Genomic DNA, 288,358 nt, shown 5'->3' on the forward strand with positions numbered 1-288,358 from the left:
TTTTAATCCAAAATTTTATTTGACCATGTTTGTCTAGAAGTGACAATATTGTTTCTTACGTTAACTAGAACTGGAGCCTGGAGATAGAAAATAAGTCTAGTTACATAAAAATTTTAAATTTATGCACATTTGAATTTATCAATTATGAATATATACACTCTACACAATGAATAGTGGAGAATAATGAAAGTAGCAAACCATTGTATATGTCAAAGTAATTTCTATAGCATATATATATGTGTGTGTATGTGTATGTGTATTATACTTTAAGTTCTGGGATACATGCGCAGAACGTGCAGGTTTGTTACATAGGTATACACGTGCCATGGTGGTTTGCTGCACCCATCAACCCGTCATCTATATTAGATATTTCTCCTAATGCTATCCCTCCCCTAACCCCCCACCCCCCAACAGGCCCCAGTGTGTGATGTTCCCCTCCCTGTGTCCATGTGTTCTCATTGTTCAACTCCCACTTATGAGTGAGAACATGCATTGTTTGGTTTTCTATTCTCGTGTCAGTTTGCTGAGAATGATGGTTTCCAGCTTCATCCATGTCCCTGAAAAGGACATGAACGCATCCTTTTTTATGGCTGGATAGTATTCCATGGTGTATATGTGCCACATTGTTTTTATCCAGTCTATCATTCATGGGCATTTGGGTTGGTTCCAAGTCTTTGCTATTTGTGAACAGCACTGCAATAAACATACGTGTGCATGTGTGTTTATAGTAGAATGATTTATAATCCTTTGGGTATATACCCAGTAATGGGATTGCTGAGTCAAATGGTATTTCTGGTTCTAGATCCTTGAGGAATCACCACAATGTCTTCCACAATGGTTGAACTAATTTACAATCCCACCAACAATATAAAAGCATTCCTGTTTCTCCACATCCTCTCCAACATCTGTCATGTCCTGACTTTTTAATGATTACCATTCTAACAGGCGTGAGATGGTATTTCTCATTGTGGTTTTGATTTGATTTGATTTCTCTAATGACCAGTGTTGTTGACCTTTTTTTCATATGTTTGTTGGCCACATAAATGTCTTCTTCTGAGAAGTGTCTGTTTATATCCTTTGCCCACTTTTGGATGGGTTTGTTTGTTTTTTTCTTGTAAATTTGTTTAAGTTCCTTGTAGATTCTGGGTATTAGCCCTTTGTCAGGTGGCTAAATTGCAAAAATTTTCTCCCATTCCATAGGTTGCTTGTTCACTCTGATGAAAGTTTCTTTTGCTGTGCAGAAGCTCTTTAGTTTAGTTAGATCCCATTTGTCAATTTTGGCTTTTGTTGCCATTGCTTTTGGTGTTTTAGTCATGAAGTCTTTGCCCATGCCTATGTCCTGAGTGGTATTGCCTAGGTTTTGTTCTAGGGTTTTTATGATTTTATGTCTTACGTTTAAGTCTTTAATCCATCTTGAATAAATTTTTGTATAAGGTGTAAGGAAGGGGTCCAATTTCAGTTTTCTGCATATGGCTAGCCAGTTTTCCCAACACAATTTATTAAATAGGAAATCCTTTCCCCATTGCTTATTTTTGTCAGGTTTCTCAAAGATCAGATGGTTGTAGATGTGTGGCATGATTTCTGAGGCCTCTGTTCTGTTCCATTGGTCTATATATCTGTTTTGGTACCAGTACCATACTGTTTTGGTTACTGTAGCCTTGTACTCTAGTTTGAAGTCAGGTCGCGTGATGCCTCCAGCTTTGTTCTTTTTGCTTAGGATTGTCTTGGCTCTATGGGCTCTTTTTTGGTTCCAAATAAAATTTAAAGTAGTTTTTCCCAATTCTGTGAAGAAAGTCGATGGTAGCTTGATGGATATAGCATTGAATCCACGAATTACTTTGGGCAGTATGGCCATTTTCACTATATCGATTCTTCCTATCCATGAGCGTGGAATGTTTTTCCATTTGTTTGTGTCTCTCTTGTTTCCTTGAGCAGTGGTTTGTAGTTCTCCTTGAAGAGGTCTTTCACATCCCTTGTAAGTTGTATTCCTAGATATTTTATTCTCTTTGTAGCAATTGTGAATGGGAGTTCACTCATAATTTGGCTCTCTATTTGTCTACTGGTGTAGAGGAATACTTGTGATTTTTGCACATTGATTTTGTATCCTGAGACTTTGCCAAAGTTGCTTATCAGCTTAAAAAGATTTTGGGCTGAGACGATGGGGTTTTCTAAATATACGATCCTGTCATCTGCCAACAGAGACAATTTGACTTCCTCTCTTCCTATTTCAATACCCTTTATTTCTTTCTCTTGCCTGATTGCCCTGGCCAGAACTTCCAATACTATGCTGAATAGGAGTGGTGAGAAAGGGCATCATTGTCTTGTGCCAGTTTTCAAAGGGAATGCTTCCAGCTTTTGGCCATTCAGTATGATATTGGCTGTAGGTTTGTCATAATTAACTCTGATTATTTTGAGATACGTTCCATCAATACCTAGTTTACTGAGAGTTTTTAGTATGAAGGGGTGTTGAATTTTATCAAAGACCTTTTCTGCATCTATTGAGATAATCATGTGGTTTTTGTCATTGGTTCTATTTATGTGATGGATTACATTTATTGATTTGCGTATGTTGAACCAGTCTTGCATTTCAGGGATGAAGCCGACTTGATCACAGTAGATCAGCTCTTTGATGTGCTGCTGGATTCGATTTGCCAGTATTTTATTGAGGATTTTCATATCAATGTTCATCAGGGATATTGGCCTGAAATTTTCTTTTTTTGTTGTGTCTCTGCCAGGTTTTGGTATCAGGATGATGCTGGCCTCATAAATGAGTTAGGGAGGAGTCCATCTTTTTCTATTGTTTGTAATCATTTCAGAAAGAATGATACCAGCTCCTCTTTGTACCTCTAGTAGAATTCGGCTATGCATCCATCTGGTCCTGGGCTTTTTTTTTGGTTGGTAGGCTATTAATTACTGCCTCAATTTCAGAACTTGTTATTGGTCTATTCTGGGATTCGACTTCTTCCTGGTTTAGTCTTGGGAGGGTGTATGTGTCCAGGAATTTATCCATTTCTTCTAGATTTTCTAGTTTATTTGCATAGAGGTGTTTATAGTATTCTCTAATGGCAGTTTGTATTTCTGTGGGATCAGTGGTGCTATCCCCTTTATCATTTTTTATTGTGCCTATTTGATTCTTCTCTCTTTTCTTCTTTGTTAGTCTGGCTAGCAGTCTATCTATTTTGTTGATCTTTTCAAAAAAACTAGCTCCTGGATTCATTGATTTTTTTGAAGTGCTTTTCATGTTTTTATCTCCTTCAGTTCTGCTCTGATCATAGTTATTTCTTGTCTTCTGCTAGCTTTTGAATTTATTTACTCTTGCTTCTCCAGTTTTTTTAATTGTGATGTTAGGGTGTCGATTTTAGATCCTTCTCACTTTCTCCTGGGGGCATTTAGTGCTATAAATTTCCCTCTAAACACTGCTTTAGCTGTGTCCCAGAGATTCTGGTATGTTGTGTCTCTGTTTTCACTGGTTTCAAAGAACTTATTTATTTCTACCTTCATTTCGTTACTTACCCAGTAGTAATTCAGGAGCAGGTTGTTCAGTTTTCATGTAGTTGTGCGGTTTTGAGTGAGTTTCTTAATCCTGAGTTCTAATTTGATTGCACTGTGGTCTGAGAGATTGTTTGTTATGATTTCTGTTGTTTTGCATGTGGTAAGGAGTGTTTTGCTTCCAATTATGTGGTCATTAGAATAAGTGTGATGTGGTGCTGAGAAGAATGTATATTCTGTTGATTTGGGGTGGAGAGTTTTGTAGATGTCTATTAGGTCTGCTCAGTCCAGAGCTGAGTTCAAGTCCTGAATATCCTTGTTAATTTTCTGTCTCATTGATCTGTCTAATGTGGACAGCAGGGTGTTAAAGTCTCCCACTATTATTGTGTGAGAGTCTAAGTCTCTTTGTAGGTCTCTAAAAACTTGCTTTATGAATCAGGTTGCTTCTGTATTGGGTGCATGTATATTTAGGATAGTTAGCTCCTCTTGTTGCATCGGTCCCTTTACCATTACGTAATGCCCTTCTTTGTCTTTTTTGATCTTTGTTGGTTTAAATTCTGTTTTATCAGAGACTAGGATTGCAACCCCTGCTTTTTTTTTTCTTTCCATTTGATTGGTAAATATTCCTCCATCCCTTTATTTTGAGCCTATGTGTGTCTTTACACATGAGATGGGTCTCCTGAATACAGCACACCGATGGGTCTTGACTCTTCATGCAATCTGCCAGTCTGTGCCTTTTAATTGGGTCATTTAGCCCATTTACATTTAAGGTTAATATTGTTATGTGTAAATTTGATCCTGTCATTATGATGCTAGTTGGTTATTTTGCCCGTTAATTGATGCAGTTTCTTCATAGTGTTGTTGGTCTTTACAATTTGGTATGTTTTTGCAGTGCCTGGTACCAGTTTTTCCTTTCAATATTTAGGGCTTCCTTCAGGAGCTCTTGTAACCCAGGCCTGGTAGTGACAGAATCCCTCAACATTTATTTGTCTGTAAAGGATTTTATTTCTCCTTTGTTAATGAAGCTTCCTTTGGCTGGATATGAAATTCTGTGTTGAAAATTCTTTTTTTTTTAAGTGTTCAATATTGGCCCTCACTCTCTTCTGGCTTGCACAGTTTCTGTAGAGAGATCTGCTGTTAGTCTGATGGGCTTCCCTTTGTGGGTAACCTAGCCTTTCTCTCTGGCTGCCCTTAATATTTTTCCTTCATTTCAACCTTGGTAAATTTGACAATTATGTGTCTTGGGATTGTTCTTGAGGAGTATCTTTGTGGTGTTCTCTGTATTTCCTAATTTGAATGTTGGCCTGTCTTGCTAGGTTGGGGAAGTTCTCCTGGATGATATCCTGAAGTGTTTTCCAACTTGGTTCCATTATCCTCGTCTCTTTCAGGTACACCAATTAAACGTAGATTTGGTCTTTTCACATAATCCCATATTTCTTGGAGGCTTTGTTTGTTCCTTTGCATTCTTTTTTCTCTAATCTTGTCTTCACGCTTTATTTCATTAAGTTGATCTTCAATCTTTGATATCATTTCTTCCACTTGATCGATTCGGCTATTGATACTTGTGTATGCTTCATGAAGTTCTTGTGCTGTGTTTTTCAGCTCTATCAGGTCATTTATGTTCTTCTCTAAACTGGTTATTCTAGTTAGCAGTTCCTGTAACCTTTTATCAAGGTTCTTAGCTTCCTTGCATTGGGTTAGGACATGCTCCTTTAGCTTGGAGGAGTTTGTTGTTACCCACCTTCTGAAGTCTACCTCTGTCAGTCTGTCAAACTCATTCTGCATCCAGTTTTGTTTCCTTGCTGGTGGGGAGTTGTGATCCTTTGGAGGAGAAGAGGCATTGTGGTTTTTGGAATTTTCAGCATTTTTGTGCTGGTTTTTCCTCATCTTTGTGGATTTATCTACCTTTCATCTTTGATGTTGGTGACCTTTGGATGGGGTTTTTGCATGGGCATCCTTTCTGTGGATGTTGATGTTACTGATTTCTATTTGTTAGTTTTCCATCTAACAGTCAGACCCCTCTTCTGCAGGTCTGCTGGAGTTTGCCGGAGGTCCACTCCCGACCTTGTTTCCCTGATTAGCACCAGCAGAGGCTGCAGAACAGCAAATATTGCTGCCTGCTTCTTCCTCTGGAAGCTTTGTTCCAGAGGGTCGCCTGCCAGATGCCAGCTGGAACTCTCCTGTATGAGGTGTCTGTTGACCCCTGCTGGGAGGTATCTCCCAGTCAGGAGGCACGGGGGTCAGGGACCCAATTGAGGAGGCAATCTGTCCCTTAGCAGAGCTTGAGTGCTGTGCTGGGAGATCCGCTGCTCTCTTCAGAGCCAGCAGGCAGGAACATTTAAGTCTGCTGAAGCTGCGCCCACAGCCGCTCCTCCCGCCAGGTGCTCTGTCCCAAGGAGATGGGAGTTTTATCTGTAAGCTCCTGACTGGGGCTGGGGCTGCTGCCTTTCTTTTTTCTTTTTTTTTTTTTTGTTTTTTTTTTGAGACAGAGTCTCGCTGTGTTGCCCAGGCTGGAGCGCAGTCGCCCAATCTTAGCTCACTGCAACTTCTGCCTCCTGGGTTCAAGTGATTCTCCTCCCTCAGCCTCCTGAGTACCTGGGATTACAGGTGTGCACCACCATGCCCATCTAATTTTTGTATTTTTAATAGAGACGGGGTTTCACCGTGTTGGTCAGGTTGGTCTTGAACATCTGACCTTGTGATCCACCCACCTTGGCCTCCCAAAGTGCTGGAATTACAGGTGTGAGCCACCACACCTGGCCAGGCTGCTGCCTTTCTTTCAGAAATGCCCTGCCCAGAGAGGAGGAATCTAGAGAATCAGTCTGGCTAGAGCCACTTTGCTGTGCTGTGGTGGGCTCTACCCAGTTTGAACTTCCCAGCAGCTTTGTTTGAACTGTGAGGAGAAAACCACCTACTCAAGCCTCAGTAATGGCAGACGCCCCTCCCCGCCACCAAGCTCAAGTGTCCCAGGTTGACTTCAGACTGCTGTGCTGGCAGCAAGAATTTCAAACCAGTGGATCTTAGCTTGCTGGGCTCTGGGGGGGTGGGATCCGCTGAGCAAGAGCACTTGGCTCCCTGGCTTCAACCCCCTTTCCAGGGGAATGAACGGTTCTGTCTCACTGGTATTCCAGGGGCCACTGGGGTGCGAAAAAAAACTCCTGCAGCTAGCTCGGTGTCTGCCCAAATGGCCACCCAATTTTGTGCTTGAAACCTAGGTCCCTGGTGGAGAAGGCACCTGAGGGAATCTCCTGGTCTGTGGGTTGTGAAGACCACGGGAAAAGCATAGTAACTGGGCTGGATAGCACTGTTCCTCACAGCACCATCCCTCATGGCTTCCTTTGGCTAGGGGAAGGTGTTCCCTGACCCCTTGTGCTTCCTGGGTGAGGCGATGCCCCACCCTGCTTTGGCTCACCCTCCATGGGCTGCACCTGCTGTCCAACTAGTCCCAATGAGATGAGCCAGGTACCTCAGTTGGAAATGCAGAAATCACCCGCCTTCTTTGTTGGTCTTGTTGGGAGCTGCAGACCAGAGCTGTTCCTATTTGGCCATCTTGTCAGCCCTCCAGGTCAAGTTTAATCACACAAAACACCCCCATATATGCTTAGGAGAACTATAGCAAGTCCACGTCAGATGCTACTAAAATGGACTTAAAAGATCAGAAAGATTGCAACAATATTTATTTTTATTATTATTAAAAATACACATTTGTAGGATATTTGAAAACAGAGTAAAACAAAATGAAGAAAATTAAAATTACCCATAATTGTATCACATAGAGGTAACTGGTAATTTAGCTCACATCTGTCCAGTCATATATATTGCTTAATAGAATTGCATTCTTACTCAATACTTTTATTTTTCACATTATATCTTCTGAAGCTTTTTAAAGTTAATTAGCATTTTGTACTTTAATGAGAACAGCCAGTTCTTAACAATTCACACTAATAGATGAGAAAACATTCAATGGCATTAAAAAGTCAGAGCTCATTTGAAAAAAAACCCACTGGATTTGTTTTTGAGTTGTTTACATATTTGTTTATGGATGTAAGTGGTATCCTATTAATTTTAGTAATATTCTCTCTCTACACACACACACACACACACACACACACACACACACACACACACACACACACACAAAGCTCTGTGAAAGTTCATTCTTGGGGAATCTGGAAAACTGCCCAAACATTGTTTACTTTTTTCATTCAGGGCCACCTCAACTTGTTCCTAAACCCCTCTCAGCAACACATCTGAATAGACTGACCTTTGTCAGTTCTCTTCCTGGGTTATATTCAGCTTTATCTTTTATGTTTTCTGACATCTATTTGTGGGGATAACCAGAAAACCTGTGTATATGTGTAGTTGGTGGTATCTACTTTTGTGAAGAATACCTCATTTTTCATTAAATCATAACTCAGATATCACTTTTTCCTGGAAGCCTAGTAGACAGCAGGCATTTGAATGCTGGTTGAGTCAAACTGACCTGAATTAGTCAGCTCAGGCTGCCATAAAAACATACCGTATACCATGTGGCAGAAACAATACACATATATTTCTCTGGAGGCTGGAAGTCCAAGATCAAGGTGCCAACTGGTTAAGTTCCTGGTCAGGCTTCTTTCCCTGGCTTGCAGATGGCTGCCTTGTCCCTGTGTTCTCACATGGAGGAGACAGGGATCTCTCTCCTCTTAAAAGGCCACCATCATTTTGCATAAGGACTTCATTTGAACTTAACTACCTGCTAAAGACCCTGTGTCCAGATATAGTCACACAGGGGATCAGAGCTTTGACATGTGAGTTTTGGAAGGAGACCATTCAGTCCATAGCATGATCCATCATTTAAATGGTAAGATGCAATATACCTAATAGATTTGACCTGACTTTGATGCCATTTAATAGATTTGACTTGACTTTGTCTGATGGCAGTTAATAAAGCCACTTCTATTGAAGTAGGCAGTGCTGTGAGTATTATGACTTGGGGCCCCATGGACGTTTCCAGTCCTTTAAATATTGCCTCCATCCGCTGTGACAGAGCCTGAAATGTCTTCGTTGTGATTAAACTTGCAGTTTCTCCACTGATTTTCTGTAAAACTGAGGGAGTCTGGGGAATTAGCAAACATTAATCTTGTTCTTCAAGTTGTCGTTGGGATGTGTCAGCCCCACCTTTCTCTCAGGTATTGGCCAGGAGAGGGAAAAGCAGGGAACAGAGAGCAAACTTAAGCTATTTCCTACCTATTTGCCTACCACAACCTGGTGATGCCTGGCAAGATCCTTGTAGTTGAAAGATTTAATTCAGGAACAGCTTGGTGCATATCTACTGTGTGGTGAGACCTGTGCCAGACGCTATGGGGAATATCCAAGAAGAAGAGTCAGGCTTTTCATCTTTGAGAAATTTACAAATGTTAGGACAAGAGTTAGACACACGAGAGAGTTAAACAACTGAGTAAGAGAGGCAAAGCAGTGATAGAAAAGGCACCTGCCGTGGGACAGCCTGGCTTGAGCTGCAGTACCGTGTTTGATTAAGGGTGCGATACTTAGGTTCACAAAGGCCCAGTTTCCTCATCAGCAAAATGAGGGATCAATGCAGATTAGTGTAAGGACTTGAGTTAATTATACAAACAGCTCTTGGTGGCCTCTGGTAACTACTAACAGTTACCAATGAGTTCACATCATGTGAAAGCCATCCTTCATAATCTGAGGTAATGCAGGACAAAATAGATAAAAACTCATGGCACAGTTTGAAGTCCTGATAATTGTCATGAGCAAAAAGAGAGGACATTTGGGTTTTGGGGAAGAACACCTTAGAGAACAGGAGGCTTAAGACGGCTGCCCGTTAGTTAACTTACTCATTTAGTATGCACCTATGATGTATCAGCTTTTATAGCAAGTGCTAAAAACACAAAAATGAGCATAAGATTGTTTTGTCGCTAAGGTGCTCAAAGTTTAGTGGAGAAGGCAGTCTTGTAAACGAATAGGTAAAATAAGTGTTGAAGGATGGTAGAAGTAGCAACAAAGTTTTAACACACACACACACACACAAAACATGGAGGACTCTGGTGGTCTTTCATTCTACATCTTAATGGGAATATTGAGATGAGCGCTTCGCCAGAGCTCAGGTCTGAAAAATCCGGTAGAACATAAACTTCTAAAAATGTTCTGACTACTCATCCATAAAAAAAGAATGAATTAACGGCATTTGCAGCAACTTGAATGAGATTGGAGACTATTATTCTAAGTGAAGTAACTCAGGAATGGAAAACCAAAGGTTGTATGTTATCATACTTAAGTGGGAGCTAAGCTATCAGGATGCAAAGGCATAAGAATGACACAGTGGGCCTTGGGGACTCAGTAGGAAAGGGTGGGATGTGGGTGAGGGATAAAAGACTACAAATTGGGTGCAGTGTATACTGCTCGGGTGATGGGTGCCAAAGTTTCACAAATCACCACTACAGAATTTACTCATGTAGCCAAACACCACATGTTCCCCAATAACCTATGGAAACAAAAAACAAAACAAAAAAATGCTCTGCTCTGTTTTGTGAGGGGTCCAATGTCGGCCTTCAAGTGGCCTCAAAAATCAGAAATACAGACATGTGTGAAGCAACTTGATATAAGACAGCACAGGGTGGTGGGAGCCAGGGTGAGCTAGAGAACATACTCCTCTTAGAGGTGTTCAAGTTTTATAAAACATGACACTCCCCAAATGAAATACCCCTGAAGATCTGACTTGTCTTATCAGATGCCTGTTTTCAAATTCAAGTCACAGTGCCACCATGACTATCCCTAATTTATTCAGTGGTATATCAGGCATTAGCTATTCACTGAAAACTGGTAACCTTAATCACTGTTCCTTGAAGGAAATATTTTTACTCCCTGTTGTAAAGACTTTGAATAGTTATTCATACCCCCTTCTGTGAACATGAGAAAATTATACTTTCTCACCCTCTTTCAGTTAAGCAAAGCTACTAATTCCGGCCAATTATGAGTGCATTTAACTGCTAGTACAAGGCTGTACAACATTTGCTTTTGGGTCCACAGTGATTACAGAGGAGGCCTCATGTTGAGATGGCTGAGTCTAAAAACAGGCAACCTTGATCTTGTGTGCTTATTGGGAGGATAGTATTGGAGAGACAAATACGGTCACAGCAAACTGCATATATGGGACAGTTCACATTTTGAGATTACTTGTTACTGTAACACAGATTAGCCCGTCCTAACCAAAATGATCCCATAACAAATAACATTCAGATTGTCTAAGGCTAATGATGGAGATACAATTTCAATAGGGGTTAAGGCATTGGACTTCATAGTCCCATTTCACAATATTGACCAAGATTTACATTCTCCCTGGGGGTGGCTCTACAACTGATGGAATCACAATACTCTCGGTCTTGGGGGAATGCGCCATTGCCTCCTACCACTGGACACACAATTCTTCTCTTAACTTAAACTATATGGTCCTTAAGGGTAGAGCGCATATTTTAGCAGCTAAAAAGTTTTGAGCCCTGAAGTGGGCATGCCAAGTATGGTGTTAAGTGCTTTGCATAATTTTTATTTTAAATGCTCAGAGAAACCATAGAAGAGAAGTGTAATCATCCTTCATTTCATTGCTAAGGAAACTGGAGCTGAGGGAGTCTAACTGAAATGCATAGCTAGATCTTGATGAAACCTAAACTGACTTTGGCAGCAAAGCCCGAGCCAAGCTCAGGCAGAGGGCTTTGTCCTTCTTTCTTCCAAACTGCCTGGGACTCAGCTTCTGGGTTTCTGGGTTTTATTTGTTGTTGTTATTTGCTTGTTTCAATCTGTGAAGCCTGCTCTCCTCTTGATGATTAGAAACTGTGAGTGCATGTCTTCTTTAGAGGAAGTGGCTTGTGGTCTTGCCCTGTGATCCTCTGATAAGAATAGGTTCTCAGAAATACAACCCAATAGACCAAACTTTCACACGAAGATATGAAATGAGAGAAGAAGGAAGGAGAAGACAGACTGATAGAGTTCTTCATACACATGCAAGATGGGGAAAGGAAAAAGAGGAATTTGCATTCTTTCATTGGACTATTACATTCTTTCATGTCTAATGCCAAACATACAAATATGATAATATAATAAGAGAGTAACAAAAGTGGTGTGAGCACAGCTCAGCAGAAAGATTGGCTAACCCAGGGGAGTGACAGAAATGTTACTAGAGGTGTCAGTGGTGCACTGGAGTTTAAAATAGTAGGAGAAGTTTTCCAGGCCGTCAAGGTGTGGGGATTTGATGAGAGTGTTTGCGTTTGTTATTGTTGTTGATGGTGGTGGCGATGTGTGTGTGTGTGTGTGTGTGTGTGTGTGTGTAGAAAGAGAGAGAGAGAGGAGTTTTTAAGTACTGTATGTATTTTAAGGAGATTGAATAATCTAAGGTGAGGAGCATTTAAAATAATAGCAGAATAAAAGTTAAATACTTAGAAACATACAGCAATGAAACAAAATGACCTCTAAAGGGCCTTTTAAGTATGTTTCCATCCAGAAAGGGTCTCTATAGCCCCTATTTTTATTTTTTATTCCCATTATCCCCCAGAACTTTCCATTCTTAGGTGGCATCCAAGATTCTGTCCATTCCTGCTCAAGCCCACCTGCCACCTTTATCCATAACAGATAAACCTCCTGGTCCTACCAAGCCAGACAATCTATTGTCAGGAAAATGTTTTATGATTCTCTTCTTCTGCAATCTTGCTGGAGCTCACTTTCCCCATCTTACTGTCTCAGGTCAGGTTCCCTGGGAAACAGACTCTGAGATGGAGGTTGGTGGTTAAGAGATGCTTAGGAAGGGTTCCTGTAGAAGAATGAGGACACAGGGGAGCTGGGATGCATTTGCTGGGGAACTCTGGGGCTAGGGAGCCCTTCAGTGTTGTCCCAAGGTATGCCAAGCGATTCTCAGAAATACAACCCAATAGACCAAACTTTCACACAAAGATATGAAATGAGACATATGTTATGTCCCAGGCAAGCGGTTTTGGAAGGAGTTTTGCAGGAGGCAGCTACCTTTGGCCAAGATTGATTCCTGGGATGTGAGCCTTCCACAGCCAACAGTCCCAGCTCACGGGATAATGACTGCCTTGGTTCTGTAGGGAATCTTCATGAAGCATTCAAGCATCCACCTTGCGATATATCACCTGAGCCCTGTTCAGTAGGTGGAATAGCAAGTCCTGTTTCTCCCCCATAGCTCTTTATTTTAAACCTCACGTGTTACCATGTGGCAGCATCCACTAGGAATGAGCTGTGGGCACCTGAGTTGTTGCCCAGGACACAGACCTGGATTGTGTACTGTGTTCCCCTTGCACCTATCTGCTACCTGAATTTCTTCCAGGTTCCCATCTTTTCCTAGCTCTTGGCTATCTGCCTCAACTGTGCTCTCATGTCTAAGACTGAATGACTTACTCTGCCTACCTAGTATTGTACTTGGGCTCTCCTTCAAGACTCAAGTACCTGTGAATTACTGCTACTCAAAACCAGTTTACAGTGAATGTGTTAGCTTTAGTTGTTAGTTTAGGCAAGACCATGCTGGCATAACAAATAAACCCTAAAATTTCAATAGCTTAACACATGCAGGTTCATGTTCTCCTGAGGATCATCCTACCAGTGGGCAACCCACAGATCCAGCTGACTCCATTTGGTGGTCCCACCACCTCAATATGTGGCTCTGTTATCACTGGGATGGTGATGGGCAAGTTCAGTGTCATGAAGGTCTTTCTCATTGCCTTGGCTCAAAAGTGAGGCTTATGTCTACAGTCTATGGAACAAAATGAGTCACATGCCCTGGCCTGACTGTGAGGGGGCCAGAAAATCTGGGAAAATGCATGGCTATTTAGTGAGCATTAAATGTTTGCCCACAATGAGGTCTGTCTGCTGTTAAATATAATCATTCTTTGAGACTTGAGAAAGCCTTTAAAAATTCTGTCAAGCCCCAAGGGCCATATTCAATTGATTACTATAGAAAAGCAGTGTAATAAAAAGTTAAAAGACCTCTGAATCAGCCTTCTGTAATATTACCATGTGTGCCTTGAGCAAGCAGGGATCCTGGATCTGGCATGGCCTCGGTAAACCTCAGTGTTCCCATAAGTGAAGTGAAAAGATCAGACAAAACTTTCTCTTGGGTCCTTTTCAGTTCTAAGTAGAATCTACGGAGCTTGCATTTGAGCCATGCATAGAAGATCCGGTTAATAAAGAACCACAGAAGATTCATTTCTTTCATTCAACAAATTTTTATGAAGTGCCTAGAACTTATCTTGCCATTGCTGGATATGATGGCAAACAAGAGAGACGCGTCTCTACTTTCTGGGAGAATGCTAGGAAAAATATCTTTACTTTTTAATTCACATGTTAATATTTTCATTTATTGTCATTTATCTTGCCACCTTTGTATAACACTTTTATTTTTATTATAACCCTTGTTCTCTAAGTTGCAGTCATGAGTAGTCACCTTCCATGCACTTGTATTAGTTTGCTAGGCCTGGTGAAACAAAGTACCACCTTCTGAGTGGCTTAAACCACAGAAATGTATCATCTCACAGTTCTGGAGGTGTATTAGGGTTCCTCAGAGACACAGAATCAATAGGATAGAGATAGATAGATAGATAGACTAGATAGATGATTGATAGATGGATAGATAGATAGATAGATAGGAGATTTATTATGGGAATTGGCTTACATAATTATGGAGGCCAAGAAGTCCCACGATCTGCCGTCTGCAAGCTGGAGACCCTGAAAAGCTGGTGGTGGAATTCAGTCAGAGGCCAAAGGGCGGAGAACCTAGGGGTGGAGTAGGGAGGGGGAAGCACGCTCTCATGTAAGTGCTGGAATCCTGAGGCCCGAGAACCAGGAGCTCTGAAGTCAGGGGGCAGGAGAAGATGGATGTGCCAGCTGGAACAGAAGGAGCATATGTGCCCTTCCTCCTGTTTGTTCGCGCTCTCCAGAGATAGGGTGATGCACGTGGGTGAGGGCAGATCTTCTTTACTCTAAGGATTCAAATGCTGATCTTGTCCAGAAACACTCTGAGAGATGCACACAGACATACTGTCTTACCAGCTATCTGGGCATCCCTTAACCCAGTCAAGCTGCCACTTAACATTAACCATCACAGGGGGCTAGAAGTCTAAGTCAAAGCTTTGGCAAGATTGGTTCCTTTTGAGGGCTGTGAGGAAGAATCTGGTCCAGGCTCCTCCACCAGCTGCCGGTGCTTTGCTGGTCATCTTTGGCATTTCTTGGCTTGTAGAAGCATCACCCAAATCTTTGACTTCAGTTCACATGGTGTTCTCCTTGTGTGTGTCTGTGTCCAAATTTCCCCTTTACATAAGGACACCAGTCATATTGGATTAAAGCCCACTCCAGTATGATCTCCTCTTAACTAATCATATCTGCAATGACCCTATTTCCAAAGAAGGTCACATTCTGGGGTACTGGGGCTTAGAACTTCAGTATACGAATTTTAAGGAGGCACAAGGTGTCCGTGACAGTGCTGTGTTAAGTGACTGGAAGGATGAATTTCCTTTTTCACTTGCACTTTCTTTCTTGAAGTTTTGTTTGAAGCTGCTTGAAGACATCTCTGCATCCTGTCTTATGTGGATGCTACTCCCACTGCAGAGATTATTCGAGAGGTTGGAAAGGTTGGAAAAGAAAGAGAGGATGCTTTTGAAGGGAGAAGGGTAAGAGTACAGACAAGGGAAGCTGTATTAGTCTGTCTGTTCCCACACTGCCAATAGAGACATGCCTGAGACTAGGTAATTTATAAAGAAAAAGAGGTTTAATGGACTCACAGTTCCACATAACTGGGGAGGCCTCACAATCACGGCGGAAGGCAAGGAGGAGCAAAGTCACAGCAGGCAAGAACATTTGCAGGGGAACTCCCCTTTATAAAACCATCAGATCTCATAAAACTTATTCACTGTCACGAGAACGGCACAGGAAAGACCCACCCCCATGATTCAGTTACCTCTCACCTGATCCCTCCCATGACATACGAGAATTATGGGAGCTACAATTCAAGATGAGATTCAGGTGGAGAGACAGCCAGACTGTATCAGAAGCTTTGCCAAGAAGACCCGGAGAGTAGCAGGAACTCTCCTCTGTTCTTTGGCATTACCCTGTGAAGGCTGTGTGGCTCACCTGGGGACTGTGCCTCTGGCAGGAAAGTCTTGTGCTGTCTGCTCCTGAGAGAAGGCATGGCTTCTGGAATGAGATGATCAGTAGCACAGATGGGCTGAAGATGAGACGTTACATTCCACATTCCCAGAACCATAATATCCCCCAGATTCCTCTGTGTCCTTAAGGAGAGAAAGTCAGAATGAGAACTGACATTTGATTTCCTGCTACTCTAGAGAAACAAGAAATGGAATTTGTTAATTTTTAAAATAAAAAAAGTGAATTTTCTATATTTATGGAATGTGTGATTACAAATTCACATAAACTTCCTTGTCTAATTTTTTTTCTTTTCTTTTTCTTTTTCTTTCTTTTTTTTTTTTTTTGAGACTGAGTTTCGCTCTTGTTGCCAGGCTGCAGTGCAGTGGTGCGATCTCGGCTCACCGCAACCTCTGCCTCTGGGGTTCAAGCGATTCTCCTGCCTTAGCCTCCCGAGTAGCTGGGATTATAGGCATGTGCCACCACGCCTGGCTAATTTTGTATTTTTAACAGAGACAGGGGTTTCTCCATGTTGGTCAGGCTGGTCTTGAACTCCCAACCTCAGGTGATCTGCCTGCCTCGGCCTCCCAAAGTGCTGGGATTACAGGCATGAGCCACCACACCCAGCCCCTTGTCTAATTTTTTAAAAAAAATTCAAGTGTGGGTCTTGAGCTTCCCTTGATTTTCTGTCTAGAAGAGAAGTGTCAGAACGGCTATCTGCTTTCCCAGCTTCTGGGCCATTTGCTGCAGCACTGAGTCGCCAGCCTGCTTCGCATGAGCAGGGAAATTTTGCCCATCTAGGTAATCAGGAAGAGCTTGTTCAATGAGTGAAGGGTGAGTCATACTGCATTGGCACAAACTCTTGGCAACAATGAGTGTCCTTTACAATGGGCTCTATGGGACAGCCCTCTGGGGGAGATGGGCCAGCCAGACCTGAGTAAGGGGCTGGACTGAAAACTGACAGTGACAGGTGGAAGTGAACTTGAGAGACCCAACAAACTTCTTGTTGGAGAGAACTAGGACAGCTGCTCAGAGGCAAAGCTCAGAGTAGAGGATTTCACTCAGTATTTATTGAGCACTTATTATGTTCAAGGCCCTAAGAGGGAATATGTAGAAAAATGCTGTTCTCTAGAATCGTAAGATCTAAGCATCAGAAAGTGAATGCCACAAACATTAAGTGTGGCAGATGCCATGATCAACACAGACAAAGACTAAGTATTACACCAGCTCAGAGATCAGAGATCTAGGGATGGGGAACTCCATGATAGGCCGGGAAGTCTTTGCAGGGAAATCTGCATCTGAGTGCCTTTTGAGGCCTGCTGCAAACAAAACTTTCAATGCCAGTGTCCCCTCTCACTATCTCCCCAACAATGGTTGCATTCACAAAGACAGAGCAGGGGAATGAAGTCACATGTATTACCACATGAGCAATTACAAGTCTCAGTTGGGTCAGGGCATTTTTGCACCTTAACTCTCTTCCTGCAGCCCCAGATGCTCCTTTGCAGTCCCCCAGCTTGAGTGTTATACGTCTGTGTTCCATGAGAATGCCTGCATCTTAATACAGACCCCTTTATTGTGGGGAACACAGCACAACGTCTGTGCATTTGCAGTCACCCACCTGTGCATCCCCTGAATCCTTCATTCATAAGTAGTACTCAACCAGGAACTTCTTTGGTATCCCAGCTCGGACACGGGAGGTGTGAATATATTTTTCATAAAGCCCAGGCCTTTATGCAGAACGATTTTCATCCTCTAGTGAGAGGCTGAAGTAACAAAGTGCTGTTGTTAAGATTCTTCCCATTGTGCATTTTTCTTGAATAATGACATTTCTAAAAAGAATCTGAAACTGAGGCATTAGAAGGCAAGTGCTCGTTCATATATTTGAAGAGGTCAAATATTTACCAGAATAACTTCTCAATACAGAGGGGACAGCTTTATTTTATTTTACTATAAAGATGTATGTGTAGCAGAAGACAAATTATGCAGAGCTTTGAGTTAGTTAAGAATCATCTGATTTAATTCTTTGGAGAAATGAGACAAATTGTAGCTAAGGACTATGGAGTTGTTTTAGTTTGCCAGTTATATTTAATTTGACTATTTCTTTATTTATTGAGAGACAAAGTCTCACTCTGCTGCCCAGGCTGGAGTGCAGTGATGCAAACACAGCTCACTTCAGCCTTGACCTCCTGGGCTCAAGCAGTCCTCCTGCCTTGGCCTCCCAAAGTGCTGGGCTTACAGGTGTAAGCCATGGCACTTGGCCTATTTGACTTGTTTAATCCCTCCGAAGAACTCATACATACTATTGCCACCTCATTTTCCACGTAAGAAAATGGAAGCACGAAGACCTTAATAACTTGCTTAATGGCTAGTAGGTGGTAGAGCTTGAATTTAGACCACACAGTGTGGAGGGTATGCTATTAAGGAAAAACGATGTTCTAGTGGGGTTTCCATTTAATATTGCAGAAAAAAGAATCTATATATTTAAGAAGGTGTTATTTCATGCACACTCGTAGGTTTTGTTCATATATGCACATCTGACGTATAATTTAACATTTGTGTAACTTCAAGCTTCTATGGGGAGTGGCAGAAGATGCAGGAATTCTATTAATACCTTCGCAGATCTTAGATTCCAACAAGCTGGATACCTTAAGAAAAATAAAGAAATTGCTGTGCTTGGATCCCAGATGTCCATTCCACCTTTTGGGACCTCCCGGGGGGCCCTCTTTTCTTCATCCTTCAAGACAAGGATAGTGGGGTGAACAGACAGACTTTCCTTGCGAGGGTTGGCTCAGGAAGGCTCTGGGCTCATCTCACAGCCGCCCCAGCGAGGGTCGGGGAGGCAGGTGCTGGCTCCGGTGGGGTCTGCGGCAGAGCAGGACTGGAGCCCAGGGCGCAGCTGCACAGCTCAACGCCGGTTCGCGCCCTGGTTTACAGCGTTGGGCTGGGTCACCCCTTCTTTCCTAGCTTGCTGCTGTGTGTTCCCTCGGTGTAGGAATCAGGGGAGTGTCTTCTGGAGGCCACTAAAGCAGGAATAGCATTTTCATGTTAGCGTGCACGGGCGGTCTCCGCAGCCCCTCCTCGTGCCGGAGCCTGTCCTGGGGCCTGCGGGGCGGCTCCGGGCCTCGGGCCGGCGCAGGCGGGCGGCAGGGGGCGCTGTGCGGCTCGGCGCGGGGGCGGGGCCGGGGCCGAGCCTCCCGCGTGCCCGGCCTCTGTGCGCGCTCGCGCCCCGCCCGCGCAGCCGCTTCTCCCCGCGCGGGCTCTCGGCAGGCGGGAGGCGGCAGGGCTGGCATTGCAGTGCGGGCCGTGCGGGCTGCGCGGGCGCGGGGAGGCGCGGGCGGCAAACTGCGGGCACCCGGCACCCCGCAGCCAGTACCGGGCGGAGGCGTCAGAGCCGCGCACCGCGGACGAGCAGGCCCAGGTAGAGTGACGCGCGTCCCCTTTGTGTCCGCATCGCCCGGGCCGGCCGCGGAGCGGGGAGGGCGGGACGCGGCGCTGCGCGGCCGGCCTTGGGGCTCGGGGCTTGCGGCCGCGCCTGCCCCGCTGGGTCCTGCCCCGGCGCCCGGTGGCAGCGGGCGGGGGGCAGCGTCCCGGGCGGGGACTCGCGGGCTCCGTTCAGAGGACGCCCGCCCTGCCCTGCCCGTGTCCCTGACCTCGTCCCTGCTCTGCTCCTGCCCTGCCCTGCCTCTCGCAGGCGGCGCCCGCGCCCCAGGGCAGTGGGCGCTTAGGGACCTGGCGTCCCCCTGCCTGCCCTGCGCGGTCGCGGGTCTGCGCTGCGGCGCGGGACAGGGCGCCCCGGGCCAGGGTCCCGCGGGCGAGCTGGCGGCGGGGGCTTTCAAGGTTCGCGGCCCCGCCCGCAGACCCTGGGGCTGGAGCCTCGGCCCCAAGAGGAGGTCTGGGAAAGGACGACGCGTCCGGGGCATCGCCACCGGCGGGGAAGGTCGGAACTGGCCAAGAGGATGCCCCGCACATCCCCTGCGCGCGGGGTCCGCGGCTGCTACTGCCCCTGGTCCCCACCGCGAGCCCTTTCCCGGGGAATGAGCCGCCGCCCGAGCCCCGGAGTTCCCTGCGGGTCTTACCCACCCCAGCCTCCGGCCGCCGACCCCAAGCCCCCTGCACTGTGCTTGGCTCCCAGCTGTTTGGTCGCTTATGCCATCCTGGAGGCTTCCTGGTCCTGGGGTGAAGGGGTGACTTCTTTACCCTAATGGTCTTCGTAGGCAGGTCTCAGGATGTCCACTCCAAAGTTCGTGGTCTTTTTTCTAGAGAATAATAATTTTTAAAATCCATTGAACTGGCCGGGCGCGGTGGCTCACGCCTGTAATCCCAGCACTTTGGGAGGCTGAGGCGGGCGGATCACGAGGTCAGGAGATCGAGACCACGGTGAAACCCCCTCTCTACTAAAAATACAAAAAATTAGCCGGGCGCAGTGGCGGGCGCCTGTAGTCCCAGCTACTCGGGAGGCTGAGGCAGGAGAATGGCGTGAACCCGGAAGGCGGAGCTTGCAGTGAGCGGAGATCGCGCCACAGCACTCCCGCCTGGGCGACAGAACGAGACTCCGTCTCAAAAAAAAAAAAAAAAAAAAAAAAAAATCCATTGAACAAACATCCTGCGCTGCCTCCTGCAGGATCAAGGCTGGGGTAACAGAGGAGTGAGGTAAGGCCCCAGGGAACTATCCCCAGTGGATCCCTGCTGCCCTGCGGTGAGAGGGGGTCTAGCTCCTGCACTAAGAGCCTGGGAAGAAAACACTTCCCGTAATGGGGCCTGGGAGATGGAAGGAGGACATGCCCCAGTGAATGGGGCTGGGGTTGAGAGTTGAGCCTGGCAGATAAGATGGATTTGTAAATGAAATGCCAGGTAGAAAGTAAGTTGGTGTAGACGCCTGTGGAGCTGTGGGAGCCCCCAGGAGGGAAGGGAGGGAGTCAGGGTGTCCCTGCAAAGGGAGTCCCCTTTGCAAGGGAGGGGGTGTCTGAGTCAAAGCTTGCAGGTGGGGCAGGTCAGAGGTGGCAGGAAGGGCCTCTGTCCAGAGAGAGCTGCTCCAGCGCAGGAAGGGGGAGGGACAAGGTGTGTGACACCGTGAACTTTCCCAGGGGATTCACCCAGTGGCTCCAAAGGAGACAACAGCCTTTTTTATTGTATTCTCTTCTCCGGTACTGAGATTAGGGAACCTTGTTTTTTGCACTTTTCTAATGCCTTTTACATTTTTGTTTTTATTTTTAAAGCGTGCAAAGGAAATGTGACTAGAGGGGTCAGAAGAGGATAAATCATGAAATCTTTGAATTCTAGGCCAAGACTTTGGGTTTGACTCTGTGTCAGTGGGAGCCATTGATGGTTTTGGAGGAGGAGGGTGATCTGAGCCCTGCTTTAGAGTGATTTCCGCGGTGTTGCGTGGAAGGGAAGGCATGGTGTGGTGTGCCTTACTGTGGCTTCCGAGTCAGACCCCCACTGGCTGTGGGCTTCCACCTGCATCAGGCATCAAAGGCTGTGGATGGATTGAGGACCTCATGAGAAAATGGGTGCAAATAACCCAATTTTAATGGGATGGAAATTTTCCAGACCCAGTGCAATTTGATTTTTGCAGTTTGTGTTTTTAAAGAGCTCCCGATTCTAATGTCAGCAACTCTGGAAGAGGAACTAATGAAGGGCAAACTCAAATGCACGATGCAGGCACCCCCAGGTCATCTGTGCCATGAGGATTTGGGAAACTCAAAGAGCATTGTAAAATGCATATATTTTATAAATAGATTCCAGTGCCCTCAGCTTGCTAGTTGGTAATCCCTGTATCCAGACTGTTGCTAGAGTAAGTCACGTCTCCTGGGGATTCAGTGTGGTTTGGGACTTTGAAGGGACCTCACACTGTTTGGCTGAAGCTGCTGAGGTTCAGGGGTAGAAGTGCCACTCTGGCAGGCGGCGGCAGGGTTGGGAGCTACAAGCTACGTTGCCTGCCTCTGAGAACATTCTTTCCCCTGTGGTCCACCACGTGGCCCCACTGCCTACTTTTGTTCACATTTCTCCCTCCTGGAAGCCTTTCCCTCTGGGGGTAGAGATGGGAAGGAAGCCTGCCCTTGGAGACTGACAATCACAGAACCAGGTGGGCCAGCACCCACCTGGCCTATGAACCCTTGTTGTAACCATGGGAACCTCGTAGCTTGGAAAGGAGGGGTCAGGTAGCCCAGGCCACATGAAAAGCTGTGGCTGGTCCAGCCCTGGCATCAGCTTTTCTGGTTCTGTCTGCTGTCCCTTTTTTCCCATACCTCACTTGCAATAGAAGAGGATGAAGCCGTGCTCGCTGCCCTGCACGTTGGGTGGTCTGGAACCATTCAGGATGATATTGAGCCCTCAGACTCTCTTAGAGCAAGGAACCCCTGGCTTCACAGGATGTGGGATCTCAGAGGCAGCCCAGAGGCGGGGAATGGAATGGAGTGCTTCTAAGGAAGAGGGACTCTCCGTGTTTTCTCTGGGGAATTTTCTAACATTGAGATCGAAGAATGAAGTTGGAGGTGCCTTTCTTTTCTTTAAGAAGTAATCATTTCCAAGACTAGCCTCCTTTCTCCGTTGTTTCTGCATTACTGAAACACATGAATACCCTTTCTTAGTTAGATGAAGAAATTAAATTGAAGCCACTGCTCACATACCTGCTGGGTAGTGGGGCTGAAGGATAGAGCTTATTACAATTTCCTGACCCAGCTGTCTGGCCCTGGGCCAGCGTCTTAACCTCCCTGGATGGCTCCAGTTTTTTGAGGATAAAACTGAGGTGTTGGTGTAAATATTTTCCAAGATCCAGAAATAAAAATGTACTGTTGGATCATATTTTTTTTCCAGGAGAATAAATATTACAGGACGACTCACCAAGTACAACCATTCGTAAGGGTTTGTTTGTTTCCCAAGAGAAAATATTTTAACTTTCAGAAGAGTGGATTTTTTCCAAAGTGAAATGGTGAGAAATGAAGCTTTGAGGAGGGTGGCTCATTGCTGATAGGAGCCTTCACCTTGCTTCACTCCACAAATAACCCAAGACCTGAATTTAAAGGTGCTTACTTCCTGGATGTTCCGTAGAACTGGAAGGCAGGCTTTCTCTAAGGAGCAGGCTTATAAGCTGGATGCAGTGTTCCAGACAAAAGCAAGCTCCTTGGTGGCATGCAGTGTGTCAACCAGTATTTTATCATCTCAGGTGTGTTTGGCACTAGAGGTGGAGGAGGTGGTTGATACTCATTATGGATTTGCCTGATCTTCAGGGCTTTGCTTGCATCGTGGATGCAGTTCTCACACAGCCCTGCAGCACAGGCGTATGTTGCTATCCCTAGCTGACAGAGGAGCAGAGTGAAGCAGAGAGCAGGGATGTTGTCCAACATCGCACACACGTCGTCAATTTTGAAGCCTGGCTTTGAACCCAGAGGCCTGCAGATAAGGATAGATCCCATGACCTTGAGGAGGCTGTAGTCTAGGGAGCGGGAAGCTCAAACATTAACAGATTGAACCGTGGGGTCAGGGCAGCATGGGAGGTCAGGGCAGAGAGCAGTGGGACCCACAGGAGGGTGCCTGGATCAGCCCCGGGTGGCAGGGAGGCTGCCTGCTGGGGCGATGCTGTTGGTCTGGGATGGGAGGGACGGGTCAGAGTTAGCTAGGCAAATTAAGAGGGACAAGGTCACATTCTGGGCCTGGGAACAGCAAGAAACAGCCTGGGGTGGACAGGGAACTTAGGACCAGCACACAGGGCCGAGCTCCCCAGCTGCCTTACCATTGGCCTTTTTAGGGTGGCTGGTGGTCTCTGAGCTGTTTGGACCCAGATTTCCGTGTGTAATACAGCCGCTTTCATTACTGGCATCTCCTGGAAGGTCCCATCAGTGCATTTTCCTTTTCACTGTTTTGTTTTGGAGCGTCTTTCCCTATCTGTGTTCCCTCCATTTCCTTTCCTCCTCCTCCAGTTCTACCTGGTGGGAGAGTGAGTTCAGGGAAAGATCAGGGGAACCACCCATAGCGACCATTGTTTTTACAGTCAGTCACCTTGCTCCCATGTCTTCCGAGTGACCCATAGTTGACTGGGGCCAGCGAACTAGACATTAGCCCCGTGCATGTGCTGGATATGGCCGTGCAGGCTCTGGGGGCTTCTGCCTATGGGAGCCTGTGGGAGCAAAAGGGAAGGGTTCCAAGTCCTGAAAGTGGATGTTGTCAGAGTCTCTTTATTGATTGAACGGGCTTTTGTGTCTGTCCAAGGACTGTGCACATCTCTTACAACATTGTGTTCCTGGGAATACTTTTTAGGTTTCCCAAGAACTGCTTTCAGGTAATTCTGTGGAGCAGGGCATGTTTATTGTTGATGCATGGTGTGTTAAGGTCCTCTGGAGGGCAGAGGAGTGCAGAATGCAGCAAGCTTGACTGCCTCCTGCGAGCCATGCAGAGGGGACCCGCCCGGTTTTTCTTGTTTTTCTTTTTTTTTTTTTTTTGAGATGGAGTCTCACTTTGTCGCCCAGGCTGGAGTGTAGTGGTGCAATCTCAGCTCACTGCAAGCTCCGCCTCCTGGGTTCACGCCATTCTCCTGCCTCAGCCTCCCGAGTAGCTGGGACTACAGGCGCCCGCCGCCACACCCTGATAATTGTTTGTATTTTTAGTAGAGACGGGGTTTCACTGTGTTAGCCAGGATGGTGTTGATCTCCTGATCTCATGATCCGCCCGCCTCGGCCTCCCAAGGTGCTGGGATTACAGGCGTGAGCCACCGCGCCCGGCCTCCTGCTTTTTCATAGTGTGTCTCAGACTCCAGGGTGTGTCACCTGGCTGGTGATCTGGTGGGTTGCAGGAGTCCCCTCTGTGCACCCTCCGTCGCTGACTGGTCTGCAGCCTCCTCTGCAAGTTTCCAGCATTCTAGAGTGAACTCTCTGATGTCTGCACCACCTGCTCGACCCCTGCTACAGCCTCTTCAGTGAGGTCTGCCCATATCCTCTGAATGAAAGGGGGCCTGCCAGGGAGGCAGCAGCGCTTCCTCATGTCCCCATTTGGGTGGTAGGAAGTGTTCCCTCCACAGAAATACTCAGATGTCTGCATGAAGGGACTCTCTCCTCAAGTTCAAACATTCACTGAAACGGAAATGCGCTGAAGCTGGAATCAATGCACACCTTTTTTTTTGTTAACTTTCTTGGGAAGCTTGTGTGTTAAGCCTGTCGGTGTCTGTTAACACTTCTCTATTCAGAGACCTCCAGCCACGCTCGTTGCCCAAGTTACCTGTGAGCCCGCGGGTTGAGTGTTCAAGCCTCTTCCTGCCTTGGCTCCAGCCTGTCTTTCCAGGGCTGATCTCAGCAGCTGCTGACGTGTGCCCTGGGACGCTCTCCCACCATCCATGTGCCAGCTTCCTAATGATTCTTGAAGGCTCATCACAAATGCTGCCTTTCCTTCCAGCTGTAAAATTGCCAATGTGGGTGACTGTGGAGATGCTCTCCTCTGACACTGGCATTGCACAGATGAGAAGATGGAGCCGCACGGAGCAGAACTGGGACGGAGTTAAAGCTCCAGGGTCCAGGCCAGGTCCTGCAGGCCCAGGTGCCTGCGTTCTCTCTCGTCTTCCCAGGCACAAATGTTTTCCCCACCAGGTGCTTCCATAGCAACTTTATTTTTTTTTTTCAGAACCTGTAGTTGCGTTTAAAACTCTCTAATCCAATTTTACTGATTTATGTAACCATCCTATTTCCTCTGCTAAATTATAATCTCTGCACAGGTAGGAACTTACTCATTTTTACATTCTCTCAGTGCCTATCATGCTCTTTCTGAATGGATTTTTGTTAAGTGATTGAATACAAGATAGAGAAACCTGGTTCAAGAGGGAAGCCTGGAACAGATTATGAATGAAGAAATGGAATTCGAGTGTAAATTCTGTATTCCATCATGATCCGAGTAAACCAGGTTCTCTCTTTAGGTCAGGTCACAGAACAATACACCTTAAGACCCTGAGAAGTCAGATGGGAATATTTGCTTGGGTTTAAGAGTGAGGATGGTAGAATGTAGCCTGGTGGCCTGGAATGCAGAGAGAGAATCCTGGGTACCGTGGTTGTGTAGACACCATGTAAGTGAGATCCAGAGTAACAGCTGGCGAGACTTCCGTGGCCGTGTTGCTGGGGGGCCCGAGGCACTGTGCGATGCACGGGAAGCATAGGACGTGGCCTTTGCCTGCGATGTGAAGGGAGATGCATAATGTGGAATGGTTAGAACCAAGCGCCTGAATGTGCCCATCCGAGCGCATGTCCTGGGAGTCTGGTGAGGAAGCGATTGTGGAAATGGGACTCAGCATAGGTGGGCTTTGGAGAGCTGGGGAGTGTAGAGAAGGGGGTGCTCTGAGCTGTCCCAGAGCAGGGCAAAGACCCAGGACGGGCAGGGTTTGTTCTGGAGGATGCTGAGGAGACAGGGCTGTTGGATGAACGCTCAGGAGCAGCAGAGGAGGGGCCTCCATCTCCCTTCCGAGTGCGGGCCTCTCATGAAACACTAGGATGCTTTCGCCAGTGCCTTGGAGGAACTTGCCAGGTAGGGCCCCAGGGCCAGAGATTCTTGTGGTTCTTCCTGTATAAGAGTTGAAGAAGTGCAACTGCTAAGTGTGCTGTGAAGTGTGTGAGGAGCCATCCTTTGTGTTCACTGTATTCTCTGTCTCTGAGGAATCCGTTTTCTGAGTAACTTATGTGCCCATGGTCTGTGGTGCCAGTTGTGCACTCACAAGCATAACACAGGCTGTGTGCTCCAAGGGAGCCTTTGCTTTGGGAAGGGTGTGGGCTTCCAGAGACCTTGGGGCTGGCTCTTTGACGGATGGAGAATGTCAGGAAGCACCTGGGTCCTTCTGTGAGTTTTCTGGCGACCTCGATTGCCACACGGCGAATTTTGATAGCGTATGCACTGGAGCTTTGTAGCCTAGGGCAGTGGCATCCAAAGAGCTTCCAGGAGACTTTCTGAGTTGGCACCTTAGATCTGAACTCTCTTGACTAAAACACTTGCATTTCCTTCTAACCACTTGGCAGAAGTAAGTGATTGTAATCCCTGGTGTGGATGGGATGGGGCTGGCTGTATCCTCACAGATCTCACTCACAGATTGCAGGCCCTTCTCTCTTCTTCTTGTCTCAGTGAAGCACTATCCAAGGCCCTGAAAACTGAGCCAGTCTGGTCATTGGTGGCCGGCAGAGTGGTGGATAGGGCCAGGTGTATTAGGAAAAAGAAAAAGAAATCTCTTTATTTAATCCATTGTGAGACACTAAGAAACCATCTGTGTTTCAGCTTCTGTCCTCCCCCTTCCCCCCCAGTTGCTCTCTTTACTTTCTTCTTGTTATCATGTGTAGGGGTGAAAGTGGCCAGATATGAGAGTAAGAGTTCCCATTTATCCAAGGACAGAAGCAGGCAGGAACCTCAGGATCTGATGTGGGCAAGCCGCAGGTAAAGGGCAGGTTCAAGGCGCAGAATACAGGTAGATGATTCTCTCTGATATCTGCCTGCATCTTCATGTGGCTGTCTTCTCTGTCTCTGCGCTGGGGGTGCACCTCTTCTCACAAGGACTTCAGTCATGTTGGATTAGGGCCAAGCCTGTTGATCCCATCTTCTCTTGATTGCATCTGCAAACACCCTAATAAGGTCACATTCATAAGCATCAGGGGTTAGGAGTTCAATATATCCTTTGGGGGAGACATGATTCAACACACACGTGTGCGCACACACACAAACACACACATACACATGCATCAATACACACAACACATATATATGTACCAGTATCAGGCATAGTGTTTGTTTGTGTTTGGATGTGTTAGCATATGTTTGGCCAGCAACATAGCACTTACTAACAAGGACTTAAACAGCTTTCTGTTTCCTTAATAGCAAGGCACTGAAGGTAGGTGCTTGCTTCCAGGTGCTGGTGCAGCGGCTTGGGATGTTACTGAGAGCCAGGTTCTCTCTTCTTTCACTTTGCCATCCTCAGCATGTTTTCCTTTGCCCCATCATGCAAAAGGGCTGGCCACAGCTGCGCCACATCTGTGTTGAAGGCAGTGAGAGAGGAGGGGGAGTTGGTGTCAGCTGCATCTGTCCGTTTTTGTCAAGAAGCGACAAGCTTTTCCAAAAGTTTGGTGGCTGACTCTGTTCAGGGCCCAGTGCCAGAGCTGGGCTGCGTGGCCGGCTCCTGGAGAAAGAGAAGGAGAGAAAATGAGGGTCTGCCTGGGAGGTGGTCCTGGAGGACTGGACTGGTAACACATGCGAGAGAACTGCCCCGTGCAGGGGTTGGCCGTGCTAGGCCTTGATAAAACTGCCTTTCCCTCTCTTACCTGCTCTTCCTGGCAAAGCAGGAGCCCATATGGATTAGGCCCAGAGCCATATGCATGCGGCTTCAAGGTTGCAGGTGTGGGGCTATGCACACCTGTGTGTTCCATCAATAGGTTCGGTGTGGGTACAGTGTGGGCTGGGAATCCCAGTCCTGTCCTGGTTGTCTTTGTACCCCTCTAGCACTCGGCACACAGGCTTCTCATAGGAGGCGCTCAATAAATATTTGTTGAAATGAATCTGCGTCTTTTCCCTTCAAAGACATTTGAGTCCAGAAACAGCCACATTCATTCACTATAATATTCATGAATATCTTACTCTTTATTTCTATTGTTGTTGTTGTTTATTTACTTTTGTTCTTTAATCCATCATTTGGCAAAAACTACTTGGTACCAGGGATTCAAAGACACATTGAGGACTATATAGTGAAGGTGAGGACTTGCAGAGAGGAAGGGATGGGGCAGAGCGGGGGTGCCCTTTCTGAAACAAGGGAGAGTTTACCGTTCTGGAGTCCACATGGCAGGGATTCATCTCTTAAACTTGCGGTACTTTGTTGAGTCCAGTTTCACTGTAGTAAAAACAACCAGAACACATAGTAAGCCCTGTTGGTCCCGTGAGATTGCCTGCTCTTCACGTCTCCTGTTTGTGAAATAGCACAGGATTTTAGGTGCAGGGTTTTTCATATGCCGAATAAATATTTGTGTAGCCTTCACTCTAGGCCAGGTACTGTGCTGTCAACTGTGAAAGCCTGAGTAAGACTCAGAAGGATGTGTTTGCAGCTCCTCCTGAAAGGAATGCACAATTTCTGCCTGCTGATTGGCCGAGGGAAGCATTTCTTATCTGTTAATACTTTAATCACTCCTGGGACTCTCTCCCTTTGGCCTGCAGCTCTGCTTCCTTGACAGTGACCTTGTTTTTTTTCTGTCCCTGGCCATGTGCAGTGGATCCAGCCTTTCCTCGGGAGGACCAGCTTGACTGTGCCAGCCTAGGCGACTGATCAGGGCCTTGAGCTGTGTCCTGCTGGCCTGGCAGATAAGGGCTGCTTTCTGGAGGCAGGCAGGACTTCTTCCTTGTGTAGCAGAAAAAACAGAATGCAGACAGGTGGAGGGGAAGCGAGGACCTGAGCCAGGCTGTCCTCTGCGGTAGCTACTGGCCCTGCGGGGCCCTGGAGCCCTTAAATTCTGGCCAGTCCCAATTGAGCTGTGCTGTCAGTGGGTTTTGGGTGTGAAAAACAGAATGTAGAGTACCCAGTCATAATTGTTATATAGATTGTATGTTGAGATGATTATATTTTGGTCATATTGGGTTAAATAAAATATATTACTGAAACTAATTTCCCATGCTTTTTAATAAAATGTGGCTACCAGAAAATTTAAAATTGTGTATGTGGCTTGCATCAGACTGAAGTGCTGATCTGGAGGGCCTTGGAGAGGTGTGTTTCTTTCCAGGTTACCAGCCTTTTGACCAGCTCTTCTAGAGTGCTTACCTGCCCTGGATTCTGGGATCCCAGCATGGACAGGGCCCCTCGCCTGCATCTGGGGGCCTGGTTTGTGCCATTTCACTGTCACTAGGCACGTCCTACATGCCTTGAGGTTAGTTATGGATGGTTCAGACTCTTGTCCCACTTGCCCTGTTTGGGCACGTCCTTCTTTGTAGCCTGTATTATTCAGACTCAACTGTTCAACCAGCTCAACTCTGTTCAGTCTCAATTCAGATTCCAACATTTTTGGGCCTTTTTAAAAAAATGTGTTAAATGGACGGTTTGGGCTAGATGAATTTAACATTTTTCCTTAAGACGCTCTACTGTCAAAATCTACCCTGACTTCCATCATCTTTGCATCAAGTTCATTGCCGCAGGCCCCCTTCATTTCTCCTCTGGGTCCACCACCTGCCTGTGTGTTTACCATTGGCATTCTCCTGGCCTTCAGCGGTCAGGGCAGATGGCACCGAATGGATCTTGCACATATATTTGATTCCCAGTGAAGACTGGTTGAGAGAAGCCTCTCCCATACCTGTCTCTTCTCTGCACATCCTACATCTGCACCCCAGACCAAGCCCACATGTCTAGAATACTAGACGTGCCCCCAGGCCACCAGCTTCTAGCCCACGTACTGCTGTCCTCCACTGGCCTCCTGCATGCCCTGGCCTCCGTGCTCCTCCCTTCCTTTCTGGCGACTGCGCATTCCTCATTTGAGCCCTTGCCTTCAGAGTTGCCCCAGATTTTTTTCCGAGTCTTTGAAACCTGTGGCTTTCGCTAGCCTTTTCTCCACGGCTGGCTCCAAGGCCTCCTATCACCTGACACCCTCTGTGGTCGAGGGCTTCCCTGTGAACTTCCTCCTCACCTGCTTTTTCCTGCATTCCCAGTGTCTCCTGCTGTGGCAGCCTGCCTTCGGTGATGGTCAGAAACTGGCCCATCCTCTTCCTGCCACTTCTGGGGGTTCTGCGTGGCCCCTTCAGACCCTGTCAGTTCCCTGAGCAGCTTGGCATTTTGGGGGTGACATGGAATGAAGTCAGCATCCATTTGCTCCCTAGACACAGCAGACTTGGTGCCAAGGGCCTTTGAGCTTTGCCAAATGAAATATTTTAAAAAATTGGAAACAAGTATTAGCTCTAGAGTATTAAAAAAAATAACAGAATTGATGTTAACACATATGACATGTTATGTCAACAAAATTGAACTGTTATTGACTTGATTGAAACGCCATGCATAGTTACATAGAAATTGTATTTAACCTGATGTGAGGGTACTTTTCAATTTTTGGCATAAGGAGAGATGAGACCTGTGGAAGTCACATGTCCCTGAGTTAAATACTGCCCTCGCCACCATATTTTATCTCTTCCCAGCTCTCCTTGACAGTGGAGTTGAGACTCAGAGTTTGACATTTATTTGTTGCACTTCCATAGGGTGAATGTACAGTGAGCTGGGCTCCTGGAGCTAAGCCGTGGGTGTTACTCATTTTGAATTTCCAGCACAGGATGTGGTATGCTGAACTTCACTCTGGAACTTTTCACTGAACTCAATATATACATATTTTTATTTTAAATAAGGGACATTGGGATCCTGCCTGAAGGTCTGTGTTTTCTTTTTACTGAAACAGCACAATGTGGTGGTTTTCAAAACCACGCATGTCTGTAAACTGACCTCAAATGGCAAAAACCCTCAGCTGAGGTGCTAATAAAAATAATTATTGTGAAGCTTACGCAATCGTAGTTTGGAAGACTTTAAATTATATTTGAATATTACCTGGTATTGACTTATATGTTATCCACACCTACTGTTTATGTAGAAATCAATTTAGTTACGATATAACTACCATTATGTGATAATAAATAGCTTTGGAGATAGGATAAAGTTTTCCTTGTTAAGCATGGAATTGTTATTTAAAAAAACAATTCTAAGAGAAAGTAGCTAAAAAAGTGCATTTTCGAATATGATGAAGTGGGTCCTGCTGCAGGAAGGAAATAAATATAAATCACGTTGGCTCAGCAGAAAGAATGAATTTCTAGACCTAAACTGGGTGAAAGGATGGCGTAAGGAAAGATGCATTATTTTTATTTGCAATGGCATGATTACTTTGCACAGTTGCGCTTTGGAGAATCCAGCTCCAAGAGATGATACTAAATGTGGAGAAAAATAAATGCTTGATGCACAAATGTATTTCTTCATGTTTTTTAAAGAATAATAGCCCCAAATGGAAAACATCTAAATATAGCTAAGTAAATATCATGCTCTAATTAGATAAGATTTTTGGAGATAGTGGGCATGGGAAATGTTTATATTATTAAGTGAAAACAATGGTGAGGCAGAATTGTGCAGTTTGATGTACAAACTTGAAAAATGTGCTGAGGAGAGGAATCAGAACTCATAAGGATTGTGACAGTTTTTCTATTTTTTTATTTTTCAATTATGGTTATATTTCATTTTTAGTGAAGTAAATTCACTTAGTTTTGTAAAAAATTAATTGTAAATTCAGTCATCCCCTCAGTCCACACAAATTTTGTTACTCCATATATATACACACACATGCTCACCACACACACACATCTATGGGTATATATATAATATATATAGATACACACACTTTATCTATCTGTATATACATACATACGTGTATATATATGTATAATTTATTTTTTTGAGACAGGATCTTGCTCTGTCACTCAGGCTGGAGTGCAGTGGTGCAATCTCAGCTCACTACAGCTTTGATCTCTGGGGCTCAAGCAATCCTCCCACCTCAGCCTCCTGAATAGCTGGGACCACAGGTGTGTGCCACCACACCCAGCAAATTTTTATATTTTTTTTGTAGAGGGGGGGATTTGCCATGTTGCCCGGGCTGGTCTTGAATTTTTGAGCTCAAGCAATTCTCTCACCTCGGCCTCCCAAAGTGCTTGGATTACAGGCATGAGCCACTGCGCCTGGCTAACTATATATATTTCAACCAATAAATCCACCTTATGTCATAAGTGGACATTTTGCTGCCATGGGATTGAAATGAAACAAGGAAGAAACCCTCCTATTATTAATAAACTGGACAAAGCCATGCAAGCAACCACATTGCTCCTAAACGGCTGCCCTCCCAGGCTGACCTGATACCATGCACCTGCAGGTCTGACTGAGTACTGTTCATGTCAGAACTGGGACAGTGTGCCCGGCAGAGTCCAGAAGCATCTCCTAGTGCAGCGGTCGTGGTCAGTGCTTGAGCAGAGAAGGCAAGACTGTGGGGACAGAGACAGGATCCTGCTCAAGACTTCAGGCCCCACTGGATTTGTGAAAAGACCTGTGACTTCTCTGTAAATGTTCCTGTTTTATTCATCTCTAAAGTGAGAATTGTACCAGGGTTACTTCTTTTGTGGGAATCCTCTGAGGATTAAAGAAATCATGCCTATGAAACTTCAAAGGAAAACCTTGAAGGCCTGTCCAAAATGCAGATTAACAAATTACCATTGGAATTACCCAGGTCAGAAGCTGGGTTTTGGGAATGGGGAGGGACAGGCCTGCTGACAGCATTCAGAGTCCACTGTGGAGAACTTCATTGGCTCATAAAAGACTGCCCTCTGGTCCACAAAAATGGAAGTATTTGACCCATGTCATTTTTTTCCTAGTTTTCAGTTAAAGATAGCCTAGATGAAATAATGCCATATTTCCATTTTTTCTCTAATTTTCTGTTTTGGTGGTGGTTTTGTTTTAAATTTATGGTGAAAATGCCAGTGGCTCTTGTGTTATCTAGAGGTGTGCTGTTTAATCTCCAGATATTTGGAGATTTTCCATCTATCTTTCTCTTACTGATTTTTAGTTTAATTCCATTGTGATATGAGGCCATACTTTGTATGATTTTTGTTTTTTTCTTGTTTGTTTTTACATTTAAGTTGTGTTTTGTGGCCTGGACTCTTCCCTTTGAACTAAAGGAATGTGTATTCTGCTATTGTTGGATGGAGTATTCTTTATCAAGTAGATCGAGTTGATTGTTAGTGCTATTCAGTTCAACTATGTTCTTATTGATTTTCTGCCTGCTGAATTTTTCCATTCCTGATAAAGGGGTGTTAAAGTCTACAGCTATTAGTAGTGGATTTGTCTGTTTCTCCCTGCAGTTCTGTCAGTTTTGCCATATGTATTTTGATGCTCTGTTGTAGGGTATTACATGTTTAGCATTGTTATGTCTTGGAAAATTGATCTCTTTATTATTTTGTGATGACCCTCTTTGTTGTGATGATTTTTTTCTTGCTTTGAACTCTGCTTTATTCGAAATTAACATAGCTAGTCCAGCTTTCTTTTGATTAGTGTTAGCATGGTATATCTTTTTCCATCCCTTTATTTTTAACATGAATCTTCCTATTTGAAGTAGGTTTCCTGTGGACAATGCAACATGTAGTTGACACTTGCTATTTTACCCTCCCTGAATATCTGTACCTTTTAACTGGTATATTTAGACCATTCACAATTACACACACTTTAAAAATAGAAAATACTGTGTATTGCTATTTGGAGATTTTTTTTTCCTTAATATATTAAGTTACCTTATTCCTTTACAAAATTACATAGCCAAAGGAATTGCTTTCTAAGTTCTTTAAAATTGGTGTGTGTTTTATCTCACCATTCTAAATAAACTATTTTTTTCCTGTGGTAATGCCTCTACTATAACAAGCTTCTCATTTTGTGCCTAATTTGGTATCCGGTCAGATAAATCAATTGGTTCTTTGTGAGCAGTTTAAGCCTAAGACTCAGCTTCATTTTTATGAGTGATACCTTAGAATCAGGAATGACGGCAGAATTAGCCAAATGCCTTTTATCACAATAAGAGAATTTTAAACAATACTCAATCAATTGATAACCAATGAACCAACAAGTTTGTTCCATAGCTATAATTTGACAAATATCTCCACTGCTGAAGAGTGTATTTTGTTTTCCCCCAGAGAAGACAAGTGCAAAATAACTCACTGCAGGGCAACTCTAAAGGGATCCCTGTGTTTCCCAGTGTACAGACTATTAGTATACGATGCATGCAAACAGAGAGGTGCTTTATTGAAGCGGGACAAGACCTCTATTCATAGTAAAGTCAAACAAACCACGCATGTGAAAACCTCCACTTATAGCGGCTGCATAAGCTTAACTGCGCAGAGCTATACTGCTTTTTGAAATACTAACTTGCAAGTTCAGCAACAGCTAAGAAAACAATCCTAGACTTGGAAATTGAAAGATTGGAAGAGAAGTGGAGGGATTCCTTTGGAACCCTTTACGTACGTATGTGTAAGGAATTGTAGGTAAGTGGGAGGGTCTCTCTTGAGCAGTATTTTGCTGTGATCACTAGTGGGCACAGAGTCTAAAATGTTCCTTCATTATGGAGAAGAGGGAGAAAGGCTATGGAGAAGGAAGAGCCTCTACTAACTTGGATTTCTATGTGGATTTCAGAGCAGAGCCTACTCTAAGGATTTGCTTCAGGGAGGCTGCAATGCAAAGAAATGCTGTCTTTTTGTGGGATTTTAATTTAGAGCTTGCAATATGTTATACTTATGAGATACAATCCTTGGTGAGGCAAAATAAAAATAATTGTTTTCTCTCAGTGTATAGTATCTCATGGGTACTGTATCAAAAGTCTTTAGCCTCTAAAAATTTAAAGTTATAAATGCAGAGAATAAAAAACAACTTTGAAAGGAAAAAAAATGGAGAATAAAATTCCCTTTATTCTAAAGCAATTGCCCACAGGTTTTTTTTTTAATTTTAATTCTTCTAGAAAAATTGTGAGTATATAAATTAAGTGTGTGTTCACAGATGGGATCATAGTGTATACATATTTTTGTAGTGTGACTTTTTCTTTGCTGATATATCTTAGATATCTTTTCATGCCAAGACATGAAATATTAACTAAGGTTCAGCTTATTCTTCAGTCATATAGCTGTATTATTTATTCAGCTTTTCTTCTATTGATGGGTTTGTAAGTAATTTTCAGTTTTTGCTGTTGTGAAGATTGCTTCCAGGGTTTTTTGTTTTTGTTTTTGTTTTGTTTTGTTTTAACATACGCATGAAATTTTTTTTCACCAATGTATCTCTTGAGTAAATACTTAGGGCAGCACATGTGGGTCAGAGTTATGTGTGTTTTATGTTTTGATCTGTTTCCAAGTCATTTTCCAAAATGACATCTACCGTTGTTCTGCTAAGAAATGGATGAAAGTTCCTCTTTCTCCACATTCAACAGTATTGGGTTTTTATTCAACAGTATCGAGGTTTTTCATCATTGCTGATCTGACAAGTGAAATATGGTATCTTTTTACTTCATGTCTTTAATTAGGAATAAGTTTCAGCATCTTTTCAAATGTTTATCAGCCACTAGTATTTCTCTTTCTGTGAACCTGTTCACATTCTTTACCTGCTTTTCTATTGCAGTGTTTTCTATTGATATTTTTCTTTATAAATTAGAAGTATTAATTCTTCATTACATGTAATGAGAATAATTATTCCCAGTTTCGTTACTTACTTTTTACTTGTCTTATGTTATTTTTTCCAAATAGAAATATTATTTTTATGTAGTTAGAACTTTACCACTTCCTTATTTCTGAGGTTTGCTTTAAAGGCCTTTCTCCCTGCTGGGTTATACATATTTCAGTTATTTTTTTCCTCTGGTAAAATTGTAGTTTTACTTTTAGCATTGTTAGGAAACTAGCCTAATCTTTTTTTCCCAGCCTATTTTTTCCCCACCTATAGCTATTTGTCTGAAAACTGTTTAGTGAATAACCCATCTTTCTTCTATTGTTCTGAGACACTACTTAGAAGTATTTAAAGATATCTACATAGAAGACTCTGTGGAGTCCTAGATAAGAGCAGGAGCTCTGCAGCTGGACATGGGTTGCCACTGACCAGCTATCTGACCTGGGCAAGGATTTTAACCTGTTTCTTCTTCTGTAAGACGCAGCTATTTTGCAGTAGCTGTGCTTTTGCCAATATTGTGCATATCACCGCCAAGTTCAGTGACTGTCACATGGTCATCACTCAAAAAAAAGAAAAAAACCACATGGTCAAGGTGGAGTGGATGCTGTCTGTGCTTCTCATTGCCACTTCCAGGCCATTGCACCTTCTTCCTTCCTAAAAATCCCCTGCTCCCTTGAGACATATGCCATCAGGCTTTACCATCCCTCTTCCTTCTTCTCTGAGCCTTCTACAGATAACCCCTCCTTTTGTCCTCCTCCGCATTCATAGACGAGTTTAGCAACTAATTCACCATCTTCATCTTCCTTCCTGTTACTACTTTAGCCATTTCAACATCTGCATAGCGGGCCATTTCAAAACTAGATCCCTGACTTTCTTCTTTGGCCTCCTCCTTTTGGTCATCCTCTTTGGTCTTACATTAGATACCCATTCCTGCAGTAACACCCAGTTCTTCTAAAATCTGGACATCTAGCATCCCATTCTGAGGTCACCACCCTCTCCTTGCAGCTCCCCGTTCCTCCTCCCTCATTGGTCGCTCTTCATCACTGAGCTGCATCTCTGTGTTTGGACATCCGAGGGCCCCACGGCTCCATCCTCAGGCCTCTTTTCCTGTCTTTCCCGTCTACATCCCTGCCCGGGTGAGCTCATTTGGCTTCCAGTGTTAATGGTAACAGCATGTAGATGGGATGGCCTCTCACCTTGTGAGCTCATTTGGCTTCCAGTGTTAATGGTAACAGCATGTAAATGGGATGGCCTCTCACCTTGTGAGCTCATTTGGCTTCCAGTGTTAATGGTAACAGCATGTAGATGGGATGGCCTCTCACCTTGTGAGCTCATTTGGCTTCCAGTGTTAATGGTAACAGCATGTAGATGGGATGGCCTCTCACCTTGTGTCACCAGGCCACCCTCACGAGCCCATGCTTGTTGTCGGCATGGCAATCTGCACACCTACCCTAGGGCTTCTGAGGGACATCCATGTCATGGACAGTGCTGCTCAAACGACTGTTCAGGACAAAAGTCTGGAAGCGTCTTTGACTTCTTTCTTTCCCTCCCTCATTCCCTGCCTCCCTTCCTTTCTCCCATCAGATGCTTTGGGAGGTACCTTCAATATCTGTCAGGTTTCTGTTTTTCACTGCTTTCACTGTTCCTTTAGGGAACTTGGGCGGCTCGGCCTATGGAAACAGTGAAGGCAGGGGGAGCTTCACTGTTATTGCTTGTGCAGAGCAGTGAGCATGTTTGTGGAGCATGTTCTTTCTCCGTACATTCTCATGTCCTGCTTGCTCATTTCATCCAGGACTCACTTAAAATATCACGTCTTCAGAGAGGCCTTAAAGACTAAGAAAATAGCACGTCCTTTCTTTACCTGGTTGTATTTTATTGTAGCTCTTATCACTAACTGATGGCATATATATACACACACCCACACACATATAGATACATATGTACACACATGTGCACACATAGATGCATATATACACACGTATACACATACATGCATCTATAGATGCATGTGTGTGTGTGTATAGATAAATACTCAGACTGCAAAGTTCTGAAGGTTTTGAGTGGTTGTCACTGACTCTTTTTTCTCATAAGCCTTTTTATTGTAGTGATTTCAGCTGCTGCTATTTTAGAGCCTTTATTTAACAAGGAGTCATCTTACATAATCTTAAAAAATCACCAACAGGATCCTTTTCTATATTGATAGACACACACTTGGTGAAAGAAAGAAATGAATAAAATAATGTCTTTAATGTATGTTTTTGCATCAGGTTGACTTTCTCAGGTTATTCTGAACCATTGAGTCTTTTGTTCATAATTTGAAGTAGCATCTGTGTTCCGAGAAAGGTGTAAATTAATTAATTGTATTGAAGTTACCAGACAAGCACACTGTTAGGAAATGAGAAGCCTCATCCTATCCTTCAGTATATCAGATTTTTTCAAGTCACACACAGTAGTGTGTGTGTGTGTGTGTGTGTGTGTGTGTGTGTCACTGAGGGCCAGGTGCGGTCTATAGGTTCCTACATAGTCTGAGCTCCTTGACAGCAGAGACCACATCTTATTCACCTTGTTGTCACTCCTATGTGCTGTCTGAGCACATGGTCGGGGTGCAAGAAAAGGTTGAGTGCGTGAACATTTACTACAGATATTTCTGCTAAAACCCAGTACGTACATTCCTGGTGTTCTATAAAAACAGGTACTAAAAATGTGAGGGCTTCTTGAGTATTGAGGGACTGACCACTCCATACCGGTGTGGCTTTGTAACCAGAGTATATGAAGAACAATTCTTGATACCTGGGTACACATGCAGCTTGGCTGGAGGCTGTTAAAAATATGGATGACAAACAACCAAGTGAAATGCTATGGCACTTCATTAGCGCCCATTTGCTGGTGCTGAGAAAATGCGGATGCCAGTCAGCTGTGTGACCATGGGCCACTGTCCAGGTGGGGACAGGAGGCTTTGCAACCTGCCAACAGCCCAGGAGCCACACTGGGCTCCCAACACACCCCTCTGGGCAGGAAGCTCTGTGGCCAGGCTCTCTTTATAAATCTTTTTATAATGCAGCTGGGAAAGGCTTCATTTGCCAGTGCACCAGCTGAGCAGAGAGCTTTTCTTCCTGCTGGAGGTTATAATTCTGTTTACAGGCTCTTCTTACCTGGGAAAAATGGCAGAAGCTGTAGTAAAAGACACTATATTGTCTTTTGTTTGAAGGCTCAGAATTTATTGCCAAGTAAAGGCAGAGAATAGATTTGCAACAAAGTGGATACCATTTTCTGGAATGGATATCTAGATGCTGCTCAGGACTGAGGAGGAACAGCTTTCTGGAGGGGAGAGGCTTGCTCTGTGCACGGCCAGGTGATGTTTGGAGGCTGGGTCAGGGCTCTCGGCTGGCGGAGACATTGGCATTAAAGGCTTTAGCTTGAGCAGCCTGGTCCTGAATGTTGCAAAAAAATTAGCATCCTCAGGCTGCATGTGGGCAATGCTTGCTATTTTAGTAAAGGAGCAGTAACGAGGGAATATCTACCAAAAAGATATATGGGCCTGTCCACCAGGCTGTGTCTTCTGTCTGGTCAGATGGAAACACTGCTCCTCTATTTCTCTGCTTTGAGAAAACTAGGATGGCCCTGCAGAGGCAGAGGGGGAGAGAGAAAGAGGCAGTTGAATTTGTTCTTTGCTTCCCGGACAGAAATGCCTAAAGTTAAGCAGAGTTTACATGTAGTGTTGCAGTCCTGATGAACAAAAGCTATACTGAGAAAGAGAACATTTGGGAAAACCTGGAGTAATCCAGACTTCGTCTTTTAAATTTTTTTCCACTTGGCATGTTTCTGTTCCCCTCCCCTCCCCCTCTCCCCTCCCCTCCCTTTTTTTTTTTTTTTGGATGGAGTTTCGCTCTTGTTGCCCAGGCTGGAGTGCAACAGCGTGATCTTGGCTCACTGCAACCTCTGCCTCCTGCGTTCAAGCGATTCTCCTGCCTCAGCCTCCCATGTAGCTGGGATTACAGGTGCCCGCCACCACACCCAGCTAATTTTTGTATTTTTAGTAGAGATGGGATTTCACCATGTTGGCCAGGCTGGTCTCAAACTCCTGACCTCGTGATCCACCTGCCTCGGCCTCCCAAAGTGCTGGGATTACAGGTGTGAGCCACTGTGCCCGGCCTCTTTCTTTCTTTTTAAATAGTAGTTTTATTAAAATGGAATTCACATAGCATAAAAGTCATCGTTTTAAAGTACACCATTCTGTGGTTTTTAGTATAGTCACAGAATTTTGTAACCAACATCATTATCTAATTCCAGGGTCTTTTCAGTACCCTCCAAAAATCTCTGCATCCCTTAGCACTCACTTCTTATTCTCTCACTTTCCAAGCTTCTGAAAACTGGTGATCCACTTTCTGTCCCTATGGATTTCTGTTCTCGACCTTGCATGTGAGTGGTTTCATATAATATATGTCCTTTTGTGTCTGGCTTCTCTCTCTCATCTGGCACAATGTTTTCAGCATTTACCCATGCTGTAGCATGAATCAGTACTGCATTCCTTTATGTGGCCAAATCCATTGCATAGATTTGCCTCAGTCTTTTTTTTTTAGACATTCACTAGTTGATGGACATATGGGTCGTTTTCACTTTTTGGCTATTATGAATAATGCAGCTGTGAACATTCCTGTATAGGTTTTATTGTGGAGATATATTTTCATTTATGTTGGGTGTTTACCTAGGTGTGGAAATGCTGGGCCATATGAGAACTCTATGTTCAACACTTTGAGGAGCTGCCAAACTATTTCCTAAAGCAGCTGCACCACTTTACATTCTCCCCAGCAATGTGTAAGGGTTCACATTTCTCCACATTCTTGTCTACACTTGTTATTATCTGTCCTTCGATTCTAGCCATCCTAGTGGGTGTGAAGTGGCATCTCATTGGAGTTTCGATTTGCATTTCCCTAATTGGTTAGTCATGTAGAGCAATTTTTCTTGTGCTTATTGGCTATTTGAATATCTTCTTTGGAGAAATGTCTATTTAAATCCTTTGCCCATATTTACATTTGGGTTGTCTTTGGATTGTTAAGTATTCTTCATATATTCTGAATCCGAGGCCTTTATCAGATATATGATTTGCAAATGCACTTTTGCATTCTGTGGGTTGTCTTTTTACTCTCTTGATGGCATTTTTGACATGCAAACATTTTTAACTGTGATGAATTACAATGTATCTATTTTTTCTTGTTTGAGCTTTTAGCACCATATTTAAGAAACCATTTCTTCATCTGTGATCACAAAAATTTACTTTTATGTTTTATTTGTAAGAGTTTTATAAATTTAGCTGTTATATTTAGGTCTATGATTCATTTGCTGTTAATTTTTGTGAAAGGTTTAAGGTCTGTGTTTAGATTCAGTTTTTCAGCACTATTCGTTGAAAAAAAAAACACTATCATTTACCCATTGAAATGTCATGATACTCTTGTCAAGAATCAATTAACCAGAAATGTAGATGCTTACTTTTGGACTGTCACTTCTAATCTATTAATCCATATGTCTGTCCTTATGTCACTATTACACTATCTTGATTAATATAGCTTTATAGTAAGTTTTGACATTAAGAAGTGTAACTCCCCCAAGTTTTTTTTCTTTTCTAGGTTCTTTTAGCTACTAAGAGTCTCTTGGATTTCTGTGTGAATTTTAGGATCAGCTTGTCAATTTTTATTGAAAAAAGGCAGCTGTGATTTTAATAGCAATTACATGTAATCTATTCACCAATTAATCAATCTGTTAATATATTAGTTTGGAAGGTGTTGCTATCTTAGCAACATTGTCTTCCATCCACGAACATGGGATGTCTATTTTTTAGGGCTTCTTTAATTTCTTTTAATGATGTTTTGGTAGTTATTAATATACAGATCTTACACATCTTTTGTTAAAGTTGTTTCTAAGTATTCTTTCTGGTGCTATTCTAAATTATGTTTCTTATAATAACATATAGTTGTTACTCATTCAACCAATTCCTGCCCTTGAATGGAGTGTTTAAACCATTTAGCGTAATTACTGATAACGCTGAATTTATGTCTGCCATTGTACTATTTGTTTTCCATGGATCGTAATGTTATTTGTGTTCTTCTGTTCTTCCGTTTTGCCTTTTTTTTCATTAGTTTATTTTTATCCTCTTTTAATTTTATTTTTATTTTATTATATACTTCTGAGTTATTTTTCTCATGATTGCCCTGAGAAGCAAGCGTTTCTGTGGACTTGCACCTCTCTCTATAGGAGACTCACTGGGCAAAGCCGAATGGCTGTGATTGAAAAGGAGGGGACAGAATGAAGATCGAGGGACAGTTTGTTATCTCAGAATTGTCTGTGTTGATGGATTTATTCATTAACTTCTTGGTGGATTTTTTTTTAACATAGTAAACCTCAGTTTTTTCTCCAGTTTACTATTATGCTTCACAACTGTCTGACTGGATAAGATTTCTAATGTCAGTAGCCTTTCCTCTGGGCTTGAAGAAAGGCTTTGTGCCCTGCTCCTCTCCTCCCTGCTCCTCTAACTGCCTGTGTTCTTCTCTTGTTTCTTAGGCATCCAGTACCCTGCTGACTCTGACATGCCCCCAGCCTCCCCCAGCTCTGCAGGGAGCCCTGGTGCCAGAGACCTTCTCCCATTTCTCCCTATGGGTGCCTGACCTGAGGGCAGAGACATCTGAGTGTGTATAAGCACAGCAGGACACCAGGACCTGGCCTGAAGACATTTCCTCTCCTCCCCTCTGGATTTCTCAGAGGTAACTTTGAATTCGGAAAATGAAGGCTTCCCAACGTTCATTGATCTCTTCTTAGTGGAATCTCAGGCCATTGTTGGAAAAGATAGTAGGCCTGCCTGGGTGGATTTTTCTATACCTGTTAAGCCATACCATAAAGGCAATTTTCTAGTAGGTTTCCCCGGAATGAATTTTAAGATAGTGTTCAACACATTATTTTATGCCATCATAGTTGTTTATACTTTGGAAAGATTTCCAGGTTTATTCATTTGCTGCTTTTAACAATCCTTGGAGTCTCCTGTTTTAGATCTCCCTGATTCACTAGAGAACACGTGGATTGAGCTCCTGCGTGTGCCAGGCACAGCTCTAACTCAGAACTCAGTGAGGCAGCACCAGTGCCTGCTCTCACGAAGATTCTGTGTTTGTGAGGAATACAAGTGGAGGATGGGGGTAGGGACAGTCAGGAAGAGACAGACAATTCTCATTTGACAGTAGCCGGAAGCAAATTATATACTATGCAACAAGGCCTAGATATTGTAGAGAAAAGAAAAAGTAGACCATGTCTAGTACGACGGGGCAGGTTGCAGTTTTAAGTGGAGTGGTCAGGGAGGTCTCTAAAGGTGAAATTGAACATGCACTTTAAGGAGGCGCAGTAACTAGCCACTTAGCATCTGGGCAAGAGCGCTGTAGACAGAAGGGCTGGTGGCTGCAGCATACGGACAGCTGGAGGAGCACCCAGGCCAGCCTGGCTGGAAGGACTCAGCACAGAGCTGTGAGCTGGGACTGGGCAGGGCATAGTGGGACCTGGCTGTGCCTGCCATTGCAGGCTGTGGGGGAATTCTAGGTTCATGATGGGATATCAGTGTAGGGTTTTAAGCAGAGAAGCAGGGTCTATTTCATTTTAAATGGCTTACTCTGGCCTCTACATTGAGAATAAACTGTAGAAGGTGGAGGAAAGGGTAGAATCCGGGAGACCATCTTGGAGGATATTGCAGATGGCAGAGGACAAGGCTACAGTCCAGGAGACCATCTCAGAGGACATTGGAGAGAGTGAAGGATAAGGGTAGAGTTCAGGAGACCATCTCAGAGGACACTGCAGAGGGTAGAGGACAAGGCTAGAATCCAGGAGACCATCTCAGAGGACGTTAGAAAGGGCGGAGGACAAGGCTAGAGTCCAGGATACCATCTCAGAGGACGTTGCAGAGGGTGGAGGACAAGGGTGTAAAATCCAGGAGACCATCTCAGAGGACGTTGGAGAGGGCGGAGGACAAGAGTAAAACCCAGGAGACCATCTCAGAGGTCATTGGAGAATTTTACTTTAGTAATCCAGACAAGAGAAAGTGGGGCACACTCTGCAGATAGCAGTAGCAGCAGCAGCAGGGAAAAGTGGCCACATTCTGGATAGTCTGAAGAGAGAGCCCTTACCATGTCCTTCCAGAGTGGTTGTGAATATGAGGAAAAGGGGAAAGTCTGTAATGACTCCAGGCACTTTAGTTTGAGTAACTAGGTGGAATTGTCACCAGTGGAGATGGAGTAGGTTGCAGCCAGAGAAGGTTTGGGTGCAAAAAGGGATTCAGAGGCCGGGTGCGGTGGCTCACGCCTGTAATCCCAGCACTTTGGGAGGCCAAGATGGGTGGATCACCTGAGGTCAGGAGTTTGAGACCAGCCTGGCCAACATGGCAAAACCCCATCTCTACTAAAAATATAAAAATCAGCTGAGAGTTGTGGCAGGTGCCTGTAATTCCAGCTACTCGGGAGGCTGAGTCAGGAGAATTGCTTGAACCTGGGAGGCGGAGGTCGCAGTGAGCTGAGTTCGTGGCATTGCACTCCAGCCTGGGTGACAAAAGCGAGACTCCATCTCAATTTGAAAAAGAGATTCAAAGTTCAGTTTTGAACTTGCTGAGTGTGAGAAGATTATAAGCCACCCACATGGAGACACCGAGTGGGTGGTCCTATCCAGATCTGATCGTTTAAGAGGGCGGTATGTGCTGGAGATGTGATAGGAGTCTTTGGCCTCTGTTTGGTATTTCAAGGAATAAGATCAGATGAGATCCCCAGTGAAAGAAGAGAGGAGTTGTAAGGACTGGGCCCTGGGGCATTCTAGCTTCATGAGGAGCAGAAGAGGACAAGCCAGCAAAGGAGAACAAGAGGGAACAACCAGGGAGGAAGCGGGGGAACCAGGAGCATGGAGAGGACTGAGAATGGAGGCTCGGATCAGTGCCAGGACCAGTGGTCCAGTGGCTGTGGCCACACAAGCTGGATTGGAGAGAAGAATGCAGGGGAGGAAGTGGAGACAGGGATTGTAGACAACTCAGTTGAGCTTTGCGGCAAAAGGGAGCAGAGTTTGAGGTGGTATCTGGTGGGGTAAATAAGCTTAGGAGAATTATTTTTCAGTTGGAAGCATTATCAGCATGTTTAGATGCTGATGGGAGTGATTCTGTAGAGAGTGAAATATTGATTGTGTGGGATGGAGGGCTGCTGAAAACACTTCTTGAGTAGGAGAGAGAGATGGGTTTGTGGAAAAGTGGAGTTACTGGCTTTAGGAGGAACACGGATAGTTACCAGTGGGGATGGACCAAATGACAGATACATGCGTGGGTGGTGCTCGGAGGAGGAGGCTCTGCAGTTCTCTTCTGATTACCGACCTTTCTTTGTGAAATGGGAGTCAAAGCCAGCATCTGAGCATGCTACATGGAGAGGGATTGGAAGTTTGCAGAGACCAGGAGGCAGCAGAAAGTCCTCTAGAGAGATGGAGGTGCAGAGCGGTCACCTGAAGCATTCACAGCCCACTCGAAGCTCTGGCTCCAGACTGAAAGAGCCACTCTGGGTGACTGCATGCTTCTCTAGACAGCCCTGATGGGGAGTTGAAGTGTGCAGGAGGTCAAGGATTGAGTGATCTTTTGGCCAAGCTGAGAGGGACACAGTGAAAGAATGGCTGGAATTGGTATTGTGTGCCAGGGAGAGAGGATCCTAATCTCAGAGGGCACTGAGACAGGGAAGTGAGGAGAGAGGACAGCGGGTCTGAGGGAGGAAGGAGCAGAGGAGGAGCCATTGGAGATGCGGGAGGAGGCCGGGCACTATGGGCCTGGGGTGATGGAGAAAGGACCTGCAGTGGCACAGGCAGTGATCTGAGGTGGTGTGAGGAACCCGGAATGTGGGGTGTCTGCGGGTGCTGCAAGTTCCAGTGTTCCTCCCAAAGGCTCGGCTTCTCAGTCATCCTGTCTCACGTTTTCATGGTCCGTACTTTAAAAGGGCTGCTGGAGAGATCTTCCCCTCCACTTACCCGATTGCCTACTTACCCCTTTGGTGATACTGGGAAGGCATTGCTAAGGTGTCACGGTTGCATTTCCTGGCTGGGGCACTGTGGCCCAGATGTGGCCACTGTGAAAGTTGCCATTTGAAGTTACCCCTCCCGCTTTCTCTTCCATTCCTTGGAAGATAAGTGCATTCTAATTTTATGTTTATTTTTTAATCTTAACTTTAACATATTAGGATTATTGCATCTTTCCCTGCAGTGCTTTTGCTGGCCCCGAGATAGGGTCTCCTCAGGTGTGAGGGAGACATTAAAGAACCCTGGAGAAAACACATCACGAGGCCAAGTAGAATTTTGTGTTCTCTCTGTTGGCCACGCCCACCTCCCAGGACGCTGTGTTTGGGAATCTGTCTCAAACAAATTCCAAGAACTGTGAAATGGCTTCATATTCACAAAAGAGTCATGGTGAAGTGGCCAAAATACTAGAAAATGACATTCCAGCACGAGCAAAGATTTTTTAAATGTTTAGAATTTATAAAGAGAGGTGGTTTTCATGGACTATAAAGCAGCCTCAATCCAGCCTTCAATGATTGAAGTAGCTAATTTTGAAATACAGGTTTTTGTTCTGTTTTGTTTTGTTTTTCCCAAGTAGGAAATATCAGTAGTTTAAAAAGAAAAGAAATTGTTGGTTAAAAACTTGGCCTTGGCCATCACTCAGCCTTTGGACCGGCCACGTTTGGGAAACTGCAGCTTTGTGTGGCCGGCTCGTTGATGGTCTGCTTTTGGCTAGCTGGCCTTTAGGGCAAAGGTCATTTTTAAAGCATGAACTAGAAGCGAAAAGACCGATACCTTGCTCTAGTTCCTCCTGGTTTCAGAGTTCCTAATGTGTAGAAATGAGCAGTATTTTTAGAAATGGAAACAGAGATGCTCTTCTGAGATGCAGCGGCTGATGGTATTGTTACAATCAATCATAACCACATTTTCCACATTTAGCTCAGTTACAGTTTTCTGGGGTTTGTTTACTTCTGTTTTTCAGACTTTGGGCCATTTTCCTCCATATTCTGTGCTCTAGGCTATGATGTTAAGTCAGTCTGTTGCTGGGTCAGTCTTCTCTGAGCCTTCCTGGTGTTTATACATGCCAAATTGGAGGGAGACGGTCAACTACTGGCAAGAGAACAGCAAGTGCCTGTTTTCTAGGGCGGTATAGATTTCTCTAGAAAGATCAAGTCAGCATTTAATGAGCATCCATGATGTGCAAGGTCCCATGCTTGAGGCTCCCAGGATAAATGAGGAGACACAGGCTGACTTCTGTTTGTAAGAATGTGGGTTTTTTTGTTGACTTTTTTTTTTTTTGGGTAATGTTGACAAGGTGAGGATGTGGATTCCAGTTCCCAAAACTGGGGCACAGGCCAGAGTAGAACTAAGACAATGAGAAATGGATGCTGACTGTTAGAAGAATTATCACAACCAAGGCAGTTTTGAGCCTGCTGTGAGGAAAGAGATGAGGAGAACCTGGGCCCTGGAACAGCAGGGCTGGGGAGCCCCTTGGAGCCTGGAGTCTGAAGATTTGCCATCAGGAGGAGGTAGAATCTGTCTCCTGGGCAGGGAGAACCATTCAGATGTGTCAAGGGTAGTGATGTGATTCAAAACAAAAGGGTTCTGGATGGTTGATTGAGTGATATCATGCTTCTGGGATAAAGGGAAGAAGACCCAGTAGGAAATGTTGGGTCATGAGGCTTAACAAAAACAAATGTATTTTTGTCCTTATTTTAAACATACAGTTTCTTTTGATTATTCCCAAAAGCCTAACAACAGAACTTCATAGACACATGCATATACATTCATTAAAGAAATATCGTGCCTGCTCTCAGACTTACAGCTTCATCAATAACTTCTAATTTTAGCTCAATTTAACACTGCCTTATTAAATATTAATGAGAACACCATTAGTATCTTGCCTTTATAATTTGTTATAAAATGGGTAACATAATTCAGTCACCTCAATCTTGATTTAAACCTGACCTTACTGATTTTAATGATCTGTTTTATGAGTTGTGTTTCATAATTTATCTCAGTGCTTTAAAAATTATTTTTCCTTTTTTCTTTCTCTCTCTAAATATATATGATATAAATAAATATAATACCTATAATTGTATGTACATAAATATATAGTCAATGTAAAAACATTTCTTTGAATTTAAAAATAAGGTGAAACCTCTTCTGGTAGAACACAGGGCTGACCGATTTGACAGTGAGAACCTCCTTTGTCTCTTAGGTTATTAGAATCAGCTAAATATACAAATAATATTGACAAACATGTAATTGAAGCATTTTTAATAATAAAATCACGTATTAAGATTTTTTTCAAGCTCGTTCTTGAGTATATTGACTTAAACAAAGTGCCTCTAAGTGAAAAAGTAATGAGTACAATTATTTATAAAGTCTTAGTATAGTCTCTTGATGTGTTTCCCAGAAACTGGACTTGAATGACTAATGTCTTGGTTGTACATTATTTACATATCTGGTGGTTCCCAAAGGTTTACTTTTGTGGGAAGATCTGCTGATTAAGTTGTCAGCTGATCACTCAGAGTTAGTTTTTTCTTTTATTACTATGTGATTTTTGGCATATATATAGAAGTTCAAGACTTGAGTTTCATTTTTACAATGTATCTTCTAGTCCATCTGTGTATGTATGTGAACAAAGTATTGAAGTTATTATAGCTATAAAAGTGAAAAGTTGGAACAAAATTGATCTTGAATTGAGTCTTATTATACATATAAGTAATATTTATCCATAGATATACAAACTTAAAGAGAAAAAATCCAAATTCTTCTGTTTTTAATAGTTTATTTTTTAGATTTAAGAAATGTACATTAATTTATATTTATCTTGTTTTTATTAATTATATAATCATTACAATTGCAGTAATTTTTAATAGTTGGAACCTTATGGTAACAAGCTATTTCAAAAATTAATACTTTTCTTAATTTTTAAAATCAGTAAAATACTTCCACTGATAAAATATAGACAAGGAATCCTATATTACATTACATGAAGTAAAAATTATGTCAGGAGAATAACAATGGTAATATAGGTTCAGAGAGATAAAGGAATGCTATAAAATTTGTGCCCGAGAAGAAAGTTTCTACATATATAAAATTTAGTGATAGGCCAAAAATTAAATCTTTTAAAACTGACATTGACTTATTTTTTAAAAGGCAATATGCCAGAAGTTACATCATTTTCAGTGATTTGTAGTTCTATTGAATTTTTTTGATGGCAACTGGGGGCATGCAAAGGGCCTGAGTAGTTTTTAAAAATTATTTTAAGCCGTATTTAAGCCAAAAAAAGGGACAGCCTCTGCTGCAGGCCACACAGTGCCAATGAGAGGGTCTGTGGGAAGAGGTGGAGCTCGAGAATCGGTGAGGCCTGGCTCTGCCCTGTCCTGCCCACGTGATCTGGAGAAGCCACTTCCCTCTTGGATTTGTTCATTATACAATGGGAATGGCAGATGCTCTAAGGATCAGATGTATTGAAGGATGGGGAAACTGTTCATAACGTGTGATCAACATTCAGATGTTAGCCACTCACATGTTAGCTACGGGCTAAGAACTAAAAGCACACAAAATGACCACCTGCAGCCCAATCTAGGTCCCGAGGGAAGAGGGAAGGAGGTCAGTGTGTATAACTGGTGGAGCCATGCTGCACGGTGGAAACTCAGCAGATACAAACAAGATACCAGCAAGCTCTGTTGCTCCCAGCTGCAAGGAAGACTGGGTGTGGAGATGGTCTACATGTTTTATTCTCTCAGAGGAGAATACTCTGATGGTGCTGCAGGGCTGCAGGAATTTGGGAGATCCAGATCTGGCTGAGGGATGTCTTCTGTCACAGCACAGAGAGAAGAGACAGCCTTAGAGGAGGTTGATTTTTATTCTCAAGCTCCTGGAGCCACGCAAGTTTGGATCCTGCCCAGAGGTCTAGGGACACATGAAATACCTCATGGTTGCTGCTGACAGCTATCATTTGTTTATCACTTTCATGTTTATAAATGAATTTCCATTTGCATGGTTATTTTGCTGGCTTAAACAATGTCCCTGTGAGCTGTGGTGCTTCCCATCATCCAGCTGAGAAAACTGAGACTGAACAAGGCTTCCTCAAGATGAGGCAACGGGCCATTGGTGGAGTTGAAACAAGCCCAGGATGCCCCATTTCCAAATCTCACATTACCTTTCTGCCTGATAAAAATTTAGGAGAGACTCTTAAGAGGTGACTCTTAGCACCAGGAAAGCAGGGAAGATTAGAACATCTTGGAAAATATCTTGATTCCAAATGGAAGTGATTTAGGATTGCAAGACCCTCCAGGATCCAGATGGGTGTGGGCGTGGTGGGAGTGGAGTGGATCATTTCTGGACATTGGTGTTTTGGAGGAGCCATTTTAAGGGCTATCAGCTGGTGTTTTATGTGCTTCAGAAGAGATCTTGAGTACCAGAAATAATGGTGTCCAGCTGTGGGAGGAAGCACATATTGAAATCAGATGAATTATTTTGCAGAGACTAGGAACATGACTGTGAAGTCCATTGGTGGACGAGGTCATTGGGGGCAGAGGAGAGGCACCAGTGGGCTCTGGAGTGCCTGTCCATCCCTGAAAGCGTAGGCCATGCGAGGTGACCACGTGGTGCTTTTGATTTCTCTTCTGGGTCCTCTTTGCCCAATTCTAGTTGAAAACTTTGGTGCAGGCTAAAGTCAGCCCAAGAGAGTGTAATATTATCACCAACACTTCCCAGAAAGAAAAAGTCAAACGCAATTTGAGGTTTTGAAGAATCAGAATGAAGAGCCTGCTGTTAAACATTTCTTCACTATGTGAGTAAGTCAACTGAATGTGAGGATTAACTACAAACAGGAGGTTTGTATATAAATGTTTCCAGGATGGGGAAAAAAAAATCACATTTCAGAATCTTTGAAGAAGGGGTTAGCCTGGGGAAGGCATTTCACAGTTCCCTCCCCTCCCCTCCCCTCCCCTTCCTTTCCTTCTTTTTTTTTTTTTAAGGAAATCAAGAAACTTCTGGTAGAATAGAGAATAAATTGAAAGTGCATCATCTGAGGAAGGTTCTTACATAGGACAGGAATTAAAGGACATCCTCTGTATTAAAAGGATCATGTAATCCACAGACTTTGAGAGCTGGCCCTGGAGGCAGTCTAGGCCTCTTTAGCACCGAGCTGAGTCTCTGGTCGAAGAGACCATGGAGTGAGGAGGGTGTGGACGTCACCCAGAACTTCCATTTCAGAGACCTGCACTCAGCCAGGCTATTTGTGTGTTCTTTCAATTCATTGACAAATCAACATTGGATTTTCGGAATTCATTCAGGATCTGTCTTTGCTCTTAATCTTAACTTTTGTATTTGAGTTCTAAAAGTTCTCTAAGGAATTACTTAAGGAATTATGGATAATTTATTTTAAAAATAAATATACATACACAGTAAAATTATTAAACTACAGAGAGTGTATTAAGTAAAAATTTAAATTCTGTACCTTCTTTCCCAGAGAAAACCACTATCATCATCACCATTATTATTATTATTATTTTTTTATTTACCCCTCTAGAAAATTTAGGAGGCATAAAAAGATACCCGCTTTTTAGTCAGAACAGGATTCTGCCATATTACTGTTTTAAGCAGTGCGTTTAAAGAGCTGTATTCAGTAGAATTTGACACATGAAAAACTTCATTATGTCAGTTTTGAAGCATAATTAGCAAATATCCTGAACCTGCCTTTCAAACGAGAGCATCGTTGATGTGAATGGTGCTCCCATATATTGCTGCCCTGGCATCCCACCTTTCCCCTGAGCTACCTACTAATCTTTCCTTGCTATTTTAAGCGTTCTTTATTGCTAAACCTTATATCCTTTTACTCATTAACAATGATATTGTGTTATAGGTAGACTTGCTCACTCAGTGTTCTCTAAGATTTAACCGCGTTGTTTTGTGTAACTGCATTTATTCATTTCATGTTGTGTAATATTTGATAATGTTGGCGTCGATTTCTTCATGCATTCTCCTGCCATTGGATGTTTGGGTTATTTTCAATCTTTACTGTCACAAAACAGTCTGCTGTTAGTATTCTTGGTTCCTAAATACCTGGTCCATAAGTGCAATTTTTTTCTTGATTATATACCAAGGAAGAGCACAGCTGGGCCTGAAAAATAAAAGCTAATTAATGATTAAGTTTGCAAGAAAATGTTGTAATGATTTCTGAAGTGTGATCATACTAATTCACATTGCCATCAGCAGTGAATAAGAGTTTCCTTTAAAATTTATGCCTTTCTTATCCTAACACTTGGCATTAGGTGTCTTAATTTTTGCCAAATTAATGGTAAGATGAATTTAAGCTACCAGTAATATTGAGCTACTTTCCCCATGTTTAATCACCATCTGTTTTGTCCACTGTAAAATGACTGCTCGTATTTTTGGTCTAGTTTTTTTATTGGATTGTATTTTTCTTATTGATTTGAACTCATTTTCCTGTATTCTGAAGACTGTTGTTTGTTTCAAGTGTTAAAAATATTACCTCCCAGTTTGTGTCATCCATTTTCACTTTCTGTAAGTTATCTTTTTAATGACTAGAAGTTCTTGATTTTAACATGCTGACTATATCAGCCTTGCCCATTTATAATTAGGGCCTTATATTTAATATATTCTTCTGTATTCTGAGGTCATAAGTCACTCTCTTATATTTAATAGTTTTAAAAGTATTTAGAATTAACTTTTGTGTGTGATGGAGGAATCCAATGTGGTTTTTATTCATAAGGAAAAATAATACGTAGTAACATTTATTGAATGGCCCTTTGTCTCTATTTATCTGAAATGCACACTCTGTTATGTGTCATGTTTCCATGTATTCATGTTTTTTTTTTTTTCTCTGTCTCCTTTATTAACTTGGTTAGGTTGCCCACCTCTGTGTCAATGCAGCCTGCTCTTAATGACTCCAGCTCTCTAGTAAGTTTTGGCACTTGGCTTCCAACCTTTTCCCTCTTATTTGGTGGTGTTTGGCTATACCTGGTCCTCTGCCCTCTATAGAGATTTTAGAGTTAGTTTATGAACTAATAGCACCATTAACAACAGCAGCAAACCCTTGTTGGGAAGTTGCTTGGATTGCATTAACTCTGTAGGTCAATTTAGAAAGAATTGGCATATTCTGGGATATTGACTTTCTCATCCATGAACATCGTATCACTATCCATGTATTTATGTCTGAAATTTCTATGTTTTCTACTTTTCTCTAGATACACCTTACTTATCTTTTGTTGAATGTGCTCCTAGTACCTTAGTTTCTTTTATACCCTTGGAAATGGAATCTTTGCTGGAATGTATAAATGTAATTACCTTTTTAATATTGATCTTGCATCTAGTCACTTTACCAAACCTTTGGTATTCTTAATATTTTGTCTATAGATTCTTGTACATATACTGTATTTTTAAATAATGAAATTACTGTTTATTCATTTTCAATTCTTATAGTTTCTCTTTCTTGTGATTGCTTTCTTTTTTGCATTAGAGCCCAAGGTACAATATTGAATTGAAGTAATAGCAGACATCCTTTCCTCCAGCCTGAGTTTTATAGGGAATGTTCTAATTTAATTAAAAATACGTTTGCCGCCATATTTTTCTAAATGTCATTAGGTTAAGGAAATTACCTTGTGTTTCTGATTTGTCGACTTTTATTTTATGTTTTTAATCATAAATACATGTTGAATTTTATCAAAGGCCTGTTCTGCATCTATTAAGAGGACCATATGGTTCTCACTGTTTTTTTATGTTCTGTTACGCTTACAATATATTCCAATGTTAAATTCTCTTATACTTCTAAGAGAAATCTAGCTTGTTTAAATACACATCTGACACACAGCTGGATTCTATTTGCCCATATTTTGTTTTAAATTTTTGCTTCTTTACTCATGAGAGAGTTTGGCCTATATTTTTTCTTTCCTTAACTGCTTTTGTCTGATTGAAGAGGGAGGGTTTTTTTTTTTTCCTGTTTTTCCCAATTTACCAGAAGATTTTGTGTACGATTTATATTATCTGCTCTTGAAATTTTGGTAGTACTCAACTGAAAACGAGACCTAGTGATTTCATTGTAGGAAGATTTCTAATCAATTTTTTTCAAAGTTTGTAAAATTATTTGCACTCATTTCTTCTTGAGTCAGTTTTGTTAAGCTTTATGTATATATATATGTTATATATAAAAAAGTATGTTAACATATATTTATATATATAACTTAAGAAAAAATTTAAAAATGAGCAAATAGAATCCAGATGTGTATTTCTATTTTATATATACATATACACACACATATATATGTTTTAGAGCTGGAGTCTTACTATGGTATGCAGGTTAAGTTGTATTCTTTTAGGCATGTGTTCATAATTCCCTGCTTTTCAATTTAATTCGCATAAAATTATTCACAGATTTTTAAATCTCTTCTATTATTTATTACAATACAATTGTTCTTTTTTCTTCCTCAACCAACCTGCCAGATTGTGCATTTATTATGATTTTCAAAGAAAAACACTCTTGACTTTGTTGACCCTCTGTATTGTAACTTTACTTTGTGTTTTATTTATTTTTGTTTTTGTTTGTTACAGGTCTTCTTTTGCTCTCTTTGATTTTGGGCTATAGTTGCTTTTCTTACTTTTTCAGCTAAAAACAGCTCAATAATTTTTAGCCCTCTTTTTAAAATATAAGCATTTAAGATTATGAATTTTCTTTTCAGGGCTGGACGCAGTGGCTCACACCGGTAATCCCAGCACTTTGGGAGGCTGAAGCCGGTGGATCACCTGAGGTCAGGAGCTTGAGACCAGCCTGGCCAACATGGTGAAACTCCGTGTCTTCTAAAAAAATACAAAAATTAGAGCGGCATGGTGGCGGGCGCCTGTAATCCCAGCTACTCGGGAGGCTGAGGCAGGAGAATTGCTTGAACCCAGGAGGTGGAGGTTGCAGTGAGCCAAGATCGTGCCACTGCATTGCAGTCTGGGAAACAAGAGCAAAACTGCGTCTCAAAAAAAATTTTCTTCTCAGTACTGCTTTAATGGCATCTCATAAGTTTTCTTAAATAATATTCTCATTAATGTTTAGTTCTACATATTTTTAAAATTACATATTTTTCTATAACCCATGAGTTACTGATAAGTCTTTCAAAATTTTCCAACGTGTGGGATCTTTTTATTATCAATATCTATCTTAATTGCATTGAGGTCAGAACACATGGTCTGCTGAGTTGTTCTTTATGTCCCAGTATAATGTCAGCTTTTGTGAATGTTCTGTGTCTTTTTGAGAAAACTGTGAATTCCCAGTTTATTGGTTCTGGGTTTTTACAATCTATTACATCAAGATTGTTTGCAGTACCTTTCATATTTTCTACATTTTCACTAGTTTTGCATGTTTGCCATTTTAAAGTCATATATAATGAGTTTTCTCAGTGCGTTGGTGTACTTGGCATTTTTCTCAGTAAGTATCATTTTTGCTTTATATATTTTGAAGTTATTTGTTGTATACAAACTTAAAATTTATGGATTCTTAATGAATTAAGACTTTTATAATGTATTACCTTCTTTTTCTCTAGTTAGGCTTTATTCTTTAAAGCCTGTTTTGTCGATAGCTTTCTTTTGGTTGGCATTTTTCTTGATCACTTTTCTCCATCCTTTGACTTCTAATTTATCCAATTTCTTATACTTTTAGGTATATTTATCTGTTTTTAAAATTTAATTTTACCATTTCTTGGCTATCAAGCTTAATCCATTTATTTTTTATGACTTTAATATATTTGGATTTTTTTCTTCAAATGCTTTTATGCCGTTTTCTGTTTTTTAAATGCATATTTGTTTCTTTATAGTATTACTTCTTTTTTTCTTTTATAATTTGGAAGTTATACATTCTGTTTCTCTTCTCTTAGTAGACAGCACTGATATTTTCCTGTGTGCACAGAAAGTAAAAAAAAAGAAAGCCTTAAATTCTCAGTTTCTAAAAACCCTAAGAGCCTTAGAATTCTGTAGTCCACTTACAGGTTTATAAGCTACGATGCTTATTCGTTTTTTAGTTCAATCTGTTTTAACTGGGCTTTAGTTATTTTCTGCTGGGAAGGGTCTTGATAGAATCTAATTCATCATAATGAGGGAAGTGGATGTCTGCAATTACTGATTTTTGTTGCTGCTGAAGACATGGGTGGCCCCTTGGCTCAAAACCTGTTTCATCATTTGGATGGAGCATCAAAGAAGATGGGAACTCTCCACTGATAGGTTTTTCATGACACTTATGTAGATTTTCAATTAAGTAGGCACAAGAGATTTTCAGTGTAGAAAAAGTATTTTATGATTCATGTGAACTAGACAAAGGACTGAGATCTTACGTGCGTGTAAGTCCAGGGCCATGTGACACACTTTGCAAATGTGGAAAGAACACAGCACTGGTAAACTTAGCTGTCGTCAAGTTGATATTCTAGATTATTTTCATTCTATAATGTTTTAAACCTTATTTTCTGTAGTAAACATATATTAACATTTATAAGGTGACCCACACACTACCGTTTTTAAAAAGATAGTGTTATTTTTAAAATAGACACCTCTTTGACCTATTTTTTTCTGTGTGACTTGAAATTTGGAGACAAATCAGGATTTCATCATGAAACATGTTTATTAGGGTGTCTGTAGAACAATGACATGGCTTGTTAGGATAAGATAAGAAACGTTTTTTCTTTTGATTGTTTTACTCTAAGGCAACACTGTTGTGTGCAAATATGAACACTTAAAGGAAATCATAGGGATCATGCAGTACAGAATTTTCAAAATTTGGGGAGTAGTTTTGTGGTAATCCATTTTCCAGAGGAAGTCTTATGGAAGCCTAATGTCTGAAAAATAAATAATAAAATTCGGCTTAGGCTCAGATGGGAATAAGTTTAGCGCCCCTGTGACCCCCATCAACTAAGGCTTCCCCTCTGTGGTTCCCCTCTGTGAAACCCACAAGAACATCCTTTACATTTAAGGCCTTCATATTACAGAGGAGGGATCAGAGACCCGTGGGGATTCCAGGGCTGGCCAGTGCCTAGACCGAGTCAATTCTTCTCAGCCCATTCCAGGCCCTCCTGCCATCCACAGCTCATTTCCACAACTAAATAGAGTTGCTCCTTCAAGCAAAGCCAATTAGGAAGTGTCTGGTGCATTTTCTTTCTTAATTATTTCCTTTACAATCATCACTGTGTCTAGATGTTTTCCTTGGATGACCCCCAATTTTCCAGCCAGACTTGCCCTGTCTGTTGCATCCTAGCACCGTGCCTGCTCCTGGCTTTGTTGGTGTCTCCTGGACTGGAAAAGCCTGTCCAGTGTCCCAAAACAGGGATTTGGTGACAAGAAGCCCCATTTTAATGGCTGTCTTTTGTTTGCTACAGGCCCTTTACTGGTCTTCTAGATGTTGTCACAGAGGGATTGATTCTTTTCAAGCAGACAGACCACATGCTATTTCTGTGCTGTAAATTTCCAAAGCTTCTTCCCTGTCCACCTCTCCAACCACACACTGGAACAAGAAGTGTGTTTGCAGCTATAATCAGCACACTTAAGTACTAGTTAAATTCAGAGTGAGTACAAAATCCGTACAGCTCCTGACTCTGAAAGAGGCTATAAAAATATTATAACATGGCTTCAAGCCCTCTGGGACCTTTAAAAATAAGGTGATCCCTCCTAACCCATTTAAAGCTTATTGGGGGTTCTAAAATAGCCCAGATTACATGTTAAGGGAGTTGTCTGATTCATAGAGGATTGTGTCAGACACCCAGGAGTCCTGGCTGCCGACTAGCAAATTCTTTTCTTGTTTCTGTTTTTTTTTCGGGGGGTGGGGGATAAGGTGCACAGTTATAGCCACTTACTTTCCTGTAAACTTCCTGAGGCTAGTCACCTTCGTCTGTACCCATGGCGTGTACCTGAAATGGTTGTGAAGTAGCCCAACAAGAGAGTCAGAGGTGCCTCCAGAAGAAGCAGCTTTCAGCTCCCTAATCTCATCTGTACACCACACATCTTTTTGGATGTCATTTCTGTAGGTTGTTGCATAGATCCCCATGACAGCCCTTTGAGTAGCAGGGCAGTTCTCACCAACCCAAATCACAGATGATGATACTGAGGCTTTATGGCACCATGGAATGGTCCAAGGTCTCATGAATTTAATTTGCAGTTGGGTCTTGAATCTGGGTCTCTTGGATCTTAGACCGAGATTTTTGTTTGCTTGGCTTACTGTTAATCTCAGGTCTGATGTTGGGATACCCTGTTCTAATCTAGTGGCATCCGGGGACGCTGCTCAGCTTCAATGTGAGAACAACTCTGCATGCTTCTGGGAGGCTTGGTGGTTTATAGTCCACTCCCTCATACATTATCTGATAAGCTTTCAGCAAATACATATGCTACAAAAAATATGCAGGGCACTTGCAAATTATTACTTATCTGCAGCAAAGTTCTGACTGCTTTCCTTGTCTCAGACTGTAGAAAATCATGTGAAAATGACAAGCATATTAAAATGCTCTCTGTTGAAAACTCCATCAGTAGTTCTCAGGGCATCAGGAGCAAAGTCTGGACTCTTCCTGAACGTGTGAGGAAGCTCCTGGCCTGGCTGCAGCCTCATTTACTCTTAGGCCCCCAGCACACTCCAACTGGAATGTGAGGAATAATTGGTGGCCCTGGACAGCCCTTTGGTGGCATGGTTTCTCACTGGCTGTTCCCTCCCCTTGGCCCAGTGTCTGCAGGAAGCTCTTCGTGAGAGCCCTTCTCGTTGAGAAACCCCTTCTCTGTCCCACGTGCTTGCCTCTGTTGAATCCTGTATCTGTCTGTCCTGCATGTAGGGCTTTACCCGCTACATGTGGGCTCTGAGCTCAGCGTAGAGGGCCTGGCATCTGCTCCGGTGTTGAGAGTGCTCAGAGGTCAGAAGGCACTTGGTAAATATTAGCTGAATGAAGGAACTGTATTTTAAAACAATTCCCTTTTGTGTTATATTTGTGCAAAAGTGTGTGCAAAGTGTGACTGGAAGAATGTGATTATGTGTGGGTAAGTGCTGGATGTTGTGCGTACTAAGAGGGAAACTGGTCTACCTGATGCCCACCTTGGCGTTGACCACATCAGGCTCAGAGAGCTCACTGCATAGAGGCTGCTGTGGGATTGGCAGGGAATGGGTACCCCGCATGGTTTATCTCTATTTCCTCCAAGCAACTCTGCACACTTTTGCATAGAGCTGACCCTCAACAAGTGCTTTTGGGATTGAATGACACTGTAATCTCTCTAAATACTTGGACTTTATGAGCCCTCTGGTTCTAGGCCTCTGCTGAGATCCTAGAGGACACTGAAAGGCATATTCTGAGAGCTACCTCTTTGCAAATGCTTTTATTTTAAGTAAAAGAAAATGTCCTTGTTTCCTCCTACCCCTTTTCCAATCTTAGCACTCTATATTGCCTTGCAGGGACTGTGGGCCATCACTAGCTCCCCGCCTCTCACCACTCAATCTCAACATGTCTGTTTTTTAGCAGCTTGGTGTGAGGCTCTTAGCTTTCCTTCTGGGGGCTGCAGCTGAGACTGCCTAATCTTGGATTTGCCCAGTTAGGCAACGACAGAATGGGGTGGGGGAGTCGGGATGGAGCTCCAGGGAAGCAGATGGATCGCCGGAGGGCTGCTGTCACATTGCATTGGAAGGTGACAGATGGAAGCACACAGTAGTCTGCAGCCAGGCTGTCATGCGCAGCCACCATGGGGCACCGGGCGTGCTGTCTCTTCCTGGAAGGTGGAACTTGATCACCACTCTGCCTGGCCTCAGCAGTCCCTTCTGCGGGGCTCTGCTCTGGGCTGGTGAAGGGACAGAAAGCAAAGTGGAGTGATTGAAGGACACAGTCCAGTAACTCAGCAGCCTGCCGTGCCAGAGACAGAACAGACACACGGACAAGGGCAAGCCTTCCTTGCTTTCCTCCCCGACACCCAGGTGACCACCCAGTTTGGGAGGAAAACAGAATATTGCATTTTAGGTAGAGCAGCTGATTAAAGTTCTCGGGCCAGATGTCTTAGTGATTCATGGTGCTCTCAGCATAGACCTTGAGCAATAACCCATGTGGCCCACTTTTTCGTTCTTGGTGGAGCGCTGGCTCCTTCTGGGAGTTACAAATGTTGGGCTGTGACTAGCACCTTGAGCTAACTCAGTAGCCTCTCTCCTATGTCACGGTGGGAGTGTGTGGGACGTTGAGGTACAAAGCTGAAGAAGGTTCAGTGTTCATGATTCTGGGGGACTGTCCACGTGACCGTAATCTATTTCCCAGAGGGTCCCAGGCTGGCTGCCTTCCCAATCAGACAGTTGCTTCTGTGCATCCCGCAGGAGGAGGCAGAGGAGGACATGGGCCTGGTGTCTCACCTGCAAGGTGGCAGTGGGGTAGGCTGTGCAGAGATCAAGGTTGGGAGTGGGCCCTGCTGAAAGGAGCTTGGACACTATTCCAAAGCTTCTCTTTTACCCAATGGCTCCCTAAAAGCTTCTCTTTTACCCAGTGACTCCCTAAATGGTGCATTAGATCATCTTGCAGGTGCAGCGTGGGCGTCCAGTTACTGCTCTCCGGGGCTTGCTCCCCTGATCACTCTCTTACTGCCCTCAGAGCACAGAACACGTGATGCTCCTGGCGAAGCACCTCATTGACTCATTCCAAATAAACTCCCTCAGTGAGAGGACAGGGCCTCTGCATCCCTGTGGCCAAGTCACAGCACTGGGGGTGAGGCTGGTGATCTGATACATCAGAAGCGCCCTGGCTTGTCTGCAACTCCAGGGAGTTCTGATCTCAGGGTCTCATGAAGCCTTGTAACTTTCACAACTTGTTCTCTCAGTGGGACATTGGGGTATGGCCAGGAGTCAGAGACTTTAAAAAGGAAGCAGAGGGATTGAAAGGCGGGATGGAAGTGAAAGTGGAGCATGGCTCATTGGTGTGATTATTTAATAGATTACTAGGAAAACAGGGATCATGATGTACAATTGCGTGTGCACATCCAGATAGGAGAGCTGCTGTTGGATGTCTTAGTTCATTTTCTGTCGCTGTAATAGAGTATCTGAGACTGGGTGATATAAAGAAAAGAAGTTTATTTCTCACAGTCCTGGAGGCTGGGAAGTCCGGGATCAGGTGACCTCATGGGGTGGGCTGTTGGTGAGGGGCCTCACGCGGCATCATAGCACAGCAGAAGGCATCACAGGATGAGGGGCACACGAAAGAAAACCAAAGTGGCTTCTATAACAGACTCACTCTCAGGGTAGCTGTTCTACTCCTATGATAACCCATTAATCTGTTCATCCATAACCGGTGAATGGATTAATCCGGTCATGAGGGCAGACGCCTTATGACCCAGTCATTTCTTAAAGATCACCACCCCCCCCATACTGTTTCATTGAGGATTAAGTTTCAGCATGAGTTCCAGAGGGAACCAACATTGAAACCATAGCACTGGAGCAGCAAGTGAAGTTCCCAATTCCCCTGGATTCCCCGGGACTTGTCTACTACCAAATAGGCACTTTGATCTCAGTCAAGGGGCTACCTGTCCCTGCCCTCATATGGAGATCATACAGTGCTGCTCCATGTTACTTCCTCTCTGTGGCCTGTATTCCGGAGACCCTCCAGCACTCACATTCTGTGATTCCAAGAGTTATAAATGAATGTCTTGCCCCTAGTATCCAGGAGGATATTTCATGGCAATGGAGACCACTGGAAAACTAAAGGGAAACATGGGTGGAGGAAAAGTAAACTGTGTTGTTCAGTGAAGCCCTAAAATCCTCTTCTTTTTCCTTATTTTCCCTCGGAGTAGACTAGGGACGATGTATATCATAGGCCCTTGTGCCTTTGGCATGGAATCTTCGCAACAGAGTGAAAACCTTTGAGGTTCCCAGATCAACTCTTAGAATCTGCCTTACTCACCTATTTTTTAAAAAATGAGCCCAGCTGAAGGTGGCTTCTGACATTTGAAAGGCATACCATGAAGGGACTTTGGCTTTTGTTAGAGAACTTGAGTCGGGGTGAGTCCACCTGGGCCCCTGGATGATACTCTTTTAAAAAGGCAATGAGAGTGGCCAAGGTTGTGTTCTGGAAAGTGATGGTCACAACACACAACCGGGGAAGTATAACACCATCTTGAATTGAAGGAGAAATTAATCACGACTCGGAAGTATTGGTGTGTAGAGAGAAGGATACTCAGGTGGAAGAGCACTGACCTGCTCTCTGCGTAGATCAGGCATGTATTTCATCTCACCGTGAGGGGAGGAAGTCATGCCAGGTAAATCTCAAGGCGCTTCCACACCTGAAATGTTCCTGGCAAATACATGGGTTCCCCGGTGTGGAGGTATGAGAGTTCTTTTCTCCTTCACCGCAGACAGGCAGGTCTGTGGCAGTTTCAGGCTCTCTGCTGGATTCACACTCATAAGTGGTTTGTTTACTTCCTTCAGCATGAAGGAAGAGCTGAAGAAAGTGCTGGCATGCGCTTACTTTTGAAATTGGCAGTGAAGTGATTGTATGAAGTCATTGGTCAGCATAATGCCAATTTCAATTGTGTGTGCGTGTGTGTGTACGTGTGTGTGTTTGGTAGTGAAGAAAGCTTTCAGAAAAATCTGCTTTGCTATTTGAAATGCAACGTGGTCCTCTGGATGTCTTTCTTGTACTTACATGGTTTTTTTTTTCTGTATGGCTTTTAGTGTAATTTCTCTTTAAAACATAATAATTTAGCAATTAGAAAAGGAATAATGCATGCTTTTCTTTTTTTAAGTCTGATGTTAAATCAGTCCATGGGTTTCTGGTTACTTCTTACTGCATCACAGAAAGGTCTATTGCTTCATAGGCATTTAACATGTTGCGATTATCTTTATGATAATAAATCTTTATGATGATAATGATTATGTGCTACGACAATATGACCAGGAAAAAAAATTATTTTCTGAGGGGTGGAGGCGTTTTATTTTCCAGATTGAATTCCTATAAAGGTACATTTTTTTTTTCCCTCTTAGAATGTGAACTACTCTTTTACAGACCTGCACTGAGTGCCTTCTGTGTCCAGGGCACTGTGAGTGGAGTCCCTGCGATCCAGAGTATTTGATACAGATCCAGCCTTAGGAGATAGTAATGTATTTGGAGAGATGAGACATGCATGCATCCTAAGGACATAATTTATATTTTATTTCAAGAGCAAGAGAACACTAAGAGAGGAAAGCTCCGATGCAAGGATCTTGCTGTGGATGACATCCTTGAGGCCATGCCTTCATGTCTGGCACATGACTTTGAATACCCATCCCTCTTTTGTCCTTCTGCCTAGAATTTCTTTCACTCATAACAACATCACTCCAACCTTAAAGCCCAGCATGAATACCCCTTCTTCCATGAAGTATTCCTGACTTGGCCACCTGGAAATGCTGTGTTTTCTTGGAATTCCTAGGCAGTGTGTGGTATTGTGGAAGTAGTATTAGCTACAGTGTTTGATTGGCATTTGAAAATCTCTCTCTCATTTACTAAATACATGTGAAATTGAAACAGCCTCGTTGTCTGGGGTAATATCTGAGGTTTGTTGTTTCATGGCCAGGGAGAACAAGGACACGGACATACGAAGAGTGAGGTTGACAGTGGAAGTTTAATAGGTGAAAGAAAGAGAATAGCTCTCCGCTACAGAGAGCGGTCCTGGAAAAATGCGTTGTGGGATCCACGGTGAAATGCAGGGGGTTTTATAGATAAGCTGGTGGGGAATGATACCTGGTCTACATAGGGAGCTAAAGACTGGTTATGCCAGGTGTGCCATTTGCATAGGGCACAAATCTCTGGTAGCCCCCACCCTAATGATTTATTATGCAGGCGGGTTCTCTGCCTGAGCTCCACCATGTTGCCCTTTTATTTATTACTGTACACGTGGTAACAGAAAAGGGAAGATGGAGCCTCCATGTTGGACATGCCCGGCCCCCAGGTCACCCTTTTCTATGGTGCAGCTGCTGGCATCCCCCATAGAAGTTTCTGGCTTCCTTATTTATGTTTGCAGCTCCATTTCTCAGGCTGTTCTTTGTTACAAGAGAAATGATTTTGGGAGGTTGCTTTTTGTTAGAAGGGAAGCTCTGCCGAGGACTCTTTTTGATCTCATAATTTCTTTCTACCTCCCATATCAAAACTTTGTGCTATTTAGCCTTCTGACTGAACACTGGTTTCCTCATCTGTGAAGCCAATATCTCATCAGATTATGGATAAATTCACCGAAATAAGGAAAACTTCTAACACTTAGACAAGAAAATTAATAAAACATTAGTTCTTCCCCATTCTATTTTGCTTGGATATTTATGCACTTGTCTTATTTTATTCATCACAGCATAAACTTCCAGAGGCAGGGCAATACCTTTTCCATTACTGAGCACAGGCATTCATGCACAGAAGGTCCTCAGTTAATGACTGGCCCAGCCTTGCTGGTCTCCATGGTTTATGCCATCATGATGCCAGTGTTGAATTTGTGGTGGTCTTTGAACTGTGATTGATCGTTGAAGGGAGATGACAAGATCATTTTGATAATTTTAAAAGATGGATGAATAAGGGGACTGTCCTCAGCACTGAGAAGCAGAGGTCAAGGATGAAGTCGTACTTGGACTAGAATTAGGCTAAGTTATAAGTGGTGATTTGATGCATGAGATCCACCTTTCTATGTTTGAGATATTGGAGGACATCTTTTCTGAATCGTGCCTTGTTCCACAGAGAGAGACTGAGACCTGAACAGACAGGAACATAGGTAACATCAGGAGTCCTCAGGTAACATGAACACTAAATACCTGAAAATGTATGTTTGATTTTTACCCTTACGGGCCAAGCAAGGAGTCTCTGGGTTGAAATGTTTGTGTCCGTTTGGAGGTAGGTGAATCTCCAATGATTTGGGGGGCATGAAAGTTAATATGCAACACATTCTGATCCGATTTACCTTCTGTGTTGGCTCCATCCTGTTCCTTAATGGACTGATGAACCTCTCTCAGTATCATGTCACTTTCTGAGCTCGTAGACATTCCTTGTCACACAATTAAATTCCTCGTGACTTGGTTTTCTAAGTTAAACCACCTTTTCTTGCCTCCTTCTTCTTCTCAGAATGAATCTGTGTAATTGGATGTGTGAGGTATGCTTAGTTGCCATTTACCTAAGTCTGTTTCCAAAAATGACCGAACAAAAGACTATTACAAGAGAAGAGGCCCAAACAAACCCTGTAGTTTTAACAAATTTCCTTTTCTCCTCCCTTCTTATCTCTCTCACTCTCTTTTCCACTTTCTTCTCTCCTCTGTCTTTAGCTAGTTAATTACATATCTAGAGTTAAAACTCAGGGTTTCCGAGTCATGTGTCCTTGGTGTGCAGTCATTGGGTGAGGAGCTGGGGACGTCAAAAATGAATTTAACGTAGTCCCTCCTCTCAGGCAGCTGCAAACTAGAAGCAGGCGTGGGACACACTGTATGCCCAGGAGTGGCTTTGCATTTGAGAGCCATCCTTCTGGCAGCTGTGCAGGGAATGGGTCGACCTGGCCTTGCATTTTCCTCACTCCCCTCCTGGCCCACTCCAGCAGCTGGTAGGCAAAGCTGTAAAGGAAGTAATGATGTGGCTCAGGAAAGAGGCATGAGGTTAAAGAAAAACTGTGGCAAGGGTAGCAGAGATGGAAAAAAAAACAAAAAACAGAAAACAAAAAAACACAACACAGCAAGAGAACACGTTGGCTTCCAATGTGAATTTTCATTCTTTGAAAGAGGGAGCATGTTCATGTCCTTTGCCCACTTTTTGAAGACATTTATGCAGCCAAAAAACACATGAAAAAATACTCATCATCACTGGCCATCAGAGAAATGCAAATCAAAACCACAATGAGATACCATCTCACACCAGTTAGAATGGCAATCATTAAAAAGTCAGGAAACAACAGGTGCTGGAGAGGATGTGGAGAAATAGGAACACTTTTACATTGTTGGTGGGACTGTAAATTAGTTCAACCCTTGTGGAAGTCAGTGTGGCAATTCCTCAGGGATCTAGAACTAGAAATACCATTTGACCCAGCCATCCCATTACTGGGTATATACCCAAAGGGCTATAAATCATGCTGCTATAAAGACACATGCACACGTATGTTTATTGTGGCACTATTCACAATAGCAAAGACTTGGAACCAACCCAAATGTCCAACTATGATAGACTGAATTAAGAAAACGTGGCACATATACACCATGGAATACTACGCAGCCATAAAAAATGATGAGTTCATGTCCTTTGTAGGGACATGGATGAAATTGGAAATCATCATTCTCAGTAAACTATCGCAAGAACAAAAAACCAAACACCACATATTCTCACTCATAGGTGGGAATTGAAAAATGAGAACACATGGACACAGGAAGGGGAACATCACACTCTGGGGACTGTTGTGGGGTCGGGGAGGGGGAGGGATAGCTTTAGGAGATATACCTAATGCTAAATGACGAGTTAATGGGTGCAGCACACCAGCATGGAACATGTATACATATGTAACTAACCTGCGCATTGTGCACATGTACCCTAAAACTTAAAGTATAATAATAATAAAAATAAAAAAAAGAGGGAGCATGGGTTTGCACTCAACACAGTAGCAAGGAGTTTAGGTATACAAGTAGGATTTCTGCACACAGAGGAGTTCTGCCTGCGTGTGTGTGCGGGGTGCCCTGTTTGGAATTGTCCACAAACAGGTGTACTCAACAAATTTCAAATGTTTGCTCCACCATAGCTGGCAGGCCTGTTGTGAGGATATTTACAAGAAATGTGAAACAACCTTGCAGACACATGCACTGGGACGAGGCAAGGCTTTTCTGGGCCTGGAGGGAAAATAGGGAAATAGGACACGATCTCAGCTCATGAGGAGGGTGTGTCGGAGGCTGTCATAGGAGGCAGTGGTGCCCTGCAAGGTGGGGAGCGGCCCCCACCACACATGTGAAGGCAGGTGGAAGCTCTTAGGTGAGTGGGCCTACAGCACCAGACCCCTCCCGTGTACGGAGAGCAACTTTGTGTCAATTACTCAATTACAGAAACGTCTATATATTCAGGGCCTTTATGGAGTTTAAGGGACCAGTGCCTTCTAGAGGGAGAAGCTTTTCTAAGCCTGAGGCATAATGCAAAACCTAAGCGCAAACAGCGGGAAGATGGGGCGGTGACTCTGTCTCAGTGGCAAGGGTGGAGCTGCAGGCCCGTGTGGTGGCGCAGAGCTTCGGGAAACGGGACAGGATTGCATCTTCAGGATGGCATCCGTGACGCTGTTTCCCCATCCTTTCCAGGTGAATAAGGAAAAAGGCACGAGATTTATAAAAATTGCTTTTGGTAATTAAGTGTAATTATATAATCTTAAAAGGAAATCTCTCTTTTACCTACTAGATTGCTATGCTGTTTGTATTTGGTGAAGAGACAGAAAATTTGCCTATCAGGGTTTTCACTTATTAAGCTTTCAGTTTTTAAACAGGATGTGCATTTTAGGTTTGAAGAAGTTAAATGTTTAGTATCATTAAAAAAGAAAGAAAAGGAAAAAAGACCGCTCCTCACCCCCACAACACACACACAAATACCAGAATTGCACATTCAGCATTGGGGAAGTTGTTTACTCAGCCACAATTGTTAGCCCCGACCTTTGCAGGTACTTCAAAGTCTTAGCCCATATATTTCACAGTAAGAAGAAATGGTGGTTTAAATAGACTGTGTGAGTATGATTATGACAATATTGGCCAGAGAAACACCGGAATATTTTAAAATTTGAGTTATTCTCCAAATGTTGGATGTTTTCACCTTCTAGCTAGGACGCAGAAACAGCAGGAACATGAAGACTAAAGAAACACTGGAATATTTTAAAGTTTGAGTTATTCTCCAAATATTGGATGTTTTCTTCACCTTCTAGCTAGGATGCAGAAACAGTAGCAACACGAAGACTAAAGAAACACTGGAATATTTTAAAGTTTGAGTTATTCTCCAAATGTTGGATGTTTTCTTCACCTTCTAGCTAGGATGCAGAAACAGCAGCAACACGAAGACTAAACAGCCGTGGTCAGCGTCACCCACTTTGGTCTTCCCAGAACCTGAAAAGTCTGTGCTCTGAGGTTGGTTTGGGGAGAAGGATAAATTGCCCCTGGAGAAATCACCAGTCACCAAAATGTCTAAAGCAGCCCACTATAAAAAGAATATTTTAAGAGGTTAATAGTAGCCAAGTTCCTTTTCCATGACAACCTCCTGTCGTGCGTTTTGAAATACAGTAAATATTGGCATGAGAAGGGGAGTGACTTAGGGGCTATTTTCAGGAGTCCTGAAGCGACTTCAACTTTAATAGGATAATAACTGAGCAGAGTGTTCTGTGAACAGGATAATTAGGAAGTCCATAGTCAGGGCAGCAGCACAAGCTTGTGCACTGAAGGCGATTCTTGAGCTGCTGTTACTCCTGGTGGGGATTTTCTGTGGCCAGGTCTCTGGTTATATATATATCCTGGCCACTTCCACCCGGAAGCCCTCCTGATCCTTGAAGATCCATGCTTCTCCCCTGTACAGACTTCTTTTCCCGACTGACCTTCCTCTCTTGGCTTTAGCTTTAGTGCATTGGTTCATGGTGTCAGTTTTTACAGCCATCGACGCAAACCATTTTGGAGACAACTTTGTCTCCTCCCCACATACCATCCCCCATATGCCTGTATGATGTTCTCCCTTTCCGTGACTCTCCCAGCAAGCCTTTGCTTCTCCAGTTTCCCATGGTCACCCGCCGAGTCAAGGTTCTTATCAGTTCGTACATGTGTGATAATGAACTTTACCCATCACTATGCATGTAGGTCATTCTTCCTCCAATGAGAGTTTATTCTGACAAATTACTATAAATCAAGCTTTGAAAATGTTATGTGAAACATGTAATTCTTCATCTACAGAAGACGTAGTTCGTTTGTCGTCTGCTACAGAAAACTTCCCTTGGGGCGTGTGAGCACCAGTGTTATGGGGGAAGAGGATGAGGGTGAAGGGAACCGGCCCAGGGTCTTGTTAGTATCCCATTGTGCCCCACCCTTGCCCCTTTCTGCATGGGGACTTTGAGGAGCCCCTCAGCCTCGCCCTGTGGCACCCTGCCCTGGAGCAGCCCCCAGTCTTGGGAGACAGAGTTGGTAGATCTCAGCTGCTGCTCCCTACTTCTGGGTAACTGAGGCAGGGGTGTGACAGTGACTGTCTGAGTCCTCCATGGGATTAAGCATCCATTAACAGTAGTGACTGCGGTGGTGAATCCTTCACTTGTACTTCATTCACTTCTTCACATCTACAACTGTTTCCTTGGCTCAAGAAACTCACCTACTAAATAAATCACTTGCATAGGAATCATTGTCTCAGGCTCTGCTCTTGGGGAAGCCAAATTAAGATACTTCCATAGACTCCTTTTTTTTTAATGTGTAAAATGAGGGAAAACTCAAAAGCTCGCTGGAAATATCAAATGAATTAAAAGTTCATGAACATCCTTGCAAACCCAAAGCACTAAGCTACTTGACTTTGGAACTCCTGTTTCAGTGGACCTTCTGTTAGCATTTTAAGGAACAGTGTTTTTTTTCAGAAACGGGTCACTGCGTGTAATGAGTTGTTGATATCTATGGAGTAGGGGAAGTGGTGTCCTCTTCAAAGGATTCTTAATTCTATGGGATTTGGCGTCAATTGCTTTTGAATGGTATGTCTCTTCTGCTCATTAGTCCCAGAATGGTATCACGTAAAACAGCCCAGTGTGGGCAGCCACCCTGTCCTTGCTGATCCTTCCTCAAGGACCTTCTCTTCTCTGGGCCACCCTTGAGAAGGCTAGGGGAGGTATGTTCTAAACTCTTCTGGTGTTCCGTATTTGCATTTGAAGGTACAGAAACAGAATATCCTGCAGGATGAGTTGCAAGTTAAAATACGTGGGCACAGTACTTTCTTCTATTATTTTGGTTGAAGGAGGGGAACAGTGAACACTTCGGGCCCAGAGCAGGCAAGGTTAGAACAGACTCCTAGTGGGTGCAGCTGGCTTTGCCAGTGGCTCTTCACCTCCTCAGCTGGGACAAACCACTGATTTATTCTGGGAACATGAACACGGCTCCAGTAATTGAAATGTGTTCTTGTGGCTGCAGCAGTCCTGGGGGCCTATGCCTGCTGGCCCATCGCCTGGTCTTGAAAAGAGCTTTGCTCCCCCTACTGGGATCAGTCTATTCTCATCACAAGAAACAAACACATTTGAGAAAACAAATCCTTTTCTCCTACCATATAAAATAACACCCAGAATTACCTGTCAATGTGTTTTTTTTTTTACAAATTTAGCCACAGTGTCTTGAAAAACGCATCAACTCTTCTTCAGGGCAAAGCAGGCACTGTGAACTTGGCGAGGGCATTGCCAGTGTCTCTTGGCATCATCCTCCTCAAGCATGACTGGTGGTCAGAGCCCACGGTGTTCTCAGGTGTTGTGTGTTCAGGCTGTCCCATGGAGTCCCTGCAGTGGCAGTGAGAGGCTGGTGAAATATGGGGGTTCCTGCTGGTCAGATGAGGTCTCGGGCTCAGAGCCGCACCTCAAGAGCGCAGCATGTGGTCTCAGGGTGCACCCTGGTATACCGCCTCTTGGTCCAGGGCTATAGCCAATAGGTTAGGTAATACCCCATCCTTGGGGCTAAATATCAGTAGTGATGACAATAATGATGGCCATTCCTGTAGTGCATCAATGCCATTACAGGCCTTGTTAGTAGGGTGCCACATCTGTTAACTTATTTAATCCTCATTATTCTAAATGGTGTTATAGGCTTAACTGTATCCCCTTAAAATTTGTATGTTGGAATCCTAACTCCCAGTACATCAGAGTGTGACCTTATTTGGAGGGAGGGCCTTTACAGTGGTAATCAAGTTTAAATTAGGTCATTGAGGTAGGCCCTAACCCAGGATGACTGGTGTCCGTATAAGAAGGGGAAACTGGGAGACAGAGATACACATAGAAGGAAGATGATATAAAGAGAAGACGGCCACCGACAAGCCAGGGAGAGGGGCCTGGAGCAGATCCTTCCTCCCAGCCTCAGAAGGAACTGACCCTGCCCACACCCTGCTCATGCTCCTGCATCTTCCAGAAGTGTGAGAAAATACATTTCTGTTATTGGAGCCACTCAGTCTGTGGTGTTTGTCACTGCAGCCCCAGGAAACTTTAATAAAAGTACAGGCTGAGCATTCTTAAACCAAAAATTCCAAAATCTGAAATACTGCAGAGTATGAAACGTTGAGTGCTGACAATGCCACAGGTGAAAACATTCATATTTGACCTCAAGTGACGGATTGCAGGCAAAATACAGTCAGTCTTCCTTTCATGCACAAAATTGTTACAAATCTTTTTGTTTGTTTGTTTGTTTCAGACAGTCTCGCTGTGTCGCCTAGGCTGGAGTGCAGTGGCATGATCTCGGCTCACTGCAAACTCTGCTTCCCGGGTTCACATCATTCTCCTGCCTCAGCCTCCCCAGCAGCTGGGACTACAGGCGCACACTGCCACGCCCGGCTAATTTTTGTATTTTTAGTAGAGACGGGGTTTCACCATGTTAGCCAGGATGGTCTCGATCTCCTGACCTTGTGATCCACCTGCCTCAGCCTCCCAAAGTGCTGGGATTACAGGCGTAAGCCACCGCGCCTGGCCAAATCTTTTATAAAATTATACCTTCAGGCTATGTGGGTATAAGGTGTATATGGAGCAAAAGTGAATTTCATGTTTAAACTTGGGTCCTGATATGGTTTGGCTTTGTGTCCTCACCCAAATCTCATCTTGTAGCTCCCATAATTCCCATGTGTTGTAGGAAGGACCCAGTGGAAGATGATTGAATCATGGGGGCGGGTCTTTCCCATGCTGTTATCGTGAAAGTCAGTGGGTCTCATGAGATCTGATGGTTTTAAAAACAGGAGTTTCCCTGCACAAGCCCTCTCTCTCTTTGCCTGCTGCCATCCACGTACAATGTGAGTTGGTCCTCCTTGCCTTTCACCATGATTGCGAAGCCTCCCCAGCCATGTGGAACTGTAAGTCCAATAAACCTCTTTCTTTTGTAAATTGCCCAGTCTCTGGTATGTCTTTATGAGCAGCATGAAAACAGACGAATACACGTCCCATCCCCAAGATATCTCATCAGGTATATGCAACTACTTCAAAATCCAAAACACTTCTGTCCCAAGCATTTTGGATGAGGGCTATTCAACTGGTACCATTTTCCTCATTTTATACAGGAGAAAACTGAGGCCTGGAGAGGGAGGAACTTGCCCAGGTCCCTTCAGAGAGCAGAGGCTGTGGTGGACAATGAGCCCAGGGTCTGTCCCAGTGTCCACACCCTCGGCCACCAGCTTCACCAGGCAGTGACTTGCACCTGCTTTCTGCACAAGGCACAGGACTGCATTATTCTCACCATCTGATGGCTTCTCCAGTGGCCTAGTCCTTCCTCCTGCAGCCCTCATTCCTGTTTGAAGTTTTGAATCAAATTTGTTGCCTCCAAGGCATGGCCTGCATAAAATTTAGTGCACAAAGTCATGTGCAAAACTAAACTTTGAGAATATGAATTTTGTGCACTAAAATCACTCGTCTTTACCTTGCTTTCCTTATTTGACACATTTTTCTTACTTGTTTTTCTTTTTGCAAAGTGTAACATACACTTTGTAAAATAACTGGCAAGTATAGAAAAACAGAAATACTCAGTGACTGTGTCATTTTACTTTGTGGTGTGTGGTTACTGGGTTTCCTATTGTTCTTTGGCCTTGTCCTTGTTGCAGGAGCTCCAGCTGGTTGGACAGTAACCTCTGGCTGGGGAGTCTTGCCCAGGCCTCTTGGGACGGGTGTGCTGCCTGCTTTAATATTCCTTCAGTTGTCTGGTTCCTTGAGTGGGCCTACCTTCTTTTGACTGGGAGCCCCGGTAGGGATGGTAAGGATGGCCAGGGTGTGGGGTCCCAGTGATCAGGCTGTCTAGTATACGTGGTGATTCCAGTCTTCTTCAGCATATCTGCCAGAAGGATATTAAATGTTGCAAAACTAAAATATGGAGCAAACCAGGTCATGGGTGAGTTAAGACTGAATAACAAATTGCATTTTGAGGTGGGGTCTGGTAGAGAGCATGCTGCAGTTTCAGGATCAATGAGAGATTTTTCCTTAACCTTTCACTTTTGCAGTCTTCAGCTGTGTGGAACTGGCTAACATGGGGCAATCAGTTATTCTAGACACAGACAGCTCTGGCACGTGTATGGGGAGCGGCAGCACTGCTTACCTGGGCCTTGGAATCCTGTCCTCTGATGTGCCATGTATCTGAGTGACATCAGATGAAGTCTTGGACAAAGGGACTCCCTGGGCTCTCACTAGTTCTGACCATTTTGTTTTTGGCATGGATTCAACTCCCAGTTTCCAGTGACCTAAGCCTGCTTCTCTGCTTTTCAGTGGGACCTGGGATATTTCTCTACTGTGGGATAAGATAGTATACAATGTTTATTTCTAGATTCCTGATTTTGTTCTTTTGAACCTAATGCAGTTTCCTTTCTAGTCTTTTCTTAATAGTTTGCAAAAAGGGGGAATTGCAGATTGGTTCATGAATGGAGATCCTTGGAAGGGGAGTCCCATTTCTTCTCACATAGGCCCCTGGGGAGGAATTACTGTCTCCCCCCAGGGTTCCGATCCAGCCCACAAACTTATACAAGTAACTTCAAATCAAGCTGAAGCCACCTAAACCCACCCATTTCCCTTGAAGCCAGAGCAACAGCAAACAGCAGAGTGGATTCTAGGCTTAACTGGTCTGCCTCCTCTTCTTTCCCTCCTCCTCATTCCAGGTTTGAATTGTGGGCACACACTCAGTCATTTGCCAGGCAGGTCTGCAGCAAGATTGAGTGACAGTCTGAGATGCTGCTGTACTTCTTTGTTCAACTGTCAAACTTTGGGAGATAACTTTCCTCCTAGCTACAAAAGGGAGATTATATAACTTCTTATGCTAACCCCCACTTACCCTCTTTAACTGCACATGGCTTCGTGTGTTTATCACTTATTTTTTCCTTTTTAGAATAATTTTTCAGGTGGATTGGGTGGAACGGAAATAGCCCCGGGGGGTTTGTTCCTTGAGCTAATTGCTGTTTCTTGGAGTGGGGCTGTGGGATTGGAAGATTCCCCTTGACAATCCTTTTCCTTTTTTGGTTCCCTCTCTTCCAGGCCTCTCTGGCACATAAACCATCTTACCTTAGAGATTTACTGTTTCGTACACATGTTTCGCAGGACCATAGCTAACAAGGCTGCCAGCTGTGTCTCAGGGTTGTGTTCCACCCTGGGGGTGCAGTGCATCCCAAGGAGTCCAAGGACTGCGGTTCTGTTCCTGAGCCACGTCCAGGCCCAAACTCCCAGAGAAAAGGACCTACAGAGGCTTGCATCTGGCAAAGCAGAAGATCCGCAGGGAAGAGTTTAATTCTTTGCTAGAAAGGTGCATGCCCTCTAACAGTGGGGGTAATAGTTATAATAATGGTAGACACCAGCACCAGTGAAGCCCAAGAGATGGTCACGTTTATGGTTTGAAGAGTAGGATTCTGGAGCCAGGTTGACTCTGTTTGAAGCTAGGCTCTTGACATTTACTAACTTTGTGACGTTGGACAAGTTGGGGAACTTTAAAGCCTCTATTTTCTTATCTATGAAATGGGGATGAATATGCCTGCTTCACAGTTTACTGAAGGGATTAAATGAGGCAATATACAACTAATGCAGGTTCAGATGGTGCCTTAGTAACTGGAGCTAGTGTTAAGTGTTGGCGATTTGCCTACGTGGTTGAGTGTCCGAGCTGGGGTTCAAACTCAGTGGCTTCTGATCCCAGAAGATGCACACTTTTCAGTATAGGATGTTGTGTCTAATATTAGACTCACGTGGTGTCTTAGGATCTTTGGATAAAGAGACTTAGGTGCTTATCCTAAAATTGTCATTAACTGTTTAACCACAGATAGTTGGGTTAATTTTATTGTACTGCCTCCATTTCTCCTGTGTATATCGGCATGTAAGGCCCTCGTATTGCCATCAAACACGCAGATTAAATGCTGATGGAAGGTGGCCCGGGTAGCAGGTCCTCCTGGTCACTTCACAGTACAGGGCGGGCATCTCTGCAGAAGGCCAGCCTGGCAGCACGGTGCACACTGGCTGCAGGAAGATAGGCCAGTGAGGATGAGGTTGGGAAAGGGCTTCACATCAGGCCTAAGTCTTTTGAGTGGAAATGGAATTTTAGGAAAATTAACTTTGTTCCAATATTTACTAGAGAAAGGAGAAGATTGGAATGGTGATACGGATTTTCACCACCCCTAGAAAATCATCAGTACCCACCATAGGGGTCAGCATATGGTCCATGGGCCAAATCCAGCCTGCTGCCTGTTTTCATAAATAAGGCTTCACGGGCACACGGCCATGCCCGTTGGCTTACGTGCCGTCTCTGGCTGCTTCGTGCTCCAGCATCAGAGAGGTCTTTTCTACAGAGACCCCATGATCCACAAAGCCTGAAATATTTTCCATCTTGCTCTTAGCAGGAAGACTTTGCCAGTCTCTGGTCCACACTGTTACTGGACTTCAGGATAGCACATTGTTCACCACAGAAGGAAAGATGTGGAAATTAAGAGTAAGTGAGACTTCTGGAGGATCTAGATTTTTAGGCTATGGCTCATGCTCATTAATTCATCTTAGATTCGTCATTTACCAGCCCCACCTAGTTCGCAGCCTGTAAAGTGGGAGGGTGGAAGTTACAGACTTACCTGCTCTCCAGGAGTGCTGAATAGTATTGATTTCTCAAGAAAGGAGAATGGCAGTTGTAGCATGATTCTGCACATTGTCAAGATTATGGCTGCCTTATGACCATCGTGCCACATGCATTCTAGTTTTCAGAAAATAATTAAATACAGCATTGTGGTTCAGAGCATGGGGCTGGTTGCAGACTGCCGAGATCCATCTGCCGTTGCCGTGTCCGTGGTGGTGTGATATTCAACAAGCTTCTTAACCTTGGTGTGCCCCAGTCTCCTTGTACCAAATGGGAGATAATAATACTACCTCACTAAGCTATTGTAAGATTAAGTGGCTTATAAGTTGGTGCACCTAGTAAGATCTTAAAACATGTTAGCTATTATTAGTGCATAATTCTTGTTTGAATTAACACTGCTTTTTTTTTTTCTTATGGGAAAAAGACAAGCCTCCCTGAAAGGCTGGCACTGTGAAAGTAAGTCAGACTTTACTTAATTATTGTGAAAGTAAGTCTTACATTCACATTGCCGTGAGCTGACCAACCTTGTTTAACTCTTAGCTCTTGACAGGCAGGTGCATCAAGGGTGTTGCATTTTTTGACAATAAAATACATTTCAGGTTTTAAATTAAGAAGAGACATGTAGGGGAGCTGACATATGCTGACATTTTTGGAACTCCGAGTTAGCTCAGAGACAAAAAATTAATTAAAATATTATTTGGAATTTTTTTGGTAATTTATACAATACTAAAATACATTTCCTAACCTTCTTTGAGTAGCCAAATAGATGTATAGAATGAGTAGGCATGATTGCTTGGTTATAACCGGAAAAGAAGTTAAGAGACCATCTTTTTATTCTGAATAATTATAATGGCTTTTATTTTTATTAAAATCTTTGTGATTTTTAAATATTCATGTGTATTAGTCCATTTTCATGCTGCTAATAAAGACATACCCAAGACTGAGAAACTTACAAAAGATAGGTTTAATTGGACTGACATTTCCATGTGCCTGGGGAGGCCTCACAATCATGACAGAGGACTACGAAAGGCACATCTCACATGGTGGCAGACAACAGAAGAGAACTTGTGCAGGGAAATTCCCGTTTGTAAAACCATCAGATGTCGTGAGACCCATTCACTATCACAAGAACAGCACGGGAAAGACCTACCCCCATGCTTCCCACCGGGTCCTTCCCACAACATGTGAGAATTATGGGAGCTACAAGATGAGATTTGGGTGGGGGACACAGAACCAAACCCTTTCAGCCTGTGATTCACACTCAAACTTCTTTAAAGGTATATATTGAGAATCCAACTGCCACCTGTGCCTGCTCATTCTCTCCACTGCCCAGCCCTCCTCGCCATGTTAAGTAACTCCTTCAATGAAAATCTTGGATATTCGGCCAGATGCAGTGGCTGATGTCTGTAATCCCAGGACTTTGGGAGGCTGAGGCAGGCACATTGCTTGAGATCAGGAGTTTAAGACCAGCCTGGGCAACAAGTTGAAAGCCCATCTCTGCAAAAAATGCAAAAATTAGTCAGGTGTGGTTGTGGCACAGGCCTGTGGTCCCAGCTACTTGGGAGGCTGAGGTGGGAGGATCACCTGAGCCCAGGAGGACAGTGCTGCAGTGAGCCAAGATTGCACCACAGCACTCTAGCCTGGGTGACAGAGCGAGACCCTGTCTCAAAAAATGAAAGAATCTTGGATATCCATGCAGTGTTTATGTGAATACAAATAAGTACACAAAGTTTATCGTAGGATATATGCTGTTCTATGCTTTGCTGTTTTCACTTAACACATTTTGCAGATCTTTCCATTTGAATGGATAGAAGGCTTTTTCATCCTTTCTTCAGCGGCACAGTATTCCATTGTGCAGACCTTCCATGGTTTAGTCCACAGCCTGCTACTTGAGTTATTCCCAGTCTTCTGGTATTACAAACAAGACCCCAGTGACTAACTTCCTCCACTGGGCACATGACTGGAAGTGGGATTACTAGGTCAGTGGGTACATGTAGTAAATCTTTGGTAGATATATTGACATTTTCCCCATTTCATGTGTTATATCATTTTGAACTCCAGCCAGTAAGGTGTGTGAGTAATGGTTGACCTACAGCCTCCCCCACAGGGTTTGCGAAATATTTGAATTTTTGCCAACTTGATAGTTGGGGAATGGCATCTTGATATAGTAAGAGTGAATTTCTCTTCTTATAATTGTGTTTGTTTGAGGGCCGTTTTTCTTTTCCTGTGAATTTTATCTCGTTCCTTGATCGTTTTTTATTCAATTGTTGCTCTTTTACTTCTCAATTTATAAAGTTATGTATGTATTAAGGAGAATAACTCTTTGGGATACATTTTGCAATGTTTTTCGTTTTGTTATTTATTGTAACTTTCTTTGGTTTGCAGAAGGTTTTGAAATTTATATATATATGAATTTCATATATATAAAACTATATAAATTTCATATATAATGATATATGTCATATATACATTTCATATATATAAATTTATTATATATACATTTCATATATAAACTTTATATATAATATGAATATTGCACAAAGAAAAACAGTTACTCCTCACTCTCATAAGAAATGATTTTGTGTGAGTATGTACTACCCTTTCCTTTGTCTGTTGTACCATCATAATGAACAGATGGGGTTTATGCTTACTTTTCACCTACCAAAATTATACCAAAAGGCTATTGGTTAATCCTGCAAAATGTCATTCTATAATACATATTCTTCTTTTTTTAAAAAAACTGGTCTGATACGCCTTTGAAAATATTATATTCATGCACTTGCAGCTTTTTAATATTACAGACAATGCTGTAATCCACATTTTCATGCCTGCAATTATTTGTTCAATGGATGAAATTCCCAGAAATTGGGCTTCTTGATCAAAGGATTAAAAAAATTTAAGTTCCTTGATAAATATTACGCATTGCCTCTCAAAAGTGTTAGTTCATTGTATGTTACCATTAGCCATGTTTATTGCTTTCTCTAAGACTATAACCAAGTTATTACAATTTTTTAAATGTTCAGTTGATTTTATAGGTGGAAAATAAGCCCTGTCGTTCTCCACATGAGTAAAGCAGGATGCAGAGAGCTTAGGAGATGTGCCAAGATCCCAGGGCTGGCAGGAGGCAGGCCCAGGGCTGGAAGCCAGGCCTCCTTGTTCCCAGGAAGGGAAAGTTGCGTATGCCTTTTGAGTTAATGACACGAAAGCACAGACAACTGGACATGGTTCTTTTGAACATCGTAACATCAATTCATTGGGATCAAATCAACACTGAGCATCAGTATTCAGTGTTTAATGCACATTTTAATTTCACTGCAGAGAGGATCGCACCTCATTACTAGCGGTTATTGAGTCACTACTCAGTAAATATTTACTTTCTACGTGTAGTACATTATACCAAATAGTTGATATTATATGGGCATAAAATGATCTCTGTTACTGGGAAACTTCTGGTGCAGGAGAAGCGGTAAACCTTTTATTGCTGTTACAGGAGCTTTCTCCCAGGCAGCGAGCTTTAGAGTGTCCATTAAACTTTACTGACCAATTTTTTATGGAGCACTTCCTCTATGCTTGCACTGTTATAAATTCTTGGGATAGAATAGTGAACCCAGCAAATAAAAACTACTGCCCTCATTGGGGTGTCTATTCTGGAGAGACAAAAAGAACATAAAGGAGAGAAATAAGTTACACAGTAGACAGTATTAAGCCTATTGTTTTAAGGAGAAAATGAAAGCATAGATGGTAGTGAGTGTCGGGGGGAGCTGTTGGGGAGTTTGCCTTTAAGATACATCACCCTGGAGTCACTGGAAGTTTCCATCTGGGAGACGTCTTGTGAAATAGTGTCCTTGGTGGGTATGTGGTCAGCTTGGGGAACCCATAGAACTGCATCACAGCCTCACTCCTCATCCTCAACAGGGGCTAGTAGACCAGGAGAGGAGAGGAGGTGTGGGCACCCTCGTGAGGTAAAGGTGTCTGTGGTCCTGCATAGCTCTGGAGGACGTGGACTTCTTTCTGGAATGACAGGAAGCTCCTAACAGGACTTTATGTGTCAGAGGCCTATGATGGCCTGTGAATGTGGAAAACATGGTTGGATATGGTGGGTTCTATTGTTTTTGGTGCTGTAATTCTATATTAATGATGCTCAAGTGACCAAGGACTTGTACTCTCTTAACAGCACATAGTCCCATTAGGCCCATTATCATTTCAACAAGATCCTTCCTGGGAACAGACTTCTAGACAGCCCATGTCTTTTCTTTGTGACTGGTGCCTCCAAGCTCAGGGACACCTTATAAAGGTTCCAGGGGTAAAAACCCAAGTTCGAACGTGGGGCTGGGAATAATTACTCCACACAGACTTGTGTTATTGTGGGTATTCCCAGCAGGAACGTTCCCCGCCTTGAAGACTCTTCCCAGGTTGCCGGGGTTTTCTTGGGAATAATTTGAAGTTGACATCTCTGTTTCCTTCCAGGAAAGGTTGCATCAGTTTATGTGATCATGTTCAAGTCCCTCGAGGTTGGACTCAGAACCAAGCTGAATGCTCAGGAAACAAGTAGGCTGGTTCTGCAGTCTGAGCCTGGACCCTGTCTGTTTGGAGGCTTTCCTTCTCTCTTTGTGAATATTCTCTTTAGAAGAGAGCTCTCTTTCTGCACCTGTGGGGATCATCACCACCATGTCAGAACTGAGTAAGTTCTGTGGTTTGTTTTTATAGCTAACAGAGTTTCCCATTGTTGTCCAGCAAAGGGATGGAGCACTGGATGGGTGAGGATTGGCATCCAGAAGAAAGGGTGGCATGAAGGGTCCACGTATCTCTGCCCAACTTCTGGGCTGCCTCTCTGTCTCATGAGCTCATCTGCACTTGGTGGTCTCTGCAGCCAGGGTCAGAAAGTAGAGAGACAGGAGCAGCCTTGTGTGTTTCCTGAGTGCCTATTGGAGTCTAAGTTCTAGAATAGTGGGCGAGGGGCTGGGATAGGGGCTCAGCCTTGTGGATCTGAGGGATGTTGGACAGAGATGTCTCTTCTGAATGAGTGGGAGGCGCTGCTGTGGGTTGACCCTGAGCCTGTGGTCTTCAGTCTTGGCCAAGGCTGTAGGGATCACGTGGACTTCCTCACAGGGAGGGTGGGAGATGCAGATGAGATGAGATATTTTTTTTCCTGGTTATTAGGACAGGCAGTCTCCAGCACTGGCTGTGAGGGAGGCAGAGGTGCCTTCTGTGTGATTATGATTGGGGAAGTTGAGCACTGGATTTATCTCTGCATCCTAGCCAACTAAATGGTCTGTCATTGCCATTGTTAAACCAAAGACCTGTTTAATACCTAGAAGACTCTGTGATGAAACAGACATTCTTCTCAGGTGTGAAAAGTTAAAAGAAATCATTAGCTTTTTTTTTTTTCCTGAGGGTGGCCTCTTTAGTATTTCGAAAGGTGAAACAATCAGATTAGCAATTACATCTTTGGTGGGGGACCAGAAGTTATTGTTTATGAATGAGCCTTCCAGGCTCCACAGAAGCCTCCAGGGTGATGTGTACATGAAAAGAATGTGGGGTTCATAAGTTGAGAGACTTAGGTTTAAGTTCTGAATTTGCCACTTATTACCCAGGGACTTTGGGCAAATTGTGCATCCCTCTTAAACCTCAGTTCTTAATCTGTTACATGAAGATAATTGAGTTAATGTATTAGTTCATTTTCACACTGCTGTAATGATACTACCTGAGACTGAGTAATCCATCAACAAAAGAGGTTTAATTGAATCAATTCTGCATGGCTGGGGAGGCCTCAGGAAACTCACAATTATGGCTGAAGGTGAAGGGGAAGCAGGCACCTTCTTCACAAGGCGGCAGGAGAGAGAGCACATGCAAGAGAAACTGCCACTTTTAAACCATCAGATCTCATGAGAACATCTCAATATCATGAGAACAGCCTGGGGGAAACTGCCCCCATGATCCAGTCACCTCCTACTGGGTCTGTTGTCCCTCAACATGTGAAGATTACAATTTGACATGAGGATTTGGGTGGGGATGCAGAGCTAACCCATGTAATTCCACCCCAGCGTCTCCCAGATATCGTGTCCTTTCCACATTTCAAAACCAATCATGCTCTCCAACAGCCCCCCAGAGTCTTAACTCATTCCAGCATTAACCCAAAAGTCCAAGTCCATAGTCTCATCTGAGACAAGACAAGTCCCTTCCACCGAAGAGCCTGTAAAATCACAAGCCAGTTAGTTACTTCTAAGATATACTGGGGGTACAGGCATTGAGAAAATATTCCCATTTCAAATGGGAGAACTTGGCCAAAACAAGGGGGCCAGAGGCCCCATGCCAGTCTGAAATCTGGCCAGGCAGTCATTACATCTTAAAGCTCCAAAATCACTTTTGATTCCATGTCTCAAATCCTGGGCATGGTGATGCAAGGGGTAGGCTCTCACGGCCTTGGGCAGCTCTGCCTCTGTGGCTCTGTAGGGTACAGCCGCTGCAGCTGCTTTCATAGGCTGGCATTGAGCGCCTGCAGCTTTTTCAGGTGCCCAGTGCAAGCTGTTGGTGGATCTACCTTTCTGTGGTCTGCAGGACAGTGGCCCTCTTCTCACAGCTCCACTAGGCAGTGCCCCAGTGGGGACTCAGTGTGGGGGCTCTAATCCCACCTTTCCCTTCCACACTGCCCATGAAGGTTCTCCATGAAGGCTCTGGCCTGCAGCAGACTTCTGCCTGGACATTCAAGCAATTCCATACATCCTCTGAAATCGAGGTGGAGGCTTCCTAAGCTTAACTCTTGCCTTATGCGCACCCACAGGCCCAATACCACGTGGAAGGTGCCAAGGCTTAGGGCTTGCACCCTCTGAAGCAATGGCCTGAGCTGTACCTTGGCCTCTTTTAGCTACAGCTGTAGCAGCTGGAACCCAGGGTGCCATGTCCCAAGGCTGCACAGAGCAGCTGAGGCCTGGGCCTGGCCCTGGCCCACAAAACCATTTTTTCCTTCTACACCTCCAGGCCTGTGATGGGAGGAGTTGCCTTGAAGATCTCTGAAATGCCCTGGAGACATTTTCCCCCATTGTCTTACTGATTAACATTCGGCTTCTTGTTATTTATGCAAATTTCTGCAGCGGGCTTGAATTTCTCCCCAGAAAATGGGTTTTTTCTTTTTTACTACATGGTCAGGCTGCAAATTTTCTAAACTTTTATCTCTGCTTTTTTTTTTAAAACATAAGTTTCAATTTCATATCGTCTCTTTGTGAATGCATGTAACTGTGTGCTTTCAGGAAAAGCCAGGTCGCATCTCGATGCTTTGCTGCTTAGAAATTTCCTCTGCCAGATACCTTAAATTATCTCTCTCAATTTCAAAGTTCCACAGATCTCTAGGGCAGGGGGAAAATGCCACCAGTCTCTTTACTAAAGCATAGTGAGAGTGACCTTTGCTCCAGTTCCCATTAGGTTCCTCATCTCCATCTGAGACCACCTCAGCCTGAACTTCATTGTCGATACGACTGTCAGCATGTTGGTCAAAACCATTCAACAAGTCTCTAGGAAGTTCCAAACTTTCCCACATCTTCCTGTCTTACTCTGAGCCCTCCAATCTGTTCCAACTCTGCCTGTTACCCAGTTCTAAAGTTGCTTCCACATTTCCAGGTTATCTTCATAGCAGTATGCCACTCCTGGTACCAATTTTCTGTATTAGTCTGTTTTCACACTGCTATAAAGATACTACCGGCCCACAGGTAGTAATTTATGAAGAAAAAAGATTTAATTGATTCACAGTTCCCCATGAGGCTTGGGAGGTCTCAGGAAACTTGCAATCATGGCAGAAGGCAAAAGGGAAGCAGACACCTTCTTCACAAGGCGGCAGGAGAGAGAGAGCGCACAGGGGAAACTGCCACTTTTAAAACCATCGGATCTCGTGAGATCTCCCTTACTATCACTGGAACAGCATGGGGGAAACTGCCCCCCATGATCCAGTCGCCTCCCACCAGGTCTGTTCATGGACAGATGAACTGGGGATTACAATTCCAGATAAGATTTGGGTGGGGACACAGAGCCAAATCTTATCATTGACTTCACATGAGTGGCAAAATATAAAGTAGAATACAGAATAGAGATATTGGTAAACCTTGCAGCTACTCGTAAGTGTGTTGCAATGTGCTGTGTGTCATTATTTGGTCAGAAGATGGGTGCATTAGGTACATGGGGACTTCTTTATTTTATCAATGGAGGGAGAGCGCCCATCACATTTACTTGGCTCCATGGTTGTGGAAGAGGAATTGCCCTCTTCACACCAAGGAAGGAGGCATTGCCTGATTCACGCTAGTATTTTTTTCTTCCTAGATAACTAGGCAATAAAGAAAATGACAAACTATAGCAATTATTTATATTCAAATAGATTTTGTAAACAGTTGGATGATAAGACTGACTCCCTGATACAGCTTAACATTTTTCCTTCGGGGAAAAAACAACAAACACATAAGCCGATGTCAAGTATGTCAGAGAACGGCTGTGGGGTAAAAGGAAGAGGGACAAGGGAGAGAGTGGTGAGAGCCCTGGCCATGTCTGTAGCAATCAGACGATTGAGAAAGTGGCAACTTCATGGATCCTGGGCCAGTGTGCTTTGGAGAACATCAAACTTGGTGACATTATTATCACATTATTGTCACAGTCATCTTCCTGCTGCAGTAACATTGGGATTCTTCGGGTTTCTGTGCTTGTTTTCTAAAAAGAGGGATCTTTTAATCATTCTCACACCTTTAGTACATTGGAAAATAGCTGAGGCCCCGTGAAATGGAATGCCACAGCTTCTGCCTAGTGGCTTATGATTTGCTTGTCATTCCCAGTGAGCTCTGGCTGTACCTAAAGGTAGAAATAAGAATCTGCAGAGAGCCTAGGAAAGGCTTTTGTCCTAGAGGTGCTGCAGTTTCCAGGTCCGTGAATAACTCGTGTGTTCTTCAATGGTATTTGCTGGCCTCTCCCATGCTTGTGCTGCTGGCTGTCAGATGTTACTGCTTCCTTTGCTAAAGATACCGTCTCCCTTACCAGGAGGACATAGTGTTTGCAAGTCTCCTTCCTTGTGTGAGCTGTTTGGCATGCTTTAAGTGGTAGAAGGGGAATTTAAAGGCTCCAGTTTTCTTTTCTATAAGAAGTCTCCTGGAAGCTGTGTGTGTGCCCTGGGCCCTCTCCCTGGCTCCACACTGTTGTCTTTCTAGAACAATCCCTGGGGGACTGTGGATCTCTATGAGCTCAGGTTCTAAAAGGAGACAGTGCTGACTTGCCCTACAGCCTTTTTATCTGGTAGTGAGGTTTACAGTCAGCATCACGCCTCTGGCCATCGTGTAGCACTGGATGGAGCCCAAATCACTAGTCCTGTCTCTTCTTCCTTTCTGATGGCAGAGGATGCTAGAGCGCTACTTATTCTTATGCAGATCTTAAGTGACATTTTCAGGATGCAGGTGGCTACAGTCCATTACTTTGGTCCTGACCTCTCACCCACTCTCCTGGAGGATTTCTGTCAGGAGTTTCCTGACTGTTTCTGAGCCTTGTACCGGAATCCTCCTGTGTGGGCCCCCACTGTGTCTGTCTACCTTATAGCAAAGGAGAGGCTGAGGCTCAGGGGGACTCGGTGTTCCCACAGCCATGCAAGCAAATGATGGTGACCCTCCTGGCATCACCACAGATGTGCTCCTCCCCAGATGTCTCAGATGGCAGCTCCGTCCTGCTGCCTACATAGGGCAGAAGCCTCGGAGACACCCTTGACTCCTCTCTTTCTCCAGCACCGATCTTGAAACTGCACATTCTGAGCAGCTTCTTTTTCAAAGTATATCCAGAATGTGACTACTTGCCATCAGCCCTATTTGTCATTGGGCCATGTTGGACAATCCCCATCTTGTCTGTGGATGGTTGCAGTTACCTCCCAATGGGCCACAGTGCTCTGCATTTTTCTGGTGCATCGGGGTGCTCAGTGCACAGTCTCAGCCCCAGCTCCCTCTCCCTGCCTCATTTTTCCACTGAGCCCGCATAGTTCACAAGCTGTGTATCTTACCGATTTATCTATTTATTTTCTGTCTCCCCGCTAGAGTGTAAGTTTCTCAAGGGTGGGAATATCTGCCTATTCTGTTCACTGTTCACATTTCCAGCAAGGAGAGCACTGCCTGGAACCAAGTTTCTTTTTTCTTTTCTTTTTTTTTTTTCCAAGAAGGAGTCTTGCTCTGCCATTCAGGCTGGAGTGCAGTGGTGCAATCTCAGCTCACTGCAACCTCCGCCTCCTGGGTTCAAGCAATTCTTCTGCCTCAGCCTCCCGAGTAGCTGGGATTACAGGCTCCCGCCACCACATCCGCGCTAATTTTTGTATTTTTAGTAGAGACGGGGTTTCACCATGTTGGCCAGGCTGGTCTCGAGCTCCTGACCTCATGATCCGCCCGCCTCAGCCTCCCAAAGTGCTGGAATTACAGGCGTGAGCCACCGCACTCGGCCCCAAGCTTCTTGAATGATTGGAAGGATGTCTCTGCCTTTTGTTGTAGCATGTGGGAATAACTATTTACTTTTAACTCATGTTTTATTCATCTTAACAGCATTGCTATACATTGGGAAAATAGGAGTGCGTAATTGTATTTATCTTTTCCTGATGGTGCAGATCCTGAATATTCCCAGCCTTTAGGATTTAATGTGGTCCTGACATGCAAGGGTGCCTCTAGCACCCAAGGCCAGGATCATTTTCCTTTCTTTGTTATTTTAGAGCATGCATGGGGTCCACTCGTGCATCCCACTGGGTTTTGTCTCCAAAGTCTGCAGATATGTTTTGCCTCCCTCACTGGAAATGTAAAGCAGCTGTTATCACCCCATAGAGTTCATTGTATTAGTTTATTCCTCTCTTTCAGTGTTTCCCATGCTCTCTTCTGTTCACTGACCAGTTACTAGAAAGCAAAGAGAAAATCAAAATAAACTTCACATAAGAAACACAGGACTTGGTGGAACAGGAAATCTTCTCTATGTATTTGAAATACATAATTTTCTGGGCAGGTGGTCAAATAAAGCTGTGGCCTAATACTGATAAATGAAAGGTGATTCCGCGGGACTTCCCCAGGTTTCTTTGAACAGATTTAGTGTCATTTTGCATGTTTTAATTCATCTCCCTCCCCCCTCTTTTTTTTTTTTTTTTTTTTTTTAACAATGAGAAGATCGTTAAAGGCAGCTGCTTTAGGGAAAAAGGGCTTTGATTATTATTATTAGACAGTGCTCCCTTGGTGGCCATTCTTCCCTGGTTGGCTTTTGTAATCCCTTCTCTAGAATAGTATTTAGAACTTCCTAGGAACCTAATTCTGGTTTGCTCAATAACTGATAATGAGTAAGTGGAAGGATTAGGGGCTTGTAAATGTTGGCATAAGGGATGGAGGAACCTCTGGCATTGGAATTGCAGGTGAGTTCTTAGGAAGGTGGATGTGGAAGGTTCAGATGGTTTAATAGACGGAATACAACTCGAGCCACACGTGTAGCATGTGCTCTGAAGTTGATCGGTATCAATGGGGTTTTCAAATTGGAAAGGATGTTTTATCTTTTGTTCTTGAGACGGAGTCTTGCTCTGTTGCACAGGCTGGAGTGCAGTGGCGCCATCTCGGCTCACTGCAAGCTCCGCCTCCTGGGTTCATGCCATTCTCCTGCCTCAGCCTCCCGAGTAGCTGGGACTGCACGTGCGCACCATCGCACCCGGCTAATTTTTTTTGTATTTTTAGTAGAGGCGGGGTTTCACCGTGTTAGCCAGGATGGTCTCGATCTCCTGACCTCATGATCCGCCCACCTCGGCCTCCCAAAATGCTAGGATTACAGGCGTGAGCCACTGTGCCCGGCCGCATGTTTTATCTTTATCACTCTCTTACTTTGAGATTGGTTCTCCTACCTGTGTGGAAGAGGCCTCTCACTGATGAGCAGAGTCACAGGTTTTCACGTGGGCAGAAGGAATGAAGGCTGCACAGGTTTAGAGAAAGGATGGCTTAGAGGACTCCCGGAAGCCAGCTGTCCCAGCCAGCATCCTCGGGTTACAGATGAGGCCACTGTTCCATGAAGGTACAGTGACAGCCTCAGGGTCACATGGGTCAGTCATTCCCAAAGCTTGCAATAAAACCCGGTTTTTTTTTTTTAAAGCTTTCGGAGGCCCATTTCCACCCGATTTCCTCCTCCCTACTCTGTTACCTCCATTATGTCTTCTTCCATTAGCTCAAGGGATTGACAAGCTCCAAACCCAGAAATTTCCCAGGCTTGTTGCTTAGCAACAAGGTTTCTGTTTGGGGACTTGAAGGAGACAGCCATTGTGCCGGGCCTGCCCCCTTGTTGAGCTGGCCAGAGGCCTGTTCCTAAGCCACCCTCAAGATCAGCAAGTACTGACCTGAAGGAACTGAAGAAACTGCAGGTGACCAAATAGACGAGTCTCCCACACCCCACAGTGGCTCTTTGTTGAACAGAGTGTGATTAAGATCACTTCAGGGCAGGGAACCCGGTGGCCCACTGCTATTCAAGGTTTATCATAGATGTCCATATATATATCTCCTGCTGCTTTTTCTTTGTGTTCTGTCTGACAGAGAGACACAGAGAGAAGAATGACTATGTCCCTAGCAAAAGTGTTGCAATAAAACATTAAGGGTGGTTCATTATCTGATAGAAGGAAGTGGGGTTGGGGTGAGGGGCAGGGTTGCTGTGACTTCTTAGCAAATCCCTAAACAGCTCAGAATGAGGGAATTATCTCTAAAAAGAAGGAGGGATGATCCAAACATCCCCCCTTCAACTCTAAATTTAATGAGTCGATGTTTGATTTTGACAGCATTACTCTCTGGTAGCCGAAGTGTAATGTTTATCTGGGCAAATACATTAGTGTTGAAATAATAGGCCCTTTGTGTCTTTCTCTGCATCTCATTCCCGGATGGGGGTCAGAACGCGTGGCTGTGTCTGGGTCCTCTGTGGGAAACCGGCCATGATGTTGAAGCCACCGAGAAACGTTTAAGTTTGTGTGTGGAGTGTTTTATCAGCACTCTGGGGAATGGCTGCATCAACTGTTTTGGTCTTAGAAATAAAGAATGAGTTTCCTGCCATGAATAGCAATTGTTTTCCAAGCCAGGTGGCCTGCAAGAGAGGCTGCCTCCAGAAGCTGGTCTGCAGATCTGCGGGGGCCAGGAAGGAGGCGTCTCGGGGCCACACCCGGGGCAGTGTTGGATGCTTCTCTAAGGTCATTTTCAGCAGGGTTTCTGGGGTGTGTGTGTGTGTGTCTCCCTGTCAGATCACAATTCTGTCCTCTCTGTGGCCCTGCTGTGGGACATACAGACTTAAGAATGCTCTGATGGGGTGGAGGGAGAAGCACAGGGCTCTGCGTGGAGGTCGCCTGGTCTACAAAAGAAAACAGTTCCATGTAAGTAGACTTTCTGCTCAATTACCCTGTATATTTTAGTGTCCAATTATGGATGCTGTCCTCTGCAGTTGAGGTGCTCCCAATGGCTGACCCTTCACCCTCACCTGCAGATGTAGGTGAAGGTAGAAAGTAGAAAGCACCCACAACCTCCACTTGGTGCCAGTCTGTGGCTGTTTCTCTAGTGAATTTGTCTCCATCTGGCCCTGTGCTCAGAAGGTGGGTGCCCTTCCTCTGGCCCCTGGGTTCTTCCTTGTTGATTGTGTATGTTCTTCTCTGTACTCCTGCAAAATCTTAATTTAGGGAAATCTGTTACATTGAAATGACTAAGAGCAGCTTTCTTTCTTTTTTTGTATTTCTTACGAAGCTTTAATGCTATGCAGTAGTGCTTGAGAAAGTGTTTTATGGGCTCCTTGGGCCCTTCTGTGTACCTTTCTTGGACTGTGATGGTATTCATTAGCATACCAAAAACCACCAGAAGTTTAAAATGCTGAAAAATAAGTGAACTAATCTGTTTAACTATATTTAATTTAGCGTTTCTCAGATTTTTCGTGTCAAAGTGTTTCGTTTAAAAATAAACTTTTATTTTAGGGCAGTTTAGATTTAGATTTACAGATTTAGTTTTAGATACAGATTTAGATGGACCGATATGGATTTAGATTTAGAAAATGACGCAGGTAGTACAGAGAGTTCCCATAAACCTCATGCCCAGCTTCTCCTGTTAACGTCTTGCGTTAGTTTAGTCCATTTGTCACAATATGAAGCCAGTACTGTTACATGCTTATCAACTCAGGAACCCTCTTCATTCCAGTTTCTTGAGTTTTTACCCAGTGTCCTTCTTCTGTTCCAAGTTCTCTCATTGCATTTAGGGGTCTTGTCTCCTTAGAGTCCTCTCCACTGGGACAGTTTCTCAGGCTTCCACTGAAGACTTTGACAGTTTTTGGTTAGGAATTTTATAGAATATTCTTGAATTGGGATTTATTTGATGCTCTTCTCTTAAGAAGACAGGGGTTATTGGTTTTGAGAGGAAGACCCTAGAGGTGAAACCTTATTCTCATCACATCCTGGTGGGGGTGAGGGGTGTGGTCACCGTCAACACCATCCATGTGTACAGTCACCCCGATGCCGTCGGGGTCACCTCATTGAGGCAGCGTTTGTCCTTTTCACGTGTGTGAGCTCCTTTTTCCACCATTTTCTAAACTACACTCTTTGGAAGGAAGTCATTCTCTACAGCCCACTTCAGAATGAGGAGTTAGGCTCCACCTCCTTGAGGGCATAGCATCTATGAAAATTATGTGGAATTTTTCTGCATGAGAGATGTGTCTTTTCCCTCATTTATTTATGTGATTATGGGCTCATGGGTATATATTTTCTATTCTGGGTGATAATTCATGCTACTCTGTTGCTCTGTTTTTTTTCAGCTACAGCCACTGGGAGCTTTTTCAGTTGTCTCCTATATTGTTTGGACATCCTCTAGCTCAACTCCAATGTCCTGCCCCAGTCCTAGAATCAGCTGTTTGTCCAGTGAACCCTAGTTTCGGTAACTGGAACATTGTGTTAGAATCAAGATCTGGGCACTAGATGTGCTTGTTGCAAACTGGGATGTCATTCCTTCTGTGCCCTGTCAGCTGCTAGAACAAGGAAACATATGTATGTACACTAACCGGTGTGTGCACACAAGTCTATACATATTTCTTTATTAGCCACCTGAATCTATATTAGGCTAAACATGGGTTCCTACTGATGAGGCCAACTCTATTCCATGACCACCCTTGCTTATCTGAGACCTTCCACTCCAACAGTGAGAAACCTGGATCCCACTGTCTACCATCCCTTTACTTATTTTTTCCATTCCAGTGTAAAGGGATAGTGGCTTCAGAACTGTTAACTCATGCCCTGCAGCAGGCAGCTTCATCACCTGGAGAATAGTGCTTATGAACTTGGCCATTATTATTACAGGTTCGGCCCATTCCCGAAATCATTCTGGTCAGCACCTTTCCCCCACCCGCTTTTAATACAGGTGGAACCTTTGTTACAGTCTGCATTCCATCCTACCATGCCCCTGACCTCCTCAATGATTTTTTTTTAAATTGCATGCATTAAGGATCACCCTTTGTAAAGTTCTGTTTTATGGGTTTTGATACGTGCAGAATGTCACATATCTGTTATTACAGTGTCATACAGAATAGTTTTATTGCCCTGAAAATGCCCTGTACTCACCCATTCAAGCCTCCTCTGCTCTCCCAGCCGCCCCCCTCCAAGCTACCAGTAACCACTGATCTGTTTGCTGACTAGGGTTTTGCCTTTTCTAGAATGTCATATAATTAGAATCATACAGTAGATACCCTTTTCTTAAAAAAAAGAAGAAAAAAGACCTTATTTTTTTACAACACTTTTAGGTTCCAACCAAATTGAACAGATAATACAGAGTTTCCATACACCCATCCACACGTACACACAATTAGCTATTAACATCCCATACCACAGTGGCACATTTGTTACCATGAATGAATATACATTGATCAGCATTCTCTCCCAGGGTTCATAATTTCCTATGGTAGTCAGTTGGGGCTGCTGTAACAGAATACCATTGACCACGGGGCTGAAACAACAGAAATTTATTTTCTTGCAGTTCTGGAGGCTGGAAGTCTGAGAGGAGGGTGCCAGCGTGCTTGAGTTCTGGTGAGGACATCCCCCTGGCTTACAGAGGCTGCCTTCTTGCTGTGTCCTCACATGGCCAAGAAAGAGCATGGGAGCTCTCTCGTCCTCTTCTTGTAACTCCAGTCCTATTGGATTACGGTCCCACCCTTACGAGCTCATTTAACCTTAATTTAACCTTAATTCCTTCCTAAAGACTATATATATTTACACACACACACACACACACACACACACACACACACACACACACACACACAGAGCTATATATATATATAATATATAATATAACATATAATATATATAGCATAGCATATATATTATATAATATATGATATAACATATTATATATATTGCTATGTATATATATAGAGAGAGAGATTGCTACACACACAAACACACACACACACACACACACACACACACAGATATATAGACTTCTAGATGTGCTAAATCTCCAAATATAGTCCCAATGGGGGTTTGGGCTTCTGCATACAAATTTGCCAGGGGGGTAAACTTTGGTCCATAGTTTACGCTAGGTTTCACTCACCCTTGGTGTTGCACATTCTGTGGGCTTTGACAGGTGGATAATGACATGTAATCACCATTACGCTTCATGCTGAATAGTTGCTCTCCCCTAAATATTCTCTGTGCTCTGCCCAATCATCCCTTCCTCTCCATGATCCCTGGCAACCACTGATCTTTTTATTGTCCTTATAGTTTTGTCTTTTCCAGAATGTCCTAGAGTTGGGATCATATGTGTGTAGCCTTTTCAGATTGGCTTCTTGCAGGTAGTAATATGCTTTTAAATTTCTTCCATGTCTTTTCTTGGCTTGATGACTTATTTTTTCAGTGCCGAATAATATTCCACTGCCTGGATATACCATAGTTTACCCATTCACCTACTGAAAGACAGCTTGGTTGTTTCCAAATTTTGGCAGTTACGGCTGAGCTGCTATAAGCATGCATGTGCAGGTTTTCATGTGAACATAAGTCTTCACATTAGCTGGGAAACTAGGAGTGTGATTGCTGGAAATAGTTAAGTTTTTATCATTGAGTGGGCATCATCTGCTTGGGAGGAGACAGCGTCCAAGTACTTTCCTAAAGCGTCATGAAGCCATACACTTGAATAAGCCAACTCTTTTACAGCCAACTTTCTACTCAGCCACAGTTCTCCAATCTCTGCTGCTGCTGACAGCTCCGTATTATGAAGATGTAGCTTTTCCCAGCCACTGCCAATCTGTACGTGCTCAAGTTAAGCCCAGGAAGCTCAGAAGCAAAACTGAAGTTGGTTTGTCTTATATCTCTACAAATCCAAAAGGCTCCATCTCATTCAGCTGATGAGGATATACAGAGGAGGTGTAGCACAGTAAATGGCTGTGTCTTAGGGCCACACAGACTGTGACTAAATAGCCCTGTATGTTTGTGCAGGTTACCCTAATCCTCTCCGAACCTTGGTTTACTCATTGGTAAAATTTGAATAATAGCAAACTATCAAAGTCTCAGAGTCATTGTGCAGAGAAATGAAGTAGTATATGCAAATGGCGAACGCAATGTCTGATGTACATTTAACAGTCTCTCTCTCTCATACATACATATATAATATATATACACACACACATACATATATATCTCTCTCATAAATACATATATATATGTATATATAATTGTTGTTATAATTATGGAATAGCTGCTGTGACCACTGTCCAGAAGGCTAGAACATAGTTCCTACCCTTGAATAATGTATCGTCAAGTTGGGGAGGTAAATTCACACATATGTCAGACTTTGAGGGTCACACTTACCCAGAAAGACTGGTGACATGGTAGACCTCCAAAGCCACACTTACCCAGAAGAAATGGGAGTTACTATGAGAGTGTAGGCCAGGGCCTTGTAGACAGGACAGCTGAGTTTTGGTATTGTTGAAGAACGGTGCACTTGGTGGGCTTCGACCCACACAGCCTTGAGTGAGATAGACTTGGTTGGAAATGCTGTTGAGTGGAATGATACTGACCAGTGGTTCTTGGGCTTCATTGTGCATCACAGTCCCTGCCAGGCTCACGGAAACAGATCACTGTGCCGCCCCACCCACCTCCCCAGAGTTTCTGTTTTAATGAGTCGGGGTTGGAGCCCAACCAGTTACATTCCAGCAAGTTCTCAGGTGATGCTGATGCTGGTGTTTAGAGAGCGCTGCTTGCGAAGCCTGGTGGACCACACACAGCAGAGACCCAGAGACGGGAGACAGCGGGGAGACGTGAGAAATCAGAGGAGACATCACACAGCACCAGGACTGATGCTGGGTGTGAAGGGTTTGTAGGGTGTGGAGAACGGGTAAGGAAGGAAAAGGGAGTTAGGCTGCAGAGGAAACATGAGAGTGTCCCAGGCAACTGGAGGAGAGCAGGGACTTGCTGGAGGAAGGCATGAAAGTAAGAGGTGGATGATGACTGGCTGGCAGCTGCCTACCTTTCCAAGGTTTGCTTTGAAGGAGTAAAGGTGGGAAGAATAGGGGCCTACAGAGGTCCGTAGCCCTGGGGCTCAGAGATGGGATAGTTTTGGTCAAATAACCACCTTGGACCTTGCAGGAATCTGCTGAATCTCTCTACAGTGGACTATTTTCTCTTCCAGCTCTCTCTTATCCTTGTGTCCACACCTCTTTCATCACAAGGCACAATCCTTTGCACGGTCTCAGTCATGCTTAATAAGTAAATTGCCTTATGCACATTTTGAATTGCTTAAATTGAATAATACTTATAATTGACCAGATGTTCCTAAAACAGTTTGCCATTTCATATGACTTGACATTCACATTAGGAAAACAAAGACTGTGCTTTCTTTTATTGTGCATTGTGATTCTCTTAGCATAATCTGATTGCAAGTTCGCAGCTGTTCGCTGTTTGCAAAATCATATTAAGGCCATCCTGTGTGTAGGGAAGGTCCATGATGGGTTTAGACAATATAGACCCCTTTTTTTTCTGTAAAATATATCCTGTTGTCACCATTTGAATCACGATTTTGAGCACAACTCAGAGACTGTGTATTCTGTTGGGGAAAGAATAGTGATGTGATTCCTGGAAATGGTGCTGTGACCTGCTTCAAATCCAGCTCATGGGGCTGGCGGGGGAAGTGGGAGGTGAGGGCCATGGGCTGACCTGTGCCCAGGGCAGGGGAAGCCACTGGGGGCCAGATAGAAATCATGGTCCAGGCAGAAAGGAAGTCAGACAGATGGAACCCTGTACGCTGTGCCAGGAGGTCACAACAGAGAGGCAGTAAACAGGAAAAGGAGCCCAGATCTGAAGCTGGAAGGAGAGAGAATTGTCTTGGGAACAAGCACGATGGGGCAGGGCAGAGGTCCAGCACAGAGGCTATAACTGGCTTGTGGGGCAGGGAACTGTTCACGCGGGGTGGAGGTGGGGATTCCAGGGCCCTCTGTGGAGCGGTTAAGCTCTGCCTCTGGGTAATGCGTTCTCGGGTGATGTCCAGGCTGGGAGCATAGTGCATGGCTGTCGATAAGGGAGGAGGCTTTAGGAGGTTTTGATGTTTGATTCTTCTAAAAATTTTCTCCATTGGATTGAACTTCCGAAATGACTAATTTCACCATATGATATCTCTTCCCAACAGCTTGTTTTATCCATTTTGTCTATGTAGGTAAAAGTCTAAGCTTGTTAACCTGACATATCATAATGACTTCTACTTACCAAGCTCCTAGTATCTATATATTAGATATATTATTCTAATATATTGCTTCTTACTTCTCACTCACTCTTCCCAAGTCTACATGAGTGGTGATGGTGATACAGGCTTTACAGAGGGAAAAAACAAAACAACAAAAACAAAAATTGAGTTCACAGAAGTTAAATTTAAGTTATGTGATATCTTCAACATCAGCATAACCAAGTGGCCAAAAAAAAGGAATTTGAAGCCAGGTCTGCTTGACTGCAAAGCGTGAACTCTTTACCCTGCAACTTCCCCAACAGCCCGACAGAACTTGTACCCAGTGCTTTTTCAACATTGTCAAAAAACAAGCTCTCCCCAGATCTCCAGGCCAGAGCAGCCAATTGCCAGCTACTGCCCCCTTGAAACTTTTCCAGCCCTGACTGATTTCTGCAGCCTGCCCCAAGCCTCAGTGCCTGGGGTGAAGGTTTGTGATCCAATTTAGGGCCAGCTAACATTTTAAAATATAATTATCATGTTGTCCAGTGAACTTTAAGAGATGCTACTTAAAAAAATTATTAAGTATTAAAGCAGAAAAAAGATACAGAGAAATCAAAAGAAAAAAGTCACAGCCTGTCAGCCTAGGACCCAGAAAACCCCATGTAGAGATTGAAAATGATGACAGTCATAAGCATAAGCATAAAATTCAAGGTGTAGAGAAATGATCCAAATGAATATGACCCTGGGGAGGACGCCTTGATGTCTGTACCCCCTGCAGCCCCAGAGAGCCGTGTGACGCCTCCAATTATCTCACTCCTCAGGACCCACCAGCTTGAGGTCAAATCATGATGCTTGTTTAAACTATCTTGAAAGTGCTAGCCAGTCCAGAGGAATTTGTGTCAAAGAGTCCTTTTGTAACAGGGAAGACACATGTATTTTAGACTGAGTGACTTGCAGGCACCAGCTGCCCTTGGAAGAGGCCCCTCCAGCTGCGGCCCACTCCCGCCCCAGACGCTGAAGGCCTGCGCAGATTCCCAGTGCAGATCCCGGGCGGTCTTCAGTCACCCCCTCAGTTGCTTGAGCTCTGGTAGTCAGGGTCTCCTCCTCGAATCTGGCTCATTTCTGCCTCTCATGTCCTTCGTCATGTGTCACTGGGCCCCATCTGCTGGGTGAGCTTTCAGGATCCTGCAGGTGCTTCCTTCTGGGCCAGACGTGTCTTCTCCCTCCTGGTAGAATTCTCCCTCCATGTGGAATTCACCAGGTGGGTGAATTCTCCCTTCTCCTTCCATGTGGAATTCACCAGGTGGGTTTTCCTAACTAAATATTAGCGCAGTGACACCCAGTGAGGTGTCAGTCGTAAAACTTGAGAAAGGGATGATGTAATTTTTTTTTTTTTTAAGTTAGGACAGCTCCTTGACCCTGGGAATAAGCTACTCAAATGACAGTAAGTCCCAAACCTACCTGTGGCACACAGCGGCATCGTCAGATTCCCTGTCTGCTAAGCTGTGGCTGAAGGAGACATCACAGGGGAAGGGGAGTGTATTTGTTAGGGTCCTCTAGAGGGACAGAACTAATAAGATAGATGTTTATATAAAGGGGAGTTTGTTAGGTAGTATTGACTCACACGATCACGACGTGAGGTCCCACAGTAGGCCATCTGCAAGCTGAGGAGCAAGGAAGCCAGTCCAAGTCCCAAAATCTCAGAGGTAGGGAACTGACAGTACAGCCCTCAGTCTGTGGTCGAAGGGCCAGGAGTCCCAAAGCTGAAGAACTTGGAGTCCGATGTTCGAGGGCAGAAAGCCCAGCACAGGAGAACGACAGAGGCCAGAAGATTCAGCCAGTCCAGTCTTTCCATGTTTTTCTGCCTGCTTTTTATTCTGGCTTTGCTGGCAGCTGATTAGATGGCGCCTACCCTGGCTGAGGGTGGGTCGGCCTCTCCCAGTCCACTGACTCAAATGGTAATCTCCTTTGGCAGTACCCTCACAGTCACACCAGGAACAATACTTTGCATCCTTCAATCCAATCAAGTTGGCACTCAGTGTTAACCACCACAGGGAGGAAGGGATTTTCCTGAGCACTTGCTGTGTGCGGCCGACCCTTTATGTGATCTCCCTTCATCCTCAGAACACCTCTGTGAGAGGGGATTATCAGCCCCCTCATGTGGATGAGCCAGCTGAGGCTGAGAGTGGTTAGGGAACTGTTTTGGGCAGTTCTGTGTGACCACAAAGCATAGCAATGGTTCTGCCCCTCCATGTGGTCCTTGTGCCTTGTCTTCTGGTGAAAGATGCTACGACATTTCTTCCTTCTGTTGGACGTCTACCTTCTTTCCAGCTGCCCTGAAAACTCAAGCCTCACCACCCCCACCAAGCCCTTCTGCTCTGACCCTTCCACCCAGGCTTGTCCTCATATTCGCCACGTCTTTAACACTGGAGAACAGTTAAATCCAAGCAATATGTATTTTAGCAAAAGCTTCTCTTCCAAGATGGCTAAGGTTTTGCCCCCCTGGTTTAGGAGCCTGGTTGGCAGGTGTCTTATTAAAATGCACATCAGTGGGAGGGAGGGAAGGATGGGTGTGTGGGTGAGTTGTTTGCCGTTTTGAGGGCAGACATGAAAGTTACTACCAGAATGGTAAGGGAGCCACTCACAGACCCCAGGCAGGCACCCCTGGTTAAAATTTCTCAGAGCTTGGCAGGTCGAGGTGGGGGGATCATGAGGTCAGGAGATCGAGACCATCCTGGCTAACATGGTGAAACCCCATCTCTACTAAAAATACAAAAAATTAGCCTGGCATGGTGGCACTTGCCTATAGTCCTAGCTACTCAGGAGGCTGAGGCAAGAGAATCGCTTGAACCCATGAGGCGGAGGTTGCAGTGAGCTAGATTGCACCACTGTACTCCAACCTGGACGACAGAGCGAGACTCCATCTCAAAAAAAACCAAAAAATTCTCAGAACATCCAGATGCTCTAGGCTCCATCAGCAGTCAGTTGGCCACCTCCCTGGGTCCCAGCTACAGCCAGGAGAACCTTGCCACGGAGCAGGTGGATGCCAGGGGTGGGGAGGTCTGACCTTCCGTGCTTCTCTCGTTTCAGACTGTTCTGCGATGACCACAACAAGGTACCGGCCCACCTGGGACCTGGCCCTCGACCCGCTGGTGTCTTGCAAGCTCTGTCTTGGGGAGTACCCAGTGGAGCAGATGACAACCATAGCCCAGTGCCAATGCATCTTCTGTACTCTGGTTGGTCTTTTTGGATAAAATATATGTTACAGTGATTTTAGGATGAGCTTTTTGCTTTCATTTGCAGAGACACTAGGCAAACCTTTGGACTACATTTTGCCTGACAGTGGAGTCTTCTTGTTGAGGCCTTCACACAGTTCTTGGAAGAATTATTCTGTTAGTCAGGCAGGCTCCCAGAGTGGAAGATTTCCATTACAGTTGCTTGTGGTGCAAAAGCAATCGGTTAAACAGAATTTTAGAAGCTCGTGATAACAATTCACGAAACTTATCATAGCGCATGTTCTCCTTGCTACACAGCAAAAGCTTCCACACCTTATATCAAATGTATTTTAATAGTCACATGTCTGAGGTTATGGCAGTGCTAACCTAGTGATTGTGTGTAGCTAGAATATTCAGTCCTCAGTGTCATCTCTCACTGGCTTAGTGCTAAACTAGAATATAGATATTTTAAAATCACATTTAATATTTGTTATGATGTAGCCAACATTCTTTTGGGGCCAGATGATCCTTCGGGGCTTAATGAATATGGGGACTTCTAAGTCAAGAATCTGGGGTTTGGGTCAAACTCAAATCCCAAATTTTATCTATCGGAAAAGATAAATGAGTGTGTGAGGTTTACTTTTAGTTAATCTCATTGAATTTTACTTGTTTTTTCTGTCCATTCAAGGAATGAAAAAAGAAAATGAGTGCATAGAAGCCGGAAGTAGGACGGTAGTTTCCCGGGGTCTGCAGGGAATGGGGAGATGTAGGTCAAAGGGTATGAAGTTGCAGTTATACAGGTTGAATAAGTTCTAGAGACCTAATGTACAGCATGATAATTATAGTTAATCATACTGTTTTGTATACTTGAAATTTTCTGTGAGGATAGATCTTAAGTATTCTCACCACACACACACAAATTGGTAACTCTGTGAGATGATGGATATTTAATTAGCTTGATGGATTTATGATGTATACACGTATACAAAAAATGAATATCAAAACTTCACATTGTTCACTTGAAGTATAAAATGGACAGTCTTTATCAATTATAACTGAAAAAAGCTGAAAAATAAAACACAATATTTATCATTTTAAAAAGTACAGAAAAGAAAAATGAAAAACTGTCTTCAAAAAAAAAAAAGTGTCTTCTGAATTTAACTGCTGTTGTATGTGGATGGTGTAGACGGCTTCCCTGTGGGTTTTTCGAATGCCTGGATTATAATCTGTCACTCGAACAGTCTCTCCCACCCTGTACACTGATGCATTCATCTTTCTTGCATAGCTTTCAGACTGTATTTCATTTGCACCTCATGATGTCCTTGGTATGTAGGCACAGCAAATATTTTATCTTTGTTTTATAGATAAGGAGAGGGAGCTTTACAAACATTTACATCTGTGTCTTCTGTTTCTTGTTTATGCTAGATTCAGCCTTTCTTAAGGGCAGAAGGATTTCTGGCCCATTCTGTATCCACCTAGCACCTAGTTTAGTGCAGGACCCAGAAGAGCTAATCAGTAAAATCTCACAGATTGAAATGAAGTGTATTGATCTCAATACTGTAGTTGCCATCCAAGAAATGTGCCTCATTAAAGCACCAGGAAGACAGCTCCAACCTAGAGGAAAGGAAGTTGCTTTTGACATTGTTCTGAGATGGAGAAGGATAGGAGGGAGATTGATCTCCATCCTGTTAACACCGTGAATGGGGCTTATTGTCATTTCTAGATGAGTTAGGATGGTAGAACCCGTCAAGATGGATTCAATAACTAGCCTTATGCAAAATCACCTCCTCTTACTTGAAAGGACATCTTCCCAACTGATCGAATGGCTCCCCCTCTGCCAAAAATGCCTTGTGGGGGGTGGGGGCGGGGGGCATTTGCAGTCTCTGCAGTCGCCTGCCTGCTGTCAGAGGCCATAGCTTGTGTTCTTACCCTTGAAATAGTTCATTCTCCCTGGCTTTTTTGCTGAGGCCTTCATTTTTGTTATTGTTGTCTTAGTTTTCTATTTCTAGAGAATTGTAGTAAAAACAAATAAGCCACTCAAATTGAGACCAAAAGCCTAACCAAAGTCAGTGGATGTGAAGGAAGAAGCTAGCACTGTGTTCTCCGAAAGAGGCTGCTGGAAACACCAAAAAAACAGTGACACTGTGGTGATTTTTTTTCACAACTATTTACCAAAATTTAAAATGTTGAAAACAGTTCCACCTCTGTCCGTAGCTCACTGTAGCGTGAAGAGAAGGAAGCACTTGTGTGTTGAAGATTCAGAAGGGAGGAGGTGTCGGGGTGCCCTGGTCGCTTTGGTGGCGCCTTCCCCTCTGTGTGGGCTGCAGGTCGCCCCAAGCTGGGGGCAGGCCATGGGGAGGAGCCCTGAGTCTGTGGCCAGAGGAGTTGCAACTGTCCTTTTTTGGGGGGTGCAGACATGGGAAGGAAGAAAATTGTCTAAGACTGAAAGGAGGCACTCTTAAAAAAACAGTTATTATGAAATTACAGTTGAGTGCTGAAGTAACTTTATCTCAAGGAGTCCGGGGCTAGAGGGAAAAGCATGGCATTTGGAGTCAGGTGTCCTGGAGCTGAAATGCCAGCTCTATTTCTGCCCTGAGCAGGCCTCATTTACCCCATCTGTATAATGGAGATAAAAATAGTTTACCTCAAAGTTCAAGTGGAAGAACATGTGTGAAGTCATGTGGTAGGCAGTCATCAGGCCTAGTTCTTTCTCATTTTGCTTCTAAGTTTGGGTTTAGAACTGCAGGAATAAAAACAGAGTTTGGGCAGCTCTCCCTAAATGTCTTCTGAAGAACACTTATCTCAAGAGATGGACTCAGAAATGATTTGTGTGGTTCAGTGGGTTTGCTAATGACGGACACCGCATCCTTGTCCACATCCCCCACTACCAAGGCATCCCAGGTGCCCAAGAGCAGGAGGAATGTACCAAGACATCCACAGCCAGAGACATACTGTCACTTACCTGTGTTCCTTCAATGTATTTCAGTGTGAAAGGGACTGGCCTAGCAATTGCTAATATGGCACTCCCCTGAAGCAGGTTCTCCGGGGCTTTCCTTGCTTGCAGGGTGCCTGGTGGATTCTTCGTGATTCTCTGGAGGTCACAAGAGCCTGTGCACATGTTCCAGGTGCTGTGCTAGGCCTTGGGAGCTTGGGGATGATGAGAGCTACCAGATATCTTAAATTGTTCCATTTGGATTAGTGTGAAGTCTAACTTTAGAAGGTCAAATGTAAAGCTGAACATTTGTGTGCAAAATAGTGACATGTAAGTCTAACCAACAAGTTCTGTGCTGGAGCACTGGCCAGAGAGAAAGGATTGTGGACACGTATTTTGAAATCAGGCTGCCGTTACCCACCATGAGGGCCAATCCCGTGTTCGTTTTGTCAATCAGAGATGCAACCTGTGTGTAGAGTGACCTGGGAAATTCCTTATGGGCTGAAATCTAAAATGTAGAAGATGTTTTAACTTAAAATGGGACATATTAGAGCTATTTAGGTCTGTCTTATACTTGTGGCATTTGACAGTTACACTGAGAATGTTAATATGGTGTTACTGCTGGCAGAGTTGTTTCCATTCAGACAGCTGCTAGAAGTAGAGATGATACTCTTATCCCAAAGGTGGGAACATGTGAAGCTCAAAGGGAGGTGCTGTGGTCCCATCCCAAGACACAGGTCCCTAGTTATCTGGGAAGGTAGAAATGTCTACATTTCTATTAGTTCTTAAAAAAAACAGTCTAATGAAAGTTATTTTTTAATGATGACAAGATTGAATAAGCCAAATAAAACATACATATACACATATATTTTATATATATATTGCGTTTATATATATATATATAATTTTTTTTTGCTTTGAGTTAGAATTAAATCTATTTTTATACCAGCTATTTATTGGCAATTAGGAATTTTGCCATTAGAACCCAGATGACAGGATTTTGATATATAACCGTAGAAAGTTGTAACTTAAAAATGTAACATTTGGCCAGGCACAGTGGCTCATGTCTGTAATCCTAGCACTTTGGGAGGCTGAGGCGGGTGGATCACCTGAGGTCAGGAGTTCGAGACCAGCCTGGCCAACATGTTGAAACCCCGTCTCTACTAAAAATACAAAAAGTATCTGGGCGTGGTGGCGTGTGCCTGTAATCCCAGCTACTCAGGAGGCTGAGGCAGGAGAATCACTTGAACCCGGGAGGTGGAGGTTGCAGTGAGCTGAGATCGCGCCATTGCACTCCAGCCTGGGCAACAAAAGTGAAACTCCATCTCAATAAATAAATAAACAAACAAAAGTGAAACTCCATCTCAATAAATAAAATAAAATAAAATTAAAATAAATAAAAAAATAAAAGTGTAACTTTTTGCCCAGGCACAGTGTCTCCTGCCTGTAATCCCAGCATTTTGGGAGGCCGAGGTGGGAGGACTGTTTGAGCTCAGGAGTTTGAGACAATCCTGGGCAACATAGTGAGACCTTGTCTCTACAAAAAATAAAAAAATTAGCTGGGCGTGGTGACAGACACCTGTGGCCCCAGCTACTCAGGAAGCTGAAGCAGGAAGACTGCTTGAGCCCAGGAGGTCGAGGCCGCAGTGAGCCATGATTACACCACTGCACTCCAGCCTGGGCAGCAGAGCAAGACCCTGTCTCAGAAACAAAACAAAACAAAAACGTAACATTTAATAGACAGAATCTTTCCCGTGCAATGCATAACTATAATAAAAGTGACTCTTAGTGGTTTAAATAAAAAGTCAGAACTAGATGGTTGGTTGAGTTGCGTGGCTGAACATTGCTGTGGGATATAGGTTCAGATCTCTGTTCTGCCTCTGCTACCTGCTAACTGTGTGATTTTTAGCAAGCATCCTAACTTCTCTGAGCCTTAGTTTATTCATCTCTAAAATATGATCAACCTCATGAACAAATTAAATGGGGCAATGGGTATAAAGTATTGAGCAGTAGCATGCCTGGTGATAAGTAATACGATATTATTTCCTTTTTTTCCTATATATTTGCAAGATCATTGACCTGGTATGCTGCAGAAAAGCTACGTGTAAACCCTAAGCTTCTGATTGTGTAACATATTAGGAAATAAGTGGCATTTCCTCACCTAGAAATTAAGCTGATTTGGGGCATGGTCTTCCTTTGCACGTCTTTATGTCCCTTTGCATTATGTGTACTGCACATAGTGGGTGCTTTTTTGTGCACATAGCGGATATTTATTTAATTTTTCAAACATTTTTGAACACCTGGCTTGTGCCAGATGCCCTGGGTACGTAGGTAAGACATAATCCCTGCCCCCTCTGATCCCTTGCTCAGCATTAGATGCAGGTGTGGGCTGCGATCATTTGGGGCTTGAAGGGCTAGATTTGCAGTGTGGATAGTGGGTTACAGCACAGAGAGAACAGTGAATTCTGCCAGAAGTACTCAGGAAGGCTTCAGGGGCATTTGAACTATTTCCTTGAGAAAGCATGAACGGATAGAGCCACCATGGTGGGACCAGCGAAGGAAAGAGGGTGTTGGGGCATGATGGGTCCAGATTGAGAGGACTTTGCTAAGGTTTCTACTAGTCTAAAGCTCAGCAGAGACATACAGTCATGCGCCTCATCACCATGTTTTGCTAATGATAGACCATATATATAATGGTGATCCCATAAGATTACAGGAGCTGAAAAATGCATTCTGCCTAGTATTTACTATTCTGTACTTTTTTATCGTTATTTTAGAGTGTACTACTACTTATGAAAAAATAAGAGAGGTGTGGAACAGCCTGAGGCAGGTCCTTTAGGAGGCATCAGAAGAAGGCATTGTTGTTAATCTCATATGAGATGACAGCTCCATGGTGTTACTGCCCCTGAAGAACTTCTAGTGGGAGAAGATGTGGAGGTGGAAGCCAGTGACATGGATGATCCTGACCCTGTGTAGGTCTAGGCTAATGTGTTTGTGTCTTAGTTTTTAACAAAAAAAGTTTAAAAAAAATAAAAAAATTTACAAATAGAGTAAAGCTTACAGAATAAGGATATTAAATACATATATACACACACATGTATTTGTACTATGTATATATTTGTACGTATATATACACATATATATATTTGTACAGCTGTGTTCGTATTTTAGGCTAAATGTTATGAGAATAAAAAAGTTGAGAAAATGAAAAAGTTTACAAAGTAAAAAAGTTACAGGAAGCTAAGGTTAACTTATTGAAGAATGGAGTTTTTATCTGAATTGAGTGTAGCTGAAGTATAGAGTGTTTATAAAGTCTGTAGCAGCAGTAATGGCTGGGCCTTCACATTCACTCACCACTCACTCACCCGGAGTAGCTCCCAGTCCTGTGAGCTCTATTCATGGTAAGCGCCCTGTATAAGTATATGATTTTTTACATCTTTTATAGCATATTTTAAACCTCTTCTATGTTTAGAAATTTAGATGTGCAAATACTTAGTATTGTCGTTAATATGCGAAAATACTTGTAATTGCCTACGGTATTCAGTACAGTGGCACAGCACCCTGTACAGGTTTGTAGCCCAGAGCAATAGGCTGTGCCAGCTAGCCTAGGTGTGTAGTAGGCTATGCCACCTAGGTATATGTTACTACATTCTATAATGTTTGCACAGTGACAGAATCCTCTAAGGATACATTGTTCAGAATGTATTCTCTTCTTGGACAACTCATGACTGTAACTGGCAAGGACTAGAGGGCTCCAGACTAGCTGTATGTGAGCAAAGCCTGCGAGAGGGCAGCATGCTTTGCCACCTGCCATGTGGCCACTCTGGGCCTTCCTTGGGTTATCAAGGTTGGGATCTAAAGGGGGCATGCATTTTCTTATGATCCCCACTTTTCTGCACGCTTTGTTTCCATTAGTAGCCATTGTTTGGCTATTGTGTGGGGACCACAAGTTATGGTAGAGCAGGCAATCAACTGGAAAACCATGAGTGTCGCTGGTTCTCAGATTAGCTCCCAAACTAATGAATGGGGAACCTTGGGCAAGTCCTTTAACTTCCCTCTCTCCTCTTGCTTTCTCATCTCTGAAAGAAAGGTGGGACTCTTTGGTCTCTGAACTGTGAGTTACATGGACTTTGTCACTTGCTGTCCCACTGCCACTGCCTTTGCGTGTGCACTCAGATTCTTCCTGCGGCCTGTGTGGACCCCACAACTCTATGCAGCTCAAACCAGGCAGAGGCCTCTTTTGCTTTCATCTCCATCCAGGGTCTCCTCACTGTGGTAGCAAAATGGTGGTGGCTGCAGATGTCACTTACTCCCCTGTCCATAAGTGGGGAAAGAGAAGGTCTCTTTCAGTAACTCCTGTAGATAAAACAGAGACTTCCTTCCCCAGCAAATAACCTTCCAGCTCTATTGGCTGCACCACCCTATCTGATCCTACTTCTGGGTCCTTAAGATGGGATCTAGTAACTGGCTTAGAGTCTGGCCCGACTCTAGGATCCAGTCCACCAGATCAGATGGCCAAGATGGGCAGAGGAATTTCCTGAAAGAAGTTCAGGGTGTCCCTTCCAAGAGGGCAAACCTGCGACTGCATTCTTGATTTGAAACTTATCCTGTACAGGAAGCGCCTTCCTGAGTGAAAATGCCTGACATCATCTGGTCCCTGCCTTTTCTTTTGCCTTTTTCTGCCTTTTTCCCCAGCTTCCTAGCTCCATTGCGGATGCTCCTCCCCCTTTCTCAATTTCCCATACTGAGCCATCCTAAACTACAGGACTTCGACGTTTCTCAGCTCTTCAAACATCTGGAGCTTAAACTTACAATAGCATTTCACATACTGTGTGGCGGTTGTGTTCCCTGATCTATAACTTCCTCTAAAGGAGCTTTTGAAGAGAAGGGGTTTTCTTATGTTCTGCTTTTTCATAAATGTTGGCACATAATGGCCCTCCAAAAAAAATGTTGATGCTCACACATTACATACTTGAGTTCCAAGTGGCTTAAGGCAGGTAAGAGTGAGGTGGTTCTCTTTCTAGTCTTATTTTTACAATTATAACTGCTGCTGCTATGGTTTTATCTCTGCATTTTCTGTGAGATGTATCTAAGAAATCATAGCGTCGTCAGATTAAGAAGAAACTAAATATCTTACACTGTGATATTGGCCTGCCCTGGTAAGAGTGAATGGTGGGAAATAGTTTTCAAAGTGTTCTTCAGCTGAAGGTCCCTCTGTTCAAATGAAAGTCTACATGAAAGCCTAGTATATGCAGAATGGTTGAAGCCAAGCTTGCTCTTTCAGTATGGAGTTTAGGCACTAGGAGGCTGTCTGATCATGTCTGCTCTGCAGGCTGGCTCCTGGGGTTCCGAGGACCATCGGTGGGCTTCCCAGGCCTCTCTTCTGGGGTCTGAGAGGTTCAGAGATGCGTGAATCCAGCCATCAGAGTTGCCTCTCCTAAGCAGAGGGCCTCCTTTTAGTCTTGGTTTTTCGATGGGGAGAAGGCTGACTTGGAGGGTGGGATGACTTTAGGGTGCAAAGGATGAGTTCCAGGGCTGTTGCAAAGAGCGAAGCTTCCAACTGCCAAGCTGGCAGTTTCCAGCTGCCAAGATGCCTGCAAAGTAAAGAGCTGCCTCTGCAAGTCTGTTCCGTGTTCCCAGAACACAGAACAGCTTCCTGACCTCCTTTGTCTTAAGACCAGCACCCGTACCCCTCAGATTCCCTGCTGACAACTCACAGGCTACAACCAGAGTTGTCTTCATTTTTATCCATGGCTCTTAGAGTCCTTCTAAAACTTTAGCTTATTGCTTCATCTCACTTCTCATAAAAACCTGTGAAATAGGCAGGATTCTCCATCTCATGAGAGGACGCTGCAGCTCAGAGACATGAAGGGGCCTGCCCTGGAGTGAGGTGCTTGCTGGAAAGCCTGACTTGGGTGCACCTGCTCCTTGCATATCTGCCACTCTTTTTTTTTTTTTTTTAACTTGTGGTATTGATGAACTGAAGTGCTGTTAGAGAATTGCACATACCCTAATTTACACACACATTCAAAGTGTTTTTCTCGGTGGCATCATTCCTTTAATGAAAAGCATTTTTTCCTCGTGTTGCCCCTGAAATCATGACAGCTATGCTCTGTCCCAGTCTAAAGCCCGGATCCCAACAATCTCTGTTACCCAGAATGTAGCCCAGAACCTCCATGAAGCAGAACAGCTTGACGAGGGTCTGGAGTTGTCGGAGTTCCTGCACATTAATCTTGGCAGAGGACTTCACTCAGAGCCCAGGGATGCTGTAGTTATAACTTTTTCTAACTTGATGTGTATTTTTCCTAATCAAGAGTATGAAAAACTAAAATGCGGAGGATGAACAATTCTCTACACAGTTAACAAGAAATGACAGTTTGTAACCTGATGACACAGGATAAGTGGCAGGCCAGAAGATCTCAGCCTGTGCTGCAAAATGCTCCTGGGACACTGACAGGTGTGTCACCAGGACCTGTGTTTTGGGAAGGGACACCTGCCTCCTCAATGTCAGGGCAGGAGAGGGTAAGGGCCCTGTGACTCCTGCCTCCGATGCCCGTACTGGCCTCAGAGGAGAGTTGTGGCCCCGCTACCCCAACCCTTGCTGGTCTTCACAGGTGGGTCCTGGTACCCCAACCCCGAGCCCCTTCACTGCCTCCCTCCCTCACTGGGACCTCTGGGACCAGGCTGGCAGCCACTGTCCTCTCTCCATGGCCACCTCCCCAAAGCCTCCCATCCTCCCTTCCCTGTCCATGGCCTGCCATTCCAACAGTATTCTCTGAAATAGACACTCAGTCTATTTAAGTGGGGCTCCTTACCTTCTTCCACCCTCTGACATTGAGGAGGTAGGTGTCCCTTCCCAAAACACAGGTCCTGGTGACAAGCATGGGCCTATACCTTGAAGTAGGCTGTCTCTGCACTAGAAATTTGATGTCTATTAAGGGTCCATGAGAAAATGCCGATTCCTGATAGTGGCTTTGCTCAGAAAGTGAGCCAAGGGATGAAGGGCCACTCTGGAAGCCTTTGCACACCCTGCCCTAGTTAAGGTCAGAGAGTGCCTTCCCACCCCCTCAGAACCCTGCCCCTTCCCACCTGGCAAGGATCCTTGGGATCTACTTCCTCTCCCCATTTTGTGGACTTGACTCTTCACCCCAAAACCCTCCTCAGTGCTTTCTTCCAGGAGGCCTGTCTAGGACCGACAGCAGGTAGCGTCCTCAACCCTGCCCCAATGTCAGCAGGATCCCTATCAGTCTCCCCAGCCCTTTCTTATACAATGGGTAAAGAGCAAACAAATAAAACTTTTGGTTTCATGATGGGATAGAATGATCTTCAGTTGTCTGGAAAATTCAGATCTTCCCAACAGAGGCTGAATTAAGAAAGTGTCACACGATTACAACTTAACCCTCTGCTGTTAGACATTCTGAGTATTTGCACGCCTACTCACATTGTCTCACACTCAGCCTCTCAAGCGCGTCTGTGCATGTGTCCCCTTCTGTCCAGGTCTTAAATTCGCACACACTCGATTTCACAGACACACTCATTTCACCTCCATTAAGAGTCTGACCCAGGGATCATCCTGCCTCAGCTTTTAACCACCCTCAACATAGTACACTTGCCAAGCCACAATATGCCTTTCACCCAATGTCACAGCCTTGGTGTGGAGTGCATATATATTTGTTGAAGTGACAGGCCGAGTCCCTGCCTGTTCCTGCCTCTGATGTTGGTGCTGTCTGTGTGCACACCCTGCTACCACACTGCCTCTGTTCCGTTCCCCTGGGAGGTCTTCGTGATGAAGCCGTGGCTGGGTGAAATATGCATTTTTGCTCCTCTGTGAATCCGGGTTTTCATATTGAACAGATAGAACAAACGGGCCGCGCTGCCCACACCACCGCTTCTCTTGCAGCTTGTTTGGAAGCTGAGGCTGCAGGAGCGAGCTCCTTGCTAAGGAAGGAACATGCATTCTCTCAGAAGTCTTCCCTCTCCACCAGCCCAGCACTGCCTCCAGAGGTGAGGGGAAGGCAGCTGGACAGTTCACTAGTCCCTGTGGTATAGTGGAAAGCACAGTCTCCACGTCAGTGTCTTCCCCTTGTGGTTGGCGAGGGGGAGGAAAAGCCCAGTGGCGTCCCTAGAGAGCCAGATCTTCCTGGCTGTCACCCCCATCTCACCCTGTCTCTGGCTTCCCGGGCTCAGTCTTCAGAGCCTATCACTGCCTCTTTGGCTGCCGCCCAGACCTCAGGACAGGCAACTGTGAGAACAAAGAGCGGCCTTCCTCCTTTTTGGCAGCGGGTGCGTGGTCACATGTGCAGGCCTCCTCGGGAACGTCCAGCTTCTGGTGGCTTTTGTAGACCGCAGTGTAGCTGCAGGCCCGGCTGCAGGTTGTGCCCAGTCCCTTACCCTCCAGCTGTCCCCTCACAAACACTTCCCTGAAGCTCTGCTGACACAGTGCCCTGATTAAGAACCGCAGGCCTGACCGGTCACACTGGCCTTCCTGCCCCGAGTGGGTTCTTATAAAGCAGCCGTGGATGACACAGGCCCCCTCCCGACACGGTGCACTCTCCACTGCCTGCAGGAGTGAGCCCTGCCGCTCCACTCAGCACTGCTGCTGCCTCCTGGCCTACTGCACCCCATGCTTCCCTGTCCCCCCGGGCCAGATGCTGTTCCTGAGCACACCCCTTCTGGTGGAGCCTGCTTCCCTTTCTCCTGACTGCTGTTTGTCTTGGACAAACTCAACACTGGAAGGGGCGGTCTCTTCCTCGTATAAGGAGATGGAATAAACAGCCTCCGCATCCAGTCCTGCTGTCGTGCCTTGCTCCTGAGACCTCTGAATGGCCAGGGAGCCGGGGCTCTGGGCATCCTCCTGGCCTCCACCCCAGGTCCCTGCATGCCACCCCACAAAAGCAGGTGCTCAGTGCTAGCTGCTGAATGGACTTGAGAATCCCAGATAAGTGACAGGCTTGCTACTGCTAACTTCCCACCTGGAGTTCTTGAAAGAGAGTGTTTAACACAAAATCATTCCGTCCACATCTTCACTGAGCATCTACAGTCACCAGCCACCGTGTGAGGGCCGCATAGGGCCACAGAGGCATTACCCCTGGCCTTATCTACACTGCAGGAGATGAGGTGTGCACTCACCCTCCACATGGGTGACAGGAGACCCATACACAGCATGCGGGCTGGAAGACTCTGATGATGGAAATTGTGCATAGGTAGAATGAGGTTAAGTAGGTGGAGGATACTGAAGGGGTAAGAAGAACTAGTATTTGCCGGGGCCTTACTTTATATAGGGCAAAATCCACCCTTCCAGCAAGGATGCCACCTGCAAAGCAGGATCATCTTGTTCTGTAGCTGAAGGGACTTAGTCTTAGATAGCTTAGGAAAAAGGTAATGCAGGGGAGCAGCACGCCGATCATGACCTGAAGCAGCTGACTGTGAGCCTGCCTGCCTCCTGCACACCACCCAAGGCTGTGGTGAGAGCACAGGAGGCGGCGGGTCTAAAGGCTCGACAGAAGCAAGAACTCATATAGATGGGAGCGTTTATTTTACGCATAAAGTCTGGGGCTTTTTTTTTTTCAAGAACCTTATAAAAACAAACTTTATAATTTGAACTCTTCAGCTTGTGAGTGAAGTCACAGTCCTACATCCTTGAGGAAAGTGATCCTTGCCAGAACATGTACTGTGCAGCTTGCTGGGCAGTTTGCTGCAGGTTCCCAGGGCCATCCAGTGAGAGTTGCCAGGGGGATTCCCATGAGGCTGTCCTCAGAAGGGAAGGCTGTGCAGGAGGTCGTGCCTCCAGCCTCCTTAACCACAGCCCTCCAGCCTGTGCTGAGGACCCGGCTTGTATGGCCCTGCGGTGGTGGTGTGTAGCTAGCACACCTCTGTCTCAGGGCTCCAGCCCTCCTGCTGGGGCTCAGAGGAATGCCTGTTGCCAGGTGTCTGGCTACTCTGTGTGTGTTCTACTCATCTTTGTGTCCTTCCATTCACCCTCTATCTGCAAGGCTTTGATTCATCCCTTGCTATTTGCCAGCACTCTGTTAGGTATGGGGAATAGAAAGATAAATAATTAATAGTTCTTGTTTTCAAAGAATTCACCATCTACTAGAGGAGAAACATAAACAGACCATGGATTATTGATGGCTCTAGAAAGGCTGAGAGAAACCCTTGCGGAGCGTGTAAGCAATATTCCGGAGCACCGCTGTCTCCGGGGTACTGGAGCTGTGGAGTGATTGTCCCTCTATCTGCCAAGCTTATCCCACAGTATTAGGAAGTGGAGGCACTGGGAGAGAAAGGTCCATGCTAGAGCCACATGTCTGCTAAGTGGGTGAGCTACAATTTCAAGGCAGCCTTGTGTGTGATTCCAGGGTCTTTGCTCCCAACCACTGTTCATGGGGCTTTTGCTGCTTCAATTTGGACCTGCCTGCGTGTAATGTTTGTGTTAATAAATCGTGGATCCCAGATAAGCACCTTTGAGCACAGTTTCTGGGCATTTTCTCCTGCTTTTAGGATCATCAGTAGCCAGCAGGCCTTCGTGTGAAAAAGCAGACAAAAATCAGACTCGCTGTAGTTTTAGGCGAGGCAGATATTTCTCTGTGGCCACTTCTCCTTGGCAGGAAACTTCTGACGCACCGGAGGTATATTAGCAAATCAGCAGTGCTGTCTCGTCATCAGGTTTCAAAGAGTTGGAAACCAAAGTGGAAAATGAAATTCCTGGAACATTCTGTGGCTTACCCCCCTTTCTTCCCTCTGTGTGGCTGATGCCTTTTTTCCTGCAATGCCTTTGACCCTCTGGCCAACTTTTCATCTCTGGGAAGCCTTCCCTGATCCCACCCAGGTGGGACCCCTCCTCTCTACCCCTGTAGTGGCCCATTAGAGCCTCCCTGCCCCCTTGAAGTGGCCCCATGAGAGCACGGAGCACAGTGCATTGTGATGATGATCTGTGCATGCCTCTTTCCCCTACACTGGGCTGTGCGGGTCTCAATAGCATTTGCAGCATTGCAAATGGATCATTGCATTTGCAGCAGCATGAACATGAACATACAAAGGAGAGGTTCTCGGGGTTGACTGACACTATGCCCCTTTAAAGTACATACAATTCCTTGTTCTACAGAAAAAGTTTATGAGGTAAACAGAAAATATGTATTGAATGATTGATTTTGAAAGTGTTCTTTTAAAAACAATAAATTTTATTGTATATATTTGAGGTTTATAACATAGTATTATGGGATACATATAGATAATAAAATGGTCATATAGTGAAGCAGCTCAGCGTATTCATCATCTCACATAGTTGCTTTTTACGGTGATGGGCACCTAAAGTCTACTCACTTACTAACAATCCCTGATATGATACAATTGTATTAAAGTTAGTCCTCATGTTGTATGTTATATCTCTAAACTGGCTCATGTAAAAGTTTTCAATTGAGGAGTAAGTATACAAAAAATGTACAACAGACAAACATAAAACCTCACCAGCCTTGGAATCAGCCACATGTGGGTTTGAGCCCTAGTGCTTCTATTGAGCTGTTGTTGATGTCTCTGAGCCTTGGTTTTCTCATCTGTCATGTGAGCATGGTAACACGCCATATGACTTTTGTGCATGTTTACTGAGCTAACATAGGTAATGCAATTCACGTAGAATCTAGGACTTAGAAAGCATTTGTCTACTGCTATCTATAATGAGTGCAGTAGTAGGAAAATGTGTCAGTATCTGCTTTTAGGCTGTGTATTTTACAGAAGTTTCTCTGTTTACCTATTTTTGTGCTCATTTCAAGACATCTTTTTGCAATTAGAATGAAAACCATAGCTTGTGAGTCATGACCCACTTTATATCTGGAAGAAAGCTGGGCTTGTTTTTGATGGATGCAAGGTCAGGCGCTTGGAACGTCATCTCTCTTTATGTAGTGAACAAATTGATATTCCCAGAACATAATCCTTTTGCAGATTGTACAGATAGCTGCATCCTGATGACACATGATGTTCACTCTTGGGTAGCTTTGAAACCCAGACATGACTCACTACTTGTTGCATATGGGTGTACGCTTCATGCCACTTTTAATTGTTGTATTTTGCTTCTTAGGATGCGTCATGTTTTATCATTATATACTGATCCGCACAATATCCTGAGAGTCTTCAGCATCGTATATTGGTTTAACGCACTCCAGTATCCTCCAGAGACCCCATTTAGACAAACTTCATAATAGAAAGTAAAATAATGATCTTGTTGCTAAGGTTTTGGGATTTTTAAATACCTATAACTGTAAGAGACAAATCACGTAAGTAGACAAAAAAGAGACAACAGCCACTATTTACTTAGCTGGTGCTGTCTACCAGGAATTATGCCAGGTGCTTTCATAGATTACTGTCACAACAGCGCAGGAAGATGGGCCTTCTGGTTTTATTGTCAAGTGCAGGGAGATGGGCCTTCTGGTTTTATTGTCAAGTGCAGGGAGATGGGCATTCTGGTTTTATTGTCAAGGGAGCTGTTGCTCAAACTCTGACTTGAGGGACAAGGATTGGTTGAGCCTGTCTGGCTCTGAAGCCTACAATCTTTCTCCCTTGTCATGTGGCACCCAATCATAAACAGAAAGTTCCACTGATCTGCCAACTGTTCTGCTCATTGTTACAATGGTTCACCACTCTAGTAGTCCGCAGCGCCACTGCCACTTAACACGTCTGCGGATGGTTCCCAGAACCAGGCTGCAGCCCTGCTGGAGGCTGGGTGTGACTCCTCTCTTGCTCATCATCTGCCTCTCCCTTGTTCTGAAAGAAGTCTTTGCATTGGTTTTAATGAATTTATCTCTGAAAATTCTGCCATCTGGAGTCTCACGTAGAACTCCAAGCCTGGGGTCGTCCATACTCACTACTCTGGGAAATGTCTTCATAAACCATAGGTTGGTAAAATGTAGATGATCTGTGAAAACCTAAGTTTAGGGCCACTGCAATCATCAGAGCCCAGGCAGATCAAAAGAACACAGGCTGGAACACAGGGTTCAGTGTGGAGCCACCAACATTGTAATTTGTACTTGAAGTTACAGCTCTTGAGAAAAGCTTTGGGAAGTGGCTCTTTCTGAGGATTGCCTTGATTTTTGTTTTTTAAAGAAATTGCAATCTGGAGTCTTCAATGAATGAAATATTCTATTTTGCTAGGATGGGGAGAATTACCAGTTTAGATCAAATTATTCTTTATATATCAAGCATATACTCTTCTCTGTGTATTCTTCTATACTTTTTCACTTGCCTAATATTCTTACAACTCCACTGTGAGGTAGGTTAAACCACCCTAAATTGCAGATCAGGAAAATAAGGATGGTAGAGAGAGATTAATAGGCTTGTTCTAAACATGGAGGTAGAAGGAATTGCAGTTGAATTTCCATTTAGACCCATTCATTAGTAATAATCATGCATTCTTGTAATAAAATGGATTATACGTTTTTGCGGGGAGATGTCAGCTCAGCAAACATAGCTTATTAATTTTTCTTGATTAATTGCTATTATATTTTAATAATGGTATTGTAATATTATATATTGTTGCTAATATGAACTTTAAATATACTGGGACTGTGATTAAAGTTGATTTGGGGATGCCGTTGTAGGATTTTACATCATTTTCTATGCTCTTTGAGTTCTTATATAAGCTCTACATCTAGTTTCTCTTGGTAGTGAGCCTAGCTGGCAAAGGCCGTATTGTTTCTTCTCATTGCTGTTTATAATATGCTTTTCAGGGAAACACTAGATTTCTAAGACTAGTAGACTTTGTAAAGCAGGAGTGAAGACCACAGAATCTTTTATATTAACTCTACTTCATGTCCTTCACTTCTTCTTGTTTTGCTTACTTCAGGCTTTAAGCAGTGCCCCCAAGTAGGTAAGGTAGGTAGTGAGTAATTGCCTGGTAAGTGAGGCACCCTGAGTGAGGAATGCCAAATACAGTTGGGTTCTCAGCAGGGAGATCATGGGCATTTTGTCTGAGCAAGCTTGGGTTCACATCGAGGCTCTGGGTACTATTTGTGTAAGTTGGCAACTTCCTCCTTTGCTGACTCAGTTTTCACATATGAAAAATGGAACAGTCATACCTTTCTTGTAAAAATGCTCTAAGGCTTCAGTGAAAGACTGAGAGATAAAATATTTAATGCAGTGCCTGCATCTTATAGGCATTTGAGAAATATTACCTCCCAGCCTCCCTTGCTGCCTTTCATCTTGCTTTTAGAATTCTTGGCTCTTGTGTTTGCTGAGGTTTTGTGCCGGGATCTAACCCATAGCCTTAGCTTTGTGATTGAGCATACAGTCCCTGGCACAGAATGGGTACCCCATAAATAGTTGTTGAATGAATAAAACCTCAAAACCTCAAATGTGTTGGTTGCTGTGGACTACACAGTGAAAATATTAAACTGTAATGGAATGATGTGCCTGGTCCTTTTTTTAATGCATCATGGTTTCTTCAGCATTAAGGAGGTAAAGATGTTTATAGACACTTCTCTGTTTTTCTTTCAGTGCCTGAAACAGTATGTTGAGCTCTTGATCAAAGAAGGATTAGAAACCGCAATTAGCTGCCCAGATGCTGCCTGCCCTAAACAGGGCCACCTACAGGAGAACGAGGCATGTGCAATTGAACAGACTGGGCTGTTTGATGTGCACAGGCGTGCACTGCTGAACTTGTCAGAATAACGTGGGTTTTGTTTGGGTGTGCGTTGCATTATATTCTAGCCCTCAGCTTGTTATCATTCCTGTTTGCATTTTTTTTTCCCTTAGATTGAGTGCATGGTTGCAGCTGAAATTATGCAAAGATATAAAAAGCTACAATTTGAAAGAGGTAGGTGCCTGGTATATCTGCCGGTTATGATTCCTGTAATGTGTGAATGTGGATAATTTTGTGGGGAGTTCTTTTGGTAGATATGGTTATACAGCATTTGATAGGAGTTAAAAAGTTGATGTAAAATAAACTTCTGAAATTAAACTGACATTCTGGATTCTCTGAACAGCTCACAGTTTGAAGACCTTGTCTAGTGATCTATTTGGTAGCAGGAAGAATTTATGGAACACAATTTGTTTATAAGGATTGAGGCTCCTGGGGGAGGCTTAAAGTTGATGGCTCTCTTGAGGTATTATATTTCAGCCAGCTTAAGGCTGAGTTTGAGGGCTAAACTCTTGGACTGGCCCAGAAGTTAAAAGATGCAGAGTCATGGAGGGAAGTCGTGAGGGTAGGCATAGCAGAAATTACAGTAACCCCCGTCCTAACAACAGTCCGATGGTAGGTGTCCTGTCTGCGCTTACTCACCACTGGACACAGACCTAGATAGTAGGTGGTGAATGAATAATCAAGTCCCTTATCCCAGTAAGTGTCACAACAACTCTGCAAAGCTAATTTGTCATTATCTAATAAACGGATCCCCAGAGAGGCTAACTGACTTGCCCTGATTTCTAAATATAGTGGGTGCTTTGGGACCACATCCCATGACCCTTCATCGTGAGCCCTCCACTGGGCCCTGAATAGTCCTTCTGGCTGGAGCAGGCCTGATGCAGACCCAGGGGTCCTCTGGGAGAGCAGTGTGGCAGGTGCACACAGAGCAGAACATGATTCTCAGGATAATATTGCAAAGCATTAAGCCATGTGGAATGTCCAGGAGAGGTCTTTAGCTCTGCTCTCTGAAATACTCCGGGGTCATACAATGAAACTGTAAAGAGTCTGTGGACTCTCTTTGGCTTTGTTTTCATATCTATTCTGGGCCCCAGGCTTGTCTGGTAAAGAGCAGAGTGACAGATGTGTGCAGGCGACACTCCATATGCAGAACATCATTGTGTGGACCTTGCAGGCGGATTCTGAGTTTGGATTGCTGGCATCTGCTCTCCCTCTCCCTGCACTGATTCTCGGGTTCTTGACCTGAGCAGGGTCTCACCACTGAGACACAGCCCTGGAGGGTGGGCTTACATGAAAACATGGCCGGATGGGGAGTGGACGGCAGAGGAGACCAGAGGACAATATCCAGAGACTCCCAGTTTAGCTGCATGCAGAGACCTGTTGTTTGTATATTTTTGCTTTCTAAAAGAAATGCTAGAGATAGCTGGGCCCAGTGGCATGTACCTATAGTCTCAACTACTCAGGAGTTCAAGTCCAGCCTGGGCAACATATTGAGACCCCGTCTCTAAAAAAAAAAAAAAAAAAGAAAGAAAAAGAAAAAAATATGTAGCCCACTTAAAAAAAAACTCAAACAGCATTTTTCATGGCATTGACATTTGTTTTCAAGAGTGTGTTTATTAAAGTGTCGTATATCATTTGCTTTGGGGCAGTTTATAGCTTTAATATAATGCCATTTGGTACAAAAGTCAGTACGTAGGGCAATAAAATTGATTAATTTAGACTTCTGAGACTTTCAGGCTCTTCTGAGAATATTTTCCAGAGAGAATCTTGACAGAAACTGGCTGTTGTTTGCGTTACAAGAATATGAACTTTCTATGACATTGAATTTAATTTAAAAATGCAGCTGGGTACATTTTTCAACCTAATAATTTTAACTGTTATTTCTTTAGTACTTTGGCTTAGTCAGAAAATCTTTTTTCCTTTTGCATAAACATGAAGCCAACTTGGCTTCTGTTAAAAAAAAAAAATCTCTCAAGCCTCTCCCTTTAAAGCATTTTACTAACATTATGTTCAAAGTTTTTTTTTTTTTAAGTATTCAGACTTCATACTATAAAAGACCTGTCTAGATAAAACGTTAGAATGTCAGAGCTAAAATATAGTTATGGATTATAGCCAGCACCTTGAAAGAGTTTGGAGACAAGATCAGAAAGCAAATTTTGACTGTCTCTATGGCTCTAAAATCTAGTCAAGTAGAGGACGCCCTGGAAGAAAACTGAGACAGTTCAATGATTTTCTGAAAACATTGAGTTACCAGAAAGTTCTATGGTTAGGTCATGTTGCGCACACTGTCTGCACTTAGTCTTAGAATGTCTCCTCTGATATAACAGCCTTGGTTTTAGCGTCAATGTCTTCCCCTTCTGGAGCTCTGGGGCAAGCAGGAAGCCAGGGAAGGGGGCCAGGAAGCTGAGTTTTCATTCTGAACACCTCCTCACAACTGGCTCACTCCAGAGTCTGGGTAGGGACAGATTCTTGAGCGAGGGGGTGTGGATGCCTCTTGCTGCGTGGACCCCTCTCTCATGCTACACTCGACGCCCGTGGCCCTCTGAGACCCAGCGGTGCTGTGCTAAGGGCGTTGCTGTGCACCTGCCTCTATCTGGAGGCTCAGCCCTCCCAGAGACAGGACTGTGGGTCCTCATGCCTTCGTCCCATGCCAGCCCAGTGCCTGGCCAAGTGAATGCTGATGTCAGATGTCAACCGTGTATTGTTTTTTTTTTTGTTCTTTGTTTTTTTTTTTTAAAGTAAAGCTCAGAGAGATTAAATAATACGATGGGTTATCCACCTGTAATCAGGCCTGACTAGAGCCGACTCCTGAAAATGTTGCCATCTCACAGCAGGATCAAACCCACCATCCCAGCCCTGCACCAGGCACCAGCCCGCCGGGCAGGGTAGTAAGTGCAGGGATGAGAGGGGATGCTGGGTGCATCGTTCTCTGTCATGTACTTCTGAAAGGAAACTGTTTTAAAAGGAAAGCCACCTTTTTAAAAAGTTTTATGCATTTTTAAGCAGGGAGTTCTTAAGAGACCTGCTTCATTAATCTGCCATGAATACGCCTCTGGGAGAGAAGAGTTAACATTAGTTTCCTCTAGTGTGCCAAAAAGCATATCATTTGCTTTGTTTGAAAATATGTCTCATACACACACGTGTGTAGATTGGGGAGGATAATGCAGAATGTTAATAGACATCTACGCCTCAGCCTGGGGCCATGTTCACAGGGTGTGACATGCCCCGGCAGCACAGGAAGGACATTTGCAGTCTGCAGTCAGAGCGGCCGTTTGTCCCTGACCTTTTCGATAGGGAATCTCTCCATGTGAGGACAGGCAGTGCCGTGTCACAGCTATATGAGGACAAAACTAATAAGATTTAAATCGTTCCCATGGAAACCTTAGCCAGGTCTCCCCTGTGTGCTATCCTGGGGGGCCTTTTGTGATGGGGATGCTTAATAGCATCCCCCACTGTTGAGCCAGGAGGGTGGACAGGAGGTGGTGCATGACAAATCACGTGCATGAAGAGACCGAGACCCAGCTTTGGGATGTCTGCTCCTTGCTGATGTCAGAAGCTCCTACTGCACAGGAGAGGTGGGGACAGCAGTGAGACGGAAGGGTCCCTAGCAGGCAGCGCTGCCCTTCTGGATCTAGCCTCAGAGCTATATCGGGAGGAGAGCAAAGAGCGGGTGAGGATTTCTCTTCCCGCGCAGCGTGTTGTTTAGTGCACACAGCACTTGCACCCTCCCGCAGGGCTGGGCAGACATGGGCCTCCTATCTCATCAGGGACAAAGCTGGGCTCACCCCACAGCACTCACAGAGGGCAGGCAGAGAGTTGTCGGAGGCATCGCGGGGACGGGATGGGAGCATGACCCAGGCCAGCTGCCTTTAGCCTTTGGCGTTTCCTCCTCACTGCTCAGCGTGGCGCTCAGTGCCCCAGGCTGGCATGTGCACCCCCTCCTTGCTTTGCTGTGACTGTCAGCTCAGGGGAGCCCCAGGCATCTGCCCCCACACATGTGACCCACAGACAACAACTGCGTTTTCTCAAAAAGCCATTTTGTCAGACCTGACAGCTAGGAACATTCTTAGAAAAGCAAATGTGGAAACTATCAACAAATAAGAGAAGAGCTAATTTTGTCCATTCATTCAGTATGAGGAGCATCCTGGGGATTTTAGATTATTATAATGAAGATAATTAGAGTAGAGCACCTGTTCCTGACCTCCAGCGTTCCTTGTTATTATCAAGTTCTTCTTAATCTTCTGCCACCCCTAACATTCTGACAGTTTTGTGCTGTTGATTAATTCATGCTTAAAAAAAAAAAGGCAGAGGGCAGCCAGATGAGATCAAGGGTCAGCCAGCCATGGCTAGTGGGCCAAATCCAGTCCCGCCGGTGGCCTGCTGCTGTCAAGTTTTGCTAGAACATTCATTTCCAGATCACTGTGTCTGCTTTTATGCAACAGCAAAGCCCAGTAGCTGCGACAGAAACCCAGAAACAACATGGTCCTCAGACTTAGATGATGACTATCCGACCCTCTGCAGAGGAAGTTTGCCAGCCCCTGGATTAGATGACTAGATCATTTCAAAGCTAGACCCTACACAAGATGGTTTCTGGAGAGCTGAATCTGGCTTCCCCATGTATTTGGGGAACATGGTAAACACACAGAGCCTTACACATACGTATGCGTGTGCACCGTCAGGACACCCAGTGGGTGATTTGTCATTAACTTCCTGCTGGTCCCGTGGCAATGCGTGTAGGTGAAGTCCCGGTCCACGTGCGGCGCCAGCATGTTGTGGATTCCAGTGAGTAGGAATCCCATGTGTGACACAGGCGAGCGGGAGCTGCCCGGCGGCCAGTCACAGGGCCCAGACATTTGCAAGGACTTGTCATCGCCTTTCAAGTCGTCTCTGAAACTCAGTTGTCCTGACTACTTCCCAAGAAGAGCCCCGCTGAAAACTTAGAAACCAGTGGCCTACCAGAACGCCTTTGGAAATAGCCCACATTGCACTGGCCTGGGAGAGCTTTCTGGCAGAGCCTTGCTGCTCCCTGGGGTGGCCACTGATCGAGAATTCGGCATCATGCTGGACAAGAGGGAAGATGAAATGAACAACCAGTCTTCCTACAAAGGGCAGCCAATAATTTAAAGAAATGCAATTTTTGGACAAGGATGTGAAGAAATAGATGTGTCAAAGTGTCTTGTTTTTAGAAATAAACTTTGTGGCTAATTCCATTAAATTGGGCTTCTTAGAAATGTGTGCTGTGATTTGGAGAGAAAATCTGGCCCTTGAAGGATTGGTTTCACTCCGTAGTTAACTCGTGGCTTGGATTTGAGAAGGGGAGGCCATCTTAGGCAGGTGAACCATTTGGTTAGAAGAACAATCCAGCCATCTTCCTTCCCTCTTCCTCTCGGTCTTCTAGCAGCATTTTCCTGGTGCTGGCTGTATGCCCAACATGGGGCCATCAGGGGTCCAGCTTCAGAAAACTGTCCCCTAGGGGAGGCAGATGAGCTAGCGCCATGTGCATTGCTCAGAGAAACCCGACAGGCAGGTGGGCCAAGCTTTCCAGGATGTGGAGGCCTTTGAGCTGTGAGCTGAGTGTCAGAGGCAAGCAGGGCTGACCCAGGGCTCCAAGGGCATTCCAGGGGCAGGAGCAGCATTCCTGAGGGATGTCTGGGTGTCTGGAGGTCTGTTGCATGAAGGGAGAAGTTGGGAAGAGCTACAGCGGAGGTGGAGGTGGAAGGGTGGCTTGGGCGGTGCTTCGGTTGGGGCTGGTGGTGCTGGCTGTATTACCTGGACATGTTCCTCCCTGTCCGTGCACTGAGGGGCTCCTTCCTCTGAAGCCCACATGACCCTCTGGCTTAAGTTTGATTTGTCCATTTTGTCTCACTGTACCAGAGGTGCTGTTTGATCCCTGTCGGACTTGGTGCCCGGCGTCCACCTGCCAAGCTGTGTGTCAGCTCCAGGACGTGGGGCTGCAGACCCCCCAGCCAGTGCAGTGCAAAGCCTGCCGTATGGAATTCTGCTCCACCTGCAAAGCCAGCTGGCACCCTGGCCAGGGCTGCCCGGAGACCATGCCGATCACCTTCCTCCCCGGGGAGACCAGGTACCCTTTGTACACAAGCTGCCACCAAAGGCATGGCTGTGGGCCAGGAGAAGCAGGCATGCTTTCTTCCTAAAAGTGCTGTTACAGTGTAAGTGGCTGTGGCTCAGTCAACCCTAACACACACTGTACCTCTTGAGCCTCACTCAAGCCTGTCATTATTTGTATGTCTATTTATTTTTGAGAACTGACTATGTACCAGGCACTGTGTGAGGCCCTGGAAATAGAAAGGTGTGTGAGAACCACACTTAACACGGCTTGGCTGGAATGACAAATGCATGCGTGGTTTGTTACTTTTAAAGGTTGCAAGTCCTGCAGTACCTGAAGTTTCTGCAAGACTTCACTGTGTTGAAGGTGATCTGAAATGGGGGTACAGAAACAAGAACAGGAGTAGGGTGCACTGGTCATAAATACTGTCTGGAGGGGGATGGGGAGACACTCCCTGGTGGCGGCCTCCCCTGCAGCCATAGTCGGGCTGTTTGCCCAGGAGAATGCTGCCGCACCACGCTCTGTACTTTGACATTTCGTAGGTTGATGCATAGGAAATTCATCATATCCAGGTCTTTTTCTCCTACAAAATCTACAAGGTCACGTGGTTCTGCTGGACACTTGCCCCTGCTCCTGTTGAGTCCAGGATCCTCATAGAGGAGCTGCCACTCTACCCACCACCCTCCCCAGGGTGTGCTCACCAGCTGCTCCCTGTGCGCCCCTTTTCCCATTCCACCGTCCCCAGCTCCTGTTCCTTTCCGTGTGACCCCTGTGCCCTGTTCTAGCCCCCGACCCTCTCAGGGTCCCTGCCACACACCCCTGGTCTCCTTCCGGGCGAACCTCTCTTCCCGTGTCTGGAGTGCCCTGCTCTGCCCTCCTCCTTTCCCTGGGGGCTCCTGCCACACTTCAGGTGGGGATCACATCCCTTTGTCAAGCTTCATGGTTCCGAGGACAGGGTTGGGGCCTCCACCCTCTGTGTTCCCCCTGAGATTCTCTGCATTGATTACAACCCTGGACATATTGGATTTGAGTTCTTGCGTTGACAAGGCCGATTCTGCCATCAGGATGAGCTCCTGACACACAGGGCCTGGGCCTTTCTGAGCAGCCTGCATCAGGCAGGCAGCTGCAAGCACGAACCACTTGTACTTATACTTCACGTGTACTTGGCATCTTAGGGGCTTCAAAACTTTAGATGGAGGCTGGTGAGTGTTTGGAGCCTGATGACTTAGTTTTCTTTATCTGTGACATTCTAGTCTCATTTAAATTATTGTCCAAAGATGATCTAAATCAAAATTCAGAAATCTCATTTTGTGGAAATTTTTAAATCAGAAGATGTCACATAAAAACTGGAATTTCTGGCTTCTCTGGGAAATCCGAATCCTAAGCCTCTCCGAGGCTGCCTCCCCATGCTGGCAGCCAGCGTAGCAGAGCCCCAGCTCTTGCTGGAGGCGCCTCCTGGGCCAAAGCCCCACAGTCCTCACTACTCCTTGTCCCCTGGAACTGAGGCTGCCTGTCAGCTGCCATTTATAACTGAGAAGACACTAAGCTATTTTTTGTATTGGAGGGTTTGTTGTTGTTGTTGTTTTTGGTTAAATCTTCTCCTCAACCATGTTTTTATCCAGCCCCTGACCACTTCACTCATTAGCATCACCTGCGCACCTCTTCAAGCTGCTGGGCCACGTGTAGATTGTGATTAAACTGTCCAAACTCCTCTCTGCTTTTATAATTTGAGTTTACAGTAAATGTTGTTAGTAATAATTTTAAATCCAATTCAGATACTAAGAAATATTTGAAAACCATTGTCTATTCCATGCAAAATTTTATGCATAGCACAGTACACCAGAACTTTCATATTTTAACGGTTTTCATTTTGAAATGTCTCCCCAGGAGACACTGTACACGCTGTTCCTGCCGTTTCTTCCAAAATCAGCTTGTGAGTCACATGAGAAAATTGGTTTCTTAGCTTTAAGGTCACACCTGGCTTTCAAACCAAAACAATGTTATCTAACCTAAAACCCAACCTTGATCACCAGATCCGGTGTCTCATGACTTCCAGCTTTTTGCAAAATCAAAGTCATTCTCAGAAGGAGGCCAGGCCTAAGGTTTACTCGGAGCTGGCTCTGTGCTGGATCCCTCTGGAGACATTTGCACATATGCTATCTCGTTTGCTCCTTGCAACAACCTTAGTTCATTCTTTATCACATTCTGCATGACCAGGTTGGTCTGCAGTTTGCTTTTAAATTGGAAGCATTTGAGCTAGTGACAGTTGTGTTATCTTTCAGTAACAGTTGTTAATAATAACTACTGTTTATTGAGTGCCTGGTACTTATGTGCTGGATTTTGTGCTTAACATGTTAACATGTGCAACCTCTGTAATCCTCACAACCGTCTGTAGAGATCGATGCTATTAGCCTTATTCATCTGGTTTGCAGATGAGACACGTAACACATAAATCGCACAGCTAGGATCTGTCTGTCTCAAGACTCTGTGCTCCTAATTAGGAGGACATACTGCTTCTCTCATTATTTCTTACTCTGTTGCCTTCTACTAATGGACCAAACAGTCACGTTCAGTTGGAATGTGCACCCCAAGTGGAGGATTGTTCACTGCCAATCATCAGACAGCTCCTACTAAAGTGAAACTACATTTAATGCTCATATTGACTGGAAGCTTGTGAGAGATCCTTCAGCCAGAATGCACTCAAAAAGCCAGAATTTGCTCAACTGCCGTGAATATATACCCATACATGTGTTAAATTCTGAAAAAGCTGCCCCGAGAAGGAGGGATGCATTTTCTCCTGCTGATGTTTGTTTGATATAGTGAGTTCCAACAATATAGCAAATGGACCCCCATAATCAGTGATAACTCCTCTTAACAGTTTATCATTTATTCCTTCAGATGCTTTTCTGAATATTCTTACCCATCTTTTAAAAATTAACAGCATGGGGTGAGTCATACCTAATGTCTGTGTTATCTTTCTTTAGCAACATTGAACTACTGCTACCCTTTATCAAGCACTTCATAAAAGCTGCACCCTGCGCTGTGCTCTTGGCACACGGAATCTTTTCTCATGGTCACACTGATGAGAAAACTAGGGCTTGGAGGGTTGCTCCACAGCTGGTTTGTAGCAGACCCAGCTCTGACCTCAGCTTAAAGCCCTTCTTGCTAACCCTGCAGACCTAGCCAACTTCTGAGGAAAACAATTCTGTAAGAAGAGCCAGGTGGATCTATCTCAAGTAAACAGTGTGTGTTTGTGTGTGTGTATTTGCAACATTTATTTATTTTTCTTATAACAGCAAAGTACATAAAATTTATATCAACCCTTTGGAAAGTAGACAGCTCTGTGAATAAGGATACAATATTTGACCTTAACACTATGATTCAGATACCTCCGTTATAATAAGCCTTTCGCTGTATTTTCTTTTGTTTGTATACATATATCTCTAAATTTAGATATGTGTTGATGTTGCTGTAATTTTTTAAAAATTTTTCCTAACTCAAAGTGGCTGATTCACAGTGTTCTGGTTAATTTTTTTTTTCTGGAGTTTCTGTTTCTTTGTTTTTTGGTTTTTGTTTTGTTTTTTCATTTAATACCAAGAAAACTCAGTCTGTGAAGTGGAGCCGATGCTTCCAGCATAGCCAGTGCTCCTGGGTCTCCCGTGGGATCCGTTTGTGCAGAGTCCTCACGGCGTTTCTCCCACAGTGCTGCTTTCAAAATGGAAGAAGATGACGCGCCCATCAAGCGCTGCCCCAAGTGCAAAGTCTACATCGAGCGAGACGAAGGCTGCGCGCAGATGATGTGCAAGAACTGCAAGCACGCCTTCTGCTGGTACTGCCTGGAGTCTCTGGACGTGAGTACGGCCTTCAGCTTCACCTTGCGGCATTTAGCTTTGAGGTTTAGATTTGGAATGAGAAAAATAGACCAGCTGTTTCCTAAAGAGCTTGGTGCCTACTCCTGTGTAACAGTGAAGCAACACCGTTTGGTGTTTCTCCTGGGTTTGTGAAAACATTAACTCATGAGCGCCATGGGGACAGAAGCCTTTGTGACTCGTATAGTCCTGGGGTCTAAACACTTCATGCAGGTTCAGGATCCAGCCTGGGATTTAAAGGGGTTTTAGCATCTTAGGTTTTGTCTAAGCGGGGACTGTCATTGTCAGTTTGGGCTGCTGTGACATAATATCATAGATGAGGCAGGTTAAATGACAGACATTTATTCCTCATGGTTCTGGGGGCTGGAAATCCAAAATCAGGGTACACCAGATTTGGCTCCGGGGTTCCTGATCAGGACTCCTTCCTGGTGTTCAGGATAGTGAGGACAGACAGAAGTGGGGGCTGGGGGGCTGTTGGGCTTGGGGCCAGTCTTAAGACTTCATTGACACTCACATCATCTACAGGGCGGGAAAACGTGCAAGCCCTTTGCTCTCTGGCAGAATGGAAGTTCTGGTCTCATACGGCAGCCTTCTCCTAAGTATGCTCTGCTTCAGTGTTTCTCAAACACACCCTACCGTGTGTGCCTGCAAGAGCCATGTCCCTGACGGGAGGGCACAATCTCCCAGGCCCACACGTCTCTGGAGCTTTGAGGCCTGATGCACAGGTTGCTGCTATTTAGCTTCTCATTCTCCTTCCTTGCCCATATTAGGGCGTGGGCATCTTGCCAAAATGATGAAGCTATGATTTTAGTTTTAGAATAATTTATTGATGCATACTTTTTTAAGAACTATAATTAGGCCAGCCTCGGTGGCTCACGCCTATATTCCCAGCACTTTGGGAGGCCGAGGTGGTCAGATTACCTGCGGTCAGGAGTTCAAGACCAGCCTGGGCAACATGGTGAAACCCTGTCTCTACTAAAAATACAAATTATCCAGTCATGGTGGCATGCACCTGTAGTCCCAGCTACATGGGAGACTGAGGCACAAGAATTGCTTGAACCTGGGAGGCGCAGGTTGCAGTGAGCTGAGATGGCACCACTGCACTCCAGCCTCGGCAACAGAGTGAGACTCCATCTCAAAAAATAAAAATAAATAAATAAATAAAACTATAATTAAATAGCAGGCCTATTTATCTGTTGGAACCATTGTAGCTAGGACAGTCCAAGCAAATCAAGTCGTGTTTCATGAAGGGATATATTTATGTCTGTTCTGCACAGCAAGGATGAATGTATCCAGTCCATCCAATAATAGTATTAAGCCATTCAGGTCTCATTCAAATAAAGCGGGGGGTGGGGCAGGGCGGACAGTCAGAGCAAGTCCATGCTTCCCATGTTAGCATTCATCTGTCCAGAGACTGTTCTTTCTTATGAGTGTTTCTGGGCAACCATTCATACCATGGGGCTATCTCAGAGCAGTTCAGCTTGGCACACAATGGCTGAGATGGGTCACCTCAGGCCTCCAAGGTGAAGGAGAAGTGGTTCAGACCAATGGGCAAAGTGGAATGAAGCACAGGCTGAGAGATTTGTCTAGAAGAAAATGAGTGTCTCTTTGAGATGGACTATTACATATGGTAACGGTCTGGAATATAAAGGCTACCTTTAAAAATTAGATTGCTTCTTTTGGAATTATTCCTTTGAAAGGCCTGTTGTCTCTTTATGAACTTTAAATTACTAAATTAATAGTAGAACGTGATGCAGCTGACAACATCTGGGTAAAATGTCACCATCTTCTATCCTGAGGCTTCATTTTTACTTCCTAGGCAAGTTTAATGAATCAGCATGGCAAGATGAATTTTCTTTAGCTCAAGTCCTCAAGGGGATTTGTGGAGTGGCATCTGAAGTCTTACCAAGTTTTTTAGGGCCTTCAAGGTCTTATTTATTTATTTTTGTATTTTACTGTATTCCAGTTTTTTTTTTTTTTGAAAACTGATCATTGAATTATGATATAATATCTAATATCTGGCCTGCAATTTATTACTCTTTGTAACTTTCCATAAAGAAGGAAGAAAGTGAAAAGTCAGTTTTCCTACACCTTGTCACAGAGCCCCGTGCGGATCATTTGGAGGCTGCATTAGAAATGGACTGACAGAAGTTTGGTTTCCCCAGGCTGCTTGGACCAAGTGACAGGGACTAGGAGGGAAGCTGCTGTTTTTCTCCTTCCAGCACAGAAGTGTGTCTTGTCTGCTCTAGTCCCTGAGGAAGGCCCTCCCTGTCCAGCTCCACCCTAAAGCAGGTTCCGCCCCTTGCTAATGGAGAGGAACCAGGCCGCACTTTTCCTCCATCAGAGACATCATCCTCATGGCCGTGCAGAGTTTCCTGTGTTTTCTTTGTACATGAAGAAAAATGACCCTGTGGCCAGAGGAAGCGGATGTGAAGGAGAGGGAGTCTACTGTTGGAGCCCTTTACCAAAGACATTAACAGTGATTTACGACAAGCACATAAATGCACGGCCTGAATCCAGCCAAGAGCACTCAGAGGAGAGAGGAGGGCTTGCCACGGAGCTTTTCTCTCCTGTTTCCCCCAAGCGTGCTTTCTGGCACATGCAGACATCCAGGAGTTATGAATATTTCAGACCGCCTCCTCCCCATCGTGGTCCTTACTGCCTCTCCTCCCCTGCTTCCCTCTCCTCATCTGCACCTGGCCAAGCGCATCTCCCCTTGAATCCTCACTGCTTCTCAGCTATCAGTGCTGGCCCAACATTTGCTATTTACTGTAAAAAGGGACATGTGCAGTTTCTTTCTTTTACGTATTTTTTGGCAGTAGATAGTTAATGTTTATCGAGGTAATTGTTCCAGATCAGCATTATACAGTTTGCTCTGGATACCTGCTTCCCTTAACGCACAGTATTTCTGTGAGTTGGAATGAGGAAGGCCAGAGAGGTTTATCTTTCTCAAACTAGTGAGGAAGGGAATCAGCCATCAGTCCCTGATCTGTCAAACTCTAAAAACCACATCTTTGTGTTAGATCAGGCTGTGTCAAGGCAGAGTTCCAGTGGACATTTTAAAGCTGAAGGTGCTAGAATTGCCCTGGGGCATTGGCTCTTTCACCAGCCCTCTCCCTGATTGCGGCTTCCCGGAGCTTGCACCATTGTTTCATCCCACCCCGGAGTTCAATGGAACTTTTCTGAACAATAGGAGGAAAGTATTCCCTATCACAGAAATAGATCTGTGTTCCTGCAGCTCCTGGGATTGTTATGCCTCAGGGCATCATCAATAAACTAAAAATCATAAGTCAATCATTTCTATATTGTGAAACCATATTTGAGTGCTTTTATCAGGGGATAAGAAAAGTGCTTTTTAAATAAACATTAATTTTGTACATGAAATCTGGCTGTGTGTCAGCCACTCCGCTCCGTTGGACCCCATGCGGGTCTGGTGAGATGAGGGTGGGGGGCGGGGTGGGAGGGTGAAGTTCTTGACCTTGAGGAGCTTGTCATCTCCCTGACGAGCCCCATAAGGCACGATCCGGACACATTGCTATGAAGGAGGCTGCATGGCTAAGGGTGTAAAGTCCCTGGCGGCCCCAAGGAGGAGTCAGGAGGTTACTGGCTCTGGGGGCCAGTGGGTAGCTGAGGACTTGAAGGCTGAGTGAGTTTGTTCACCAGAGAGGACAGAATGTGCTGAGCCAGGTTACTACCAAAGACCTGGGCACGATGAAAGAGGATGTGAACTCATACGTGGCCTGGCCAGAGATGCTGGAAAGACAAGGTGAGGCCCAGACGACGGCCCCTGTGTACCAGATCAGGGGCCTGGCCCCCAGCAGAGGCCTGTGCTTCCCAAGGATAGGATGGATCAGAATCACTTAGGGAGCCTGAGGACTGGGCCCTGCCTCAGACCTCGGAGTCAGTATCTTCAGCTTCCAAAAGCTGTCCAGGTGGCTCGGATGTGCAGCCAGGCTTGTCCATGTCTGCTCGCAGAGGTCAGTAACCACTTCTCAACTGGGTAGTACACAGGATTTGGTTTGCGTTTCAGAAAACAAATTCAAAAACGTTTAAAGAGCCTGCAGTGCAAGACATTGTGAGAGGCAGTCTGGAAAATGGAGACATACAAATGGAGAATGAGCTCTTCTCAGTGGTGTGTAAATTAATGTCAGCGCAAAGGAAATTTTGGTTAAGAGTTCAAGGAGGAGAGAGCTCACAGTGATGGAAGTGGACAGAAATAGCTTTGTAGAAGAGAAAGGTGTGGCCAGAAGTGGCTTTGTGTTTGCCTGCTCCTCCCTTTCCTCTCACAGATGGGGCATCTGGGCACAGAAGCGAGGCAGACAGTGGTAGCTGGGACCCCAGCCCCCAGCCAAAGCCTCTTGCTACTGCACCTGTAACAGCCAGGATTTGATGGCCCTCCATTCACTGTGCATTCAGACACCAGGAGGCTTGACCCCAAAAATCAGGAAACTCAAGGCTGGTGTCCTCCCCACAAGGAGAGGAAGTCCGGCTGCAGCCCCCAAACTGTCTTACCAGAGTTGATTGAAAGGAACAGAAGGCCATGACCCCTGACCTGCTCCTCCTGGTTTTCGGAAGAGTGACTTCCTGTTTCCTCAGGCGCATTGGGCCCTGTGTTTGTTTGTTCTTTTCTGAAAAAGCAGCTGTCTGTTTACAGCCTCCTTTAAATGAATCAACAGGCTTGCCCCTCCGTGGCACCATGTGCCTCGTCATTTCCTTCATTGATCAGGATTGAAAACGGTGCCTCCTGGTCCTGGAGGCATAGAGGGCTCGGTATAGAAATGCCATTCCCCTCACGCCAGTGGGTAGTCATTGAGATCTGGGTGCCAAGCACTGAGCTGGGGAACACACTTAGAGAGACCAACATGTGTGAGGGTCCCAGCTCCAGGAAATGGAGGTGGGGTGGAGAACGCCTGGAGGGAGGCGTCCACAGGTGTTCCTGGAGTGCAGAGAACTGCTGCCCACTCAGGATGGTCTGAGAAGATGCAGACAGAAAGTGCTCCCCGGGCTGGATCTTGAATCATGAGGAAAATCAAGTGGCCTGAGTGGAGAGGAAGCGCTTTCTAGGTGAGAAGCCCGACCTGATGGAGGGGGATGGATCAGCAACAAAGAAAATCATCCAATCCCAGGAATAGCCCTGTCACTGCACCAGGAAGATGCCAGGGCAGAGGGACTCTGGTGGAGTCACACACAGCCGGAGCCAGCAGGAGCTCTTTGGAGCAGCAGTGACCTGCGTGTTCAGTAGCCCTTTGTCCCCATGAGATCCCTTCTTTCCCACAAGCTCAGAAGCCAGCCACTGTGCAGGGGAGGTCCTTCTTTGGGCTGGGCCTGAAGTCTGGTCCAAAGCTCCCTCTAGAGCCCGAGGCTGTGCTGTCCAGGGCTGCTAGGTGATGAAGGGAGGCCCTGGGGAGGAGCGGCCTGGGCCTCCAGTGGCTGTGGCCAGGTGTTCCCGGATGCGTGCCCTTCCCTGTGTCACCTCCCTCATGTCTCCACTTATCATGAGCATAGGAGAAGAAATGCATCAATGGCTGTGATACTCACCGAACTGAGCAGGAACCACTCGTTCATGCCGTCTCTGTCTCTGCCCCTCACAGGATGATTTCCTTCTGATACACTACGATAAGGGACCCTGCCGGAACAAGCTGGGCCACTCCCGGGCATCTGTGATCTGGCATCGGACACAGGTAGGAGGTGATTTGCCTGGAAGGTTGATCTCAGAGAGAGACTGTGTGTGTGTGTGTGTGTGTGTGTGTGTGTGTGTGTGTGTGTGTGTGTATGTATATCTTTAGTGTTTCCAGACTTGCCTAAAGGACGAAGATCTCCTGGATAGAAAGAGCTAGTAGATGTGCTTCCTGCTGGTTTTTGCTGGTATAGGCTTATCCTTATGGAAGCCCTGGCCCAAAGTTAATGTCAACGCGCATCACATTCATTGTCTGATGGGTCTTCAGCATCAGACTTCAGATCACTTGCACGGGACTCATGGCCTTGGTCATGACCTGCTGACCGTGTTTAGGTAATCCTTGCCTAGCCCTTAACAAAGAGCTTTCTCTTGAGGCCCTGAGATAAGCAAGGTAGTAACAGGAATGGATAACAAGGAAGGAGTGGAAAAATTCCGAGGTCAGTGGTCCCCAACCTTTTTGGCACCAGGGACTCACTTCGTGGAAGGCAGTTTTTCCACAGACTGGGCAGGGGGATGGATTTGGGATGATTCAGCATATTGCATTTATTGTGCACTTTATGTCATGATTACATTGTAATATATAGTGAAATAGTTGTACAACTCACTATCATGTAGAATCAGTGGGAGCCCTGAGCTTGTTTTCCTGCAACTAGATGGTCCCATCTGAGGGTGATGGGAGACTGTGATAGATCATCAGGCATTTAGATTCTCATATAAGGAGGCTGCAACCCAGATCCCTCGCATGCGCAGTTCACAACAGGGTTCGTGCTCCTACGAGAGTCTAATGTCGCTGCTGATCTGACAGGAGGTGGGGCTCAGGCGGTAACGTGAGCAATGGGGAGCAGCTGTAAATACAGATGAAGGTTTGCTCGTTTGCTTCCCCCACCCCCACCACTCACTCCTGCCGTGCACCCTGGTTCCTAACAGGCTACAGACCGCTACCCGTCCATGGCCCAGGTGTTGGGGACCCTGGCCCTAGGTGTTAATGCCTGTGCAGTCTTTGGAGTTGATAAAGGACCCTCGTGTTGGTTAATATTAACTTGTGCTTTCAACACATATTTATAGCCTACCGTGTGCTGGGTACTGCTGTAGGAGCTGGAGATACAGTGGTGCGTGAGACAGATGTGTCCTTCTACGGAACTACGTTCTGTTTAGGGACAGAGATGATAAAGCAGCAAGGACACAGAACCTAATAAATCAGCTAGAGGTGACGTGATGGGGAGATGGTCAGAGATGATGGCAGGGACAGACCCTTTTAGGGCCTGGCAGTCCACAGAGCAACCCTGGATCTTGTGCTGGGTGAGTGGGAAGCTGCTGAGGGATTAGTGGCAGGAGGCACATTGGCTGCTGCTCCCTGCCTGCTCCTCGAGAGGCGTGAAGGGCTCAAGTCTGTGACTCCTTCAGGAGAGCCTCTGAGGCACATGTGTCAGCCTCATCTAAAAGATGGAGAAACTCAGTCTCAAGGCAGTTGCCAGGACGAGGGAAAGGTCCACCTACAGCTGCACTTCCTGGACAATCTTAAATGCCGACCACGTGGCAGAGCCTGTGGGCGTCCACAGCAGGCGATAAGACACGCCTCCCATCAGAGAGCAGATGCTGAGCATTCTTGGCCTCGCAGGCCGTAGGCCTCTGCTGCACCTGTCAACTCCACCTGGCGGCACAGAAGCTGCCAACGGTACGTCAGTGAGTTACCTTGGCCGTGTTCCAGTGAAACTGTTTACACAGGCAGGTGGAAGTGACTGTGGTGATGGTTGCGTAACTCTGTGAACACACTGGAAACCATTGAATGTGTGTACTTGATCTGAATTGCGTGGCACAGGAATTATGTCCCAATAAAGCTGTATGGATAAACAAAACAGAACAGATGATGAAGGCAGATTTGGCCCCCGGGCCATGGCGTACTGCCCTCTGGTCTAGAGAGTTGGTTTGAGCTCCTCTGACTGTTCTCTTTGCACGTGGCCCGGCACGGCTTGAATCCACGCCCCTTGCAGCTCTGCTGGAATCCGCGCCCCTTGCAGCTCTGCTGGAATCCGCGCCCCTTGCAGCTCTGCTGGAATCCGCGCCCCTTGCAGCTCTGCTGGAATCCGCGCCCCTTGCAGCTCTGCTGGAATCCGCGCCCCTTGCAGCTCTGCTGGAATCCGCGCCCCTTGCAGCTCTGCTCGAATCCGCGCCCCTTGCAGCTCTGCTCTGGCTGCTGTGACAAAGCGCTGCAGACTGGGTGGCTCAGAACAGCAGAAATGTATTGGCTCAGTCCTGGAGCTCAGAATTCTGAAATCGAGGTGTCAGCAGGGCCCTGCCTGCTCTGAAACCTGTAGGAGAGTCCCTCCGGCCTTGTCCAGCTTCTGTGGTTCGCCAGCCATCTGCGGCATTCCTGGACAGATCGATGCGTCACTGCAATCCTCCGTCTTCCTCCGGCTGCCTCTTCCCTGTGCGTCTCCACCTCGTCTTCCATCATTGTCCAAATCCCCCCTTTCTATCAGGACATCAGTGGTATGGGATCGAGGCCCACGCTAATCACCTCATGGTAACTTGATTGCATCTACAGAGACCCTGTTTCCAAAGAAGGTCACATTCTGAGATACTAGGGGGCTAGAACTTCAATATATTGTTTTGTGAGGACAGGATTCAACCCATAACAACACCTACACCCCCCTCCCCACGCAGCATAGAAACTGCCAGGAGGCTGCATTCCTCTTCTGTACTTGGTTTTCCCTGGGCTGTAGGTAGGGGGTGACTGGGTGCTGACTCGGGGGACCCGGCATTTGCACAGCCACCGTGTGAGTGGATGCTGTTGTGTGCACCTTGGCAGAAACTGAGTCAGAGCTTGGTGAGAACTCGGAAACCATTGCCCAACTCTGGCAGTTTCCCTGTAGAGAAGGTGAGTTCCAGGTGAGAGCAGGTGCTTTCCACAGGGACTCTGGCTGGCTGTTGCTGGGTGCCAAGCCTCCCACATACTCAGGCTTACCATCCTCACATGTATTTTGCTCTGGAATCTGTGGTGTGAACAGGGCTCAGCCAAGCCAGCCCATGTGCGGCCCACGTGGCATCAGCCGGGGCAGCTCTGAAGCTGGGCAGGAGCCCCTGCAGGCCCGTGCCCCATGCTTCTGGTGCTTGATCTGGCTGCTGGCTTGGGCCTCAGCTGGGGCTGGCAGTCAGATATCCTCACGCCATCGTGCCCTGGAGCTGCCAAAGGCCCACTGGTCTTGGAACCTGGGAGAGCCTGAGCATGGGTCTTGGCAGCCGCATCTTCCCTGCTCCTCCAGGCTCACTCTGAACTTTGGCCTGCAGCGCCCGTGCTTTCCCTGCCTCTCTCCTTTGCCCTGGCCGTTGCTGCCAGCTTGGTCTTCATCACTCTCTTCCTCTACTTCTCCTGTTCCTGCCCAGCTCTGCACATCCACATTCTAACCTTCTCTGTGGCCCAATCCAGGTGTGACCTCCTCCGTGAAGTCTCTTGTGTGTGACTGTCATCCAAGAAGAGCCCTCCCTCCCATGTGGACCCACCCCACTCTGGTCATAGCCCAGTGCTCATCTGGGTCTTATCTCTTAGGATACAGAAAAGTGCTCTTGGGAGCAGGGACCTGTTTTGCTCATCTTTGTAACCTCTTTGGCACTGGTCCTGTGCCTGGGGCACAGTTATCTTTGGAAGTAGTGCACGGGCAAAATCGCGAATGACCCGTTTGGCCGTGGGTGTTGACTCGCAGCCCTCTCCACAGGGCTAATGGTCCTCGTGCCTTCGGCGGCTTTCTACACGTGGGGAACTTCACAGGGGCCGGGCAGGGAGCAAAGGGTTGCTGTGTCCCCGTCCCAGGAGCCATGAGAGCTGCTTTATTTTCTGGTTCTGCTCCTGGTGAGGAGAAGGTGGAAGTGGATGACTTGGAGCTTGTTCGTCCCCATTCAAAGACAGGAAGAACTGTTTTTGTTTCTCCTAGGGAGGGACAGGAGTAACACCACCTCTCTAATGACACCTAATAGTTCTTCCTTTCTTTGAAGGCAGAAGTTGCAGTGATCCAAGATCGTGCCACTGCACTCCAGCCTGGGCGACAGAGCAAGACTCTGTCTCAAAAAAAAAAAAAAAGTTCACAAAAGTGCGGTGAGACTTGGAGCGATAGTGTTTGGGGAAACAGAGCAGCCAGGAGTGTCAAGCTGTAGCAAGCGACAGCGTGCAGCCGTTTGAGTGGACGCCCACCCTCCTTAGGAGCCCCAGCTTTGCTCGGACTCATCTCTGTCTGCCTTTTGGAAATGAGTCCGTGTAAAGAGCTCGCTTCTGCCACCTCCTGCCTAGTTTTCAGGCTTCCGGCATCTCCCCTGCCCTGTCCTTCCTCCGGGCTGCTACGGCACTGAGCGTGCTCCCAAGTGCAGTGCTGTGAAGGACACCTGGTAGCACCAGGTGCCTTTGTGGCACGTGCACCTGCCAGGCTGTGGGAAACTCATAAGATCGCAAGGCAGGGTGAGACATTAGAAGCCAAGAATTATTTCTTGATAATTCAACAAGCTGGAATATTCAAGAAAAATAGTATGAAATGAGTGGCACCTGAATCAGACCATAAAAGTCCTAAATACTGGATGTTGCAGAAAGTGCTTTGAAGGAGGAGAGGACAGTGTGAGCGGAGGCACAGAATGGGACACTCTGGGGCCGGCTGGGGAGCCTTCGGGAGTGCAGCTGATGGGAAGTTAGGGGCAGAGTCGTGATTGGCCTTGGAGAGGGTGTGGTGTCTTGCTGTAGACTTAAGTCTGTATGGCACTAGGGAGCCAGAGAAGGTTTTAGAGCAGCAGAATAAAATGCTCAGACGGGGCATAACCTGAAGACTTCTGCTGAGCCTCTTGGTCCTCCACATTTGGCCTCCCTTGTCATCTTCATCTCTGCAAAGCAGAATCTGCCAGCCTTGTGGCCTCAGAGGAGCCCGCTCAGGATGGCCTGCTGTTCTGCCTTCTCCACTCCTGTGTCTCTCTCTTGCCCTGTTTTGTTCCTTCTCCCTGTCAAGCTATATCCCTCCCATCCATTTTTAAGGCTTTGCTCCAGCTCCTGCTTCTCCCGTTACGTGTCTCTAAAGAGCCCAGGCCACAGCACGTGCTGAGCAGCGTCTTTGGAATCTTACTTGACTGCAGCCCACAGGGAGACATGTACCAGTGTAGTACCTTGTAACCCATAAAACATCCCTGTGCACACCCACATCGACATAACTTCCCCACTCTGTGCTCCTGCATTTTCTGTTCTGCTCTGTTTACTAAAGTCCTCATCTTGACCCACCAAATTGCTTTCCCGTCCTACAAATGGGTCAGCTGGGCCACCCTCTGTCACTGACCCTGCTGTGGGTTAGAACTTCTTGCCCAAGTCAGGTTTCATTGGCTCCCTGGGGACACATTTCTCTGTCACATAGGGGCTTGCTCCACTCAAACCTCAGGAGCACTCAGAACATGCCCTGAATTCAGTGTCCTGTGATTCCCAACTTTCAGGGTCATTTTGAAAGGTTCCTTCTCCCCAGTTCTTCCTCCTTTAGATGTGAAGCTCAGTAAGATTATTCTAAGAGATTTGGGGGAATTCCAACGTGTCTCTTTGAGATTGCAGGCTGCTTTCATTATTTTTTACGGGAGCAGAGGTTTTATATGCCACTTGCATCTTACCTGGCACTCTTGTCAAACGGAAAACAGTGCTGTAAAGGAAGAATTGTCTTTGTTGCATAAAGTTATTGTACAGTTTGTTTCATCGCAAGTGATACATTTTTTATTCAGTATAGCAGAGTCTCCTGTTAAAGTAAATGAGCATGAAAACCAGCAGAGTGGCCGCGAATGCAAGACCGCACGGTGGGCAGATGTCTCACGTGGGACTGACTGTGCGGTTGCTGGAGTGAGTGTGGGTGCTGTGAGCCGCACCTGTGCCCTGTCCATCTGCCCTCCTGTGCATTCGCTGTGCACACGATTGCATGAAGTGCTTGCCGGCCTTTTTCCAGCGCTATCCCAGAAATCAGCCATCGTGTGGAGGAGCATTTCATTTTCTCTAGAGTAACCTTACTTCCTTAGGACATCAGCATCTGACAAGGGAGAATCTTACCCAAAACCAGCTCTTCCTTCTCTTCTGAGAAGTGAAAGGAAACTTTCTTTACCCCAGTCCATCTTTGATAAAGAGCTCATTTTTAGCCAAAGGATGGTATTTACGAAAGCCAGCTGATTACTGATCTTCTGTATTCACATGCATCCGTGGAGGGGTGCACAGTGATAGTTTCAGAGACTGAGCCGAAGGACCAGGTGTTCCTTCCAGAAATGCTTATGTCCTGGAAGCCACATGCAGTGACTGTTCTAAGGGTATTTCTCACTGAGATCAGTGAAATAGGCACGATCTATCTCTTGTACTTACACCAGGATGCTAAGCTCTGTCTGTTTTAAACAAATATTGGACCTCTGGAATAGCTTTTTGGGTATAGATTTTGCATCTGTGAAATGAGAAAATTAGACTGGATTATAATCCAGGGATCAAATATGATACTGTGATTCTGAACTTGTCTGTGCCACCTTCAGTTACCTAGTTTCAGTGAATTAATAGTGTTCCATTCACCTTACCAGATCTCAGATTTTGGCTTAGTTTTCCAAGCCCTTGAATGTGGTTTGTACAAGAATTCTCTGGGGGCAGCCATTCAGAACCTTGTCAGTTTCAACTGGCTCGTCCCATAAACCTGGGTCGGACATTGATTATGAGAGGTGCCGGGCTGTGCATGGGAACTTAGAATGGTTTGCAGAAAGAGTGTTCTGGCTTTAAGTAGCACACATCTAAGAAACTTCATGGGAAGGGGTAACTGTTCCTTTAAATCTTAGGGTTTGCCAGTACGAACGAAGCTGTGCTGTACAGATTCTCTCTGGAGCCTGAAACTGTTTACCCATCCCTCTGCCTTCTGTGATCAAGTATCTGACACACATCCACAGCACACACACACAGTGGTTCTTTTTGCTTTGTGATATTTGCTTCCTGTCTCATTTTTTACTGCTGGCTGCGTAACTGGCAGTACCTGCATCTGCCTGTCACCAATTGGCAATACGTTGGGTAACCCGGCTTCTCAAACAGCAGGCAAATTTAGAGACGAGGTAGACTGAGTGAAAAGCGAAGATGGTGTGTGATTGGCTAAGAATGTGATCATTTGGTCCAGGATTTTGGCATTATTTTGACTGCAAAGAATGTGTGGCTCTTTCAAGACTGACAGTTGTGTGCCAGGTAGTCGAGGTTGCTCAAAATTTCCCTTCAAATAGGGTAGAGCTTACTGCATGTTTTATGCCTTCTGCATATCAGCGTGCACGTGATTTCAGTAAAGCACAACCTGAATTCACACTGGGTAGTTCCACCGTTGATATGTTGTTCAGACAAATGAACGTAGCCAGCTGGGCAGCAGGCATGGATTCCCAGCATTAGCACAATCCAATGTATAAATGCAATGTGGCATAATTTATTAAATGCAATCTAATTTATACACGTATGCACGTACGTGTGCATGTGTTGGTGTTGATTTTCAGGAGAAATCTCAGTCGAGGTATACTTTGTTCCACACATCTGGGATGCTTTAGTAGAGTCTCATATTTTAGGGCTGATAATGGCCCGTAAAGATCTTTTACTTCATTTGTTTATTTTATAGATGAGAAAACAGACCCAGGGAGAAGTGAAGGCTGAGTTGGAATGAGAACCATGTGCTGGTGCTTGCATTTACTGGCCACACTGAACACTAGGTGGCGGTCTAGCCCTGTCCTCGCTCTCATTTCTGCAGGCTGCCTGCCTGGGTTGGGACTCTGTGAATGGCGAGGCCGGCTGGAAAGCAGGCTCTGTGCCTCTTTGACCAGCCATGCCGCCTGACTCAGATGATGGCATGTCTGCATTTGAGGCTTATTTCTTTTGGCCTTTACTCATAACTAGGGATAAACATGTTTTCAAGCAAAAATCAAAATACGTAACAGTCAGTATTGGGCTTTAGACTCCAGGAAGGACAGGGGGCCAGGTCATTCTCTGATGCACCATGCCTGTGTCTTTTCTGTTTTCTCGTCGGAAATGCACTATTCCAGTCTTTCTTCTGTAGTAACAACCTGCTTGTCTCCATTATCTCAGCCACCTGCCATTGGAAACCCTCCTTTCCCCTAGCAAATGGTGTCTGTCACTCACATGGCGGGGGTGTGTGGGGCTGCACCCCTGGAACCTGATGGCAGTTTCTGTAGAATGTCTTGTTATCAGTTGATTAGATCTTGGTCTTTTTCTGCCAGACAGGGTGTTCCTCGAGGGCCAAGATGTATGCACCTCTGTATTTGCAGTGTCAAGTGCAGTGTCTGGGTCAGGGTGGCTGCTGAGAGGAAACTTGTTAGTTAATAGGATATATAGATGTATGGATGTTTGGGTGTTTAGATGGAAAAGGGTGGAGAGAGAGAAGGAAGGGAAAGGAAGAGGTGGAAAAGAAGAATGAGGGAAAAATGAAGGGAAGAATGTATAGTCGGTGGATGGATATATAGTGGGCAGATGAGTGGGTGGGTGGGTAGATGGTGGGTATATGAATGGAAGGGTATAGACTGGTGAATTGATGGGCAGATGGATGATGGTTAGATGGATAGATGGGTGGATGGGTGGATGGATGGGTAGATGGGTGGATAGGTGGATGAATAAAGAGATGGGTGGGTGAGTGGGTGAATGGGTGGATGGATGCATGGATGATGGATGGATGGATAGATGGATGAGAGTGGATGGATAGATGGATGATGGTTAGATGGATAGATGCGTGGGTGATGGCTAGGTATTGATGGGTGGGTGGATGGTTGGATGGATGGGTAAATGGATGGGTGGATGAGTAGATAGATGGATGGGTAGGTGGATGGATGGAGAGAGAGATGTATGATGGTTAATGGATGAATGGGTAGATGATGGTTAGATGGGTAGATGGATGGATGGATAGATGGATGGGTAGGTGGATGGATGGATAGAGAGATGGATGATGGTTAATGGATGAATGGGTAGATGATGACTAGATGGGTAGATGGATGGATGGATAGATGGATGGGTAGGTGGATGGATGGAGAGATGGATGATGGTTAATGGATGAATGGGTAGATGATGGTTAGATGGGTAGATGGATGGATGGATAGATGGATGGGTAGGTGGATGGATGGATAGAGAGATGTATGATGGTTAATGGATGAATGGGTAGATGATGGTTAGATGGGTAGATGGATGGATGGATAGATGGATGGGTAGGTGGATGGATGGATAGAGAGATATATGATGGTTAATGGATGAATGAGTAGATGATGACTAGATGGGTAGATGGATGGATGGATAGATGGATGGTTGGGTGGATGGATGGATGGATGGATGGGTAGCTGGTTGTGTGGTTTACACTTTAGCTCTGGAACCTACAGACCAGCCCTCCTTACCTCTACCCCTTTGTTTCTTTCTTCCAGGTTGTGGGCATTTTTGCAGGATTTGGGCTGCTGCTCTTGGTGGCCTCACCTTTCCTACTCCTGGCCACTCCCTTTGTACTTTGCTGCAAGTGCAAGTGCAGTAAAGGTGACGACGACCCGTTACCCACCTAGAGGAAGCGCGATGCTGGAACACATCCCTGCCTCCGGGAAGTGTGGCTCTCCCCCAACCCTCCCCACCGTCCCCCCTTCACTAAACATCTTTCTTGCCTTATGTGCCCCATTGAGCTTCACAGTGTCAGGCTGGACGCCGTGATTTCAGGGACCTATGTCACAATGTTCGCTGAGGCCCCAGGTGTGGTGGGGAGGGGAGGCAGGTGTGGGTAGCGCACATCCCCACAGATCAATCTCTGCAGATGACAGGGAGGTGCTGTGAGAAGTGCACCAGGCAGCTTTCTCTCTGTGGTAGACTAGGCATGTCTGGGGATGGCCTAAGAGACTTTCTGCTCCTTGGCTTCTAGATGGCACCATGTTGTCAGAGAAGTCTTTTAAGGACTGCCACTCTCTTCAGACAGAATCTGATTATTCCAGCTTGAGAGAAGCACTCTGTTTATGACAACTGTTTTTATTACTAATGGCATTTAGTAAAATCCTTTTTAGAAGGTATTTTTTTTCCAACTGAGTAGTGAAAATCAACAAGGTGCATATAAACCATCCTATGCCTTTCTTGAAATGTGCATTTTAAGAAGTTATAGTTAAACGACTTTTCAGGAGATTTAGAAAGCCTTATGCACTCTTTGTGTTTTTCTTGAAACTTGCTGTAGTAACTTTTTGAACGCTGTAAGCTGTGTACTGTTATAAGTGTGCTTCCTATATTGTTGCATTTCCTTGATAATATTGACGTGTTTAAAGGAACATCTCATCTCCATTAGATTTGCCTTTTGTTGTTTTCTCTCTTTGGTGATTCAGCTCAGCTCATGGGCCTCATCCCTTCTCTCCCAGGTAGCAGAAAACGCTTTTTATTGTATTCAATCCCACTGCTTTGCTCGGCAATGGTTCTCCTCCGAATTGCTGCCGTCTGGCCTCTGGCCTCAGTCTTCAGATAGACAGTAAGAAGAAAGCAGCCTCATTGATCCGCAGATGTAGGGGCCTCTTGGCAGAGGCTGGAGGACTCTGGGGGCTAGGGAAGAGCCTGCCAGATTTTCACATTTTTAAAATGTTCTAGTCATTTTGAGAAATCATATATCTTACACAGTTCCAAGTCCTGTTGCTAACCGTTTTGCTCTTGTTGGGGAAAAGAACCTCCCATTTCACTTCGTTTTAACGTGGGGATTTTACCACTTGATCTTTTACAGGGCTGTCTGTGACCATTTCCATGGCAGCAGGATGCAGGGATTAATAAGGACACATACACATTATTCCACCAATTGACTTTGAAAAGTGGAGAAAGTGTATTCTTTAAAGAGAATTTACTTCTAAAAGCCACAGGTGCTTTTACAAAGCAAACTGCATTGAATTTAAAACTTCTAAAAATAACAGGCAAATATTGTAGCTATATTACAGTGGGATTTTAAAAATCTTGTTAAACATTCTATAAAGAAGTAAAACAAAATCCTTTTATCTCAGTTATTTGCCCATCACAAGCACATTTTTAAAATGTTGCTTTGTGTGTGTTTGACTTCTGCATTTGAGTATCAGTCTCAGGTCCTAGTTTACTTTCCCTGGTTGGAAATTTATTTCTTATTTCCTAACATTGAATTCGTTAGAAAAAACAGCGTCACCTCACTCTTCACCTGTCATGTTGATTTTCCTTATGAACCCGAAGCCATTTAGAAAATCCCTGTGTGTCAAAATTACATTCAAAAAGCTCTCCTTGTAATTGCAAGTTTAGTAACTCAGTAAGAACATGCCTGCGACTCCCTTTCTGGATGGAACCTGGGCTGTGGCTCTCTGTCGTTTGTGGTGCTGTGATGGTGTCTACTGTTAGAATAGCTTTTCTGGAGGTGGGTGGCAACTCCACGCGGGAGTCATTGGCTGGGCTTGAGCCCTCAGCCTGTGATATGTGGATGCAGCTGTCCAGCCACTGCCCTTTAACATGCCCAGCACACATGGGAGGCCTGTGGCCCTGTGTCCAGTGGCCCACAGGACACGCCTCCACCATATGCTCATCCTTCCTGCCTGAAATTGCTGCTGCCCATCGCATGAGCCCACACAGTAGCACCCCCGTCCTTAGGATGAGAGTCAGAGCCTTTGGAAAGGCTGCATCCCCAGGGCTAGAGCTCAGATGACCTTATTTCTAGAGGGACAGGCTGTTCTGTTGGAAGAGTCTCTGGCCCAGTCATGCACATCTGTAGCCCCAGCCATCCTTGTGCCTTCACCTCTGATGTGTTTCACAAGCACGTAGTTCAACCCAGATAGGGACCACAGAGATTCTGGGGCCAGCCAGGGGCAGTCAAATTGGCACCTACTGGCTCTGACTTTTTGTATGAAGCATGCCTCAGTTTCCTCATTTTGATCTAGATATAAAATTAAAATTGTCCATTTCCTATATAAATACCAGCAAGATCACTCTGAGATACATAAACTCGCATTTCCTTCTGTTTTAGTAAGGAGTGCCAGACTTATCTTTGATGGGAATACAGTATGAACCCTGCTTGATGTAAAATGGAAATAGCACACAGGCAGATGGCCCTGGGTTTGGACTTTGATCTTGCCATCATTCCCCAGTAAAACCTGGGGAGTTCTGCGTTGAGTGGACGGACTTATTCCTGTGAAGCGGCATAATTTGTCTCCATTGAAAAATGGCATTCACTCTTACAGATGGTGTTCACTGCAAGCCCCAGAAGCATATGGCATGTGTTCACTAAGAGGCCTTTAATCCTGGGGAGTAAGGGGCGAAGGCCCTTAGACAACCATGGCTGCTGTACTGCCGCCCAGGGTGGGTGGCCAGTGAGGACTGGCCTTAGCCCAGTGGACCTGTGGCTTCTCTGAGGCCCTTGAGTAACTGACCACATTTGGAGGTTTTGCTGGAAATGCCTGACCTCTCAGTCTGGCTCTGCTGTGTAGTCCATAGCCCAGCCAGATGAGCTTGCAGCCTCATAGGAGGTCAGCACCTTGCAAAGATGCAGTCACCATAGATGTCCACGTAGCAGAGACTGACTTAGGATCTGAGATAAAGCATCGGATTGCAGGAATAACTGTCCAAATTAGTTCTTCCTCCTCAACTCATAGGAGTAGCTGTGGACAGAGGAACCAACATCTGCCACCTCTGGCATTTTCTTTCTTTTTTTTTCTTTTTGAGACGGAGTTTCGCTTTTGTCCCCCAAGCTGGAGTACAATGACAGGATCTCGGCTCACTGCAAGCTCTGCCTCCCGGGTTCAAGCGATTCTCCTGCCTCAGCCTCCCAAGTAGCTGGGATTACAGGCACCCACCACCTCACCCAGCTAATTTTTGTATTTTCAGTAGAGACGGGGTTTCACCATGTTGGCCAGGCTACTCTCAAACTCCTGACCTCAGGTGATCTGCCCACCTCGGCTTCCCAAAGTGCTGGAATTACAGGCCTGAGCCACCCCACCCGGCCTATTTTCTTAAAGGGGAACAAATGATCTTGACAACATATTATTCCATAAAACCAGTTTAGGGCACAGGCCAGTTCCTGATTAGAACACAGGACCTGTGGGAGGGACTATCAGAGATGCAAAAATTACTTCAAGATGAGTTTATTGTTTTCATTTGTATTGCAAAAGTTAGAAGTCATTTTACAAATTAAAAAAACATTTTTTTCTTGGTAGTCTTTAAAAATTAGGGGATTGAAAGGATCCAGGATGGGCTTTGTGTGTGTGTCTCAGATTCTCATTTATTAGTGAGCACACCTGTGTATATATATAAATCACAAGGAGATCATCAAGGGAAAACATTTTGCATGTGTAAAGCTTCATGAAGTTCTCTTTAAAAAATACCAAAGCTTGTTTATTTCTGATAATTAACCTAAGCCCTTATGAAAATAAACAAAATGAAGGGATTATGACAGGTATTACCAAAAACACCAAAAGGAACAAAGGGGCCTGCGTTAAAACCTAATTGCTAATGCTTCACAACTAGGAGAGCATGCCGTCTTGATGTTTAAAAAACCCAGGGTCTCCACCCTTCCTTTGATTTGTGCAATTCTGTCTTCCACAGTTCCGGAGCCTTCAGTGAGGGGTAGCTACATGCCCCATGCCTGCCCTTTCTTTCCTTCTTTGCTCACTTTACTATGGGTGTATTTTAATCTTGTATAAAAATATGCATGAATGAGTCATGCACATGTATACGTTATGTATTTGACAAGTGGTGGTGAAACAAAATCAAAACAGATTTGATTTGTGTTTTTGAAATGTCAGTACATTTTGTGCCACTAACACTGTGATGTATAAAAGAGCTGTTTGAATGCCTTTTAATGTTGTGTTTTGTACTCTGGAATCATATGGAAAAAGTTTGATTTGTAATTTCAATACATATTTTAAATGTATTGTGTCTTACGTAGTTTGTCCCCCCCTTTAGCAGGGATTCCTTTTTAAAGCTATTTTGGCTGGAATACAGGTGACTTTTGTAAACCCCGCGTGGCTCCGTCTTTTGTAGATGCTTATCTGACTACTGGCCTGAAGATGGAAAATATTCTATCTTCAGTCTTCAATATTTAATCTATTGAAGATTGAAAATATTCAATGTGGGAACTGGGGGTGGAGGGAGAAAGGGTGAGGCAGGGGAGGGATCTTATATCACTGGGAAAACAGCTCTTGTATCCTGAGATTTTCTGTTTTAGGAATGTTCTCAACTCCTAGATGCCAAAATTACTTGGTTTGTTGGGTGTATCAACCCGTCCAGCCATTCCTGGCTCCCTCTTGTGGTGCCCAACCGGTACTGCAGCATCAGGAAGCATCTCATCCCCACTCAGGGCGCTCTGCTTCCATCCGCAAAGACAAGTTCCTTACAGACCTGTCACATTTTATGAGTTGCAGCATGAAAATCAGGAGGCATCCTTTATCTGCTGGGGGTGGGGAGAAAGTGGAATAAATATGGATCCTTCTCATTTCGTAGGAGAGATAATAATGAGCTGAAGATGTGGTGGTTCACCTTGATTTTCATTCACCTCACTCCAGCTTGGAGGAGAATCTATACCTCATGCGTTCATATGATGCTCAAGTCTGGAATAGGCAACTGGTTCCTTGTCCTGTGTTTAAGTTTTAAATCCATTCTTTATATCTACAGGTGCACATTAAGGGAGTGGATTTTGTTAACTGGTGATTCATAGTGGGCACTGAAGACTCAATATATCTGCCCTCAAGGAGCTCTTAGTCTCAAGGGGTTGACAGATAAGTCAGTCAATTATCATAAGAAGGTGGAATAAGTTCAATGGTAGACGCACGCTCAGCAGGCTTTGCGGGCACAGCACAGCCCTTCGGCCAGGCCGGAAGGTCAGGGAAGGCTGTCCAGAGGACGCCATGTATGAGCTCGCTCTTGTAGACAAGTAGGAACTAGCCAAGCAAAACTGAGAAGTGTGTTCAAAGGAAGGGCCCAGTTCAACAAGCGCACAGAGTTTGGTCCAACTGGCGTGTCGGGGTTGGAGAGTTACTCAAATGTCTGACCTGGTGGGGGCACAGTGTGCCGAACTCAGGAACTGGACCTTCATGATAAAGGCTGTGTGGGAGGAGTGAGTTAGGGTCCTAGGGCTGCTGTCACAAAGGACCACACACCAGGGGCTACAACAACAGAGCTTTACTGTCTTCCAGGTCTGGAGGTTGGAAACTGAAGGTTCAGGTATCTGCAGGGCTGGAATCTTCTGAGAGCGGTAAGGAGGATGCCCGTGTTGCTCTGCAACTTCCTGGTACTGCTGGCAGTCCTGGGTGTTCCTTGGCTGGTAGATGCACCCCCAGTCTCTGCCTGCAGGTTCCCACGGCGTTCTCCCTGTGTGCACGCCTGTGGACACAGCTCCTTCATCTAAGGGCAAAGTCATATTGGATTAGAGCCTACCCTGATGACCTCATCTTCACTCGATCATCTGCAAAGACCCTATTTACAAATAAGGTCAAGTTCACAGGTTCTGGGGGTTAGGCTTCAACACTTTTTGTGGGAAACACAACTCACCTCCATAGGAGGGAGCACGGACTCTGAGTGGGCTGTCTGGCCCCAGGGAGGTCAACCAGAGAAGGTGGACGGGTACAGCAGGTGGCGGGGCTCCGTTGCCGGTGGTGCTGCCTCAGGTGCAGTCCAGAAGCAGTTCTTCCCTACGCTGGGTTGCACATCAATTCTTGAAGCGGGCCTGGAATGTAGGAATTGCCCCCCAGAAAACACTGCCAAAAAACAATGATGGTTAAGCAAAATAAATCCATATTTCTGTGTCTACCTAGGTACATATATTTGTTTCTAAAAATTGAAAAAGAAATTTGCCAGCAAAGAGTCTTATCAACTCTTAGAGGAACCCAAATTACAGGGCATAGAAGGTGGGAATGGCACAGACTTTGATAGCATGTGCTTATCTAGAAGGTATTCTAAACTTGACTTGTTTGCAGGAGGTACATGAGAGATTATAACTGCTGATGTGGCTCGACCACAAGACAGTGTCCATTACTCAGCTCAGCTCAGCTCATCTCTGTCTATACCAGTGAGCAACTCAGCCATTTAAAAACAGCAATTGCTGCCCACGACCTGGTGTTGGCTACTCGCTCTTCTCTAGCTAAAGTCACCCAGGATGTGCATTTTCGGATGAAGCCAACATCGAATGGGGCCCAGAGCAGCAGGGTGGAGAGCTGCAGTGGCTGCTATAGCCAGGGAAGGCTGGAGCCACATCGCAGGAGGGTGACTTCCCGTGCATGTGACAGCCTGGGAGCACCTGTTTCCTGTTTGAACATTGGGATAAAAAGTCTTGCACAGGATTTTTCTGAGGATAAATGAGGAAATGACAAGTAAAACATAGAGTACATTTTGGTGATAAAATATTAAGTTGCTCATGCAGTTCCACTGTGAATGTGGATGAGGCTCCCAACAAGGGTACCCACTCAGCACTCCTGCTTCAAGCACAGAAGGACCCTCTTCCCTCCTGTTTTCCTTGTAGGACCTGAGAAACGAACAGCTCACATCATGGCTCATGCTACCCAGGGGTGCAAGGAAGTGGTTGTGCGTACAGCCTGTGGTTAATGCAAAGAAAAATGGAGTCAATATTTTCATATTGGAAAATCTGAATTTGCAGTATCAAAAGTCATTCACTTGTTCTCCTAGGCAACTATCTGGGTCTTTTTAAAATATATTTTTATTTATTCTTATTTTTTCTCACTGACTTAACAGAATTCATTCAGAACGTGAGTACATGTGATGTGTTTTTTACTGCACAAGAAAGATCCAACAAGGGGTAGTCTCTTCTCACTTCTCAGAATTTATCAGCTTATCACAACTTTTATGAAAAGCCCAAAATGCAAAAGGGAATAACGTTTCAAAAGCTTCTGACAGTTGGACTCCATGTTCCTTTTATCCAGGGGTTTAAGAAATTAACATTGTAAATAGGTTTTCATATTTGCCTGCTGTTATTGGACACATAGTGGTGACTTACTGAATGCCTGTCAGATAAAGGAATTAAACTCCTGTTGCTGGGGGTGTGTGTGTGCAAGAGCCTGTATGAAGTACATGTGTGAGTGTGCATGTGTGTCTATGTGTGTGACTGTGTGTATGAATGTGTGTATTTGTAGTGTGGGAAGTGTATTAGTCCATTTTCATGCTGCTGATTAAGACATCTGAGACTGGGAAGAAAAAGAGGCTTAATTGGACTTACAGTTCCACATGGCGGGGGAGGCCTCAGAGTCATGGTGGCTTCTTAAATGGCAGTGGCAAGAGAAAAATGAGGAAGAAGCAAAAGCAGAAAGCCCTGATAAACCCATCACATCTCGTGAGACTTCTTCACTATCACGAGAATAGCGCAGGAAAGACCAGCACCAGTGATTCAAGTACCTTCCTCGGGGTCCCTCTCACAACATGTGGGAATTCTGAGATATACAATTCAAGTTGAGATTTTGGTGGGGACACAGCCAAACCAGTCACTTGGGATGGTTCAGCTACAAAAAAGCCTTACGCTTGAACTGGAGGTGTAGACAGTCCAGAAGCAAAAGCCTCAACTGTAGTTGGAAGAAATCCCTATTGTGAGCTGAGAACCTCTTCTGAGCCAGGCATTTGCTCACTGCTTTCCATGGGTTGTGTTTCATGCTCACAAAGCTGCGAGTCTTATCTTCATATCACTGGGGCTTGGAGAGGCCCATTTGCCACAAGTGACACCAAGGATAAGTGGCTGGTGAAGCTGGGAACCCAAGTCTGCCCTGCGGGGACCCAGTGTTCCTCCCACCACACATGGCTTCCCTGGGCCTCTTCCTGATTTACCCTGACTGGCACACAGAGACTTGTCTCAGCCATGTGGGGTGGTTTCCTTTCTGTTCCTGGGATAGTTTAAATCCTGCATCTGAAGATCGCATCCCAGGAGAAGAAACCCAGTCCTGTCTGTTTTCAAGCCAGCAAGATGAATGAGAAAAATGAGCTCAGGAAATCCTGAGGGGGAAATAGCTGCTCTCAGGCACACCCGTACGATCTCAGATGATTTCAGAGATTACAGGCAAAACATGGCTCATCTCCACCTTCAGATAATCGCATACACAAGGACCTTCCAGGGGATAAGCATCAGGTGGGAGATGGTGCCCATCGCAGGACAAACACTGCGCTTCCTGAATCAACATGTTGTTCACAGGAGAAACTAATTATCAAAACCACCCTGGGACGTAAACTATTATTATCACAATTCTTCACTTTAGGCAAGAAAATTAAGGCTTAGAATCATTAAGAGTCTTGCCCTATAACAAACAACGAGCAGACCATGGGGCCCGGCCCAACCCCACAGCCAGTAGGAACACACCTAGGCAGGGTTCAGTAAGACACCCAAAGCCACGTGAAGGTCAAGGATGGGCCAACAGTGCTCAGAGGAGCCTCCCTGCAGAAAGGGTGTTAGGGAGACTGCAGTAGGGGCCACGTTGCTTGGAATTAGGGGGTGGCCACAGCATGGGGACCTTTCTAAGCTATGTTTCCTTGGCAGCAAAGTACTTCATAGGAAACGATCACCTTGGAAATTAAGATTTCCACAATCTGAAGCAGAATTAATCCAAGAGCCAAAATGACATTGAAAACTGCAGAGGTAAGTGCTGGTGAAGTCTACTCAACCTTCTGGAAGAGATTCACTTTCACCTAAAGCCAAGTATGAATGCACAGACAGCAGCTAAAACACAGCTGTCTTGGGTGCCACAGGCTCTTCATTGGATACCTACTTTGCAGAAACCCGTGGCAACTGAGAATGATAGAGATGCAAAGCCTCCTAGTCCCTCCTCCCCACCGGGGGCTCAGGATGTGGTGGGATTTACAGTGTAGACAATTACTCTCCTATGAGAGGGTTTGTGGGGCCCTATAGGATCACAGAGGAGGAATGAATGGCTGCACCTGGAGGGAAGGCAGGGCCTGGGGAGGCTCCCTGTGCAAAGGTATCCCTCTGAGTTGAGGGTTGAAGGCTGAATAGTTTTCAGCGGGGGCTGTTGGGGGATGGGCTGGCCTTCCAGGCAGAGGAGGGTAAGGGATGAGAAACAGAGATATGAAGGTACCGCATTTTCAGAAACACTGTATAGTGGCTGAGCACAGTCAGTGCTCAACAAATGTTGCTTGAATGAGCAAATGATGCTTCCAAAATAACTAAGTCCAGGAAGGAGGTGAAATTGGCTGTATATAAATTATTGATCAATGGTAAGGCAATGAATGAGAAATGGCTGATTAGGTAACATCATTCACACTCAGGAGAGAAAACCTCTGGAGATTTTGTTTGCTGATTTCACCTGGCATACAAAATCCTGAAAAACGAGTCTCTTGGAATCCACAAAGGATGAAGATGACAAAAATTCAACTGTGCTCAGCGATTTGAGTTTTCAACGACACGAAAATGAGGTTGCAGTCAGAGTGGATCTTTTTCTCATTTCTGCACAACTCTTAATACATTGTTGGTGCACAATGAATGTTAAATAATAATTTAATGTTTTTATTAATGACAAAGGAGGAATCAACATATTAATGAAACTTGCAGATGATACTAAGCTGGGAGTTATTACAAACACCAATTAGGAGATGAAGACGATGAAGAGGGACCGAGGAAAGAAAGTTCCAACAAAGTGAGCTTCTGTCTTGCAAATACAAGCAAATGCACCTGCAAAAAATGTGTACTGTGGGAAGCTCAGAAGGCGAGGCTAACACAGGCTTAGGAGGGAAAGCAGTCCAAATGCAACGGCTTTTGGAAACGCCAGGGGCAGGATGTGTGATGAAAGTCATAAGAAAAAGCACAATCTCCTCGGCTTTTTCAGTCGAAAATGCATTCGATACCAAGTTTCATTTGGTTGCACGTTGGAAGCTGGTCATGACTTTGAAGGAAGAACTGTTTGCCTTTCCCAGGAGATGAATTCACGAGTGAGTAGGACCTGGTTCCCTGTCCTCAGTTCGGGTCCTGATATGGTTTGGCTGTGTCCCCACCCAAATCTCACTTTGAATTATAACAATCCCCACACGTCCAGGGTGGCGCCAGGTGGAGATAATTGAACCATGGTGGTGGTTTCCCCATATTGTTCTCGTGGTAGTGAATAAGTCTCAGGAGATCTTATGGTTTTATAAATGGGAGTTCCCCTACGCAAGCTCTCTTGCCTGCCGCCAAGTAAGACATGACTTTGCTCCTCCTTCACCTTCTGCCATGATTGTGGGTCCTCCCCAGCCATGTGGAACTGTGAGTCAGTTAAACCTTTTTTCCTTATAAATGCCTCAGCCTTGGGTATGTCTTTATTAGCAGAGTGAGAACAGACTAATGCAGGTCCTCTTCAGTCTCTCGTGGACACACCTGGGGCCTCCTAAAGTATCTTCTGCTCCCAGCCTCCTCCCTTCTCACCATTCTGTTCCTGGGGCATTCTCTGTTTCCATCTTGTGATGCTTCTGTTGAAAACCATTGAGAGCCTTCTGCTTCCTGTGTCGTTAAATCCAAATTCTTCACCGTTGCCTATATTTCAGTAGCATAAATTCTCTCATATACCTTTAAGGGAATGGAGAGCAACAGTCTTTTGAAAGACAAGCAGATTCTTGGCTCCCTCACTGGCCTCCATGGGGAAGACTTAGGACTCTGTATACCAGCATTGGAGGGGAATGTCGAAGGGAACGGGAGCTCCCAAGGGAGGAAGTGCTGGAATCCCAGTGCTGTCAGGACCACTCAGACCCCGTCTATATTTATAAACAAGGAGAAGCTCAGTGAGGCAGAATGCCTCGGGTGCAGTCTTGAAGCTAGTTCCTGGCAGGGCTTGGACTGAAGTTTAGATCCTCCCTTTTCTTCATCAGTGCCTTGGTACCACACCACACAGACCAATGCAAATGCACGGAGACATCACAGTCTAGTGCGGCAGGCCGGAAGGTGATGATCACACTCCACAGGTGGTAGCAGAGAGGAGCTCCACCCCCTGCAGGAGAAGTCAGAGCAAATTTCTGGAGGAGACGGAATTGGGGTCGGGGATGGAGAGAGCAGGGGGTTGCTCAGAGCACAGATTGGGAGGGAATGCCACCACACAAACACACCCATGCAAGTAAAGCCGCAGACGCCCCAAGAGAGCTTGGCAAACCTTCAGTGCAGAGCTGAGCTCCAGTAGGGTGAGGGGATTGGAGGTGGAGCAGGTGGACGGGGTAGAGCGGTAAGGGACAGAGGGGATGCACTTTTTAAGGTTTAAGCCAGGCTGGAGGATTTCAGGTTAAGGTTGGTGCTGACACAATAAGATATGGGATTTGCCTACGCCACGGTAGCTGCATGTAGGGGAGCTTGGATGCAGAGGATGAGGGCCAGGACATGAGGTTAGGAAGCCGCCAAAAGGAGCAGCGAAGAGGAGATGGGGGTCTATGCCCAGCCTGTGGAGTGGAAAGTAACAAGTATCAGTAAAAAGACAGTTGAGGGCAGGCACAGTGGCTCACGCCTGTAATCCCAGCACTTTGGGAGGCCAAGGCGGGTGGATGACCTGAGATCAGGAGTTTGAGACCAGCCTGGCCAACATGGTGAAATGTCATCTCTACTAAAGATACAAAAATTAGCTGGGCATGGCGGTGGGTGCCTGTAATCCCAGCTACTTGGGAGGCTGAGGCAGGAGAATCGCTTGAATCCAAGAGTGTGGCTCCCAGATGAAGATGTTCTGCCCTGGCTGCTCCACTCCGGTCTGGTCTGGCTGCTTCAACCTCATGGGATCTTCCTGAGCTTAGTGCTGACTTCCAAGAGTATCAATGAATCCCCCAGTATTCAGAATAACCCAAGGACACCCTCACCCAGGTATGCCCAATTCTCACTCATATTACTCCTCCCTTAGTCCATCTTAATTAGAATGCCTAATTGGAAGTAACATAAATACCTCCAAAATGCCCTATTGCCTCTGTAGCTGTGCCCTGGAGAGAGGAACTCATAAGTTAACAGTCCGTGGTGTCACTCAGAAAGCAGGTGGTTTATACCTTGGCATCACCTCACCTTGATTCTGAACCAGAAAAAAAACAAAACGCTGGCCGTGGCAAACATGAGAAAAGGCTGAGATGATGAGAAACCTTTTTCCTTTCTTCTGTGGTGCTTCACTCCACCTGGGAGCTCACTGCCTAGCATCTAACATGAGGAGCCCCGGCACTTTTCATTTTCTAGTCCTCACAAAAGTGCTACAAATAAATATTATTTTGTGCCCATTTTATAGATCAGAAAACCTAAGTCTCAGTTAAGTTCACCTGCTCACAATGAAAATTAGTGACCCATGAAGCCAGAATATGAGCTGTCCTGTGGCCTCCAAGGATGGTTCTCTCCACTGAATCATTGTGTTGGCTAGTGCCTCTTCTGAAACAGGGCTCTGTAGAGGCAGCGAGGGGTCATTATTTTAAGAGAGAAGCTCAATGTGGTTTAGAAAATGTGTTCTGAGCCTCACCCATGCATGCATCCACCCAGGCTCCCCAGGGACTCTTGCAGTCTGTCCCCAGTCCTGTGTTTCAGAAGGGAAGACTCTGGCTGTGACCCCCATGCTGAGAGCATGTTTTAGGTTTCTGTTGTAACATGGGGTGGGGGGGAATCACTCGTTTACCGAGGACCTTCCTGTTCTCTGGAAATGCTCAGCTTGTATATGAAACAGAAGGATTCCTGCACAGGAGCCCCCCTTTCCAACACACACACACACACACACACACCATTTGCATATGTAATATTTAGGCAAAGCTGGGAAGTTTCCTTTATTTCGCTTTACAATATTTATTTCATCATTTGTCTTCTTTCTCCTGCACTGCATTAAGTATCTCTTGAAAATGACTTCTGTGAAATACTTCCATATGTGTTTAAACTTCTACAACATAATTTTTCAGTTCTTAGTGAAATTGTGAAAGTCAGTTTAGATATTTGCAACTGGTGATAAATTATTTTATTTGATTCCCATGTTATTTTCTTCTCTGGCTGGTATATAATATAAGAGTTGGAAGGAATCGCAATAGGCATCTATCTACCGTTTCTAAAAATGTGGTTTTAGACCAGAAGCATGAGCATTGCCTGAGAATTAGTCGTAAATGTAGACTCTCAGCCCCACCTCAGACCGAGTCAGAACCTGGATTTTCAGAAGATCCCCAGGTGACCAGGATGCACATTATATTAGTTGTTTATTACTGTATAACAAATTAGAAAAAATGTAGTACCTTTAAATATGTTTATCTCCCAGTTTCCATGGGTCTGAGTTCTCTACTCAGGGTCTCACAAGGCTAAAAAGATGTCAGCTGGGCTGTGTTTTCATCTGGAGGCTCAATGGGGGAATTATCGGTTTTCAAGTTCTTTCCATTTGTTGGCAGAATTTATTTCATTCTGTGTGACTGTGATCTCAATTTTTTGTTGTCATCTGGAGGCCACCCTTGAGTGTTGGAGACTGCCTACAGTTCCATGCCATGTGGGTTTCCTTAACATGGATGCTTATTCATCAAATCAGCAAAGAAAATTTATTTCTAGTGTATGATAGCAAGGTAAAGGACTATTTGTTTTTGTGTATATGTATACATTTGTAAGGTACATGGATATGCTTTGGTTAAGAATTAGGCTGAGCAGATACCCAGACCTGCCAGACTCAGCAGGATTGGTGCACAGGTGCACACCTCCACTTGTTATATAACCTGTTTGTGTAAGCTCATACTTGGCTGGGAGCCACTGTCATTTGAGAAAGATATAACTGCCCTGCCGATGCCATACAGGTGCTCTTGGGCATGGCTTGACATGGCTGTTGTGCAGGCACTGGTGCCCAGAGAGAGAAGCAGAGCTTGTCCATCTTGTAGACAGACAGGAGCCAGTGCACAGCTCAGCATGGCATGGCATGGCTTGTGCTTGTGGCCAGAGAGAATCAGCTAAGCTGCTGACCCTGAAGGCAGGGGAGAGCCGGCTGCTGCTAACCCTGAAGGCAGGGGAGAGCCAGCTGCGCAGTTGCTTGTGGGAGTGGCCAGCTCAAGCAGCTGAGACAAGGCAGACAGTGTGAGAAAGCAGCTGATGAGAGAACAGTGTGAGAGAGCTGTTAATGAGAGACAGCCGCTGAATAAAACAACATTTCGCCTGCCTACGGCCCCGCAAGTGTTCTTTCAGCCATCACCCACTACCCTGGACATAACATTCATATCATACATGCACACACATACATATACATACATATGTACATATACACAGAGATATATAATCATAGGAGTGACATCTTTGCCTTGGTGAGAAGTTGCAAGTCTTGCCCACACTCAGGTAAGGGAATTATATAGGGTATGGGACACAAGAGCTACCCTAGGATTTTTCTGTCATGCAAGTTAAAGTCTGAGAAATATTGGGCAAATCCAATCTGTTGCCAAATCCCTCATAGGTGCTAGTACCTAAAGCTTTGTGCCACGGTCTGAATGTATGTGTTTCCCCCAAATTTATATGTTGGGACATAAGACTCACTGTGATAGTATGAAGGGCTCAAGGGAAGTAGCTAGCCCTTTTTGCCTTCCGTCTTTTCCACCATGAGAGGACCACAGCAAGGGGCACCATCTTGGAGGCAGAGAGCTGTCCTCACCAGAACCACACCTGCCAGTGCCTTGATCTTGGACTTCCCAGCCTCCAGAAATAAATTTCTGTTCTTATCAATTACCCAGTCTAAGGTATTTTGTTATAGCCGTACAAGCAGACTAAGACACTTTGCTTCTGTACCAATTTTCCTAAGTGACACACATTGGTTTCTTGCTCCCCTCATTTGATTTTTAACCACTGTCCCTAGCTCCTACACCACTGTTCCACCCAAACCTCTCCTGCTGAAGCCACTAGTGACTTCTCTGCCACCATGCCCTGCAGTTGCTTTACTCTTCCTGATGGCTTCTCATCAGCATTGACAGGCTGGCACCTCCTCTTTGAAATGCTCTCCCTTCCTTTACTGTCCTGTAGCTCTCACTCTCCCAGTTTCCTTCCCACCTTTCTGGCAATTTTTTTCTCAGCCTGCTTTGTGCCTTCTCTTCTCTTCTAAGCTTTGCAAATGATGGAATTATTCAATCCTGAGCCTTGTAGCTCTTCTCAGTAAGCTTTCTTTTCCAGGCAATGCCCCCAACCTACCCAGCTGAAACTGTTTCTCTGAGCTGCAGTTTCACACACTGAATGGTTCATGCTCAGTATTGCATCTTGATTTGGTCTCAAAAGTTCTTAAAATTACACCTGCTCCCAAATTAATGTTTGAAACCATTATACCACCTTTAGCCTACTCCTTCCCTGCAGCTCCATAACTTAGTACTGACACCGCCATCCTCTCCACTGTTCCTTCTCAAAACCATTCTTGACACTGACCTCTTTAGCACTCACACATCTAATCTTTCACTAAGTTTTCAATTTTACCCCTAAATACCTCCCCAGCATGTTTATATCTTACCATTTGCATGGCCAGGAGAGTCTAAGCAAAGCCATTACCCACTCCTGTGTAGGCTACTGCACAGGTGAGTCTGAAACCCCAGCAGGTACCATTTATTAAGTCTGCACTTTCCCAGACCAAACATTCACAGTTCCAAATTTCATTCATGCCTATGATTCTAAGTTGATTCTCAGGAATTAAACTGAAAATCCCAGGTTTTTTCTTACCAGTGGAGAATGGAGTTCACAAAAAGCATCCACGGAGCAAAACTAGCACTGTCCTGTGCAGGTCTCTAGGACTTTCCTCAGAGCAAGTGACTTACCTTGTCACTTGCTTCCTCTCATTGTTTAGACCTTCCTACCCAGATGCTGGGCGAGCATGCACACTCTGTAACCTACTGACGTCTAGTGAGGGTCCTTATGGAGCCTCTGCTCTGCCCAGTAACTAGTCAGAAGACTAGGTAAAGGCTTTATTTCCTTCCCCAGCCCTAGCCCAGTGGTTTGCTGGGAATTTCTCACCCATAAAACTGATTTTAGCATTAGAGTTAATGACTTTATTTCTCTGTGGTCTTGGTTCTCTTACAAATTGGGAAGCCTATAAAATGCACTAGCCAGGTGGAGGAAAGCCTCATGGTGGCCGTTCTGATCTTACTATACCCTTTCTGACATGCTCACTGTTGGTCTCCTTCGAAGGTCTCTCTATGCCAGACTGAACTTGCTTCCTGTCATCCCACACCCATGGTAAGATGTGCCCTCTGTGCTTCCCTTACAACCTAACTTCTCCCATGCTACCATCAATTTCTCAGGCAACTGTGAACCTCCCTCCTTATCTTGGGACATGTCTCTCCTCTGCCACTTATGACTGTTATAGACTGAATTGTGTCATTCCTCCATCCCCCCAAATTCATATGTCAATGCACTGATTTATCTTGAGTACTTCAGCCACACACCAACCATCCCTCCTCAGCCCACCCACCATTCTCAATCTGAGGGTATCTTGGCTCTTAACTCTCTTCTAGGTCATTCCAGTTATGGTTCCTGCAGCACTGGCCCCATTCCACTTTTCGGGTTTTCAATATCCTCCCAATGGCATTTCCTGCTGCTGCCCTCAAGTGTTCCCTCCCCTGTGTTAGGGAATCCCCACTACACATTTTGTTCAGTCCTTGGGGCCCACACTTGATTCAAATTCCATGGTCTCCCCCCCAGTTGTGGCCTTCTCTTCTCTTGCCTCAATACCTACTTTGGAGGCATCTCCTTGTGGCTTCCTTGTTTGTGTATCTCATGCGCCTGCTTCCATTGCAGTGAGGACAATATTAAATATGTGCACCAAAAACTCCCCGGCAGTCTGTCTGCCTGGAACAGCATTTCAGCCCCTCACCTTGGGGCTCTTAGTTCTTTGGAGCCTCCATCTGCTGAGGACCCTGACGTTCCTTGCCAGGGTCTGCTGGATCTCACCCCCAGGGGGTCCTGCCAGTCTGGTGTTTATCAGAGAAACTGCCCATACATCAACAGGAGGTGAGAAGGGATGCTTATGGGGACTATTATACAGCTTTAGTAGTGGAAAATTAGAGGTTTAAAGCTGTCATGCTCTGTCTCTGTGCCATACAGACCTTTCTATATACCCTATACAACAGATTGAAACAATGAATTGCATTGTACTTATTTACAATAGATCCTAAGTTATTGATGATTAACCTGTTTTTCTAAGTAAAGTCTAGCCCAGCTCTATTGCAGCACCTGGTACCTCTTAGAGGCTCAATAAATACCTCCTGAGTGAGCGCTCTGTGTTCCATGCCAGATGCAAGGTTTAGGGACAGCTTAATGAGGAAGGACTTTCTAATCTGGAGGAAATTGGGGAGTCCCTTGGCAAGGGTGTAGCAGAGGCAGTAAGATGTTAGACAGTCAGGAGACCTGGGATGTCATCCTCAATTCATTTGCTAGCTAGATGCACTTGGAAATGCACTCCCTTCTCTGATTCTCAAGTTTTTTTAGTTTGCCAAATATTAAAGTAACTCCCATCTGATGGCTCTCTTGGATGGTATAAGAATAATAGATGAGGAAGCTACTATTCACCTTTCATGCAGGAGAGAGGTTCCATTCATCATGTGGAGATTGGAGTTAAGATCTTACAATGCCTAACAATCCTGGAATTATCAAATTCTAGTTGCTGTGCATCAAATTGAATACATTTTAGATAGCCATACCATCATCATAATTGCTTGGAGTGAATAGATAAAAATTGAAAAAAATCTTGGTATATTTTCTCATAGAAATCTGCCCAGGGATCAAATGTTAAGCAGAGATTTATTAGTGGACACAATGTAGTCAGCAAAGAGGCAGTAGTATTTTGAGAAGCTTCCTGGAGGAAGAGGAACTGGAACTAGGTGTTGAAGGGATGTTCAGGTTTAAACGATGGAGTAGAAGTGAAGAAGTTAATGAATATAGCACTTCTGACATGTGCCAGGTGCTTAATGTCATTTAATCCTCACAACATGAAAGAGGCAAAGATAACTATCTTCTTTTTAATGTAAGTACTGACAGTGTGCCAGGCAACAGATAAGTCAATATGATACCTGAGATAGCTGCCAGGGTAACACAGAGCTCACTCTGAGGACCTAGGGACAGCTCCAAGAGCTGAGACATGAACAAAAAGTAGGAATTAGATCAGAAATGAAGAAAGAGAAGGAAAGTAATGATCGAGAAAAGGGTGCCCCAAGCCACGAGGGTAACATGAGCTATGGCAGTCGGTTGTGAAACCACAGGAAGTGTATGGGGGAACTGAAAAAAAAAAAAAAAAAAGTAATTATCAGAATGTTTTTAGCTTCTTATTCTGGAAAAAAAATTGTTTAAACATAGAAATATCTAGAATAGTATAGAAAACTTCTACAAATTGAACATCATAACTATCATCAAATTGTGGCCATCAACTCTCCATCTATATCCATTCATTTTCTAGTCCTTATATTCTAAGGCAAATATCAGATATCTATGATTAATTTCTAAATATTTCTCTAGGTGTTTCTAAAGGATAAAAACTTTTTATTAAACATAGCTCTAATAATATCCCATCTAAAAGAGTTAACAATTTTTTATATCACATGTCTCTGGTTAGTGTCTAAATCTCCTCTATTATGTCAGAGATTTTTATATTGGTTGGTTTTCATCAGAATCCAATAAAGGTGAATATATTGCAGTTGGTAGACATATATAAATCTCTTTGACTCTATAGGTTTCTTCTCCTATTTTTGTCCTTGCAATGTTTTTGTTAAACAGTTTTTTTTTCTACAGAGCACCCCACATTTTGCATTTTGCCGACCGTATACCTGTATGCTGTGATATGCTCCCCTTCTCCTGCATCACCTGTATGTATGCAGGTCATGGTAGTTACCTGGATGTATGTATAGCGGGTCTATCTAGAGGGGCATTTAAAGAACTTGGAGTGGGAGCTTTTTGACATGGATTGAGAGAGGGTGAGGTGAAAAACCTGTTTAAAAAAATACTGTGGATGGGCTGGGCACCGTGGCTCACACCTGTAATCCCAGCACTTTGGGAGGCTGAGGCGGGCAGATCATGAGGTCAAGAGATCGAGACCATCCTGGCTAACACAGTGTAACCCCATCTCTACTAAAAATACAAAAAATTAGCCAGGCATGGTGGCGGGTGCCTGTAGTCCCAGCTACTTGGGAGGCTGAGGCAGGAGTATGGCATGAACCTGGGAGGTGGAGCTTCAGTGAGCTGAGATCATGCCACTGCACTCCAGCCTGGGTGACAGAGCGAGACTCCGCCTCAAAAAAAAATAAATGCTACTTTGGATGTATCAGAATAATACTGTAAAGGATTAACCAAAGGCTTCAGCTTTCAGTACGTCCTGTTCTGTGCCATGCCCCGTGTTCCCCTCCCACCCACTTCCTGAGTCAGGCAGCAAGGGCATCTATGCTCATGTTGTCTGGTAGGGTTATTACATCAAACATACAGAGAGAAACAAAAGAGTCAAGTGTCAGCTTTCATGTTTTAGAAGAGACTTTTGATGAAGATGCAGAGTGACCAGTATAGAGAGAACCTTGGGGACCAGCTGGAGGCAGATAGCTCAAGCCACACCAGAAGGTCCAGGTGCCAGCAACCAGAGTCCAGCAGTTAAGGAGAAATCTCAATAAACTCTAATGATGACAGATGCTGAGCACTGAGAACCCAGCACTTTCCTTCTCAGTGCTTTGGTGCTGGAGAACTTACACCAACTCAGAGGAGAAAGGGTGAGAGAGAATCACTAAACCAGCTGAAAATCCTTGATTTGCTTGCTTAATATGAATTACTTAAAATTTAATTTTCTTCTCTTGAGTAAAAGTGGCGCTGCAGGTAGAAAAATAAAGTTATGTTGTTGTGGACATCTGAACCCACATAAGGGCTTGTTTGTGTAGCTGTTTATACTTACAGTCTTAAAATGCTATCATAGGAAAATAGCACATTCAAATTAATATTCCCCATCATGTCAGTGTCTTGAAACGTTATCCATGTTCTGGAAGTTTCAGCCATCAGAATGAATCTTCTAGAGTGAATCTACTGCTAAACATAGTTCAACTAATTGTGTCTCCTCTTTCTTCTTCATCTCCTCCTCTCACTTCTCTTCTTTGTTTCTCTTCTTTCTGCCCCTTCTCTTGGCACTTTCCTCAAAACATTTGAAAGTTGAAATAAGACATGATCCTGTTTTGTTTTTTTTTTTCTTCCTAATCTAAGGTTTCCAGATGGATTAGGCTGGCATTCTGCGTTCCCAGAAATATTTCCAGAGCTGAGAGGGGCAGGAAAGAGAGCACATGTGCTGTTCCAAGCTGTCTGTTGCCTCTGTGTGGCCATCTGTCATTTTCTTCAGGCACACGATGACCTGCAGGGCTGGTTCTTGCTTTTGTTACCTTCAAATCCTGAAGGATTCAGACAGACTAACATTCCAATGCCCTTTATAACCTTTCCCCCTGGCAAAACTTCAGCCAGAATAAACCAAAAATGAAATGGAGAGAAAGATCACTGCATCTTTCTGGATCCCCAAATTTCCATTCCAGATTTAGGGCTGATGTTCCCAGCTCGTTGTCCCTAACCACATCGTTGTCACCCTTGGTTTCCCAGACCACACCAGAGATGCGTAGCATTCCCTTACTCTCTTCTCACCTGCAAGAATTTATAACCTCTTCTGAGACCCACTCAGATGCCCCATCTTACATAGAGCCTTTCCTGTGCAGTCATCCACCTGACCCCATCGCCCCTGCAACCCCTGCAGTCTTTTGTTTTTCTTATGCTCTAGTAGCATGTGGTCAGATCAGCATGCCGGCACTTGTGTTGAATTGCAAATACCTATGTATTCCTTTTTGGCATGTAGTTTCCTTGAGAGGAGATGGGACCTGAGTCTAATAGTTTGTTTTTCCTAGTTTCTAGTAGGTGGCACCAAATGATTTCTAGAAGGCTGGATGGAACCTATGGAATCAAAGGGAAATAAAGCAACATTTTGATGCCCTGGGCTCTACTATGGTAGTGGCCCAAGTGTTTCTACTCTGCTCACCCCTGACATTTATGTGAGCTGTCCATGGATATAAAAAAGCTGCTATGATTTCAGACCTGAGCTTCACCATCAGGTCCAAATTAATTCCCGACGTCCAGGCAAAAGAGGAACATGGCACTCTGACAACTCACCCCAAACTCATTTGTGTAAATATTTTTACTGCACAGTTTTATGTCTCCGAGTTGGTTTCTGACTTCCAATGTCAGCACAGAGCTCTCATGGGAGCCTAGCATTCCCACCAGGCTTCAGCTGAATATTTATGAATGTTCCATAGTAGATATTTTCTATTGTTCCTGGAAGACTTTTATTATTTAGAGAGCAATTAATCATATTCTGAGGGAAAATGGAGGAGCCAAGTCACATGGCAAGGGTGATGATGTTTTTTTTAATTCCAAGATGAGCAAAATAATCTCAGCTAAGGCTTTCTCAAAGATTTGCTTATTTCCCGTGTCTATCTGCACACATTTCTACGGGCCATGTTTCCATCACAAGCAGCCAGCTTAAAAATAGGGCTTAGGCAAGTCTTCTGCTGTCAGAATTGCACACCACTCTTTAGGGCCTATGATTTAGGCTGAATGCTGAGGCCTAGAACTACATCTTACATTTACTTTGGTAACGATGGCATTGCTTTTTAAATTACTCAACACAAGAATGAGAAATAGTTTTTAGAGGATAATATAAGGAGGGATGAATACTTTGTTGAGTGCTTATTATGTTCTTTAGATATATTATATGATAGACATTACCTATAATATATTGTATGTATTGTAAATAATATATGAGAGCATTTTTCCCATTTTACTCTGATACACAGAAAAGAGGTAAGAGATGATGTGTGAGTTTGTTATTGATAAGTAACTCATCATTCCAAAATCCAGTTGCTTAAAACACTGAGCATTTGTTATTGTCCCTGAGTTGAGTGGTGACCTGGGCAGTTCTAATCTCAGCAGAGATAACTCAGCCACCTGTGACCAGCTCGGGGTGGGCTGGGAACCTGGTTCTGCTGATTGAGGCTGGGCGCTCACTGTGTCTTGAGCTTTGGCTGGAACAATTGGACTAATTTGGCTCTGTTTCATGCAGTTTCTAATTAGGTTTGGCAGGAATTGTCTTCAGTGCAGCCTGAGCAGAGGTACGAGAAAGAGCAGAAAAATGCATGGTCTCTTGAGGTCTGGGCTTGAAACTTACATCTTAATTCTGCTGAGTTTTGTGTTGGTGGTGGTCGTGTTTTTGTTTTTGCTTTTTGCCAAAGGAAATCTCAAGACTGGTACAGAGTTAAAAATGAAGTACATTCTTCCTCTAGCTGGGAGTTCCTGCAAAGACCCATTGCAAAGGTTATGAATAACGGAGGTCATGTAATCAAGTACAGATGTGTTTTGAGAAATAGTGCTGGGTGCTAAAAAAAAAAAAAAAAAAAAGAAAGAAATAGAAAGAGGGCCTTCAATATCAATAGAGAAAGGTCACAAAAGACATTGCATTATAGTAGCAGGGACATTACAGCCCCAAGGTAAAATAAATTGATAATAGACAGTGAAGGAAGAGAGCCAGATAAAGTTTGCTCACCACTGATACTGGAGCAGGATGGACCAGAGGAAAGAAAGCAGAGACGTTTATCCAGCTTCTCTGAGTCCCTGATAATGTGGAAGCAGAGTCTCTCCCCTGCCCAGGGAACTGGCTGATTGATCCTTAATCAGCTCAAATATTGAACTTCTGGTTCCTCTGCATGTTGGGATGCTCACATTACAAATTTGATAGTTTCCAGTGAGCACCAGTGAACCCATCAATCCTCTCCTTTCTCTAGAAACTCTTCTTTTGCTGGAACAAAACATACAGTAAGAAGACAAAACAATAAAAATTTATTAGAAATATTTTTGACCTGAGTACTGAGGAAAAAAAATGTTTGACAGTTATCCAGAGGCTAAGCTTTAGGCAGGTGAGAGGCATGATCAACATTGCAGCTGGGGAGGAGGACACCTAGTCTGAATGCTAACACTGGATTAGAGGGCAAAACCTAGATGTGGTGGTAATCCAGGTAAGAAATTATGAAGCTCCTAACACAGCCTTGGCAGTTTGTTTGAAGAAAAGGCTCCTAACCACAGTCCTGGCAGTTTGTTTGAAGAAAAGAGGACATATTTAAGAGATGCTTACAGAATAGACTTTGGAAGTTGCTTTTGTGTAGAGATTTGGAGTTTACGGGGAGAAATAAGCAGCTCTCTGGATTTTGTCTCCAGACCCTGGATGAATGTTCACAGCTTCCAGGGGATGGTTGATACAGGAGGAAGAGTTAGATGGGAGTGATTATGGGTTTAGTTTACAGACAGGTCGAGCTTGATTTGCACACTTGGAACTCAGTGGAAATGTCCAAAGATCAGGTAAATATAAGAGAACAAAGCTTAGGAAAGTAATTAGGGTGGGACCTTAATTTTAGAGCCGTTGTGCTAAAGATGAACAGAAATAAGGATATGGGAGTCAAAGGGGTGTTTGAGAGAGAGAGTTATACCAAAGGAGAAGAGGCTCAAGGCAGCTGACCAACATTAAAGGATGGGCAAAAAAAGAGCAGCCACAGAAGGTACACTCAGAAGTGGCCCAAGCAGTGGAGGGAAAAAATGGGAGTAGAGAGCAAAACGTTGCAAAAAGGAAGAAATGTTCTAACGTCTAATGCTCCAGATAATTCAAGATCTTTCTGAAAGTACCCACTACCAGTGGCAATAAGGAGATCGTTAGTGGTGTTGACAAATTATGCTTCATAAAATATGCCTTAGTCCATTTTCTGTTGCTATAATAGAATACCACATAGTGGATAATTTATTAAGAAAAGTTTATTTAGCTTATGGTTCCGGGGGCTGGGAAGTCCAAGAGCGTGGCACCAGCATCTGTTGAGGGTACCCATGGTGGAAAGTGGAAGGCAGAAGTGAAATGTGAGTACATGAGACAGAGAGACACCACAGGGGCTGGACTGGCTTTATAAACAAACCAGGCTTGTGATAACTAACCTGCTTCCACAATAACAATATTAATTAGTTTATGAGGGTTTTGCCCTCATAACCTAAGCACCTCTAATTAGGCCCCACATCTCAACACTGTTGCATTGCATTGTGGATTAGGTTTCCTGTGCATGAACTTTTGGAAGACACATTAAAATCATAGCAGATGAGAAAGGAGAAAACAAGAGTCTAGGAGGCAGGATTTGCCAAACATGCTTTGAAGATGTTTGAATGATGAAATGGAGAAAAAGCACTACCAAAGAGGAAAACTTATTTTTAAAAAAATAAGGTGAAAGAGATTTAAGAGCATTTAAATGCTGATAATAAGGAACCAAGAATAAGCAGGGGATATCTTGGAGTGAGGGGGCTTCAGGAAGAGGAGAACTCTTCTATTGTGACTCCACGGGGAGGCTAACCCAAGGAGGGACAGGTGAACTAGTAGGCAGTGCCAAAGGAAAGTTAAGGAGTTTCTGTCTCAAGGCTTTCAGAACCTCACTGAAGTAAAGGGAAGAGTTCTGTGGTTTCAGTCATGGAGGGAAATGAACAATGAGCACGGACCAACACAGGCTGTAGATTAAGGAAGATTCTGGTAATGACTTTGATAGACTTTCAGGAGGATGGGAAAAGGGGAGACTGAAGTTGTCCAGAGGTAGGGAAGGATAAAAGGTGGTATTTGAGCTTCGCCTTGACACATGAATAAACAGATCTCAGCTTTCTATAAATTGTAATTGAGGATGAAAGGAATATTCACATGGATCCCAGAAAGTTCTAAGCAGCCCTGAAGACAGACCTGGAGGTGGCCAGGTAGGCAGAACCCCTTCAAGTCACTTGCATCAGATTAAATCACCAAGCCCTGAGAACTCGGGGCAGTAGTAGATCTTTTCTGGCCATCATAGATAAATAAAACTTTCTGTGACAATCTACATTCTGAGACAGCTCTGTGATAAAGTGAGCCTACAATAATAGTGCAGTGATAATTCTAGCTAATGTTTATAGGTTGTCTGCTATGTGCTAGGTACCACTCTGAGCATTTTCCACGTGTTGACTTATGTAATTCTTAAAACATTCTGATGATGTAGGTACAATTATTCTTCTTAAAACTGTTCTTTAGTTTATATTTCTTTTGTCCAAAAAGGATTTAGATCAACACTGGAATCTCTTGGTTCCAAATCCAAATTCCTGGAGAAAAACTCTGATTCCTGGAACAAACTATCAAATGCCTTCCTCTGGCCCCATCAACTGAAGTCAGGGCCTGGAGCTATTATAAAATGACTGCTTCCATATTGACCATGGCGGATAGGGAGATTTTAGAGAGGCAGGTTCCTCAAAAGTGGGATGGGGTTGACAAAGATTCTTTCCTTGGCCAAACTTTTGTGGAAAAAGGATGCTGGAAAAGAAATATTATCTTTTGCTGCCAAAACTGGCTGAGATTGGATAGATTCTTTTATAAAGTTTTACTAAAATTAGGTTTAGTATTAATTGTACACTAGTGTGGAACTAGAATTTGGTCTTTTCCATTAAAATTATATGAAAATGCATGTCACAGAAATAGCCAAATATCTTTGGCAATTGCATAATTATCATAATGAACTCTCTTCATATTTTTAAGCATGGCCATATGGCCATTTTAAGTCTTTTGTTATTTATGGACAGTTATTATTTTACTTTGGTTCTTCTCTGAAAGCATTTGAAATCAGCTACAGTCCAAACTTGCTTCTTCTTCAAAGATATTCATGGAAAAGACTACGAAAGTTACTTTAAAAATACAGGCTTCTGCTGAAAACTTTAAGATCACACCAGCGGACTGGGTAAGAATTTGCAGAACTCTAACAAAGAAACCGATGGCTTCATGAAAGTTCTATCCCAAGCTCAAGAATAACAAGAATTACACGGGACTGAATGAACTGATGAGGACAATATTTTAGTGACTTTTTGTTTGAAACATTGCTGGTTCTTTAATGTTTTGTTTTCCAAATTTAAGAAAAGTTTTTCTCTCTTTTTTTTTTTTCTTTTTTTCTTTTTGAGACGGAGTCTCACTCTGTTGCCCAGGCTGGAGTTCAGTGGCCGGATCTCGGCTCACTACAAGCTCCGCCTCCTGGGTTTACGCCATTCTCCTGCCTCAGCCTCCCGAGTAGCTGGGACTACAGGCGCCCACTATCACGCCCAGCTAATTTTTTGTATTTTTAGCAGAGACGGGGTTTCACCGTGTTAGCCAGGATGGTCTTGATCTCCTGACCTCGTGATCTGCCCACCTCAGCCTCCCAAAGTGCTGGGATTACAGGCGTCAGCCACCATGCCCGGTCAAGTTTTTCTCTTTTATCTTAAGCTATCTATAGCTTAGAACAATTTGGTAATGTATTTCTTTGTGAATAAAGAAGAAATAATTACTTTTGCCTCCTACCCGATCCCTCTGGAATTAGAAAACTATTAGTAAACATTTTTATTTTATGATAATGTAGTTATTTGCATATGTGCAGTAAGAATATGTTTTCCTTGTAACAGTACACAATTGAAAACACTGGATATATTATGAAGGCCTTAACTGGAATGTTGTATCTTCAGATATGACGACTTTAAGAAACTAAGGTTGACTTTATGGAGTCAATAAAGCCTCTTGGAAAAAAATTATCGCCATGTTGTGTTGCATACTTGGTTCACTTACATAGTTTTCTTCCGGGTGAATAAAGAGTGTCACTTCCTGGCAGGCCTAGGAACCCCAGGATATTTTGGAGACCTATAAAAGGGATATTCACTCAAATCCCTAAGTATTTCAGAAACAGCCTGAGAGCAAGTCCTTGGCTTCGCTTTCTAGTTTTAAAAGGCTTTTAACTGTTTAGTCTGAGATTCCCCTAAAAGTTCCAGGAAAGCAAACTCAAAAAGAGCCTAGGTGGTCAATCATTATTTTTGCTGCGTTTATATAAATAATCAGGCCAAGTTAATGAGACTAAACTTATTTTGCAAGCAAATCAGTCTTTGCTTATTTTTGGTAGGAATGGGGGTAAATGGAGAGAGAGAAATTATGTTTCAGAAGAAAACTATAGCACACCTCTTATTGAATTTTAGCCTTGCTCATTGTTTTTGTGGTTTTCTGATTTGTCTACACACTGGACTGGATCCTGAATTCTCCAAGCTTCCTCCAAAATCTGGCAACCACACTCCAGACTAATATTTCCAATTTTCTCCAACCCTTCTGACTTGGAGTCATTAAAATTAAAACTGCTCCTTTCCTGGAGCCCCAAAAGCTGAAGCTGGAGGACTTGATACAGACATCAGAGAGATCACCACAATAGCTCAGGGGTAGACAACCTTCGTGGTGTTAAAACTGAAAACCAGGAAGGTCTATCAACTTGCCACTGCCTGCTCCCACACCACTTGAAGAGGCTTCAAGCTCAGTGTTTAGAAATCTTTTTGATTGGCTGCCCTCTGGGCTCAGAAACTGAGTTTCCGACTATTAAAAAAATCCCCTCATTAAATGCCTGACTGCTTGCACCATCCAGTATGTTGGAACTATCAAGTCCCAACAGGTGACTCAGTGGGTTCTTAGTGAACAAAAGGTGACCACATGAGAAAATGGAGTTACAGCGTTCAAAAGAAAGAAGAATGTCTCTCCTTTCCTTGAACAAGAGGAAGGACTAACAAAAACTCCTTGCTTGGCCAAACTGTAGCCAGTCACCTGAAGCTTCTCCTATGTCTACCTGTGTACTTCCTTGTAAAGTCCATTTTGGGCTAAGAACGCTGCTAAGTCAGTTTATCAAGAACTCCCCCACCCTTGATATCTGACTCAGTATTTTCAATATATGACCAAGTTTCTCATTGTCCATCATCCCCAGGTGATGTCTGATCACCTGGCCTGTTTTCAGCAAGAATCCTGTTAGATTTCTGTAGCCAGAATCCCTGCACCCTCACCCCGATATCTCCTCTTAGTAATTTTCTATCTAGTGGTCCCCACCCTGCTCCTTGGATATAAATTCCCACTTACCAGTGCTGTGCTCCGAGTTGGGCTCAATCTCTCTTCCCTGTTGCAAAATCCCTTTGCAGTGGTCCCTCTATTGTGATGTGATTTACACAAGTATCATTGAGTAAGCTTTTCTGTGCTTTAACAAGTATCAGTGAGTAAGGTTTTCTTTAACAGGGTGATGCCATCTTAGAGAAATGCATTCTCCATAATACTGAATCTGAGTGTCATCTGTAAGAGGTGGGTTGTTTATAACACATTTTAAAGATAAGATTAATACAGAGTAATTCATTTGGGTAGTGGCACCGTGAAACTTTATAGTGAAAATGGTGGTAGGATCTAATGATTGGCTTTTGGGCATTATAGAAGAAAGAAGAATCAAGAGTGGGTTGAGCTTCAGATCCCTCTGGCCGAGAGGATGGTGCTGCTAACAGAAACAATAAGCAGAAGAAGCAGAAAGAGAGGGTGATAGCAGTGATTTTGAGCATTGATATGTTCATCCAGGTTGAGGACATCAGAGGAGAGGAAGAGCATTTCAAAATGTCAGACTGCACTGGCGAATCCGAGTCAGACAAAAGCCAGGCTGAAGATGCCAGCCCAAGGGCTGGGGGTTTTGCTGAGCATAACGGAAGCAGCTGGGTATGAGTGAGGAAACAGAAGTAGAACAATGAGAGATGGCAGATAGAGACGGGGACTGAGATTTCAAGTTCTAAGAGAGAATGATCTTGGAGGATGCCATCAAAGCAAAGTCACAGATAATGTGGAGATGGCCATTACGAGTCTAGGACCCAAGGGGCTTGCATAGACCTGAGTATCATTGTCCCATATGCTGAAGTCACCACACACACACCTAAGTAGAGGCTGCCTGGCACCTCCTGGGTTCCAGCCTCCGAGGTGAGTGTGTTTTCACAGATTATTACAGTGCCTTATCTTCACAGCAATCCTGAAAGGTAGCTTTTGTCTGTGTTTCACAGCTGAGGAACCTGGAAACTGAGAAAGTAACTTGCCCTAAGTCAATAGTAGCCCAGCAAGGAAGCCAATCAGCACAGTCAGCCTCCAAAGCCTGTGATTTCACATGGGGCTTGTCCAGATGCACCTGGTAGGTGTTGAGTTGGGGATAGCTGTGTGGGAGGCTAACTCAGCACATCAAATGTAGAGGCTCTGGCCACCCTCCCATTGCCTCCCACTGTCTCCTGCATGACCAGGAGGACCGTGCCACAGCCTCCAGTGCTGGCTGGGACTGGCTGTTTCATCTGTGTGGCCAACAGATTTCTCTCTTAATTTTTAGCAACAAATTAATCCTATTTTGAGAACAAGCTTGAGCACCAGAGGGCTATCTGGTTGGAAGTTTTTCTGCCAGGCATTATTTTTCTCATAACATCATTCCAGCATTGCCTATTTTCCCTTCTGAGTGGCTTCAATACCTTCATTTCCTTCACATTCTGTCTTTCCATCCCCTGTCTCTTTGTTGTTGTTGATTTCTGTATCACTTGCTCCCTCTCATTCATATTCCCATCTTTCCCACTCCTTCTCTTTCATCTTCTCTCTGCCTCTTTTGTTCTTATTCGGGCAGCTTAAAATACAACACTTTTTAATGAATCTTATCCATTTGTAAATAAACACAAGGTAATCACTTATGTTTTATTCCCTCCCAAATTTTGGAGAGTTGAGCACAGGTAATTTGAGTTCAGGGAGATGAGAACTCAGGCTCAGGCCTATATTAGAGAAGCTTGTGTAAAAAGCCCTCAATAAGGTGGTAAAGACACAAGTTCTAACTAGAAGTATCTTAACACCCTAGAGATTAACTTGGTGAAATAGTTAAAAAGTTTGTTTATAATGACAAGGAACAGCTTAACTTTCAATGTGTTGTCAACAGCTCTCCTGCTTGAACTTTTCAAGGTTTTGAGCTGTCTTTTTGCGTGCATGGAAGTGCTAACACGAAGACACAATTATCTCTCAATCTAAATGTGGCACATGGATGAGAAGGTTCACAGTGTCTTCCAACTATCAGGGATGTCCCAATATTAACCAGACTGAACTTTGAGACTGTAGGAGACTTCTAGAAAAATAAAACTCCAAAGGCCACATTCAGCAGAATTAGTAAAATGGAGCTTTTCTTCTCTCTCTCTCTTTATTTTTTAATCTTTTTGAGACAGGGTTTGACTCTGTTACCCAGTCTATAGTACAGTGGTGCTATCACAGCTTACTGTAGGTTTGACCTCTCTGGACCCAGGTAATCCTCCCATCTCAGCCTCCCGAGTAGCTGTGACTACAGGCTTGTGCCACCACACCCAGCCAATTTTTGTATTTTTTGTAGAGAAGGGGTTTTGCCATGTTGCCCAGTCTGAGAAATGGAGCTTTTTGTATAAAGAACAGCATGAGGTCAAAGGAAAACACTGTGACTGCTTTGAAGAGGCTAGCTTTCTACTACTAGTATGAGCCTGTTGGGGATTAAATTGTTTCCCTCCAAAAGTTATGTTGAAGTCCCCCCTCCCAGTACATGTGAATGTAACCTTATTTGGAAATAGAGAGTGTTTGCAGATATAATCAAGTTAGGATGAGGTTATACTGGATTAGAAAGGCCATTAATCCAATGACCGCTGTCTTTATAACATTAGGGAGATCTGGACACATACACCCAGAGGCAAGTGCTATGTAAAAACAGAGATGCACTGAGAGCACGCCATACGATGGAGGAGGTAACAATTGAAGTCATGTGCCACAAGCCAAAAAAGTTCCGCGATTGCCAACAACCACCAGAAGCTAGGGAGAAGCCAAGAAAGATTCTGAGCAGTTTCAGGAGTGCTGCCCTGAGGAACACCCTGACCCTGGACTTCCAGCCTCCAGAACTGTGTGCCAATACATTTCTATTGTTTTGAGATTGCTTTGCTGAGTTTTTTTTTTTTTTTTTTTTGAGATGGAGTCTCACTCTGTCACCCAAGTTGGAGTGCAGTGGCATGATCTCAGATCACTACAACCTCCATCTCCCAGGTTCAAGCGATTCTCCTGCCTCAGCCTCCCAAGTAGCTGGGATTACAGGAGCGTGCCACCATGCCAGGCTAATTTTTTGTATTTTTAGTAGAGACAGAGTTTCACCATGTTGGCCAGGCTGGCCTCGAACTCCTGACCTCATGTGCTCCACCCTCCTCGGCCTCCCAAAGTGCAGGGATTACAGGCATGAGCCACCGTGCCTGGCCTTTGCTGTGACTTTTTTACAGAAGCCCTGGGAAACTGACACAGAGCCAGCTGCAGATGTGTGGTTAGGCAGAAACGCAATGGGCAGTGGCTTGGATTTCCCTAGCATGGGAGGCACTGCAGAGTTCCTTATGTGCTTGATGGTCAGGGACAAAGCATGGGCCAGCAGCACGCTCCTTCTTTGGACAAGGTCTTAGGGCAAAAACATTGTAGTCAGACAGTGTAATTTCACATCACAGCCTCACTACTTCCCAGCCGTGTGACTTGGCCTGAGTTATTTACATTTGGCTCAATTTCTCAATTCCAGTTTCATTGCAGCACCTATGTGATCACATTTGTGTGATGATTACAGGTAAATACCATTGTGGGTAAAGTATAAGAAGGAGGCCTGGCATTTACTAATTACAAGATAAATCTCCTCCCTACACTGTGCTTCTTAAGGTTTGGGATGCTGAATGGATTCCCTTCTGGTGATAGTGTTGTATGTCAATGTGGCGAGGCTAGGGTCTCCAGTCACTCAACAAAACAGTCATCTAGGTGTTGCTCTGTAGCTATTTTGTAGATGTGATTTAACATTTACCACCAGTTTGCTTTAAATGAAGAAGACCATCTTTGATATTCTGGGTAGGCTTGGTCCACTTCACTTGAAGGCCTTAAAAGAAGAAAGAGGGGAAGTTCTCCTAAGGAAGAAATTCCTCCTGGAACTCCAGTGTCTGCTCCTACTCGACAGGCTCCAGCCCACCCTAAGGATTTTGGATTTGCCTAGGCAATCCCCCACGTTGCCTAAGCCAGTTCCTACTGACTTTTTTGTCATGTCATTCTGCTCAGTGACAGTAGGAAGTAGGATGATAGTAGCTCGATGCTGCTGTAACAAATGCCTAAAAATGGGGAAGTAGCTTTGGCATTGGGCAATGAGCAGAGGCTGGGTAAATGTTTAGCCACATGCTAGACAAAGCCCAGATTGCCTTGAGCAGAGTGTTGGTAGACTTTGGAAGCTACAGGTGCTACTAGTGAGGGCACAGATGATTTTTGCTATAGAATGGCAGAAGGGTTAGCTCAATCACATCCTTCTGTGTGTGGAAAGTAGAACTTGTAAACAATGGACTCAGATGTTTAACAGAGGAAATTTCAAAGCAAAGTGTGGAAGGTATGGCCTGGTTTCTCTTTGCTGCTTACAGATGAATGGAGGGAAGAACTGTTAAGCAAAGAGAAGCCAGAGCTTGATCAAGAACTGCCTGTCAGGCTTGTAGAATCCCACAGGAACCTCAGGAAATGGATGCACTTCTATAAAAGGCCTCCTTCAATTTTTCTGCCATCTGTCTCTCCTCTTCCTACCCCATTCCATTTTTCAGAGCATATTGTTTTATTTTCTCACTTATCCTGCCACAGAATATTACTGATTTATTTACCTGTCTCGCCCCAGTTAGTGTCTGTTTGAAGGCAATGGCAACGTCTCCATCACTGAGTCTTAGAGCTTAGTGGTGTCAGGTACAAAGCAAACAATAGATATTTGTGGAATGAGTGAATGAATGCATGAACCAACTTTGGGACATGTGCTCATTGATCAGGATTTTGAAGACATTCTAGAAAATCTAGAAAATCAGAAAGACCAGAAAGGCATTTCCTTGACTGGAATCCAAGTGTTTACCTCAAATGGGCTGAGCTGAAGCCAGGGTCATGGGCCAGAATGAACTAGCATCTGATCTGGAATCTGCAGCCTTACACTCCTCATGGCTTCCTGTCCTTCCTGTCCTTGAACTTCACTCTGTCCCATACATACCATGAGACTCCTTGGAACTCTACACCACTTCTCCAGCCTCACCTGTCTATGATCCACCCCATCTACCCTGGCCGTACCGGACAACTTTGAGTTCCCCAAAGAACCCTGTCGCCACTCAGGCCCTTACCTGGCTTGTTTCCTTTCCTAGGGATCCACCCTGTCTCCATCCCTGGGAAGGTCTACTCCTCCTTCAAGACCCAGCTCATGCAGTAGCCCCTGTGGGAAGCCTTTCTCAGTCTCCTCCTCACCCCACGTTTGGCTGTTGGGAAACCACTCCGCTTTGTACTTTCTGATGCAGGATTACAAATGTGTCTATCACTCCCCGGAATTGAGTATTGGCTCTGGAGGGCAGAAATGATGTGATGTTCATATTTGTATGAAGGCCAACATGAGGTCAGAACATGTGATTCATATTCATATTTATCATAGATTTACACATATATGATAATTTTCTGAAAGAGGGCAGTAGAAAGTCCTAAGGAATGGGTAATAAGGAATGAATCATTTTTTAAGTTAACTCAAAGTCACCCCTGGAGATAATGAGGTGTCTTCATGTCTGGCAATCTTAGCCTATGCAAGTGGAGGAACCCGATGCCTGGCCATTGACTGTGTTAAATAACCGTTGTTATTTCAGTGAAAAGTAAAGATTATAACAAGCTGTTGTTAAGCACGTACGCTATGCCAGACGCTGTTCTAAGCACATCCCATGTGTGAACTTATTTAATCCTTACATCTTATTTAATCCATACATGAGGTGAAGATATAAATTGGTCCTTGTAGGGTCACACCACTGTGAATTCAGAATATTCTGCTAGCTCTTCAACCCAGGCCCTCCATCTGGTCTGTGCAGCCTGCAAGGGCATAGGGGAGGCCCACTTCAAATATCAGCTCTTTTTTGAGCATATTCCCCAGTTCTCTTGTTCTCACATCCTTTAACTCTCACAGAGCAGCGTGTGTTCGTTTATCATCCCCCTTACTTGACTATCCTGTTACTTTAGAACAGAGCCCTTGCCCTATCCTCAAGATAAGACTGCAAGTTCCAGAGGGCAGGAGTGATTCTGCCTAATACTCTCCAGAGCCCATATCAATGCCTTGCACAGAGGACACATGAAACACATTAAATCACAATGACTCTGTTGTATGTTCCTGGTTTTCAGGAATTTGGCAGCTTGTGTCACATAAACAAAAGTCAGTGGATTTCCAGGCACCAGAGCTTTCCTCTCATAACACTTACCACCAGGGCATGATAAAAACTGTGCTCGTTCTGGGCCTGCCTACCCACCCACCCATTTACCCACCTTCCAGCCTATTGACACACCTGCTATATATAACTCCACCCTACACCCTAGCAAGCGTACGTAAGTGCAACCATAGCCCATACCAAATGTAATCTTAATATACAATCATGCAAATTAAGTTATGGATTTCTAGTTGACACATGTTATTTTTGTAGATATTTGAAAAAACATTCAATTGTACTTACAGCTTTTAAAAATTTTGTGTTGTCAATAATTTGTTGTAGTTGTCTTAAATATTTTCCTGGGCCCTTAAAAGATCTATGCACTTAGTACTCCTCTTTATTGTATAAAGAATTAAGTTAGTTAAAACTCATATGTCTGTCCTTTCATCTGGGTTATAAGCTTTGTGGGGAAGAAACATCTGTGTCTATGTCACTCCTAGAGTCCCCACACTGAGCAGAGTACCTGAAACATAGGAGGTGAACAATGAGTATTTCTAGGTGGAAGAAGAGAAAGGAAGAAAAAAAGGAAGGAAGGAAGGAAAAAAGGATGGAAGAAAGGAAGGAGAGAAGGGAAGAAAGAAGGAGGGGGGGAAGGAAGGAATCCCTGTATCTTTAGAATTTATTTGAACGAGATGGGATTGAGTGATCAAAGAATGACATGGAAGAGGAGGTTCTCAATTTTTTTCTATAGCATGACTTGAAAATTTTTAAGTGTAAGAATTATTAGTAAAAGTTTTATTTCTGTTGCAAATACTTGCATTCCAGGTACAATTGCTACTAACCTTCCCAAAACTTTTTTTATACCCATGGATTCTACAGATTAGAAGTTGGGCAAGGCACAGTGTGGATGGTGGATGGCTCACCTCTGCTCCATGACATCTGCAGCCCCAGATGGGAATAATAAAATGTTGGGAAGACATCTTTCCTCTTCTACCCCACTCTCCCACCAGAATCATCAGGAGGCATCTTTATTTCTATCTCATGATTAATGGCAGCTGGGGCCTCAGCTGGGCTATCAGCTGGAACATCCCCCCCCCCACACAGTGTTCTCTTCTCATGGGCCAGTTTGAGCTTCCTCCCAGCATGATGGGCTCCAGGTGAATAAGGCTAAAGTGTTAGCATTTTTATGACACAGTGCTATGGATTGAACATCTCTCCCAAAATTTCGTGTGTTGGAAACTTAATCTCTAAATCTCTAAATTTATATGTTGATGGTGTTTGGAAGTGGGGTTTTAAAGAGGCAATTAGAAATAGATAAGGTCATCAGGGCCCTCATGATGCAACTGGTGGCTTTATAAGAAGAGGAAGAAAGACCTTAGATAGCACATTTGCTTTTTTAGTGATTTGATGCCTCCTGCCGTGTCATGACAAAGCAGAAAGGTTCTCACCAGATGCAGCCACCTGATCTTGGACTTTTCAGCCTCCAGAACTGTGAGTAAAATTACCTCTATTTTTTATAAATTACCCAGTCTCAGGTGTTCTATATGGCAACAGAAAATGGATTAAGACATTCAGCCTTGAAAGACACATGGCATCACTTCCACTATATGCTACTGACCAAGCCAGTTGCAAAGGTTGCTCAAGTCTAAGGGGAAGGGGGGACATGTGAAACAGGTCATATTGTTGAGGCCTCCTTGGAAAGCGTAATCTGCCATTACTGGTTCACCCTGTAAAATGTGTTTCTTACTGTACTTTGTGGTCAAAAAAGTTTGAAAAATCTCTGCTCCTTATTGTGTATGTTGTGAATAACTATAATTATTGCATCATGCTGTTTTGATGAACATTTGTTTCTAATTTTTCTTAATTGCAAAATCAATGCTGCATTGAGCCTCCCTGTGTTTCTGTATGCACATGGAGCAGTTTCCTGGATGTCCATGCTTAAAACTCCAAGCCCTTTCCCTAGGGCTTGCTGAGGGGAAGATGGCCTGTGTGGTTGACAGTTTTTTTCTAATATTAAATATGTGTTACTGTATAAGAAATTCATTGTCAATATAATTGATTTCTATTTTGTACTAAAATGATACTGCAATTTCTTACTTTACTAGAAATTATTTGTAAATATAGCTTGGTTGTTTTCCCATTTTTGGATTATAAATGATTCTGTTGCCACACTATATTTTTTGCTAGCCTGATTGCTACCTTAGGAGTTTCACGGAAAGCGAATAGATGGTTCAAAGGGGACCAAAAACACTTTAAAGATTCCTGGTACATATTGCCAATCAATAGGATGCTATTTCAGCTAGACTGTGGAGATGAAACAAAACCTTTTGAAACCCCATTAGTGTGGTTATACTAAGTCCTCCTGAATATTATTAGAGAAAATTTAAAGTAGCACAAGGTAAGCAATTATCAGAAGAATAACTCCCAGTTAGTTCATAAGTCAGTTTCTGAACCACTTGGCACACCAGTGGGTGCATACAACCCTGTATACAGTTCATGCAGGGAGGCAGGGGGGTCTGTAGCATCACCCATCCTAACACATACATCTCAGGAGTTATTGTGAATTAGCAACAGTTCATTGGCCATGGATGTCCTGTGGGACATGCTGTGGGGAAGCCCATCCTGCAGGGGTGCCTGTAGCTAGTGCCAGTCATGGTTTATGACAGCAGAATAACTCATATACAATACCTGGCTTTGAGGTAGTGCCTTCCTCCTCAGTAAAATCTTGCAAAATTTGACTCTTTCTTGCTTACAGCATCTGTTCAGTTCAGTTCAGCACTCAGTGTGTGCCAGCCCCTGTGCTGGAAATATAGTTGTAGACTGTTTTCTGGGTTCATTCCTGCGGAAGCTGGTCTAGAAGACAGAGAAAGATGGGTGAGCAAATGCTTAGAACGCAATAGGATAGTAATGATAAAGAGACATGCAAACTAATGCTGAATGGTTTCATCACCCTGTGAATAAGAAGTTATAATAGAATAAGCTTCTTATGGTAAGTATAATGGTGGTGGAGGGACAGAATTTTCCCAGAGGAGCCAATGTTTAAACTGAATCGTGAAAGATAAAGTATTTACTGATCAGACAAAAGAATGAAGGTGATTACAGGCAGAGACAATTTTCCAACAAATGTACTTTGTAAATTAATTGGGAAATGACCTGGCACTTATGAGGAACCCCCACCTGTTCCTTGGAGAAAAAGGAGCAGAAAGGTAGACCAGAACTCCAGGGCCGAGACCTTCCATCTATGTAGAAATACGAGTAAGTGACCACAGAGTAAACTATCTAGAGTTCTCACTCCAGAGTGTGGAATCATGATTTCTCAGCATAAAATTTGCTTCTTTCTCTGAAGTTCTTCCTCCAAGAGCACTTTTGTTAGATCTCTTGACTGATTCTACCATGTTTTGGCTATTGCTGGCAGGACTCTGACCCTATGTACTGGGGGAAAACAGGCCCATACACACTGTCCTTAGAGAAGTCAGGCCTAAAACTGCTTATTAAACACGAGATCCTGACCTTCTCTAACACACATCTTGGAACAGTTTTTCCTGATTTCCAGAGAGTCACCAAAGCCCTTTCTCTTTCCAAAGCCTTATATAAGCCAGCTTCAGCAGGCTCAGGTGGTCAGTGGGAGAGGCTAGACTGCAGCATGCTGGGTGCCATCTCTCTGGCTCCAGGAGCCATTGGACAGCTAGGGGGTTGTCCTTCCCCACTGAATAAATTACATCTGGGGCCCATTATTTTCCATAATTATTGTAATATGACTTAATAAAACTAAATGCTTTATTTGCGTTGCTGCTTGACAGCAAGTTTCCTTAACAACACAACACCATTGTATCCCTACGGAAACAGCTGCACGAGGCAACAGAGCGATGACACATACTTGGAATTTTCTCGCTCTTGCAGTCCTGTTTCCCAATGACTCTCCTGTGAAAGGGCTAAAAGTGCTCTGCTGTAACAGGACGGCGGGCACCCCCACCTGCTCTCTGTACTCTCCAGCAAATACTAGAACGGCCCATTGTAGTAAAAACTAGGAGCAACTCTCTACTGAAGACCTTCTAGGTGGCACCTATTGTGCGAAGCAATTTCTCTTTGATATTTCAGATCCTTTCTTCAACTCTGAGCAGTGGGCTTCATCTTGAAAATGAGAGATGAGAAACCGTGTCAGAAACTGTAAGAAAAATTGCACAAGATGACATTGTTAGGAAGAGGTGGCTGGATTTGTCTCACTCCAAAATCTGAAGTCTCAGGACTTGATACCTGCAGGAGGGAAGAAGCCAACTCAGGCCAGGGCTGAGAGTAGGTGGAGAATATGGAGTGTATCTCTGTATTTGCCTCTTCCCTACTCTCCTCCCCTCCCTGGGTGCTGAAAGAATCTCACCATAACATTCCCTGATTTCTTTGGGGGATCTAGAGTGTTATCAGTGGGCTCTTTACTTAATTTTTACTTTCATGTCTAGATCTCTGTTCATGCTCTTCTTATACTTTACAACAAATCTCTCCTTTTTTGTCTTGAACTCTTATCTCCAGAATAGTGATGACACTGGTTCTAGGACTTTCCCCTGCTCTATGTTTTTGGTAAGCAGCCTAGGATAAATTAACTCTGGTCCCTGGGGCTCTGTATGATGTTGAACTGTCTACCAGGGTGGATTCTTTTCTGTCTCACCTCTAAGAATAAATTCAGATGATGACAGGTAAGATAATTCCACTATTACCAACACAGGTGGAAGGGCTACCACCCCACTGCTTAAACATGGTTGTCAACCCGTGGGACTAAGGAGGCCTTTGCAAGTCACAAAGGCATTCCATTCATGGAAGCAGGTCCATTCTCCTCATATCCACCTAAATGTAGGCAAAGAAAACAAAGTTCCTTGCCCCAAAATGCTTGCACATCCCGATGGCTTGATCATACGTGTGATTCCGATGTTATAAAATATTAAGCAAAAAAATTTAAATGTTTTATTAACAATCCATTCCTATCACTATGAAAACCACCCTTAATTGAGCATTGTTCTGGAACTACTGTGTTTTTCCCAGCATTGCTTTTAAGCTGAAAAAGCCCTGCAAGTTTGTCTTATATAGAGGGCAATGTGAACTATTACAGTTACCCTCGAACACCTTTGACTTCCTGCCTGCCTGCCTGTCTGCCTACCTGCCTCCCTTTCTTACTAATTAAGGCTTTATAGCCAGAGCAGGTTCTGAAGTTACAGTTAGCAAGAAAGTTTTCATTCAATATAAAAGAAAGGTATGAACTACTACTACTAATATAACATGGTAGGAACTGTCAGATCTCTTAGAAGCTGTGGAAAGTCAAAGAAGCACCATCCATCCCTTCCTGAATAGATGTGGTTCAGGGAACGTGACTTTAAAGGAGGTAGCATGTGATGGGCACCAGGATGAGCAGAAAGCCTTGAATGCCATTCCAGTTTATCTCTACAAAGCAGAGGGATCTTTACATATTTGAAATATTAAAAAGATTTGGCCTTTCCAATATCAAGAATGACACAGATTTTGTAATGTTCCTACAAATATCCTAGACATTAAAAAGTGAGAAGAATTATGAGTGCATTTGATAACCTAGATTAAATAGCAAAATTCCTTGAAAAACACAAGTAATCATACATGACAAAGAATAGAAAACTCTAAGAGCTCCATATTTCCTAAAGAAACTGAATTTATACTTCAAATCTTCCATAACAAACAAAACAAAACAAAATCTCTAGGCCCAGATGGTTTCACTGGTAAACTTCATCAAATATTTAAAGAATGTTTTTTAAAAAATCTAACAAAGTCACTCAAAGTAAATGAAGTGACAACTACTCACTTTATTTTATGACTACCATAACCCTGATACCCAAACTTGGAAAATTACAATAAAGTAATATTGTATAAATACAGATGCAAAAAATTTTATTAAATTTAGTAATTCAAATCCAGAAATATACAAGAAATATAATTCACCATAGTAACAGAATAAAAAATAAAAACCATATAATCATCTCAGTAGGTATTGAAGAAAATCTTTGACAAAAGTTAACTTCGTTTTGTGTAAGAACTTTCACTAAACCATGAATAGAAGAAAACCATGGCAGTTTGTTAAGGGATGTCTATAAAAAATAACAATGAGCTACTGACTGCTTTTTCTGTAACATTGAGAACAAGACAAGATTATCCACTCTTTCTATTTCTATCCTCCATAGTACTGGAAATCCAAATTAGGATAATTGGCAGAAAAGAGAAATAAAAGACATGAAGACTTGGATAGGTGAATGTAAATCTGGCATTTTTGTGGATGACATGTTTACTTATATAGAAAATTCGAAAATTCTAATAGATCCACACAAAACTATTAAGTACTAAATGAATTTAACTATGTGTAGAATACAAGTCAATATATAAAAAATTTATTGAGGACTAGCAACAAATATTTGAAAAATTAGTTTTAAAGAGTCCATTTTAATTTCATCAAAAATGCAAGATACTTAGGAATATATTTAACTAAATATGGGTAAGATTTTTACTTTGAAAATCTCAATCCATTGCTAAGTAAATAAATAGGACAAATGCAGTGTTCATGAATTGAAGGACTCAATGGTGTTACGACATCACTTCTCTCCAAATTGTCCTGTAGATTAAATGAACTCCCAAAGTCCCATCAGACATTTTTGTAGACATTGAGAAGTTGATTCTGAAGTTTATATGAAAATGCAAATAATCTATTAGGTTGATGCAAAAGTAATTGCAGTTTTTGCTATTAAAAGTAATAGACTAGCTAAAACCATCTTGAAAAAAGCAAAGTTGAAGGACTTGCGCTACTGGTTTCAAGATCACCTATACAACTAAAGTAATGAAGACATTATGGTTTTGGAATAAGGATGTTGAAAACAAGGATTGGCAAAATACTGCTGTGGGCAAAATAAAGCCGTTACTTGGTATCATACTGCCTGATATTCTACAGAGATAAGAATATGTTTTATATTTTTAAAAGTTTGACAAAACCAAAATAATAATCGTATTTTATGGCACTCAAAAATTATGTGAAAGTTAAATTTGTGTCCACGAAGAAAGTTTTACTGGAACACAGCCATGCTCATTTGTTTATCTGTTTTCTATGACTGCTTTCCCACTATAAGAACATAGTTAAATATTTGAATCACAGATCATTATGGACTGCAAGACCTAACATGATTACTCACATTGGCCCTTTATAGAAAAAAAATTCAATCCTTGCACAAATAGATCAAAAGAGCAGAATACAGAGGCCCGAAGTAGGCCCATATATGTAGGATAAATAAGCTTTCAACAAAAGAGCCCAGAAAAGTGTTCTCAACAAATAGATCTGTAACTGGGTAAGTACACGGGAAAATCTGAACCTAGATACTACTTCACATCCTAATAGAGTTAGTTCGTGATAGAGCATAGATTTAACTTAAAAGCTACTAGAAGAAAACATAGAAGAATATATTTGTAACCTTGAGGTAAATAGGGACTCATTTTTGAGAAGACACAAAAACAGCCATAAGAGAACAAGATTGATAAATTGGATTTGTCATAACGAAACCTAAAACCCAAGACAGGATGCCATTAAGAAAATTAAAAAGCAAGCCATAGAGTGGGAAAAAACATTCGCCATATAGTATCTGACAAAAGGCTTTGATCTGAAATATATAAAGAACTCCTGGGAGTCAATAATGAAATGAAACGAACCCAATTTAAAAAGTGGATACAAGACTTCTTTCTATAGCCACATCACGAAAGGAAATATATGATTAGCCAATAAATATAAGAAAATATGTTTGTGTTATGAATCATCCAGAAAATGCAAATTAAAACCACAATGGAATATTATTAAACGTTCACTAGAAAGATTAACCTTAAAAACCCTGACAGCACTAAATGTCACTTTAGTGCTGTTTCTGAGGTTGTTTCTCAGGCTGTTTTTGAGGATATGGAATAATGTTTCTGAGGATATGGAATAACTTGAACTTACATACCTTGGTATTAGGAATGTAAAATGACACAGCCTACTTGGAAAGTTGTTCCGTTTTCTCATAAAGTTACACATAAACCTATCTTAGGACCTAAGATTTTCACTCCTAGGTATTTACTCAAGATGCATACAAACATATTTTTACAAAAAGACTGAATAAGACTATTCATAATAATTTTATTCCCAACAGCCAAGAGCTGTCTCAGAGTTTTTTGACAATCCAAATATTTGTCAAAATGACAATGATTACAAAAATTCAATATAAAAATTGAAATATATTTTCCAAAAAAAGGATGAATCATTGCTATATACAACAAGATGGATAAATTTCAAAAGTATTTTTGTTTGTAAAAAGCTAGGCAATAGAGTGTATGTATTGCATGATTTCATTTAGATCGGGGTGTCCAGTCTTTTGGCTTCCTTGGGCCGGATTGGAAGAAGAATTGTCTTGGGCCACACATAAAATACTCTAACACTAACAATAGCTGATGAGCTAAAAAAATCATTTAAAAATCTCATCATGTTTTAAGAAAGTTTGTGAATTTGTGTTGGGCCACATTTAAAGCCATCCTGGGCCACATGAGGCCTACGGGCCACTGGTTGGACAAGCTTGATTCACATAAAGTTATAGAACAGATAAAATTAGTCTATGGTGATAGAAATGAGAACAGTTACTACTTAGTGTAATGGAGATTGATAGAATGAGGGCATGAGGGAATCTTGGCTTCAGACTTGTTTATGCTGTGGCTTTAAAGTGACAACTAAAAACTTAAATTTTATATGCCGAAATTATATTTTATTCACATATGTGTATTTATTTGAAGTGGATGAGATATTTAGTTATAGTCTTCAAAGATCTGTCAATCTTCTGAAATAAGGCTACTCTCAAATTTGTTGTGCAAATTGGTACAATAAATATCAAAGTGGCAAACTCTAGTTACAGACAGAATTGTGTCCACCCCTCCTGCCCAATTCATATGATGAAGTTGCATTTTTCAATGTGATTGTATTTGGAGATATTAACCTAAAGAGGTAAGTAAGGTGAAGTGAGGTCATAGGGTGGGGTCCTAATCGGATAGGTCGATGTCTCTGAAAGAAGAGGAGGAGACACCAAGGAGGTGTCTCTCCATGCACATCCACAGAGTCATGGCCATAAGAGGACACAGTGAAAAGGTGCCTTACCAGATGTCCATGCTGTTGGCACCCTGATCTTGGACTTTCAGCCGTCAGAACTGTGAGAAAATAAATTCATGCTGTTTAAGAAACCCAGTTTGCAGTATTTTGTTATGGTATCCTGAGCTGACTAATATAAATCTGCTGAGAGTTGTTAAGGAAGGTATGATGCTCTAGAATAGAGTTGGGCAGACTTTTTCTGTAAAGGGCTAGACAGTAAATATTTTAGGCTTTACAGACCATATAGTTTCTGTTGCAAATATGCAGCTCTTCTGTAGAGGGAAGAGTCATGGACAATATATAAACAAATAGGAGGGTCTGCGTTCCAATAAAACTTTATTCATAAAAGGTAGATGTCATTGTTCAAAGGGGACTATGAAAAAGAAAAAGTTGGTGCCTGCACCCATAGACATTCCCCACAACCCACTCTGACTCCACCGAGCACAGAGGACCAGCAGGTCCCTGGGAGTTGTGGGTCTCCTGGTCACCTAACTATTGGCTTGGGCAACACCTAAGGGAGTGGACAGTGCAACCCGCAAGGGCCTGCGCTGGGGCTAAGGAAATGTGGGTGCAGTGCCAGTGATTAGAGGGGCCTCCTCCAAGGCTTGTGAATGAACTTGGTAAGGGGAGTTCATCTCTCACCACCTCCTCCATTTCCCGCTCCTCAGAGCACTGCTGTGAAAGCACTGAAATACAAAACAGGTGCTAAGAGCCTAGTGCCATCTAGTGTGTCGCAGCCTGAATTACACCACGAAACAAAAATAAATTCCTCCAGCACGCATTGCTGGTGAAAACCAATGCAGGAAACTAGCCTCAACTAAGGAACCCATACAGAGCCTTGGTCCTCTGAAAGCACCCAGAAATGAAACCAAGTGACTATACGTAATATACAGCACTGTCTATAAAAACAACACACCCTTCCAAATGACAGCAACTTCAAAAGGATAAAGAAACACCAGCCCTCTCAGTTGAGGAGGAACCAGTGCAGGAACCCTTGCAATTCAGTAAGTCAGAGTGTCTCCTTACTTCCAAAGGATCGAACTAGCTCCCCAGCAATGGATCCTAACCAGACTTAGATGTCCAAAATGACAGACATAGAATTTAGAATCTGGATGACAAGGAAGCTCAATGAGATTCAAGAGAAAGTTAAAACCAATCCAAGGACCCCAGTAAAGTAATCCAAGAGTTGAAAGATGACATAGCCATTTTAAGAAAGAACCAAGCTGAACTTCTGGAATTGAAAAAATCACTACAGAAATTTCAAAATAAAATTGGAAGTCTTAACAACATAATAGAGCAAACTGAAGAAAGAATTTCAGAGCTCAAAGTCCAGTCTTTCAAGTCAACCCAGACAAAAATAAAAAAAAAATTAAAAAAAATAAACAGAACTTCTGAGAAATATGGGATTATTTAAAGAGACCAAACCTATGACTCACTGGCATTTCTGAGAGAGAAGAAAAGATAGTAAGCAACTTGAAAAACATATTTGAGGCTATAGGCCATGAAAAATTCCCCAGTCTTGGTGGAGAGATCAACATGCAAACTCAAGAAATGCAGAGAACCCCTGCAAGATACAAGACAACCATCCCTAAGACACACAGTTATCAGACTTTCCAAGGTCAATGCCAATAATGGTATTTCCTAGTTTCTCTTCTAGCATTTTTATAATTTTAGGTCTTCTATTTAAATACTTATTTAATCTTGAGTTGACTTTTGTATATGGTGAAAGATAGGGATCCAGTTTCAATCTTCTGCAATAACTACTAGCCAGTTATCCTAACACCATTTACTGAATTGGAAGTCTTTTCCCCATTGCTTGTTATTGTCGACTTTGTCGAAGATCAAGTGGTTGCAGGTATGCAGCTTTATTTCTAGGTTCTCTATCCTGTTTTGTTGGTCTATGTGTCTGTTTGTTTTTCCTTTTTTTTTTTTTTTAACCAGCATCATACTCTTTTGGTTACCATAGCCTTGTAGTATAGTCTTAAGTCAGGTAGTGAGGTGCCTCTGGCTTTTCTCTTTTTGCTTAGGATTGTTTTGGCAACTTGGGCTTTTTTGTTGTTGTTGCATAGGAATTTTAGGATAGTTTTTTTCTAATTCTATGAAAAATGACATTGGTAATTTGGTAACATTGAATCTGTAACTTGCTTTGGGCAGTATGGCCATATTAATATTAATTCTTCATATCCATTAACATGAAATATTTTTCCATTTATTTGTGTCATCTCTGATTTCTTTTAGCAGTGTATTTTAATTCTCATTGTAGCTACCTTTCTGATTTCTTTCAGCAGTGTATTTTAATTCTCATTACAGCTATCTTGATTAGCTGTATTCCTAGGTGTTTCATTCTTGGCTATTCTTTGGCTATTGTAAATGGGGTTGCATTCTTGATTTGGCTCTTAGCTCGGATATTATTAGTGTATAGAAATATTATTAATTTTTCTGCATTGATTTTGTATCCTGAAAATTTACTGAAGTGTTTTATCAGTTTTAGGAGCCTTTTGCCAGAGCCTGTGGGGTTTTCTAGGTATAGAACCATCATTTGTGAAGAATGATAATTTTGCCTCCTCTCTTCCTATTTGGATGCCTTTTATTCCTTCCTCTTGCCTGATTGTTCTGGCTAGGACATCCAGTACTAGTTGAATAGGAATGGTGAGAGTGGGAATCCTAGTCTTGTTCCAGTTCTCCAGGGGAATGCTTCCAGCTTTTGCTAATTCAGTAGAAGTTGCCTGTGGGTTTGTCATATATGGCTCTTATTATTTTAAGGTATGTTCCCTCAATGTCTAATTTTTTGACAGTTTTTTTTTATTATGAAAGGATGTTGAATTTTATTGAAAGCCTTTTCTACCTCTCTTAAGATTATGATTTTTTAAAAAAATTCTGTTTATGTGTTGAATCATATTTATTGATTTGCATATGTTGAACCAATCTTGAATCCCAGTAATGAAGCCTACTTCATTGTTATGAATTAACTTTTAGATGTGCTGCTAGCTTCAGATTGCTAGTATTTTGTTGAGGATTTTTGTGTCTATATTCATCAGGGATATTGGCCTGAAGATTTTTTTTTTGTTATTGTTGTATCTCTGCTAGGTTTTTGTGTCAGAATGATACTGGCTTTGTAGAATAAGTTAAGGAGAAGTCCCTTCTCCTCAGTGTTTTTGGAATAATTTCAGTAGAATTGGTACTAACTTTTCTTTGTATATCTGTTAAAATTTGGCTGTGAATGCTTGTAGTCCTGGGCTTTCTTTTAGTTGGTAGCCTTTTTATTACTAATTCAATTTTGAAACCTGTTATTGGTATCAGGATTTCAGTTTCTTCCTGGTTCAATCCTAGTAAGCTGTGTGTTTCCAGGAATTTATCCATTTCTTCTAGTTTTTCTAGTTTGTGTGCATAGAAGTGTTCATAAAAGTCTCTGAAGGTTTTTTGTATTTCTGTGGGGTTGGTTCTAATGTCACTTTTGTAATTTCTGATTGCATTTATTTTGATTTTATCAATTTTTTCTTTGTTAATCTAGCTAGTGGTCTGTTACTCTTGTTTATTCATTCAAAAAACAAACTTTGGTTTCATGGATCTTTTGTGTTAATGTTTGCATCTCAATTTATTTCAGATTAGCTCTGATTTCGGTTATTTATTTTTTGCTGCTAGACTTGGGGTTGGTTTGCTCTTGTTTTTATATTTCCTCTAGGTGTAATGTTAGGTTGTTAGAGATCTTTCTAACTTTTAGATATAGGCATTTTTTTAGATATAGGCATTTAGTGCAATAAACTTTCCTCTTGACACTGCTTTATCTATTTCCCAAAGAATCTGATATGTTGTGTCTTTGTTTTCATTAGTTTCAAATAATTTTTTGTTTCGGTCTTAATTTTATTCTTTATCCAAAAGCCATTCTAGAGTAGGTTGTGTAACTTCCATGTAATTGTTTGGCTTTGAGAGATCACCTTTGTATTGATTTCTATTTATCTTGTACTATGGTCTGTCTGAGAGTGTGGTTGGTATGATATTAATTTTTCTGAATTTGTCATGACTTGCTTTATGGCTCCATATGTGGTTAATCTTAAAGTATATGCCATGTGCAGATGAGAAGAATGCATATTCTATTATACTTTGGTGGAGCATTCTCTAGATGTCTACTAGGTCTGATTGGTCAAATGTTGAGTTTAAGATGAGAACGTCTTTGCTAGATTTCTGCCTCAATGAACTGTCTAACACCATCGGTGGGGTGTTAAAGTTTCCCACTACTATTATGTGGTTATCTAAATCTCTTTATAGATTTCTAATACTTCGTTTTATGAATCTGGGTGCTCCAATGTTTGGTGTGCATATATTTAGGATAGGTAGGTCTTCATGTTGAATTGAACAACATTATATAATGTCCTTCTTTGCCCTATTTGATCAGTGTTGGTTTAAAAATCTGTTTTGTCTGATATGAGAAGAGCACCCCCGATCATTGTTTTGCATTTGCCTGATAGATATTTCTCCATCCCTTTAATTTGAGCCTATGGGTGTTGTTACTCATGTAATGGGTCTCTTGAAGACAGTAGACAATTGAGTCTTGCTTCTTGGTTCAACTTGCCACTCTGTGCCTTTTAAGTGGGATGTTTAGCCCATTTATTTACATTCAAGGTCAATATTGATAAGTGAGGAATTGATCTTGTAATTGTGTTGTTAGCTGGTTGTTGTGTACAATTAGTTGTATAGTTGCTTTATAGTGTCAATAGGATATGTACTTAAGTGTGTTTTTGTGGTGGCAGGTATCATTCTTTCATTTCCATGTTTAGAACTACTTTTAGGACCTCTTGTAAGGCAGGTTTAGTGGTAATGAATTCCCTTAGTATTTGCTTGTTTGAAAATTATTTTATTTTCACTTTTCTTATAAAACTTAGTTTTGCAAGATATGAAATTCTCGGTTGAAATTTATTTTCTTTAAAGATGCTAAAAATTGGCCCCCAGTCTCTTCTGGTTTGCAAGGTTTCTGCCAAAAGTTCTGCTGTTAACCTGATAAGGTTCCCTTTGTAAGTGACCTGCCCCTTCCCTTTAGCTGCCTTTAAGATGTTTTTCTTTTGATTTGATCCTAGGTAATCTAATGACTATGTGTCTTTCAGATAGTCATCTTATATAGTATCTTACAGGGATTCTCCGAATAGGCCACACATGTTTCTTGGAAGGAGGACAGAGCCTAGCAAGGATGCTACGGGCTCCCAAGGAGAGCCTGTAACAGAGAAGGAAGCAGTGAGTACCACGGCTGGAGGTTTGGGTGGGTTACACTGAAAGGAGGTAGGAACTAAGCCTAGGAAGCGTGGATACGATTCAGGCGTGTGGCATTTGAAGAGGACAAGCCAGTTAGAAAGATATTAGCAGACTTAGAAGTTTAAAAATATTCATGAACACTTCAAGTTGGTTAGTTTGACTGAAGCCTAATGCACTTTTTAGAGGAACGAGGGGCAGTGTGATGGAGGAAGGAGCTGGAGGATGACCGCCTTGGTCCTAGCATGGGGCAGTGTGGCCTTTTCCTGGGAACCAACTGTCTTAAACTGAGTTCCGGGGGCAGCAGTATCTGATGATGGGATACTAGGCATTCTGCAGAGATTGCCCTTGGCTTCCACCAGATAAAATGAGACGGGGACATAGGAGAAAACTTATGGTCAGATATATTTGGAAAATGATGGGTTAATGAAGTTATGCGTTTTTCTTTCTGTGTGATTCATCAGACCCTCTCATGGATCAATTGGCTTTGGAATATCCTTTGCAGGCAGAACATGTGGCACTTCCCACTGGCACAGACTTGGAAATTGCTTGTTTTACCGGGATCTGGTATACGTAGGTGCCCCATTTTAAAGTTTGGGGTAAAAAGCTGCCCAAGTAATGTTTCAAAGTATTAACCTTCTATTGATGTAGATTAGCATTAGTTTTTAATCGGGCACACCCAGGGTTCTTGCCCTCAAGATAGGCTCAGAAATATCCAAACGCCCAGTTCTACTTGCTCCTGTCTTTTTCCTGTAGCCGAAACCCCGAGGCGCCCTCTCCAGGGATGAAATTGACAGCAGGAGGAACAGAGTCGGGGAGCATCCAGCTCAAGCCTCTGCTCCCCACAGCGGCTCCCGCTGGAGCCGAGGTGCCGGTCAGAGCTGCCCATCTGCGGCCCTCCTTGCTTTCCTGCTATGGAGGAACAGAGGCAGGAGGTGAGGGCCTCTGGCAGGGCCAGGGATTGCTGGCACGCACCCTCCAGAGAGCTGTGGCAGGAGCCGCGTTACGAGCTGCCTCCTTGGAGAAACAGCCTCACATCTGTGAGAAGGGCCTGCGGTGGAGCCCATACTCAGGTGGAAGGAACCGGGAGGTTTCTGGCCAGTTGCTTCTGTTTTTAGATTGTGGTAGTGAGGTGTGTGCATGTGTGTGTGCGCGCGTGTGTGCATGTGTGCATGTGTGTGTGTGCGCGCGGTGTTAGCCCAGTTGCAGGCGCTTTTCACTATGAACATAAAGGTAGAAAAAGAGATCAGTGTGCACACGAAATCTTTGTAAAGATGATATTCAGTATATTTAGCTACCACTAGGAAGTGCAATGGGTTAAAGTTAACCGGATCGCTGACTTCTGACAGCTGAGTGTGCGCTGGCTGCATTGGAGCCCTCCGCTCTCTGACAGGGGCCGTCGCTGGCCTGTGCCCCGTGCCGGCAACCCAGGCACACCTGTGCCCCTGCAGGGAGCCCCGCCCCCAGCTGTCTCTGGCTCCTGGAGTCCGAGCCCTGCCGCCCTCTACCCAGGATTTCTAGTTGCTCGTGGGCCCTCCGGGCGTGGAGGAGGACCTGGTGTCTCTCCTTTGGGCTCAGCAACCTCCTGACGTGGGGCTGGCTCCTGCCCCCTGCAGCCCCAGGATGCAGAGGGGCCGCTGGGCTGCTGTCTTGATGAGGGCCCCGCAGTCCCCGCAGTCCCCGCAGGCTGGGCGGCTTCTGAGGAAAGGCCTGGGGCAGGGCTCCGGAGCAGGGCAGGGCTCACGGCCCCTGGACTTTGGAGGCTGGATCCTGGGCCAGAGGCGAAGGCCCCTGGAACCAGGCTGCGTCGCCCACAGTTCTGCCTGGAAGGTGGAGGATCAATGTTGTCTCCTGCCCCCCAGGGGGTCAATGGGATCCTTTGAGCCAGGACGTTTTTCCAGTTTCTGAATCCAATTGTAAATCCCTCATTTTTTTAAAAACCTCTACCAGACTTTTAAAAAGTTGTCCTCAAAAAACTTTCTAATCTAGAGAGAGAAAGAGCACGGCAACTTCTAAGTGATGCTGGCGAGAAAGTCAGGAGACTTGGCACTTACAACTTTCTAAAGATCTGAATGCAAATGTCACCTGGAGCATTGGAGTATGCCGAGGCCCCTGGGTGATGAAAGTGAGGGAGAAATGAGAGGGCAGGGGTGCGCCAAATAAGGGGGGATTTCACTCCTGTCCATCCCTGGGCTTGTGTAACTCAAGGTATTGGAGAGTCAAAGTGTGCTCTTGGTTTTACTGCTACCATGAAGAGACGAAAAGCGAGCCCGCAGACTTGTGGCCCTTTCCCTGACCTGGTAAGAGAAATATTGCAGGGTGTTTTAGGATGATGCTGGAAAGAGGCAGGAGCCCTCTCTGTCTCTGAGGGTCTGCAGGGCACTTCCCCAAGGGCAGGTGGGGCGGACACAAAGGAGCTTGGGGCGGACACAAAGGAGCTTGGGGCTTCCTTCCTCTTGGCCTCCCTCTGGGCTGGACCCTGAGCTCTGCCTGGGGATGATGCAGGGAAGACCCCCATTCCCTTGGACCAGGCATCTGCTCCTCTGGGCTGGTCTCTTGGGGGCCGAGGGTGAAAGAGGAAGGAGGGAAGTGCATACCTGGGTCAGAGGCCAGGCTGGGTGTCGGGAGCCTGTATTTTATTTAGTGCTCCCAACTGCTCTGTCATGTAGCAATGGCCACTATTCTCATTTTATAAATGAGAAGATGCAGGCTCAGAAGGGTTAAATAGCCTGTGGTCCTACCATAAATGAGGCCCCAGTCCTCTGAGTCCCACACAGGAGTCTGCTGACTTTGCTCCAGGCAAGGTGCGGTGCAGGCTTCACAAGGACAGACTCCATGTCAGCCTGGCCTGGCCCAGTCTGCGAGGCAGGCAGGGTCAAAGGCCCTGGAGGAGGAGGAAGGTGGACCTTCCGTGAGCAGGGCTGGAAGATGCTTCCAGGCCCGACTCTATGGCTTTTTGAGGCTGGAAACTTCCGAGGAGAGAGTAGGAGCATTCAGGACAGTCCTTAACAAAGAGGGGGGAGTTTTTGCAGATGCCACCCAAGAGAAAAGACAGCATTACTTCACACTGCTGGCCGATGTACTGCGGGGACAAATGCTGGGGTTTTACTCAGGGCTGACCTGCTTCGGAGGGTCCCCACCTGCCTGGAGCTGGCCACAGGTCACCTCCAGCCTGGGCTCCCCGAGAACCTTCACCAGCCCTTCCCAGTTACTTTTGTCCTTTCTGGTTCTGTGATAACACAAAATAATGATGACAATGATGTGTGTTTATCAAATGCTTATTTGCCAGGTCCATGCTCAGGGCAGTCTCAGGCCATAGGTGCTATCCTCGTCCCCACCCTACCCATGTGGATACCCTGGAGGAGGATGCAGGAGGCTTCCCCACCATCTTCCCACTCTACTGCCCTCTTCCTGTCCTTACCCCTGAGTTCTGTCCACAGGGATGGTGGCCAGTCCAGTGAGAAAGATGATCCTCTTCTGGGATCTTTCTTCCAAATAGAAAGACTCTTCCCTTATAATTAATACTCAGCTTAGAGATGCTTACTTTCAAAGGAAGCAGCAGGTATATTAATAAATATTGTAAATCTTTTTGTCCTGACAACCTACTGATGCTACACTCACAGCTTTTAGATTTTAAAAAGCTGTGGGTAGAGATTTTTCAAGGCAAAATTTTGTGTCTGTGGTTTGCAAAGCTACTCTCAAAGCATAGTTTCAGCCCCAAGAATAGGCATGCCATTTACTTATGATGTTCATGCCTAACATTGATTTTTTTATCCTGACTTGCATATTTTTGAAATATAGTATGTAGTTTTATTTTCAACCAAACTATATTAAGAATGAAATATATTGGCTGGGCATGGTGGCTCATGCCTGTTATCACTTTGGGAGGCTGAGGCAGGAGTATCGCTTGAGCCCAGGAGTTTGAGACCAGCCTGGGCAACATGGTAAAACTCAGTATCTACAAAAGAGTACAAAAATTATCCAGGTGTGGTGGCACACACCTGTGGTCCCAGCTACTTGGGAGGCTGAGGTGGGAGGATTGCTTGAGCCCAGGAGGTTGAGGCTGCAGTGAGCCAAGATTGTGCCACTGCACTCCAACATGGGCAACAGGGTGAGACCCTGTCTCAAAAAGGAAAAAGAATAAAATATACTGAAGTATTAAAAGTTACATTGTCTAGATGGTGAAAACATGGGCAGTTTTAATTTTATTTATTTTAAAATTATTCATAAGTAAAATGGACAACTGTAATGATATGGGGAAACATTTAAAGAAAATATGTCCTTTATTTTTTATTTTGTAATAAATATGTGATATTCATCATATAAAAATATTGGATATCTATGTAATAAAATGGGAACAGTATTTGCCTGATAGCATTGATGATAAGAAGTATTTTCTCTCATACTGTCTATAAATTTCAAATTTGCAACAATTAAATATGAATTCATTTTATTTTTTCAGCTTCATTGAAGTATAATTGACCAATAACATTTGCATGTATTAAAAGTGTACAACTTGATATTTGTATATATTGTGAAATGACCACCAAAAGCTAATTTACATATCCATAGCCTCACAGGTACCCCTTCCTTCCTTCCTTCCTTCCCCTCCCTCATTCTCTCTTTCTCTCTCTTCCTTTTCTTTTCTTTCTTTTTTGCGTGGTGTGAATACTTTGGATCTACCCCATTAGCAAACATTTTTAAAGAGAGAGTAGAGCTAATTGAGCTGAAAGGAGTATTTCATGTATATCTCAGGTTCTGCACTTCTGAAATGGATTCCAAATAGTGTGTGGATCCTGGAAGTCCTTATAACCTTCTCTGTATTTATCCTTCTGTTCTCTGTCTCACGTCAGGTCAGGAATGGACAGGAGTGAGCAGGACGGAGTGCAGGCATCCTTCTTGGACTGGGAGGACAGCCTTGGGAGGACAGTGTCATGGGCTCTGGGAGCATCACCCAAGGCTAATGGGCTCCTGCAGATGCTCCTTGCAGCAGCAGAGTGAGGCCAGTATCTTGTAAAATGTTCCACAAACTTCTATGCACCTGCAGGCATGTGGACAATGGATAGGAACCCACGGTGGGCAATTCAGAGTGTCTGTTCAAGGAAATTGTATTTTATGTTAATGCTCATTGTTTTCTTGGAACTGGATAAAACCTGGCAGGCTCCTCTGTGGAGCATTATTAGATTTTCGGAATAATTTTTCTTTGTTGAGCGCACTTAAACTGGGTACTGAGACTGGTTCCTTCACCCCCACCCCAGGAGGCCTAGAGAGGAATCACTGGCCTGAGCCAGAAACAGGAAAGCAGGGGAGAGAGGAGGCGACGGTGGGGACGTGTTCCTCGATGTGCCCATTTCCTAGTTGTTACGTGTATGTGTGCATGTGTGTGCCTGCGTGTGTGTCCGTGTATGTGTGTGCGTGTGTGTGTGTGTGTGCATACATGCTCAGCAGCACAGCCTGGTGAAGGGCCTGGAGTGGCATGGAGGGAAACGCAAGGTGAATCTGAAAAAGAAGGACCACCACAGCTGAGAGAAATTTGCAGGAGGGAAATGTGGGGGAGAGCTTGGAACTCTCACTGTCTCTGGAACGGGGGTCCAACAAGCTCACCTCAGCGGCTTGAGGGTTCTGATCACTGCATCTGCCGTGTCCTAATGTTACAGTAGGTAGCTAGTCAGGCATGAGCAGGGCAGGGGAGGGCTCCCCACCCACACACCAGGAGTGTCTGGTGACGGTCAGGTGACGGTCAGGCGGTTGTAAAGTGTCTCGCTAAAGTAATAATTGGTCACAGCTGGCACCAGGGAAAGGCCGTCTCCAAATAAAAAGAAAACACCTAAAACTGGTGATCAGCAGCTTCCCAATAAGATCTCAGGAAGTGGGCGAGTGAGCTCAAGCATGTGCATTAAGAGGCAAAGTGATGGAGTTTAACTGTTGTATGACCTTCCTGTAGGAATGCTAGTCTGGTAAGGAAAGAATGCCTCAAATAAGCATGCATACAGCTCCAGGAAACACATAGCACACGCTCCACTCCCAACTGCTGGCAGGCCACTGTGCGTGCAGACAGCCCGCCCCAAGGGATGAATCGGGAGAAGGGACACAAGACCCCGGAAGCATGCCAACATATACAAGCCCAAGTCAAAAGGTCAAACCCTGCACTTGTCCTTCAAGTTACCTGCTTGGGCCTCTTCCAAGTGTACTTTCCTTCCTTGTGTTCCTGCTCTAAAGCTTTTTAATCAACTTTCACTCCTGCTCTAAAACTTGCCTTGTTCTCTCCTTCTGCCTTATGCCCCTCAGTTGAATTCTTTCTTCTGAGGAGGCAAGAATTGAGGTTGCTGCAGACCCGTAAGATACGGATTCGCTGCCGGTGACACTAACATAGATGCTGAGCAATAATCCAGAGCAGATACCAGTGGCCTGAGTAGGGGGTTGTGTGACGGAAGGAAGTGTGTTCTTTCAGGATACACTTAGAAGGCAGAATCAGTGGGACATAGTGACTAACTGATGATGAATCCCACATTTCTGTCCTGGGCACCTGGACGATGGTGGGGCCTCCACTTGGTGTGCAGGACTCAGAAGATGGAGCGTATTTTAAGGGAGCAGGAAACTGGCAAGTGTAGGTTTGCCCCAGGGAGTTCAAGGTGCTGCAGAATATCCAAGTGGAAAAGTGACCAGTTGACTCAGATTCTAGGCTTCAGGGGAGACACCTGGGTTGGCAACATAGCTCTGGGAAGATTAGTTTATACTTTGAGACCTATCTGAATTTTTCCATGTGAAAGCATTTAGTTTCATGGATGGAGATGAGTGCATTTGGGTGGGGCAAAGAGGAGACAAGCTCAATGAGCAAAGAAACCCTGTGAGGAGGGAGGGCAGGGCCCTGCTGCAGGGAGAGGAGGCTGGGGGGGAAACATTGCTCAGGGACACACACTATTAAGGCTGTCCTGGGGGTGGCAGGGCCTGTCAAATAGAACTTCGCTTCATGCTGCCTTATCCTTCCCGGGTATGAGCAGGTGTTTGGTGCCTCTTCTGTGCCGGTCAGTAGATTCCCCAGACGGGGCAGTAGAATATCTGGGGGCAGCTGGTCACCTCATACACAGGGCTCAGGAGGAAGCGTCTCCTAAGTCCAAGTGGTAATTTTTTTTTTTTTGAGACAAAGTGTTGCTCTGTCACCCAGGCTGGAGTGCAGTGGCACGATCTTGTCTCACTGCAACCTCCGCCTCCTGAGTCCAAGTGATTCTCCCGCCTCAGCCACCTGAGTAGCTGGGATCACAGGCATGTGCCACCATGCCCAGCTAATTTTTGTATTTTTAGTAGAGACAGGGTTTCACCATGTTTGCCAGGCATGTCTTGACCGCCTGACCTCAAGTGATCCACCCATCTCAGCCTCCCAAAGTGCCGGGATTACAGGCGTGAGCCACCGTGCCCGGCCCACGTGGTGAATTTTAAGTGAGCGGCAGATCCTGGCTCTTCACCATCACTTTTTCCCGTGAAAGACATCCAACGATTGAAAACCTTTGAATTTTTAGCTGGTAAAAGCCTCAGCATTTACTTAGCAAATATTGAGACATTGGATGGGAAGCTTCTGATGTTTCAGGCACTGTGTTCCCTGTTCTGAGGAATAAATAAGATACTTCCCTGTAGGATCTCAGAGATTAGCAGGATGATGAGGCAGGAAAGGGGCCAGGTACTAGGCATGGAGTCCCCAGAATGGGGCACAGGGCTGGAAAAGGCCGGGGAGGACAAGCTTTCCTCCAAGGAGAAGGAGGGAGGTGGCTTTGAACCGACCCTAGAGAGAGGCATGGTGGTTTAGCAAAAGGACCCTGGGGTAAGCCATTTAGGAGGCACAGACTGGGGCCAGGTTTTGTTAGCAGCGGAAGGTCTCTGAGTCACAGGGCACCAAAGTATGTTAGCAGCAGCAACTCCGGACCAGTCTGCAGCAACCTCATTCCTTGCCTCCTCGGAAGAAAGAACTCATCTGAGGAGCATTAGGCAAGGGAGAGACTGAGGCAAGTTTCTGAGCAGGAGTGGAGGTTTCTTAAAAAGCTTTAGAGCAGGAATGAAAAGAAGGAAAGTACACTTGGAAGAGGGCCAAGCAGGAGACTTGAAGGACTAGTGCAGGGTTTGACCCTTTGACTTGGGGTTTTATATGTTGGCATGCCTCCGGGGTCTTGCGTCCCTTCTCCCCTGATTCTCCCCTTGGGGTGGACTGCACGCATGCATGGTGGGCTGCTGGCGCTTGGGAGGGGCGCATGCGCAGTGTGTTTACTGGAGTCGTACCCATGCTCCCTTGAGGCGTTCTTCCCTTACCAGCCGAATGTCCCTAGGAGGTCATATGCCACTCACACTCTGCCATTTTGCCTCTTAGTGCGCATGTGTTGAGCCCACTCACCTCACGCCGGAGGAGATCTATCTGAAAGCTGCGGGCTTCAGGTGTTTCTATCTATTGGGAGATGCCGTTCCCTGGCGCCGGCTGCAAACAATTATTATTTTAGAGAGACAGCTAACCAACCGCCTGACCACCACCTGATGGTCGCCCGCCCCTCATGGTGGGGTGGGGGCCCTCTCTGTCCTGCTCTGCCTGACCAGCTACTGACCTAACAGTTTGATGTCCTTGTGAGCCATGCTTAAGGAATTTGAACTGGCCCCTATATGAAATGGAGACCACTGGCAGATTTAAAATTGGGAGTGAAATTTAAATTTCTATGATTTAGAAAGACTTTCTGGCAACTGGATTGGACTTGGAGGATCCTGAGTGCCGCCAGATTGGTTGGGGATGCTGAAGTGCGCAGGACGCCGAGGCTAAGGGGCAGGAAGGGACGGCCAGCATGCAGCGCCACGATTCGGTCAGCAGGTGGCGCGCGAGCACCGCGTTTAACCAGTTTCTAGGTGCGCGTGCTTTGCTGTCTTTTGTTACCATTTTGTTTGTTGTTTGTTTTGGTTTGGGTCTTTTTGTTTTGCGTGTGAGTGATGGATTTTTGTGTCTGCCTTGAGCTCTTCCACCCTATGCCTACTCAGCCTTCTTCAACTTGTGATTTTCTCCCTCCCTCTCTCCACCGTGAGATTAACCAGAATTAGACAGGGCAGCTTAGACAGAGAAAGCAGGTGTGCAGTTTCAGAAAGACCACGTGGCTACAGCCAGCCCAGCTGGCCTTATGTGCCCCACCGTCCTCCACCAGAGCTCTGGAGCCACTTGTCCTGCCCTGGGCCCAGCAGGCATCACAGCCAGTGGGAGGGGCCACAGGCTGCCCTGGGGTGTGGAGAAGCACCCCCTAGCTCCCCATCCCATGCACTCTGGTCTATTTCTTCCTACATCCCAGATGGACTCACCCGATTCAAGAGGCCCCCATCACATCAGCTTCAGCCTTCATCTTGGGAGTCCTTAAATGCAGGACTCAAGAGTCTGCATTTGTTCTTAAGGACAGGAGATTTGCTTTAACTCAGACAATTTCTCCTTATAGACTCCTTTCTTCATAGTAGAAAGAGAAGGAGCCCCCAAAGGCACATCCTCCTAGCAGGTGGTTCTGGCCCCTGTTCTGCCAGTCATCTGCATGCAGCCCAGGCGTGCCACTCAGCCACACTGATTCTCAAGGGCCTCACCAGGAACGTTTTTATCTTTGCCCTATCCTCCAGGATGATGAGAATAAGAGAAAAATAAAGCAAGTATCGAAATTTCTCCTAGAAAAGTGTTTTTAGTAATTTATACCATTTAATCCTTGGATGGGCTATTTGAGCTAGGATTTCTGTTCTCATTGCCTTTGACATTTAATGCCTATGAGACCTTGGGCAACTTCTACCTCGCTGACCTGTAGGTTCAGGTGGAGTTTCTTGCTCAAGTTATGTGCTCCACACCCATAAAATATGGATAATAACACAAATTCATTAAGGATGCCATTAATTGAAAAACAAAGTTGGGCTTAGTATTTCTTATGATTAGTATACTGTCTTAATATCTAACCTGATCGCCAATCCACACTTGGATAACAAGAAGACCTCTATTTTTTAGTCTTTGTTTTGTTTCTCTTTTTATTCTAATTTTATTTTTTAATGGATAAATAATTGTAAATATTCACAGGATACATAGTGATGTTTCAATACATATAATGTGTAGGGATCAGACAAGGTTAATTAGCTTATCCATCGTCTCCAACATTTATCATTTCTTTGTGTTGAGAGAACTCATTTTTTATTTTTTCCATTAATTTCTTAAAAATTTACATCTGTGGAGTACAGGTGCAATTTTGTTACATGTACAGGTCGCATACACTTCAGCAAAGACACTTAATCTGGCACTTATCAAATGCCAGATGCTATTCAGTAAAAGGTGTCAGAGATATTTGGTTATTTATCTTAAGGGTGAGACTTTTGCACTGCAAAGCAAAGTCTTATCACAAGTAAAAAATTTCTGGCCCAGCAACATGAGTGATTCCAGACCATTCTCACGCTGAGGGGCTTGGCCCAGCCACTAGGTTGGGATCAAGGGGCAGTGTGCAGTCTTGTAGTCAACTGGAAATTGGAAGGAAAAAGTGAGAAGACCTTAGGTTTTGCTTCTGGGTCTGTGCCATTAACCAGCCGGGTGGTCTTGGGTGATTCACTTCATGCCTTTGTCCACGTTTCTTATTATTAAAGCAGGACTGTCACCTTTCTATGCCCTCTCACAAGGCTCTCCTGTAGGCCAGATGGAGATAGCGATGGAAAAAGTATTCTGCAACCATAGAGAGCTCTGTAGATGCAGCTGTTAATAAGTGGGTGACTTAATTCTTCGGACGGTTCACAGAACTCTTCTGTAACCTGCTGCTATGTGAAGCACTGGGCAAGAAACAGGGTAAGAGAGTCAGAGCTGAACAAGACTTACTTTCTTCTCTAAAGTTGCTAATATAGAGCCCTGCGGTTTGATAAAATGTAAGCCCATTTATTTATTAAGTTTGTATTCCCTAGATATATTTCCACCAAATAGGAAGATGATTTCATTTTAAAGCTTTAAAAAGAATATACATAAAATATATGCCCTTGGGCTTTATTTTCCATATAGGACCATTTTACTTACCTTGAAAATCTATTTCCTCGATGAGCATTGCTGTGAGGTTTTTACTAGCTACCATATAGGTGATATGGTTAGGCTTTTTGTCCCCACCCAAATCTCCTCTTGAATTGTAATCCCCAGGTGCTGAGGGAGGAACCTGGTGGGAGGTGATTGGATCATGGGGGTGGTTTCCCCTATGCTGTTCTCATGATAGTGAGTGAGTTCTCAGGGGATCTGATTGTTTATAAGTGTTTGGCAAGTTCCTCCTTCACTCACTCTTCTCTCTCCTGCCACCATGTGAGAAACGTTCTTGCTTCCCCTTTGCCTTCCACCATGACTGTAAGTTTCCTGAGGCCTCCCCAGCCATGCAGAACTGTGAGTCAATTAAACCTCCTTTGTTTATAAATTACGCAGTTTGGGGTATTTCTTTATAGTAGCGTGAAATCGGACTAATACAGTAGGTGAATTCTTGCCCACTTTATACCTCAGTCATACTGAACTTAAAAGGGTACTAGGCCCATGAAATCATCTGTGGCCTTTGAATTCTGGAAACATTCCTAGCTTTCTTCTGAAATCACAGCAGGCTAGTACATTTAAAAATGGGACTACTAACTTTTCTTCATCTCTGCCTGATTATTATCCATTGCTTATGTATTTTTCACATATGGGTTATTCATTCTTTGTCCTCCAGAATCATGCCTGATGATTTTGAGAGATTTATCCTATCTGCATGCAAAATGTTGCCTATTTTCTCCCAATTTCATTTTAAGTTACCTCTTCTTTCATCTCCATAATAATTATAACCATTTTCCTATTAACAATTTCAAATCTTTCACCTGCTTATGCCTTATTAAACAAAAGGTTAATATATTTGTGAAAGCTGCAAATCTAAGCACCATGTCACATGTATACCTTGGATGAAGAGCAGCATGGTGGCTGACTGTCACTATTGCCTGCACTGCCCAGCAAGTAGGTGAGATTTTCCTCTGGGAGATCTTTTTTTCCAGTCTAAGAAAGGTCTAAAATTAAAAGTTTGTGAATAGAAAAAAAAATGTACACTCTTGTCCATCTCTATTGCAGTAAGAGTTTTAAATCAAGAATAGATCTGTGATTTTATCAAAGAGTTTTCCTGCTCTTACAGAAGGATTACACAGATTTACCTTTGTGTCCACTCAAATGGTAAATTGTATTGGTAGGTTTTCTAATATCAAATCACCTTGCATTTCTGGGAGGAACTCCACCTGCCTATGGTGGTTGTCTTTGGATGGGATTGGATTGTATTTGCTAATATATATCAAGAAATTTAATATAATTATTTAAAAGTGCAGGTGACCCACAGATTTCTTCTTCTTGCCTCTTCATTGGGTTTCAGTTTTATGTGTTGCTAGCTTTACAAAAGCATTTGGAACTTTTCCTCCCCTTCTCCCTTCTCCCTCTTCCTCCTGTCTCCTCCTCCTCCTCCTTTTATGTCTCCTGTTCACAGAAACATTTAATATTCAAGTAATCTGTTTCTCAAAGATTTGTTAGAAATCTGTTAAACATACAGGGCTTGGTGCTCTTTTGTCAGGAGGAATGTTAGTTCTCTGAGAGCTTCATCTGTTCCATATTAACTGGTCTATTTGGAATATTTTCTCTTTAATAGGGTCAGTTTGGGTAATGTACAGTTTTATCTTTTCCAGATCTTTAAATTCTGGAAAATTTATGATTTGATCTTTCTTTTCCTTTCCCCTTACTTCAGTGGTTACTTCTTTATTGTTAGATAATCTTAATAGTTCATCATTTTTGCTATTGCTGTTATATAATATTCTAAAAGCAACCCTTGGATTTATTTAGTCCTACAGTTTTTTGTTCCTTATCAATTAATTTCTGCCTTTATCTTTGTTAATTATTTTGTTCTGCTTTCCTTAATTTTATTTTTTTAGCTTTCTAATTTATTGAGTTGAATAAAAAAACCTATTGCCATTTATACTTGCTAATCACTTAATGTTTTGCATGTAAGTATTGAGACTTTGATTTACTCTTTGACCAAAGTGGTGTTAATGGAAGAGCCTTAAATTTCCTCATGAAAATCTTTTCAAATTAATTTTACTTGCTAATTTTGTTTTTGAAAATTTTTCAAAGTACTGTAGATAGCATTGCTACTCTTTGGTTATTTAGTGAGGTTTTTCTTATGGCCTAATAAAAGGTCAGTTTTTTAAATTGTGGCATGAACACCTGAATATGTACATTTTCTGTTTTCATGATGAAGAATTAGACATACGTTAATTATATTCACCCTAGTAATTATGTAACTTACGTCTTCTATATTGAGACATATTTTTTTGTCTATTTCTATTTTTTATGAAACCAGAGTGGTAAATTATTATTCCACCACTGGTGTTTTTCTATTTATCCGTATGCTATCTTTAATTTTTGTCTGTAAATGTTCATTCAAGGTATTTGGAGCGTAAAGCTTAGGTGTGGTCTGGCTTAATGGAAACCCTGGCTCTCCCACCTGTGAAGAGTTGGCTTCCAGGAGTTATTGCATTAGCTGAGCTTCCATGTACTTATCTGGAAAATGGGATAATGATCCTTTTTTTTTTTTTTTTTTTTTTTTAGAGTGAGTTTCACTCTTGTCATCCAGACTGGAGGGCAATGGTGCAATCTCAACTCCCTACAACCTCTGCCTCCCAGGTTCAAGGGAGTCTCCTCTCTCAGCCTCCTGAGTAGTTGGGATTACAGGTGCGCACCACCACGCCCTGCTAATTTTTATATTTTTAGTAGAGACAGGGTTTCATCATGTTGGCCAGGCTCGTCTCAAACTCCTGACCTCAAGTGACCTGCCTGCCTCGACCTTCCAAAGTGCTGGGATTACAGGCATGAGCCACCGCGCCCGGCTGGGATAATGATTCTTATGTTGTAGAATCAAGATGAAGTTTAAGAATAATGCTTGTAAAACACCAGGTCCATAGTAGATGCTAATAAAATGCACTGTTTTTAATTGTTGTCATTATTCTTACACTCATTCTCTGTTAGCCAACATAATGGCTATGTTCATGAAGGGGTAGTGTGAAGCACACTTTCCTAATGGTTTCTCTATCTCTTTGGGAGTTATGCATGTAAATACTTCTACCCACACTGCTCCGACTGTCGCTCACATTATTTTAATTGTTTCTGCCCCTCATGCTGCTGCTAGTTCTTACGCTATTTTTATTCCTATTTCTATTTCTGCTTCTGTTATTGTTCTGCAGTAATTCTACTTTTGCTCTTTTGCTTCTATTTCTATTGTTGACATGCCTTCTAAGAAGGCTTCTCCTGCTGTTGTTTCTATATTTACATTACCACTGCAAACACTGTTAGTGTCTTACTTTGATCTATGAGTACTTGAGTAGACAAGATCATGGGGCTGGAAGGTTAGGCTGTCATCCTAGTTTTGCTAGAGGGAGCCACTCTGGCACCCTCTCTGCGCATGCTTCCTCGTCTGACAGATGAGAGCCTCACTGCTCTAGGAGTTCCCTCGCAGAATTGCCATAAGATTCAAATGATGTTATGTTTGCAGATGCTCTGCAGAGATGCCGAGGGCCCTGGAAGCTGCTTTTATTTTTTTTCAAGTTCAGTAGATCATTTGGGTCCCAGAGAGGGCTTCAAGGATTATAAAGTCTTGGTTTCTTCTCTCTTTATTTCATAATGGGCCTGGCCTTGTGAATGTGTGTGTGTGAGTGTGTATGCATGAGTGAGTGTGTGTGTGTGTGTGTGTGTCAGAGAGAGACAAAGGGATGAAAAGAGAGAGAATTTAGTGCCTCAATTTCTGCCTCTAGTCTAAGATCAGATGCCATTTCTGCAGAGAGACAACTATGCGGGGCTGGAAGTTTTGGAGCTGAATTGGTTCCTGGATGCTGTTCCTGGAGGGGAAAGTAGGTACGGAGAGGCCAAAATGTTAGCGCCACTCCTTTATAGAATATTGCATTTCAAATTTCCAGTGTTATATCTTAGCTAAAAATATGTGTCCATAGATACAATAATCTAGGTTAGGTTCCAAGATTTGTTATCTCTCAAGTGAGGCCAAGAAGATGGCTTCTGCCCAGGATTCCAGGAGAGTGGGACTGCACACAGCACATAACTTACTTTGCAAGGAGGGATTGCTTGTGGTTTTCGTTAGCTCTGGAGCTTCGGAAGTCACTGTCAAGCTAGCTACTTCCCAGGAAAATATGCACTTAAAAGGTCTCCTGGGCCATCCAAATTGTGGGACAAAAATTACCTGTGTGCCCTTCTTTAGCCAACTAGGGGCCAGAAGTGATGTTATAGACAAGCTAGGGCCTTTCAGTCCTGGTGTGACTTCAGTCCTGGTGGCTGACTTGGGTGCTTTGACCAAAACAGGCCCTGTCCAAGCTTCCATTTTCTGGTGTTTGTGTGGTGTTAAGTAATATCGTGCATGTAAAAATGTTTGAAACTGAATGTGCATAGTAAGCGTTCAAGCAATGTTAGTGTTTATTACCAGTGCAGAATACCAGGTTTGAAAAGAACCTGACCAAGCTCTTGGCACATTTTGGGTGTTTTAGAAATATTACCACATTCCCTTAGATGTTCCGTCATAAGAAACAAAACACAGGATTGAGCATTAGAACAAAAGAGGGTGTGTATGATGCTGACAACAACCAACTGGAATAGTAGAATTTTGGAGGAGTAATTAGGAGAGAGTTGGGCTGCCTTAATTTCATTCAAACACTCAAATGTGTGCAGGTACATGAACACACATGAACAGAACACAGCCCCATAATATGTAATATTATCTAAGAGTAAGTTGTTTAGCTGGCTTCCGTGCATTGCTGGGCCTTGGAAGCTCTTTATCTGGAGCAGGGGTCCAGTAAGGGTGACACTTGCTCCCAGCTACAATGTGTCCAGTCAAGCGAAGGGACCAAGTCAGCACATTTCAGAGAAGCCAGCTTAGACAGTCAGGTGGATTGTTTTAAGCTGTCAGTAGTTGGAAGGACTGGGACCCAGTGGGCAGGGAAGCAAGGTGAGCTGAAGGGAGTTGTCTGAAGTGGCAGATGAGGAAGCAGCCTAGAGAAATTGCCTGATCTCAGGTGTATATATCTAACCCTGGTTTCCATTGAGAGCTCAAGCACTGTGCTGGGGTGGGGCAGGGGTTCCTGGAAAATGAACTGCCTCATGAGCAGTGTGGACTGAGGCCAGAAGGCCACTGATATGGTGTGGCTCTGTGTCCCCATCCAAATATCATCTTGAATTGTCATCCCCATGTGTTGAGGGAGGAAGCTGATTGGATCAGGAAGGCGGATTTCCCCTTTGCTGTTTTCATGATAGTGAGTGAGTTCTTACAAGATCTGATGGTTTTATAAGGGGTTCTTCCCTCTTCGCTCAGCACTTCTCTTTCCTGCTGCCTTGTGAAGAAGGTGCCTGCTTCTGCTTAGCCTTCCACCATGATTGTAAGTTTCCTGAGGCCTCTCCAGCCATGCAGAACTGTGAGTCAATTAAACTTCTTTCCTTTATAATTACCAAGTCTCAGTTATTTACAGCAGTGAGAGAATGGACTAATACAGACACACAAATCTGAGTGGGGGAAGGAGCCAAGACCCACTAGAGGAGCTGCCTGTGTGGTGGGAGGAGGACCCTGCTGGAAGCCGTGTCCAGTTTGGAGCAACTGAGCTGTCCACAACACCATATGAAAAGACAATAAGAGGCTCTGACATGGCTTCAGACTGTGTGCACCTCCACCCCTGGGCAGGAGCTCTCAAGGCCAGGAAGGGACATCTCCAGGTGATTAATCAGGAACTGGGGTTCTGATTCATGAGAGGTCCTCAGTGCAGGGAGACCAGAGGCAATGGGATCAGAGGAAGTAGGGGGTCACAAAAGGGGACAAAATTCTTGGTCTTTTAAAAATTTTATTAGGGCTTACTTGCTTTAAAAAATAGTAATTTGTACCTGTAATCCCCATGCTCTGGGAGGCCAAGGCAAGTGGACCACTTGAGGTCAGGAGTTTGAGACCAGCCTGGGCAACATGGCAAAACCCTGTTTCTACTAATAATACAAAAATTTGCCAGGTGTGGTGGCACGCACCTGTAATCCCAGCTACTCGGGAGGCTGAAGTATGAGAATTGCTTGAACCCGGGAGGCAGAGGTTGCAATGAGCCAAGGTCATGCCACTGCATTCCAGCCTGGATGACAGAGTGAAACTGTGTCTCAAAACAAACAAACAAACAAACAAACAAAAAACAGTAATTTGCCATCACAGCAATCTGCAAATTGCATTTTTTAGGTATATTTAATCATTAAAACCACCTCACTTAGATATTACAGATGAGGAAATGGACTCTCAAGATAAAAGATGTGGCCAGGTTCGTGCAGCTCCTAAGAGGTGGAACCTAGATGTGATTACTTTCATAACGTGGGTTCTTTTACTCCGTCACTGGGCCTGAGTGTCCTATATTGATCTAGGCTTTTGGAGGTGAGCAATGGGTTACTTCCTTTCCGAAGGTCACTTACGGTAGCTGTGTTTGTTCAAACGTTGCCCACGGGCAGCCCGGTGCTGTGTGAATGTGTTTGCACACACAGAAGCAGATGTGTGTCTGCGAATGTGTGATATTTATTTGTGCGTGCACCTGATTTGACATAGGGCAAGCAGCAATGGTTCTCATGGAACTTATCCAAACACCTAGTGAGGATGAGGGGCTGTTTTGTAATGCATGTGACTGAGCGGGGTCAGCTTCTGTTGTATGATGGTGCATAATTCTTTTTCATTAAGCGATGGAAACATCTGTTCTCTTCAGCCTGTTTAAAGGTTTTACTTTATTAGATATTGGTTAATGATCACAAAGTCATTTGCCTTTAAAAACAGGTGCTCCTCTCTGCATATAAAGCTGGTGTCTGAGGCTAGTGGGAGAATAAATGACCCTGTAAGCAAAGTGTGGGCATCCCCCAAAGAAGCCCTAAAGCACCCTGGAGGCGGCAGAGCATCCAGCTGAGATCCCTTGGCTTGCCCTATCTTTATACTAGTCCTGTCTACGCAAGATTATTATCATTGTTGATGTGGGTAGGGATGTGGGGAATGTACTTACTTCCATCATTGTGGAATGTCCCATTTGGACACGTAAAAGCATTCACAGTGGAGTTAGTCTAGTGACGGTTTATGGTTGCTCTGATCTTCCTTTTGCCAATAGAATAGACAGCCTGCCCTAGGATGCTGAGAAAAACAGTGAACTTTCATGGTTGCTTGCCTGATCCTCTCAGAATGGTGGACCCTGACTTTGCACGAGCCAGGCATTAGAAGGAGTCTTGTAGCCAAATTGCAACCACCACCAGCAACCACAAACTACCAGGCTGTAGAATATGACTTTAAAATAAAATGATCTATGCAACACCTGCGAGGTTGTCCTAGAGATGCTGCAGCTGTTGGCTGTGAACGTGGCTTACTCCATGTACAGGTGAATGTCAGAGATTTTACAGGAAGTCTAGGAGAAAAATTTCAGAAGTCATGATTCTTTGATCTTGTTTCATTTTAATTCTATAAACCATTCATGTTCTCCTACTATGTGCAGAGTGTGCTGAGGGACACATGATGGCTGGAAGCCATCCTTCCTTTGATGAGTTTAAAAAATATTTTTGAGCACCTAATCAAAAATTCAATTTATATCTCCATGACTGGTAACAGCCACATTCTTTCTACAACAGTGTTATGTCATAAGCAGGAAGTTCAATTTATTGCTGTCAGTGTGTCCAGAAGCAAATGGATTGGGTGAGGTAGCCTATTCTTCAAATGAGGACCATGTCGCTCTCTTGTCCATTGGTCCTTAATCTAGACTGTGCATTAGAGTCTAGGAGCTTCTAAGCATATCAAGGACAACGCCATGCCCCAGAGAATAGGTCGGAAACTTTGGGCTCAGACCTTGACAACAGGATTGTCTTTTCATCTCCTGATCATATCAACATGCAGTGACTTTCAAGAGCCAGAGTTCCAGTTCTTAGAACAAACAACAGTGTGCCACAGTGGAGAAGCCAAGTTTACTCCATTCTGAAGCAGCCAAGGTGCTTATCTTTCAAAAGCTTGGTTTGGCCATAGAGGATTACTTTGAGATCTTTAACACCTAACAATAAAAAATTCCTTAAACTTGAGAGATAGAGAGGACATAACATGTACAATGTCAAACATCCATTTATTCAACTGCCATTGGCAAGGGCATACTCCATGCTGCAACTTGTGCTGGATGCAGTGAGACATGAGGATGAGCTAGCTAACCTCTAGTTAAGAAAGTTGTAATCCAGTGAGTGAGAGGACCAAGTAAATGGATGACTCCAATCCCGTGTCATTGAGGGAAACCCATTTTATCGCAAACTGACCTAAGTAAAAATCGCTGTCCATCTTAACCCCATCAGATGGACACAGAACCCCTGCTGCAGGCCATGATGCAGGCAATGAGTCCAACCACTCACCTGACAGCTCAGCTCTTTCTACCTGAATAGTAGATGACTGGCTGTGTTCTTTGGTCCTGAGATGTGTTTCAGACCCATTCTGTGTGAAAATCCATACCTCTGGCCTAGTGCTCTGTACTTGTGCATTCCTATAAAAGTCCATGATTCTGTGTAGTAGATGTTATCATACATTTATACATTTATTTCATGGATAAGAAAATGTGGGTTGATTAGTTATTTTTCCCTTCTGGGATATCAGCCTTTTGCACAGTTTTGCTTTAGCGGGAGAGACCTCCCCTTCCATCTGTGACAGTGGAACTCTGGCAACTACACTTCACTTCAGCCTCCTTATTTGAAAAGAGAGGAAGAATCATGTAAGGAACTAAGTCCAGGCCCCTAAAACAGCATTAGTGGAATGAGCCACACAAAGAGAGCTGGGATGCAGAAGAGCGGCCTAAAGCTCTGTTCTGGCATGTGGGTGGGGCCTTCCTCTTGTCTGGTTAGACTCCACCCAGGTAACTGATGCGTTGGCGGTCATCAAGTCTCCCCCACCCTGAAATACGCCAATAATCCTTGTTTCCCCCTAACACTCCATTTTTATTCTCCCAAATCCAGATATTTATACAGTAATTTTAAAGTCTCAGGTTCTGTAAAATTCCTTTATACTTAAAAAAATTAGAGTCTGTATATTTACTGTGATCAATGCATCTTTATTCCATCCATGAATAGCTGACCTAGAAAAGTTTTAAAAATCTTCACTTTTGGCTCATAGGACCACATTGCGGAACTTGAGAACTTACGCTACATATTCGACACATCATTAATTTTCTTTTGAAGTAGAGGTGGTGCTACTGGGTTGCCTTCAAGAGAAAAATTTGCATAAAGACTACGGGTGTTTATGAAAAGGTTGAGTTCTACTTTCTGCTCTCTGTCAAAGTAATTGTGTGAGCTTGGGCAAGCTGTGTGGTTGGACTCTCAAGGCCTTAATTTTCTCACATGTAAAATGAGAAACTGGTGTTTCATTTGAGGTCCAATTTGAGTTTTTGAGCTCTATACAGGATATCATGTGAGACCACAAAGAACATCCGAGTATCAGTTAATGAGAGTGGAAACACCAGTGATTAAATGATTCACCTAGAAAGCTATAAGGAAGGTCTGGGGGATCACAGCTATCTCTTAAAACAGCCCCGTACCCCTGCTGAGGGGCACACCAAGGCTGTGTCTGTCGGAGCAGAATGCTCAACCCTCCTTCCCCTCCGGCTCCCAGACAGCACTTGAGGATTAAACGTGGAAGTTCCCGTGAGGAGGCTGGCTCAGAGCAGGCACCCACACATGCCACTGCCACCTCCCAGCCCTGCTTTCACACAGACCACGGTGGCGGGGCCCTCTGAGGACTGGATGTTCATGATGGCATTGCACATAGCACTATCCTTTGTGTCCAGGTGACAGGTTCAGGAGAGTCAGCTTCCCGACAGGGCGGTAGGTGGCAGGTAGTTATATTGTTTAGTAGCTAAGGAATAGTTAGGTGTATGTTGGCTTTAAGAAAAATAAACACAGGAGCAGTTGGGTCCCTTCTGTTTTGCTTTTCTGGCTGGCTGCTTCCTGCTTCATAAATCTGGGGAGGGAGGCGAAGGAGGCAGTGAGCTGCTTCCCTGAGCCCCAAGCCTGTGTGTGTGTGCATTTGTGTGCATGTGTGTGTGTGTGTGTTGGGGGGAGTCAGCCGCAGCACCTCTCTGGACCAGCTGCTGCGTCCATCTGCAGCTGGGGCCGGCTCAGTGGTCTATGGCCGCAGTGCTGCACTGGAGGGGCTTTTTTGCTGCTCCGTGGCAGCTGGTGTGAATGGGAGTGGAAAAATAAACTCTCCTCTTCCCCAACATCAGGAAAAATGCTCCCAAAGACAATCTCAACTCTTCCATCCTGGGTTACGATTCTCGGGCCTATGATGTGAGCCCCTGTGGCTGGGACTTTCAGTCTTGAAGACCTGCCTTTTTCATCTAAGAGCGGATTGAATCCCCCAGGATATATCTTAAGATTGGCATTCCGGCTCCCAGCTTCCAGAGGATTTAGGAGTCCCTTGAGAAAGGTTGGTCTTGAATTAAGAGGAAAAACACCTTCATTTTCATTTACTTTGGATTTTAATTTCAGAAACATTCTTTGAAATGACTGATCACAAACAGCTATTGCATTAGCCATTGATTGCACTGCGTTTTACTGGCCCAGCTTGGCCACCCAGAGGCCTGGAAATGGTCCGCGAGTCTGTGCAGCCACTACTAAGTCCGAAGTCAGGCCCAGCACACAGCAGGCCCCACTGAACCATGTGGAAACACCTCTTTGTGAAAATGGCTTTACTCCCCTCTGGAATTCCGATGGTCCAGTTCAACAGCACAGAGACCTTGATAGGAGCTTAACTAAAGAGCCAGATCAGACATTGCCATTTCCTTTCATGGTGCATAATTTTTATAGATACAAATAAGTGCCAAGCACTCTCTTTAGTCTTTGGTTTAGAGAAATCCCAAACCCTGAAGGGGTTCAGAGCTCAGAGAGGAAACAGAACTGTATGCAATAGTGCTAGGGTCTTAGAATAATATCGGTAGGGGGCCTTGTGGAATACAAAGGAGGTCGCCAGGCCAGCCAGTAAGGAAGGGCATGGGGAAAGGATGAGGCATTTCACAATGGGAATGTTGGAATACGATCAAAATTGCCAATTCATTATCACACAGATTAAATGCTCCTGTCTCCAGGAGGCCTTTTCTGATGAGCTTAAAGTGATTTTTTCCTCTTCTGAGCTCTAATGTTTTAGTGTCTAAAACGTTTTTTTTTTTTTTTTTTTTTTTTTTGCTTGTTTGTTTTGCTTTGAGAGGGAGTCTCGCTCTATTGCCCAGGCTGGAGTGCAGTGGTGTGATCTCGGCTCACTGCAACCTCCGCCTCCTGGGTTCAAGCGATTCTCCTACCTTGCCCTCCCTAGTAGCTGGGATTACAGGCACGTGCCACCCCACCCAGCTAATTTTGTGTATTTTTAGTAGGGATGGGGTTTCACCATGTTGGCCAGGATGGTGTCAATCTCCTGACCTCGTGATCTGCCCGCCTCGGCCTCCCAAAGTGCTGGGATTACAGGCATGAGCCACCATGCCTGGCTTTTTTTTTTTTTTTAATGGAAAATTAATTTCTGTCCTTTAGATATCTTGAGGGGAAAGACAGTATGTGACATATTGTGTATCCCTACTTTATATCTGATATGGTTTGGCTCGGTGTCCCCAACCAAATCTCATCTGGAATTGTAATCCCCACATGACAAGGGCACGTCCTTGATATGGCTTGGCTGTGTTCCCACCCAAATCTCAAATTGTAGCTCCCACAATTCCCATGTGTTTTGGGAGGGACCCAGTGGGAGGTACTTGAATCATGGGGGTGGGTCTTTTCCATGCTGTTCTCATGATAGTGAATAAGTCTTGCGAGATCTGATGGTTTTATAAAGGGGAGTTCCCCTGCACATGCTCTCTCCCTTGCCTGCTGCCACGTAGGATGTGAATTTGCTTCTCTTTTGCCTTCCACCATGATTGTCAGGCCTCCCTAGCCACGTGGAACTGTGAGTCCATTAAACCTCTTTTTCTTTATTAATTACCTAGTTTCAGGTATGTCTTTATTAACAACATGTGAACAGATTAAGACAGACCTGGTGGCAGGGGATTGGATCATGGGAGTGGATTTCCCCCATGCTGTTCTCCTGATAGTGAGTTCTCACTAGATCTGATTGTTGAAAAGTGTAGCACTTCCCCCTGCTCTCTCTCTCCTGCCACCCTGTGGCACCTCTTTCTTTGTCTGAATGAACAACTGGGCAGGAATCTACTTCACTTGAATGCATGTTAAGACCTGTGTGGCTTTGAGCTCCATTTGGCCCCTAACCTTGAAAGGATCTTGACAGGTCCAAGATGGAGGCTGAATCTGTTGTCTGCAAAACACCCTTGAGGCTGCTGCCCAGCCTGATGCAGTCAGTGTCTGCAAACATCCTTTATCCTCATCCTGTCAAGTAGGGATGGTGAGAGCCGATAGAGAGAGAGCAGCTGATAGGTTTAAAGAAAGCAAGGCCTGTCCTGGCTAAAGGAAGCAAACACTGAGGAAGCCTGGATTTACAGGATAAAGTATCAGATTAGAAGAGTCATAGATCATGGACTTTCTTATTCTACTACCATGGATATATGGCTTAGTTTCTCCAAACTTGGTTTCTTCATCTTTAATGGGCATTTTTGAACCATATTTTAATAATGTGGAAAAGAATTCACACATACACACACACACACACACACACACACACACACACACCTGTATATACATAATACAGATTAAGCATGTCTAATCTGAAAATCTGAAATCCACAAAGCTCCAAAATCTGGAACATTTGGCACTGCCATGATGCTTAAGGAAAATTCTCATTGGAGCACTTCAAATTTTGAATTTTTGCATTAGGGAATGTTCAACTGGTATGTATGTCTGCAAATATTTCAAAATCGAAAAAATCTCAATATCTGAAACACTTCTGGTCCTAAGCATTTCAAATAAAGGATATTTAATCTGTATATAAAAATAGAAGACTGGATTGTGACTCATGTAAAGACTCATGATTTCTTTATAGAAAGAGAGAGACCTATTATTGCAGAGAGGGATCCATGATTTCTTTCTTTAAAATCATAGTAACAAGTGTGCATGGTTTGAAAAAACTCAAAAGAGTAATAGAAGGCTTAGGAAAAAAAATACTAGAGGCTCTTGTCATAGCTCTCTTAGGTCCCAGAGACAACTAATTCAAACCCTTTTAGCAATCTGGTATAAAACATCCGATTTCTAAACAATATGATTATTCCTTTTTTTTTAAATTAAGACTTCTCTATTGACTTCTACTATGGAAGATGAGAATTTAAAGGTCAAACCACACGCTCTTCATGTATATTTTTCATTTAAAGAATGATTTTTTCTTGTGTACCCAGCAATGATTCTTTTTGAAATGAATTTTAGAATCCCATTCAATGTAGTCAACTCCATAGAAAATATATTGATCTCATTGCTGTATTTTGAGACACCGTTCTGAGACCTTCCATCTGCTGGAACACGGACAGCTCCTCACTGGGTCTGTGGCATTGGTGTCAACTGGGACTTTACCAATATCCTGTAAAATTATTTTACGTCACAAATATTTTGGTATTCCTGTTTTCTAAATGTAATGACTTCCTCTTTTGTTTGGAGTCTCCTCCTTCAGCCGTTGGAGCAAATCTTTTGGTCTCTTATTGAGAACTTTGGCAGAGGTGGTAAATCTAGTGACACATTGCATGAAAAACATAAACTTACTTGGGGCTAATATTTTGGTTTGCTTGGATATATAATTCTAGATCAGAAATGGCTTCAATCTCAGAATGTTAGATTCTGCAGATATTGCTGCATTGTATTGTAGTAATCATTTTTAGGTTCGATAAATTTGGTTCCTATCTGAGTCTTGTTCCTTTGGAGACACTTGCTTCTCCTCTGAAAGCTTTTAGTCTCTTATCTTAACTTCTAATATTCTGAAATTTTGCTGTAATGTTTCTTGCTCTGGATTTTTTTTTCTTTCTTTTCTTTCATTTATTGAGTAAAGCACTTTCTGGAATTATTATTTTTGAGGTCTTTAATTTTTTTCAAGTAACCTTTTTATTATCTTACCTTTTCCTGTTTTCCCTCTTCTACAGTTTTAATAGTTTTATAGTGTTCAAATTTCCAGGAGATTTTTTTTCAGACTTAGCTTTCAGCCCTTTTCTTGAGTTTTAAATTTTGTCTATTATGGTTTTAATTTCCATAATTAAAAACTCTATTTTAATATATAGCTCTATGATTCTTTTATTATTCACTTTAATCATTCTTATTTTGTGGCTGCAAAAATTATCACAGACTGGCCTAAAACAAAGAAATTTATTGTCTCGCAGTCCTGAAGGCCAATATTCTGAAATCATATTGCTGTATGGAAATCCAGGTGTTGTCAGGGCTGTCTCAAGAGCTCCAAGGGAGGATCTGTCCTTGCTTCTTTCAGTTTCTGTTTGCTGACAGCATTCTTTGGCTTGTGGCTACATCACACCAATCTCTGCCTCTATGGTCACATGGCCACTTTCTCTCTGTATGTCAAATCTTCCTCTACCTCCCTCTTACAAACATACAAGTGACTGCATTTAGGGCTCATCTGGATAATCCAGGAAAACTGCCTCATCTCAAGATTCTTAACTTAATTACATCTTCAAAAATCTTTTTTTTTTTTTTCAAAAAATTAACATTTCCATGTTTTAGGAATTAGGACCCAGATACCATTCAACGGCTATTATTCAGCCCATCACAGTTATTCAATAGAAAATAAAAATACTTTGCTTCTGAGAGATTTTCTTAGATCATTTATTTAATAATTCTCTTTAATTTACTTTGTTTGCACTTTCTGGAATTCTTAATTTTGAGATCTTTGATTTTTTTCATACTAATTTTTTTATTTTGTTACCTTTTATTTCTCATCTTCTATAGTTTTTGAATTTCCAGGAGGGTTTCTCAAACTTAGCTTCCAGCCCTTTCCTTGTGTTTTAAATTTTATCTATTATAGTTTTAATTTCTATAAAAACTCTATTTTAATATAGAGCTCTTTGGTTCTCTTATTGTTTGATTTTCATAGCATTCTGTTCTTGTTTCATGAATACAGTATCTTATCTCCTTGGGGATATTAAATCTATTTTTAAAAGTTGTTTTTCTACTTATTGTATTGCCTCCATTTTCTTTTTCTCTGCTCTTACATTTTGATTTGTCTTTCATGTTGGAGGCTTTCCTCAAATGGCTAGTGCTGCTTGGTTTTCTGCTTAAAAACTCAAATACTAAAAAGCTGATTGGAAGGTCTATGTGTATGTGTGGCTTATTAATTGGCAAGCTTCACTTAGAGTCATGTTGCTTGGGATAGACAGGATGGTGCCCTAGGACTGTATCTTACATGTTGGGCTCTTCCATTCTCCAGAACAATTCTCTCATCGCCTGCCTGGGGTGTGCTGAGACCCAAGGAAAGAAGGAGGTTGGGAAGACTTCCTCTTTGTTATGATGACTTATTTATTTCCTGTGTCTTCAGCCTCATACTTTATCTTTTCTCTCTTCTTTACCAGCTACCTCTAAATCTAGAGACTCTGGTTCAATTTCTCCATCTTGTCAACACCTGGTATCCCGCCTGGACAGAGGAGTGTTGTTTCACTACTCAGGGTGGAGCACTTGGGCTGGAGTGCATGCTCTGTCTGGGAGTCTAATTAGCCTTTCTTTTTTTATTTTCTCTTGTGACTACTGCTTTCAGAAGTAAGTGGGGGTTCCAATTTCTAAGATTTTCTATGGCCTTAATAAACAATTGAATTTAACATACAACCATTTTTATTTATTTATTTTTGGATAAACAACAGACACTGAGCACAGTCCATGTGTCAGCTACGCTGGGCATAATCTGGGGAATGGGATTGTTTGGTGAGGTGAAGTATCAGTAGAGGAGCATGCAAGAGATAATCAAGAATTAATTGAGAACAGTCAGGACAAAACCAATCAGAAAAGTCCCTATGTGCTGTACCTTAGAGGTTGAATTCATTTTGTGGGCAATGGGGTTCCCATGAAAGGTTTGAAACAGAGAAGTGTAAGTGTCTGGCAAAAAGCTCAAAGAGAGCTTGCACACAACATTTCTCCATCTTCTTTCATTGTCATTGCTTTTCCTCTTTGTGCCCCCATTCTTCTTCCCGTTTCTTCCTTTATAATCTTCCTCAGAATAAACACTTTCATGTATAAATCTCTCAATGGATTTCTTTTCTTCGATTTTGAAGTATTGTATAATCATCTTTTCACCAATTTAGGTACTCTTGTTTTATGCAATTTTTTTTTAGTAACAGGCACAAAGAGTTTGATTGTTTGAAGCCGTTTTTTAATTATTGAAATGAACAGTTTACACCAATCAAAAGAAGTCAGTGCTTGGAATAGCTGCAAATGAATAGACAGAGAGATTTGGAGCATATTCTGATAACTGAACAGGAGGACAGCTTCAAGATTTGTGACTCAGGGTTGTCCAAGATTCCCATATTTTGAAGATTTGCAGGCGAGCCCGCAACCTGTTTAAAATAAGGCTCTCCTGTCTCAAATGCTGATCACACTTGTCCTATGAATAGACAGAGCGTATTTTATAAATGTCATCCAAGGGAAGGTCAGAGCTCCCCACCTGGTCCTTGTCTTTACCAGCTGTGAAAAGAGAAAGTTGTGAAGAAAGAGTTTCCAAAAAATTCACATCTCTTGACACATATGAAGAAAAAAAAGAAAATGAAGACAAATTTATTGAACACCTACTATGTGCAGGGCACTGAGCTGGGCACTTTCCCATGCATTTATCTTATATCATGCAATCATGCCAAGAGGCAGGTGGCTGTAATCCCATCTTCAAATGACAAAACGGAGAGTCAGAGATAGACAGGTCCATAACACAAAGCTGGAATGGGGAAGAGCAGAGTCTGCGCCCAGGGCTGTCTTTGTTCCCCAGCTGCATTTTCAGGTTCCAATAGAGTCTGAATCCATCCTATGGCTCCTTCTCATCCTACACTGCAGAGGGAAAAAGAACTCCAAAATGCTACTGCATATTCAGAGGGAAAGCATGTCTCCTTAGTGCCTACTCGTCAGCAGTGACAGTCTGTCTTCCCCTAGCTTGGTGCAGAGGGTCAATTTAAATCCTCTGAAGTGCCAAGAGCCCCATCTGCTCCTCCATCTGAAATGGGAATATTTTGCTCTTTTTTTTTTTTTTTTTAAATCTTGATTTGGTCTTTTGCTGTTTGTGTTGCAGCCTTCAGCCCAGATGCCAATAAGGAGGAAAATGTATTAAGTGATAAGGGGCAAATCAATGAAATTAAAATGAATGAGGGGGGAGAATCTGATATGGGGGCAAAAAATGAAGTCTCCCTGTAACAGCTAGTCCAGGCGTACCAGGGAATGCGAGCAGGTTCCTATGCGATTCCAGCAGACACTGACTAGAACCACACGTCTGGGGTAGAGGAGTCAAGACAGCCCAGGTAGATGTGCCAGAAACACCTTGAAGAGACTCTGCCTGAAGACACAGCCCGCTCTGTGGTACAGCTGCTGTTTATTAGGGATGCTCATATTTTATGGATGCGAGCCTGAGAGGGGAGTGCTGTGGTATGTTGGAATCGCAGTTTATCGGTTTTACATCCATGTGCAAAGCTACGACTCTCCACTGTAAGAATGTGAGCACAAAGTTTCAGAGAATGGCAGAATTACAGAGCTCTGGGCTAGCATGGGGGGAGTGTGTGGGATCAGGGACTCATGGAGCACTCACTAGGAATCGCAGGAACACGGGAATCAGCCTTGCCGTGAGAACCAGCCTTGCTGTGTGCTGCTAGCTGACTTCCAAAATCCCCCTGGGCCTGTTTCTTCAACCAAAAAATGGAGCTGAAGATGTATGTCACAGCAAGCCGATGTAAGAAGCAAAGAAAATGACTGTGTTTAACATATTGCCTGAAGATAACAATGTTTTATTAATGATTTTCTCCTAATCAAAAGCTCTTATTTTATAGTCGTGAAAGGAGAGACCTACAGAAGTAAAATTATTATTTTCCTTTTAAACAGTGCAATATTAGTTTATCTTTTTGCATTAATCAATGCTTTCTCAGATGAGCAGTCACCCTTGATCCTCACAGTGACTGTGAAGGAGCCCAGCAGGCCGAGGCACCCTCATTCTGTAGCTGAGATGCAGATGTGGGGTGCTGGAGCTTGAAAGCTCCGTGGGCTGGGGATCAGGGCGGCTTGCCCTGTGCTTGGCAAACTGCCCCCCGACGGTCTCCATGCTGCCAGGGAGTCTTCAAGGCTGCTTTGGGGGAAAGTAGGGACCCTCATCTTATATTTTATTATTATAAAATTATTATAAAAATACAAAAATATATAATATATAATAATATATATTATTATATATGATATATTAGAATACTATATAATATATTATATAATAAATATATAAAATATAAAAGTATTATAAATAATTTTATAATTAGACTTCTATGCAGGACTGTGTTTTGTATATGCAAAACAGATTCAACAGATTTCTTTAAAAGTTTAAAAACTCTTGAGTTATACTGATTTCTTGACTTGATGCACACAGAACAATGACTCAACTTGGAGAGGTGAAGACATCTCCCAGGTCACCCAGCTGCAGACAGTGCTCTGCCCCTCCCAGCAGGACTGTCACTCCTGCCACCAAACGACGACTCTTCCTTTTTAGGTATTAGTGGCATGTAATTGATGGATTCCTTATCAGGGTCAAAATGAAAGCTGAACCTTATATACATACAGGTGAGAAAATATTTTTGGAACCCCAAAATAGTCATTTTGGAAGTATTTCCATGACTACCTGGAAAACAGGTCGTTTCAAAGATTACCTTAAAAAAAAATCTATACGATAAGAAGTTGAAATATTGCAGAAACTTCAAATCCTGCCTTATTTAAAAGTTAAGGTGAATTAAAATAGTAGTGATAGAATTGTTTCCTAAGATACAGGGCAAATGGGAAATAGGCGTAGATGCCAAATGTTTCCTGTTTGAATTTCTAGGGCGTTAAAGGAATCAGGGAGCTATGTTGTTGAACGTGTCTGCAATGTCAGGTGAACTCTGGTGAGCCTGGAGCAAACAGGATTCTTTTTCACAATGCAGGGCAGACAGAAGAGTGAGGCCATTTCTCATTTCTCACTCCCCGCACCCCATGGTGACAGGACCTCAGCAGTTCCATCTGCAGGTGCCAGCTTCATTGTGGACAGACTCTGCTCTAAGGATGCCTGGTCTCAGTGTCCTGTGTTTCGACGGAGGTGCCCAGGGACAGCTCTGACTTCTCAGAGTCCTGGGTGGAGAGGGCCACCTGTTGTTTAGTCTTTTCTGGCAGGGCAGACCCATGACCAGGCTGCTTTGTGCCAAGCCAGGGGGGTCTTTGATTTCTTTGTTTCTCAACCAAGCAGACATTTTCTTTCCTTTTATTTATTTCTTCCTATCCCTGGCCTCTCATTTGATTTTTTGCTTGTTCAGCACAGCAGTACTTATTCCCTGCAAAATGAATTGATTTCTCCTTCCAGATGTTGGAAATATGAAAGTAATCTTGGCCCTACAGAGAATTGTCTTTGAGAAATCACCCACTTTGTCCTCAACAGCAGGTGTCACTGTTGTAGCAGAAAACCCTGCTGCTTCCAGGGCCCGGGCCAGCCCAGAGATATTTTTACCCAAAAGAGAAAAGGCCCAACATGAGATTCAAACTTGGCAAAAGAAATTCCAAAATGAATGTGAAACCTCATAAAAGGCTGTAAATTATCAGCGTGTCTTTAAACGCTGAGCCCAGGACTTTCAGCACCCATCCCTTGGGAAGAGAGACCGTGGGACTGGTCCCAATCTGCAATCACTCATGATCTCATCCATCCTGCAGCCCCAGGGCTGCTGTCCTGGCCTCACAAGGATGTAGAGGAGCAGTGACCGAATCCCCTCCTTGTCTCCTGGACCACAAGCCTCAGGGGAACACAGGGAATTTTGCTGTGCACGTGCTGGTGTCTGGCGCTCCAGGATTAGCTCTCCTGAGGACACTTTCAGCAAGAAGCTTGTATGCTGGAGCTCACAGGATTACGTGGTTTGCCCAAGGACACTCAGGTCATGAGTGGTGGAGCTAGAAGGAAAGCCATCTTTTGCTAGGCCCCACTGTTTCTTCTATGTATCTGGTATAGCTTGGACCACAGGGATAATGTGGTGGATGTAAACATGACTTCTCCCAGTTCTCTATGCAGAATACAGCATTGTTAAGTGAACCCAATTTAGATTCCCTTGTGGCCAGGGCATTTGGTGTGGCTGGGCCAACACCACTGGGAAAGGTGGTAATGGTTTCGAGATTCAAAACTATATTTCAAAATGTGCTTTGTTCTTTGCAAACATGGTCATTCACTTAAAGTTCAAACATCATGAAATACAAATAAGAAGTCAGAATTTGTATACCTTTAGGTACACAGGAAAACTGCTATGTCAGTAAATTGGGCCTTGACATGCTAACATACAGCTTAGCACATGGCCATAGAATTTAAGTACAGTGTGTTCACATCTGAATAGAGAAAACAAAAGAAATGAAGAAAAATTGGGAGAGCCTGGAGCTGGAGACCAGATGGGCATACAGCATGATCCATCATCTTCTCAAGCAGCGTCTCTCATCCCCAGCAAGGCCTGTACTGAGGGCTGGGTTGGGATTTGGGGTTGCTGTTTAGCAGAGTGGCTTATTCTTTTTTTAAATTTTTTTATTTTACTTTAAGTTCCGGGATACATATGCAGAACGTGCCGGTTTGTTACGTAGGCATACATGTGCCCTGGTGGTTTGGAACATGCCGGTTTGTTACGTAGGCATACATGTGTTATGGTGGTTTGGAACGTGCCGGTTTGTTACGTAGGCATACATGTGCCATGGTGGTTTGGAACGTGCCGGTTTGTTACATAGGCATACATGTGCCATGGTGGTTTGGAACGTGCCGGTTTGTTACGTAGGCATACATGTGTTATGGTGGTTTGGAACGTGCCGGTTTGTTACATAGGCATACATGTGCCATGGTGGTTTGGAACGTGCCGGTTTGTTACGTAGGCATACATGTGCCATGGTGGTTTGGAACGTGCCGGTTTGTTACATAGGCATACATGTGCCATGGTGGTTTGGAACGTGCCGGTTTGTTACGTAGGCATACATGTGCCATGGTGGTTTGGATCGTGCCGGTTTGTTACATAGGCATACATGTGCCATGGTGGTTTGGGACGTGCCGGTTTGTTACATAGGCATACATGTGCCATGGTGGTTTGGAACGTGCCGGTTTGTTACGTAGGCATACATGTGTTATGGTGGTTTACAACGTGCCGGTTTGTTACGTAGGCATACATGTGTTATGGTGGTTTACAACGTGCCGGTTTGTTACATAGGCATACATGTGCCATGGTGGTTTGGAACGTGCCGGTTTGTTACGTAGGCATACATGTGCCATGGTGGTTTGGAACGTGCTGGTTTGTTACATAGGCATACATGTGCCATGGTGGTTTGGAACGTGCCGGTTTGTTACATAGGCATACATGTGTTATGGTGGTTTACAACGTGCCGGTTTGTTACATAGGCATACATGTGCCATGGTGGTTTGGAACGTGCCGGTTTGTTACATAGGCATACATGTGCCATGGTGGTTTGGAACGTGCCGGTTTGTTACGTAGGCATACATGTGTTATGGTGGTTTACAACGTGCCGGTTTGTTACATAGGCATACATGTGCCATGGTGGTTTGGAACGTGCCGGTTTGTTACATAGGCATACATGTGCCATGGTGGTTTGGAACGTGCCGGTTTGTTACATAGGCATACATGTGCCATGGTGGTTTGGTGCACCCATCAACCCGTCATGTTGGTTTTAAGCCCCACATGCATTAGGTGGCTCATTCTTAACATGCAAGCCAGGCCCACTAAGGTAGGGCTGTGGCATCTGCAACACACCAGGACAGAGACCTCATTTTTATCAAGGGGAAGAGAAATCAGAATATTTGTTAATTAAAAAGTACTAGGTGCTCAGGATTCCTCAGAGGGAACAGATACATTTTTCCTAGAAGATGGAGGTTGTCTCGGTTGACTGGCTCAAACTCCACATCCCCAAAACAGGGCTAAAATTCTGAATCTGGAGCCAGCTGTGTAACCTTAATTAGTCATCTCATCTTTCCAAGCTGCATCTTCTGAATCTGAGAAATAGAATTTATAACACTATCTACTTGATGGGGCTGTTATGAGGAATAAAGGAGAAAATGAGTATACATCCTTATATACAGCAAATGTCTAACACATGTTAACTAAGGATTTATTCATAATAGATGAGGTGAATTCATACTTGGTCCTGCTTTCAGATGGACACAGCTTCACGGCTAGAGGGAACTTGGCTGTCAGAGGTAATCGGATGTCTTATCCCGTGAGGCACCGTGATCAGTGTTAGGGGTTGTTTGGAGTGCTGTCCTGTGTAGGATCCTGAAGCCTGATCCCACTTAAGTAGACAAGAGTTTTGATCTTAATTATCAATGCCTGTCAAGGGCATAGGAGAGAGAAGTGACATCACGGGGCTACATAGTCCCAATTTCATTCCCAAATTAGTTCAACAGCCTTATTTTCAGACAAGCCTAGAGTGGTCAGGAAAACTTGGAAAACACATTTTTCAAGCTAGTTTTGTGGCTAATGGAGGCCAGATCTCAGTCTCGCTATTTCTCATTCAATTCTGCTGCAACCACTGCCCCTCCATGCAGGAAAGGCAATTCACCTCCATCAGAAATAGAAAGCGCCCTATACAAGAAGGTTAGTGATACCCCTATGTTATTTTGCTCAAATCTTTGGGTTCAGGGAATAAATTCCTTAACTGCAAAGTGGAATTTCTTTAATTACTCTGCCCTCATCTGTACTCCCAGGACAGATCAAGGCACTGTGAATTTTGCTAGGTGTCCATCAGAAAGATGCAAGAGGACTATGGTTGAACAGAATCTCTAGAGACCTCACCCTGCCCCTGCTGAGGTGTCCCCTAAAACATGTACCTACAGCACTCTGGAAAGACGTGGAATGAACAATAGTTTAAAGGGAACGTTACAGGGAATATATGTTACAATAGCGTAGAAATAGCTGGAGGTGACCTTTTATGGTTTGGGTCAGCTTTCATTCTAAATGAGTCATGTTCTTTTTTCTCCTTTTTTCCCCTTCATGTTCTCCCTTCCCTTAGTTCACTGCATCCAGACAGAAGCTGGTTTAAAGAATAGGATCCATGTTAATCTATGGGTAGAAGTACTTCAAATCTCCACTTCCGATTTCAGACAAGCAGTGATCCTGCTTAACTAGCCCCACCTATTCAGTTTGGAACTGCCAGAAGGATAGACTTACTTTGGAGTAACCGTCATGTTTCTTGCTCTGGAAGAGGAATATCCTGGGATATAACAGCCTCTCAAGGCACAGGCAAAATGAAGGGGCAGACTGGAGGCAGCGCAGAGTGCCTGACCCAATAGGTAACTTCCATGAGACCAAGCCTCCACACACCTTGTCCAGGCCGTCTTCTCCTCGGAGTCTGTTTAAAGTAATCTGTTTGTGGCCGGGTGCTGTGACTCACACCCAGCTTTTGGGGAGGCCGACGTGGGCGGATCAACTGAGGTCAGGAGTTCGAGACCAGCCTAACCAACATGTTGAAAACCCATCTCTACTAAAAATACAAAAATTAGCTGGGCATGGTGGCGTGCACCTGTAGTCCCAGCTATTTGGGAGGCTGAGTCGTGAGAATTGCATGAACCTGGGAGGTGGAGGTTGCCATGAGCTGAGATCACATTCCAGCCTGGCAACAAAGTAAGACTCTGTCCCCCCGCCCCCCTGCCCCCAAAAAAGTAATTTTTGTGCCTTCTTTTCTTATCTGAATTTTGACTTCAGGGGCCAAAAATTCAGTTTCTCACAGATCAAATACCTATTTCTAACAATATCCAAGGACCTCTTTAACTCAACTCTTTCTGAAGATGGCAAGAGAATTGAGGAGGACCAAACCCACACTCAGGACTGAGAAGGAAAAAACCCTACACATTTTATTAAGCCTATTCATGCAGAACTACAAGCTCTATCTGTAGCGTGGGGTTCTAAAATTAATTCCCGCAGCTAAGTGTGACTAAGATAACCATCTCTATGGCAGCTTTTCCTTGATTTCTCATATTCTGTTAGCTGAACTCTGCTGGTCAGCTTCTGCAGGTGCCATGCCTTGTGGGCTCATGGCAATACGTGCTAAAATGTTCTTTTAATAATTTTTAGAAAGTCCTTGATTTTTAATTTCAGTTGCTAAAATATCACCATAAAGACCTCATTCTCACCAAGGATGTTGCTATAAAGGCTTCCTCTCCTCCCTCTGCTTTGCTTAGCTCAGCTCATTACCTGATGAGCGGGCAGAGGAAGATGGGGGTGCGAGTCAGGTGGGATCAGTATTTCTTTCTCTATTTGGGTGAACTCCAGCTCAGTTGGTGCCCATGTGTCTTTCATCAACTGCCTCTTTTTCATCAACTGCCTCTCTCTCTCATTATAAACATTCTGTGTTTCTTCTATTATAAATATTGCAAGAGATCTTTAAAACCTGTGGGGTTTGATTTATTTGCATTACCATTTGAAGAACAACTTCTGGATTCAGTTCTGAAATGACAAATGATCCATCTCCTCCCGTCTTTGAGCACTGACGATCTTCCTTGGTGGAAGCGGCTCCGGGTGTTAATATTCCACCAGTTCAAATCTGTTGATAGAGAACCCAGGTGTGAGCAGGCTGGCCGCCCCAGGTATTCCATTTAGGAGGGAACAGCACACTCAGGACACCTCAAGTCCTGCACCACAAGGTTCCAACATCCATCCAGGTTGGCACTCTTTGAGAGGCTCAGGCTGAAGTCACAGTTTCCCCCCTTATCTTGTGAGACTCACAGACAGGAGCTTCAAGCATCCATTGGCTGCCGAGGTATCTGCTGGTCTTTCTGATCACCCATGAGGGCAGATATTCCTGTGTAAGAACCTCCTGCCAAGGAGAAACTCTATCAGCTAAGGTGAGGGGAGATGCCTCTCCTTCAGTCCACAGTACTTTGTCTTTTGGAAAATGAATGAATTTTTGCAAAACCACTAACAGTACATTTTCAATAGGTGATCACTAACTTTAAATGAAAATAGTCAATTATTCCAAATCAAAGGGCCATCAGGGAGCTGGTGGTTACAGCCATTGTGTTTGCCTGTGCATTGCTCAGTTTGGAGCATCCTAAGTGCCAAGACACCTGAGTCTCTTCTCCTAGGAATTCCTAAGAGGTAGGGGCTCTAGCACAATTTGTTCCCTTGACTCTGTTGTCTCTGTGCTCCTGAGGCAGAGAGGTAGCCAGGAAACGTGCAGTTCTAGAGATATATCCTCTAGGTTCTTTTTGAAGTAGATGTTAAGCATTCAGAGGGGAAAGAAACAAGAAATGCACAAAGTGGGGAGAAACTTGGTAAGGAAAAATTTTTTAAATAGCATAGAAAAAACTGTAGCATAAAATCTAAATACCTTAAAGTTTTGGGCATATTTTGTAGGTGTCGAATTTAACTTGAGTGGTCTTAATTAGTCAACAAAGAGTTTCCATTTTTTTTTTACTGTGAAGACTGACAATGATTAAATAGAATAAGAATATACAGTGTTGAAGAGGGCGAGAGGGGTTGACATACACATACACAGCTGGTGTGAAAACAAATCACTGCAACCTCTCTGTGGCACGCATTGAAGGCTTTAAAAGTGATCAGTGTTTTGAACTGCTTTTAAGGATTGATTGAAAGAAAATTATTGATCAATTGCTAAAATATGGGTATACAATGATGTTCATTAAAGTGTTTTTTTAAAGTAACAACAAAAGTTAATCAACTGTAATCTTAATAATTGAAGGCTGTGTAGCTAATAATAGTCTAGGCTCATGCAGTAGAATGACACAGCCACTGAAATAATAATGGATATTTTTTCTACTCACATGAAAACTTGATAAAATATTACAGAAAATATATGCAGTATAATTTTATTGTATAACATAAGCATGTTTGTTGGAAATCTATAGGAAATTTTAAGACAAACTCCAAAATTGTTATAAGAAAATAAAATCCCCTCGTTCCAATTAGGTTAACGGAAGTCAAAGCAAGTTGATGTCAATATCCCATTGTTTCTAAAGGGCTTAAGCATCATCTTTCCTTTCCTTTCTTTCCTTTTCATTTGCTTTTGTTTTCTATTTTGCCAACAAAGCCATGCATTAATTGTATACTAAAAGTAACGAAAATGAAAATGGGTAAAACATCAACCTCAATTTGAATTTTTTCTTAAAATAAGAAATCAACAGTTATTTGATTGATCTCTATTTATTTTGTCCAAAAATACATGTTTATTATATAATCTGCATATCTTGTTTCTACAACTTTCAAATAGTTTATCACCATCATAAACATCAATCATCACTATCACTATTATTATTATAGCAACATAATATTACTATTGTAGCAATGTGATCTTGGTCAAGCTAATTGCCTCATAATCTATTACTCCCATTCATTTCTTAAAGAAGTAAGTATTATTACATGGAAGTGCCTAATTTCAGGCTTTTTTAAAAAATTATATTTTAAGTTCTGGGATACATGTGCAGAATGTACAGGTTTGTTATATAGGTATACATGTGCCATGGTAGTTCACTGCACCCGTCAACCCATCACCTACATTAGGTATTTCTCCTAATGCTATCCCTCCCCTACCCCCCGACCTCCTGACAGGCCCTGGTATGTAATGTTCCCCTCCCTGTGTCCATGTGTTCTCATTGTTCAACTCCCACCTATGAGTGAAAATATGCAGTGTTTGGTTTTCTGTTCCTGTGTTAGTCTGCTGAGAATGATGGTTTCCAGCTTCATTCATGTCCCTGTAAAGGATATGAACTCATCCTTTTTTATGGCTGCATAGTATTCCATGGTATATATGTGCCACATTTTCTGTATCCATTCTATTGTAGACAGCATGCATGTATGCTAGCAATCTTTTATTGCCATGTAATAGCTTTGAAAGTCTCCAGTTTGCTTATCCAATAGGAAACTTATCCAATAATTTATTTATTATTAACCACTTAGGCTAGTTCTGGTTTGGGCCTGGTAGAACTGAAGCTGAATGTTAAGTGTATGCCCTGTGGCAGCTGGGGCTAGAAGGTCCTATTTCCCTCCTTCTTAGATAAGGAGGACCATGTGACTTGTGTTGCTCAGTGGATCATGGGAAGAAGGAACAGCCCCTTTGAACTTTCGGTGGCATTCTCCACACCATCTCTTCTCTCCATTCTGAATGGCTATAGAGCATCTGGGGGAGCCTGAAGCCAGCAGATGCTCCTCAAAGGATGCCGGATCCCCTCAATGGATGGATCCTTGGAGGAGAACTCCCAGAGGAGTCTCGGCCCACGATGATCCACAATGGGCTCTGTGCAGCTGCAGAACCGACTCTTGTTTTGTTCTGTTAAGCTGCTAAGACTTGAGTCAATAAATTCCCAATATCAACTCAAAGAAGATGAACATTTATGTGGCTCTGGCTAAATATTGCCAAAATCATATGAATACTGTATGATTTTGCTTTATCTCCAGAGATATATGCCTATATGAACTGTATGTCTTTCATCTAGGGCAGAAAAGAACATTGTATTGGTCAGGGTTCTCCAGAGGGACAGAGCTAATAGGATATATGTACATATGAAAGGGAGTTATTAGGATAATTGGCTCACATGATCACAAGGCGAAATCCCATGGTAGGCCATCTGCAAGCGGGGAAGAAAGAAGCCAGTAGTGGCTCAGTCCAAGTCCAAAAGCCTCAAATGCAGGGAAGCTGACAATGCAGCCTTCAGACTGTGGCCAAAGGCTCAAGAGGCCCCATCAAAAGAGTCCAAAGTTCAAGAGTCCAAAGGCCAAAGAACCTGGAGTCTGATGTCCAAGGGCAGGTGGAGAGGGAGGAAGCATCCAGCCTGGGAGAAAGATGAAAGAAGACTCAGCAAGCCAGCTTATCCCACCTGCCTCCACCTGGTTTGTTCTAGCTGAGCTGGCAGCTGATTGGCATCCACATTAAGGGTGGGTCTTCCTCTCCCAGTCCACCAACTCAAATGTCCATCTCCTCTGGCAACAACCTCACAGACACACCCAGAAACAATACTTTACCAGCTATCTAGGCATCCTTCAATCCAATCAAGATGACAACTAATATTAACCATCACAAACATCTATATCTATGTCTGTAGAAATATATCTCTGTATATATTTTGGAGCAGGAAAACTATAGTAAGTAGGACCCAGGCTTAGGCATTTATATATGTCTTTCCCTCCCCTCCCCTCCCCTTTCCCCCTCCCCTTTCCCTCCTCCCCCTCCCCCTCCCCTTCCTCCCTTCCCCCCCTCCCCTCCCCTCCCCTCCCCTTTCACTCCTCCCCCTCCCCCCTCCCCTTCCTCCCTTCCCCCCCTCCTCCCCTCCCCTCCCCTCCCCTTCCCCCTCCCCTTTCCCTCCTCCCCTCCCCTTTCCCCCTCCCCCCTCCCCTTTCCCCCTCCCCTTTCCCTCCTCCCCCCTCCCCCCTCCCCTTTCCCCCTCCCCTTTCCCTCCTCCCCCCTCCCCCCTCCCCTTTCCCCCTCCCCTTTCCCCCTCCCCTTTCCCTCCTCCCCCCTCCCCCCTCCCCTTTCCCCCTCCCCTTTCCCTCCTCCCCCCTTCCCCCTCCCCTTTCTCCCTTCCCCCCCTCCTCCCCTCCCCTTTCCCCTCCCCTTTCCCTCCCCCCTCCCCCCTTCCTCCTTTCCCCCCTCTCCTCCCCTCCCCTCCCCTCTCCTTCCTTCCTTCCTTCCTTCTCTCTCTCTCCACCTCCCCTTCCTGCCCCAGGCAGCACTCTCCTTTTGGAAGAGAATACAAAATTTTTTAGTCCTACTTGGAGGAGATAAAGTGTTGTATGCACCGACACTGTTATCACTGCGCATTGCGAGCTCTCTCCTGAAGCTCTTTGCTTACTGCTTTTCTGATTGATCAGCTTGTTGTTCTGTTTACTCCTGGTCATGGATCTCTGTAATTGACCACATGATTTGGAGTCCTTATGTTTGTTTTCACTTTGATATTTTCTTAGCGTCCATTAAACACATGTTTACTGAGATCCTCTGTATGCCAGACACTGTACTAGGTTCTTAGTATAGTTTAGTGGATAAAACTGACATGGTCTTTGACTTTATGAAATTTGAAATTTGCAACAGTCCAACTTTGCCTCCCGGCTTTCTGTGTATAACCACAGGTCGGAGGCACCCTTCACTCAGGTCTTCTGACTTCCCAACTTCAGCTAGGTAAAATCATCCTCTGCCTACTGTTTTCCCATGAAGAAATTAGACATGTAAAGGAAAATGAGGCCTGAGCTGGGAGAAGATTTATATAAAAATCCACTCCATTTGTATCCCAAAGTTGTAAAATAGAATAGGAATTTTTATATTATTTTTGTAGTCAGAGTATTTTAGAAGGAACTAATATAGGTTGGAAAATTTGCTAACTTTGGGGTGACTTTGCAAAGAAATTTATAGGATCAATAAAAATATATGTATCTCTTTGATTTTACTTTTGTAACTCTTTCAACAAAGATATAGGTGAGTGGATGGAATATATGTTCATATATCTTCAACTATATTGTCTTGAATCAAGAAAACTGTCTTGTCTTCACAAAGAAACACTGGAAGATGCACTTCCTGTTCTTTTTCAGCACTATTCAAAATATTTAATAGCTGGTGCAGCACTGAGCACCAACTAGTCAGAATGGCTGTGGTTTTTGTTTTATGTTTTTTAAAGCTATTTGTGATAATATTTGCATGCTGGTGGGATAGCAGGGGAGCACTGGTGTAGGAACACAACTCCCAGTAAAATCACTGGGTTTCGAAGAACATCTTATTTTTCTTTTTTGGAGCAGGAAAACTATAGTAATGTAGGACTCCTGCTTAGGCAATGTCTTAGTTCATGCTGCTATAACTGAATACTATTGACTAGGTGACTTAAACATCAGCAATTGATTTCTCACAGTTCTGGAGGCTGGAAATCCAAGGTCAAGGCACTGGCAGATCTGGTGTTTGGTGAAGTTGCCCTTCCTGGTTTGCAGATGGCTGTTTTATCATGGTACCTTTACGTGATGGGGGGTCGAGGAGAGTAAGCTCCCTTATTTCTTCTTATAAGTGCACCAATCCCATTCACTGGACTCTACCCTCATGACCTAATTACTTCCCATAGGCCCTACATCTGAATACCAACACATTAGGAATTTCGGCTTCAGCATTTGAATTTGAGAGTAGAGGAACAGCACACACACTCCATTCATAGCAGCAGTGCATAACTTGAAGTTTGAATTGATTTCTATTCCCCTGTCTAGTGGATTGTCTTTAGCTGGATGATGATGGTCTGGTCCATTTAGTAACATCTCTGGATTCTGTTAGCAGATTTGAATCTCAGTTGCAGCCCTCAGCAACGACATGTTCTTGGGCAAATTATTTACACTTTAGAGGCTTAGTCTCCTAAACCACAAAATCGGGGCAATGTTATTTATCTTGCCCAATTGCAGTGCAGTTGAGACAGTACAAAACATGCAAGATGCCTGCATGGTCTAGCAAAAGTAGAGACTTTGTAGTGGTTCTTCTTATAAATATTAATAAAACAAAGTTAAAGTTGGCTTTTCAATAAAATCCTGCTTCCCTTGGAGGCAGTCTTTGAATGTGAAATAGTCTAAAAAACAAGCTAATTCTGTAGCCAGTGCAAATATTAATTAGCAGTCTAGCAAGAAGCAGGTCACAATGCTGAATGTCAGTGTGCTAAAATGTCTGCTAGTTTCAAGACAGTAGCACCTTGCTAATTTGTCATCAAGGGGCCCCTGGAGCTAAGAGAGATGACAAAAATCTGTGTGAAGAAGAAATTCTCACAGATTAAATCAAACTTCTGCAGTTTTATAAAAATGTGCTACTTTTGTTAGCTTTGCTTTGGAGTTTTTAATGCTATTCACATAATTGGCAGTGTTCTTCTAGAGGTGAACATTTACTTCTTCAATTACAAAAATTGGTAAATATTGTTTTTCCATCTAAAGGGGCAAAAGTCTGCACATTGTGGACCTGACACTAGAGACTTAATCCAACAGAAATTTCTCTCTGAATTTTGGTTGAACCATCTAGACATTTTCACCTGGCTCTGTCATCAAAATGAACACATTATGTTACTTTATCAGAAGAATTTAAAGATGCTTTGGTATTGTCACATAAGAATAGAGAAGTTTAACAGATTAAACCTAATGAGAAAGTTCACATTTTCAGAAGTAGATATTATGTGTTGAAAAGAGCCAACATTTTGAATTCAGATAATTCTCAGTGTCATTTCTTATTTTAGACTCGGTATATGAACTTGGGCCAGATACATAAAATAGGGAAAATTTTTCCTGCCTTATAAGGTTGATAGAGGTGAAAAGTGCAAACTGCTGGAACATACAAGACATAATTTTTCTTACAGATGTCTTTTAATATCACTGGAAAGGGAAAAACAGTCTCAGGTAGCAATTATCTCCTTGATTACAACTTTTCACCATCACAAATATTTAGAGACTTAGAGCTTCCCAGCAGTACCTGCAAAGGCCTACTCAAGACAGACAGGTACTCAGTTTTCAAACAGCAACTTGGTGGGAATTCAACTTACCAATATTTTGGGGTAGGAGCTTGGCTTTTCCAAGTGGCCTAGTGCACAAGTCTCAAGATAGATACGCTGTTAACAAGTAGGGCTTGGATTTGAAGTCTTATTCAGAGTGTTAGAGTAAGCACATTCCATATGCGTACTCTAAACCAGAATAAAAACCCTGGCAGGCTCTGCAGGATCTCACACCACCACGTTGCTCCTTTTGTTGATAGAAGACCTGCTTCATACCAACAGTACCAACATTTTAGGTGGGAGGCAGACCTGGGCTGAGGAGGCAATGCCACGCTGTTTAAATGTGAGAACCTGGGACCTAGGCTCTGTCTCAGTTCTGCCTGCAAACTTGAACAAGGCGTGCAGTTTCTCTGTAGTAAATTTCCTGATCTGCCAGGCCTCTCAGAGCTTGCCACTCTGCTCCCTGATCCTACAGTTCAGGAAAATGCATCTGTGCAAGTCTAGGTTTGCGTTGGAAAATTGCTCCTTCAATAAAGAAATAACAAAGGAGTGACTAGCTTGTAGATGCTACTGTATGAAAGCTTTCAGTAGTCAGAAACAGCATATTCTAACTGGGCTCATTTACATGTTTATTAGAGTTTATACTAAAGGAGACTCGACTGACAGTTTTGCCAGTGGGACAGTCTTCTGCTATACATGTCTACAATTTACATTTTCCCTGTTTTTGGCAAACAATACAATTCTCCAATTGAGACATTTATGTTCTATAACACTTTTTGTGTTTTTTTGGCCATAATTAGTATTAAGATGCTCTCGTTTACCTCCCAATGTTAATGCATAATTATGCACACTTAATACTTTGTTTTTACTTATAAACGTTGGTTATAAAGGTTTACTAGTCATTTTTACAAAGTTCTTTAGAGTAGTCAACTTCTTTGTTCCAATGGGAAATTATTTATAACCCCAAGCCATAAAATAGATAATAACATCTAACATTTTTTCAGTGCACGTTTTGTGTCTGACCCTTTACTAAGATATTTAACTCATATAATCCTCATAATAAATCTACAAGTTTAGGAAGGTAGCCTTATTATTCCCAATTTATAGATGAAAAAAACCAATGCAGTAAGATATTAACTGTCCTGTTGAAAGCTATAAGGCTTGTGAGTGGTAGAAGATGCAATTGAACCCAAGCAGTCTGGGTCCAATGTGGGTAGAACAACTATGCCATGTGTCTTTCCACAAAAAGTGGAGTGAATTTTTTTGAAACAGGTTTGGGAGCCACAAGTCCTGGGCTCTTCAAAGTCCCCCCTGGGGCAGTCCTCCTGGAGACATTACCCAGTGCTGGAGCAGCCCAGGTCTCTCCCTTGGCCCTTTCCTTCTCTCTACAGATACACTACTCCTTTGCTGTTCTTCCCATCTTGTTGCTTTAAATAACTTCTGTAATCTTGAGTATATATTTCAGCCTCCCTCCACTGAACTCCAGACTTCTCAATCTGTCTACCTGACAGCTTTTGTTGGATATTCAATAGGCATCACCACATAACCTATCCAAAACCGAGGCCTCGTTCCTCTGTTCCTACACAGAACTGCCACCTGCATCTCAGGGGATGAGAATCCCTCTTTGCAGTTTCCCAAGCCAGAGACCAGGAAGTGCATCATGTTGCATTTCTTTCTGCTTATGTGGCAAATCTCAGCAGACTCTTTTCAAAATAAATCCAGAATTTGAAATCCTCACCAATTCCTTTGATAGGCTCCAATCCAAACTGCCCTAATCTCTCTCTTGCCTCCCAATTAGTTTGAGCTTCTCCTCCTGCCTGTGTAATGCAGTCTATTTTTGACCTAGAACCCAGAGGGAGCCCTTCACAGGGAAATCCAACTGCGCTGTTCCCCTGCTAACTACCTTCTGATGGTTTCCACCACACCCCACAGGCCTGATGTGACTCCCTGCTGCTCTGTGGCCTGGCCCCCTGTGCTGGTTCCCTGATACTCTGCTGGGCTGGTTCCCTGGTACTCTGCTGGGCTGGTTCCCTGGTACTCTGCTGGGCTGGTTCCCTGATACTCTGCTGGGCTGGTTCCCTGATACTCTGCTGGGCTGGTTCCCTGGTACTCTGCTGGGCTGGTTCCCTGATACTCTGCTGGGCTGGTTCCCTGGTACTCTGCTGGGCTGGTTCCCTGGTACTCTGCTGGGCTGGTTCCCTGATACTCTGCTGGGCTGGTTCCCTGATACTCTGCTGGGCTGGTTCCCTGGTACTCTGCTGGGCTGGTTCCCTGATACTCTGCTGGGCTGGTTCCCTGATACTCTGCTGGGCTGGTTCCCTGGTACTCTGCTGGGCTGGTTCCCTGGTACTCTGCTGGGCTGGTTCCCTGGTACTCTGCTGGGCTGGTTCCCTGGTACTCTGCTGGCCTGGCCCCCTGCTGCTCTGCTAGCCTCATCCCCTGCCACTCTGCTGGCCTGGGCCCCCTGCTGGCTGCCCATGCCTCTCTTTCCTGCATGTGTCATGTCCTCTCTATTCCTTGAATGTGCTGAGCTGTGAGCACTCCAGTGCGTCTCCCTGTGGTCCTCCTCTTGGAATACTCTGCTGTCCAACATTCTCAAGCTCTCTCGGGTCTCTACTGAAACCTCACTGTTGTATTACAGAGGCCTGTGCGTGGAGCTTCTAAAATGAGGAACATTCCTCGTCACCACGTTGGAGATGTCTTCACCCTTACCTTTCTTTATTGTTCTTCCTGATACTGAATGCCATTCAACAGGCTCCATTTTGATCGTTTACTGTCCACTCTCTCCCACTTCCACCCCTACTAGAGTGTCATTCATGAGGACAGGACAGGGACTTCATTTTGCTATTTTTACACTTTCTTGCAGAACCTATAGCACTCATATTAGTCAGGCATTCGGTATTTGTTGAATAAAATGAGTGAATCTTTGAGAAACTTCCAGGTTTTATAGAACACAGTTCTATAAACAGCCATAAGCCACCTGGATTCATAACAGAGACATGAGTGTGACACCGACATGAGCTGAGGTGTAAGGAAGGGAAGTCAGGATCAGATCAGAACTGGTGACCAGGTCAGCTCCAGGTCATCCTAACCAGGAGTCTAACATTCAGACTTGCCCAAAGTGGTAAGGGGGGTCAGTGGGGTGGCAAACTTTTGTTTGACTTATGCCAGTCTGGGTCTAGGGTGACCTAGTCTGAAAGGTGGGATGTAAGAGGTGACATTTGCAATGAAGACATCAGATAAAAAATCTGGTCTATTTGGAGCAGAAGGAAGTGTGTAACTGGGGTGGAGAACATGAAAAGAGGTGGCGAAGCCAGGGCCCAGTGCTAGTACCAGCAGGGCCCCAGGGATGGAGAAGAAATCCCCGCACTGACTGGGCCTATGTGCAGAGATCTTAGAGCCACAGAATTAAGGCAAACAGAACTCAACCCAAACAGACTAGATCATGAGTCTGGGAAAACACCTACTGCTAAGTCCAGACTTCCTCACTTGTGGGTGGAATCTGCTCCTGTTAGTTCCTTTCTCGGGGGTTGACATTCTGCAGGTGCTGCGAGGCGGCACCTGTAGCCTTGCTAAGCTGGGGAAGGCAGGGCTGATGCCTAACAGCCTAAGATTACCTTTCTGGAGGCTTCTCCAGCTTCTGTTTATGGTATTTACCTTCTGCTCCTTTTGGTTTGTTTACTTGTTTAAAGGAAGATTAAATAACCTCACACAACATTGTACCACTTGAAAATAAAATGAATCTTGAGATTTTTTTTCTTTTTCTTGCAAAGAGATAATGAGGTAAACAAACACCTCTCTCTTCTGCCCACCTCTCTCAGGTGCGCCTGCTGTCAGAATTCTCCTGTTATAACAACCTAACTACTGAGTACATATAAATGTCTCATCTGCAATATATTTCATGAGCCTCAGGGGACCCTGCAGCTCATCTCCAAGAAGTCTTCTTTGTGAATTTCAGCTAACATTCACTCTTCTCCACTAACGGCAGACAGCTGTATCTAGCTGACAATGTAAAATATCTATTTTTCTTATTGTTGCCCCAAATTGTTGCACATTTATGTTTCTAGCCCATATTTCTCCTGTGAGCCCACACCAGCAGCAGAGTTTACATCTTCACTTGGACATGTCAAATGAAGCCATCTCAAACTTCAAAATCGAAGTCTTCTCTTCATGCCTGGCTTACTTCAGTGAGTGACATCAATATCCATCCTGGAATTGCTTATTTGGGTTAGCAACTGTTTAATCTTGGAAACCACATCATAACTGGGTATAGTCTAATTGCCAAACAAAATATGCAAGCCCAGTAAGCATCATCTGGACTTGGCAAGTTCAGTGATAAAGCGTGAAACAGAATGGAAAGTGAGTCTCGCGTGGGGTGCAAGGCAGAGGAAGACCCGTGGCTGTGCCCTCCCCTGCCTGGCCTTGTCCATCATCTGCTACTGGAGACTCCTTTCCAGCAGCCATGCTTCCTGACCGACCTCAGTGATGAAAGCAAATAAAATACCACCACTTTTCAATTTTTAGAGGAATTTTCCTAGAAATAAACAGAAACCATCTTTTTAATTGCATCGGTAACCCTTTAAGAATATAAAGACCACCAGAGGCCAACCACACTCTAGAGAGAAGCTAAGAGAGGTAAATAGAGCAATTAAATCAGCCATCACCCAGAGGACACTTGCCGAAAGGGTGAAGGCGTGATTCAGTTTTCAAGGCCACACGGAGTGCTGGACAAAGTTCAAAGCCAATGTCCCACCATAAGGCCAGTGTATCTGCCCACCCACCAAAACCTGTGATTTTCATTACACCTTTAGCCTAAGAGCAAATTAGAATGCACTTACTCTCTGGTTAACTACTAGAAAATCAACTATCTCCAACCCTGAGTCTAAGTTGGAGGTAGAAACAAAAAAAATCTTCCCTAAGAATTCAAAACCACAAGCAGAATCTCATATAGGTATGAGCATCAGATGCACATTTCTTGTGTAGTATTAAAAATGACAAGTCGGGATTCCGTGTCTCCAGCCCTTGGTAAAGCAAATGCAGTTCCTGTCTGAAGGAATTTACTTCAGAAATAGAGATACTCAGGTGCTGCCCCACAGCAGACCTCCTCAGCTAAGATCTTTAAACATGTACACATACAGAAATTCCACAGGGAAAGTTTCAATGAACAGGAAGTCACAGCAGTAAAAAATGAAATGACAGGGAATCAAGACACTATGACGAATAAACAAAAAACAATATAATCCTAAAAGAAAGACGTCAAATACTGACCTAACAAGACACCGAATGTCTCATAACATGGTTTCTGAAAATTTATGAACCACCTCGTGATATTTTTATTTTCTTATCATGAAATTTTAACTCAGTAGGTCTGAGAGTTGGGCTTCATATTCTGCCTTTCTAGCAAGCTCCAAAGTTTTACCACTGCTGCTGATCTGTGGACCATACATTAAGTAATAAAGTTTTGATATTGTGTTTAATATGTTACATTAGTTTTTCATTGTTGCTGTGAAGAAGTACCACAATGTTGAGTCTTGAAGCAATAAAAATTTATTATCTCACAGCTCTGTAGGTTAGAAGTCCAATTTGGTGCATTTGAGCTCCTGACTGCAGGTTTTACAAAGCATAAAATCAGGTGGTAAAAATAAATACACAAATATATTTGCATGTATATGTGCATATAATAATAATATAGTTGTAATGAACTAAAATGCGCAGTTAAAAGACAAAGACTTGATGGGAGTAGCATTGAATCTATAAACTACTTTGGGCAGTATGGCCATTTTCATGATGATGATTCTTCCTCTCCATGAGCATGGAATATTTTTCCATTTGTTTGTGCCCTCTCTTATTTCCTTGAGAAGTGGTTTGTAATTCTCCTTGAACAGGTCCTTCACGACCCTTCTAAGTTGTATTCCTAGGTATTTTATGCTCTTTGTAACAATTGCGAATGAGAGTTCACTCATGATTTGGCTATCTGTTTGTCTACTATTAGTATATAGGAATGCCTGTGAGTTTTGCACATTGATTTTGTATCCTGAGACTTTGCTGAAGTTGCTTATCAGCTTAAGGAGTTTTGGGATTGAGATAATGGGGTTTTCTTATTACATGTTCTCTTTTGTAGTACTTACAACAGATGTAATTATATATTTATTTATCCCTGATTTAATTCTTTATTTTTAGCTTTCATTAATTTACATACAGTAAAAATCACTTTTTGATAAATTCATGGAACTATGTTTAATGAGCAGCACAATCAAGTATAGAAGTGTTCTGTCACTCAAAATAATGACACTAATGCTTTCCCTTCCACCTCACTCGTCAACCCTGAAAGCCACTGAGCTATTCTTCAACTCTATAGTTTTACTTTTTCAGAATGTCACATAAATGGAAGAAAATATAGCACATAGTCTTTTGAGTCTGTTTTTTTTCACATGTCTTAAAGTATGTGAAATTTACCTTTGTTATGGCATGCATCATAGTTCACAATTGTTGTTACTGAGTAATATTAGTGTACTATGTTTTATTCATTCACCATTAAGGTCATTTAAATTATTTCTCTTTTTGGTGATTATTAATAAAGCCTCTATAAACTTTTGCAAATAGATTTTCATATAAGTTCCATTTTTAAATTTCTTTTGAATAGGATTGGTCACACAATAAGTTTATGGTTAAATTTATATAAGACTGAAAAGCTGTTTTCCAAAGTAGCTTACTGTCTTGCCTTCCCCCTAGCAATGCATGACAGTCCCTGTTGCAGCACATTTTCACCAGGACTTAAGCTTGCCATTTATTATTATTAAATTTTCAGCCATTCTAACAAGTGTACAGTGGTTTCACCTTGTGGCTTTAATATACATTTATGTAATGACCAATGATATTGAGTATCTTTTCATATGCTTAAATGACCATTTTTTATTGTTAAATTTTGTAAGTTCTTGAGCAAACTATCACAAGGACAGAAAACCAAACATTGCATGTTCTCACTCATAGGTGGGAATTGAACAATGAGAACACCTGGACACAGGGAGGGGAACATCACACCCTAGGGCCTGTCATGGGGTGGGGGGAGGGGGGAGGGATAGCATTCGGAAAAATATCTAATGGAAATGATGAGTTAATGGGTACAGCAAACCAACATGGCACATGTATACATATGTAACAAACCTGCACATTGTGCACATGTACCCTAGAACTTAAAGTATAATAATAATAAAAAAAATTTGTAAGTCATTTATATATTGTGGGAAAATGTTTGCCAGACACTTGGCAGGTAAGTATTTTCTCCCAGTCTATGGCTTGTTTGCATTCTAACAACAAGTAAAAATCTGGGCAAACTAAAAAGTCAATCACTGTTCTTAGCTATGCAAGAGAAATGAGGTCACAGAGCAAACTGCTGCCCCCTAAATTGAAGATCTATTGGTGAATAGTGAATACAGAGAATAACAACCTAGCAGAGCAGAAAGCTCTGTGAGAACTAGTACCGGGATAGGGAAATCTGAACTGTAATTGATGAACTACTAAAGGCTCCGTGTGAATAAATCTGACAGTTAAAAACTCCTAGGAGACTCAATCATAGGGAAGCCCCCCTTTCAAGAGTTTTACCTCAAAAAGCTCTTCAAGGTCCCCATAGGGAATATCAGATAAAAATTCCCTTAAAATTCCTTTTTGCATCTGGCAGGGAGAGGGGAAAATGAATCATTTTGGAATATAACAGAGTACTATGTTCTTCTTAACAAGGCTTGTCCTCAGGAGGAATTAATTAACCATAGCCCAACCTGCTGGGTTTTTAATTTTTTTTTTTTTAAGAGAGACAGAGTCTTATTCTGTCACCCAGACTGTGCAATGGCATGATCATAGCTCACTCTTAGCTTTGGACCCCTGAGCTCAAGTGATCCTCTTGCTTTGGCCTCCCAAGTAGCTAGGACTACAGAAGTGTGTCACCATGCCCAGCTAGTTTCCATTTTACTTTTTGTGGAGATGGGGTCTCACTATGTTATCCAGGCTAGTCTCAAACTCCTGGCCTCAAGCAATCCTCTCATCTTGGCCTCCCAAAGCCAGGTGTGAGCCACTGAACCTGGCCTTACTGTGGTTTTATCAGAGCCTAAGGGACCTGGGGAAGGGAATACCCAACTCCCACCCTCTCTGACCATTCTGTCCCACCTGTGGAGGGGGTGGAGGGGAAGACTGGGGAGCATTTGTGAAGTTCAAAGACTGAGACCTAAATAGGACTATAAAATGTTTCCCTTCTCTTCATACCTTACTACTATATTACTAAAAACTTGTGTACAGCAGTTCCTTTTACCCAGTATATCATGTTTACCCAGTATATCATTACAGGACATACCAGAAGGTCAAAACTTAGTTTGAAGAGACACAATACGTATTGAAACCAGATTCAGATATGATAAAGTTGTTGGAATTATCAGACCAGAAATTTAAAACAACTATGATTAATATGCTAAGGTCTCTAATGAATAAAGTAGGCAGCATACAAGAACAGATGTGCAATGTAGGCAGAGAGATAGAAATTCTAAGAAAGAACAAAAAGGAATGCTACAGTATTAAAAGCACTGTAACAGAAGTGAAGAATGCCTTTGATGGGCTAACTAGTAGACTAGACAGGGCTGAGGAAACAATCTTTGAGCTTGAAGATATCTCAATCAAAACCTATAAACTGAAAAGCAAAGAGAAAAAAGACTGAAACAAAACCAAACCAGAACAGCATTTCCAAAACTGTGAGGCAATTCCAAAGATGTAACATTTGTGTGATAGAGATACCAGAAGAAGAAGAAAGAGAGAAAGGAACAAAAGAAATATTTAAAACAATAATGGCTGAGAATTGTCCCCAAATTAATGCCAGACACCAAACCACAGATCCATGAAGCTCCAAAAACACCATGCAGGATAAATGGCAGGAACACCACACCTAGGTATATCATTTTGAAATGACAGAAAAACAAATATAAAGAAAAAAGTCCTGAAAGAAGCCAAAGGGGAATACCTTACCAATTGATATGGTTTGGATCTGTGTCCCCACCCAAATCTCATGTTCAGTTGTAATCACCAGTGTTGGAGGTAGGGCTTGGTGGGAGGTGATTGGATCATGGGGGTGGATTTTTCATGAATGGTTTAGTACCATCCTCTTGCTACTCTCTTCACCATAGTGAATTCTCACAAGATCTAGCTGTTTAAAAGTATGTGGCACTTCCCTCCTTGCTCTCTTGTGCCTCCCTTTATCACGTGAACTGCCTGCTCCTACTTTGCCTTCCCCATGAGTAAAAGCTCCCCTGAGACCTCCCCAGAAGCAGATGCAGCCCTGCTTCCCTTGCAGCCTGCAGAACTCTGAGAAAATTAAACCACTTTTCTGATAAATTGCTCAGTCTTAGGATTTATTTTTATAGCAATGTGAGAATGGACTAATTTACCAATTGAAGAACAAAGATAAGAATTACATCTGACTTCTATGTAGAAAGCATGCAAGCAAGAGAGTGTAATGAAATATTTAAAGTTTTGAGAGAGAAGAAAACCATTGTCTTAGAATACTGTACCCAGAGAAATAATATTATTTATCTGTTTTATATATTGCTGGCTTTAATTTGTTAATATTTAGTCAAGGATTTTGATATCCATGCTCATGAGTGATATTTCTTTATAATATTCTTATAATTTCTTTGGAAATTCATCTGATTGTTGAGGTAATGTTGGTCTCATGAAATAAGTTAGGAAGTAATTCTTGAAATATTCTTTGGAAGAAATTACATAGAATTGGTAGATATGATTTCTTAAATATTTGGTAGGATTTTCTGTTGGAACCATCTGAGCCTGGAGTTTTCTTTATTGGAAAGTTTTAAACTATGGATTTAATTTATCTATATGATAAAGGAAATATCATATTGCCTATTTCTTTGGTGAAGTTTGGTAATTTGTGACTTTCAAGGAATTGTTCTTTTTCATCTAGGTTGTTGAATTCATGGGCATAGAGTTGCTCATAGGATTCCTTTATTATGCTTTTAAACTTCTATGTGTCTTAGTCATATCTCCCTTTCATTCTTAAATTAGGAAGTTTGAGAGCTTGTTTGGAGATTCTAGAAGGGGAGCGCAGCTACTCATGTACACTTGACCAAAGACCCGTCCTCCTCTATTGGGGATGTTCATCCTCTTCAACTGAGCATGCAGCTTCAGGAGGGGTGCACGTGGAGCAGTGAGGGAGGAAGGGGACACCCGCCTAGCGAGCCAGATTGGCCAAATCAACCCTGGAGATCAATGGGTGACAGATGTCGCAGCCAGTTGGGAAAACTGGCTAGCCATATGCAGAAAACTGAAACTGGACCCCATCCTTACACCTTGCACAAAAATTAACTCAAGATGGATTAAATACTTAAATGTAAGACCTAAAACCATAAAAACCCTAGAAGAAAACCTAGGCAATACCATTCAGGACATAGGCATGGGCAAAGCTTCATGACTAAAACATCAAAAGCAATGGCAACAAAAGCCAAAATTGACAAATGGGATCTAATTAAACTAAAGAGGTTCTGTACAACAAAAGAAACTATCATCAGAGTGAACAGGCAACCTACAGAATGGGAGAAAATTTTTGCAATCTATTCATCTGACAAAGGGCTAATATCCAGAATGAACAAGGAACTTAAACAAATTTACAAGAAAAAAGCAAACAACCTCATCAAAAAGTGGGTGAAGGATATGAACAGACACTTCTCAAAAAAAGACATTTATGTGGCCAGCAAACATAGAAAAAAAAAAAAGCTCATCCTCACTGGTCATTAGAGAAATGCAAATTAAAACCGCAATGAGATACCATCTCATGCCAGTTAGAATGGCCATTATTAAAAAGTCAGGAAACAACAGATGCTGGAGAGGATGTGGAGAAATAGGAATGCTTTTACATTGTTGGTGGGAGTGTAAATTAGTTCAACCATTGTGGAAGACAGTGTGGCAATTCCTCAAGGATCTAGAGCAAGAAATATCATTTGACCCAGCAATCCCATTACTGGGTATATACGCAAAGGATTATAAATCATTCTACTATAATGCACATATATGTTTATTGCTGCACTATTCACAGTAGCAAAGACTTGGAACCAACCCAAACGCCCATCAGTGATAGACTGGATACAGAAAATGTGGCACATATACACCATGGAATACTATGCAGCCATAAAAAAGGATGAGTTCATGTCCTTTGCAGGGCCTGTGGATGAAGCTGGAAACCATAATTCTCAGCAAACTAACACGGGAACAAAAAAACAAACACCGCCTGTTCTCATTCATAAGTGGAAGATGAACAATGAGAACACATGGACACAGGGAGGGGAACAGCACACACCGGGGCCTGTTGGGGAGTGGTGGGCTAGGGGAGGGATAGCATTAGGAGAAATACCTAATGCTATACCACATTTAGCAAAGCACCTGTTAACATTAATATGTGTTTTTTCAATTGTTCAGTTCTCTTTCTCAGTGTAGATTCAGTGCAGTATTCATAATATTCTGTTAAGATGGCTACATTGATTTTACATCTTGTAAAGTGGAATCTTAGGATCCAGGATGTATTCCTTTTCTTTTGCACATAACAAGTTATTACCAACATAGGTTCTTAGGATAACGCATGCATGAGCTCAGTTTATGTGGGCCAGGTATAGCTTACCTTGGGTTTCTGCCCAGGTCTTATCAGGCAGCCAGGCTGAGACCAAGGTTTCATCTAGGTTGTGTTCTCCTCCTGAGGCTCATTGAGGAAGGGTCCATTTCCATGTTCATTCCGGTTGTTCTAGAATTTGTTTCCAATGGTTGTATGACAGAGGCCCTCAGCTTCTTATTGGCTACTCTCTGATCTTAGAGGCCACTGTAGTTCCCTGCCACTTGGTCCTCTCCGTAGGTGCTTTACAGAATGGCTGTTTGCTTCTTTAAGACTATAGGAAAATATTTCTCTCCAGTCCACTGAGTCATAGTCTCCTATGATGTAAAGTAATTATGGAGTGATATCGTTCACCTTTGTCATATAGCATGACCTAATAAGTAGTGTGATATCCCATCACCTTTGCCATATTCCATAGGTTGAAAGCAAGTAATGAGTCCTATCCACACTGAAGGGAAGGGTATTCCACAAGGGTATGGCTCATTAAGCATCACCACATGGTGTGTTTCCCACAAATGTGTTATGTTTATTGCATGTGAGTGTCTAGAATACACTAGTAAAGGGGACTCATACTGAGTGTGGGAGTAGTAATGTCTTTCTTTGCACTTCCTGTGATGTTCCTTGTTTCATATTTATATAAAATAGGGGAGTTCCATAGGAAATGCCACTTGAGTGAATAAATGGATTAATCAGTGAGTACTTGGGACTTAAACAGTTGACAGAATATAGTACTGCTGACCAAAATCTAAAAAAGGTTCAGAATAAATCCCATTGTAAATTTTATTTCATTTCCCTGTTCTAAAGTAAGATTCCCAAGAAACCCAGAGTACTCTGTCTGATGGTTTCTTAGCCTATTTCAGAGTTTGTAATTTCAGATTTTTACTTTCCATTTTGGAAATCTATCCATCTGACAAAGGGCTAATACTTTCCAACCTGGTACAACTGAGTCTCATAGGCCAACCTGGGCTTTTGTTGGGATGTTGCCAAAATGACTAATGAACCAATGTGTTTAACTGTTACTTTAGTGAAACCACATCTCCTGATTCCCTGTGGTACATTGCATTTTCTAGTAAAGATCAAATTGAACATGCTCTACTTGCTGAAGATTAATTGACAAGAGATGTTTTGATATCAATGGGAAAACCATGGAAAGTTGAAACGTTAAATCATAGCTTAGATCTATGAGTTTTTGGGTCATATAAAACTAGTTCTCCATTTTCTTTTGTTGACAGCATTTGGAGCCTTCAAGTCCTATCTAAGCATTATCTAGACAATATCTGTTTTCCCACAACATAAATGATCTACTCCCACTCAGGGAAGATCAGCCTTTGTGTGTGTATGCTTACATTTTTCTAGTTCAAATAGGATTTTTCACAGGTATTCTTAAATGCATTTACTAAACCCAACAGCATGTTCTTTAAAACTTCTTTTGGACCTCAGTGTCTTCAAGGATTAATTTATTTCCTTCCTCTGATAAGAGATGTGTTTCAAGGGTTACAGGAGGCTCAGGATGAGTGTGCTTTTTATTACTATTGTTGTTCTTGTAGGTCTCTAGGTAGGGTTGTATTTTGTAAAATTTTCCAAGGTTAAATAACAAGAATTATATCTGAAATGTACAATGATTACAGGGATTAAATGGAAAAGGAGTGAGGCTGCAGGAACTAGATGGACAGGTTAAGTGCAAGGGTGGGTAAACCAGTCATAGTAATTCACACTCTACCACACCCTAGGTAAAGAAAGGAGGACCAGAAAAAACAAAGGCCCACTCATGCTAAGGACCATGAAAAGGTGGACAAGGACAGTATAATATCTTTTGAGCTGGTCATGAGGTCTCATTGCTATGAAGAACTCATACTGTTCCTTGCCATCTCTCGGTACTCTTGTAACCGAGATCCTCTTCGGTCATGCTATCTCAGCACTTTCTTGACATGAACCCTCTGTGGGCTTCTGGGCCTTTGTGTGTGTTATTTCTAGCTCCATTCCTAATATGCCCTTCTTTATTTTCTCTACCTGAGGGTCATAATCACCCTTTAGAATGGAATTTGAAGGTGATTGTCTTTGTGAAGCACCTAATCCCTATCTCTCCGGCACATTCACTATCAAGCATGGCCCACAGCAGGGCTCTCATCTGTTTCCTCACCTGTCTTGCCCACCACCGTGTGAGAGCCCCGCCCATTGCAGACAGAGGTGCTAAACCACACACAGTAGGTTCTTTAAATGTTTCTCAGTTTCATTCTACTTCAAGTCAAGTAATCCTGGTAGCATTCATGACTGTGGAAGACAAAATAACCCAGTTCCTGTATCCAAGAAGCAGATTCTAATTGACCAGCTGACACGTTCCAGTATGGAGAGCATCTGACATAGAATGAAAATGAGCAATGGCATAGCACTTTACAAGCCATAATCATGACCTGGTTTGATTCGCACAAGGTGTTAAGAATCACATAATACTATTATTACTGCTTCACAAATTAGGAAACTGTCATACAAAGGAAGTAAGAGGCTTTTTCAAGGTGCCACAATTATTGGCCAATAGTCTTAATTAGGAATTCAATTTTAACTATTCTACTCCAAATACTATGCACTTTCCTCAACACATGCCTTTGACCAAAATGAATGGTACAAATGACTTTCATAGGAGTCTCTGAAAGAAGGAGTGCTTGCTTTTGCCCATTGGTTAGAGAAGGCTTCTTGGAGAAGGTACTACTTGAGATGCCCCTGGAAGAAGAAAATAAATGTTTGATCAGTGAAGTAAAAGTGAAGACCATCCTGTAGAGGGAGGAAAGAGTGAACATGTGCATTTGTGGTATAAATTTCTGGCTGGGAATGATAGGTGCTTGTTGAAATTTTAACTCACCTAGAAGACAATAGGAGCATTAATGACTTTAGAGTAAGACAATACAAAGATGAATGTGATATACAGAAATGTCCCACTTTAGAGGTGATGTTAAGTGGATGAATTGTTGAAGTTCCTGAGGGTAAGGTAACCAGTTAGGAAATTTGCATACCTTCAGGTGTGCTATTGTCTCTGACAAACCCTGAATGTCTCCTATAGAGTGCACTGGCAATCATTTTATTTAGAGAAGCAGCCATTGTATTACATCCACATAAATCTTTGATATTTGACAAGAGATAATGATTCAGTAGAAAATGTGGTTTGGTCTGCTTGATAAATCACAACCAATAATGTTTGAGTGCCTACTGTATACCCAGCACCTACTCTATCCTTTAGCTGCGGAAGATGCCACACTAAGCAATACAAAATTGCCTGAATGCAGCTTCAATCCTACCATTGAATGTGCTCCCAATACAGATAGTAGGCACTTAGTGACAAAGAGACATTCTTTTTTGAGGGGAGATGGCAAGAAGGGCAAAAAAAGAGAGGCTGGTGTTGAAAAGCAAATGCCTCATTTTAGCAGTGTATGCCTCAGTGAACTGGGATGAAGCTATAAATGGCTTTATTCTTGAAACAGCCTGAAGGAATTCAGTTGAATAGAAACATTTTTTTTTTCTTGTTCCTGTGGGCAGCTGGATGAAAAGTTTGAGGCTTTGTTGTTGTTGAGAACACTGGTCATTTTCATCAAATTATTTGGAATATTCTGGTCTCCCAAGGAAATGCCTAAGCAGGAAGCAGGTACTAGAGCAAAATTTTTTCTAAATTTAAAATAAACCCAGAGGGTTTTGTGCCAAATAATCACCAGCTGCTGTGAGATCAATGTGTGTAGAATTATTAACAGGAAGCAAATTACTAACTACAACCTTTGGAGAAAATTTGTCTCAGGCAAGAACTTTCTTTGAAGGATTGCACCCAGCATGAAAACATTTAATTTCCCCACAGTCACTCCACAGGGACCCACCAAGGGTGCCATTGGCAATAAACAAGAAGATGCTGGCTGTAAAGCTTTGGAATTACTAACCTGAAATACAGAGAGGGAAGTTGCAGTGTAGAAAAAGTGAAGTTTATCAACAATACCTTTAAGCCTTTGTATAGGAATACTAGATTAAAACTTTTATAAGCAGGCCGGGCGCAGTGGCTCACGCCTGTAATTCCAGCACTTTGGGAGGCCGAGGCGGGTGGACCACGAGGTCAGGGGTTCGAGACCAGCCTGACCAACATGGTGAAACCCTGTCTCTACTAAAAATACAAAAATTAGCTGGGCACAGTGGCGGGCACCTATAATCCCAGCTACTCAGGAGGCTGAGGCAGGAGAATTGCTTGAACCTGGGAGGCGGAGATTGCAGTGAGCCGAGATGGCGCCACTGCACTCCAGCCTGGGTGACAGAGCGAGGCTCCATCTCAAAAAAAAAAAAAAAACTTTTATAAGCAGGCCCCTGTCTTCGACCCTGATATCTCATGCACAGTAGGTCCTCAATAAATGCTTACTGTCATTTGTTGGATGATCCACACCATTACACTCATGCCGGGTTATTGCTACTAGAGACCCTGTGGACCACCTAAATGATGTTTGTTTTTCATCCAGAGACATACTGGTCTGATGCTGGGCCCAAACTAGTTAGTGACCTAGTAAAGAACTAGAGTACAGATCTTCAGGGAAAGGTACATTGTTCACTCTATCTCATCAAAAAGGGTCTAAAAACCCTGATACATCCCGATCAATCTCTTTTTCAATTTCTTTTTTATTTATGAGTCAGAGTCTCGCTCTGTCGCCCAGGCTGGAGTACCGTGGAATGATCCGGGCTCACTGCAACCTCTGCCTCTGGGGTTCAAGCGATTCTCACGCCTTAGCCTCCCAAGTAGCTGGGATTGCAGGCACCTGCCCCCATGCCCAGGTAATTTTTGTGTTTTTAGTAGAGATGGGGTTTTACCATGTTGGCCAGGCTGGTCTCAAACTTCTGGCCTCCAGTGATCCACCTGCCTCTGCCTCCCAAAGTGCTGGGATTACAGGCATGAGCCACTGTGCCTGGCCTCAATCAAACTTTAATTTATTAAAAAATTAGACACTAAATCCACAAAAGCCTTACAGAAAAGCAGCTAGAGAGGTGGCTGAATATCCCAAGCCTCTTGTCTGATCTCATCCTGACTCTGTAGATCACCAAGATTGTGTTCACAGAATCAGCTGGTAATAAATAAACAGCTGTTGAGGAAGTGGCAAAATACTCAGCCCTAAAGTGTCTCAAATGCTTCCAGCAACATTGTGAGTTACTGCTTTAGTGTACAGCCTGCAGAAAAAGGACAAGACCATGGGGCACCTGACTTCAGTTGGAAAAAGGCATCACATATAAAAAAGTGCATGTGCTGTAGACTCAGGTTCGGGTTGTGGCACTGGAATTTATTAACTGCTTATTTTTTTTATTTTTATTTTTTGAGATGGACTTTCGCTCTTCTTACCCAGGCTGGAGTGAAATGGCATAGTCTTGGCTCACTGCAACCTCTGCCTCTTGGGTTCAAGCAATTCTCCTGTCTCAGCCTCCCAAGTAGCTGGGATTACAGGCATGCGCCACCACGCCTGGCTAATTTTTATATTGACTAGAGACGAGGTTTCACCATGTTGGCCAGGCTGGTCTTGAACTCCTGACCTCAGGCAATCTACCCGCCTCGGCCTCACAAAGTGCTGGGATTACAGGTGTGAACCACCACACCTGGCCAAACTGCTTAATCTTTTTTTTTTTTTTTTTTTTTTGAGATGGAGTCTAGCTCTGTTGTCCAGGCTGGAGTGCAGTGGCGCTATCTCAGTTCACGGCAAGCTCTGCCTCCTGGGTTCATGCCGTTCTCCTGCCTCAGTCTCCCGAGCAGCTGGGACTACAGGCACCCGCCACTGCTTAATCTTAAGCAAAGGACTCAATCTTTGAGTTATATTGTTCTAACTGGGGAAACAATACCTTGAGAGAACACACATTCTCCATAAAGAGACTGATCCATACACACAAAATTACAAATTCAAACACCAAATTCAATATTAGAGCTGTATTTAAGATACTATGATAGTGTTGGTGATGGCTGTACAAAGGAGAATGTCATAGAATTGAAGGGATCTGGGCAGAGTTTGAGGAATGGGTAAGGCTTTACAGGAGGACTGGCAAAGATTTGTCCTCCAGGCAGAGGACACTTCATCAGCAAATTGAGATAAGAAAGGAAGGCGGCAACCCAAGCACAGTGAGAAGATGAACATGAGGGCCAACGTTCTGGGGAGATGAGGGAGAGCAATCTACTGGCAACAGATCATGGTTGCAGATCAGGTGGCAGATCATGGTTGACGTTTTCTATGCAATGGATTTTGGCTTTAGGCTGTATTTCATAGGGCAATTTTAATAAGGCACAAACAAATTTGGATTCCATAAGGCTGACACTGGCAGCAATGTGGACAATGGCTTTGACAAAGGAATAGGAGGGGTGGGGCAAATAGGTAGATGCTGTTGGTGTCTTCTAAGGTGGGTATGAAGTTCAGCAGTAAAGGATAGCAGTCCAGATAGGCTAGGGGATACCACGGGTACAAAGTAACCACAGATTCCAGGGTCGTAAAACACCACTGGCTTATTCCTTTCTACTACTCGATGTTCCTCTCAGGTCAGCTGATAGTGCTGCTGTATTCTCAGGCCTCCAGGCCAACCTCTACATGTCATTTGTTGGCAGCCATGTTAGAGAAAATGAAGAAAAGCCATATGGCCACACGTGACCTTGGTATTGGGATAAGCAATCCCTCAATAAGAATGAAACCTGGATATTCGTGAAGAGTGGTAGAGTGATGGCGGTAACCAGTAAGATGGTGACTTTGAGGAGACAAGCTTTCCATTACTGTATGGGCAACCACACACAGAGTCAAGGATCTTATCTACCTGGACTATATTTAATTTTTCTTTTCTTTTTTTTTTGGTAAGTCTTATAAAACTACAGGGTCATGGGTGCAGGTTCGAACATGTAGATGTTAAAAACAAGTAAGTAAAATAAAAAGGTTGTTTCTCTCCTTTTATTTATCAATGTTTTAGTTTTATTACAATAAAGAGGAAAAACTGGCCATCCGTCCTGACTGTCTGTATGAAACAGGGATTTCACACCCATTCTGCTAGTGGCAGGGATTTTTTTTTCCCCACACATCTATTGATGCCAGATAAGTTTGGCCTCTGTCCCTGGATTTGGTTTTGTACTTTTCTGGCTATTTGACAAAGTCTGTAGTTGAAAAAGATCTGGAGACCGAGATCACAGAGTGACTTTTCTGATTTCTGTGCAAGTGTGTTTTAAGAGCTCATCCAAGGAGAGATTAAACCCGTGTAGACTGTGAAAGAAGATGTTTCTCAGAAGGTTGATGTCATTTTGCCTTGTCCATGAGATAGATGGAGGCAGCATTTTTTTTTCATATTTTTCTAATTAAGAATAAGTACAGGATGATGAGTTGAGTTATAATCAAATCCTCTGAATCCAGTTCCGCTAAGACACACCAAGGCCAGCAGGTGAAGGAGTACTGGTTACCACCTGTGTGTTTTTCACTTGCATGTTCAGAAGAATTGTTGTTGTCATTCTTGACCAGCAGTTATAATCATCTGTGGGGTTCACTATTAGGCTATTTTTTTTTCGCAAATACAGTGCACCTATCTAATCTTAAAATTGGGGTAAGTAAGCAAAGGATAGTATTACTTTATACCAAATGGGGATGGGACTTGAGAATCAGGGAGACTGGGGTTGAAGTGTCATGATTTAGAATCAGAATTGGTGACTAGGCTGTGCTGAGTTCAAGACAAACAGCAAAACGTGGGCCAGACTTTCAGATAGAGCCCAAGTAAGTATCACCTTGGAGACAAAGTAGAGATAAAGGACGCTGAAGTTTCCATTAGGCAATTGTCAGTTCCCATCTCATAAAGCCTGGCTGTAAAGTGAGTAAGGAATCTGAAGTGGACACCACTAACTCTGTGGCTGGCCTTCAGGGAGTAGACTTCTACATTTCAAATCAAAGGAGATATTCTTCATATTTTAAAATGTGTTTCAACATGTCATTATGTTCAAAAAAGGAACTTTCCTCTTTGAAACCAGTAAAATAATTTTGAGAAAGAATTGTTATTTTATAAAAACACATTTTTAATTATTTAGAATTTGAGGACCGCTAAGAATATTTTCGCAGATCCCTGAGTTTCCCAGATGCCATATTAAGGTGGACAAGTTCAGCAAATAGGTTTTGTGGTGGTTAGTTTCATGTGTTAGCTTGGCTAGGCTAGTTATGTATTCATAGACTAAGAGTTTCCGTGAAGGTATTTTGAAGATGTGTTTAACACCTACAATCAGTTGACTTTAGGGAAAAGAAATTACCCATGATTATGTAGGTGAGCTTCACCCAGTCATTGGGAAACTCTGAAGAGCACAAACTGAGGAGTGATGTTGCCACGAGCCAAGGGACATCAGCAGCCCCCAGGAGCCAGCAAAGGCAAGCAGAGCTTCTTCATTGGAAACTTCAGAGGGAGAGAGGCACTGCTGGCATCTTGATTTCGGGCTTCTGGTTTGCAGAAATGTGAGAGAATACATTTCTGTTGTATTAGGCCACCAAGTTTGCAGCAATTTGTTATGGCAACCCTAGCAAACTAACACATTATTCTCTGACAGTTATGAATTGGATAGGGAGTGATGCTATATGCACTCCTGATAGGGAATATATAGGTATTTTGTTCTAATATTGAAGAATGATTTTGAGCTAGTCTTGGATGACCCAGAAGAACAGCACGAACAGGATGAAGTATTAGTCCCCCACATTAAATGCTACTTAACATGCAGTACATAAAATAATAAGAGGTATGTTTGTGCATCCCCAGGGCTGGGGGTAAGGATTCCTTTGAAGAAAATAGATATTTCCAATATCTGACATTCAAGGACGCTGTAAATTCAAGGCAAAAAATAATGGCATGGCCAGTAAAGACAGATTTCTTTCCCTGAATACCGGACTCTTTTGGATTTTGAGGCCCCTGGCGGTTGTTGGGGACTTGGCACTGCATAAATGGAAATAGGTTGTGAAATGGATAAATGTTTAGCCTGTTAAGGATTTAATGTGATTGTTTAAGTCTTACTTAATAATCATCGTAAATATTTATGTTGTACCTCACTATTTTTAAGACTTCATTAAAATTTTGGTAAAAGAGAGATCTCCAGGTCTGGCTAAAATGGAGTAACGGAGACCAGATTTACCTTGCCACTTAAAACTATCATAAAAACCAGGAAGCCTATGTGAAGGAACTATTTCTAGGACATTAAATATCAGGTGGTAAGTGCAGGAATTCCTGAGAGATGGAAAACAAGTTAAGCAAGCCCCGTGATTTCCCTAGCTTAATGTCTTGAGGGAATTTCCAGGCCATGGTGCATAGTGCAGAATCTGGCAAAATCCCTGAGATAAGAATATGGAGCTGAGAGCCCAGGTACAGTGAGGCAGCAAGAATTGGAAGGACAGAATACCAAAGAAGAAAGAGCTACATACAGGAAAACTTCAGAAATCTGCAGAGGGTCCTCCTTGAATATTGCTTAGAGAATTCAATGCATGTGAAGGAAGTACCTGAGGCTAAGGAAAGAATCACCTGAGAGTATTAGAGAGAATATTGCCCCATTTACCACAGTGCTAAGAACAGTGGCTTTTCCTACCTGCCAGACTGGAAATTCTCATAATTCATGAGATACTGGGTATAATGCTCAGAATGGTGGTATCTCAATAGTGGGGAATAATTAACTTGAGATTAAATACGGCTCTGGTACACTCTAACAAATCTTAAAATCAAGACTTCAAAATATCAAACTGTTTTCAAGTAATTTAACAGCATCTCAGGGGGAAAATCCTCAAGAATATTTATAGGAAAGAAAATATATCTAGCCACTAATGAGGTAAAATCACAATGATTAGCATCAAATAAAAAATTACCAGGCACTCAAGCAGGAAAGCAGAAAGATAAATCAACAAATCAAAAATGATCCAGAATTGACTCAGATGCTAGAATTAGAAAAAGAGGGCATTAAAATAGTTATAATTATTTTTCATAATTTCATTTATAGTGGAATAAAATATATGAAAAAATATAAATATAACTTCTCCAGATGAAAGCTACATTATCTGAGATGAAAAATACACTAAATGAAATTAACAGTAGTTTATGCATTATAGAAGGAAAGACTAGTGAGGTTGGTGATGTAAAAACAGAGATGAATAAAAATAAATTGCAGAGAGGAAACAAAAATGAAAAGAGCATCAGTGAGCTGAAGGACAACTTCAGGTGGTCCAATATACATGTAATTACATTTTCCAAAGGAAAAGGGAAATGGAAGGGTGGGTATTTGAACCAATAAAAGGAGTTTTATTTTCAATATTTTTGCAAAGCTGAACTATAGATCACTGTATGCAAGAAGTTTAATGTAGCATAAGTACAAGATAGATGAAGAAAACTACATCAAAGTCCATTGCAATTAAATTTCCAAAAACTAGTAATAAAGAGAAAATGTTAAAAAGAAGCCAGAATAATAAAACACATGCTACATACATAGAAACACAAGATAGGGATGCCAGCACACTTCTCATCAGAAAGAATACAAGAAAAAAAAAAAAAAGAGTGGAGCATCATTTTCAAAGCATTGAATAAAAACACCTGTCAATCCAGAATTATATACACAATGAAAATATCTTTCAAAAGGGAAGGTAAAGTAAGAAAATTTTTACACATACAAAAGTTGACAGAATCTATCACCAAAAGACCTGTATTATTTCCTTCTTCAGGCATAAAGAAAATAACACTGGATGAAATATGCACCTACTTAAAGGAATAAGGGGCACTTGGAATTGTAACTACATGGGTAAAGAATATAAGGTTGTTTTCTTATTATTTAAATATATTTAAAATGTTCCTGACTGTTTAAATGAAAGTATGAATATATTATAGAATTTATAACATACATGAGTAAAATGTACAACAAGAAAAACGGAGGTTTGGAAGGGATACTGTACAAGTTATGATTCTATGGCTTGTGTACTATACTAAAAGTAGTATAAATCACCTAAAGGTAGACTGTGATGTGTAAAAGATATATATTATAAATCCTAAAGCAACCACTAAATAACTAAACTAAAAGTCATGGCAAAAAGGAAATTATTTAAAATTTAATCAAAATAATGCAGAAGAAGAGGAACAAAGAGCAGATGAACCAAATAGAAAACAAATAGCAAAATAATAAACCAAATGGTAGCAAAAATCCCAATAAGTGTAAATGGTCTAAACAACCTAATTAAAAGACAGAGATTGTCAGATTGAATTGAAAAGCAAGATTTAGGTATATACTGCAGCACTTCTAGTACCTCAATACACTTGAATATAAAGATACAAGTAGATTAAAATGACAAGATTAGAAACAGTTATAAAAGAAAGCTGGAGTGACTATATTATCATTCAAATTATATTTCAGAGAGGAAATACATATTACCAGAAATAAAGAATATTTTTTCAGAACAATAAAGGAGTGAATTTATCAATAGGTATAATAGTTATAATGGTTCACTTACCTAACAAAAAGCTTCAAAAAATGTATGCAAAAGCTGAAAGAATTGCAAGAAGAAATAGACTAATTAGCAATCATTGTTGGAGATTTCAATTCTTCCTCTTTTAAAAGCTGAGAGAAGTAGATGTGAAATCAGCAAGAATATATTCATCTTCCAAATTATCTGATTTTATGGACAAAATCATGTGGATATTAGGACTTTATAGATTAACTAGTGTTTTCTTTAACTGTGGAGGCTTTGTCTTGTACCAGAACAATTTTTTTCCCCTGACTCCAACAAAGAGCATTTATGGAGGGAGAATGCAAAGAGAACATATTTGTATCCAACCTTCCCAGGAGCATGTGAGGTTCACTGGCACATGAAGTAGCCCAGGGGTTTCATTCTGTCCTCATACAAAAAACCTGTTGCTAATTAAAGATTTAAGAAATACAGCTGGATAAGTAACATTAGCCCAGATGGCATTTCAGGAAACCTCTGGTGAGGCTTGAGGCAGACAGTAATTCTGCATGATTTATCACCCAGGTGGCGGTGTGGGGTGATTGGCTCAGTATACTTCAGGTGGAAAAAGACATTCAAGAATAGGACACTCAAGGTCAAGTAGGGCTTATAAACCCCATGAAATCATTCAGGAGCAAAATAACCTTTAGATCTAACTCCTTTTGTCTGTGTCATGGTGTGTTTGTTCAGTTTAGTAATTAAGAAATAGGGACTCCTATTCATTAAGTGTCATGTAGATTTTTATAGAATTTTTACCTCTTTATATTATAATCAAATAAATTAAATGCATGCTTTAAGTTTTACTGTGTAAAATTCACCATGTTAGATTTGTAGGAGATGCATTGGTGAAATATTTCCCAGAATATGTTCCACAGAACTCTTAATTTTATAGTGAATGATGGGTAATGTGTTAAGGAAAAAAAAGGGGAGTTTGTAGCTCAGGAAGTTCTGTATAAAGGTCACTTAGGGTTTGATTTTTTTAAATTAAAATTGTAGAACTACCAGAACTTGTAATAATTTAGGGAATAAAATGACTGTCTATCCAAGTCTGGATGGATTGATTTTGACATGAGAATTTCATAATACATTTCTGGGATTCTTCCCTCTTGATAGAGGGACAAATATAATAGATGACTTCCTTTAACTTCTGGTCAATGAGTGGAAGCTTCATCTTGGCTGATGCTGTGGTTTAGAGAGTCCCTTATTGTGAACAGCTCAACAAAAATCAGTGTCTTAGTCCATTTTGTATTGTAATAAAGGAATACCCGAGGCTGGTTAGTTTATAAAGAAAAAGAGGTTTATTTGGCATACAGTTTTGCACACTGTACAAGGAGTGTGGAGCCAGCATCTGGTTCTGGTGAACACCTCAGGAAGGTACTGATCATGGTGGAAGGCGAAGCAGAGCCAGCATGTCACATGGTAAGAGAGGATACGTGAGAGAGGAGGGAGGTGCCAGGCTCTTCCACAATCAGTTCTTCCTTGAACTAATAGAGTGTGAAGTCGCTCGTTACCACAAGGACAATACCAAGATGTTCATGAGGGATCTATTCCTATGATCCAAATACGTTCCACTAGGCCCCACCTCCAACATTGGGAATCAAAGTTAAACATGAGATTTGGAGGGGATAAATATCCAAACTATAGCAATGAGTTTACAGTAATGTGACCTAAAGCTTTGGCAATTTGAGTAATCTTCCTTGGTAAAAACATTTATAAATAATAATACATTTTTAGAACATTAGAGATTTAGGTCTCAGTCTTTTTCAGAGCTATCTTTGGGCAATTGACCAAGTATGCTTACATAGAAATACTCTCTCACTGCAAATCGTCCTGTCCTCCACCCCACACACATACATACCTGAGAATATTCCCGGCAACTCTGAGTACTAATGGGGTGGAAGGAGGCAAGAAATTGAAGGACCCTCAGATTTCAGTTGCTTCAGGCTAAATACGTTTTAGTTGATGCCTCTGATCTCACACTGCTCCCTAGGGGAGGACCCTAATTCCCATGTCATTAATAAAAGCAACACAGTTAAGTTTCTAATATGAAAAGATAAAGTTTTAAAATTACTGAAAATATCTTTAAATTTGTAACAGTTGACAAGATGTCCTTCATTTGAAATAAATCATAACCTATTCTATTATAGTCTTATGAATTTCCTAGAAAAACATAGAAGCATATGTATAGTTGAAAAATTGGTAACCCTCTGATATGGTTTGGATCTATGTCCCCACCCAAATGTCCTGAATTGTAATTCCTATTGTTGGAGCTGGGTCCTGGCAGGAGGAGATCGGATCATGGGGACAGATTTCTCATGAATGGTGTAGCATCATCCCCCTGGTGCTGTCCTTGGATAGTGAGTGATTTCTTACCAGATCTGGTTGTTTAAAAGTGTGCGGCACCCCTCTCCTCATTCTGTCCCTCTCTTTCTTGCTCCTGCTTTTGCTGTGTAATGTGCCTGCCCCAACTTTGCCTTTGACCATGAGTAACAGCTTCCTGAGGCCTCCCCAGAAGCTGAGCAATGTTGGTGCCATGCTTGTACAGCCTGCAGAACTGTGAGTCAATTAAACTTCTTTTCTTATTGATTACCCAGTCAAAGGTATTTCTTTTTAGTAACGCAAAAATGGTCTAATACACCCTCTAATCAGGCCAACTGGTTGTCTGGAAATGGCCTATGTCTCTCCTGCCATGGTGGGGGCTATCGAATTTTGGATTTAAATTCACAAAAAAAAGCAATGTGTATTTCCCCTTTGCACAATGTTTAGCATAGTGCTAGACTAAATAAGTGTTAAAAATATTGCAGAAGAGGCTGCTTTTTATCCAAGAATATATCAAACACATGGTATAGAGTTACAGAATAAATGAAGTGCTAATAATTTAGTTATATTTAGCTGAAATCGATTTGATGTTAACTGACTAAAATCTAATTGTCTCTAAAGGAAGTCAATGAGAATAATTAAGGAAGACTCTGGGTGTTGAATTTCAGACTACAGTGGAGATTAGAAAAAAAAAATAAAAAAACGAAACCCATGCCTTAGATGACAAACAAATGATAACTCCCTCTAAGTATTGGGGCAAGTAGGAGTGGACATCCAAGGGAGTGTAACTGGGAAAGACAAAATAAAATTATGCAAAGGAAAATTGAGCAAACGAAAATTAAAGCAATCTTAACAGTGAGGGCTATGAAACCGTTGAAAATTCTCCCAAGGGAAGTGATGGAAACCTCCTTGCTTGAGTCATTTCAAAGTCGACAAAACAACGAAAAATACATGGAGGGAGGGATCCTGTAGTGTTGGGGAGCAGACTCGATGATTTCATAGTTCTTTTCTGTCTCTGATTTCCATGTTCTGTGAAATAGTATTGCAGCTAAGAAACATGAAATCCTTCACTCCGACAGTATGTTCACAGAAAATTCATCTGAAGCACAAAGTTGAAAAGAAAAAAGAAAAAAAAAACATGCATTTGAAAATTCTGTCAGTCCTTCACATTCTTTTTATAAACTTGTTTTTCAGATACAGTGTAACATTGGAATTTAAATTGAGTTTCGTGTTCCTTCCACCTCACATGTAAAAACATCTATGACTTTAATTAATGAAGAATTCTAAAGTCAACTTGCATGTGTCCCAGTGTGTAATGGAATACTAGGAAAATTAAAGTTTGATGATTTCTTGAACAGCCCATGCCAACATCCAAAACAAGTACAGCTTAGAAAACACACATTAAACACCAAAAACTAATTTTAGCACAAAAGGAAAAGAAAGATACAATGACAGTAGAAATCTAAGGAAAAGTATATAAATGCATATATTTTTAAAAAGTATGCTTGAATTTCCTTGCTGTATAATTCTTTCTGAGACATGTTAGAGCTGCTCTTATTAGCCAAGGGAATACTTGTGGGAAGAAACCTGCCTACATGCTGAAAACAAGCTCACTAAAATCAATATTGGGTTTTGACTTGAAGGTGTTTACTATGAAGAACTCAGTGTGATTCCTCAATCAAGGACAAATTTATCATTACTTTTTAATTGTTACCTTAAACTACTGTATTACAAATTATTGACATTGTACCAGAAATTATACTAAGCTATTTACAAATGTAAAACTTTTATTTACCAATATATTGAGCCCATATTCTACACAATAAAATTTTTAAAAAATTAACACTGCACAATAGTTTTTTTAAAAAATAAGTTTGTTCGAATGATTTTAGATTTGCAGAAAAGTTTTGAGTGAGTATGGGGTAGTAGTTTCCCTACATCCATCATTCAGTTTTAGTTTTCCCTACGTTATCATCTTGCCTTACCACTGTATGTTTGTTAAAAAAAAATAAGTTAGTACAGGGAATATACTAATAAATAAACTCCATCTTTTGATATCACCAGTTTTTCATTAACGCCCATTTTCTTTTCCAGAGTATAACCCAGGATCCCACACTGCATTTCGTTGTCATGCTCCTCCCTTAAGCCTCCTCTGGTCTGTGAAAATTTCTCAGAGTATGTTTGTTTTTGATGACCTTGATAGTTTTGAGGAGTACTGGTCATCCATTTTGTAAAAGGCAGATGTATTGTCTCATGATTAGAGTTTGTCTTATCACGTTGTATCAGGGGATATTTGATTATCCACATAACGTCATATGATTTAACCTCTTCACTCAGTTAAGGAGTTTTTGCCAAGTTCCTCCATTGTGAAGTTATAATTTTCTCTCTCCTTACTCTATTCTTGGAAGTGAGTTACCAAAGTCAGACCACTCCCAAGGGTGTGGAAGGTAGATTAAGCTGCACACCTTTTAGTGGAGAGTATCTACATATGCAGCATGAGGTTCTTATGTAAGGATGATGTGTCTTCTCTCATTTATTTACTTGAATATGTGATCATTTATTTATGATTTATAAATCATAAATGAATTTATTCTATCCTATGGATTTATTTTATCCTATGGATTGTAATCCAATACTATATTATTTGTGTTGCTCAAATCAGTCTAGCTTTGGCAATGGGAGCTTTTTCATGTTGGCTCATGTATCCCTTTGATATGCCCCCATGTTTCATCTGTATGTATATGTATATGTACATGTATGCATGTACACACACACACACACACTCACACACACACAAGTTAATACTTGATGTCTCTGACTCTAATCCAACACTCATCACGCATTCATTCTAGCTATTTCTTCTTGCTTACTGGCAACTTCCCTTTCCAACAGTGAGAAACTTGATTCCAACCATCCTCCATCTATTTCTTATTTGTTCAACCCCAGTATACATGCACAGCAGTTAAAGATATATTAATCCATGCCATCATGAAAAGCAAACTTACAAATAGTCTTTCTCTTTAGCCTTATAATTTTCTGTTAAAACACAAACAAACAAAAACCAAATATTTCCAAGCTGACTTAGGTCAGCTCCTCCTCTTCTCTGCAATGAAGTTATTCCTACATCTGTGATACAATTAGATTCATTTGGCATTTGACAGTCCATTCTTGGATTCCTTGACATCTGGTTTAATTGTGATTTCTTAGATTGCAAACATTGAAATTTACTCTTTGACATGTGCAGTCTATGACAGATGCATAGATTCTTGTATTCATCACTCCAGTACCACACACAAGTGCCAAAAAGGGGAAATAACTGACTTTCAGAGTCACTTCTTTTAACATTTTAATGGTTTCCCTTGAGTTTGCAATATACATTTGCAATCAAAGTCCACTTTCAAATAACACTATACTGCTTTATGGGAAATGCAAGTATCTTTTATAACAGAATTCTTAATTCCTCTCTCTTGTTCCTTGTAATAGCTGTCATTCATTTCACTTATCCATAAGCTATAGTTACAGAACACATTCTTGTTATTATTTTAAACAAATTGTTATCTGTGAGAGCCATTAAAAATAAAAAAGGTACTATTTTACCTTCATTCACTCCCCAAATGCTTTCCTTTTTTTCATGTAGATCTGAGTTTCAGACCTGTATCATTTTCCCTCTCTGAAGATGTTCTTTTACCACTTCTTGCAAGGCAGCTCTACTGGTGATAAATTCCCTGAATTTTGTTTATTTTAGAAAGTCTATTTATCTTTCAATTTTGGAAACTAACTGCATTGGATATAGAATTCTAGGTGGGTGGCTCTCTTCTTTCAATACTAGATATTTCACTTCACTCTCTTCTTTGTTGCATGGTTTCTGAAAATAAGTCCAATACAATTCTTATCTTGGTTACTATCTCTATAGGTAAGGGGTTTTTGTTTATTTATTTATTTATTTTTACCTCTGGCTTCTTTCAAGATTTTCTCTTCATCTTTCATTTTTTGTGGTTTAAATATGATATGCCTGGGTGATTTTTTAAAAATCTACTCTTCTCTGTGTTCTCTGAGCTTGGTGAACCTGTGGTTTAGTGTCTGACATTAATTTGAGAGAAATTCTCAGTCACTATTGCTGCAAATCTTTCTTATGTTCCTTTACCTTCTTTTCCTTCTGGTATGCCCATTACATGTATGTTACACCTTTCCTGGCTGCCTGTGTTTCTTGGATATTCTGTCCCTTTTTTTTTTCCCCAGTCATTCTTCTTCCTTTTGCTTTTCAGTTTGAGAAGTATCTTTTGACATATTTTCTAGCTTTCTGATTCTTTCCTTGATCATGTCCAGTCTACTGATGAGTCCATCAAAAGCATTCTTCATTTCTATTACAGTGTTTTGATTTCTACCCTTCATTCTCAGAGTTTCCATCTGTCTGCTTACACAAACCATCTGTTCTTGCAAGTTGTCCATTTTTTCCATTAGAGCCCTTTGCATATTAATTATTATTTTAAATCCCCAGTGTGATGATTCTAAAACTCTGCCATATCTGGTTCTGATGCTTGCTTTATTGCTTCAGACTCTGTCTTTTTATTATGCTTTTTTGAGTTACTTTTAGTTGTTTTTGTTGTTGTTGTTGCTTTTTGAGTCTTTTGTTGAAAGCTCAGCATGATTTACTGAGTGAAAGAAATTGGGGCAGATAGACCTTCAGTACGAGGTTTCATGTTTACCTGGCCATGAGTTAGACTGTTTATTGTTTGCTGCAGCTTTAGGTGTCAGAGGCTAAAATTTTCTCTAGTGTCTTTGTTTTTGTCTTCCCTGTTGTCTGCATTTCTATAAAGACTCCTTCTTAAATATGACTTGAGCCTGGCAGTTCTTTTAGCTGTAATCAACTGTTATTTTACCAATGCCCAGTTGCTGTGTAGTAGGTTTCTGCCTTTGGTGAGCCCAGGCTTCTGGGCTATTACCTTCACAGTTCAGTGAGGCTGTGATCAAACTCACTGTGGTTGAGCTCTGGTAAAATAGTTTCTTTTGAAGGCAGTCCTTTGTTAAAAGAAAAGAATGCTCTCTGCGTATGTTAAAAGAAAAGAATGCTCTCTGCGTATGTTAAAAGAAAAGAATGCTCTGTGCATATGTCCACTTCCCTGCTGAAATGAGGAGGAAATTTTTCTCAGATTACTTATACCCTGATAACCTGATAAGGTTCAGGAGGTAGAACTCATGGGTATGGGTTCCACCTCCAAGACTAGGCCCCCCTGGAGGTTTTAATCCTCAATCTAGTCCACACTAAACTTCCAGCAATTTCACAATTACAATTCAAGATTTTCTATCCTGCTAGAATAATCAATTATGTGAAATACACACACCATTATTTATTATATGTGTATGTGTATTAAATACAATGATATTTGAAATATTTTTGATATGCAGTATATACATATATGTATACATACATCTGTATACTATATATTTATATATACATATATTTATATATGTATACCTATATATTTATATATAGTACTATATATATACTATATACTATATATTTATATATACATATACTATATATATTTATATATACATACCTATGTACAATTAACATATGTAATATTTATGCATATATATATATACACACACACACACATATATATAAACAATTTTTTTTGGAGACAGGGTCTTGCTCTGTTGCCCAAGCTTGAGTGCAGTAGTACGATCACTGCTCACTGCAGCCTTGACGTCCTGGGCTCAAGTGATCTTCCTGTTTCAGCCTCCTGAGTATCTGGGACCACAGGCGCACACCACCATGCCCAGCTAAAATTGTTTTTTTTTTTTTGGAGAGATGCAGTTTCACCATGTTGCTCAGGCTTGTCTCAAACTCCTGAGCTCAAGCAATCTGCCTGTCTTGGCCTGCCAACGTGCTGAAATTTGCTATTGTGAACCACCATGTCCAACCTGTATATTAATATTAAAACATATTTCCAGAAAAAGGAGAATTATTTCTGCAACAAAGGCTATGTACTTTTTGAAGTCTTTGGGTACATGTTCTATATCTCCTGCCTCATCTCTCCTTCTATCATCTATATATGCTTCTGTCTCCTCCCCTTTCTATAATCCATTTTCCTAACAGCACTTTAAAAAGTTATAAAATTTTATACCCCTGTAGTTACAGCTGAAGTAAGTTGTCTCATTGCATATTTTAAAAAATAATTTACTCTTGCAGAGTCGAGGATATTCTTAACTTCACCTTCCATGCACCTTCATTCAAAGAAGGTGTATTATTTCTTCTGCTTTGTTCTCCTGCTAGCTGAGTGTTTGAAATGCGGGTAACTGCATATTGAAAAGCTGACCTCTGATTCTGTGATTTTCTTTCTTTCTTTCCTGCCTCTTACCTGAAAGCAGATAATAGAGGATCCGTGGCAGTAGACCATTCAGGTCCAATAATATGTCCATCTCATAATGCTCTTAGGCTATTGTGTTGCAGTAGATTTTTTAAAACTCTCGTTTCTAGAAATATTAATCAGATGCATATTCATAGTTTAACAAGCATAGCCATGTGAAATTTAAAAGAAGGGTGCTTGACCTGAGGGAAACTTCTGTACAATATGAAATGCAGCTCCACACTTTCAAAAGAGATTTAAACATACCCAACTTTCCTCATTTTACTCATTAAAATTGGTGAAGAGAATGGAGGGAGCTGTCGTTTACTCTCTGGACTGTAACTAATGCCCAATTTCAGAGCTGAAACTCCCCATCTATCTTTGTTCAACTTCAAAGGAGTTTGGAGGCAAGTAAAAGACTCTCTTGAGCTATGAGTCATGATACTCTCCTTTTTCCTCTTTACCAATAAATACCAGTTCTCTCAGGCCCAGCTCTATCAAGGTCATGGATAGTCTGGAGGACCAATGAAGTTGGATGTGAAATGATATCATCAATACTACTGAATTATCCCTAAGAAAGGACATGATGATGCAACTTAAAGACAATCTATTTCAATCCTTTCAATTCATGTATGAGGAAAACGTAGACTTCATGTTTCTCACTGCTTTGCCAACAGTACATAACTGGTTGATGGTAGAGAAAGAACAAGAAATAAGTTTCCCTAGCTCAGTTAAATATGGTTTCCATTTTACATTCTGATTGTTGGACTTACATACTGAGAATCACAGATAACTTGAAACTAATAAGATGAAACACTATATAAGGTAAGTTGTGTTTTCTTATAAAGTATACATTTTCCTCACAGAATATGCAAACACATTTAGGTCTTCATTTGATGGGATAAGCTGCCTTGAAACTCCTTTACATGTGGTAATCTGCCCCTACATCCTAATAAAAAGTTCACTGTATAATCGTTTTAAAAAGGCAAACGTGTGGGGACAATTTACCTCCCAGAAGGCTGTCACCCTGTGACTTGCCATATGGACCTAGGCTTTATACATCAAGATCCACTGCTATTTAATGAGTTACTGCCTGATCAGTATTCCAGAATGTTCAATACAGTAATTCCAAGAAAAATAAAGCTTATTTTTTTCCTGCATTTCTATTTTTAAAATCTCATTGTTTTTATTCTTCTACCCATCCATGTTTGTATTTTTTCTCATTTCATTATTATTTTTTTCCTTTTCTGATGGAACTCATGACATCTATGTGCCATATTTACAATGCCAAAAACATTACCTCCTTTATTTATCAAGTGATACCTATCGCATGACCAGCATCTGTTTTGGCTCTGTAGAGAGTAGACTTGAATGTAAAGCATTTTCCCTGTGTGAGATGTTCTGAAGGTGGCAGAGCAAGACTGCTGCCCTTGCCCGCTACTTGCAATGCTGAAGAACCTTAAGCATACTTAAGCAGCACGTGCTCTTCATTTCAAGTTCAGATGTGTCACCTCCCAACTAACAATATGTAAAACTACATTACAAGGTATGAAATACTTTATTTTCCTTAGAAGTTCTAATGTGATAACAATAGCAAGCATTTATCATGAGCTTAATTTATAACAGGTACTATGTGATAAGAGCTTTTTATCTTATCTGAACTTTTTATAGATAGGAAATCTTATCCCCTTTTACAGAACAGGAAACAGGACCACAAATAATTTGTGTGACTTACCCAAAGTCATACTACTCATGAATGAAACAACTAAAATTTGAATTCCAAAACTGCTTCATAAGAATTATGCTTCAATTGTGGCAAAATGAAACAAAATGAGAAACTCAAATGAACAAGCCACATGTGGGGTTGAAGTTCAGTTCCATCCTTAGGTCAGTGACCCTGAACCAGTGTACATTTCTAAGTTGACTGTCAGTGGTTTTTTTTTTTCTTCAACAAAAATACAGCCACAGATTGGAAAACATTTATCTCCATTTATTTTTCACTTTATAATCCTCCATTTGGAAGTAGCAGGGTTTTGTACTGCATGGAAGAAAACAGAACTAATCTGCAAGATCTGGCTTTACTTAAGGTCACTGAGGAAAAGCAAGTGTGCAGAAGTAAGCCAATAGGTTTGGAGCAGAATAGGGAAAAGAGTTTCCTTGGACTAGACTGATGACAGGTAGATGGATGATGGAGAGATAGATATATAGATAAGACGTAGACGAACAGATGATAGATAGATGTTAGGTAGGTAAATAGATATATCATCGGTAGATGGACAGATAGATGTTAAGTAGACAGGTGGCAGATAGGTAGCTAGACGATAAGTAGATACATAGATGATCAATTGACTGATTGATAAGTAATAGAGATATAGAGAGATAGATGATAGACAGTGATTTTCTCAGCTGCGGAAAAGAGTGATGCCTTTCAGCCTCATAGAAGTGAGGCTCGAAAGCTGTCTCCTGGTCATGGCCCAGAGCAACTGTGGGACCTCAGCAATGATTGATAGACAGATAGATAGATAGATAGATAGACAGACAGACAGACAGACAGATAGATAGATAATAGAGATATAGAGAGACAGGTAGTTAATAGACAGACAATGATTTTCCCGGTGGGGGCAAATAGTGATGTCTTTCAGCCTCATAGAAGTGGAGCTTGAAAGCTGTTTCCTGGTGATGGCCCAGGGCAGCTGTTAGACCCCAGGAAAAAGTGGTTCTCAGGGAATAAAGGCATAAACAAATGGGACCAGATCTGAAATGGTTTGGAGGCTTCCAAAAGATTCCCACAGAGATGCTGACCTGGTGGGCCACATTGACAAGGACAATGCCCATCTCAGTGGTGCCTGTACAGTCAAATAGGCCCTGAGGGTACCCATTATGGGATGCCAGGAGCTGGGGTGCCTCCCTGGGAGGTAGGGCGAAAGGAATCCACAGGAATGACTAAAAATGACTTTCCTGCCAGCCCATCAGAATGGAACTTGGAATAAAAGACTCAGTTATGCATATACAATATGTTCTTCATTGTAGATGTGTTTTAAATACCTAACATGTGTCAGACACTAGAAACTCAGAGCCAATATAAATTATCCATAATGATTATGTAAATATTCATGTCATTGACATTTAAAGTAATTAACAATTTGTGTAAATATTGCATTACCTCCATTTTATGCCAGAACTATATTGTAACCACTAAAACTAAAAAAAAAAAAAACAACAAACAAACAACTCTAGAACACAATATGGGAGGCAGTTTTTAGATGGAATCTTGACCTGCTTTCCCTGGTATGATAAATCTTGAGTATTGGGGGCCACAAACAGTAACAGAAAATGAAAAGTAGGAGAGAGGAAGGGTGCATGTGTTGTCAGCAGAGGGTATATCATAGTTACCAGCAGATTATGTGTTTTGGAAAGACAACAATATGTTTTGTTTGTTTGTTTTTGTTTTTGTTTTGAGACAGTGTCTCCCTCTGTCGCCCAGGCTGGAGTGCAGTGGCGTGATCTTGGCTTACTACATCCTCCATCTCCTGGGTTCTAGCGATTCTCATGCCTCAGCCCCCAAGTAGCTAGATTACAGGCACATGCCACCACACCCTGCTAATTATCGTATTTTTGGTAAAGACGGAGTTTCGCCAAGTTGACCAGGCTGATCTGGAATCCTGGCCTCAAGTGGTGCACCCGCCTCTGCCTCCCAAAATGCTGGGATTACAGGCACAAGCCACGGCGCCCAGCCAGATACCAACATTTGTATATGCTACTCTATGTTCTGTGTCTGACATTGCAAATGAAATTGCTATAGATTTCCTGGACCTAGTCCCTGGAATTCATGGAGGAGTTGTGTTTTTGGAGTCAGTCTAGAAGTGTCTGAGGCCATGAGTCTCTGAATACAGCCTCATGGTGATTTTAGCAGAACTTACCTCCAATAGGGAGGCATCACTATTGTCTAACAATCCATTTTACCAATATCTATTACATTTGTTTGCTAAGTAAAATTCAGTGCATGTGTTCATGCTTAGTAACTTATATACAAAAATCAATATTTAAATATAATCAAATCATAGTGATGTAATCCAATGGGATCAGTGACCTGGAAGAAGAAGATGGCAATAGAGAAAACAAAAGCTGCTTCTTCCCTATTTCAAATGACAATACTAATAATTGCATACCTACAACTTCTTCTTACTTTCTTACTTTCTTACCTACTTTCTTACTTCTCAAGGCATGACAAGTTGAATTGGTATGACTTATCTTAAGTCTACTCCTTCACAGAATTATTTAGAGCAACACATTTTCTTGGAAGGCAAGGTCTTTGTCAGGAGCCCTGTGTGACGGGCACAAGCAGGGCTGCTTTTCTGAAGCAGGGGCAGGAGACCGCTTCCCTCCTTCCTAGCTGTTGCCAGCGTGCCTCCTTGGGATGGTTGGAGCTCTTTGGGGCATTTCACCACACTGCACCAGCCTCCATGCCCCTCGAGAGACGAGACTGTGAGGGCGCATTCGATCTCTCCAGCATGTACCTATTGCAGAGCATTGATTATTTCCTGACTTTACAGGGTGAAGAGGTAGAGTTAGTGACTGAACTGAGGCTCAAGCCCAGTGGTCCTAACTCCCAGTGCTAGATTTTTCCCATGACATCAGAAATTTATCTCTGGATTTCAAATTGTGCATATCAAGGAATATATAAATTTCCAAGGTTAAAAGTTGCACATGCTTGATCCAAATGTCACTATAACTAAACATTTGAGGGTTATTTTCCAGTTATTTCAAAATCTCCTAATCCTTCTGTAGGAAAATATATTTACCACAGCTAATAAGACTCTGTCTCTCCACTATCATTACATTTCTTCAAAGCATTTCCAATAAGAACACTCCAAATTATCTCCCCTCAGCTAGTTCATCTGTTCAGTCAATAAGCAACATTTTATTGCTTTTATGAATTAAGCCCACTTTGCATCCAATCATTTTGCAAACATCTGTAGCAGGAGCAGTCTAGGGAGCTTTTGAAAAATCAATCAGAGAGGAACAGCTTTCACTTCATGTGTTGGGCTTTTAAAAAAAAATTTTAATAAAGTATTTACACATGTTTGCTGTGCCTGAAATGGAAACACAGCAGCGCCGGCAGCCCCAGCACTGCAGCAGGAGGGTGAGAGTGGTCAAAGCCCAGGCGGCCCTAGCTGGGGGCCACAGGGCCTTGTGTGGCTGCCAGGTGAGGACTGACCAATAGCGACCGCTGCCTGGGGTCAAGGACAGAGCTCACCCAGCATTAGGTGGGGGCATTTGCTTAAATAAATCTTGTGGAGTGGTTGAAGACACTCATTTTTTCCCCTTTCTGTCCTTTCTATGAGTTTTACATGTAAAGAGAAAAAAGAGCGAACAGCTCAAGTATAACAAGGTACCTAGGTCTGATCTTTACAAGTGAAATAAGTATGTGCCCTGTGTGCAGGGTTGAAAGGCTGCATGCTTACCTGATGTTGATTTCCAGAATCACTGAGGGTGTGAAGCAGGGGATGCTATAGAAAGGAGAGGAGACACTGAGATACTCAACTTAGGAGATATTGAGACTGAAATCTTAAGGCAGAGATTGTGAACCTCAGGATTTTCCAGAAGGAATTCTAAGATCAGCTTGGATGCATTAGTTACTTCCAGAAAATCTGGAGTGTATTGATTTTTAGTCTGTTTTCCCTCTATTTGTGTTGCCTTTATAACATTTTATAATGAGATTTTAGAATCTGACATGTTTCTTGTGGTGTGTGCTTTTGAGAAATGTTTCCCCAGCGTGTGCCCCTGGATTATTTGATTCTGTGTGTTTAAACTCCAGAGAGTGATTGTGGCTCAGCATAGTGAAACTGGCAGGACAGGAGGGGACAGACACAGATGGCACATTTAACCACGGCGGCTGGGACCGAAGCTCAGTGGCCGCCAGCTATGGAACCAAAGGTGCTGAGGGCTGGAGGGAACCATTCTAATTGAAATCTCCCACTTTATTGGTGGAAATTTAAGGCTAGACATGTGAATGTTCTTTGTCAGAGAGAAAACCTCAGGAGATTATGTGTCAGCATGGGATTCTCTATCTGCTTTACTCTCTGTTTTCCTCTCTATCTTTACCACCGATGGGTTGAAGGAGATTTTCTTTTAATCAGTACAGTGATCTTATTCCATGAGGGGCATTCCTTATTGATGAGAGGAAGACGTCTTGCATACAGTGGGCTTGTTTTAAAGAATAAGAGGATCCATAACAAAATAGGATGTGGGATTTGTCCACCTGGCAGAGGCAGCAACATTATGGGGCAAAGTCACATGCTCCAGAACTTAGCAGTGGTGGCGAGATGATGCTGGGACCCTGGAGAGGGTCGGGGAAAAGTACTGGTAGGAAGCCAAGTGAAGGGAGATGCCAAGGTCCCTGTGCAAGATGCACCTGGCACTTTCTAAGACTAGCAAGGGGAAAAGCTAAGAGGTAACCCTGAACCCACTCCCGACTCATCTAGGAATAAGGGATGGGCCCTTTCTGGTGAAAGATTGTTCTGCTTGTCTTTCCACAATTGGTGAAGGCACCCGTGGGGTGGAGAGGCAAGGATTGCGTTGCTCATGGATGATTTGGGAGGCAGAATCCTGGAGCAGAAATGGAGAGAGAGTTCAATTTTTTATCCAAAGGCAGTTTTCAGAAAAAGTCTGTAGCTGCCACCTGGCAGTTCAGAAGCAGCTGTGAATCAAGAAAGCACCCTTTGCTCAAGAGACTGTTTTTGCATGGAGGCCAAGTTTAACACGCGCTTCCCCAAGAGCGATCTTTGAATTATTGACTAAAAGGATTTAAGCAGAGGAGCATGCTTCCTGCTCCCTGGAGCCAACCCCTTGAGCAAATACACTTTCACGTTACTTTTAAAAAGCTGTAATCCACTTTGCACTGAAATGAAGCATAGAAAACTTGAATTCATCAGAATACTAGGCGTATTTCTTAGTGATTGAAAGCTAAGGTTCACCATCAAACCCTTGATGTATTAATATTTATTATAGTTTTCATTATCACAGGCATTAGAATGCTCGTGCATTTGCCAGGAATACATATCTGCCTGTTTTCAGATACCTCACCACAAACAGGTGGCTGCCACAAGGACAGTGTTTAAACACATCACCTTTTTTTTTTCAAAAAAATATGTAATTCAATATTACTTTGACAAACACCAAAAAAAAGATGATTTTCTGTAGCACGAGACTATTTGTGTTGAAGTTACCAGAGCATCATTACCCTGATTTAATATTTCACGGTTTCCAGTTCTACTCTTTAAAAAAGGCAAACATTGGGACAACTGTAAAATCCCAGTTCTATTTTGGATTTACTCTGTGGCTAGTGAGAAATGTTGCTGGTGTAGATGGCAGTCCTTTGATTTCCCTCTTGACTGCTGCTGCAGCGAAGCTGGTGTCTGAATGCACCAAATCACAGAAGCCAATTCCTTTTTCACTGTTCACTGCAAACCTCAACGAACCTCAACTGAGCTCCTCAGGGGCACCTCAGTCTTCTGCCTTCTCCCAGTTCAATTACCATTGCATTTGGATGACTTTACATTTATGAAGTTTAGGATGTATTCTAGGCCACATGCTGTGAACTGGTGACCAAGATAGTTCCTGCACCATTCCCTGTCCCCTGGCAACAATGCCTATTATATAGACCGGGCTTCCTCTCTCTCTCTCTCTCTCTCTCTCTCTCTCTCTCTCTCTCTCTCTCTCTGTCTCTCCTCTCTGTTGGCTCATTGTAAGGCACATTTTGGATTTTCTCTTGCATGGATGGGCCTATTGTAATCTCCATGGTCTTAGTGAGTGAAGGGAAAGGCTGGACAGTTGGAGGAGACATGAAGATGGAAGCAGGATGGGAGCTGTGATGCAAAGAGTGACACTTGGTAAGTGTCTGTTGAATGGATGAGTTCCAGGCTGTGTCCCTCAGAGTGTGAAGCTTCTTCCTTCATGCCTAGGTTCATTGATTACCTGGAATTTACAAAACACTGTCTTGGTACCCAGGCCACAACTCCCACTCCTTGCTTTCCCATCTTCATATTTCTTGCTGTTTTCTGAACACCATGTTAATTGTTCTGCTACTCACTTTTCCTTGAAACCCTTTCTTTGCTTAGCTCTAAGGGATCCACCTCTCCAGGCTTCTGTCTCTCTCATTGCCAGCTCCTCCTCAGCCTCATTTGCCAGATTCTCCTCTCCTTCCTGACTTCCAAATGCAAGCACGGCCTTGGCCCTTTGTTTTCAGTAACAACCTTCTCTACCATCATGCTCCCATGTAATCTCGTGGCTTTAATTATTGCCTACAGCAGTGACCTCCATGTTAATATCCCCTACTTGGACATCTCTCTCTTGGAGAGATCTCATCCCTATCTCTTGGACATTTATATATTTAATTGCAAAACATGACATTATGTCTGTTGTGGGATGAATTGTGTCTCCAAAACGATATGTAGACATCCTGGGACTTTTCCCTTAAAAATCAGAGTCTTTGCAGATGTAATCACGATGTTCCTTAATATCCTGGAACCTAAACATTTAGAGTCACCTGGGTGTTCAGGAAAAGAGCTTGTGGGTTCATGTGTAGTAGCTCAGTACTCACCACACTCTTTGGTAAAAAAGAAACCTTCCGTTCCATTTTCCCTCCAAGGAACCATTTTGATCCAAGCAAGATATCAAATGAGAGGAAGAGACTGGATGACTTTTAGGTTCCTTCCAAAATAAATTATATAAAGTTAAATCCCTCCACCTAATTTGGCTTCTGTGATTTGAAAATGCACAGAATGTGACTAGGGCCCAGTTTTCACCTGGGCTCTGGTCTCATTGGCATTGTTTCTGGAAGCTTGGATATGACCAGTGACCTTAGAGGAGAGGGGAAGAGACACAGACACAGGCAGAAGGTCATGTGAAGAAGAGGCAGAGATGGGAGTCATGGATGCACAAGCCAAGGAATGAAAGAAATTGCTGGCAACCAAAGCAGCTAGAAGAGGCAAGGAATAATTTTCTCCTAGAATCCACAAAGAGACCACAGCCCTGCTGACACCTCGACTTCAGACCTCTAGCCTCCAGAACTAAGAGACAATAAAATGGTGAGGTTTTCAGCCACCTGGCTTGTAGTACTTTGTTAGGACAGTTCTAGAAAATAAGCATAGTATCCAAAACCAAACTTCTGATTCTCTCACGCCTCAACTTGCCATTTGTAGCGTCTTCGTTTTACAGGTAGTGATAATCCCCTTCTTCTGGTTCCTTTGGCCAGAAACCACCTCACTGGCCACCTGGATTATTGTAGCAATTGTCACTTGGTTTTATTTTATCCTCACCTTCCCCGACTCACCACAGGTTATTCTCCAAAGACAGGTTCCTTGCATGGCTTGCTCCGGACTGGCTTCAAGTCTTTCTGTAAATGCCACCTTTTCAATGAAGATTCCTAGCCCAGGCAGGTAACATCACCTCTCTTCTTTCTCACTCTACTCATCCCCTCCCTGGCTTATTTCCTCTATGGCAAATATCATGAAGAAATACATTACACATTCCACCTATTTATTTATTCTTTTTCTTCCCTGCCTGTTGGCACAAGAATACAAGCTCTCTGAAAATACAAAGGTAGAGGTTTTGGGTTGTTTTTTTTTGCTCTGTCCCCCGTAGGAAGGTCAATGCCTGGCATATGGGTACTCTATTAATATTTGTTAAATAAATGAATGCATGGCTTTGGCCAGTTTTCAGATACATTGTGTTGATTCATTGTTTCCCTCTTTATTAGTCTTCATCCTTTTTCATTCTAATGAAGACAGAGCTCATTGACAAACCCCTGTGTTCTTCTCACCTGTATGAAATCTAGGCTGGGGAGCAAGCTCCTGGGAAACCAGGATCCACGGTGGAGGGATTGAACTTGATATCATTTCTTTTGATATGAACCTAAAAATCATCCAGTCTCTTCCTCTCATTTGATAACTTGCTTGGACCAACATGGTTCTTTGGAGGGAAAATAGAAAGGAAGGTTTCTTTTTTACCAAAAAATGTGGTGAGTACTGAGCTACACATGAACCCACAAGCTCTTTTCCTGAACACCCAGGTGACTCTAAATGTTTAGGTGCCAGGATATTAAGGACCAGTTTGGATCCCACATCCTTCCTACCTTGATATTTTTTAATGGAACTGTTTTTCACCTGGGCTCTAGTCTCATTGGTGTTGTTTCTTGAAGCTTTTTTTTATTTTCCCTACATTATATGTTGTCAGAAACTTACCTTACTCCTCTATAAGACTCTTGAGACAAGGTGGTATGACATCTTAATTTCTCATTGTATTCCTTAGCTGGTAATTTCTCTTTTAGTTTTATTTTTTACATGTTTTAATTAACAAAATTGTGTATATTTATGGAGTACAACATAATGTTTTGAAATATGTTGTTTACATTGTGGAAGGGTGACTCAAGCTAATTAAGGTATGTATTACCTGACACATTTATCATTTATTTGTGATGAGAACACTTAAAATATACTCTCTTAGCAATTTTCAAATATACAACACAATTGTTATTAATGGTCACCATGTTGCACAATAGATCTCTTGCTTAGCTAGGAAATTTAAGTAGTGGGTCTCAGGGAGTGGCTGTTGAAATAAATATTATTTCTGTTGCCATAAAGCTGTGTCCTCTAGTGAATGCAAATCAAAAAACAAAAATTAGGCAGGTAGTTAATAATTTGTCATATTATCTCCTCGAGGAAGCCCTCCCTCCTTATCCCAAACTCAAGTGTGGAGAGTGTAGTGAGCAGGACAAAAATAGGATGAGATTCTACCTTGAGTGGTAGAATCTTTACTGTGTTACCTCATCCAATGCTACCCCAAAAATCTGGTTAATTGTCTCCATGTGTCTTATGAAGAAACCAATAATTCTAAAGGCTGAATAACTCACCAAAGTTCTCAAAGCTTCCAGGGGCAGCAGTAGGATGTGAAGCCAAGTCTGTGTGGCACAAAACCCTTTTATTTCTGTGTTTATTTGCAGAATGTAACATTTCAAGTGAAGATGCATAAAAAAAGACACATATATTATTTTGTCCTGTAATGCCATCCTGCCTTTTGTCCTGAGAAACTTGCATATTTTAAAATAAACAATCTTCCAGGGATCCTAGGGCCTTGGCTTCTCCAATCTCCCTGTTTCCATTACTTCTTACACAGGGAGCATGTCTGGGAACTACGTAGGCCTGAATGTTTTCAAACTGATGTTATTCTGAAAAGCAAGCCAGGGTCATATTTACAAAGCATTATATTTTCACTTAGTAGCCACAGTATTATTGTGAAATATACCAGTAAATGACATTTGTAGTCTCCTATCAAGAAAATGAGAGAATATAACCTAATGGGCAGGCAAATCCAAGGCCTGAAGGATGGGCCTGACATTCTGAGCCTGGGCTGAGGTCCTAGACACTTATCAAATTAACAGCCAGATATATGCTGACCCAAAGTTCAGAGAAACAAGAAGCATGAAATATGTGTGCAATGGTAAATTTTATGTGTCCATTTGACTGGGCTAAGGGATACCCAGATAGCTGGTGAACATTATTTCTGGGTGTGTCCATGAGGGAGTTTCTGGAAGAGCCTAGCGTTTGTTTCAGTGGACTGGGTAAGGATCAGCCCTCACCAATGTGGGCAGGCATCATCTAATCCTTTGAGAGCCCTGAAAGAAAAAAGGATATAGAAAGGGCAAATTCCCTACTCTCTCTCTCCTGAGCTGGAACATCCATTTTCTCCTGCCATTGGACATTGGAGCTCTTGGTTTTTTGTTTGTTTGTTTGTTTGTTTTTGTACTTTGGACTGGGACTGAATTTCACCACCATTTTTTATGGATCTCCACCTTGCAGAGGGTTATCATGGGACTTCTCCATGTCCATAATTATGTGAGCCAATTCCCATAATAAATAACCTCTAGTGTCTATCATCTAATCTATCTATCTATCTATCTATCTATCTATCTATCTATCTATCTCTCATCTACCTATCATCTACCTACCATCTATCTATCTATCATCTATCTATGTCTCATCTACCTATCATCTACCGACTATCTATCTATCTATCTATCTATCTATCTATCTATCTATCTATCTATGGAAAACCTAGACTAATAAAATGTGGATTTTTAAAATGATTCTGAGAGGAGGGCTTGCTCTAAGGAAGAGTATAAACATAAATGCTGGCTAGTGGAAATGTTTGGTTATTGATAAAACTTGCATTTTATTGGCATATCCAGGGACTTATTGGACCATTCAAGATAGAGTTAACAAATTGAATCAAAGGCCTGGAGCTATTGGGAAAACAAAACAAAACTGTGCTTCTGGACTGAAGAACAGGAATGATTGACCCACGGTAGATTTGTCTCATCCAAAGCCTATTGTGTTTTCTGTGTTCTCTTCCCAACTTCCCCATGACTTCCCAACAGATTATTACATGCCATTTATACTTTCTTTTCCTACAATTAGAAAACAGTGACGCTTGGACCCAAATGACCTTTAGGCCATGGATTCCAGAGCATTTGGACATGTTTGCTTTGCTAGAAAGTGCATCAAATACGGTTTTTAAAATATGAAATCTGAAAACAAAATCTTTGGGCTTCTTCACCATCATTCTGAAATTTAATATGTAGTTAGCAAAGCTGGCCAACAGGTAAGTTGATGTTCTTTGTAAAGCTCTGGACATGTCAAGCTATTTGAAGGGGAACCTCACTGTTAATGTATTATGCAGCTAGACTTACAGCTTTCCTTTGCTTAATTAAAGATTTTTTGGGGAGATAAAAAACACTCATTAAAAAGAAAGCAAGGACTAAAGGGTTTCCTAGACTTTTGTTGTACACGTCACCTCTGGGCAACTTTTGCTTGCTGTGTATTGCAAAGGTGTTGTATTCACATTTACACAACTGCATATCAAAGAGGGTCCCTTTTTTTCACCCATTGTTTCTGAGACGTGTCAAAACAATTTTGATATTAAAAATAATAAGGGGCTGGGTGCGGTGGCTCACGCCTGTAATCCCAGCACTTTGGGAGGCCGAGGCGGGCGGATCACGAGGTCAGGAGATCGAGACCATCCTGGTTAACATGGTGAAACCCCGTCTCTACTAAAGATATCTAGAAAACCCCATTGTCTCAGCCCAAAATCTCCTTAAGCTGATAAGCAACTTCAGCAAAGTCTCAGGATGCAAAATCAATGTACAAAAATCACAAGCATTCTTATACACTAATAACAAACAAACAGAGAGCCAAGTCATGAGTGAACTCCCATTCACAATTGCTTCAAAGAGAATAAAATACCTAGGAATCCAACTTACAAGGGACGTGAAGGACCTCTTCAAGGAGAACTACAAACCACTGCTCAATGAAATAAAAGAGGATACAAACAAATGGAAGAACATTCCATGCTCATGGGTAGGAAGAATCACTATCGTGAAAATGGCCATACTGCCCAAGGTAATTTATAGATTCAGTGCCATCCCCATCAAGCTACCAATGACTTTCTTCACAGAATTGGAAAAAAACTACTTTAAAGTTCATATGGAACCAAAAAAGAGCCCGCATCGCCAAGTCAATCCTAAGCCGAAAGAACGAAGCTGGAGGCATCACTCTACCTGACTTCAAACTATACTACAAGGCTACAGTAACCAAAACAGCATGGTACTGGTACCAAAACAGAGATATAGATCAATGGAACAGAACAGAGTCCTCAGAAATAACACTGCATATCTACAACTATCCGATCTTTGACAAACCTGAGAAAAGCAATGGGGAAAGGACTCCCTATTTAATAAATGGTGCTGGGAAAACTGGCTAGCCATATGTAGAAAGCTGAAACTGGATCCCTTCCTTACACCTTATACAAAAATTAATTCAAGATGGATTAAAGACTTAAATGTTAGACCTAAAACCATAAAAACCCTAGAAGAAAACCTAGGCATTACCATTCAGGACATAGGCATGGGCAAGGACTTCATGTCTAAAACACCAAAAGCAATGGCAACAAAAGCCAAAATTGACAAATGGGATCTAATTAAACTAAAGAGCTTCTGTACAGCAAAAGAAACTACCATCAGAGTGAACAAGCAACCTACAAAATGGGAGAAAATTTTTGCAACCTACTTATCTGACAAAGGGCTAATATCCAGAATCTACAATGAACTCAAACAAATTTACAAGAAAAAAAACAAACAACCCCATCAAAAAGTGGGCGAAGGACATGAACAGACACTTCTCAAAAGAAGACATTTATGCAGCCAAAAAACACATGAAAAAATGCTCACCATCACTGGCCATCAGAGAAATGCAAATCAAAACCATAATGAGATACCATCTCACACCAGTTAGAATGGCAATCATTAAAAAGTCAGGAAACAACAGGTGCTAGAGAGGATGTGGAGAAATAGAACACTTTTACACTGTTGGTGGAGCTGTAAACTAGTTCAACCATTGTGGAAGTCAGTGTGGCAATTCCTCAGGGATCTAGAACTAGAAATACCATTTGACCCAGCCATCCCATTACTGGGTATATACCCAAAGGACTATAAATCATGCTGCTGTAAAGACACATGCACACGTATGTTTATTGAGGCACTATTCACAATAGCAAAGACTTGGAACCAATCCAAATGTCCACCAATGATAGACTGGATTAAGAAAATGTGGCACATATACACCATGGAATACTATGCAGCCATAAAAAATGATGAGTTCATGTCCTTTGTAGGGACGTGGATGAAATTGGAAATCATCATTCTCAGTAAACTATGGCAAGGACAAAAAACCAAACACTGCATGTTCTCACTCATAGGTGGGAATTGAACAATGAGAACACGTGGACACAGGAAGGGGAACATCACACTCTGGGGACTGTCGTGGGATGGGGGGAGGGGGGAGGGATAGCATTAGGAGATATACCTAATGCTAAATGACGAGTTAATGGGTGCAGCACACCAGCATGGCACATGTATACATATGTAACTAACCTGCACATTGTGCGCTTGTACCCTAAATCTTAAAGTATAATAATAAAAATAAAATAAAATAAAATAAAGAAAGAGATACTGAACCGGCCACAGTGGCTTGTGTCTGTAATCCCAGCACTTTGGGAAGCTGAGGTGGGTGGATTACTTGAGGTCGGGAGTTCGAGACCAGCCTGGCCAGCGTGGTGAAACCCCGACTCTACTAAAAATAAATAAAAATAAATTGGCCGGGTGTGGTGGTGCGTGCCCGTAATCCCAGCCGCTTGGGAGGCTGAGGCAGGAGAATCGCTTGAGCCTGGGAGGTAGAGGTTGCAGTGAGTCAAGATCGTGCCGCTGTACTCCAGCCTGGGCGACAGAGAAAGACTCCATCTCAAAAAAAAAAAAAAAAAAAAAAAGAGTTACTTAGTAATTCACAGAAATTCCAGGGAGGCTGGAAAACCAGGCTTGAAGGCTAAGGCAGCCAGTGTGGGTACTGTCAGATAAAATACAGGATCCTCAGGCAAATCTCGATGTCATTTGGAACATACTTATTTGTTCTTAACCTGAAGTTCAAATTTAAATGGACATCTGGTATTTTTATTTGCAAAATCTGGCCACCCTAGCCAAGGTGGCTAATTGCCTAAATTATACTCTGAGATGATTCTAGGTGCTGATACCAGCGATGTTACCCAGCCCTGACTCTGAGCAGGAGATGCCCCCCCACCAGGTCTCTGCCAGCTCTGACTCTGAAAACTTGCTGTCCCACCCTGAACCTGTTCCTCATGGATCCCCCTTTATACACCTCTCCAAATCGAGGTCTTGAACAGAAGTCCAATAGCCAATCAATCAAAAAAAGATGCCCATTCTCACCAGTAATCGGGGAAATGCAAGTTAAGACAAAGGATCGCATTGGTGAGTCAGTGGGTAGTAATTAAGAGCCTGGACCCTGTGGCCAGACAATGTGGATTTGCATCTCGGCTTGGTGGTGTGTTTGGCACTGTGCCTCAATTTCCTCCTCTGTAAAGTGCGGGTAGTAGTCTTACCTCAATACATTTGAAGAATGTATTTCTAAATTTCTAATATGCTTTGAAGTTTTGTTTTGTTTTTGTTTTTGTTTTTTTTTTGACACGGAGTTTCCCTCTTGTTGCCCAGGCTGGAGTGCAGTGGCACGGTCTCGGCTCACCACAACCTCCGCCTGCCGGGTTCGGGTGCTTCTCCTGCCTCAGCCTCTCGAGTGGCTGGGATTGCAGGCATGCGCCACCAAGCCCGGCTAATTTTGTATTTTTGGTAGAGACAGGGTTTCTCCGTGTTGGTCAGTCTGGTCTCGAACTCCCGACCTCAGGTGATCTGCCCGCCTTGGCTTCCTAAAGTGTTGGGATTACAGGCATGAGCCACCGTGCCGGCGCCTTGAAGTTTTTTATGCTCTGGCATAGAGTTCTTCCTGCTTTCTTGATGGGGCCTCCTGGAAAGAACGTGCCTTTCCTGCCCCTTAATACTCAGCCTCGCCACCATGATTGACGTTGGAAACCATCAGGACTCAAGTCATCACGCCCTGTATCCTTGTTTATGCCAACAGGGAAAGTTTAGAAATGTGTTTCACTCAGGCAGGCCATCAAGGTCAACGCCAACGGTGATAAAAGTCATGTCGGTAGTATGATATGATAGTAGGTATGATGCAGTGAAGAAGGCATTTTGCCGCTACGGCCATCCTTCTCTAAACCCAGGACCTCAGGCTAGGTTCGTTAAGAAAGAAATCCCATCTGAGGGACGGTCTACAAAATGCTTGACTGGCACTCCTCAAAACTGTCAAGATCATCAAAACCAAGGAAAATCTGAGAAACTTACAGCCAGGAGGAACCTACGGAGGGAGAGAAGAAAACTGAATGTCATGTGGGATCCTGTATGGGACCCTGGAAGAGAAAAGGGACATTAGGTGAAAACTAAAGAAATCTGAGTAAAGTGTGGGCCTTAGTTAGTAATAATGTTCCAATATTGGTTCATTCATGATGACAAATGTACCATGCTAATGTACGATATTAATAAATAGGGTAAACTGGGCGTGGGATATAGGAACTCCATACATCTTTGCAATTTTGCTGTAAATCTAAAAATCTTCTAAAATAAAAAGTTTATTGGTTAAAAATAAAAAAAATAAATAAATAAAAATAAAAATACAAAAAATTAGCCGGGCGTGGTGGCAGGTGCCCGTAGTCCCAGCTACTCAGGAGGCTGAGGCAGGAGAATGGCGTGAACCTGGGAGGCGGAGCTTGCAGTGAGCTGAGATTGTGCCACTGCACTCCAGCCTGGGCGACAGAGCGAGACTCCGTCTCGGAAAAAAAAAAAAAAAGAAAGAAAAAAGAAAGAAATAATAATAATAATAATAATAATAATAATAATAAGGCATTTCCCCCAAATTCTCTGCCAACCAAATAAAAAAATGGTTGGAGTTCAGGGAGAATTCAATAAATCAAATGCTAGTTCCCCTGTGGCTCTTTCCTCTTTCTGTCAAAGAATAACAATACAGATGTTGCTTTTGATAGCTCTGAAATAAATTTTCTTGTTTGTGGTAAATAAGCTCATCTCAAGAATAGGTCAAACTCCTTGTGTTAGGTTAGGCAGGAGCATTGGTCCAAAAAAAAAAAGGAAAGAAGCTGAATTACTATTTTTATAATTTTGTCTACAGTGAGTCCCTTCCTACAAAAGTGGAACTAAAATGTTACCATGTGACAACTTCTGGAATTCTCCCCACAGGCAACAAAGCTGTCTTTTGATCTTTCCTTCTTTTCTGCCAAGTTTTTGCAGAGTCATGGTTTGCATTACCTTTGTCTCAGCCTTAGTCATTCTTGGTGTAAATGTTATTATACAATCCCAGCAGATTATTGTCCTGCCAGGGCCCTCATTCCAGAGCACTGGCTCGTATGCTGATGGTGTTCAAGTGCACCTGGAGCTTTTTTGTGCAAGGTGCTGAGCTCCTCGGCCTCTGATTCTTCAGTTTCCTCCAGCTGTAGATAGCGGGCTGGGGAGCAGTGCCGACTAGAACAAGTATCCCACACCCTCCCTTGATGCGATCTCCATCACCTGCCTATGGGGATGCACATTCCTCCCACTCCCTGGTTAAAAACTAGCACTTTGCTTTGCACACAGGTCACTGTGGGCTGCCCCGAGCTTTCAGAGAACACACCCCGTTCTGGCAAGTGTGGTGCATCAGGAATGTGCGTAGGGGTTGCTGCTGACTTCTGCTGCCTTTCAGCCTGCTTGAATACAGGAATAAGTACAACCCTACAGGGTGATGGTTTCCAATCTTGCTTGCATATTAGACTCACGTGAGGGTCTTTAACAATAAACACCTCACACCAACAATACCAGAATCTCTAGAGCTAGGACTCGGATAGTTTTGTTCCTTCCCTTTTCTTTACCCTGCTTCTCTTCCCCAGCACAGATAATTCAATATGTTTCCAAAGTTAAACGAATGCTCTACTGGAAGGTGAAGCATCAAGCTAGAAGGAATATGGGTTTTTAGAACCCTTGTGCGATACCTTAGGACAACTACCAGTTCAGATTGTCACGTCAGAGAGAAAGAGTTTCTCTCTTGTTTTACTCACGTCTACTCCATTTTTGGTAAAACACATGGCCCCATAGCTGATTAATATAATCTCTTACTGGCGTTTCTTTAAATCGTGCTGGTGGCTCTTGGCCTACACTGGCTTAGATTGAAATCATCAATATACATGTCTAGTTTTCTTCTCTACATGGTCAGTTCTTTGAGAAAATGCACTCTAACTTATTCATTCTGAGATAGTTTCATTCATCAAATATTTACTGTGCAGATGTCAGGTGCTGCTTTTGATCCAGTGTCATGCCAGAGCCCTCTTATCTCAGCAGGGAGGGGACCAGGTTCAAGAGGCCAAAGAAGAATCTGGGAGCCAGCAGACCAGACAGAGGGTTTTATTAGGGGAACTTACATGCATGGACAGTCCAGTGGCTGAATAGGGAACCACAAGGCTGCTTGCAGAAAGCATGCATTCTTATAGCACCCTCACTCACCATCCTCCCCCAACAAGCTCCACGGGGCCACCCTCATTTCTTAATTTATTGCTATCGGGTGCATCTGCCATACACTAGGTATTGAAAATATACAAAATAAACTCCCCAACTTCAAGGGGATAATATCCTAGCAGAGGATACAATAATGCACAAACAATTAAATTAATATGTCAGATGGTTATAACTGTCCCAAGGAAAAAATATTGTTAAGGGGTTTGAATAGTATTTTCATGGAGGGAAGGATGGTCAGGGAAGGGCATTTGTGTTCTAGTACTGAGTGGTCGGTCTAAACAGGCACACAAATATTTTTTGTGGAACAAAAATAATTGGCCCTGGAATATGTAGCTATTTGGAACTAGAAGTAAGGCTATAGCCCAGATGACCTTTCTCCAATGCAGTGCTCCTTCCAGCTAAGATATTAACTCTCATCCTGGTTCACTGTACCTATCTTGGTATTTATTCACCAGCTCTTCTAAATTGTTGTGGCTTATTTTTTGAGAATGGGAGAATCAGATAAATTTTATTAAAGCTGTATGAAAATTAAGAGTACATAGGACCTAAGTGTGATTAGATGATTTAGAAATGTGCTTCTGTGAGTAACAGACAGCAATTACATGTATGGATTTTGTGAGCCAGGTATTCTCAAATGGGGAAGTGGTAATAGTCCACCCCAGGTGCAGGCAATAGGTGCATTGCTTTTAGATAATCTAAAAATAACAATGAAACCAATTAAAATCAGTCTGTTTCTATTATCATCATGCGCCAAGAGTTTTAATAACGTCAGTGATAAAATACCCCTTTGTGTGGATGGCTCCCATCTTCTATCACTGAGATGCCACGAGTAAAATTCAGTGCTCACCTGTGGAAAATGGACCACCCTCACTATTGTAAACAGAAAGGATTTCAATAGAAAAAAACTGGGCTCTTTCAACACTGTGGGAAAAGCTAGAGACACAGGTTCTAGGTTGAGAGTAACTCCCAGAACATGGCATAACCACAATCAAGAACATGAGGGCATCAGAAAGCAACACTGGGCGCCTGGGCTTTAAGGAGACTTTGCTGTTGCTGCGGCCCAGAACTGAGGGGGCAGCTACCGCTCAGCAGCGATGGAGCTCCTGACTGCTGCGGCCGAACACCCAGCTCTTTAGGACTTCTCTCGCCAGAGGCAACAGCAAAGCAGCAGTCAGAGGGCTTCCCCCTCGCTCTGGCCTCCTGATAATGACCTGCTCACACTTATCTCATTCAGACAACCTAACTGATGACCAGAACTCCAGCTGCCAGGAAGTCTTGGAAATGTGGTTTTCATGTTTCTAGTTTGTGAAATACAGAAGGACACACAAGCAGGAGATTGGAAAGGATACCAAGAGCCTATCAATATTGTACTCTTCCACACACCCACCATACTGCCACTCCATATCTGATACCTCTTGCCACCCGTATTTAAGTGGTCACACAATAACAACGTCATAGTAGGCATATCCCACCTAATGTAATGTAACTATCCCTTGCCCAAGGTAACATGTACTTACCTGTCTCAAAAAAAGGGAGACCTGAGCTGGGCGTGGTGGTGCGTGCCTGTGATCCCAGCTACTCAGGAGGCTGAGACAGGAGAATTGCTTGAATCTGGGAGGTGGAGGTTGCAGTGAGCTGAGATCACACCACTGCACTCCAGCCTGGTGACAGAGTGAGACTCCATCTCAAAAAAAAAAAAAAAAAAAAAAGAGAGACCCGGAGTCCTATAAATTACTGCCTCATCCCTGGATCGTGGTATATTTTGATACTGCCCTGCAATCCTATAGTCATAACATTCAAGCTAAATCAGTTTTACTATAACAACATACCTTATAAACAAGCAACATGGAAAATAGATGAAGGAAAAGGAAATTGTTTAACAATTATAAGTATGTGCACAAACGAATAGAATAGAGAAGAACTTAGGGGAGGCTATTGAAGTCTTTGTTTCTGCAGCTACTCTTAGAGCCATATTTGGTATTAATAACTTCCTTCCTTTACTACCCATTCTCTGGCCCAATTTGTCAGGGCTTTATACCTGGGGAGGTGAGGTACCTCATCCTTCCTCACAAGCTGAGCCCTGGGTAGTCCTGCCTATAATGGGCTGCTGAAAACATCTGTTAGCTTTTGTAGCTGTATACGGGGTTCGTGGAGGAATTTCAGAGAATCTCCTGGATTTCAGAGCGTCCTTTCCTGCTGGCGTTCTGTTGCAGCAAAGCTATTACTCCTTAGAAATCAGTATCAATGACCTGGGTCAACACAGTGACCCTCTTTTTTGGCCTGCTGGTCCCATGTCACCTGGTGGTCCAGTTCAGTGGTACAACCTTTGTGGAAGTATTCACATATTGGGTGATGAGAGCTCTAACTAGCAGAGCTCAAAGTCATGGGAAGAACAGTGAAACCTTTAGGAGAGAGTGAATCATTAGTTGAGTTAGTGAAAATACGATTCCTCCTGTAACCCCTGAGTTTCCAGACCCATTTATTCTGGCTGTGGGAACTCATTATCATATGTTAATCCCTAATTCAAAACATGCCATTCACTTTGTAGGAATCATGTTGACCTCAGCTTTTGCAATTACTGAGACATCTATAAGCCTTTCCATCATTCTCTCGGGCCAGTTACTTCTGGGACTGTTGAATTAAACACAAAGATGTAAACTATGGATCACCACCTTTGCTGTCATTTCCACAACCACCTCACAACACCTGTGAACTAGTGACTGGACCCTGAAACCACCCCGCAGAAAATCCCCAGGTTTCCATGGCTGTGTTCACCACCAGCAACAGCTGAAGTCGTAAGCAGGTGGACTCCACAGCACCTCCAACTTCCAGTTCTTGCACCAGAGCATCTAACTCGGAGAAATTCGTTCACAACCAGTACCCTAGATTCAAAGGAGTCTAGGGTTTTAGCTTTCTGGTTTTTGCACAATAGGAAAGTATACCACACGGTGATTGAGATGGATGCTTCTCCATTCACAACAACATTTCAAAGAATTCAAGTAAAGTAAATGAATAAAAAATTGTCACAGTGTGTTAAACGCTGCTTATTAACAATATCATTCAAATGCATACTATGTTGTACATTTGGCAGAAGATGGGGAACATACATTACAATAGTTACTGAATTCTCACCGTGTCTCTTTGGGTTTGGTTTTGTCATCTCCATTTTGTTGACTAAGACAAATACACAGAGAGTTGAGTTAATTCATCCAAGAGTATACTGCCAAGATTTAAACAAGGGTTTATTTTCCTTTCACTATTTCACATTGCCTTTTAACATCTATGTGAGAAATGTAAAGATTATTTTTTATTCTTGCTCAACGTTGAGATAGAATGTGGCAGCTCTTTTCCTCCCATAATTAGTTGTGTAGGTTGCACACTGCAAAAATCTCGAGGGCACCACCACATAGGCATAATAAAGTACCATACAGTTCTAAGCATTATAGAATCGAAAGCCTTATTTTCTTAACTTGTATCTTTCTCTGGGATTTATATTTTCCATTATGCTCCTCAATTTAAAGAAATGGGACTTTTAACTGGGTTTGAGAAGTGAATTTGCTGATTTGCCTCAGTTGCATTCATTTGAATCATAGTAAGTGAGTTCTCTTACTGGAAGATTTTTTTTTTCCTTATAGTTAAAGAATCAGTCTGAACATTTAGGATCAGAATATGAAATGAGCTTACTTTACTTGGAATGTTCTTCTGTGTAAGGAGTTGGGCGTTTCATACTCAATTTACTAACTATATATATTTTCATTTATGTACCTAAGGAATCCTGAATATTTTTTCCTAAAATCTTAGAGGAAAAAAAGCATGAAACAAAAGGTGAAATACCATAGCTATGGTGTGGTTAGACTACAGTTGGAATTAGTCTGTTTTTCTTTTTCTTTCTCCCTGGAGCCATTTCAGAAATGGAAGATTTCCTTAGATACTAATTTTCTCAGCACGGGTTGGAAAAACAAGCAAACAAGAGGGCCTAGATTCTAAGTCACATCATTGTCTGAGAGAAAAAGGACTTCAAACTTTTTTTTCTCAGTAAAAAAAAAAAAAAAATTCCATCAGAACAGCTGCTTCCATTTCCTTTGAACTTGTGATGGTAGAAACATTTTGGTAACTTTGTTAGCAGGCAGTAGGATTGGTAGATAAGGCTCTTTTTAGTCTTCTTCTGGCTGTCCCTGCATCTGAACCCTCTGTTGAACTTCCGCTGCACTTTATTCTTACCTTTTCCCTGGTTCTAAGGCACCAGAGAAACAAAAGTTGAAGGTGAGCAAGGAGCATAAAGTAGAATTTTTAAAAAGTATATTCTAGAGCAAAGAAATCCAGGGAGAGACCCCAGTTCTTGATTCTACTCTTCATCCTGAGGCCATAGCCTCCATTTGTGGTTTTCTTCTGTTACCCTTTCCAGGTTCCCCTTGCATTTAGGCAACACTTTAGCCATCATTTTCTGGGTAGGGATCCCAATCCTCCTCCCTGTCCCGAATATGGCAGCTCTTTTCCTCCCATATTTAGTTGTGTAGGTTGTGCACTGCAAAAATCTTGAGGGCACCTCCACTGTCTGTGGAGCTGCAGTAACTGCTCATGCCCCTTCTCCACTGAGTAGCCCTCCATTCCCCAAATTGTCTGCATGTTTGCTGAGTTTCCTGTTGTTCAACAGCAACCTTCTTTCCCCCGGATTAGGGGATCAATTAGTGCAGCCAATAGCATGAACTCTATTCACATCAGCCTAACCTCCAGGGGCTTAAAGAGCCCCAGTTGGCCTTGTGGCTGTCTCAGGGTTCAATTTGATGACACAGTTCTTGTGTCCCCTGCCAGAGAGGTTCCTCCCTTGGTTGAAAACTCTTCAACATGGACCAGAATCCTGGAGATGAGAAACAAACATG

At 43.2% G+C, this 288,358-nt stretch overlaps 1 protein-coding gene, 3 long non-coding RNA genes and 1 pseudogene across 11 annotated transcripts, besides 12 other annotated features; 2 read left to right on the forward strand and 3 right to left on the reverse strand.

Moving 5' to 3' along the window:
• Positions 11,188-11,237: an enhancer, noted in NCBI's record as "active region_15246". NCBI's record gives its function as "activates an Ori minimal core promoter by ATAC-STARR-seq in GM12878 lymphoblastoid cells {active_cell/tissue: GM12878}" and the evidence as "EXISTENCE:reporter gene assay evidence [ECO:0000049][PMID:35858748]".
• Positions 11,368-11,497: an enhancer, noted in NCBI's record as "active region_15247". NCBI's record gives its function as "activates an Ori minimal core promoter by ATAC-STARR-seq in GM12878 lymphoblastoid cells {active_cell/tissue: GM12878}" and the evidence as "EXISTENCE:reporter gene assay evidence [ECO:0000049][PMID:35858748]".
• GRASLND (glycosaminoglycan regulatory associated long non-coding RNA) lies at positions 13,708-20,114 on the reverse strand. Its single transcript, NR_033997.1, has 5 exons — positions 19,834-20,114; positions 18,282-18,656; positions 17,255-17,399; positions 15,625-15,782; positions 13,708-15,096 (listed from the first exon to the last, which is right to left on the reverse strand). It is a non-coding gene; the product is annotated as a glycosaminoglycan regulatory associated long non-coding RNA (long non-coding RNA).
• Positions 18,684-19,173: a silencer, noted in NCBI's record as "silent region_11122". NCBI's record gives its function as "represses an Ori minimal core promoter by ATAC-STARR-seq in GM12878 lymphoblastoid cells {active_cell/tissue: GM12878}" and the evidence as "EXISTENCE:reporter gene assay evidence [ECO:0000049][PMID:35858748]".
• Positions 18,844-177,799, forward strand: RNF144A (ring finger protein 144A). 8 transcript variants are annotated; one of them, NM_001349185.2, is made up of 10 exons: positions 18,844-19,054; positions 42,380-42,579; positions 98,348-98,493; positions 115,886-115,990; positions 116,144-116,204; positions 121,905-122,112; positions 125,801-125,948; positions 131,558-131,647; positions 169,648-169,710; positions 176,505-177,799. In NM_001349185.2, exons 3-9 carry the CDS (start codon positions 98,359-98,361, stop codon positions 169,705-169,707), a joined length of 807 nt encoding a protein of 268 aa, NP_001336114.1. In that variant the 5' UTR covers positions 18,844-19,054; positions 42,380-42,579; positions 98,348-98,358; the 3' UTR covers positions 169,708-169,710; positions 176,505-177,799. The 8 variants fall into 8 exon arrangements, 7 of the variants coding, with proteins under 7 accessions (NP_001336114.1, NP_001336110.1, NP_055561.2 ...); NM_001349181.2 differs by lacking the exon at positions 169,648-169,710 and adding an exon at positions 174,594-174,838; NM_014746.6 differs by lacking the exons at positions 169,648-169,710; positions 176,505-177,799 and adding an exon at positions 141,061-145,611.
• Positions 26,184-26,597: a silencer, noted in NCBI's record as "fragment chr2:7064883-7065296 (GRCh37/hg19 assembly coordinates)". NCBI's record gives its function as "represses an EF-1alpha promoter that drives an FKBP-Casp9 reporter gene in an ReSE screen in HepG2 liver carcinoma cells {active_cell/tissue: HepG2}" and the evidence as "EXISTENCE:reporter gene assay evidence [ECO:0000049][PMID:32094911]".
• Positions 62,190-62,484: a silencer, noted in NCBI's record as "tiled region #7309; HepG2 Repressive non-DNase unmatched - State 16:ElonW, and K562 Repressive non-DNase unmatched - State 23:Low". NCBI's record gives its function as "represses a minimal TATA promoter and a strong SV40 promoter by Sharpr-MPRA in HepG2 and K562 cells {active_cell/tissue: HepG2 | K562}" and the evidence as "EXISTENCE:reporter gene assay evidence [ECO:0000049][PMID:27701403]".
• Positions 74,763-75,962: an enhancer, noted in NCBI's record as "MED14-independent group 3 enhancer chr2:7113462-7114661 (GRCh37/hg19 assembly coordinates)". NCBI's record gives its function as "activates an origin of replication core promoter dependent on BRD2, BRD4, P300/CBP and CDK7 cofactors, and independent of MED14, by STARR-seq in HCT116 cells {active_cell/tissue: HCT116}" and the evidence as "EXISTENCE:reporter gene assay evidence [ECO:0000049][PMID:35650434]".
• Positions 118,600-119,099: an enhancer, noted in NCBI's record as "H3K27ac hESC enhancer chr2:7157299-7157798 (GRCh37/hg19 assembly coordinates)". NCBI's record gives its function as "activates a minimal SCP1, AML or CMV promoter by ChIP-STARR-seq in primed H9 embryonic stem cells {active_cell/tissue: H9 hESC(primed)}" and the evidence as "EXISTENCE:reporter gene assay evidence [ECO:0000049][PMID:30033119]".
• Positions 139,190-139,484: an enhancer, noted in NCBI's record as "tiled regions #7427 and #13434 (exact overlaps); K562 Activating DNase matched - State 12:CtcfO, and HepG2 Activating non-DNase unmatched - State 12:CtcfO". NCBI's record gives its function as "activates a minimal TATA promoter and a strong SV40 promoter by Sharpr-MPRA in K562 cells, with weaker activation in HepG2 cells {active_cell/tissue: HepG2 | K562}" and the evidence as "EXISTENCE:reporter gene assay evidence [ECO:0000049][PMID:27701403]".
• Positions 145,510-145,804: a silencer, noted in NCBI's record as "tiled region #3683; HepG2 Repressive DNase matched - State 13:Ctcf". NCBI's record gives its function as "represses a minimal TATA promoter and a strong SV40 promoter by Sharpr-MPRA in HepG2 cells {active_cell/tissue: HepG2}" and the evidence as "EXISTENCE:reporter gene assay evidence [ECO:0000049][PMID:27701403]".
• LOC101929452 (uncharacterized) lies at positions 164,159-179,312 on the reverse strand. Its single transcript, NR_110252.1, has 3 exons — positions 179,136-179,312; positions 178,314-178,478; positions 164,159-164,346 (listed from the first exon to the last, which is right to left on the reverse strand). It is a non-coding gene; the product is annotated as an uncharacterized LOC101929452 (long non-coding RNA).
• Positions 198,938-199,067: an enhancer, noted in NCBI's record as "active region_15248". NCBI's record gives its function as "activates an Ori minimal core promoter by ATAC-STARR-seq in GM12878 lymphoblastoid cells {active_cell/tissue: GM12878}" and the evidence as "EXISTENCE:reporter gene assay evidence [ECO:0000049][PMID:35858748]".
• Positions 211,138-211,637: an enhancer, noted in NCBI's record as "H3K4me1 hESC enhancer chr2:7249837-7250336 (GRCh37/hg19 assembly coordinates)". NCBI's record gives its function as "activates a minimal SCP1, AML or CMV promoter by ChIP-STARR-seq in naive H9 embryonic stem cells {active_cell/tissue: H9 hESC(naive)}" and the evidence as "EXISTENCE:reporter gene assay evidence [ECO:0000049][PMID:30033119]".
• On the forward strand, positions 224,827-259,950 carry LOC124908053 (uncharacterized). The gene is made up of 2 exons (XR_007088654.1): positions 224,827-226,070; positions 255,015-259,950. It is a non-coding gene; the product is annotated as an uncharacterized LOC124908053 (long non-coding RNA).
• RN7SKP112 (RN7SK pseudogene 112) lies at positions 242,691-242,957 on the reverse strand (annotated as a pseudogene).
• Positions 279,486-279,652: a silencer, noted in NCBI's record as "fragment chr2:7318185-7318351 (GRCh37/hg19 assembly coordinates)". NCBI's record gives its function as "represses an EF-1alpha promoter that drives an FKBP-Casp9 reporter gene in an ReSE screen in K562 erythroleukemia cells {active_cell/tissue: K562}" and the evidence as "EXISTENCE:reporter gene assay evidence [ECO:0000049][PMID:32094911]".

This window comes from Homo sapiens, chromosome 2 (genome assembly GCF_000001405.40).
Source record: "Homo sapiens chromosome 2, GRCh38.p14 Primary Assembly".
In the NCBI taxonomy this organism is placed as follows: domain Eukaryota; kingdom Metazoa; phylum Chordata; class Mammalia; order Primates; family Hominidae; genus Homo; species Homo sapiens.

What these genes read in the sequence shown, in the direction of transcription:
- RNF144A (NM_001349181.2), top strand. Translation starts at nt 98,359, where the DNA reads ATGACCACAACAAGGTACCGGCCCACCTGGGACCTGGCCCTCGACCCG. An exon ending in GCCACCTACAGGAGAACGAG is followed by an intron (nt 115,991 to 116,143) that starts GCATGTGCAATT and finishes TTTTTCCCTTAG; the next exon opens with ATTGAGTGCATGGTTGCAGC. An exon ending in AAAGCTACAATTTGAAAGAG is followed by an intron (nt 116,205 to 121,904) that starts GTAGGTGCCTGG and finishes TCACTGTACCAG; the next exon opens with AGGTGCTGTTTGATCCCTGT.